We start from the raw sequence: 288,358 nt of genomic DNA, 5'->3' as shown, positions 1-288,358 counted from the left end.
AAGGAGGACGCAGCGCTTGGAACTCTGTCCGGCGTGAACAGCTGGGCTGTTTTCTGCGGGGTTATGCAACTGTTTTGTTCCCAAATAATATAACCAGTGTTATGTTTAAATTCATCCCGAGTCTTGTTTATCTTGCTTCGGTTTCACAGAGGAATCATGTGTGAAGTTTTGCCGGGATTTGAGGATCGCTGGCCGTGGCTGCAGCGCTCGCCGCCTCCCGCGCGTCCATCCGGGCGGGTCGGGGGCTCCTCCAGTCCCATGAAGGGTTTGCTCCTATTTGGGGACACGGGCTCTTGGCTGATCACAGCTTGTGCTGCCTCAATAAAGGCTGCAATCCCAGAGCAGCTTCCCCGTGATGAAATCCTGTTGCCTGACCTGCGCCAATGTGGAGCAAGGAGATGAGATCAGGTCTGGGGGGAAGGACATATCCACCAAGACCTTGCAGGAAGACCCGGTGCCCAAGGTACAGAATATCCCTCAAGCCAGAGGAGATCTTTAGTCTCCTGGTAAGCCCAAAGCAACACTCACACCTACCACTGGATGATCTGACAAAACAGCCACGTTTCTTTTGATAAACTTACGGGAAACATGGTAAAATGCCAAGGTCCGGCTTTGGGTGAAGACAAGGGGGTTCATATAAACTCTCTGGGCTCCTGCTGCAGCCAAACCCACGGTCCTGTTAAATGCAAGTACAAACCCAGTGTCTGTGGCATCGCTGGAGGGTGTGAGCAGCATCCCTGCATGTGCCGGCTGGGAACTGCATGGGAAATCACATGTTTTTGCAACTGCGTTTTGGGAGTCTGAGCCCAACCGTTCAGCTACATATTTGGGACAAAGTTGCAATAACCAGAGAGGCTTTTGAACTTGGGAACAATAGGAGCTATTTTCAATGGGTGAATAATGTTGAAAATCTGTCCCTTAATGTCAGCTCGCAGAATCATCATTTTTCCCAGTAAATAATATAAAGGTTTTAATTTTTTCTCAATGGATTTCAATGCAACATTTACTTTGAGACTGTTTATTCCTCGTCCAAGAATAGCAGGGAGACACACTGAAAAAGAACAAGATGATCTTTATCGTTTCAAATAGAGTAATTACAATATTTCTTTTAACTGTCTGCGTGTTCAAATGCACCCTATTAAAATAATTCTGGTAAATAACTTATTTTCATTATTTATGTCACATGCCTTTGATGAAGAAAAATAAAGCTGAAGCTCATAGGTATTGCTACAGTTGGTGTAAAAAAAAAATTTAAAAATAGTTTTCTATGCAAAAATGAAGCACATCTGAAGTAATACACTTCAGGAGCCTGTTTGGGAGGTTTAAGGAAAACAAAAATTATTCACTTGTATTATTTTTCTTAGTAATAATTTATAAATGTTCATTGAAGGCTTAAATATTGTAGGAGATACATATTTTGACTAGCATAATATTTTGACACTACCAAAAAAACTTTCAGAATAAATGTGTTTTAGAAATCTAATTTGGAATTAAAATTAATTTTGAAATATTGGAATCTTTCCTATTTCAAAGTAGGTCTCCTCATTACTTAGTGGAAGTATCTCTTCTTAATTAAAAGAATACTTAAAAGCATTTTTCATAGCCTGGCAGCAGTGTGCTGGGCCAGTAATTAATCTTGCATTGTCTTTCTGGCAGCATAGCCCTTTCCTGCAACACTACTTGGGCAGAAGTTTATCCCTGTATGAACTAGGAACTCTGCTAAAATAAAGTTCTGATGCAGACACATTAGGAGAACTGAGATTTTACAGCCACAAAAGCATCTTTGCACAACAATTAAAAAATAGCAGTTTATCTAATCCTGTGTTTCATGAACATGGGTCTCATTATGTCAATTCAGAGATAGGCTCCTGCTCATATCAGACCCTCTGCTAGCAGTATTTGTTTTTTTGCTTCTTGTTGTACACATTTAACCATCTGTTTTCCATCATTGATCCTCTGAAACACAACTTGCCACTGTAGCACAGGCAAAAGCATTGAGGATGGCCACGAAACCTCAGCTTTTGTTTAGAGCAGAGTTGCCAGATAAGATTATTTAAACCGATAAAAACCAAAACAATCTCAGGGTCACAATGTTGCTGTTCTGGCCCGCTTCTCTTTAGTAGATCGTTTTGGACGAGGGGCTTCAGCTGATCTTGTCACTGTTGCTTGTAACCTCCTGCCCAGTGATGATTTCATCTGCTCCTCAGCACTATACTTGTGTGATTAGAAACGATCCTCTGACAACACGTCTGAAACAGAAAGGGGTGGGCAGGGCTTATGTCTTGCTCAGAGAGGTGGGCAGGGTTTACTGATGCAATTAGGTGAGTGATCAGCACACAACACAACGTGCTGTGACATCTGTGCTGCACCCTCTGACACCAGCTTGGGAGGTACAACGGGAGCATCTTCATGCCTGGTGTGCCACCTTCACCTTACTGGTGACAAGAGGTTGTTGCTGATGTAAGAGGAGGTGGCAGCAAGGAAACCAGCAGTGTCCTTCAGTGACGTGCTGCACACCGAAGAGGATGGAAATCCTGTTAAGTCAAAGCCAAAGGCGAGGCTGGTGCTGTCGACTCCGCTGCAATGCTCATCCCTTTGGGTGATAGCAAAGCAGGGCTGGAGCAAACTGCATTTTCCCCATAGTGACAATAGCAGCTGCTTCCCAAAGCTCAGCTTCTGGATGGCTGCTGTCCTTGGAAACCACCTGCTGTCCTGGCACATCTGACAGCCACGCACGGAGCAATTTCCTGCCAGATTTCCACTGCCATAAGAGAAGGTTAGCAATGATGCCCAGAGAGCTGCTCCTCTGCACTAATTGATGCTGTAACTCTACACAGTCCTATTTTGGGCCATCGGTTTCTCATGCTTTATAGCCCAAAATCTCCCCCTGGCTGTTCCAGCACTCACTTCCCCTCTGATGGGGCAGGGGCAGAGTCCGCTGAGCAGTTTCCACCTCCCCTTTCAAGGCACTGATACACTGGCAAGCAGAAATAAAGTCCCTTGAGTTTAAACTTGAAGAGAACTGACCCAATGTGCCTGACTTTTACCATGAGTTCAAGAACATGGAAATTTTTAATGCATGTTTTGATATGTCCTGGGATAATCTATGACCTTTTTGAGTCCTTTTTTATCCAAAGCAAACTTCAGAACATAATCCTGGCAGATTTCTTGGAATCGTGACGCTGAGTGATTCTACAGATATCCCAAGTGATGCTCTGAGAGGAATGAAAATATTTTCAGATTACCCCCCATTTGCCAAGGGATGAAAGTGAACAGTAAATGCTGAGTGCTTATTGTATGGGAATCTGTCAGAGAAATCCATTTGTATGTCTGTATTGTGTGTCCTACTCCCAAACAAATTCCTTGCGTATTTCTGTCAAATTTAAATAGTGTCCACTCCTCGGAAAACAAAATATTTCACAGCCTTTCATGGGCTTTTCACAGTGTTCGTGGGTAAGAAGTTCAGGTCTTTCTCAGAGTTGCCCAGTTTTTCTGAATTTGCCCATTTTACCAGCACCCAAAGTGTCCCCAGGCACAGCTGACCGGGAACATCACAAACAGCTGCCCCTGCACCACTGTGTTCCCGTGGCCAGAGCACCGTCCACGCCGTGTCCTTCACTAGAGCAAAGCAAACTGCCTCAAAAATGAGGTGGGACTTGAGCTGGAGACAGCCATGGCTGAGAAGGGTTTGCTCAAAGACACCAGGACAACAAGTTACACTTTCAGAGCTGAGTTTCTCACTGTGCGTGCAAAGCACGATGAACTTCTCATTACTGTCTTATTGTAAAAGTCAGAAATTATTTTCCCCCCTAAGCTGTGACCTGTCTAAACTCCCTGAGGAATTCTTCCTGCAACATTACCATGGAGCAGAGCAGACTTGATAAAGAGCCTTCAATAAGACATTTTTAACATGGGATATCATGGCTCCCCTGCACCATTAATGGAATTTCTTTCACCCCTAAATGGGTAAGCTCTGTTGTGGCTGCATCTAACCCTACTGATAGCTAAGAGAAGATCATCCAGGGTTCCTCTAATGCCAAGTACACATTTAACATGCTCCATTTTAAATACCACCTCTTCAGAAGCTCTGCAGACACCAGACAAATGGGTCACAGCTGAAAACTCCCTATCTCACGAAGTTTAAACATAAATGCTCCCCTATGTGTAGGCACAGCTCAGTACCTTTCTCCTTGATTGTGGTTCCTGGAGTGTTTAGAGGATTACCCTAGACACCTGCTAGCTAACAGTTTGGGTTGGATGAACCCTTGTTTAGCTGCTCCCTTCATCATCACTAAGGGAAGTTCCTGGATATTTGCCACAGAGAGGAAGAAGAGAGGACAGTGATCTAAAACAAGACATAATTATGACACATAAACACAGTGACATCTGTCAGAAGATGTTGTTTTAGGAAACACAATGTTTGTGTATTTGTTTACTTCAAAATCACTTTGTTTAGCTGCCAAGAGGACATTGCATGAGGAACTTTCTTTCCAAACATCGTGTGTATGCCATCAGCCCCCACTCTTTCCTGCTCCAGATGAGTTTATTGCATGTGATTTCCAAGCAGAACAAGTGGTTGAACCTCTCTATCTGACTTGTTCTCTTTCCCATAGTAAAAAACACATGCTCTTGGTTCTGGAGAGGACAGCAGCATGTGTGAAAGTCCATCTTTGTTCATCAAAGCACTTAAGCTCTTGCTTAAAGCTAAGAAAACACTTAAGTGCTTTGATAAAAAGGGAAAATCTGCTGAACTAGGACCAAAGAGATGCTACAGTTAATTGATTTCCTTTGGGAACAGCCTGTATTTTCCCCAAAGGGCTAATACTGTAGTTCTTCTATTCAAGTCTAAAGCTGCTCCAAAGCTGCAGCAAGTTTGATAGGGTTGGCATTTCTTAGAAGCTATTTATTCACCCATGACCAAAGTATTAAGACTCGCTCTCTGCAGTAACTATGCACAAGTGGACACACACTGGGAAATTCTTTGTCTTGTCCCCTGTTCTGCTGCTGAAGGAAGACACATGGTTTCAATGATGTCTTTGTTATCTGATCAAGCATTCAGTCCAATTTGCAATTTTAATGAAAATCAGACACCTGCACTGCAACTGATCTCCACTCCCAGGATTAACAACAGCGAGGACAAGAAGCATTCCCCCTTATCGGAAGAACTGAAGCCACCAGTATCCTGTTACCAAAGCCCAGGCTGTGATTTCAGATGTTACCCAGAAGAAAGGAACCCTTTATCCTTCTTTGGACAGTGATCTCCTCAGATGGAGAACCAAACCGAAATACCAGCTACGGGTAACATTATCTGAAGGCAGAAGCACAAGCTGGGGAGCTCTGGCCACACCAAACCTCTGCAAGCTGCAGAGACAGGCCACGTTGGCTGGCTCAGAGGCAGCATGAGTATTGCACTGACTTCAGAGACAGCTCTCTTATAAACATCACTCTCCAAAAATTATTACCAGGACATGCATCTTCTGGTGTTGATTCAACTTTTTTCCCTCTTTTTAAATCTGTACAGGCTCATTTTTAATCTGGCCTGTCTTGGACGTGAAGATATCAAACCCTGTAGCACTGAGCAAACCCCCAAGATGAAACTGGAAAAAGATTTGGAAATGGAGAGGTGCCCTGGCTATAGTGTCACCTAGGAAAGGTCCCTCAGCACATCCCTGTGTCACAGCTGGGGCTGAATGATGCCCAGGAGGGAGCGTGGCCTCATGGGGCATTCAAACATCAGGGGCAAACGACCAGCTCGGTGCATGCCTGGTACCTGTTTGCAAATCCATAGCTCCAGTGGAAATGGGAGAAAGATATGGTGTGTGCAAGAAATGGGGAATCGTGTAATAGACTGTGTCAGTGTATCCTTCACTGCAAGATGTGAAGAAACCCACTTCCTCAGAGTTTCAGCCAATGTTTACTAAAGTGCTTTTAGTGTTTCCTGATTTCTCCTCTTGCCTGAAGCCCAATTCTTTCCATCATCTGGGTTGTTTGCGTTTGTTGGTGTTTTTCACGTAGGGGGAGAAGGATAAGAGAAGGAAAGGAGGAAGTAAAAATACTAGTGAGCATCTTCAATAAGTTGATAAGCTTCAAAGACTACCCCAAATCAAGAACTTCTCATACAGCTAGCATTTTTTTACACAGTCTTTTGTGTTAAAAGTGATTTGTTTCAATTGAACACCCTACTCTGCTGTGGAGATGCTCAGGTAGTTCTGATGAGACCAGGGAAATGTCACATACCAGAGCTCTTGGGATCTTCCTTATCCTGAGAAGAAAGTTTTATCTGCAATAGGACAAAAGGAAATGGCCACAAGTTGCACCAGGGGAGGTTTAGATGGGATTTTAGGAAAATCTTCACTGAAAGGATTGTAAGCTCTGGCACAGGCTGCCCAAGGCAGTGGTGGAGTCACTATCCTCAGGTGGATTTAAAAGGTGTGTAGATGTGGCACTCAGGGACATGGTTTAGTGGGGATTGTGACAGTGCTGGGTTAACAGTTGGACTCTATAAACTCAGAGGCCTTTTCCAACCTGAATAATTCTGTGATTCTGTGATCTGTTGCACAGTTCGTCGTCTTCTTTAGCGTGAGCTCCCTCTTTTGCCCTTTGGAAGGTAAGTCAGGCAGTTCCAAAGAAAGGGCTTGTCAAATTGTTTCAAGCCATGACTCTCTTCCTGTCCTACAGCAAGGCAAACAATTTGGAGACCCCAGGTCAGCGAAGCCTCGCGTGTATTGCTGAATTGAGCCCTTTATGTTCCTGGGCTTATGTTTCAGAGAGGCAATGATGCTTTTTATAGCTAGACTATTTTCTATTCAACTCTGAGTTGGGCTCTGCTTTCCTAATAAGGATTCTTCACCCCATTTTGCAAAGGAAATTGCATTATTTTGAAACTACATTTAGCCACCCCAGCCTCACAAAATGTTCCTGAAAACACTGTGCGCTTGAACCTACCACCCATGAAATAACAGAGGGAGCTTTCTCCCCAGGCTGTTTCTCTTTCTCTGTGGTTTAGGGACAGCCTCTTCACCATACAGCGGATCATGTCATGTGGTAACACATCCAAGCCCAGCTAGCTGGTGCTGCTGCTGAGGACATGAACACTCATTTCTAACAGGATTCCAGGCTCATGAAAGTGGATGGAAAAATTCTCTTGTTGATTCCAGGAGAGCTGGACACCCCTATAACATCCCTGCACAGCATTTGGACATACCTGTGCAAGTGCTGCAGCAGTTGTAGTGCAAAGCAGCTCCTTAAGGACCTGTTTGATGTCCTCCTGTTCATCCAAATTACACCCACAGCACTTATCTCTCCCATCAGTTATCTTCCAGACTCCTGTAAACACCAAGTCTGAAAAACTTGTTAAACAACGACAAGAAATATTTAAACACCACATTCAGGTCCATTTTGAGTCTTAGATCTCTTCTCCAAGTCCCACTGTCCCTGTGCATGTTGGTTAAGGAGCATTTGGGGAAGGAATGTCAGGAATATGGACATTACCAGGCAACTAAGAGATGGTGTTTGCAAACACTGTCCACAGGTGGGGTAGGTGACTTAGTGCTGAAAACTGGATGCTTGAGCTGTGTCCTAAAGCTCAAGGCTGTGATTACCCCATGGGCTTGTCTGCACTGCACAACAGTCGTAACAGGGGTCCTGGAAGCAGTGCAGCTGTGTTGGTTATTTATCCAGTGAGGAGCTGTTCTGGTACAGTTACACTTCCTAACCCCAAAGCCTGATTTATGAGAGCTTTCAGGAGGATTTGTGCCCGGGATGTGGTGCAGAAGTTCCTATTTCAGTTGCCTAACTGATTTCAATGCCCAAAGTTCACCCAGGAATAAGGGAGTTTTAGGAAAATTATATGCAAAAAATCTATGAAATAGCGTGGAGGGGATGTTGCAGGGTTGAACACAGCTCCTGGGAATTTTCCTCCAGGAAGTGCCAAAGCCAAGGGCAGCCTCTCTAAGAGCTGCGCACAAGTCCTGGGCACCCTCCCTGCCCACTTGTCACTGGATGTGCTTGGCATGTCCCTGCAGGCACAGCAGGACCATCCAGCCATTCTCTCCACCAGAGCCTCTTGGGACCATCACAGCCCAAAAACAAATCAGCAACTACAGCTCTGCCTCCATCCAAGCTTTTTAGCGTTTCAGTCTAACAGTTGGGAGGGAAAATTTAAAACTTTGTTTTTATCTTCCTCTCTCTGTGCTTCTTTTTTTTTTCTTTCCTTTTGTTTTTTAAGCAGGCAAACATCTGCAGAGCACTTTGAGATAACCATAGCAATGACATGAGGACAATTGGCAGGCACTCTCTGTGCTCCTCAGCTGTGTGCTGTGATTCACCGGCCCAAGCAGGAGGGACCTCTCTGCACTGAGACCTTGCCCTGGGGTCAGAGATAGAACTTTTACTGGAGCAGAACAGGGGGAATGCAGATATCAGGGGATTTTCAATGGAAATCACAGGTGTTTCTTCCCTGCCTCCTCCCTGTGAGAGGCCCCTCTATGTTCTGTTACGATTTGTTTTTCTGGCAGCCAGCGTGCTCTATTTTTCTTGCCTGTGTTTTTATGACTTATGTTTGGTTTCTGCTAAAACAACAGAAAACAGCACAGGGCTGGGTTGATTTTTTTTTTTTTTTTTTTTTTTTTTTTTTGGGGGGGTTGGGTGTTTTTTTTTTTTTTTTTTTTTTTTTTTTTGAGTGGGTTGTTGGGGTTTTTTTTCTTTTTCCTTTTAGGAACTATGCAAAGGGTCATTTGGAAGCCCTGATTCCAGTAAAACTTTGCAGAAGGATTGATGGAGGTTTCGGATCAGCTGAAGGTCACAGGTCAAATGGTTTACCCCCCAGGCGGGCGAGAAGATGAGATTAGCAGCCACAGAGCCACGGCTGAGCTGTGAAAGAGGACACAGGGGTCCACAGGACACACTCAGCAGCAGGAGGAACACGAGCCTTTAGCAGTGGACTTGCAAGCAACTGTTTAAAAATGCCTCACTGAAGAGCCTCTCTTCCACCCCATCTCAGCAGAGAAAGTGAACTGCAGCTGGCCAGAAGGGAGGACTTGGAATGAAGCAGACACATATTCACACAAGAGCAGGAGAATAAGTATCTCATTTTTTAAAAGGAAGAGATTTTTTCATTTTGGTGGAGGATTAAGGGGTTTTTTTAAATATTTGATACTGTGTTTAAAAGCAGAATCAATTGCTAGTCAGTGCAGGCCTGAGCCAAAAATCAAGCAGGGAGTAAGAGCAAGTTATAATAAATCTTCAGAGGAGTTGCTTTCAAAGGTATCTGTGCTTTGCTCTAGACATGAAGCATTGGTTTTGGTAAAATGCATTATCCACACACTTCCATCTAACCAGTGAAGGATTTTGGCTGTTTCAGAGAAAAAAAATTGGTGGCATATGGTCTGCATAAAGCATAAACATGTCTTGTCCTTTTGGCTGATTTTGGCACAGGGAAGGTCACAAAATCATCTTTCAGAAACCCCAGCTGGACCCAGACAGAGCCTTCTCCCCTTTTCCTACTTCTCCCTACCAAGAACCTCATTCAGAACCACTACTGTCATCATCATGCCACGCATCCTCCCAGGACCAAAAATCTGCTGTTCTGAATACAGAAGCCTCTTGCTTTATGCCATTGAAGACAGGGATGGAGACTAAAACAAATCAGCCCAACAGGTATTATTCCCCGAGAAATGCCTGTAATTCCTCTTTGTCTTTCATTATCATGATCAGTAAGGTTGGAAAAGACCCTTAGGATCATGGAGTCCAACTGTTACCCCAGCACTGCCAAGCCCGTGGCTGAATTGTGTCCCTAAGCACCACATCTACATGTCTTTTAAATACCTCCAGGGACATCTAGCATGTCAGACTGTTCCCCCCACCTATTGCTGTCAGAAGGAGAGGTCTCCAGGCCCTCCAGCAGGGCTCAGGACCCAGCTCATGTTGCACATTCAATATTCACAGGAGCAGTTGCTGCCAGCCGTGTGTCACCAGTGTCACCAGCCCGTGAGCCGCACGAGGACGGGCAGTAACGAGCACCCCTCACTTTCTGCAGTAACTCTACCTGTGAGGCATCTTTCAGGGGGAGGAGGACAGTGGAAAGTCTGGAAACAGAATATGGAAAGGAAAAATTCAAGGCCTCCATGTTACATGAGCTCACGAAGGCGAGCTGCAAACCTCTGCAAGCAAACCCAGCAGTGCTTGTCTGCACAAATGAGCATCCTCGCTCTGCCTGCACAGGGATTAATAGTTTGGCTACTTGAAATCATGCAGAATGAACAAACCCTATTTCTGCAGCCCCTGAGACAGAAGAAAACACGTTAGCCACCTGCCCGGCTGAGCAATGATGGCCACAGCATTTACTTAGCTGGGAGGTATTGCAGAAGGTTGGTTCCTCAAAGATGAAAAAGACTGCCTTTTTTCTCTGCACAAAAAGTGATTTATGTGAAGCCAAAAAGTGTGAAGGATTATCTTTTGAACCTGCCAAACTGGCTGCAAACATCCTGAAGAGCAGATTTTATTGTTATTATTTTGCATTATTCTATTTTTAAAAGAACGAAAGAAGTACTAGAAGCAGAAAGATGAAAACTGGCTCTCCCTTGACATATTTACTCCCCAGATTAAGTGTGTGTAACTGTATGCTATATACACAACCCTGCAGATAACAGAGGTGTTGGCTGCAGGACATTGCAACATCCGGGATGTAATTTATGTCTCTCTCCACGTCTCCACTCTCAAACACATGTGGTTCATCCTGTTCTTTGCCACTGCTGGACCTTGGCAGGCCCCAGCATTTCAGTGGTCATGGGGTTGTTGAGGGGCTGCTTTGTCAATAGACACTTTTGCTGTGTTTGCCCAGGTATTGTTCAGCTTTGTACCACTGAGACAAGCTGGTTCACGCTGGTTCTGTTCCATCTATTATTTATTCTCTGGTGTTTTGACCTTAGAGTTTATCTGTGAAATGTGTCCAGCCAGCACTTACAGAAGCTGCTGTAAGAGGCTCAAGAGATGAGAACAGGGATAGGCTAGGCTAGGCTAGGCTAGCCTAGGCTAGGCTAGGCTAGGCTAGGATAGGATAGGATAGGATAGGATAGAATAGGTTAAGAGCTAGTGTTGGAGGACAGTGGTTAGACCAAGCTGAATTTGACATTTCTTTTTAAACTTGATGTTTGCAAATATAATCCACAGCAGAGGCATCACTTCTCTGTCTCTAAACCTCATAGCATGCAGACCACAAATCACAGCTTTGGTATACTTGTTGCCAATCCACTGAATACAAGGCTGGGATACCGCAGGAAGGTACTTCTTTTTTCCCTTGTTTTACATTTAACAATCACAAATATTATCCCAAGGGGAAAGTCTGCCTCTTTCTCATGCCAGCCAAGTACAAGCCCAAGGAAAACTAACAGCTGGGAGTCCAACCCCTCTGCTTTCATGGAGCATGACTTAGGAAGAGCGTCTTAGGATGCCAGTGGTGCTTCACCAAACCCAACCTGAAGCTGTGAGAACATCTGCTCCACAAAGACCTCCAAAGACTGAGTCCAGTCACTTGCCAACAGACATTTGACAAGCCCAATTTCAGAGGACAGATATTCAAAGCTTTCTGAAAACCAAGACCTTTAGAAGTTTCTTTAGCTGGACACTCAATAGCTAAGGCATCCCAAATGCCTGGCTATTTCTGAACATCTTGGCACACAGTGCTGAGCATAGGAAATGCGTGAGATTAACAACTTCAGCTCACACATCAAGCAGGATATGAAGTGCTACATGTGCTATGTGCATAATATGTCCCTTTTGCCAGTGTCAATCAAATTTTACAGCACAAAAAAGACATTGTACCCACTTGGAGACCAAACGTTTCACTTCCCTGGGTCAAAACTTAAGGGAAATGTCTTCTTTCTTCCTGTCCTCCTGCCACTGTGTGAGCTGGAGAATACAGCCATCTAACATTAAAAATAAAATTAATTAGACCAAGACAGTTTACAAACTAAAAATCCAGAAGGAATTTCTCCCTCTCCATGAACTTCTCACGTTTTTGTTGCCTGAGAGAAGCCTGAGGTTTTCCAAAGGTGTATTCAAGGATCTCGCACAAACACGCTCTGCTGCACTAGACATTTCTTATCAGCCCTGGACTGCAAAAGCTGTGATAGGAAATGTGCCATTCATTCACAGGGCTGTTGGTGGGGATCTGAGGCATATCTTGAGCGTGTTATCACATGCTTTGTATTGTCTACTCCATCCTGAGAAAGAAACACTCTAATCAGCCCAGCATTTTCTCCTTCTGGAAACCACCAGCTCGTTTCTGTGCCTTTTGCCTTGCGTTGATTAAACACCTTCCTGTTGAAACAGTAACTAGACAACCACAATAGCAGCAAAAAAAGACTTTGAAACTCAGTATCAGCTTCCCGGATTCCTGTTCTCTTTCACGTGAGAACAGAGTTATTTTGACTGCATGGACAGGGAATATGTGGGGGAAGAACTGGAAGAAGTTTTGCCACTTGGTTTAATAATGTTCACCGCCTAGTGCTATCCTGGACCTGTGTACAAGTGGATTTGATTCCCCTTGGTTTGGATACTGCTCCCATGTATGATTCCCAGGAAAGGATGCCCTCTGCAGGAGATCTCCTGCTGCTACACTCAGGAAGGTTTCTTCTCTGAGCAAAGTCATACATACTTGAAATATTGAGGCCAAAAACCTGAAATCTGATACAACCCAGAAATTCTGGGAAGTTTACAGATGGACACGTGTATGAATTTTCTTCCAGCAGAACCTTTTTCCATTTTTCTATGGAAAAGGGTTTCCCCTTGCACCAGCCACACAATCCATTTAGATCTGCTTATTCTGATCAATTCCAACTTTCTGAATACTTTTAACTGTATTTCCCAGCACAGGATACTTTGTCTGTGTCCTTTTACATTAGCTAAAGTGTAAAAGGATATTTTCTAGTAGGAAGGAGAACTCAGTCATTAAAAATGTACACACACAAGCCACTGAGGCGGTCTACATGTAAGAGTAACATTTATCTAATCACACCCATATCAGCTCAGTGTGACATTGCCTCCCAGAAAGGGAAAAAATTACACTAATGTTAACATTGCAGTAAGATAAAGGGGGTTTTAAATGTAATTGTGCCTGTTCAATTAGCTTCTAGCACTTATTAGCTTCTAGGCTGCCATCTTCTATAATTGTTCTTTCCTCAAAGGCAGTTTTTAACTTTTCATCTCACTGCAATTTAGTGGAAGAAAACCAAAACTGCTCTTCTTTTCGTCTAAACAAGTAAGCATCTAAGATCTCAGGCTGCTTCTGAGAATATCCAAGAAAAAATGCTGTTCTTAACATCCTGTCTGTATGGAAAATTAAACATTCTGTGGATAACAAAATATTCTCTGTATTTCAGTTCTTATTAGCAGAAAGAAAAGAAATAATACATTCCAGAAGTTATTTAAATTTCAGAAAACCCATAGAAAAATTCTAACTGCTTGGGGAGAATCCTTAAACCTCTCTTGCTTATGTCAGCATTAATAACCCAGTTGAGCACTTCCTCTCCTTCCCAGGCAAATATGCTCAGGATGCTGCACTAATTTTCTGTCAGCCTCAGCTCCCTGACAAGGGACCCTTAGTTTAGTGGGGTGCAAGGACCTTGTGAGCTTGCAAGGCAGTGACATGCAGAGAACAGGTAGGGTATAGAAATTATCCCATGAAAATGAAAAAGCAGTCCCAGCAGTCTTCCCCAGACATTGTTCAACTCCATGAGGACATTCAATTGTCCTGGTAAGGAGAGATCCCAAAATCATGTCCTCCCAGACTTCACCTCAGCTGTGGTTTGGATCTCTTCTTTGTTCAGCACTCATGTTTCTTAAGCCCTTATTCTTGACAGTTGAAAGTTTTCACCATGGCTACAATGGCACTCACCCCCGTGTTCTTTAAATTCTAAAATTCAGAATGACTATTGCCATATATTAAATATATTCAAAGGAAAAGTCAAAATGGCCCATTGCTCCACTCAATGTTTCACCCACTGTTGAAAAATAGCAAATAACAAAGCACTTATGGATTAAAAACTTACCAGCAGGCACTTTAAATCCTTACAAAATTTACCTTATATCAGACTTCAGCTGAAACTACTCATCAAATTGCACTCAAATTTGAGGAGGATAGTTCCCTAAGCTTTGCCTAGAAGAACACGACTGGATGCTGAGCAGCAGGATGGAGCTGACTGCTACACACACACGTATGTGCAGACATCCAGAGAAGATTTAAGAGCCACCTTCTGCTGCAGCTGTTTTCATGACTTAGACCCAACGTTCTCACTCGCTGCACGTAGTCATATCAGGCAGACTTACAGGCTTGAGGAGGATCTAAAGATGAGTTCAAACCTAAGCCCTCCTCATCCATCTTAGTCATTTTACAGGATTACAGCGGAGTTTGTCCTTAGAAGTGCACAAACAAGCCTTTCCTCGGTCAAACCAGAGCTTTAATTTGTTGTAATTCAGCCACTTTGGACAAGATGACAGTGTGATGACAGCAAGCCTGTACCATCAGTCTTTCTGGAAGCACCATGACCATAACTTCTTTGATGTCTCATTAGATTCAAAGATTCTCAAGAGCCCATTGGAGTAGCATTTAAAAAGGAGATGAAAGTTTAGTCCAGTAAGAATGATCCAACCGCTCTGAATTCATGGAGCCTTGTTATCTGCATAATTCCTACTGTAATTTGCCTGTCCTGTGACCATTCCTAAGAAGATTTTGCATCAGTTCTTGCATCCTTAACCAAAATAGACACGCATTTTTTAGTGAAAACTTATCAAATTATCTAGTGTTTCTGAATTTTTCACCCTCCATGGGTGGTGAATTCCCTCTCAGAGCAGAGGCCTGAGAGGTGGGAGATAACTGCTGTGCAGAAGTCTAAGCTCACTTACAAGAAATCTCAGAGTAAAATGATCCCTTTGATCCAATGCTTAAGATCAGTCCCTAATATTACTGATAAGCTTAGACATCATTTTGAGAGAGACAAAATAAATAATACCACAAGAAGAGATGGAGAACCACATAGAAGAAGAGAGCCTTAGGCATAAGACTGCTGCTATCTTTGGTCTGATTCCCAAATCTTCATTCGGGAAGCCTAGCCATGATCTTTGGTCTGATCCATTTCCATTTAAAATTGCTGGGTTTTTCTGGGAAATCCTGACCCTTGAGACATCAATGTAAGAATGAATTCCTTATTTCATTTCTATACACTGCTCTCTCCTCTTGATCTTTTTTCATAAACCATGACGTCTTATTCTTTTACAATAGCTTCCAAATGCAATCTTTAGTGGTTTGGGGTTTTTTTGTGTTTGGGTTTCTTTCTATTTGTCTGCGTTAGAAACAGTTTTAATATGTCCACAGACCTTTGCAAATACATTGAATATAATTCAGGTTTAATCACCAGTGATTAGGGATGACTCATTGCTAGAGAGTTTGCTTTGGTGCAGCTTCCCAGTTTTCTGTCAAAGAATATACGTGGTGGCTGTAGCTGAGCACGTACACTGTAAGTCTTGCCCTGGATCAGGCAGGAGAAGCTGATGTATGAGCCTGGGTCCCATTTCTTATTTAGATCACATATAACAAGGTTGCATTATTGCTGCATATCCAAATTACTTCTGCAGTTGTCCCAGGTACTCTTGGCCATAGCTCAGTATGTTGGAGATACGCACAGGATGTATCGATTCCCTGCAGCATCTCCTCTTCCTCCTGTAAAAGGAGCCATTGTTCTAATGCCAAAGTTATGTGGATGGATTTCCAAAGGCACTTTTTCAATAACTTTGTCGTACTGATAGCCCAAGAAACTGTTGAAACACCAACCTCCAGGTCCAGCAAACTGAATGGGAGCTGCTTTCTCAGGAAAGATCTTTCTTTTAATGTGGGAAAATTCACAGGTCCTGTGAAATGCAGGACCAATGTTTGGACTCTGAAGGCAGCTCCTTTATCCCCATCAGAAACCCAGCTCTGCTCCCTTTTTCAGTGCAAAGGGAGTGGAGAGGACTCAATCCCTAATTTAACACACCAGCACTAGCTGATGTCTTCAGAGGGAATGGGGCATGTCATGGTCTTGCAAGCTGTGTATGCCATGCTGCCAAGAAAAATCCTCATCAAGGACAGTATCACATCCTTCTGTTTTCACAGCTGTCAATTTTTTTCTTCCTAAAATGGAAGCAAACCCTTGCAGACAAACTCATCCCTGGTGTAAGTACACTGAAGACAAGTCCAGTATCAATAAATCAGTGCCCTCATCAGGAAAGCAAAAGCATGGTTGTTTTTATCTGCTATTATCTGTAAGTTTAATTGGAGTACGAAAAGTAAGTAAATTTTTAATGACAGCTGCATTCCCCGTCCTAGCCTGTTGTATGACCTTCAGATATTGAAAACAAATGAATAATTGAAAACAAAGCTTCGATCATGCAACTTTTAGGTGTTTTTGAAGCTTGCCTAAGAAACCTCAAAAGACTTCTTGCTCCTACCAGAAAGCAAATACTTCAATCAATTCTGATCTTCTGCGTTTCTCTTTAAAAATAATTAAAATCTATTTCTGTGTTCTCTAATATGGAAAGAAAACTATAAAGAAGCTAAATTCTGCTGTTTTTCCTGTGGCTTAAGTCAAAGAAATTGCTGCAGTTTTACACCAAGAATTCACTGTCTTTATGCTGGGGGATTTCAGCTTCGGTACTTATAAAATCCATCCACATTTTGTACAGAAACACTGGATTTTCTTACAGAAAGAGGATAAAGTTATTTTTCCAGAAATAATTCAGACAGGTCAGAGGTTCTAAACTAGCCCTGGACCGTTTTAACTAATACTCTCTGTGTCTCTCCCAGGGTGGCTCAGGCTGCTCCAGGAATGAAGCCACAGCAGGAGCGTCAGGGCCACCCAGGGAGAAACCCGGGGATGTGGTGACAGTCAGGAGACACCACACACACCCATTCCTGAGCACTGTACGTGGAAATCAAACTAACACCCAGCTCAGAGCAGTGTGTCAGTGGAAAAGGCAGGCAAAAAATACCAGGCTTGTCTCCAGTGACCACGGGGATGGGGCAGAGCATCAGCCCAGCAGCCTCTGCCAACACCTTCCTCTGCCTCATTCCAAGCCATCACACCTGGCAAAGTGATGCCTTGTCTCATTGCAACACCAGCTATGTGGCCACATTTCTGCCCCAACTCTTTTTGTTCAGGGGTACAGGGTGTAGAAGCAACAACTCTGCCCATGAGCATCCTTGCAGGAAAAGGGACAACCAGGAAGTTTACCATCTATATGCATTAAAAAAAAAACAAAAAAACAAAAACACACCTCTGTAGAAACCCTCCTTTGGTTTCTCCTCTGGCTCTGAGTCTCACCCAACGTGGAGGGGATCCAGTGCTGGCCCATCCCAGCCTGCAGCTGCTCCCCAGCTGTTGCCCAAGAGGCTGGGGCACATTTTCCAGTGACAGGGCTGAGCTGATACAAAATGCTGCACATTGCAGCCAGGCCCAGGCACTCACCAGTGTTTTAGAAGAAGCCCCTGAGATTTCCTTAGTTGGAAGAAAAAACATTCTCTGAATTCCCTGCTTGGGCTTTTGCTTTGTCTTAAAGGAAAATAGCAGGGGGTAGGGAGGGAGAGTCTCCTGTCCAAGATGCTGTGAGGGAGAGAAGTCACTCCTGGCACTGCAAATAATTACCTGTGCATGAAGCACAGAGTGACAGGGAAATGCTGCCTTCAGCAAAACCTGGACCTGGTGACAGACAACCAGCCAGGAGAAGGGCTGCTGACAGGAGCACATACACGTGCTTTAATACAAGTGCAGTGGCTTGTTGCAGATAAACCCTCGTTAGCTGACACCCATACGCTCGATTCAGTGCTCACAGGTGTCATCGCCCTGGCTGGGCATCCTGCTCATTCCACTCAGAAGGCCTTGCTATTTCTGGAGTTTTCCTGATTTTAAAAGCCTCTTAGAAAGTCTATAACTGATTGCTCCTGCAGGTCAAACCTTTCCCAGTGCTGCACAACTGGAAGTTGCCCTGGGCAAAGGGCAACTGCAAAGGCTTTTCTGGACAACCTGGCGTTTTGTTTTCACATTCTGTCTTTTAACTCTGAGGCTTTAGAGGGAAACAGTGCACACAATAACGTGAAATATTTAATTTATATATATGCCATTTTGTGTTTGCTACTGGGTAGAAATTCAGTGTCATTGAGAAAATCATTCCTCAGGCCAAAACAGTCGTTAGCTATTAATTCCTCGGTGTGTCAGGAGACATTTCTAATATTTGTAGCAGATTGGAGCCCTTTTGCTAGTGACAGTCTCACGTAATTGTTTGCTCCCACTTTAAGCCAGCAAGTGACAATTCACTATTGAATTAATCATTACCCTTGGCAAGAAGGTATGGGGTTTTTACTGGGAAAAGTATTAAGCTGATGGGGAGTTCCTTTAAAGTTTAGGAGATTTTAAACTGAATATTCAATGAAGTAAACAACTTGTGCTTTGGTTATTAGAATGAAATACATTCTCCTTTTTACCTACCTGGAGCTCTTTCTGAAAGAAAATTATCTTTGTTTAATTAGCTAAATCAAGCAGTATTTCTTAAAAAAGGAAAATGCCACATGCTTTTGAAATAAACAGGAACTGAGCCCTATATCCCTAAAATATCTTAGCAAACCTCAGACTGAAACCATATTCATATGCCTTGACCCCAGTCTGAGCAAGGCATCCAGCCCAAATTTCTCTCCTTATCCTGATTTTCATTTTGAATGTGCATTTTACCTTCAAGAAATTAATCTTTTAAAAATGAATTGCTTTTCCAAGATGCCTGGCTATGATAAAAGGCTCCAGACACTGCCAAGAATGAGATTATAATGAATATTGGTATTTGTCATTATTTGCTGCCTCTTTGGCATTTTATTTTCTGTTTTCAACAGGAATAATCTGGGCCATGTATATTAAACACTTGTGGCTTCTGCCACAGAGGGGGAAAAGGACAAGCTTTATTTCAGAGGTGCCAGGTTGCACCCCCAGCCCATAGTTATGGGAATAGCCATTTCCATCTGTTCAGCAGGAGATGACTCCCTGCTTTGTCAGATTTTGAGGAAACTTGAATTCCTGATTTTGAGAGCAGTTGGCCAAAATGCATCCTCCCCATGTCGAGATTTCAGCCTGGTTTGGGTAAAGCATTGCAAAGCCAGGCATTGCAATTCCATCTGAGATGATGGGTAGCTGGCAGCACTGCTCTGCTCTGAGCAGGAATTGCAGCTCTGGGGGTAACCCTGCACTTGGGGGGTGTTACACACACCCCTGCTCACAGACGGAGCCCAAGGGGCACCTGGTACCTCTGTCTGACACAATGCCACAGCCTCTGGGTCAGGAAGGCTCTGAGCTTCAGCTGGCTGAAGGTTGGTGAGGTAGAAATTGGGGATTTCTCCTCACCTACCCCATCCCCACACTCCTCCTGTGACCCCAAGGTGGACCCCAGCTCACAGGGCACCAACTCGCCCAACCCATCGCTCTCACCAGCTGATCCCACGACTTTCAGAATAACCCAGGGAAGGGCAAGCCAAAGCAAACTGTCTTTTGCCTTCAGTAAGAGTTTCTCAGGCCTTGTTGACAAAGATAACATTTATTTTTTTGGAAAGTAGACATGTAAAGCCCTACCAAGTGCCCCTCCTCCCTGCCTGCCTGCTGGCCCTCACGTGAGTTTGGGCAGTCGTGTTTGTACACATTTGGTCTGCTACGCATTCGCTGTGATTTCTCTTGATTGAATAAAGCATTAATAAGATAATCAAAACAAATGCCACTCTTTGTCCCTTAAGCGTGTCTGGAGCTACATAAATCATTTGACATGACTGCTGGAAAATGGGAATGGTGTAAAACTGTGCACATGGTGCCATATGGCTCACACGCAGCTTCACGATCAATCAGCATCAAATTAAAAGCAGGAATTATTATTGAAGTTGAAATGAAGTACAGATAGCAAATGCAAGTACTTACAACTTCTGGGTCACGCTTGAGAAAGGAAACGATGCTAAGAGCTATAATTGGTTCTTTTTCAAAGGAGCATTTAATAAGGGCTCAAAAAACTTTTAGGAGGGAAGGAGTCCTATGGCTGATCCCCGAAGAGCAGCAGAAGTCAGAGAGCTGTGGGGGTGCAAGCTGGGGGCTGGCTTTCTCCTCCTGAGCCATTTTTTATGATGCTGCCTCAGTTTCTTAAATCTGTAAAACGGGCTGATATTCCCAGGAGCTTTGAGGCTGGAACAAAGCAAGGCACTGGAAGGCACAGACAGACCCTGCACACCACTGCAGAGAGTAAAGCATGATCTGCCCTTGAGGACTGAGAGGAGCCTGTAGCAGGTTGGACCTGAAGGCCACGTACCCTCTTCCCAGCAGACACTCCGTGCAGGAGTGAGGCCGAAGGGAGAGGACACAGCACTGCTACATTGCATTTCTCCTCCTGACCATTCCAGGGAAGGGCGTTGTTCCTATTCCAGTCCCTGCCTTTCATTGTATTGGCCCGTTGATTGCATTAGAGATTTTCCAGGAAATCTCCTTTCCAGTAGATTAGCAGGTCCCTCTCCCCACCCCTGTGGTGCAAGATCCTTTATATCCCACAAGTCCCAGTGCAGTCAGGAGGTTTTGGGGTGGGAGGGCTTCGGGGTTAAGTCTGGTAGTGTTGCTAATTTAGTCCTCTTATCCCATTGCACCAGAGCCCATGATACACCAAGGATTGCAGCATCCCCAGGTGTTCACTGTCACTTACTTTATTTAAATTTGAGGAAATTTTCCTATCAAATCAAAATATCTATCAGTGTCTTAGAAAAACAGATCTCCTTTGAAAAGCAAGAGAAGCAGACAAAGCCAACAGCTAGAGATGCGGGGCTTAGTGGATGTGGGGATGTTCTGTAAGTTTTGAGGGTTTGGGATTTCTTCAAGTACTTCAGATTGAACTAAATGAATCAGGACAAAATGAGGACCAAAATTTTGTCAAGAAAATTACCTTTTCATGCAACTCTTTTAAAGGGATAGTTCTGCCCACAGGCTCTTGTCTTAGACCTCATTGGTGCAAAGATCGGGAGAAAAATATATTGACATTTTGAGATAATATGGAATTTTGAATTACATCCTCTCACATTTAAAAATGTTAGCTTTGAGGTGGCTTGGTTGGCTTTGCTGGTTTTCTTTAATCTCATTATTCTCAGTGGCAAAAATTACAACCTCATGAAACCAAGCCCCACACCAGTAAGGAGCCCAGACCTAATTCCAGCCCTAAGGTAGAGGATCATTCCCACTGAACCAGCAAAATCTTCCTCCAGGCAGTGAAGCTGCTTCAAGACCTTGGTTTGGCTGAAATGGTGCCTGGATAAGTGGAGTTGCAGGGGAAAGGAGGGCCCCAATTTCCCTGGGCCACAGTGTCTGCTCAGGTTCTTCTACCATTGTGAACTGAGGGAGCAACAAAGCAAATGAGATGGCAGCACTAATTATGGTTGGGAAAAACCTGGGACTCACTGCTGCTCTCACCAGACTATTTGTTTAATTATGGAAATACTCTCATTAATAAATGAGATACAACATGCAAGAGTTCCTGCTCCCTTGAGCACCTTAAATATCCTTTTATCACCTGTCTGTATTCCACAAAGGCACTTTCCAAAAGCATCACAAGCTTGAAATCCTCCACTTCTTTGGTCTTCTCACCTGCAGCAACCCCATCAGACTTGATCCTTTAAGGATTACAAACCTTCTCATTTTCTGCTTGTTTATACCCATTTGCTCTGCTGTCAAAACTCGTGTTGGTTTGTTCTTTTTTTTTTACATTTCTATTATCTAGAGAAACAGGAATTTATCTTGGAGTGCCATGTCCCTTCACTTGAGCCATGTTTTGACAGGAACACCGTGGACCCCTTGAATGTCAAGAAAAAGCTTGTCTGACTTTTAAAGTCATATTTCAACAAGTCCTTCAATTGTTCCATCAAACTTCGGGGGAGGAAAAAAAGGTAAAACAAACAAGGCACACTTTTGCCCTGTCTTTAAAAGAGAAATACACCTCCCCCCCACCTTCACTGCTCCTTCGGGCAAAATGCCAACCTGGGAGCTCAGTGAATTATCACCTTTTTAGCAGAGCTGAAAAAAAATGTTTCTCTTTCGTATGAGTGGTCCTGCAAGGGCCAGACCCAGACAAATGGCTCCAGGGTGAAGGACCCCCAGGGGAGGGAGTGTTCCCAAGTGGGGATGAAGCCACCAAGGGACCATGGCTTCTGCTACCTCCCCATTTTCATCCAAATGTGGCTTGAGACTGGGGGGAGAGAGGGAAGAGAGGGTGTTTTTTAAGTAATAAATGTATAAATAAGGAATAAAACAAATATTGCCAAGGGCCACAAGTCCAAAAAAACCCAAAGTGAGCCAGAATGTTATGAAATCCAGGCAGCATCTGGGATCTCTTCCTTCACTGTTTGCATTACAACCAGCACTCAAAAAAGTTCACACCTGTGCTGGGAACCTTGCCTAAAAAAAGCCCAGCCAAATATTTGAAACAAACACATTTTCAGACTTTTCTAACCCCAAGGCATTTTCACAGGCATTGCCAAGGCTCCAAGTCAAAGCGCAGAGAGGAGAACAAACAAAACATCCCTCAGCCAAGCCCAGCTCTCCTGCCTCATGCAAAGCCCCCCCAGTGGGATGACCACAGCCAGGCTGGGGAGCTGGATTGGGCTGGGGATGGGTTTCCTAAAGAAAAGGCTCCTCCAGCTCCCAGTCCCACATTCTGCCGTGGGAGGAACATTATCCACTCAGCACCTCCAGGTGGAAAAGGAAGAGCACCCTGATTCCAGCACCCTGATTCCAGCACCCTCTCCAGCACCCTGATTCCAGCAGCCTCTGACCAGCTAATGCCCTTGTACAATGCTGCCATAAAATGTAAAAAGGGGCTAGAAATGCTGAGCAGCAAGTTAAGCAAGCGTGCTGCTCCCAGGGAGGTGTTCTGCTCACTTTTCCAGCGAGGTCTGACAGTAGCTTAGTAACTCCATGTCACCAAAATATTGCTGGGGTTTCCAACCTGGCAGAGCCCTCGGACTGCATGGAGACCAACTGTGTCAACAAACAAAGCAACCCCTCGGTGCTGCTCTCTGTTTAGTTAAGCACATCTTCCTGAGAGAAATGGAAAGGTAATTCCTGAGCTATTTATAGAGGAATTTACAGCACGAGTCGCCGTGCGCAGCCCGCTTGCCCTTGCCGGGTCCTGCAGATGCCTGGGCTGTGTGTTTGAGCCCACCTTGCTCAGTGTGCAGGGGTGGCTCCTGCCAAGCAGTAGCCAGACACCCGGGCAGACACAGACAATTAGCAGCGTCCCTCGTGGGGTGGCTGGACTTTCTGTGTGGTCCTGCCCTTCAAAGCACAGAGGCTCCAGCCCAGACCCGTGTAGGAAACACTCGTAGGTGGTTTGTGGGGAGGACAAACTCCCCCCGGCCATCCCACGGGGAGCTGGACTGTGCTGAAAGCCTCTCTGTGCATTCTCTGCCTCACTCGGGAAGGGCACATGGAAGGGGAGCTGGGCCCTCCCTGCCATCACTCATCCTGCCAGATGTGGGGTTGGACATCCAAGTCGACTCAGCCCCCTAACAAATGCTCCCTGTGGAGGAGCAGAGAGGTCCTCCCTGTGCCAGGCAACCCAACAGCTGCAGTGGATAAAGGCAAGGTTCAACAACGTCACCCCTGTGAGGCATCCATGGATGGCAGAGCCACCAGGGCTGGGTGTTGGCTCCTGCACACCTGGCAGGGAGGCTTTAGTTTCAGATCTGTCCTGCTGGGGAGGTCACCAAAAGCCTCACAGCCCTCTGCTGTGGCCTTATCACGTCAGCACCACTGACAGGAGCTCTTGACAGGGATAATCAGACAGTCACATTGGCCCCATTCCCCCAACAGGTGATGCTAAGTAAGAAGACTTGGTCAGTACTAACTTTGGGCTCCTTTTTAACACAGGACACCAGGCTCCCTAGGTAAAACTAATGCTTAAGTTACAATCTTTGGATTTAAGGACAGAAAACAGGAAAAGACTCTGAATCCGGTCTCCTGCCATCACAAAAAAGATCACAAAATCTCTTTCAAAGCCAAAAAGGCTCCTTTTGGAAAATGGAACAGTTTTAGTTGTCATTGTTCATCCCAGGCTTGTAGGAGAAGGTTTCCAAAGCCAGGGCTCAGCCCACGAGCATCTCCCTTCACAGTTAAGGAGAAAAGTAAATATATCAAAAGCTCCAGAAGAAGGTGGGACAGGCAGCTCTTGGGCTGGAATAAGCCAACAAACAGCTCTTGCTCCTGGGGCATCTTGTGTCAGCCAAAGAGCTGTCTCAAGAGCTGCAGGTGAGTAGTGGAGAAGCAAACATCCTCATCTCCTGCTAGGACAGGGAAGAACCATACACCACTACACTTCCAGTTTCCATTTATTCTGGGAGAGGATTCAAAGCCCTTGCTTGAATTAGCCAAATCTGTGAGTATCCAGACCCCGTGTTCTCCTTTGAGCACCTAAAATGTGAATTCCTAAAAGGGGATTAAAGGTGCTTTACAAATGCTCCCTTGCAGGGCAGACTTGCTCCCATGCAGTTTTCCAAGGGCGAAGATGACTGCAGTTTGTCGCTGAGCTTCATCCCACCAGCCTGACCTGTCCTGGCTGGCTTTGAGAGTGGCTGACATGGTGCTCTCCCTTGCTGGTGGCATCTAAAGTGACCTGAGATGTGGGTCAAACAGTGCCAGCATGGGTCTGACCTGCATCTACACCAATGTCCCTGTCCCCAGGGCAGCTCCCTGCACGCAGGATCTGCTCTGTTTCTCTCTCTGCTGAGTGAAATGTAATTGCATGTTTGTGACTGCTGCACCCTTGCCTGAGTCTCAACAGTTCTGCTGGTGTCTGGGCTCCTGAGGGAATAAACAGAGAGGGGAGAAAGAGCCAAAGCACCAGGGGAAACGAGGAAGGAGACGGGGAGCTGCCAACAAAGACTGCCTCCTGCCTGTTCAGACAAAGCTTGTCTTGCTGCCAAAGTGGCAGAAAAATGCTGCCCTATAAAAGCAGGCAGGGAGCAAGTAAAGTGAGAGATGCCCCTTGCTGCCGACTGGACATTGGGGTCTGTGTGCCAGGGGAGTGGGGACAGCCCTACAAACTGGGATCCAGGGAACAGGCACACCGGGCACCGGGTCCTGCTGTGTGTGATCTGCACCCTTTGTGAATGGTGGGAGGGAGGAACAGCAAGAGATACCCAACCATCCTCTTCTTAAAATGCCCCTCCTGACATTAGAGCAGTCCTTTTTATAAACAGTCCTTTTTTAACAACTGTCTCCATCTTTTCTGGATTAAACCCTGCCGTCTGTCTCCAATCTGAATGCTGAGTCAATTCGGCTACAACGCATCTGCAGAAGCCCCGAGTGGAGCCTGGGATACTGTCTGGGCTTGAAAATACTCCGTTTGAAAATCCCATGAGGTTCGAAGCTCTCAAAGCAGAGCCCACCAGAGTTGCTGATAGACACCCCTCTCCTTCCTGAGGGCTTTTGGCTCGCTGAGCTGAGCTGGGACACGGCGGCACATTTGACGACAGTCCAGCGTTTTGGAGAAGGCAGGGTGGCCAGGCAGAGGAGGAGCGCAGCTGCAAGTCAGGAGACACGGGATGAGCTACCAGCTCCATGGTTCTGGATGTGCTGTGTCCTTCCCCCATTTATTGCTGACAGCATGATAAAGACCTTTGCAACATCAGTCATCTTAAAACAATAAAACGCACAAACCAGACCAAACATCTTGCTTCCAAACACATCAGCATTAGTGACTTCAGATCTGTATCTGCTGTAAGTGCGACTTTATTCTGATAAAGTAGGTTCTATCAGCCCAATACTCTCAGCAAAGCTACTTTAATGGGGTAGAGTTTATTTTCCTGGACTGCCACACGCAGTCACCACCGAAGAAAATAGAGAGGAGTTGATGAGACTCCACAGGACACAGATAGTTCTCTGCAACTTTAAAACTGATTTAATGCTTGCACACATGTAATGCTCCTGGATGTGTTTAATTCTGAGAATTTGCACAGAGAGTTGTTCTTTGGGCATCCAGAGGAAAGTTTTATGTGTGCAATTAAAACACAGAGCAACCCACTCTAACCAGCACGGAGATGGTGCTTTACAAAGACTGAACTAAGTATTACTTGGTCTTGGTGGCTATTGCTCTTTTTGTACTTGGTACCCCAGCATCCAAGCCCGTCACAAAGTCAAGTTCAACTCCAAGAACCCAATTTCCCTGCCAGCTGTTATTAAACAATGTCCTGAATATTTCCTGATTATTTTGTTTTCTTTTTTTTTTCTCCCTTTTCTTTTCCCTGCATGGGAATGTAAAGTCCAATTTCTACAAATACTCATGGCAATGACATCCTGGCTTCAATACTTGCATGTGGCTGCCAGTAAAACCTGATGGACTGAGTATCAGTGAAAAGTGGATACAAAGGGTGTGATCACAACTCAGACAAATTCATGTAAAAATCTCTATGAGTATTCATGACATTTTTGTGGCATTCAGCCATCACCAGCACTTTGGACTTCTCCCAGCAGCATTGCAGCCAGTTGTGGGGAAGGGGAAAAGCTTGCTCTTCACATAGGAGTTATCAACCCTTCTCTGCTAAATTAGGACCAACACAATTTTGCTTTCCAGCACTCAACACAGCCTGTAAACATCCTAAACACAACTCTCAATCCAAAATGTGCCCTCCAGTCATCCTTGATGTGCTTTACCCCTGCAGCCTCAAAATACAGGGCAAACACCAACCTCTCCAAATAATTTCAAATCCACTGACTCCTCTGCTAAAAACCAAACAGCAAGTGGGGCACTGCCTTTCTCATATTGATTTGGAGGGCACCTGGCACAGGGCAGAGAACCTGAGCTTAGCCAAATCCCCTGGGTGCTGCTAGAAGGCATGCTACTAGTAATATTTTCACTGATGAGCAAAAATTTTAACAAAATCTTTGTATATTTCTACCTTGTTCATGGGAGTCTTGTTGACTCTGAAAGGGAAACCTTGTGGGTGAAGTACAGACACACTTCCCTCTGGCAGTTTCAGTCACCTGAAATACCATCTCCAAAGAAACACCTTCATCAAGACAGTGTTTGCTTGCTGCAGTGAACATGTCAGTAAAATATGTCTAAGCACACTATAAAAATTAAATAGTACATCCATTACATCATGACTACCATGCTGCCAGGGCATTTGGGTTGTTGGATCCACAAAGCTTTAGCAGGAAAGGCTCTATAAATTCAGTCAGCTTGTGATACTGCAAGATGACAGGTCATGTCCTCAAAATGTGTCAATTCCTTGTGAAAATTTGGCTTTCCAGAGGTTAATAAACCAGCCAGTGCTGTAAGGAGGTGGTGCTGCCTCTGCACACCACCACCTCAATCTTCTCTGACATGGATGTGAGGACACAGTTTGGGGTTGGTCCCAAGGATGCTGCTGGGTTATAATTGCCACAGCTCTGGCTTGGAGCTTTCTGGGGCTCACACACAGTACCTTTATCCTACTATTTCACAGAAATAAAATAGCTGGCAGCAACCCACCAGGCAGACTCCCCTCTGCTCAAGGATGAAGCAAAGAGAGGAGAGGCCCAGGCAGACTCCAGAACCCTCACCAGTCATCAGCTGGCTCAACACTGGACACACCAAAAGAGTCAGTGACCCTTCCCAGGTACAAGGGGTCAGCAGTGCTCGTCTGCACCAGATATCTGCATAGTCCTGACCAGGCATGAGGGCAGCAGTGCCCAGTGAAGGATGTTGGTGGGAGCAGGACCCAAAGCAGGACCTGAAAGCCGGAAAGCACTGATGCTTTTATTTGGGTCATAATTTGAGATTTTTTCCCTGTCATCCACTGCTGACACTTCATTAATCTCTCCTGCTTCACCACATGCTCTAGCTGACCTTAAATCCAGTCCAAAACCCACTGGAGTTTTTTCCAGTCTCCTTTGAGGGACATGATAAACTTGTGCTACTAAAACTGAAGGCAAATGGCTTCAGTCTGACCTGATGTAGCTCTGCTGGGATCAGTCTGACTTGGCCAAAGAAAAGACAAATATTCACTCTGCACACAAAACAAGGCAAAACTGCAAAAAGTTGTTCGACAGCTTTTTGTCATACAGAGGCACTTTAAGAGTTGTCAGGACATGAAAGAAAGCGCTACTAAATAATATTTGACTTGAGTATTATGTCACATGAAGTAAACATCATCTGTTGCCCTGATGGCTTGCTTTGGGTTGGAAAACAACCACCACTGCCAAGGCACCCAGGCAAATTCCTAAGACAGGCTCTTGCCCAAGTGCTCAGAGCAGAGTTTTTCTGGCTCTGCGCTGCATTTGAGCCCCTGGCAGAGCCCACCTCCCAGCTGTGGATGGACAGACGGATGCAGAGGACATCGGAGCAGTTTCAAATCCCATCAGGCTCAGACAGATGAGTAGAGTTGCCTCCCACTCGTACCCTGATTCCCAGACATTCATGGACAGCCTTTGAGGCTGGGGCCAGGTTTCCAGATATGGGACAATCCCAGCCAGTCACTCACAGGGAGACCTGCAACCGTGGGAAATGTGGTGCCAAGTGTGCAGAACCACGGGGAAACTTAGAAGAGGGGCACAGAGATTTTGGCTGTGCCAAAGGTCAGGTTTACTCAATGTTATTAGTAGAGAAATGAAAACAGCAGACGAGCCACTCCAAAAAAAATCACCCTGGAAATGAAACTGCTTTAAGGGAGAAAGAAGATACAGGGGGAAGAGTCAAAACCAGAAGGCAGCATTAGGTTAGTGGTTGGACTCAAAGATCTTAGAGGTCTTTTCAAACCTAAATGATTCTATGATTTTGCTTGGAAGAGGAATACAAACTGATAGATCAAGGAAGAAAATTCTTAGGGTGAAGAGGTGCTGTAAAGAGAAACCTGGGGTGTGCATGCACCAGAAATGGGTTTTGTTTCCCTCTAAGAATATCTCCATGCAGGAGACAGCAGGAGGTGCAGAGGGCCAGACACCATCCCCCTCTCTACAGCACGAAGAGAAGTTGTGAGCATCAGGATGCAGTGATGGTCTGTTTGGTGACACAGAGAAGCCCTTGAGCAAATCAGTCCCTGGACAGCATGATGAGCAGCATGGTCACCCAAGGAACACCCAAAACTTTGCAAATAATGGTAGCACTTTCAATTCAGGGCATATGAAGAGCATCTGGAAAAATCAGTTTTCTTGGAAAAACTCCAGCCAAGTGCTGTTGAAGTCACTCCACCCTGGGGATTTTTTGCACACGTAGACTCACTCCTGCATGGAGAAGTCACAGTCTTGAGACATACATGGTTTCCCCAAAATTCCCTGCACCCCAGGAAGCTCCCATTGCACAGGGAAGCTGTCAGAGAGTCTGAGCAGAGCCCAAGACAATGGGGTTGGCTTGGGAATGGCTGTGATTTTTACAGTGCTAAATTTGATAGATTACCAGGATTTATTCTGTTTGTTTTTTTAAGGAAAACGTTTTATGGAACCCAAAAGTATTTTGCTAACGAAAATAAAAAAGCCACTTACAGAAGGCTTTGTGAGCCACCACACAGACAAATGTTACTAAACACAGTGTTTAACTGGGATTAGAGACACGGACATTAAATACCAACAGGCAACACAACCTCCAGCGTGGGAAGTCCCCAAGCCATCGACAGCCATCAATCAAAACAATGCCAAGGGTGGTATCAGGAAATTCTTGCCTTGTCCTTAGGGTTTTTTCTCTCAGCATCTGCTCCATGTTCCCGAACACGAGGAAGGGCTAAGCTTTGGTCTGATCCAGGAGAACAGTTCTAACCTACATACAGACACCCGCCACATCCAGGATCCCATTTTGTGGTCAGACTGCAAACAGATCCTGGAGATACTGGGGATTTTTCCTTTGGATTAAGTTCAAAGGCCTGGTGGTGGTTTACAAATAAATGCCTCAAAGATAAACGCATGAAGTTTTTTGTAGGAAGAGATGTTCTTGAAGGAAGAGAAGGAAAAGCAAAAGTGAGCTAATCAGGGCAACGAGAGAACAAATGAGTTCATGGCCAAAAACCCCCTAAATTCATTGCCATAAAAGATAAAAACTGAATGAGTAATGAGAGCACAGCTCCATCACAGTGGGGGGAAATCTGGATAAAAACACAGAGGTCTTTTCACCAAACAAATCTTTTCTACAGGAGGAAAAATGAGAAAATATAAGAAACACAATTATACATCAACTGCTTAGCCAGTTTTCCCTTAGTGTCCTGTATAATAAATGCAATTTAACACTTTGGGAATACAAAGGGAAATTGTGTACTGGACTTGACAAACACACGATGGACATTAGTAATGGAAATTCACATCTTCCCAGCCAGGCAGACATGCCCCAGGAAGAGGCCATGCTGTTAGTGATGGGGAAAGGGGAGAGAAGGAAAACAGAAAGATGAGCAAAGGAAGTCGTCAGTGAATTTGGGGGAATGCAAAAAAAAAATCTCTTAAATTAGGTCAGGCCACTCTCCTTTATGCCTTTGTGCTGGTCCAGAGGGGTCAGGGACGTCTGAGCATCTCTCCTAGTTGTGCTTAAAGAGTGCAAGTTGGCATCTAACCTCACTCCAGAGGGGCTCCCCTGGCTGAGGTCAGCCTCTACCAGAGCCCAGCCTGCCCTTGCTGCAGACCCTGCACAGGGACAACTCCACATCTGCTCGCTTGGGTGGTTTTGCGGGAAATGACATCTTTAAGGAAGATGAGGAGGAGCGAGTGGCTGCTCACCACAGCAGAGATGGAGCACACAGGATGCTGGCCAAGCCAAGGCCAGGGCTGTGAGTCACTGTGATCTCTGCTAATGCTTCCCTGAATAACAAGAGCATGGCTTGGTTGCAGCTGGGCCGTCCCAGTGGTCCCCAGCCCCACTGGCCAGGGGGAGATTGTACACAGTCCAAAAGCAAGGAGAAAACCACATGCCTGAAGATATCCTTCCCCATTTATTCATCTGCACACCCTGCCCTGCAAACTAGATGATTTCCCTGCGTTTATTTTATGTAACACTTTTCAATGGTTACGGTTGTCAGATGCTTTCACTGACAAGATACTTTTTTCAGTTGCTGTTGCCAAAATTCAAATATCCAGGCTTAAATTTTCCAAGTGAGCATCTGCTTCAGTCTAGATCTTGGGGGAAAAACACTTGAAATATGTCTCGTGTTTCGTAAAATGAGCTCATGGAAAACAGGGTTGTTTTGTCTACGTTTACAAAAATAAAAAGAATCCTCAGTGTTTCAAAGAGCAACACAAACATTTCCATACAATAGAGTGAAACATTAAAGTTTGCTGGAGGAGAGAGGAGTTTGCAAGTTCAAAGCCATGAGAAGGAAAACATCGATGCTGGGGAGGCTGAGCAGTGGCCAGGACATTTTCCCCATTGCTCCAAATGGAGATCTGCCATCGGACAGACCCGCTCCTGGGACAGACTCAGCACCCCACTGGGAACCCAGGACACGTCCTCCTTGGAGCAGTCACTAGACCCTGGCTGGATGGAGCAATTGCACATGTCCACATGTGCATCTGCAAGGCTCTCTTTGATGCTTGGCCTGAGCACACGGATTTTTGCAGGGCAAATGCAACGTGGTCATGTCTGGAGAGCACTGTGGAGGTATTCTCCAGCTAGTGCAAGATGCAGCTGTGATTACATCATTTATTAATTTGTAGTAGAGACAAGTGTCCCATAACTCAAGGCCAAGAGAGATTTCTAGTGCTTTGACACTGGAGATTAAACAGAAATAAACACAAGTATCAGTAAAAGCAACTGCAAAATAGCAGAAAGGGTAAGTGGTTAAGAACAGATAAAGATCAGTTTTGTTACCCTATAACAAGGATTTAACTGCAGGGAGGAGAAGGGCATATAGAGATCGTGACAAATTGACAAGTTCCTCAGTGTTTATGAATAAAGGATGTATTTAAACGAATAAAGAGCATTTCTAGGAGGGGAGGTGTGCACAGGCTGTATTTGTGTATAGCCCCTTAAGCTGAGAGTGCTGCACTTTAGACTTGCCTGTCTTGAAAAATGGCTCCAAGGTACCTTGTACCAGCATGTTAAACCTATGGGGTTAGTTAATACCTTATTGTCTCACTCTCCAAGAGACAATGATGTTTTCACTGGGCTCAGTAGCTGCCTCTCAGGCACACATGTATCAGTAATAAAATCCTACTGCTTTCTAAATGTTTTGGAAAGAAGCACACAAAAAAAAAGCCCATAAACAAGGACAGTAGCAGTAGATACATTCTTCTGGATCTTTATAGCCTGTTTGGGAATAGTTCCATATGGGCTCTGCCACGCACTCCACAAGGGATCAAATCCTGTGTAAAGCAATACCAAAACTTTCCTAAAACCTTCCTTTGTTTCTCGAGAGCTCAGTGCTCAAGGTGTATTCCAGGGACTGACCAGTCTCCATCCTTTTAGCAGGGTGCCTGGGACCATCACAGCTCTGCCCTGGCAGCTGTGGCCAGCAGGATCTGACCACTCCAAACCCTCACCCTCCTCTGCCTTTCACCCTCTTTTTTTTTCCTCTTTAAAACCCAAATTTTCAGATGTGCTTGACAACAACCCAACCATTGTCTGTCTGTGCCAGTGCTGGGGGGGACACACACACTTGGAGATAACATCTCCATAAGCCAAGTGTCAAACTGAGGATGCCACGACGCTGTTTTAGTAAGGGAGCCAAGAAAATCAAGAGTTTTTAAGTCAATGAGTAACTAAATAAAATAACATAAAAATACCTATTAATCTTAAACCAAAAGGAATGTTTCAGGAAAGCACACACATCTCCTCCTTACCCTTTGAAAAATTTCAAATAAAGTCTTCAACACATTTCTTCATTCAAAATAAAACAGTCTGCATCACTTTTGGGTTACTCAGGCTTATTTTTAAAAAAACTTTTCTCTTTTTGAAATTGCTTTTTAAGTCTGGTCTAGAATACACTCAAATCTGAAGGATGGTAAAATGAAGCGTGAGGGTTTTTAAAAAGTTTTAGTAGAAAAGATTCAACAAGTTCAGCCTCAGTTCACAAGAGCTCCAGACCTCTCAGAACCTAATTTTAAAACTGTGTCCTTCACTTCAAAGATTCACCAGCCCCCTTTCAGCATCTCATACATATCCTTATGGTGACAAGGCTCAGAGAAGATGCTCAGGCACACCAGTGTGGGCACTGTTCGTGTCTGTCTTGCACCTGCAGGACAACATCTCCTTGCTGATGGACTCTGGTGACACAAGAGTGCCCACAGCAGCACCAGGAGTGACTGCCAGCCTTGACATCCTGCAACACTTTGCCCTAACCAAGACAGCACCTACCCATAGGCAAAAGCACATGCTTAAGAAACCTCTAGGATTATGCAAAAACCCATAAATGCTCATAAGCTTGAGGAGTTTCACTGAACAAATTGGGCACATTCACCTGAATGAACTTCTGCAAGTTTTTTCATGAGTGTTAAAGAAATGCCAAGAAGTATCTGTTTGATGGGAAAGAGATTTCCTCCATTTCTTGCAGTACCATGGGCTCCACATCCTGAAAAGCTCAGAAAGGACCAGGCTGCATGGAGGACAGGGACGATTCCCTGCGCTGTTCTCAAAGGGTATTTTAAAAATATGGCCAGCACGTGGAAAATATTTGGAACAGCTTTCATAAGAAAGGTTTTGTTCTATCTGTCCGAGTGAAGATATTTATGGTGTCTGCTGTGTCATTCCAGATTTGTCATGGGCCATTAAATATCCACCTGGATATTGCATCATTTAACTACTGGAATGTGTAAGCATTTCTGCTGCCCATGAAAGAGCAACTCTGAGCTGTACGGAACATAAGTGTATTGCTCTACTCTAATAAATAAACCAGAAAGTGGAGCAGATAATACAACTGTGTTCAGTTGTGGTGGACTGACAGTTGTGTGTATTTAATTTTTTTAACTGGTCATGACAAGAATGTGAGTAGTAAATATCATTTCTGGCCTTTCCCTGAGTTTGTTAATCTTCTCGGGGTGTCAGCAGCATGTTGGTGATCCATCTGAGCAGGTCTCTTCTCAAAACAGACACTGCACAAACATGGTCAGAAGCCTCACACACAGGCAAATGCCTGGTATGGACAAAAAAAGCTCATCTTGATTTGAGGCCATGCTCCAAACTTTGTGCAGCTGAAGGTGGAAAGCCATTGCTCAGTCAAGGAGGCTCCAACCTGTCAAGATCTGGAACGGGATTCTGAAACAGGGTCTCAAATTCTGCTTTTGTGAATGAAATGTCCACACAAAAAATAATGGTTTTTTGCAACCCCAGTGCCTCAGAAATGTGTTTGGCATCAGGTAATGCTTTTCAGACTCACCTCTCATGCTGGCTGAACCAGCTGCTTCAGACTTGTGTTCAGGAACCATTCACCTTTCTTAAGCGTGGCTGGTGATGCCAGGGGGATTCTGGGGGACATCTAACATTGCTACAAACACCAGTGCAGTACTTAAAGTGGAAGATAAGACCCACGGTTACACAGGGCACTGAAATGGATATCTCCTCAAGAAAAAGCATCTAATGGCATATTCACAACTACAGACTTCCTTGGTGGTCCTGGTTTATCCAAGATTTAAAAAAAAATGCCTCATACTGAACAGATGGAAACAAGGTGATACTGTGGCTGTACTGCAGTTGGATGTTGGCACAGGATGTACAAACCCAGCGGGCAGGGACAGCACTGGAAAGAGCTGATTCTGCCAAATCTAGGGGGTTTAAAATACATGGTTTTTTTCCAGTCCTCAGTGGGGATGGTGGGAAGGAACCTAAGCTCTCTACAGAATCGAAATGTAGTTGTAGAAGGTTATTTGAGAAATAAAGTGGTTTCAATGCGAGGGATTTAGCCAGGCTAGAGGGGGGAGCTGGAGTGTGGATTTTGGGGCTGGCTCTCCCAGGGCAGCCTGTGAACCAAGCACCCTGCTCCAGGGCCAGCAGCCCCACGGCCTTCGGCCATGGCACACGTCATCTCACAGAGTCCCCAGGGAATGTGCATATTGGGAGCACGTCAAAGAGGTCAGAAAATCTGGCAGGTCTCTGCTCCGATGACATCAGTTTTGGAAGAACTTCGTAGGAATCAGAGTCCTGCTGGGGAGAAAGCAAATGTCTGCAGATCCTCAACTGCAGGGGAAGAAGCAGATCTTTCTGCTGGAGGGTTTTCTGGTTCTCTGCAAGTCACTCAGCTTGCCCAGGCCCCATCACATATCCATTTATTGCCTCCTGGTTGTCACTGGAGCAGCAGCAGCAGCTGTGGAGGTGCAGGTTGGTCTCAAGTAGGATGTTTCTCCCTCCCAGAGCTGCAGGAGGTTTTCTTTTGTAATTCCGAGGGATTGGACCCTAAATGTGATGTGTTTCCTCTACTTCCTCACGACAGAGGCCCCCACCCTCCTCCTGTGATACTAGCAGCATGGAGCAGCGAGCAGGCACAGGAAGGAAACTAAGATCAAGTTCCCTCAGTTTTATCAGCAATTTCAAAGCCACTCAGCCCTTCCCAAGCCCAGCAGAGGCAGGTGCTCCCAGTTTACTGTAAACCACCAGAGAAGTGTGAAACAACTCTTACTGTACTGGGCCATATGGAAAGAAAATCTGCCTCCAGGACAAAAGTATTTCAAATAAACCCGTTCTCAAGGCACACTCTAGATTTAACCTATAAAGCAAGCTCTGTGGCACTCATGTTGGAGGGGAGGGGGGAACTGTTTTCCTTGGCATTTCCCATCCCTTTTTGCCTCAGCTGCAGACAGAAGGAAAGCAAAACACACATGTGGTCCCCAGGACAGGAGAGGAGAGAGGGATTTTGCAGGGGTTGGCATTAGGATGCCGTGGTGCTCTGGAGAGCCTCTCCAGTGCCACCCAGCACGAAAACAGCAGCTCACTGTGAAAACCAGAGCAAGGAGCCCTGAGCAGATACTGCAAGGAACAGAAAAGGAAAGCCTTGGTAAAATGTGCAAGCAGCCTGTTGATGCAAGGCAGAGAGCAGGCAAACAAATAATGACACCAGATAGGTAAGTGATGAATCCAAAATTTCCATCCTAAAAAAATAGCCTCACTGGTGCTTTGCCCACTTAGATTCTATTACCTGACTTCCTCCTACAACCACTAAAGTCCCCAGGGTGCTTCAAACTGGTTTATCCTGTAGTCTAAATACAGCAAGACCCCACATGGCCAATCATTAAAGAGGAAGCAAGAACCTTGGCAGTGGGACCCATCATAGAGCAAGCTGTCCTCATGGCTAAACATCAGCAAACAGCAGCAGGTAAAAGCCAGGCTGATATTTGCTCTGCTTCTTTCCCAGACTAAGATCTGACTAGCAACAGCTGCCTACTTTATGTCTGTCTCTTTTTATTACTTTATTCCCCTCCATGCCCCCCAAAAAAGGGAAAAAAATAAAAAAAGAATGGCTAAAATTTATGGCTAGAAGAAACCGATTACTGTTGGCAAGTGAACTGAAGGGATCAATTGTTCCATACGGCAAAAGCCAAAGAACTCAGGACTCTATTCACAAGAAAAGACTGATGTGCTAAAGGGCATGGAAATGCCACTTTTATTGTGTGGTGGAGAATTTTCACATTTGAATCCAAATTCCATAGGAAAGCATGGTATGCAAGAGACCCAGCTCCGAGGGCTGGCCAGACGGCGTGTGTGAGCAGAGAGCATGTGCGCGGGAAAAGCATAATACCCTGAGCACAAAGGTCCTGTGTTCATGGCCTCCCAGCACAATGTCGGGCTTTCACACAGGCAGGGAATTGTGTGCAAAATGCTTAGAAGTCAGCACCAAATGTGCTCAGAAACAGGCAAAGCCAGAGACACGTTCTCCCCTTCCCCAGCCAGCGTGGACTGCGAGGTCTGTTGCTGGTGCAAGAAAACTCAGTCAAACTCATGAGAATCCCCGTTATAAGGGTGGGAGAATAAACCCCTCGTGTTTCTGTGTTCAGGGGAAGGAGCAGCAATTCTCAAGCTGAGCAGGCTGGGGCCACGTGCCCAGAGGTGGGAGCAGGGATGTTGGACAGGATGAGCACAGGCATCGGTTAAAGCACGTCGGGAGGAGTCATCGGAGGTAGGACATGCAGAAATATGAGAGTCTTGGCTCCAGGACAGACATGCAAACTGCTCATGCATTTGTACAGTGGGGCATGTTGACAGAGCAGTTAAGCAGGATGGATCCGAAGAAGCCAATTCAAGCTGTATTTTTGGACATGCATCAAAGGCAGCCCCGGGTGGGGAAGAGGAGGGTTTGAGGCACAGTGCTGCCATCTCAGCACCACGTGCTGAGATCACTGTGGTGCTGTTCTCAAAGGTTCTTGGTGCTGGGTGCCACACAGAAAGTGGGAACAGATGACTCTTGCTCAACACTGGGAATAGCTATTAATTACCAGCTGATTTGGTGCTTTCCAGCTGTACAATAGCAAGGAGACAGAGAGGAATTTTGCTTTTCAGATTTTCAAGCAGAAAATGGGAGGTGGGCACAAATTGAATAAATCCTCCAATAACAGGAAGGTACCTCACACCCCAGAAGGCCTTGGAAGTCACAGTCCTTGCTCAATCAAGTGAAAAACAAATAAAGTTCTCCAAACAGCCAAGTACAAATTCTTCTAAAGCAAATGCCATTGTCGAGATTTCCCAGGTTTTGTTTCGGGTTGCTCTGTCTACGGGTATCTGAAACTCAGGACACACGAGTGTTTATGCATTTAGAAGGAGGCTCGTGGCTAAATTTGGGCAAAGGTTTGCGAACTGGAGGAGTGGGGAAAGGGCTCTGGGAACGAGTTCAGCGTGCGCTCGCGCAGCCCCGTGGATCGGCGCTGGAGCACAGCTCCCGTCGGGGCGGGCGGTGTCGATGGCTCTCTGGATGGCTGACAGCACAGATGTACTGCAGCTCAGCCTGTGACTAATTTCAACAAGCTGCTTGCACGGTTACAAAAGGCAGATCTGTTGGCATTTTTACTTTCAACCACCTGGTCTTGACAAACATTTTCTGCAAATAGAACATATGTCATGAGGCCGGACTCGGGAGACGTGCGAGGCAGGGAGGGAGGAGTTTAAATCCCAAGGATGGAGGCAGGGGCTGGAAGTGGTGATGGTCAGGAAGTCTCACCAAACAGTACAGGTCAGCATAACCAACTGTGGTCAACAGGCTGAAGAAAGACAACATTCACAGGAAGAGGTGAAACACTTGTAAGATGAATGATGCTGTTGGATGGGTCTATTGCTCGTGATGGACATAGAGACTTATCCAGGCATTGGCTGGAGGAGGTTTCCTGCTCAATGTCACCCACAGTGCGTTGACATAAGCCCTACATCAGTTCCTGCTCTTGGCTGGGTCCATCCCAATTAAGTGCCAGACAGAGAGACACAACTCAAGAAGGAAAATGCCCAGAAGATGACAAGCTGATGCTGATGCTTGAACCTTGGAAGGAGAACATGTTGAACAGTTATCATAGAGGGTTTCTACTTGGAATAGGTCCCTCTCTGTTAAAGCCAGCAGGGGAGGACACACAGAGATGTGGTCGTGCTTTCAGGGATAACTCCAAGTCTGTTCATACTCTCAAGCCAGATGCCTTTGAGGTGCTGCTGGGCACCCTCAGGCAAGGCAGTTCTTTTTCTACGAGATCCAGAGCACAAACTGCTCTATTGGACCTAAACCTGCAGCAGTGACCTCCAGAGTTCTCCTTTTCTCGTTCCACAGTAACATCCCCTGCTTACATTCACGGAGGAAGGACTGGTGTGAATTTGTTTTAGAAATGAACATCCTCAAATTCAATCATCATGACTAAGCACAAAGATAACAAAGGAGCTGCTAACGCAGTCTCCATCCCTTGACGTCTCCACTGGCAGGCCATTTTGGAAAAAGAGTTATTGGGCCCACTGCCAGGGTGACTGGTAAATCCCATGATTCATGAAATGTAAACTTCCAGTTGTTGATCTTGAGATATTCTCTGCCCTTAAAACTAATCCAGCTGTTCACAGAACTTTCTTCTGGTTTTCTGGAGCCTGGCACAATGAGGGAGATGAAGCGCAGGAGAATACAAGAGTATAATGTCAAACTACTGTGGCCACATCTTGAGCTGACTATTCATAGGTCTCTTTTTGCAGATGGGGATGGGGAGGGACTGCTGACAAGCTGAGCTTTGATCAGACAAGGGAAGGGAGGAGGACACCAAGTGGTGCAGAAACTATCACAATGAAATCGCTTTTTCTTTTACAAGGATGAAGCTGGTTCTTCTCTGTTCGTCTAGAATTAATTTACTTTGGGTTGGGCAAGGAGAAGTGAGAGAGCCCTGGAAGTCTGCAGTCCTTTTCTCCTGTTAGAACGTGTCCTGGCTCACAAAGCTGAACTGTTTTTCCAGCTCATTTTCAGGCTACACTGGAGCCATTTTCAGACTTCAGAATAAATCAAAAAGTAAAGCAAGCAAACAACAATTCAAAAGTTTATGTGTCAGATCAGCTGAAATGCTGGGTCTCTCCTCCCCAGAAAATGTTTCATATTTTTACTGCGGCGTTACCAAAATGGGTCTCTACTAACCTATTATACAGAGCTCATAGTCAAAACCAGACCACTACAACCCTTCTGCACACAGCCTCACCCCCGAAAAGGGCCAGTCAGGAGTCTCCATAGTTGGTAAAACACACTTTAAGCTGCCTACCCAACACACAAACTCTTCACAGCTTGCTTTGAATTAGTCGTGGGACAGAAGAGAGGAATGAGAAGGATTTGAAAAGATGGAGATTTAGGAACAAATGATAATTTATGTCTTTCAGAAAATGCAAGTCAAACCTTGCCTGTTCTGGCCCTTCAGCACTCCTGATGGGAACAGGATATGTGTTTAGCATATCTCCAAGGTATTCTCATATGAACATGACAACCAGGTGCCTACTGCAAGGACAGCTATAACAAATCACCCACATTCTTTTCAAGCCAACGCTGCAATTGTTCTTCTCCTCGGATCATCTGGCTTCAGTGTGGGCTCCCTTCAGTTTCTAACACGGAAAGTATTTCCAATAGTTGACAGATGTCTTTCCTCGCTTTACACTCCTTTCTTACCCTCTTCAGTGTCAGCCTTGCAGGAAATACCGAGTTAATTGGAAAGATTAGGAAAGGTCTCCTACAGCTATTGGAGGAGAAAGTGGGAGCAGACAAAACGCAGTAAAGGGAGAATAATTCATTTAATATTTTATTTTCATATTAAATTTTCAATGTTAATAGCCAGAGAAAGGAAGGGCTCTAAAATTGTGTTGGATGTTTGTTATCACTCAGCACAAAGTAAAATGATCCCCCATAATAATTTTCAGTCAGTAGTCTAATTCCTTGCCCACATATAGCAGAGTTTCCAAGGAACAAGCATTTGTAAACAGTTACTAGAAATGCAATTTGATTGTGCTGTGTGATACTATAGAATATGGTCCAGCTCACTGGTTTATCCCACACACAGACTTTAGGATCTTTGCCTGTTAATTTCTCTCCTGTGGAAGATGAAATACTCATTCTCAGAAAAAAAAAAAAAATAAACACAGAGGGGAATATTTTGAGCCTGTATATAATGAGAATTTCTATAGAAATCATCTCTCATGAGCTCATTGGATTTGAAGAAGTCAGGGGGTTTGATGCCAAGATTTCTAAGCATGAAAAGTCCTTCAGAAGGATCCAGGAGTGGGATTCAGGTTTTTACCTCCACCTCTGCTCCCCCATTTCATAGGCAAAGGGAATATTTTCACACCAGTATCAGTTTGATCTGCTCTGATTTACAGCCTATATTCAAGTGTGAGCAGTTACAGACTTTTCTTTCTAAAAGAACACAAAACACAACCTGTCCTAATTATTTTCCTAAATGTACTGTGGGCCATCTAAGGTGTTTGGACAGCAGGAGCCTACAGTCATAATGCAGATATGTAAGCATCTAGATATATTAGTCCTTTGGTAGTGCTGCTCTTGCAGTAAGAGAAGCACCATCCTCCTCAAAAAGGGGTGGTGTAATGAGAGGGAGAAGGAGGGGAAAAGGACACTTCTATCCTGCAGAGATCAGCTGCAAAATCCCTGCATGAGGAAAGTGAACCAAAGGAAAAGGCTCTGCGTGAGCAACACTGAACATACAGCACTCTTTAGGACCAGTGTGAGAGGACAGAAACTGGACATGGCTGAGCATGGATGTATGGACACATAATAAATTAAAAAATAGTTTTGTGTTTAGACCTCCTGAGGAAGCAGGGACAATTAGCAGAGACATGGTAATTTAAGGTACAAGTCAGTGACAGTCACTGCAGGGCTCTACAGTATCCTGGCAGGAAATCACCCCTCAGAGGGGCAGGTCTCTGAGCTGTTACCACCATTACGACTGGTGGGGATAATTTGGGATAATTTTCAAGATTGGTATTATTTGTGTCATGCCAGCCAGCATTTATCCTGCAGGTCAAAACTCAGCACTCATTTAAAAGACATTTCAAAGCATTACCTGCTCAGGCATCTGGAAGTGCTTAGGCACATGAACCTGTTTGCTATTTATGCTGCTGAACTGTTCCCATGTTAGAGTGCGGTGGAATGTTGGGTGACAGCAAAGAAAACAGCAAAGAGCAAGACCCAGGGCCTTTCCCCAGACAAAAGGATGTTAAAAGTCCACTGGCAGCTTTGTTTGCTCTTTAGTTTCTCCTTATCTCATGCCTTGAGAATCCTGGGGAGCAAGTGACAGAGCAAGGGAAAGAAAATGAAGAGTAGCCATGACTTCAGATGATGAGCTGCTCCAATGACATCAGGATGAAGACTGCCAAAGTCTGATGGAGAACAGGAGCATCCAAAAGGGAACAGCAAGGAACAAGACCTTAAGGAAGGTTGCCTCAGCTGGGGATGCTGAACAGATGGGATCCAATGAGGAAGGATCTACTGCCAGGAGCCATAAAGCCTGAAGAAAGCCCATGAGAACTGCAATGAAGGGCTGCAAGAATGTTTTGTGAGCACTACTGAACTGCCAGAAAGAAGCCATGGGCCTGGGAGCCACAGCAAAACTACCCATGGCACCTCCTGGGTGATGCTGACAAAGCTCAGTGCAGGTTTGTGTTAACAGATCATACCTCCACATGCCACACGTGGTAGCTGGCAGAAGAAAAGAGATAAACTACAGCAGAAGGCAGGCTGGGATGTGTAAAATCTCCCAAACAGCCACACTCCAGAGGCAGGACTATCACCTTAAGCAAACAGAGCAATAGCAATCAAGGTTCAGTGCTGACAGAGGCAGCTGTACACGCTGGAAGGTGCTCACATCCTGGCACAGGGCAGGCAGACAGCGACCAACAGTGTGAAAGCAGAGGGGACAGGAGAGAGCTCAGCTGAATGCTGAACAACACACTGCAGTGAAATTTCATCCTGGAGAGGGACACAAGCAGGGGTGTGGCACTCCACTACAGGACAATTCATCCTGGAGGACACAGGGCAAGGAAGGGTTCAGAGAAGCTGAGCAAACACTGAGGCAAGAAATAAGTTCTCCTCTGAAGAGCCAGAACAAGTTACCTTAAAAAGAAACAAAAAAGGAGGAGACAGAAGAATCCACTTTCTATAATTTGAAGAAAGCTGACAAGGAATTCCTCTATTCCTTCTTCCATGACTCTGGAACTACCAGAGCTAGACCAGCTGAGGACAGCAAAAGGCACAGCTTCATGCAGCCTCATCACTGGGACATTGAGGCCACTACTTTGAGATGTCACTGAAACTGAAGCCCCAATTGGCTTTAGGAGACAACTGCAACTGAGATGGGTATGAACATCCTGAATTATCCCTCAGGCCCCAGACTGGGCACATGTTGCATCTTGGAATTATTATGTAGAGCAGTTTTAGAGACTATGTGCATGGACCTACCTGCTGCAAAGCTTTAATGCCTTCCCCAGCAGCAGGATGAGCCCCATGGCAGGGGCAAGGACAGGCAGCAGACGTGGTAGTGCTGCCACAGTGGCAGTGGCAAGTGGCAGTGCTCAGTGACACAGTTTAATGCTGCTTCAGTGACACACGTGCAGTCGTGCAGCAATGTGAGGACAGACACCTGCCAGCTCCCAAAGCCAACAAATTCCTGAGCCAGCAATAGGAAAACAAACACATACAACAATGACTTGCCCCTACAGCAACTTGGGGCAGGAGTCCCAGCTTGTCTGAAGTATCAATAAATTGTTCTTTCAAAAAGCATGAGGTTTATTTGCTCTGATAACACCCACAAAAATATTCAAGGGCATGTATTTCTCCTGAGCTTGGAGTTATTTTCAACCTTCACCCTGTCACCACCACTAGTGCTCCCCTGCCAGTCTGCATTGCTCTGCATGTCACAATGTCCCCACAGGATCTTTCAGCCAAAGCACCCATCATCCCACATCCACATCATTTTCCAGGCTGTGAATAGATGGAAGGTGAAGCCAGAAAACCTTGCACCAGCCTGATCTCCATATTGTGACACCAGACTAAAAAAAACCCTTTCATTTTCCTTGTCTAAAGCACATTAACATAATTCAAGCTTCTAATATCAAGATTTCTGTTTTCTTTTTTTGCTTCCCTTGATCACTCCACAGGATAGTTAGTCACAATTTTTCTTCATCAAGTCAGTTCTTATCTTCTTGCTCTTCCAAGCCTTTTACTGAGATCCCAACTTTCCTTTGAATCCCACCTTCTAATTACCATTGTTATCTAATTATTTTTCAAGAGAAAATAATGACCCTTGGTCTTTAAATCAGCTCAGATTTGTGACCTGACTTTAAATACATTCAGCTGAAAGCCATTAGCAATTACTCGATTGCCTTTGCTGTAAAATGGCTTAAATTACTCAATATTAGTCCATTATTTGAAGAAAAAATATCAATTAAACCTTCAAATTTAGAGAACTTACATTTATACATTAGAGGAATTTAACAGTATTTTGATTCTAAATTTTTTCCACCAGGTTCATTCAGAGCACAATTTTTGCTTCACATGAATCCTGTCCCCACCTGAGATGATGCTGGATCTGCAACATGCTTGGACCCAGCACCATCTCAGGGCTGGGTCCAAGTGTGCCATGGGCCTGAAATGATGCTGGGTCCAAGGGCATGCTTGGGACCATGGCTGAGCTTCCAGCTGGAGAGAACATACTCCTGGTCCATGCCAGATGACCTGCTACCACTAAATACGTTGCCCCAGTGCTTCAATCCAATGAAAAGGAGAAGGAATAAAATAAGAGAAGAACAAAAGAAGAAGAAAGAAAGAGTGAAACAAATGGTTTGGTGGTGGTGCTGACCAGAGCATTGTTTCTGTGTGCGCCTGTCCTCCCTGCTGCCTCTTGGCAGTGAACGGGGCTCAATTTTCTCCCCTTCTGCTCTGAATTTGACTCTTCTTCAGGGCCTGGGATGTTGAAATGCTCAGGTCTTGGCCATTAAAATCATCAGTTGTACAGAACACACCCATCTGGCACTGGTTGCAAGAAAGAGTGGCTGTAATTTTAGCTGTAATTTTACTGCAATCGATTTGATTTCAGGAATAACGTTTTTCACATCCCTAAGGAACCCCGAACTGCATTTCATCTCTGCAATCCATAGGAAAATATATCAGAAGTTGCCAAAAGAGGGAGTACTCCCTAAAAGCTCAGAGACAGACCACCCCTCATGGTGGAAGGAACACCATTCCCAGCACCTCCATCCAGCCCAAACCCTGTGAGGTTTTACAACCAGGGGAGATGACAAAAACCTACAGCCAGACACTATCATGATTATATATTCCAGCCTGTTGCTACTGCAGGGCACCAGCTCATCTTCCCACTCCTGAGCAAACAAACAAAGCAAGGTCTGCCAACTGAATTAGGTGTGAGGAGACAGAGAGTGACCTGAGGACCATGGCATGCATCTGCCACCCTGATCCAGGCACAAGTCCCCCCCTCAGGGGCATCTGGGGCTGGGTACAACTGCTTGGGGCAACCAGGAGGCAACACAGGTTGAATATGGGGCAGAGGATGACTCCCCACATGAGATTTTGGGTCAATAGAACCTTCTTTCAAAGATTTGCCCTGACACCACACTGCTTAGACAGTAGCTTTCCCCTGGATCCATCTTCAATGCAGTCTGAAGACAGAAAGAGTAAGTACCACATTACAGGGCTGGTGTTAAACCTCTTGAAATGGAAGAAGGGAAGTTCAGGTACGATGGCATTACTGATGTTGTGAGTGATACTGCTGCAGAGAAACACTTGGCTCACTGTGTCTAATCCAAACAGCAGGCCAAATTCAGATGTGGCTTCTAAGTGGCACGGATCGAAAGGCATTAAATGCTCAGAAAGAGGGAACAAAAGTTTGCAAGGCACAAACCACCCTCCACGCCCTTCCGCCAATTCCATCTCAATTATTTTCCTAACAGCATTTTCTGGGGCTGACAGTCCCTGCTGCAGAGGGGGCCAGCATGGATCCCTGCACCACAGTGGTGGTTTGGCAGCTTTATGATGTTTTACATCACTTTTTCAGAGAACACCAGAGCTATAAAATTTGTAGTTTTCCTAAACCCCCAGAATCCATTTAATCAAAACAGTCCGGCGGCCACACCAGGGCATTATGCAAGTGCATGGCTGCTGCTCCTTCGGTTGCTGGAGGAGGAATTTGCTGACAAGTCAAGATTAAACTTTCAGTTCCTCCTGCTCTCCCCACTCATTATGGGCTGTTATGTTAAGAAATTTCAAGTTAATTAATTCAATCTCAGGAGGGGAAAATACTCGTAGGATTTCTTTAACATGGTGCAGCTATGGAAGGGAAAGGCTGAGTGTGTTTACTGCTCAGTGGAAAACAGTCCATTTTCCATGAAATTCCTTTCTCATCTTCCACTGCACTGGTTGTTATCACGGGGTAGCCTCGTTGGAAATCACTTCGCATGAAATTAATTCTGTAGCATCTGAATGGATTTGTGCCACAAACCCCCTTGGTTTCTGAGCCACTTCTTGTTGTGCTTTTTGTTTTCTTCCTAGGAACTGCCTGTATTCATGGCCCATGACTTGGCAAGAGCACCAGGAGCCGCACCTCACCTCCTTCCAAGCCAGAAACTGGTAGGCAGGCAATACAGCCCCATAAAACACAATTAACCTTTTCATTAAACAACAGCTCCCAGAGTGAAAACCAGGCTGTATTGAAAGGAATGAGACTGCTTTATGTTAATGGCGTGTCTCAAACCTTAAAATAAAATATTTGTGCTTACATAAATAGTTGGAAAGGTAAAAGTGTCATAACACTGGGTGTTTGTTATTGGAGCCGGAGCTTGCCTCCTGCCTGCAACAAAATGTCATAACAAAGCCTGGGTCGGGCTTGCTGCGTTTACTCCTCGCTGCTGTGTTTAAAAGTCAGAGACAAACGCGGGGTATAAACACATTGCATGGCAGCTCACGCAAAGGCTCCTGTCAGAGTGGGGCTTATTTTAGTATGACACAGACCCAGCATCATCTCAGGAGGTACAAAGCTTGAGGACCAAACTATACATCCCCTGAGATGATGCTGGGTCCAAGCACGCCATGGACCCCAGATGATGGTGTGTCCAACCATGCCATGGACCTGCTGGATCCGCAGCATGGTTGGACCCAGCATGACCTGGAGCCCATAGCACACTTGGACGCAGTGTCGTCTCACCTGGCACAAATTTTTTTGCCCCCTGACGTGACGCTGGGTCCATGGCAAGCTTGAGCCCATGGCAAGCTTGAGCCCATGGCTAGGCTGCCTGCTGCAGAGCACCCCGTCGTGAGATGAGTGTTTTGAAGTCACTCAAAAAATAGTGTGGTCTGTGGTGGTGGTGGGGAGGTGGGGTGGGGTGGGGTGGGATGGGGTGGGGGGATGCACCACCACACACCTCACTGCCCCCCAAAGCCTGCCCTGAAATCCTCAACAAAAAGTTTGCTTCAGCCCATCACACCCTAAAACCTGCTTTTTGCAGAGAGAGCTTGCATCCCCAGTTCAAGCTAAGCTGGGCTTTCCAATTCACCCCAACCCAGGGGAGGCTGGAGGGAGACTTTTATCACACTTGGCCAACAGCAGCAGCTTCCCAGCTGTTCACAGCACCAGAGGAGCCAGCGCTGGGAGCTGTGAGCACTCGTTGCAGCTCCTCCCCGCCAGCGGGGCCCACCTGCTGCAGCAGGATGGTTTGGCAGCATTTCAGCCTTGGAGTCTTATCGATCCCAAGGCTAGGAGAGGTTTCAGCTGTGCAGGGACTAAAATGACTCTAGTGCACTGCAGAAAGAGGCAAGGGGATCTATGGGGTCTTTCTGGATTGTCCCCGAACCTCTAAGGAAGAGGAACCGGCAGAGATGGAGAGCACAAGGTGTGTAGGGCTGCCATGCCCATTTTTGGAGTAGCTCTGCTGTGATGGTTGCTCCAAGGCAAGGACTACTCCCAGCAGTTCCCTGTCTTCACCAACAGCCTGTAACCCCTGGGCTCAGAGGTGCTTCTGCCTTGTGCTGTGTCTGTCCCCTTGGCTTCCGCACCATGATCCACCCTGGTCACTCAAAGCCCAGATAAGAAGCAAGGGGAGATTTAATGCTGTATAATCAAGGCAGGAATACTCAGTGTGCTTTCTGACATGGTGTGACTGAGCAGAGGGCAGGAAAAGACAGCTATATCTGAGAAGTGGATCAGCATCTTTTTTCTTATAAAATGCCTTAGGTCACCTACAACTTAGGACCTGCTTTGCTAGCACAGATCAGGACTGGTCACTGTCTTGTGTGAGCAACCAGAATTTCCATGAACCCCAAAGCAGGGACAGCCCACAGGGCTGTGCTGTACCAGGCAGCAGAACCTGTCCTGAAGACTATGGCTGGCCAATACACTTCTGCAGCTGTGAGCAGCCAAGAATTAACATGTAGCACAAAGCAGCATGATTCCCCCAGAACAGCTGTAGGAATACTTAGCCTAAATTAAATAAGCATTACCATAGCAGCTAGGTGCTTATTTACAAATGAAGGCCTGGAAGCTGCAGCCAGACCTGCTTCCTGTGGTCCCCACAGACCCCCAGAGCCAGGGCAGGCAGGCAGCTTGCAGGTTTTGCACAGGGAGAGGACTGGATGATGGATTGGAGGATCAGGGCTGTAGGCTGTACTGCCTTCTCTGCAGCTCTCAGAGGTCATTCAGGAGGTGGATGGTGATTACCAGGTCTCCAGAGGTTAGGGGATCTTTTCCCGAAAGGCTGAGCCTATGACAAAGCCACCCTGCTGCCTGGAGGCTGATAATGTGAGCAGGGCTGATGCCTTTACCTGAGCAGCCCCATGGAAAGGTGGGTCTCTCCATCACTCACCAGAGAACTTCTCTGCTGAGCAAGGAGGTCGCTCTTGTACCTGCATCCAGGACTGTCCCCTCATTGGCTCCCTGTGACTCAGGGACCCCACCCTGCCCCAGCAGCCTCAAACCTACTCAACCTCACAGATACTTTCCCACGTCCTTCACCCACTGGTGCCCTTGGCTTATATTTTCAGAAGCAGGTGTCTATCTGGAGGCTCTTAAATCCACACAAAAGCCCCTTAAATTGCCTGGTTTCCAGAACTCCTGCCCACTCAGCAATCTGCTCGAGTCCCCAGAGAGGCATCAATCGTGGGTAGCGAGGATCCGCGGCGGAGAGAGACCCCGCAGCTGCAATCCCTCCCTCAGGAAAGCCCCTGTTTGTTTATTTGCCCGGCGTGGGCTGCAGCTGCCCCACACAGACCCGTTCCATGGCCCCCCTGCTCCTGTGGGGCCAGGGAGCAGCTGCAGGCTCATCCCTGGACAGGGTGAAGGCCTGCAGGAGCGGACGTACGGCAGCGAGCGGAGCGTGGTTGCAAGACCTCAGGGGAACAGGCTGAGGTTTCTGTTGCCCTATCCCACCCTGCAGGAATCTGGGGTCACGTCGTTCCCACCGGGAGAGGACTCCACAGCTGTCCTCCCTCCCATGGAGCTTCCCTGGTCCCAAAAACCTGCCTTCCTGCAGCAGCACTTCAAAGGGCTTCACTCCTCACCAAGAGCAGAGGATCTGGGAGGCAGCAATCCCAGGCTCCAAGTCTTCACTAAACATCCCTGAGGGATGGAGGGAAATCCAGTCTCATGGGAACGCAGATGGGTGAAGGCCTTTCTTGTTTTCTGAGCTCGGCTCCCGCCTCCCCATTGCATCACCTGGTGCCTTGAAGGTTTACTCGGTGCAAGGCTCCTGGCACAGCACCCGGGGGCTCGGGGGGAGCCCCGAGGCAGGCTCAGGTGGGCAGCACAGGGGGGCCAGGGGGTGCCAGCAGCTGCCAGCCCCGGCGGGCAGGGAGCCACCACCGCTATCGCTCTGGGATCAAACCCTCTTCTGAGAAGCACCCGGGCTTCAGCAAAGCTGGCACCCTTCTATGGAAAAATGTGCTTGGAAGCTCTCCAGCCATCCCTGCTCCAGAGGGAAAGTGATAACCCTGCTGTCAGCCAGATACCCCAAGATTGTCCTTCTTCCTCCCCACTGCAGAAGGACGTTTTGGATTCCCTCCTCTCCCGGCCCAGCCTTTCAGTGCCTTCCATTTCTCAAAAGAAATTCCTGCGCAGCCAGAAGATTTTACCACTTTGTTCTCAGAATATCATAATATTTTCTTTTTTAATTAAATTGCATTCCCCATCTGCCTTGCATCCCTGTTTTGGGTAGCCTACTTTTGCCAAACATAAGGTCAACATCCATGCTACTAACTTTCAGTAAAAGCACACTAATGCTGGAACTCTGTTTTATCTAAACCCGATGTCTGTTCACAATTTTGACCGCACCCAGACTTGGGCTATGTGACTTCACTGCCCCAGATTCCCATCAAGAGCCTTTTAACATGAGTACACTCATTTAGCAGCGTACATTGTCTTGCTTTCTTCATTAGCAAACTCAAAACTCACAAGAATGATTTACAGTATTTCTGTAACAATGATGAACTTGTGGAGAAGGGTTGGTGTATGTGATTTGAGCTTCAAGCAAACGAGCAGAGATCTCCCAGTTCTTAGTTTAAAACTCAAAAATGGACTCAACTCAAGAGAATTCAAGAGCAAAAAGTTAAAGCAAGGGTATTAATAAGGGAGCTGAAGGGGAGACAGCCAGGAAAAGCAAATCCCAACCTGCAGCATACCGACTGAAAAAAAGGAAGTCTATATAGTTGGCCTGAAAGACAAACAACATAAATATAAGTATAGCAGGGCTTCTGTGATAGATGAACTAAAATGAATAAAAACCTCACAGAACTTCTACAGGTTTCTTGTCCAAAGTTTCCAACCTTGTCCAACAGAGGTTGTAACCTCAAACTCTCTCATTTTGCAGAACTGAAGCACAAAGATTAATAATTCATAGCAGCTTCCACCTATATCCTGCAGTATGGAAAGACCATAAATGAGCATGCACTGTCCTATGCATTACAGAAGTCCAGGAACTCTATTTTATTCACAGGAGAAGGATTTTGGAGAAGAGCTCCCCCATTTACATGTTGTTGGGAAGCACAGTGCTTTTCCTCTCCATCCTAAAGCTGAAGACTGCACTCAGCTATAAATCTGGACTAAGATCTGCAAGGCCAAATCAAGATAAGCACAAAGCAGAATGCCTGCAAGTATAAACTCATCTTCTTCAAAGCATTTCAGGCCCCAGCTGCAAATTGGTTTATTCCGAGAACAAATTGTTGCTCAACGACTTGGAAGAGTCTTCACAAAACTTCAGGCAAAGTATCTTTGATTGAAAAGCACTTAATATCAGTGATAAATAAGATCACATGAGAACACAGGAGGCCTCAACCTCCCCCAAAAGTGAGATAAGTAACTGCAAGACATGTTCTATCACTTGCTGCTCCATACCAGCCAATAAGTTGCCCAAGAACATTCCCCATGGTATCGCACAGAGTGTCCTTCTTCCTCTGTGCAAACCTTCCTCCACCAAGATAAACTCACAGTAAAGAAGGACAAATAATCCCTCTCTGTTAACAGATGGGGTTGGCTGGCCCAGGAATTTGGGGTGAGCTTCAAGGATGCTCAAAAAAAAAAAAAAATACCCTGCCAATATTAACTCCTGTTGTTGCCAAGCAGATCATAGTCCCATCTCAGTACATAATCCCCTGTGGGAAAAGAGATGTTACACAAGGACAACTCAGGTCTTCTGTGAATTCACCCTCCCACCTGCACAGGCGTGGCTCTGCTGGGACAAGAGGAAAGGTGGAAAGTGGAGACAATATCTCTTCTCCTATTGTCCAACTTGGTATTTTCCACTGGCATTGTTTGAACATGTGTGTTTGGAGAGTCATGAGACTGTGCAGGCATATGACATGATACTCCCCAGATTATGGTCTTATTTTTCCTTTTATTTTTTACTATAGACCTAGAGAATTGCAAAAAGAATATTTTCCCTCCAATATTCTTGGTTTTTTGAGGTGAACAAAAAGGTGTCAAACCTGTTCCTAAAAAGGAGCCATCTCTTTCCTTTTTTTCCACTCCACATGGGGAAGGGTGCATGAGAAAGAGGGACAGAGAATAAGGGAGGACCACGGGGGCAAAGAAGGGCCAGGAGAAACAACATGAGAAGGCAAGAAAATAAATAGAAACACATGAGGTAAACCATCCCTCATTTAATCACCAGACAACTCAGCAGGGTCACAGATGACATGAGGAACAAGCCCAGCAACCTCAACAAAATATTGTCCAGGTTGTGTTAAGACAAGACACTTTCCCTGGAGCCCAGCACAAATTTGGGTTTGCTGCCACATTGGGTTGGTCAGAGGAGGTGCTGCTGCTTGGCAGGTTGTTCAGTCGTACCTGCCACCCACAGAGCAGAGCACAGAGCTGATGCCTGTGCTAGCAGGGAGCCAGGGAGCTCGGGTATCCCTCAGGTACCCTCAGGTCCTGCACCAGGGCTACCAGCACACAGCTCCACCTCTGAGTCAGCACAGCTGGGCCTGGCCCAGTGACCAGGACTATGCTGCAGGGACTCACCTTGCAGCAGCTGTGCAAGGTGAGTGATTTGCAGGCAGTGCTGCAGCTGAATGATCCCCTAAAGATCTAAGGGATCCAGCTATGGGAGTTCTCTGGAGCAGCAGAGCATCATCTACCTGAAAGTATTTTGTTGTTTATCAGGGAAATGAGAGACACAATGGAGCTGCATGGTCCACAGCCCCTCTGCACTTGGTGTCCACATGGGGCCGGGGGCCACATCTGTGGGACAGCATCCACCTGCACTGGATTACTCTTTTGCATGTTGACCTCATTTTGGCTCTCTTGCTCAGCGTTTGAAGTTCCTCTGCAGAATCAAATTTAGCAAGGTCCATACCTGGTCTGAAAAATATATGTCCCAGGGGGCACTTCCTCAGCCATCCTGGCTTTCATTAACCCAGCTTCTCCACTGTCCTTCTTTCACACCCATTAAACAGCACCAAAGGGAGCTGGCAATACATTTTCCTTTGCCCTTCTCCTTTGTGCTCCTCCTTGATGAATGGCTAAAGCAGATGCACAGTTGTCTTTGAAGGCTCTGGCCCATGAGCATGTTGAATCAATGATGGATTGGACCAAATGAATCACAGTGTGGGAGAAAGCACAAGGCAATGATTTCTAAGTGGCCTTCACATCTTTACACTTTAGAACTTGCTTTAAAAGCCTGTTTTCTTCTTTTTATCTGGTTCCAGTTTCTGCAGTGCCTTTGCATATGTTGAGGGAGGTAGGGGGGAAGGAGGGGAACCTTTACATATAAACAGAAGAATCCACTTCTCCATCAGACAATAATGAAGCATTGTCATTTAGGGAGTTCAAATAGCTGGGAAACCACTTCAAGGCCATGCAAAACAACTGGGTAGCATCAGAAAGAACAGCGGTTGGCAAACTGAGTAGCAGAGTTTTAAAACTCCAGTACAGAAAACTAGCAAAAAAACCCACAGCTGGTTCAGTGGCCTACCTCCCCTCACTGGGACACCAGAGCTGCTTCAGAAAGAAGCTTTAATAAAACTATATTTTTAGGATACAGTGAATTGCCAGAGATTACTGGATATGTAATGCTGCTGCTCGATCCCAAGCGGAACCCTGCCTGCTCAGCCAAGTCCCGTGTGTCCCTTCCCACAGCGAGCAGGAGGTCTCCAAAACCCATTCAGAGCATCAGTTGCTTCCAGCTTGGCTGCTCTTGGGCTCTCCCTGTGACTGACAACATGACTGGGCTCATCACATGGATGTTTTTCCCCCCACAGATACACCAGGGTGGTTTTAGGAAACCAAAACCAACAATTTTGTGGTGCTGCTGGAAGAACAGTGCTGCCTGCCTGGGCACAGGACAGAGGCAGGGTTTATAGGAATAGGAAATTGTCTTTTGGGGTTGATGGTAGACTAGAGGGAGAATAATATGCACACAGAGAAATTTTCAGGCTCAGACATCTGAAAAAATCCCAGCAAAAGCCATACCCCAGGCTGGGTACTGGTTTTTATGGTTAAGCAACATGCCACACACGTTCGCCTCCAGCTCTCTCCACTCTGTGCTGCAAAGGCACTTTGTGCCCAGACAACACTGCCAGAAGGAGGACACGGGTGGCTGATCCCTGCCTGGGCAGAGGTCTTCCCACACACAGGCCTCTGTGGGATCTGCTTTATGTTACAGCTCGGGACGATGCCGCATGTGGAAATACAAGTGGAAGCTTGTTCAGACCACAGAATTTGCAAAGCCTGTTTGCTTAACCAGAGCTAAACACGAGCCAAGGACAGCTTGGTTTGACTCCCTTTATTCTGGATACCCCACATGAAGTGCTGTGGCTCCTGCAGTAGCAGTGCCAGTGCTGGGCTCAGCCCATCGCCACGGTTGGCACGGACAGGAGGACAAACTAGAAGCTGCTCTCAAGGTCCTTCTTGGAGATATTGTCTTAGTAGAAAGCAGAGAAAAAACTTCCTGAGGCACTCAAAGTGCTTATTCCTCCAGCACCCTCTTCCCAGCGCCACCATCCCTCACGCAGCTGCACTCACACAGGAGCTGCCCATCCACTCACAGCACCAGCACCACCACGCACCCACTGCTTGCCTCCTCTGCTTTCAGAAAGGGACAAATTCCTCTGCTCCAGAGAAAATGGACTTGGATGCATGAACTCCCCTGGAAGTCTCAAGCCTGCCCTGAGCAAGCCACTACTCTGACCCCTGCTCCCCAGCAAACAGCCCCTGCCAGCACTGTGGGCAAGGATAGATCCAGCTTGGCTTCCCAATAAATATTCAAAATCTCCATGGCCTGGCAAACAGGGCTCTGGAAAGTGCCTACTGCTCTCCACACAGGCAGTGATATTTATGAAGTGCTACAAGGTTTGGAAGTATTATTTTATCCACGAACAATGGAAGTAAGGACGAGCTGAAACACGATTTGCTCAAGACTTTTCCAGCCTAACACCAAGCTTACAATTAAAACAGTGGAAAGGGCTGAATGAGCCTGTCTGTGGCCAGAGGACGGTACTGCAGACCCCACCACGGAGGGAAACGTGTGAAATAGAGGTGCTAGGGACAAAGGGAAGTCTGTTAAAGTAAGAAAAGCCTGAATAAACATTTTTTTCACCCAATACCACTTTCAGCTTCATCCAGCCAGAGCTTAAAGATAAAAGAACAAGGAGCTGCTGATTTTCCAGCAGTGGGAAGTCAGCTGGTGGCTTCAGGGATGTGTTTATTAAGCATTGCACTCGCATGGCTGATCTGAGGGGGAAGCCAATGCAGTCAAGTGCTCAAAGGAGACTCCTTTGAGCCTTATGGACTCCTCACTTTCAAGGATAAATGGAGGCTCTGCAGCTGGACACCCCTGGGAGCACACTTCCCCAAGTCACAGAGAACAGCATTGGGATGAGTCAGGAACGCTGTGAGCTGCACAACCCAGGTGAAGCCCTGTAAAACACAATATCCCTGTCTGAAGGCAGCATTTACAGCCACCCCTGTCACATTTGTCACCAGTTCTCAGTGCTTTCAGATGCATACACTGTACCCCAGTGGGATGCAGCCTCAGCTCAGCAATGCCCTGTGCATCTATCTGCAGGGCTACAGGGCACTGCAGGCTTTGAAGTTTTGCTCCTCTGACGAGAGCACTGGTTGGTATGAGAGCTCACATGCTTATTAGGAGGTGAGGGTGATTAATTGCCTCTCCCCCCTGCCTCTCTCAGGGGGGGCTCCTCAATGTTGTCTCACTGACAGTGATTTTTCAGGACCATATGGCACTTCCACATCCCATTAGTAACGTGCCTGTTGCACCCCCTTCATCCTGCACTAAGTTTCAGCTTTCACTGGGTTGGGGAACATGAAATACCAAAGCTCTGGATGAAATCTTCAAGGTCAGAATGTTTAGGGAAATATATTCTGTGAAAAACTAAACTTCTTTTCTGCTATCAACAGGGCTGGTGTCATGTGGCACCAGCATCACTGTGGAGGGACACCAGCTGCACCCAGAGAAGGGTTCCATCTCCAAAAAGACCTTACATGAGTGCAATGCTGAGTTGCCCTAACAAAGGGGATGGGTTTTCTCTGTCATTGCAACATGCTTTCATAATATACTTTCACAAAAGCAACTGAACCCCCATTTGTGCCTCTTCTCTTTCTGCCCCCACATTATGGGCTTCCTCTGCGGCACATGGGGATATGTTTCCTCTTTCTGGAACTGGCAGCAATTCCAGGGAATGTGCCCCAATCCCCACAGTCTCAGGGAGAGAGAACCTGCAAACTTTGTGACCAGACATGGTATGGTGAGGCAGTGCTGCAAAGCTACAGCTGTATAACAGGTAAATCTAGATTAAAAGGGCCTCAAGTTGTTCAGGTCGTTGCTTTTTGGTTGGTTGCTTTTTCACTCCATTGTTTTATGCCTCTCAGTCCCTCTAAGTGCAGCACTGTGCTCACAACTGCTTGGAGCAGGCACATCCCTCCGAGATGTGGAGAGCAAACTCACAGCAAAAGTAATTCCCGCTCCCTGCTGCTCCTCACCAGCACCCAAGCACACCATGGGGACCTCTCCCAGCTCATTTGTGGCACAGCAAGGAGCCCTTTGAAGGAGCCCTTTGCAGCCAGGCACCTACAGAGCAATAACATGGGTACTCTGGTCCCAGCAGCTGGTGCCTGACAAAAGCCAAATTCCCCACAAGAGCAGGCTGTGCTCACATTCAGTTGCTAATCCAGACTGCACAGCCCCCCTTGGCAGGCAGCGTGGAAAATGCCAGTGCTTGCAGATATGGTCTCCAAGGAGGACAGTTTCCATAACCTACAGCAAAGCAGGAGAGGCTGACCCAGAGCCCAGGGTGGCCAGGGGCCAGCACCCACCTCCTGAGATGGCAGAGAGCTGTGACACCTGGCAGGCACTTGCCTTGCAAGGATTTTGGTCATTTATCCCATCTCTGATTGCTGTTTTTACTGGAGAAAGAGTCCAGCCAACTAAAAAATAAATAAATACAAAAGCCAAGAAGAAAGCAGCTTCCAAATAACATTATTTCACTTGGCCATTCAGTTCCCATCACAGAAGGTAGCTGGGTTTTTTTTTCCAGGGAAAAAAGTGATTCTTCACCTCAGTCCCATCCTCAGTCTCCCCTGACCAGGACTTGAGCACCATCATGGCCAGAAGGAGACACAGACTGAGGCTGCCACCACCTCTGGGACTCAAAGCAGCTCAAACCATCTCTGCAGCCCCAGAAAGCCCTGCACGGGCTGGTGGCTGCTGTACCAACACTGCCCCAAGGACCCGAGCTGGGATCTGCAGTGGGATTTCTGCCCCATAGTCACTGGGAAAGCCACTGGCTTCCTGCTTCCATGGACAGGGACCTGGGGTCCTTCTCCTGCCGGGCACTTGGAAATGGGCAGAGGCCCCTCTGCTGTGATGCTCCAGGTCTCTCCATGGAGAGGCTGGGAAAACCCTCCCTCAAAGACCTTCAGAGCCATGTAAGGGGAAAAGGAGAGAAGGAGGGCAAGGGGAAACCAGATCCCTGCTGAACTGCAGAAGATCCCCACCAATGAGCCCCAGTGCCCACAGGACACGTACCTTCCCCAGTCCCACGAGCATGCCAGCAAACCTTGCTGATGTCTAATATATTCCATATGGAGCATTCACCTCCGAAACATTACTTAAAATGGGAATAAATCCTTCATGAGACCTCCACATGACAGATACCACTTGATTGAACTGCCAAGCAAGGAATTTTTATTTTAAGGAAAAGTCTGCAATTAACCTATTGTCACTCCGCAGCAGGGGGAAGCAATAAACTGTGTATGTCTGCTTTCCAGCCAAGTCCAAAAGGTTTATCCACAAGCCTTCTTAGCAAATCTCCTCCACAAGATCTTTTGATACCTTGTGGATTTGTTAAACATTTATAACATGAAAGTGAGAATATTATACACAGTGCCCTGGCATAAATCACAGGTTTGATCCTCTGTATACACTGGCAATAGAAAGGGGACCTAGAAGGAGTAACAGGGTTCTAGGCTGCAAGGTGAATAATTGGAAAGGTTTACCTCATCCCTCCACCAACACTAAACACACACCAAGGTATTAAGAGAAGCTGTTTCTTCCCCAGCCCCTCCAGTTTTTCAAGTTTTACACCTGGGGAAAGAAGAATGAACAATCCCTGTTAGACATCGGCGAGGTGAGTGTACAGGACATTTAAGAAGTGGAAAAACATCTGTTTAGTCCAGATAGAAACCAGATGGAGGTTGGGGGAGGTGGAGGATGGCAAAACAGTCAGGAGGAAAAACAGAAACACGGTCAGGAAGAAGGCTGCAGGAGGAGAGATGCTTCCAGCAGGCACAAGTATCACCCACCGAGACCCTGCGCGTCCTTCCCCGGGTGGTGGGGAAACAGCAGGGCACAGCTCTTGGTCACAGGAGGAGAGGCTGGGGGTCACTCAAAGCAACTGATTTTGGAAACTCATATGCTGCCTGGCCACCTGGGACACCACATGACCAGGGAATGGCTATGGAAAAGTCTTGATGGTGGGAAGAATGGTGGATGTGGGCTTGTCTCCAGCCATCAAAGAGACACAGACCTCCCTGGAGGTCTCCACCTCCCCAGCTCTGCCCTCCAAAATGCCCCAGTGGTGCCTGGACCAGAAGCACTTCCTACAAGGGACATACAAAATGCTACATTTGCAGTAGAAAGTATTTTTTAAAGGGTCATTTGGCACTATTCCCCAATCCTCTTCGTCCTCAAGCTCACAACAGCAATCAAGCACTTCTGCCATAGCACAGCTCATTTTAGGGCTTTCAGAGGCACCAGAGTGGAGCTTTAATGGGTATAGCAGGGGCAGCAAATGAAAGTGAGGCCTGGCAGACAGGGTGCAGCAAGCAAAATCTGAAAGGCAATGACACAAGCCGAGGGCAGACGTTTTAGGAACTGGTTGTAGCTCCTTCAGGCAGAGAACAGCAAGTAACTTCCTCAAGAGGGCTGGAATTCCCCCGGAGCTGAACCAGGATGCTGGGGAGAAACACCATTGCAACACCAGGGACAGGTTTTCTATGCTTGTGTTTACAATGCTGCCAATCAGGTTGGAAAGATCACTAAAACAGGACTGTGAGATGCACTGCAAAACTCACCCCCAACCTAATAAACTGTTTCCTCCCGCTTTTGCATCTGACTTTACTCTCAGATTCCACTTTAGCTGGCAGAGTGAACGAACAAAAAACAAAACAAAAAAAAAAAAAAGAGGTATTTTTTTAAACTGTAAAAGACTTCTCCAATAGTATCAAATGCTAGAACTAATGAGCAGTTCCCTCACAGTGTTTTCCCACAAAAAAAAAATATTGTCACAGTGACCTTTTTTTTTTTGCAGGAAACAGTTAATTTTGAGGTGATTTTGATCCATTTTCTAAATCCAGGTGAAGTGTCCCATTTCAAGTGAGTGTCAGAACTGAAGGTCCTTTTTTGTGTGACTGTTCAAAATGCATCTGTGTTCCCTACATCGCAAGTAGGAAAAGGATCAAACCAACCCCCACCTTGACCCCAAACAAAACCCAAGTGTTTGAACTTGGTCACTGTGCAATCTGAAAGACATTGTTCAAAGGTCTCTCAAATATTCCCAATTTGGGAAAACTCTTTCCCACTCCGTGGGATATCTTCAACTAGTTCAGAGCCCCATCCAACCCGACCTTGAATGTTTCCAGGGTTGGGGCATCCACCACCTCTCTGGGCAACCTGTGCCAGTGTTTTACCACCCTCATTGTAGAAAAACAATGAGCAGACCACTTCCAGCCCACTGCAGCCAAGCACTGGTGCCCCTGCAGGCAGGACACCCAGAGAGGTGGCACTGAGACTGTGCTTTTGGACCATGATCTGGACAAATGAAATCTGAGTTCTTTTTATCTCTAATGGGAGCTCACCCTGCTTAACCAAAGCAGGTCCCTGCTCTTGTGGAGTCCTTCACGGCAGTCACAGTGCAGCTGAGTATTTATACCTTCCTCACCAAAGGCAGATCACTGATGTCTCATGTCCACCCTGATGACTATTTCCACAAAACCTATGGAAACCCAGCTGTCCTGGAACCCAGCACACGTACAGAGCTGTTCCCCTGCCAGCTTCCTCTCCGGCCGGCTCCCAATTTGTCTGCAAACCACACGTTTAATTGGAGTTGGCAAGTGTTTTGACTTCAAAAACGTCTGTAACACCTGGAAGACAACGCTCAGGTCTAAGGGGGGGGAAGAAATGGGATGATATCCAAATGCTATTGTCACCCTCTCAGCTGCCTGCACAAGAAGGAATGAGTAGCTGCAGGGTCTGGTGCATGCAGATGATACCAGGGCACGCACACAGCTCTGCCTTCCTCCAGCTTCACACTGCAGCAGGCTTTTGAGGTCACGTTAAAACTAGTTACAAACACCTCTTGCAAAAAAAAAAAAAAAAAAAAAAAAAATAGACACACCCTATAATGTTAGCAAAAAATTAATTCCAAGAACTAGGAAGAGATGGTGATGTGCCATTCCCAGCCAAAAGCACAGCTCACGAAGCAGACAAATGATCCGACAGCAAAGGGCAGTGGATGGGAAAGACTGTTCTGCTGAAGGACACTGTGGAGAGGACTGCCCCCATGGGCTCCTTCAGCATCCATGCAAGCTGACAGTCAGCTTGGATCAAATCCACCACGGTGCAAATCTGCACACTCCATTATCCCACAAGTCCTGAGTTCCAGCTGTCTGGACACTGGTTTTATGGTTCTCCCCATTACAGTTTGCAATGCTTTAGGAGAGACATTCAAGAGAGTCATGGCTGGACCTATGCCTTGGTCTACCCTTCTGGTTTTTGGACACTCCCTGAAAAGCCGCCTAGTGCCCACTGCTTGTTTAACCTGTTGCAGGAAGAGAAGTATCAGAGCCAACTCCCATCAGAGCTGCCCTGGGGGGGCTGGTGGACTCGTGAGTGTCAAGTTGGACAACCAGAACTACCTTTTATGCAAAAAACATTTACGGCCAAATCTTGTTGAGTCTTTCAAAGACCAGGTTAGGAGGAAAGATTTATTACCAGTCACTTTACCTTAGCAGAGGGTGGAGCAGATTTTTTCTCACTGAGGTTCTTGTAATTCCAACCAGTGATACCCTGCTAATTACTGTGGTCTTTCTCAAAAGTAAGATACAGCTGGAAACCCATTCCTCTCCCACAGCTTTGAGGGTGACAAACATTAATCCTTAGAGGAGATTTAAAACAGGATAAAACCGCTATGACACAGAAAAATCCTTCAGTGACACCGTGGTTTAAAACATAACGCCCATTTGTCAGCCTCCCCCACCAAGTTTCACCTTTTATTTTCAGATTCTACATTGTTGAAAGTCCCGCTTGTTTTTTTCAAAAGGTCAGTTTATCTTATTTAATTGATAGAGAGTACACAAAGTTTCAAAGTCTGATACCAAAGAGGTGAATTGGCCGTTTCTGCAAGTCTTTCATTCAAACCATTTATCAAGCCTTTAATAACAGTATATGAGAAATGCTAACAGAGAATGAATGTTAAAAAAAAGAGTAAATGGTTTGCAAGGTGCTACAGCCCCAGAGATCAGTGTGATTAGTGTAACAGATTTCCTCCCCTCTTAGGGAACCAGTCATGTTTGCATCTTTGCTGCAAAAGGACACAGGGGGCTTCTGACATGTTCCTGGTGCAAAAGCAACACACACAACTGAAAATCAAGTACAGGTTTTATTTTCATACCATGCCTGCACACGTTGCATCCTGTCTTTATTTTCTTGTAATACACATATACTTTTCTAATTTTTCAGTACCGTATTCAGTGACTTTCTTAAACTTGGGTAAATTCTTCTGAGCCAGATTTTGGAAGAAATCCCATCTGGGAAATTTGAGTGATAATTAAGATTGTGACACTGGCACGATTGCCATGTGAAGGGATAGACAGTTTTGTTCATAGAAAAAAAATCTCAAGAACTTATGCAAGCAAGAGCAAGTATAACAAAAGCATGCACCAAGTTGCCTCCCATTAACAGCACAGATCAAATGAGCCAATGCAACTGCTTCTGCTTTGCCTAAATAAATGCCTGGATCAGTCATCAAAGTAGAATTGTTTTCCACAATACACTTCCTTGAGCAACCCAGATAGCCTTTGTGCTGGCCCCAGTAATGATGTAATGGGAAAAACTTACAGGCATTCTGTCAAAGCCATGCAGATTGCTCAAATACTATTTCCCAAGGCTCCAGCCTCGCAGGTGCAGACTCAGCAGCCATCGAGACTTGCTATGATTAATGACTTTTTCCAATGTGTTGCCTTACATTAATACAGCCAGCTAACTTTTATTAAATTATGGATGATCTATTAGAGGATTGTAGTCACCTGCAGGCTGCCATAGGTAAGGAAGCTGCCCAAACCTATGCAATTTGGGTATCTCAGAGACAAGGCAGTTTAAACTTTGCATTACCTTTATGCACTGAGGTTCATAGAGACCTCCTGTCTACATTGCATTCTGCTATTTGCCTTCTGCCCAGCTGCCAAAGGAGGACTACTGCCCAAGCCTCAAAGCCATCCAAGAGCCAAGGGAAACCATCAGTCCTTATGGAAACCATCTGAAAATGCTTTGGGCACTAGAACCAGCAACCCACCCTGACCATATCCAAGACTGGGCTCTCTACAGAGGCATAAAAGGTATCTGAATTCCCAAGGAAACACCTCACACAGAGGCAGCAGTTCAAACAATGCAGGAGCTCAGTCACAACAGGGAGGTAAACAGAACAAAACAAGATAGCACTTGATAAACAGCATTTAAAAAGAGAAGCAAACCTCATTCACTTACCCCTCACGCTTAGCTTATTCACCACAGATATTCCAAGTGTTGTAAGGCCCCACTATGCACTCAGATTTATCCAGGACACCCCAGAGAGGTTTCCTTCTGCCCAAAACAAGGACAAGTAACAAGGAATCATCTGACTTATAGCTCTGGTATTTCTAGCAAAATAGCCAGCAAGGTCATTGCATGAAAAAAGCAACACACTACCTACCACCTCAGCTATCCCTTAAAGGATAAAAGCTTGGGGCAGCTTGGTGGTGCCTGGGAGGTGAGGCTGGCTGTTGATAGCTCACAGCTGGTTTTTCTCCCCACAGGCATAGCCCATCCAGGGACCCAGAGCACAAAAAGCCCTGCACCCCCATAAATGCTGGGGAGGGTCATTTTTTTTTTGCTGTAGACAGCCCACCAGGTTCAAAAGGGAAGGGCTGAATAGACAAAGGCTTGTGTATCATCAGATGATGGTGATGGAGCAGAGAGGGAAGGAGTTCAGCTCCTCTTCTTAGCAAGCCTGTGCTTGCCCATGGCAGAGAGTCTGAGCACGAGGCACGTGGCTGTTTACTGCATTGTTGCCAACTGAGTTCAGGGACTGCAAAAACCTCCCTAAGGTGGGGGTAAGCAGGAGGTAAGAGTGGTATTTTTTCCTTTCTCCTTCCCCCTTCTCCTTTGGGGGTTCTATTGGACATTGCCCTCAGGAAGAACTCATTGGGAGTAGGTGATGCTGCTGTAGCTCTGTGAGGAACAGAGGTGGTTGGTTGGTCTGGCCTTACCTTTAAGGTGTCTGGTTATGGATCCTCCAAAACAGAATAGGGGATGCTATTGTCCAGGGTAACCAGAACAAAGAGGCTCTGGCCAAGGCAGATGGGAGGGAGTAATGTAGCCTTCTTGGAGAAAAATGTGAAAGTTAAAGAGCAGGAAGAATTCCTAGCTGAATTTAGCTCCTTTCTGGAGCAACACAGTTCTGAGGCTCAATGGTCTATGTTGTTTCCTCTAATCTAAGAGACAAATTACATCATACTGGAGTGGGGTTTTTTTCTTTTTTTAAATTTGGGTGGTAGGGGGCATAATGCATCTTGTGCCTTCTCAAACAGTGCTGCCTCCAAAACACAAGCTGGTAACAGATTCAACCTCATTATTCCTGTATGAGCTCTTCCATTACAGCGTGCCTTTCTGCCAAGCTGATGGAAACTGTCCCCAAAAGGCAATAGGAATGTAATCCTTCTGGAATATGAAACAATCATTATGTATCCCTGCAACTTCCCGTGGTTGCTCACATCTTGTGGGAGATGGAGAAGGCATGTGGTGAGAAATGAGTGTTACTGAAGACACGCAGAGCTTATATGCAAATTCCAAAACATCCATCACTGGATCTGCGGACAAAGTTGTCCAGCTACTGCAATGATGGTGTGATGATGCCAGAGATTCATTCATGTGCCATGGCAAACTCTCAGAGAAGTTTGAGACATTTCCATCTACTTGCTTCCCCCTGTTTCTAATTAGTTATGGCACTGGCATAAAGCAGGATCTGTGTCAATTAAGTCTTCATCTGCTCTTCCTTATTCCCCCATGAAGTCACAATCCTTCATGGCATCCCAACTGCATACTATGGGAGTGATTTAGGGTGTCTCAAACCAGAGGATAATACTTCAGGTAGTGAATAAACAGAATAACTGTGGAGGAAAACAGGCCTTGTGTCACATACTGTTTCTAAGAACACATGTGTTAGCAGAGGGAGACGAGTAGAGAAGTGGAGGAGAGGCTGATGTATCCATAGAAGAATTTGAAGAACAATCATGAGATTTTACACATGGCAGATGTCTAAGATATTTTGAGAGATTCTTCTCAGAGCCTCTAAGCCACAGCAGGGCCCTGCCACATATTTTGTTCTTCATATAATGATGCTGTGCCATTTGTATTGCGCTATTGATGCACTCCTGGGTGGTACCAGCGGGACAAGAAGTGTGGTTAATAGTTGGCTTCAAGGGCCAAACAGAAATATCAGCCTGCAGTTCAATCCCTAGCCAAGAACGAGGCACTCAAGCAAGGAAACAGACTTCTTCCCTAAACAAGGGATCAAAGTATGATGAAGCAGAGCAGCCAGATGAAGCAACCAGAGACAGTTTGGTAGTAACAGCCCATGGTAATCACAGAGGCAGCAACTGAGTCCCAATAAAAGTTGTCACAAGGTATCTTGCCACATTTCCAGTATGGATAAAGATCAAGCACAACAGTTGGAAAAAACTAGCTCTGACCTGTAAGGCAGTCCTTGCTTGCCAGATGCTTCCAAAGTTTGACTGCTCTGGTCATTCTGCAATCATCTTCCTTTAATTGTTATATGGGATCTGGACCTTTGAGAACAGCCCTAACTTGTGCAACCCTCAGCTAAACTTGCCTTGAAAACCCTGCCAGGCAGAGACCACCCTTGCTGATGGCACCCTTCATCTGTGCTATAAAGTCCGGACAGTGAGCTATTAAATAAATACTCAGCAGCTTTTTGAGGGGGCAACCTCCATGTGGGTTTTTCCTTATCTGAGCCCACAGAAAAGTAAGGGTTGTTTTTGGGTGGGGTGGGTTACCTTTGTTTGCCATGAAAGTCACTCAAAGTCATCAGCCATCAGCAAGGAAATACAAACTTTATTCTGGAAACACTTTGGAGTCCATTAGTCTTATTAAGCAAGCTGGTGGCTCATTTTCCCACTTACACTGAGGCAAGGAGTTGCAGTGAAATAAAGCATCTACTATTTTCCAGCTGCACCTGAAGTCTCTTTCTAGAGGAGACTTGTCTAGAGTGAAGAAATAGTTTTGATTTAAAACATCCCTATCTGAAATAGAAGTTAAACTCCTCCTCCTCCAATATTTCTAATTTTTTTTTCTATTATTGTCTGAGCAGGGGCAGGTGGCTCTGATTTTAGCTGCAGCTGGATTCCAGCTTCTTTGCTCCACTTGCATCATTTCATCTAACACGTTCCTCTGGGGCTGCAAGAACTTCACGCTTCCATCTCAGCCTAGAGGTGAAAGCAAGGAGGAGAGGTTACACCATGTAATTACAGTTATTATAGCAGTTAATAGAGCTCCTCACAGCATAAACACTGTTAGCACGAGTCACTGTCGGGAATAGCTGTGTCTCCAGCTCTGCTCTTGCTGTCGGAGGCTCGGCACAGATCTGAGTCCAAGCCCAGATCTGAAGAGAAACCCTAGTACCTGCCAGCTCACTCATGGGGCCAAATCTCTCCCTGGGCTTGGGCAAACTTCTGGATTTTAGAGCTTGAGCGTGATTAGGGAAGAATAATGTCGTGCTGAAATGTGTGATCCAAGCAGACGGTGCTCAGGCTTCAGGTCTACCAGCTTTCTTTTTGCATTTGGAATCACTCCATTGCCTTGTCTACAAAAAAAAAAAAAAAAGCTTTTAAACAATTGAGTGTAATCTCCAGGCTTGAGTACCACAGATTTACATTCAAACCCTCGCTCATACCATGTATTTTTCTGATCTAAATGGCAGGGAATATTCCAGTACTAACAGTCCCTTTTCTCTCTCTGTCTTGTCTTGACAATAAACTGCTGTGATGCTATTTTGATAGTCTACTTTTAAAAAGATAAATACACATGTATACAAAAGTTTTAAAACAATTCCTTTGGGGGAGAGGGGAGGAAGATCAGAGGTGACAAAGTTGTGACAGAACTTGGATTTAGTTAATTGGATCTAGCTATTTGCACCATCTTTTGCTAACTGCCTGTGCCAGTCTCAGGCTGGGAAAGCAACTTAACTCATTGCCTGTGAAAAATGAAATGACAGCAGCTACTCGAGTGAACTTTCACATTAAGGAAGCATGATCTGGTCTTGATCAAAGACTTTATGTTACTGGAGGACCAGAGTTCAAGCACTGGCCTCTAATTTTGAAGGAAGAAAAGGTTTATGTGTCATTGCAAGGCAAACTCTTCAGAGTTTAAGCCCAAGGTAAACTTTCATGTCAGCACTGTTAGTGACCCTATAGCGAAGCTTGACTTGATCATCTCTTCCTTTAATTCTCACTGTCATATGCTGCCTCCTGCTCAGTTGCATTGGCTTCACCCATTAAAGCAGTGAGAAGTGATGTTATCATTAGTTGCTGCTGCTGGGAACTTTTGGATCACGTCACGCATCTTGCAGGTTGTTCCAACAAAACGAGCTCTGAGGAGCAGGGCTGGGATCCAAGAGAGACAGAGACCAGCTTTGGGTGGCAACAAGCCATAAAATTGTCCTTGCAGATCTGGTGTAACCAGATCAACTAACAAACCTTTGGAATGCTGATGCCATGGTTGATCTGGTCATACCTGGGAAACCATCTCTCGCAAGCCGGATGCCAGGAACCAAATAATGCAACATGCCATGAGCAGCTAATACCAGAGACCACTGTTGCTATGTATGAATGGAACTATTGCTGTGCTGAATAATCTCTGTGATCTCACACGCTGTCCCCAAAACACACCTGCTGTAAACTTTTTTGACCTTTGGCACCATGATAATATTGATTGACACATCAATGCAAGAGGGTGACAATATAAGGGGTTGTAGCCATGGGCATCAGTCATTTTGCAAATCTCAGCATCCCTGGTGTTGGGTAGAAAGCCACCATGAACATTATTAGGAGACAAATGTTGTTACAGAGGCATCTGTGGCCCTGCAGATAGAAACACCAGGCAGGAGTGAAAGAAAATTTTCAAATGCAAAGATGGTCAACATGAGCAAAGGTCCATCCTTTTCTATTTCACTGCCTCCATCTCTTGCACCAGGAGATGTCAAACACATCCCTCCCAAAGCCTGACACCATTGCTACTGTCCTCCATGAAGAATTTCACCGCTGCTGGGTTGCTCTGCAGCCTTACCACAGCTCTTCTTCAAGACTGGCCAAGGCATCCCTGAAAGGTGATCCTGTAGATCCCGGATGGTTATTAAAAGTTATTTAGAAGGTCTAGCTTGCAAATCAAATTACAGAGAGATACTTTTGCAGGGTTTAGAAACTCAGTTGATGTTGAAGAGGAAGGGTGCCCTGCACTCAGGGCTCCTGTGAGTTCCTGGCTGCACCCCAGGTGTGTGGGGTTGCCTAAGGTGAGTCATCTGGGGCTCCGTTTCCCCAGCTGTAGAGCAGGGATAATATTTCTGCTCTCACCTCAGTTTGTCTTCTCTGTTTAGATTTCAAGCTCCTCAGGGCTGTGTCTTGATACATGTATGTACAGTTCCTAGCTTAATAGAGTCATGATCCAAACTGAAGCCTCCAGGCACTCCTGGATATTATATCATTGCTAATTTCACAAGAGGTTGCAATCAAATTCCTGTATTGGGCAAAAAAAAAAAAATCCCAGAAAGGAATAAAGCAAGCTATTAAAAACTGAGGAGCATTTTTGCTGAAGTGGAAATAATGGTACTTTGTCCCAAAATGTATAAAATATGTATTGCAATTAAATTCTCTATTGGCAAATTGCTCTACAATTAAAAAACACAGAAGCTTGAGTGAGGCAATTAGAATAATAGTAGAGTGTTAATTATAGCTTGATGGATTCTGCATGCTGTCAGCAATTACCTTCCAAGTGTGCACTTCTGAACTCACTCCAAATCCACAAAAAGACACCAACAGAATTAGAAATATCTTCCTTGTTGGCATGCCTTTGCCATTTTAAAATTTGTTTTCATAATACTTTTGTAAGCTATTTAATTAGATTTAATGAGGTTCAAGGAAGAAACATCCTCCATGCTGTACACAGACTTCTCTCCAGCACAGGCATTAGTTTGGGGAGGAGGGAGAGCACAACTGAGAGTAGTTTCTCCTTCTACCAACTGCCCTTATTCTCAGTGCACAGAGATCTTGTGCAAATGCAAGGTGATTTGGCCCAGTTTCCAGAAGATTTCCTTCTGCATTTCTGTTTTACAAAGGTTATCTAAAGCTCTTGGATCTCTTTCTCCATGGGAAACTCCATGGCCATCCTCTTGCTTCTTGCCCTTGTATTAAAAAACATTAATGGTTAAAATTAATTTAAAAGCTTCATTGTCAAATCTGAAAACACTCTAAAAGAACCAAAAGTTTATTATTTTTATGGTGCCTTCCCTACTGGGCAAGAGAAATCCTCTCCATAAAAGTGCCTTAGACTTTGGGTTTCCCACATTTAGGAAATAAAGAAGTATTTTTTAATTGGTGATTTATTTGTATAAGACCGCAATATTTTCTATAATACATCTACTCTTCCTGCATCAGGACCCCTTCTCAAGGACAGGAACTCTTGCTCTTAGTTTGCAAAAAGCTTTCAAATAAATCAGGAGACTAAACATCAGCTTTTCTCCTTTTCAGTTATTGAAGGCTGAAGTAAGACCCTAAACCATAATAACATGAATATATTTTTAATCTCTCCCCTCTTTATAATCAAAATCTTAAACCCCAAGTTTTACCTAGCCTTTGCAATGATCGAGTTTTCTGTTTGTCATCAGTCTCTGCAATCTGATATATTCAAAGCTGTCCCAAAAGCCAAATAGTTCTCATGCAGGTGGCTGTCAGGAGTAAATAGAGAGGAACAGGAAACTGCTATGTCAGTAACAGCAGTAATGTATGGCTGAGATTCAGGTGAGGATGCTGAAATCACAGACTGTTCCTTCCTGGAGCAAGATCTTGCCCCATCAATAAACCCAGCTTCTGCACTTCATATCATGTCATCTTCCCAAGCTAAATCTTCCTCCCTCAGGATCTCCAGACTTCTTTCCCTCTTTCTGATTTTTCTTGGGTGTGATTTGTGTATGTGCATCTTTTCAGCAGTGCCTGTTGCATGTGGTGATCCCAGAAGTGGAAGTATCCAGGAGGCACCGGGGCCTCCCCACGTTGCTTTTGGGTGCAGCAGAAGACTTGACTGTTGTCTGTAGCAGGCAGCACTGTGTCAGGTGAAGTTAACTGTTCCATTCATTAATTTGTAAGAAATCTAGAAGAAAAGAAGGAGAATAGGCAGAGGGAGAGAATGTCCTCATCCAGAGTGGTAGCTTCCAAAAATGTGTTTCCTCTCACACCTTCCATCCCATCATCAAGGTAGGATTTCATCACTGTGATCACCAATGCTGTGGTAGAGAAGGGCTTTGCAAGATTTTTGCCCAGATTTGGGACTAAAGGCTGAAGCTCAGACTTTTTTAGCTGAATTCTTCATCCCTCTAAAGACTGGCCTGTCCAATCCTCTTCTCCGAGTTGATCATAATGTTTCAATGTGGTGCTTCTTCCTGCAGCAGGCTCCCACACATGGGTATGGAGAACAGATACATCTTTATTCCCCTCATGAGACTTGCGAGGCTGCCAAAACTCCATGTCCTGCACAGGGAAGAGACACTTCAGGACTTTTGCAGCCCATGAGCCAAATGTAATTCATTTGGTTGTGCTTTCCAGCAAATCCAATATCACACCTGGGTTTTGGTTCAGCTGACCCCATCTGTTCTCTGGGTGACACCAGTCCAGGTTATCTGCCTTTCAGGATCCGGTTTTGCTGCCTTTCAGGAGGCACTTTCAGGAGCTTGGGTGCCACCTTGAACAACCTGGAATGCCATTCCCCTTGTGCAGGTTGTTTTGTGTGCAGAGACATGGGACTCTTGGCAGAGGAGCAGCACGATTAAAGTATCCTCCTGTGCAATGCCCTGACCTATTACAGAAAGGAAATACAGCTCTGTCCTCACAACGAGCAGAAATCTGCAGCAGAAGGTTGGAAATCTAAGCAAAGCTAGTGGAAGCAGGATTGGGCCGTGATATGTGTTTCTCTCCATAAAATATCCCCTTTCTCCCCATTCAGCTCCTGGTGTAAGGGGTTAAACTGCACTCCCACCCGCCCTCCAAGAGTATCCTCCCCTAAATGCTGTCTCAGGCCACATCCAAACTTGACCAAAGTCAGTTGGACTCTCTCCACTGAGCTCAGGAGCAGCCTCTAAAGTCAGTCCTTGGAGTGTATCGATGCTCTGACATGAGCTGTGCCTGTAATGCTCTCGGTGCGGCTCTGGTGAGTCACACTTCGACCGGGGTGTGCTCCTTTTACATCTGCCGTGTGCTGGGCTTCCAAAGGCAGAGGCACATTTGGGAAGTGCAGCCTCTTCTTAGGTTTGGTCTGCAACACGCGTGGATCATTGATCCACTCGGGGATCGCGTGGACGGGAGGTCGTGGCAGGACACCCTACGGAGAGTGTGGCCCCACAGCCACTTCGCGGTGGCCAGAGAAGGGCTCACGGGGGTGCAGGGAAGCCCCCACTCCCTGGTGCTCCAGCAGATTGCCCAAAGCTCCGGGAGGGAGGTTTGTGTCCCGCGGGGAGGGCGCGGCGGGCGCGGCCCCTTTAAGAGGCACCGCGCGGGGGCGGCGCGTTCACACCTGGAGTGGCAAAGGGAGGCGGGCCCGGCGCCGCTGATTGACGGGGGAGGAGCACCAATGGGACGCCGCGGCGGCGAGCCCGGGGGGCTCCCGACCAATGGCGACGCGCCGGGGGCCGCCCGGCAGCCAATGGGCGGGCGCGCCGGGGGCGGCGCGGATACATGTTGCGGTGTCGCCAACGTGGGTCCGCGGTGAGCGGCGCTCGGGGCGGGCGGGAGCGGCGGTACCGGGACGCGGCGCGGCGGGCACGGCCAGCGCAGCGGGCACGGCCAGCGCCCGCCGACTGAAAGGAGGAGGAGGAGGAGGCGCTCCCCGCGGCGGGGGACGCGGACTGTGCCCGCCCGGCGGTGGATGCCGGTGAGCCGTGAGCGCCCCGCGGGGCCGGCGGGCGAGGCGATGGTGCGGGCGGCGGAGCGGCGCTGAGCGCTCCCGCCGCCGCCTCCTCGTCCTCCTCCTCCCGCCGCGGACGTTGCCCCGGTGCCGGATACAAAATGGCGCTGCCGTCACGGGCGGCGGCGGCGCTGCTGCTGCTGCTGCTGGGGCCGCTGGGCTCGGCCGCCGCCGGGGGCTGCCCCGCCGGCTGCTCCTGCGGCGGGGACACGCTGGGATGCGGCGGGCTGGCACTGCCCGCCCTGCCCCGGGACCTGCCCCGCTGGCCGCGGCACGTGTGAGTACCTGGGGGGCTCCGGGGAGAGGGGGCGAGCGGCGGGGGGGACCCGCGGGGACGAGATGTGTGGGCGGCCGAACCTGCGCTTGTTGGCGCGTTGTCAGCGACAGGAAAACTTCCCGCAGAAATCGCCGCAAAACTCCGGGTTGTTGGTTCGAGCGGAGCGGGGACCGCCTTTTGCGGGCGTGGAGCTGCGCGGTGCGGGGCTCGGCCCGCGGTGCGCTGTCCCGTCGGGATCCCGGCCGGGGTGATGGATGCGCCGGGAGCGATGCCGCGTAAAAGGTGGGAGCTCGGGGCTCCCCCCGCCGCCCGCTCCCGTGCGGGGCTGGCGCTCCCTCTGCTCCGTGCGCGCGTCCCGGAGGAAGGAAAACTGGGAGCGGGTTTGGTCTCTAACGATGGGATCTGCTGGAGATAACGGCCAGCGTGGGCTCCCGAATCCTTATTAGGACATCATCCATCCATCCATCCATCCCCGCTGTCCCGGGGCTGGGAGCGGGGCGCGCCCGGCATCGCGCAGGGGTGGCCGAATGCGGACCCCCGGGACCGGGGCCGCGCTCGCCCTTTTGGCCTTTTCGTGCTGCCAACTTTTTAGGGCGTGAATTTCGGGGGAGGTCGAAACGGCGTTGTGGGCTGTTGGGGTGTTCCGATAAAATCCAGGTGTTTTTCAGTAAAAGCGGCCCTCCCCCAATACTTGTCCGCGTAGCGAGGTCATTACCCTGGAGTGTTTCGTGTGTCCTGGATGGCAGCAGAGCTCAGAGCCCCGCACCTGGGGCAGCACTGTGGGGTGGTTTTTATCCCCAGAAGGGTGTTTTAAGGGGCTCAGGTACGTACCCAAGCACAGGACGGGGTCACTGCCACTTCCCGCTCCGATTGTGTGACCGCTGCTCTGGGCTGGTAAAAGCTGAAATAAAACATCAGACACCTTGAGGCTCAAGAGATTCGGGGGGGGGAAGCGTGCTCGGCTTTGACAGCTCAAGCCGTTTGACGGTCCAGGAGGACTGAGAGTTAAGTGCATATGCCCTCACAAACTTGTAAAAATAAGTGCCCTCGACTATGAGCAAAACTTGGGGAAATAAGGATCCAGGAAGGAAGAGGGAAAACAGTGCTTCTGTCGTGCGGCCTTTCTGCTGTTTGAACAGATTTATAGATTATTGAATCTATAAAACCCCTGGTTGTAATAGATACTCCTCAGCTCTGCCAGGAGAAAGAACGGTCACTGAAGTGTTGCTGGAGATCGTCCAGCTCCTTATTAAGAAGAATTATTAGAGGTTTGTCAGGTCCTCCTGGTGGTATTCACTTCTGACTGCAGAAATGCCTTGTTTTACTTGAAATTATCGGGTGTCATACCGAGAGGAACATGTGGCCTCTGCATTAAAACCCTGACTCATCCCATTCACCTGTTGCCGAGTGCTCTGAAGGATCCTTCCCTCAGCCTTGGGCACCTTTCAGAGCGAGCTTTTAGTCTTGTCAGCGTAATTCCAGCATTCCCATGCACCTCTTAAAACAGGACAGCGTATCTTTGTTCGGGCAGGGAAATGCGTTAATAGCCCAGACAGAACAAATTTATTGTTGTGTGGTTGGTTTTTTTTTTCCCGGCGTGCTAATACCCAGGAGTGTCTTTTTCATATGGAACAGATTTTTGAGTGTCTTGTGTTCATTTTGAATTTTATTGGTGAAGTAATAGCACGTATAAATCTTCTGCTGCGGACCTGTGGGCTGTTGGTCGTTTAGCCACTTAAAATATGGTTTGTAACTCTGTTCTTAACTAGCCAAAGAATTGGTTAAAGTGATGGTTTTCCTATCTGAAAATGCAAAATTAAGGCTTTTTTTCCTACTTTGTAGCTAGTATAAAAAGCAGACGTTGAAGCTATTGTAAATACTCTTGTTCTTAAAGTAATACTGTTTCTAATTTACTAAAATTACTTAAAATTGCTTATTTCAATTTAGGAACCAAGATGAAGCACGTTTTTCATGCTTGGTGGGACCATAAATGCTGATTTTTGCGGAGTTGCTAACTCACTTTTTTAGTAGTTTAATGTCCTCTATAAAAGCACCACGTGCTGGAGAAAAGTTACCTCTGCAACTATCTGTTGCTTTTTTTTTTTTTTTTGTTTGGTTGGGTGTTTTTAACATGTCTTTTTAAAGAAACAGAAGGCAAACGTGAGGGTTTGCAGTGGTCCATGGCTGAGGCACGAGTGTAGTGCAGGGAATGCGGGTTCCCCAGCCACAAGCTGGGGTGCGATGGGCGATGTTGGAGCTGTGCATCCCTCATCTCCATCACTTCTGGGCAGGCTGTGTCCCGCCGGAGGTGTCTGCTCCCCCGGGGGGATAAGCTCGGGCACGTTCGATCGCTAATGGGTGACGAGATAAATCCAGTTTCCAGTGACTGTGATGGCTGTGCTTTAACTTCATTAAAGCTCTATTGAACAATCCCTCCTTAGCAGTTTATCTTTATTCCTAACGAGTGCCACAATGCTGGGGCAGTGCTTGGAGTCGGTTTTCAGTGTGTTGGAGATAAAGCTTTTGTTTGTAGCGGTGGAAATGCTGCTCGGCACGCCGGGGAGGGTTCTGGAACAGACTTAATCACGCCGCGTATTTTGTCAACAGGACTATCAGTACCGAGGAAAAGCATTGGAACTTTTGGAAACTATTGTTATTTCTCTCTTGGCAGTAGAGCTCGTAGTTGTAATTTTTCTCCCAAGCTTTCAAAAGTAATAACTGATATGCAGAAGGGCTGCAGTCGCTTGCAGTTAATGTAGTGTGGCATAGATGTGTGGGGTTTTTTGTTTTGTTGTTTTAGGTTTTTTGCTGGGGTTTTTTTGTTTGTTTGGTTTGGTTTTGGTGTTTGTTTGGTTTTTTTTCCTTAAAAGCAACGGACGCCTCAACACCGTGTGCCAGTTATATAAGTGTGCTTGATTTGCTGAGGGCAAGTTGCAACACTCTGCCATGACCCATCCTGTCCTTGCACCAGCACCCTCTGCAGTTGGGAAGGGTCCATGGGGAAGGTCGGGAGAGTCAAACTGTGCTGGGCAGTTGCTGTGCCCAGGGCTCCTTTGCGGTGCCTCACTTGGAAGATGCTGAAGGTGCTTCAGGTCTTTCATTGTTTAAGTCTGAAATTTGTTTCTGCGTTAGAGTGTAAAGGGTGGCATAAAGTGTAGGGCCAAGCTTAGGTACAAAATGCTTCATGCTCCAAAAAGCCAGGGCTCCAGCAGCACTGGGGACATGGCACATCCCCTGCATCCTCTGCTTCTGTCTCTCCATGCATCTTAGTTTTTTGAGAAGTGACAGAAGATATTTCCTCTAGGCATCATGTATGAGGGTTTTTCCTTCCTATTTAGTGACAAAGCCAATAGTACTTTAGGTGCAGATTTTTGGTGAGAAGATTTTGGGGCAGTGAGACTGCAGTTGGATAGCTAATTCATTGCTGGTATGGTCTGCAGGAAAGGAAGTTCTTATTTTAAACAGATGTATCGTGTATTTTTGACCCAAATGACTAGGGTATGTTTTTTGGGATACTGAGCATCTGTGCATGGACCCTTCTGCCTCTGTGTCAGTGTGCATGTGCCTGGCATGTCTGGGAAAATGCAGAGTCCTCAAGTGCCCAGGAGAGCTGGGCTAAGAGCTGCTCTCTGTTTCCCAGGGTTTGACTATATAGATAAGTTGCCTCGAGGCACCAGCTGCGTGGATGTGGACTCTTTGCACGGTGCTGCTGCTCTCTGGAGAGATCCAGGCAAAGTGTCTGGATGCTTTTTAAAGTCCTGTGGGTGCCTGTCAGTAGTTTTAGGGCCTGGAAATGCATTTCAGCTAGAAGTCATTAGAAGACTCTTGCTGCGTTCAAGTGTATACATACAAAGAGATGTTGTTAAAGGCAACAAAACTGAATGTTTATGCTCAAAATTACCTATAAACTGATATTTCTTGCTAAACTGGGGTTTTAATGTGTCAGGTCTTGTTGCTTTGCTCTCACGTGTTAGAGGGTAGAAGCTTACATGGTAAGGGGCTTGCTGCAGGTTGCATGGGACTTTTGGAGAAGGACATTAGTTGCTCTTGAGCTCTGGAATAACTCATTCTCCTGCAGATGCTGGAAGAGGTGGTTGAGAAGACTCTCCTGCTGACAGTTGCCGGGAGAGGGGAGCGCTGCTGGCAGCACTTCTCCTGCATGTCCTACTTCCAGGCCCGCTGAAATAATGGAACAAAGATTAAGTAATCGTCACCCTGGGCTCCTGGTGCCTGGCCCTGTGCAGCTGCAGAGACCCCACTGAGTGTTTGAAGGATGGCTTGGGAGAGGGATGTGGATTGGTGCAGATAGCTGGTCTTCCTCCTGGGGTAACAGTAGAAACAAAAGAAACGCTGCAAAGGCAGTGGCTCCCTCCTGTGTGATGGCCCAGGGAGAGTTTCCTGCTCAGATGGGACAGTGCTGGGAGCTTGTGGTGCTTGTAAAAGAAATCCTGCTTGGCTTGCTGTTCCACACTTGGATTTGGTGCTTCCTGGAGCATTGTCCTTGTCAGTGGCCCTGCTTGGGGGTAACCTCCAGTCCCAGGGCTGCAGGATGGCTCTGCACTCTAAGGGATTGCAGTTCCTGCACTGGGGCTTGGCCCTGCTGGGTAACGGCAGAGCCTCTCCTTGAAAAGCAGTGCCTCTGCGGGCCTGCTGCCTAAGCACAAATAAATACATGTGCTTGCAAGTAAATCCACCCCTCCTGTGAGAACATGTGTTGGTGGATTCGCTGACCACCCTCAGCATGCCGCAGTGTTTATCAGCTCTTCCAGGAGAGCCACAGTTAACAGCAAACCCTCTGCATCTGCTGTTCATCCCGGACTGAGCCCCAGCCGGGGCAGAAATTGGCTCAGAAATTGGCTCATCGGACTAGGATTAGAAATACACGTGAGATTCTTAATGAGGGATAAAATACCCCCACCAAGAAGCCTTTTTGGCTCTCGCTGAAGCCCCTGGCTTCAAGTGAAAGGCTCTAGGACCCCCTCAGCCTCCTCTGCATATTCCTCTCTCCTTTTGAGAAACTTCATGGCATTTAATCACTTCGGGACTCTTCCTCTCTACGGTGACTGCAATTTGAAACGCAGGGTCCCATACAAAAGGAGCAAGTGCTCAATGGGCTGTGTTAATATTCAGTGCAGTTTACAATGGGTCCAGTTTGAAAAGGGGAGAATGGATGGATGGTCTGGGAGCTGGGGGAGGAGGAGCTGCAGAGGGAAAATTCCCAGGGCAGGGGAACCAGCATCTCAGTAGGCAGCCAAAACACACCATCAATTGTTCTCTAGAAAAATCAACTATTTTATGTGTTAGGTACAGTTTAATATTTTTTTTCTTTGCATTTGCAAAGTGCTCTACAGTTGTGTGGATGTAAGGTTTGGGGATAGCTGAGCCTTGCAGGAGAAAATTTTTTGCTTGGAGTTTAAGGAGCAAATGTGAGGTTCTTGTCCCTTCACTTGATGGCATCAAGAAGCTAGAGAGGTGGTAAACTGATAGGTTTGGGAGCCCAGACACTTCAACAAAGCACTTCAGGTACTTAAATGCTTCCTTGAGCGTGGGTGAGATTTCTCTACTTAAGTTAAGGTGGTGTTGGAGTCTTGTCTCTGGGGATTTAGGCAGCTGCAGAAGCACTTTGCTGAAATAGGGCTTTAGTTGGTGTGAGCCTCACCTGGTGCAGGGAAGTCTGAGAGCACTGGAAGGATGTTTGTTTCAGAAGAGCCTGCTGGAAGGAAAGGTTAAAGGTGGCTTCATGTTGAGGCAATCCCCCAAGAATTCTCCGTGCTGGAGAAGTGCCTTCCTTACTCTGTGCTTGCACCTGGGCTCATGAATATATGTGCATCTGCCACTGGCTCTTCGGGCAGCTGGGAATTGCTGGGTGCCACCCTGGGCATGCCCCAGCAGTGCCTGTCTTTGGGTTCCGCCGATTGCTTTGATCTCTTGAAGGGGAGTTAAAAGTTGTGTCTTGAAGTTTGAGTGGCTGCAAATTGGGATGATGGCTTTCATTCCTCGGTAGCCAGATCTGCTCAGAATTTGTGTATTTGCCCCTGATTTGTGTATTGTCCCTGACTGGTGTGGCAGTGCATCCAGAAACTCTCAATTAGGGCTGTAGGGCTTTTAATTGATCTTGTTGCCTGCCCTGCCAGACACCTTGGATTGAGTTAGCTCAGCTCATCAGCTTTTAACATAATCATTTTGTGCTGCTAACCTAATCACCCGGTGTGACTCCCTTGTTTTGCAGTGTGGAGCTGGATGGGGTCATGTGCATGAGTGGAGTAGAGATAATTTAGACTAATGTTGCTGCGAAGAGCCATCTGTGAAAAATCCAGGCTTCAGGTTCATCAACTCTGCAGGACCTGGGCTCGGCAGGAATTAGCACCTCATTCTGGGTGAGGGGATCTATTTAACATAGAATTGGCATCGGTGAATAACAGTAAATAAATAAAGCACCTTGGTCTGGGTTGTGGTTTCATGCAAACCTGGGCATCCCCTGTAGCTCTTTTCAGAAGTCACTTGCTGGGTTTTAGTGAAGAAACAGCAGAGTGAGGCTCCAGAGTGTGCAGGAAGAAACTAAAGTGTGAATCAAACCTGTTTCCTGATATGTCAGCTATTAAATGATGTGCCATGAGATATTTTTTTCCACTATGCTTAGGGGCCTAAGTCAAGGACCGGGATGCCGTTGTGCTAATGCATCACATGAAATACCTATTATTGTTGTAGCTGAGTCATGCATTAATAGTTAACCAAGTCCTGTGCTGCAGCCCAAGTCCTTCAACCCCAGCCTCCTCCAGCTTCAGAGCAGGACCACAACATATGTAATATGTTATGCTCCCTCATTATGCTTTCAGCACATTGTCTCTCAAGCCACAACCATATAATTTTGGAGATGTCTAGAAGCAGGCCCTGCTATTTTAGGGACACCTCTCAGGACCTGATGACGTGTCACATCCAATTCCAGGAGCATGGTTCACTTCCACGTGGTTGCATTTTCAGTTTGAGTAGGAACTGAAGGACAGGTCTCCAACTGTAGCCATCTGCTCGGCTTTTATTAATATTAACTGTGCTGGACATGCAAGCAGGACGGTTGGTTCTTTGCATCTGTCATGGCAGTTTTGTAGTTTCCCACAGTGGCTTTGCATGGATTTCAGGAGGAACAGTATAGGAGACAATTAACAATTGAATAATTTTATGTGGAGCTACAGATTCTTTAAATGTACACTTCAGTGTCATGCACAAGTTTGCATTTAAAAGTGCATTAGCTGCCTAAAACTTTGTGTTGGAGCTGAAGTTCCATGTGCAAGAGAATGTCTTGGGTTTTTTGGGGGAGGGGAGGGTAGTCTTGATATTGCTGCCCATAATGAGGCAGTAACTTCTGTGAATTTTCCTTTGGTGTCTTTTTTAGACCCACTGGGGCAGCCTCATTAATTTTTGAAGTTGGCAGAGGTGCAGTCTTAAATGTAATTCTTGTAAATCCTACTCAGCCGTACTTGGTTGTGTTGCAAATGTTTCTGCTTTGTTTTCAGATGAATCCTTTCAGATTAGAGAACACCCCGCTTGAGTTCAGTGGAAATTTGGCTGGGAAATCTTGAATTAAGATGGTTTTCCTAGATCACCTCCTTCAACTTGCAGTTTTTTGCTCCCTGCAGGAAGGCACACAAACCCTCAGGTACAAGAAGGAAATGAGAAATTCAGAATGCCAAGTCAGGGCTGTGCTGCTTCCCACTTGCCCTCACACAGGGACATGGATCCACACCCACCACTGACATCTCTCTCTGGTTGTCCAAAGCCTGTGATTCTGGGATGGACGTTTGCCAGAATGGGACACTGTTGCCTTTCAATGCTGTGTATATTCCTCTGCTCTGGAGAGTTTACCATCAACACCAACTACTCACAAGCCTCTCCAAATACTGCCCTGCGAGTTCCAAACATTTTGCCTAGCTGGTGTGCTGGGCTGTTTTATAACTGCACTTTAAGTCTGTTTTAGCCTGCTGCATGCCAGTATAAACACAAGTTTTCTTTGTTATTTGTCATCTAAAAAATACTTCAAAAAAATGATGGCTGACCAGGTGTGGCAGTGCTTGACTGATCCCCAGCACAGATGGGTACTGGGGTTGAGTTGGTAGAAGATATAGGCATGGAGATGATGGGATTACTGGGCATTGTCTTGTAGTTGCAGTTAAGGATGTGATGCTGGAGGTACCCTGGGTGAGTAGGTCCCCCATGGGGCTCGATGTGGGTGATGTCCTTGTAGGAGTGGGGTGGTGGGAGACTTTGTGTATGGGCAAGCTGCTGATCTGTGGGTTTTATCACGGGTAATAAAACGATGGTCATAGGAAACGGCCTGGCTGGAGGCCCTGTGAAAGATTGCCCCCTAAATGTGTTCCAGTTGTCCAAACACCGGTGCCTCTCCTTCCTCCGCTGTGTGCGGGGGGAGGCTGGGGCTTGCTCTCCTCCACTGGCTGGGGAGCAGCCCTGGGCAGCCTGTGCTTGCATTTTGCTGTGTCTCGGTCAGCTGTGACCCACCCGAGTTCCATAGCTGTGAAAAAGCTCCAGAAGCCTTTCTTTAGCACAGACCTAAAAAATATCCTTTAGCTGTCTGGACAGGATGAGCTCTCACGGCAGCAGCCCAGTCTGTGAGCAGGCAACCTGAATTTGGTTCTTCCCCAGCACAAGGTGGTTGCTTTGAGTTGGAGCTGGAAAGTGCCCCGAGCCATGGGGTTTTCTCCTTTCTCACCAGGCTCTGCAGCCCCAGGGAGGTGTGAGGATGGGGAGTACGGCAGGATTGGGTTTGTGGCCTGTGTTAACAACGAGCTCTGTCATTTGCAGAGGATGAGGAGGTATCTCTTGATGATCCTGGGTGTTCCTCATCCTATTCCCCTTCTCTCATGCCCAGTTACTTCATCACTCCTGAACCTGTCTGGTGATGGCACAGGCATGGGCAGGGCAGAAATGCCGACTGCTGCTGACACAGGGCAGTTGGCTGGTGCTCAGCTTTTTGCTGCTTGTGGTCTGGCCTTGCTGGGGAGCCAGGAGAGCATCCTGTGCTCTGTTTGTCTGTGTAACTCTCCATAAACCTTTGTCCCCTTCTGAACCAGGGGCAGAGTCACATCCACACTTGTATTTCATTTGTTTTGGCAAAATGGGGAGACTTCTCTTGTTTTAGGAGATTTAAACAGACCATATGATGTTTTATTTTGAAAGGTGTAATAATATTTTGCACTTTCCCTTTGCTAAACATGTTTTTGTGCTCTTCCTGTCTGTTAGTCTATAAACAACTCTGTTCCTCCTTTTTTCCTGCTTAAACAAGTCTTGTAAGTTGGAATTCTTGGCTTTCAAACACCTTTGGATTCTTTTGGAGTAGGGCATGCATTCTGCATTAAATCAGTAAATAAAATAGTGTGTATTTCTAGACTTCCATGATTTGGAAGCACTTGTGAGAGTTGTGCCATCTTTATTGTTTCACGTGGTTGTAAACCTCTTGTATATCTTCCCTCCCTCTTTCCAGCCTTTGTTAGTGAGGTGGTGACCACCCAAAAGCTGTTGAGCTTGATTAAATTAAGGGGGTTGAATGACTCTCTTCATAAGAGTAGATGAATAAACCTTTACTGTTATAGTAGGTTAGAAAACAAGAATAAAATAGGCAGACTCCACCTCTGCTGTGTGAGTGGTCAAGGAGAAGTGTTCTGCTTTGGGAGGAGGTCTGCAGCGCTGAGACTTTGCCCCTGGTTTCGGAGCAGTTCCATCTTGAGTGGTGTTACTTGGTTTGCTTGTTGGACAAGGAGCTTGCAGCCTGTCCCTACAGCCCACAGGGATGTGTGTGGAACTCCATCAGCTCCTGCAGTTTCAGTAAATGAATCTATGTGTGGGGCTGTCCAGTTCCCCAGTGAAGTTGCTTGACTTTGGACTCCTTGGTGAGCTGAACCTCTTCCAGGAGCTCCAGTTTGATCCTTGCTGACCTTACCAGCAGAGACATGTACTGGTCTTTGAGTTAATCTGTTTGGACAGAAACTTGTACAGATCTAACAGGATGTTTCACTTATACTGTCTACTTAGAACAATTTTAGAGAACAATTAGAGGATTTGCTCCTCCCTGGTTTAATAACCTCTGAGGCAGGTTTAGCTGTTTAGCCAGGTTTCCTGAGAAAGGAGGCTGTGCCATGGTGCATATGTCTGTTCTCTTCCCCCAGAGCTTTTGATGCCATTGGCCAGCTTCACTTTAAGGAGTGAACTCAAATTTGGAATGCCTGCCTTTCCATAGGCAGCAGGCTGAGGAGAGTGGCTGTATCCCCACTGAGGGAAGGGAAGCAGTGTGAGATTATCCTATATGAGACATCAAAGAATCTCTGTAGGGAGGAGTGGTGCCATTAAACCATCCCTGCAGGAAAAGTGGATAATGGAAACCCAGCTGTGAGACAGGGCTCTGCTGAGGGCTGTCCTTACCTTTGTTAGGAGGTATTTAGAGTCTTGCTGGGGTGGTGCTGGCATTAGCTAACTTCCATAGCTAGGAGCTGAGGGTTTGGTGCTGAGTTACTCTGTGCATTGTTCCCCTGAGCAGGGCATGCTGTGGAAGCAGCATCCAAATCCTGGCCTCTTTGGGGACCAACATGGTTGTTTTTCTGTATATAGAGTTGTGCCACCTGTGCAGTGGAGGGGTGTCTCAGCCAGAGAGCAGCAAGACCTTGTGACTGCCACAGCCATAGCTAGGAATTGGTTTTGGTGACTTGCTGCTCCTCTGGAAGCAGTGTTTCCATGAAGAAGGTGCCTACATGGCCTGATGAACAATGGGCTGTGGGTGGGGAGCAGCGGCCCTGGGTGTCCGCATGCCCCTGGCAGCACTGTGGCAGGGCAGGGATGACGGCCTAGGGTTCCTTCCCACTCCAGCTACCTGAGAGATCTGGGGTTTATGGCAGCTGTGAGGAGAAGGCAGAGCTGGGCAGCATCCTTGGGAGATGCCAAATCACAGCCCAAGATGTTTACTAAAGCTTTTCTCTCTCATGGCTCCTCGTACTTGTCTCAAGTGCTACCACTTTGTGGTCTGCTTCACAAGAGCCTGAGCTGTCCTTTCAGCTGGCAGGGACACTGCATCCCTCTGTGTGTCTCCTGGGCTCACTGCAGCTCCCAGGCTTTCCTTTAATTTGAACTGCACAAGCTTTTTCCCCACACCTTCCCTGCATGCTCCCACCCCATCCCCATCCCGCTCAGCAGCCCCGGTGTGCACAGGCTGCTGGCCGGGCTCCGGGTCCTGCTGTTTACTTTGTTTGCTTCACTCTCCAGCTGCAGATACTCGAGCCAGCTCAAAGGCGAGGGCTTGAAGCACCCCCGTGTGCAACTTGTAATGCCAGCGTGGGGTGTGCTGGGGAACGGGCTGTGCGTGATTGAGCCGTTTAGGCTTGTCATAGATTTTTTTTTTTTTTCAAGTCAAAACAACTACCTTTTTTTTGGGGGGGGGGGCAGCTGAACGCTTTTGGGGCTGTGTGCTAATTATGTTGCTCTGTTTATGAGAGACATGGTTAAAAGAAGGAGAATTCAGTGCACAGTTATGGGCCTGCGCATTTGGAGATGGAATGGGGAAGTTTCCCCGTCCAACAATTTCCAATTGCTTCCTCTATGGTTTCCTGAGTAATTCTGACCGCTGGTTATAAAACCATGAGTCTGCCTCACTGTTGCAGGGTGCATCACCCTCCAAATCTCATTCTGGCTCATTGTCTCCCCAGGCTCCTCCATCCCCTCCCTGTGGGCTCCGTGAGCTGGTGGCAGGAAAATTTCCAACTCCCCTTGGAAATTGGTTTCCTGACACATCTGATACACAATCACAGCAACAGCCATCATGTGACTGGGGTGGGATTGGGAGTGAGTTGAAAGTGTGCATTGAAATGTTTTGGGGAGGTTATTGTCTCTCACAACTGAAATGCTTTTTGATGGTTTTCCTGCTTTTTAGGTTTGAAATGCAGAATTCCTCTTAAGTTTGTTTGGGTGGTTTTGGAGCCATCTGACTGTCAGCTGTGGAGGAGCAGAACTGGTCCTTCTGGCACTCCCTGGTGTTAGGAGTGGGTTGCAGGATGCCTGTTTAGGTCTGGGTCCTGGCAAGTCAAAGGCAGAGGACAAGCCAGGAAGGAGCCCTCCAGCACTGCTCCCTCTGCCAGGCTTTCAGGTGCTGGCTCCTGCACCATCCTCTGTGGCCACTTCCACTGAGGGCTTTTGAGACAAAGCGAGCCAATGCTGTGTGTCTAATACTTGATGGTGTTTTGGGCAGTATGTGGTTGTTTGACCCATGCCCAGCCTGCCACAGTGGTTGTTTTCCACCTTTGGTCTGCGTTTAGTCCAGTGCCATGACATTGGTGTTCTGCAGCCAAAAGCGTCCCTTCAGCCCACATCTCATGGTGTCTGTGGGGACTCATTGGGGAGCGGGGTGGGAATAAATGATGAACTGATGTGGCAGGAGCTGGGCTGTGCTTTAGTAACCGGCGGGAGACTTGGCTTGGGCAAGACCCCTCAGCCTGAAAATGGTCCTGTAACTAAAGCAGTGACGATCTGTCTCACCTAATGTAAGCCTGTAAACATGAGGCTTTATGGATAAGCTAGAGGTCTAGTATTCTCAGTTTCATGGAATGCAATGGATGTTTCCAGAGAACAACTCAAGTGTTGTCCCTGGAGCCGTGCAAGCAGAAGACCAAGTGCATGCTTGGCCTTTGGTGCTTGTGGATAGGGAGGCACTGGGACATGGGTGGATCCTGTCTGTGGAGAAGAGACTCTGTCCAGAGGTTTTTCACAGCATGATCATCTCTGTAAAGGCCAAGAAAACTTGATCTGAAAGTCTGTTTTATTTATTCATTCCTGACTCCAGCCCTGCTTTGAGGGGAGCACATGGAGGCCATCAGCCTTGCTAAGCACGCAGGCTGTCCTGGCACAGCCACCTTCCCCTCTTGGAAGAGAGTGTTCAGGGCAATATTTGAAATGCAGCAGAAAACCCACACTTCCTTCAGAGTTTTGACTCTTGCATTTTTCATCTTGGGCATGGTTTAAAGTTTTCTGCAGCATTCAAGGGAACGTTTTGGTTTTCCTTTGCCCACATGTCAGCATTCCTGAACAAAGCAGCCTCAAGATTTGTGGAGCAGATTCTTGAAATTCTGCAAGTGTTTTGAGCCAGAAGATGTTTCCAGAAAATGCTTGACCTAAGAAAGAGTTGGTAGGACTTGGGCATGGCTTGGGAAAAATGAATAAGGCATTTTTATCCCTCTTTAAATGAATGTCATTCCGGTCAAAACCACCATCCCCAGTCTTGGAAGCTACTGCACTCTGCCACCTTGTTGCTCTTAAACCACAGCTGTGCTTATTTGAATAAGCCAGATAAAAATGATAAACATTTTAAAACTGAGGTTTGCCCTTCTCTTGCACTAATTTCCCCAGTGGTCTTAATGTCATTTGAGGCTAGATCTGAAAAGGAGTTTAAGTACCTAAAGGTGGACTTAAAGAAAGGGAAATAAGGATGTATGACAGCTCATCTACCTGCAGGCACTAGAAACCTGCTTAAGGCTCCTGGGACTGTTCTCCTGAGCATGTCCAGAGGTGATCCAGTCTTGTGACCACCAGCACCCCATAGTTTGCACCCTGCAGCAACCCATGTGTTGCTGTCCTGGTCTGTCATGGATGCTCCAAACATTGACAATGAGTTTCTGTGGAAGAGCTCAGGGGGAGCTGATGCTGCTTTTGCCCAGAATTATGGAAGTAGAAGCACTGCCTTTTCCTTGGGGCTGGGTGACCAGTGATGGCATTTTGAATGGGCAATGTGACAGCAGGCTTTGTCTGCTGTCTCCTTGTTCTGACTTGACTGTGGTGTTGCTGGGATTGGGGCTTATGCATTGGATGTCTCTTCTCATGAGCATTTAATTACAGGCCATGAGCATGAGTGACTGGGAAGGGGATATGGAGTGTCATAGTACCCAAGGGGAGGAGGCAGGAAGGCTCCTGTGTCTGGGACCATTGGCTCACATGCCTTATAACCTCGTTTCGGAAGGTGAAATTCCAGAGCAGACCCATTGGTATTTTGACCCAATTATGGATTTTGTTTTGATTTTTTTTTTGTTTGGTTGGTTTTGTTTTGTTTTCCTTCTAGCACACTTATGGTGCTGGGGGATTGTAGTGTTAACATTTTCTCTTCAGAGAAGAGGCTTGACTTGAAGTGAAATCACTGATTGATTCCCTTTTTTTTTTTTGTGCCCTCCCCCTTTTCCCCTTGAAGTCAAGAACCACTTCAAAGGCTCAGATGTGTTGGTGCCAGATGCCACGCAGTTATTGTGAGAAGAATTTGAAATATAATTGAAAACAAACCTTTGTTCAGCCAGGCAAATCTGGCTGTGGGCTTTCACTCATGACAGTGATGGGTGCTCAGCCTCTTCTGCTGGATTTAATGTCTACACACTTGTCATGGCAGATGAACTGCCCGTGAATTTACATCTGGTAAACGTTTGCGAAATCTGGAAAGTGCGTATTTTAGGGAGGTTTTTTCCTACCTAGGAACCCGCACTGACGTTCCAAAGTTGCCAGCATATTTGTGGAATTCCTTGCAGTAATAAAACACATCAAATTGGTCTCGGCAGCCTGATTTTCAATAGAGATGCTCCAAGTCCAGGTTTCTCAGCTTGGCAAGAAGAGCTGTCCCGCTTCCTTTTAAGACTTGTCTCTTCTGCGGGATATAAAGATACTGTTTAATGCAATATCGAAAACATTTGTAAAAGCACGGATGATATAGATGTCAGCGCTCATTTTACTTGTACTCGCTGAGAAAGCAGAGGTTGGGGTAGGTTTGTAGTCCAGCTCAGTTCTCCTGGTGAAGTCCACGAGCCTGGAGGCTTCTGAAGGAGCCCAGCCAACCTTTGCACGTAGCAGCCCTCACTTGCCTGGTGCTGAGTGTGGGCTGTTGTTTTCACACCCCAGGGATTCCATTTCCGAACGTGGTATGTGGTTGCAAGGTGCACAGTGTATTTGTGGTTCCCGTTTCTTGTAGTTCTTTCCTGCATAAATTTAGAAGAGTGTACTAGATCTGTCTTGGGTCATAGAATCTGAGCTATTCCTGTGCACCTTAACCCAGAGTATTGCCCTGGGACTCGTGTACCACCCCACGTTCTGTGTTGTGCACATGCCTGGCGTGACCACCTGGACAGCACTTTGTCCCTCCTTGCTCCAGATACCTGGATTGGGCCCTCTTTTGTGCTGGGATAATGGTCTGAGACCTCCTAAACCATTAGTACAGTGTGGTGGAGGTAACTGACTCCCTTGTGGAGGTTACTCCTGCAGCCTAATGTGGACAAAGGGGTCCCTCTGACATTTAATAGGTTCTTTAGCTGCTATTAGGTTGCTGGATTTGGTGTTTCTTGTCTTTTTAATTTGCCTCCCCTACCAAAAACACTAACCTCATTGCCTATGGTTGCCTGTCTGTTGTTTATTATCTCTGCTACACTGTGGTTAGTGCTCACACATGATATTTCTTTGGTTTCAGTACAGACTGAGCGGGTTGTCTGCCACTGGATCCAAAAAATGTAAACTATTTATAAATGAAAAATACTCTCCAGTTTGAAACACAGTTTGAAAGTGCTGTGTTGTCCCCTCTCCCTCCAGCATGTGCACATTTGTCTGCTCTCCTGTAATCCCACTGATGTAAGTCCAGATTTGTAACAATTTATGGGACTGGGGGCCATCTGGAGAAATTTTCATGGGACCTTGTGCTCATGGGAGGAGAACACAAAGCAATAGTGATAAAAAAGTAATGGAAAAATGTTACTTGGCTGTGCTGCATTCGGCACAGATATGGGCCCAAACTGAGATAAACCTTCCTTCAGAGTTCAGGGATTCTTGATTTTGATTTTCCAGTTGGGCTCATCTCCATCATAAGCAACTTTTGGAAAAATTGGGACGAAAACTTATTACTGTGGCTTAAAATGACCTGGAACTACCAGAGTGCTTTTTTTAGTACTCCTTACAATTAAACTCTGTTTGTTCTGTTTTGAGCATGTACTTAGTTTTATATTGAACTAAGTGCCTATGTTTAGTCTCCTAGGGAAGAAAAATAAGACAGGATTTAATAATACATTATGGGAGGCTGAGGTAATTTTTCTGTGCCTGTTTGGAAAGCAGGGCAGGGGGTGATGCTGGGTGGGCCAGGAGGGGATAGGCTGGACCAGAGGCTGAAATGGTCAAGCCCAGGGGCAGGAGAAGAGGAGGCTGTGAAGGAAATACAGGGTGTTTAATTGAGGAGCTTGTTAGCCAGCAGCTGATGGGCTGTTTTTTGTAGGGAACTACAGGGAACTTGAGCTGACTTGGTTTCCTGGTCGAAATGAGTGTTGCTCAGTGATGGAGCTGGTAGGAGTGAGGGATGTGGGGAGTGGAGCCATTCAGAAAGTGCTCCCAAAAGACCAGAAATTATTTTGATCTATGGTAACATGGTTTTCCATGCAACCACAATGATGGTAAATGAGGCAGGACTGTCCTGCTTCCTGCTCAAATCTGGAAGATTAGAGGATAGCTGAAAAAACAGGTGGGATTTTTTGGAAGACTGTTCACAGCATCCCGTTGAACTATCATTCAAATGCAGATAGTGGAAACTTTCTCATCAGGGTCGAGGCAGCCTTTGCTATGTAGCTACGATTAGTCAGTCTGTAAATGGTGCAAAAATTCAGTAGTGTAACTGCTGCATCAAGAAGTAAAGCATGAGTGGAAATTCAGTATAGTTTCCAGGTTTTCTGTGGACACTAGTGGCATTGATGGTGATAATTCCTTGTTCTGTAAAACCCAATTGGTGGGAATATTGTTTTTTAATTTTGACTGTTTAGGAGCACCTAAACACATTTGCACTTCTGTCCTGCACAAGACAGCACTTGCTGGAAAAGGCTGTTGCAGCCTGGCTGGGCCTGTGGAATGAAGCCTTTAATGTACTGATTGCATATTAATGAACAGCCAGGCAGGCGGGACGGTGCCAAAAAGCAGTGAGTGAGAAAGCCAACAATATCAGCGCGAACTTTGCTCTCTAGAAAGTGTGAAGTGATGTTGGTGAAAGGAGTTTATTGCACAAGTGGAACACTGTGGTCCTCTTTGATGCCCAAATTTCTGTGCTAGTAAACCGAGGAAGAATAATTGGCTGGTGGAGCTCGGTGGGTTCCTGTTAACCCCTTCTGCACCCCTCGAAATGTTCCCCACTCTCCAGTGTGTTTTGGCGGTGTTGGGTGCTTGTTCTGAAGTGTTTGACATGCTGTGTCTGACGTATGGAGCTGTAACACCTCTCAGAACACATGGGGTTACCATCCACATCTGGTTTGTATCACCTTCAGTGGGTTTTATTGCAGGCTCCAGTGCTCCATCTGCACCCTTTCCCTTGCCCGGTTCTGTCCTGCAGTCTCAGCCTGGAAAAAGCTACAAAATGGGCTGGTGTGTGAAATAATTAATATAATAGCTACTGATAGCAGTGTGCTTTGCCTGGTATTTGGCAGAAATTGGATATCTTGGCCCTTGCCTCTTCATTAGCCAGGTTTCCTAATCCCAAACTCATTACCAAATCCCTGGGATGTGGGGTTTTTTTCAGGGGAGGAACCGGCAGCCGCTCTGTGGTGGTTTGTCAATCACCTTGATTATGTCTTTGTTCCATGCTCCCTCCAGGAATGTGCAGTATTCAGCGTGGGGGCTTGGGTCCACTGTGCAGCCCATGACTTTTCCATCAGGAACATTGGGAGTATTTCAGATGATCTCACAAATATTTTTGAAATTTTTGTATTGGCCCTGAGCCAATTTTTGCTTGTCTCTGATGCATAAAGTGGGTTTGAAAAAATGTTGTTTCTCCCTCTCCCCCCATTTAAACACTTCAGGAATGTCAAGTCTTGTCAGCCTTAGCTTCGCTGGGGAAAAAAAAATCCCTTGAGGAGCTTGGGGGTGTGTGTTTTATATGTGATCCCAAAACCCTGAGGGGAAAGTACATGAGGGAGGGAAAGAGCAGGTCATTAACAAAAGCTTCCTTTATCCCAGACTTTAATGAGGCATTGCCATTAAATAGTAGCAACCACACAAATTCAGCCAACCTGACTTGGTTCCCTAATGTTCAGCCCCTTGGTTTATCTTGTGCTCTCAGTTTGCTGGTTCCCTGCTATGACCCTTGCAGGGATTTCAAAGGCAGGTAAACCCCAAATCTGTAACATAAACTTGTTTGGTAACACGGACAAGATTCCTCATGGAATTTTTCTCCTGCAGTTACTCATACTCTCCAGTAATCTGCATGAAAATGGGCCCAAGAAGTCTGGTTTCCTGACAATTTTTGTCCTTAGGGCTGACTAAGATTTTGATTTCTGCAGAGTGTTCCCATTATCTGTGTCGTGTTTTAGCATCGCCCTCCTTCCCCACGCTCACTGTCCATGGTGTATTTTGGGGGTGTGTGGGGCTGCCTCTTTGCCACAGCACTGGGACCGGGTGATCCCAAGCCAAGGGTGAGGGATGTGCATCTCTCTCCACTTCTTGCCCCTTCTGCATTCTGGTAGGAGCTCACTGACCCTTCCCAGCCCTCTAGTCTCATCCTGGTTTTAGACTGTTTGTGATGAAGACATGTCCACAGCCTTGTCTTCTTTTGGGAGTGGAGCTGCAAGTCTCACCCATTCCTCAGTTTTTCATGATAAATGGAGTGATTTGTTGCCTGTTGTGTATTTATCCTCATTTGGTGAAGTAAGGGAGATGGATGCTTGGGGTTTCACAGAGCCCATGTCCTGTTTCCTAGGCTGTTTTTCATGGAAGACTGCAGTGAATACCTGCCCCGCAGCTTTCCTCCTGGTTTGCCCAATGCAGGGGGGTCTGTGTGCTTTATCACCATCACCACCCCCCCATGGATGCTTTTGGGGGGCTGTTGGAGGTGGTGGGGATCATGCTGAGCTCTGAGCTGACAGTTCCACCTCAGCCCTGTGCCTGCTGCTCAGCTGGACTTTGGAGCTGAGCTCTGGATGGGGCAAGGGGAAATCCCAAAGAAGGAGGAAATGTTTGTTTAATTCCTGACGTAGCACAAGGTTCAGAGTGAGCAGATTGTGAAACAGTGTGGATGGAGCAGGGAATTGCTTTGCCTGTGGTTTGCAGATAACACATGTGGAGCAGGCAGCTGTCGTGGGGCTGGGTAGAAAGACAGTGAGGTTTATTTGTTTGTGTGGTTTGTTTTTAATTTAAGTAACCTTCATAATTCCCCCCCCTCTCTCTGAATAGTAAGTGATTCCTTACTTATAAAGGCCTCCCCTTATTGTTTGGCCTGAAATACAGGCTGTGCTCCAGCTTTTACGATCGGGATTAATTTTTTAAGATGGGTACAGGCAGGGGGGCAGGCAGAGTGAGCCCCCCGTGTTTGTGTTTCCTCTGCTGTTGTAGGGCTTCAGCTTCTCTACATGCTTAGCTGGGGCCTGCTGCCCTCGCAGCTCTGGTGCTATAAATGCGGCAGCAATGTGTTCCCAGCTGGAAAAGGGCCGGATAATTGCTCTGGGCAGGTTTATGGTGGGGAGGTGTGAAGTGCTTGCTGTCTGTCTGCCCCCCCTGGGAGCGTGTCTGCAGATGGGCTGGGAAGTCAGTGACTGGGAAGGTGGTGTGGGAGAAGGGATGTTTCCTCACTGTGGGGTCAGGGGAACTGGTTAGAGAAAAAGCAGTGGTGTTAACTATTTCTGGAATCATGGAATCATAGAAATCCTAAAGGCTTGGGTCAGAAGGGATCTTAAGTCATCTAGTTCCAACCCCCCTGGCACGGGCAGGAAAACTCAAGGTTCCATCCATAGAATCATCCCTCCTCCAGAAGGGTGCATGTCATGAGGTGTGGGGCTCTGGTGCCACTGCCCAGTGAGAGCACTCACTTGGAGAATCAAGCCACACTGGGATTTCAGAGTGCATCTCTGAATTTCACACTGCATTTGACTTATTAAGGAGGGGGGGGGAAAAAAGTGTCCAAGGAACCATTTGCAGACTTTTCATAAATATCCCACAGATTTCACAGCAAAGTGCAGAGACTGTGGAAGTTGGTTGGGCATACCAGAAACTTTATGAAATAGTTGGATTTGATCAACACTTAATCACATTCAGGCTGCTTGGCTCAGTCTCACCCGCCCTCTCCCCATCCCAGAGGAGGCAGGGGGGTGCAGGAGTTGGCTTTGTGCCCCTGCTGTCAACTGCATGTGTCTGTGAGGTGGGTGATGGCACATGAGGACATCTGTCAGTGCCCAAGGTAAACTTTCACAAGGTGTTTGGTGCCATAATAAGAGAGCAGTGGAGCTGCATCAGGTTTCTGATGTCCCTTCAGGTCTGGGGCTGTAAATGGAATGCTCTCTGCCCTCCTCCATGGTGGTGTGTGAAGCATTGCAGAGGGCTTTTGCAGGCAGCCTTGCTGAGCTTCTCTGAAGTGTCTGGTTCAGGTGCTGTTGTGGTAAGGCTGTATTTGATGCTGTCCCATCTGTTGCTGATGCACAGGAGCTGCAGACAAGCCACCTCATTGCCTGCTGCTTCATTGGCCAAATTGGCCTGTTGGCGAGTGTAGGACAGTGGCAGCTGAAGGTGGAGGAATGGTCTCACTGAATAGAATGCCCTTAGTTTTATTTGTCAATAAATATTTTGGGTGTATGCTGTCCTAAAACCCCTTGTTAATGCTTCCTGTTTGTCCTCATGTGAACACCTTCCCTCCTTGCTCCTGGCTGTCCAGGCTTACAGTGTTTCCTTTGGTTGAGAGGACTTCTGGCTCTGCACACACACACACATTTACACACAGACATTTCTCTTCACCTAAGTCCTTTGCAACCTGGAGTTGCACTGCTCATGGGTTGCCTTGTGGGCCAGCATCCAGTTTCAAGCACAAGGAGAGATACTAGTTTTGGTTCTTTGTGCTAAAAACCAGCTTGCTTTTCCGGTAGAAGAAGAACTAAGCAGAAAACTTCAGATGTGGGTAGGTGTTTCCAGTCAATTTCATGAAGTTATTAGTAAATAGAAATGGAACACTTTCAGCAGCAGCAGCAACATTTCTAAAAAGTTTACCTACAAGTGGTTTATTGATTTAGCAAATAGGTGGATAACACAGGCCTGGAGGTGTATGATGGTTAATGTGTAACCATTAAATAGACTTATTTGGGCACTTTTTATGTGTTCTCATAGCAATTAAAGCTTATAAACCTGTGGAGAGTGTTTTTATGTGGAGTAAAATGAGAACCTTTATCCCAGAGAAGGTGTTCATGGAAAAGGTACGGTTTTATGTAATTATGTTCATGTGACTTGACGTAAGCGTTGGGCTGCAAGAAAAGGAACGACCTACTAGAGCTAATTCCCAAGGCTGATTGCAGTATTCCTGTGTATTGGCTTTCCTCCCAGTGGCTGATTCAGTATATCGAATTGAGTGTCATTCCATGGGGGGGGGGGAGCATTTTATTGTGAACCTCCCTTACTCTAGACAGATTTTTTTGGCTCTCTCCCCTATGGGTGTGTGTTTTGTGTGTCTTGGAGCAACTTTGGTGGTGGTGTCAAATTTACTGAAAAAAAGAGCCTGAAATGGTTTCCTGCTGGCTAATGTGTTGGAGCAGTAAATGTGTTCTGTAGCTCTTGAGAAGCTCTGTCCTGGTTAAAGCAATTAATTAGACAGGACCCAAGCTTTGTGGGGATGTGGAAAAGCCTTGGTTTCTTCTCCGTAACGTTTTTCTTCCCCATACGGTGTATTTAATGGAAAGTGAAGAGTGAGTGAGATGTTGGGGATTCAATAGATGTGTGTGTATATGTATATTAAATATATAAAAAGCTGTAGCTCCTCCTTTCTGACAGAAGGAAATGAAGTCTGAAACCCAGACTTGTTTCCGGTATTTGCTGCAGCACCTTCTCCACGCTGGAGCATGTGGATGTTGGGGGCGAAAGGATGGGAGGGCAGCCTGGCTCAGTTTGTGGAATTGTGATTGTAGAGTTCCAGGCAAATATTGACACCAGATTTCTTGGCAGACCTGCCGTTCCTGAGGTGCCTTGGGAGTATAAGATCCTTCACTGGCTCTTGCTGCTGCACAAAGCAACCCCTCCTGGGGTGGTGGAGGTGGTGAGTAAAGGGAGAAAAGCTCAGTGAGTGTTAGTGGTGGAGCTGAGAAATATGATGCTAAAGGGGGGTTCACCCACAAATACTATGGGATCACATTATGGGATTTCTAGCAAATGGATGGATGGTCTGACAGATGTGGAGAGGAATGGGACACCTTTGGTATGTCTGCACTGCCACTCTGGTACAGGTCCAAGTGCAGGACATGCAGGCATCTGCTCTGCTCTTCTCTTTGCACCACATCTCATAAAAAAAAAATAAAACCCAACTGCTAGGTACAGAAAGGGAAAATTGGAAAATGCTGTTTTCCATCAGCAGTTGGCTGCCTGGGCTTTATGCTGTGGCAAGGGTGAGCATATGTGAGATAACCTGCTCTCTCTGCTGCAGTTCTAGAGGATACACCAGAGAATTGTTAACATCAGCCAGATACCCCTGCAGTACAGCTTTGTAGCATGGTCTGGACAAAAGGTTAAATCAGGCAGTCATTTGTGCCATTATTTCCTATACAACACTCTGGAGAAAGTTCAGTATCACTTAGTTAACTTTTGCAGAGCCATTTCCTGTAGGTTTTGTTAGAGAAAAGCAAGATTATGTGTTTCCAGTTGCAGTAGAGTTATTTTCCCCTATAAAATGCACTGCAATTTATTTTTATGCAATTTTCATTGGTTCGCAGAAGACTTTGGAGGGGGGAGCTTGTGTGTTTGGAAGATCTGGAAAGATTTTTATTTCATACCTCACTTGCTGTGACAAATTGAGGAAAATGTGTTTTTGAATGTGGTGTTGCTGCAGTCTGGCCAGGCTGGGAACAGGGAGCGTTCCCACAGTGCCGTAGTTGGTGGCCTGTCTGACCCAGGGTCCTGCCTCTGGCAGTGCCTGGTTTTAGGAAGGACTGAGAAGACTGTGCAGCTCACAACCAAGGTGTGACCTGCCTGAAGGAGAGAAAACTATCTGTTCTCTGTGGCTGCACAGTTGTGGTGACTTGCATGGGTGTTCCTTTGTCTCATCAGTCATGTGATGTGCTGTTACCCTCTAGTCTCCTCGGGCTTGTCCCCTTTCATCTCCCCCATGACTCCTCTTCTGGGGTACCTTGGGTTCTCCATCGTGGTTCACCTCAGGATTTCTTCATCTTTTGCACGTGAAGTGCTACTTTTGTTTTCCCCCGTTGCTGTCTGTGCTTAGAGCAGCAATGCTTTCCACGAACCCTAAGAATTCATTCTCTGACTCCCTTGAAATGGTGACACTGCTTATTATTATTCTCTTCATAGAGATTAATTTATCTACTCTCAAAAGGACGTGGTTTGAGTTCTCTAAAGCAGTGAGTACACCTGTGGCCCTCCATGTGCAATAACAAACCCTGGGAGCACCTTCTGCATTCATGTTTTCCAAATAATTGCGTTTTGGAGCACGAGACCTTGGTGTGAAGCCAAGGAGCCCTTGGCCCCGTGAGAGGTGCAGTGTGAGTAGTGAATGGTGAGCCCCTGGCACAGTGCCTGGGCTTGCAAGGACCACTCGGAAGAGTGAGAGGGTATTTCTGTTCCTGGCCAAACTGTAGTGTTAGCTTTTCTATTTTCAGTGCAGCCAGGTGGCCACCCATGTGGAGTTTCATTATGGGACTTTTTTTTTAAAATATTTTTAGAGGCCATTAGACAGTTTTAAGATGGGATCTACTTTGGCTTATGCCCAAGTGAAGTGGGCTCAAAGCAAGAGGGAAGGATCTGTCTGCCTTTTAGTATCTCCCTGCAGAATCTGTTGTTTGATGCAGCATCTGTTCAGATTAAGGGGTTCCCTGTCCTTTGAGCTGGGACTGGAGTTCCCCTGGCACATACAGATCTCCTGGTGGGCAGAAACTAGGATAGTTATAACAAAAAAAAATCTGATCCCAAGTGCCAAGTGGAGCAATATAATTCCAGTAATAACAGTTGAATGAAGAAGAAATTAGCTTATCCAAATACCTTCTGAATCCAGCAATTTTGTAAGAGTTCTTAATTGTTTCCCACAGCAAAAGAATAGGGCAATGTTCTCCTTTCTATCCCTTTAGAACATGGAAAGGATGAAAATCTATAGAGGAGAGAGTTTGTTCTTTGATTTAACCTTCAACATCTACCTTCCCTTTGAATTAGCTGTGATGCTTTTAGCCGAGAAAATGTGCAAATCCGAGGGAGTTCACTGAATAATAAATCAAGGTGTCCATCTAGCAAAGTACATCACAGCCCTTTGAAGTAGATGAAAAAATACCTTCCTGATCTGAAGGATAATCGTGTGCTCAGCTTTGGCGCCTGACTGATGCTAATGCAGGGTTTGAGCTCAGCTCAAGTGACCCCCAAGACGGAGCGTGCAGAGCAGGAGCAAGTGTGGGCTCATGAGCAGCTGCTTCACCTGGAGCCCTTTTTGCCCAAGACTCCTGAAAGGTTAAGAGACCTGAAGAGCAAAAAACTGCAGCCACTGCAAATAGTCCTTGTCTTTAAATCCTGCAAAGTCCCGAGATATCAGACCTGGGAAGATTAAGCTCATTTGAAGTGCTTTCTAAAATTTTATTGGCTGGAACTCCTTTTGAGACTTTCTGCGGTCTGAGTTGCACTAATACAGAAGTCTGGCTTTGTAAGTGCAAGGAGCTGAAAAATAGCACCAATAAAAACTGTAAAGCTCTCAAAGATTTTTAAAATAGTGCTTCTGTAAAAGACGTGACATTATATGTTGGAGCAGAGTGTAATAAAAATTTTTTACTAGCGCTCTTCACTACTCAGTCATAAGCTGTACAGCTGTCCCAAACTCTCCTGATAAAGCTTTTCTAGCTGTATACATCACTGTAATTGTATTGCTTCATACATATGTGGATGTGTACATGTTTGTGTTTATAACTGCCAATGTGTCTGTAAATTCACGTAGTGAAAGTCACTTACACGTTTAAGTTATTTAAGTGTGAATATATGCTTTGTGACATTCTGCTGTATATAAGGAACATGAAAGCTGGCATGTTATGGAAAGCAGCAATAGATTAAATTGTTGCCTCAGTAACTTTGTGGCGTTTTTTTGGGCAGAGACTTGAACTTCAGCTCCATCTCCTTTGACATCCTTGCTGGTGTCCTGCTGCTGTCCCAGTGGCAAAAACTAACGCAGGAGTTATGCCAAAAAAGTGTGAATGCTTGTTCTGATAGATGACCCTGAGCTTAACACCGAGGCAGGAATATAGCATTCTAGAGCACATGGATTGTAAGGAAAGAATCTACCATGTCATACAGTATCTGACCTGCTGGCCTCCTCCTTTGGAAACTCCTGTGTCACACCAGTGCCTCTGATCTGCTGCCTCAGCCTCTTGCTACCCAGAGATGATAATACAGCTGTCTGCCATCGAGGGATAGACTGGGATAAAGTGAGGGTAGAGGAAACCATCTCTGCTGTTCTCGGGGCATGTGCAGAGAAACAAGTTTATCGAGGAAAATAGCTTTGCTTAGGACCTAAAATAGGGAGTAAATTAACTTGAAAGTCTTTTCTGGCTTTTCATTGTCAAGTGAAAGGTAGTTTCATGCTAGATTGATTTGCTTTGTTTTGCGGCAAATGCATTATATATAACTTGGCTTTTATTTCTCTTGATCTAGGTGGAAATGGTTTCTTTTAAATGCAGCCTTTCCATCTTGAAGGTCAATTAAACCAGGTTGGAGGTCAGATAAAATAAAAGGGACAGAACATTGCTGCTTCTTGTATCCATTTCTGTAACATTACCAGTGCATGTGGTTTTATTTCTAGCATTTTGTTCCTGGGGCTTCCTCTGAGACTGAACAAACTTAATCAGTTGGATGCAGTACAGCTTCCAATTTGGGGTTAGAAATGCATTAAATTACTTGGTGCTTTGTTGGCAATACAGAAGTGCTTGGAATGGAAGTGCATTATGAGTGGACATTGATTACTCAAAAGGAAAGAGGGTGGATGCTTGTGTAAACCACACACCTCCAGCCAGGATGGCCACCTTAGGGTTTTTTTTAGCTTAAAATCTACGGGATTTGCCCTTAAAATGGTGTTCTTATTACAAAGAAGAACTATTTTTAAACTGGAAAGGGAGAGCTGCCTGCCATGTGTTTCTCACACCTCTGGGGGATTAGAGCTGGCCTGCAACAGGCAACACTGCCAACCATGGACTGCCCTCTGGGTAATGAGTCCTTTAGATTATGCTTTGAGGTTATATACATCATTCCTTTCCACACACAAGGGCTTTGGATTTGGCCAAACTCTCACTTTCAGCCCACGGCATTGGAAAGTGCTGGGAATGTCCTTGGTCTGATAGATTTTAAACTTGAGTAAGTTCATGGTGGATGCATAGTAAGGAGACCAGTGTTGTAATTCCACTTGGACTGTTCCTGGGATCAGAGAGGGATTTATTTCCACTGTTGTCTGGGTGTTCTGTGAGACCAGAGTTGTTGCTGCCAGGTGGGAATGGTGGAGCAGAGCCAGGAAGGTGACCACTGCCTCTGTCCTGGCAGGTATAGCTGAATTGACTGCTTGGGCTCTGGTCCATTGATTTGGTAATGTTTGCAGCACATCTAATGAGGTAGATCTTAAAGTCAGTGTACCTGCTGAGATTTTTCTTGGATGATGATACAGCAGATGCACTGGGTGGCTTACGAGGAGCAGCCACCAGTGAAACAGCAGTGTAATGTGGCCAGCCAGATGGAGAACAGGACAACAGTGGTTCTTTCTGGGAAATGTCTTTAGGAATGCTTATGTACCATCATGAGAGCAGGGAGGTGCTGCAGCCCCTCTCTGCAGGTGTAAAAAGTGTGGTCAAGTGCAGGAGAAGCAGGAGCAAGTGGCTGAGCCCCCATGCCTGAGCAGGACAAATCTGAGTGCTGTTTTTCCAAGACTACCCCCCAACTTTTTGCCTGACCAGCTTTTGTGCCACTTCCAGGCAAGCATGTTTTTTGGGGGGAGATCAGTCCTTCCCCATTAACTGTTAATGAGAAGAAGCAGAAGAAACTCTGAGCAAACACAGTGGGAGTGGGTTCCTGCCCTCTCCCCGCCAGGCTGTGCCCAGCTGTGCCACTGGACCAGGCAGGGCCAAGCTTCACTCACTGTGGGCTCTGCAAAGGGGTGATTCCAGGTGTGGGCTGAAACTTTTGTCATCAAGGCCTGGTGGTCTCCCATCCCAGTGTGCAGGGTGTGCACACATGGTGCTGCTGGTTAATTGCACCAAAGTCTTGTGCCTGGTTGTGTATTTACTAAATTAATATTTCTGATAAACAGTGGTGTTGGAGTAGTGGAAAAAATGTTGTTTTGGCTAGTAAAGCACTCTGAGCCTACCAGAAATGCTTGCAGACATGATTGAAACCACTTGGATCCCCAAGGAGAGCAGAACGCACTGCAGTTCTGTGTTCTAGGAGAAAACTTATCTTAAAATATGGATTATTGAATAATTGACCTTGGAAGCTTTCTAAAATCGTGGATACTTCTGAACAGTGTTCAAGGAATTTCTGAATTCTCCTTTTCTCTGTGCTCGACTTGTAACCCACAGCTGGATTGTGCAAAGTCATGTAGTGGGAGGGTTCAGTTGCCAGCACTCAGGCGTTGCTGTGGGCCTTCCCAAACATTTGAAAAAGCCAAAGGTTTAACATGGTTTGTCTGCTGTGAGTACTTGTGAAAAATTGCACAACATTCAGATGAAAATATTTGCTTTGCAGAAGGAGCCATTTTTGAAACTGTAAATAGCACTTATTGCTTATTTATCAATGTAGCTCTTGTTATTAGTTAAAGGAGGCTTAGCAGTTCTAAGGTAGACATGTATAGTAAATTATATAGTTGTTAATCTTCAATAAATTGGTTTAATATGTTGAATACACAGTGGGAAACCTTAATTGAAAATGTTAGTAAAGAAGTCATGGCCTTTATTGATTTTCTGAAGAAACACAGTGGTGATGGAAGCAGGAGCAATTTGTTTTGTATTTTGTTTATGAGCTGGGCTATCCAGCCATTGCTTCAGTGGTTTAAGACACAAAGTGCTTTTCCTTGTGGATGCGAAATCACGAAAAAAAATTTTCTATCAAATTAGAGAAAGATGAGTTTGCTTGTATACAGTGGAGCAAACAACTTGCAGGGGTTTGGTTTTAGGGTATGTCTTTCTCATGACAGTAGTCAGCACTTTAATTAAAGCAATAAACCCTTCGGGTGTCTGGGCAGATGAAGGGTGGAGTTTTATTTGCGGGTTAAAAAAACCTTCCACATCCTGCTTTTCCTTCCAACTTCTTACCTGTCACAGGTGGTAAAGCAGGATTGCTTTATATGAAATTAAATACAGTTATTTTTATTTAGATGTCCATGCCCCCTTTGAAATGTGTTTTTGCTTTGATGCAATCCTTGGAGCTGATGGCTCAGTGTGTTTTGGAGAGGATCAGTCTCCTTCAGGCAGTGCAGCTTAATAGGAGAGGCAAATAAAGTGAAAAATTGCTGCAATTAAATACTGCCTGCTCTAACCCTTGCAGGATCCCCTATTCCCTACACACAATACTGCCTTTGACTGGGCTGCCTTGTTGGGAGCAGAGGAACGTGCAATCCTGACGGGAGGGTTTGTAGCCTCAGTGACTGTGGGCTGTGGCTGCTCATGGTGTTCTTTTCAGAGGCAGAGAAAGCGTTGTTGGACACCTGGTCATTCCTGCTTCCTCTACCCTGTCATCTTCTGTTGGTTTGAGTCCCAAACTCACTGCTGGGAAGGGCTGTCAATGTCCCCAGGAAAGAGAAGGGCTGTAAATGCCGTGAGCACTGCTGGGTTGGGGAGGTACGTTGCAGGTACAAGGGCTCACAGTCCTCCCTCTGCCACTGAGACCATTGGGTGACTTTGAAATCACTTCACTTCTTGAAATCTCACTTTACTCTTTTCGGAACATGGAGCAGTTGAAATTCTGGGAAAACTCTTGTTGAGTGGGCCGGAATCAAACCCCCTCATGTGTCTTCTGATGCTGCAAAGGGATAGCAAAAGGTCCATAAACACCTGAGTTACCCAAGTGCTTTGTACATATGTTGTGGAGTATTTGCATATATGTATGATTATGTAGATTAAGATGAATATAATTTTTCTGTCTTAAAAATAGGAGTGTTCAGAGGAGATGATATTCCAAGAAAAAGAGAAGAAAAAAGCAGACGAGAACTCCCATTTTGCTAAGGTTATTAAAATAGGAGGAAATGAGATCCTAGGTTTTGTCAAAACACATTTGTGTAAATCAAACAGGGTCTAACATAAGGTGGCACTGCCCTGTTGAAAGAGACAAACAAGGCTGTGAAAGTTCCTTGGTGCAGGTGTGGAAGCCCCAGCAGCAGTGTAGTGTTACCCAGTGCTCTTGCGAAGGACTCCTGCCTCTCCTCAGACACCAGGAGTGTGGTTGCTCTCCTGTGCTGCCTGTTGGAGCCTGGGAGTCGACAGTAATGGAAATATTTACATTTACAGCCTTGTGTGAACAGACCAGCTGTGGTGGGTGCTCACCAGGCTTATATGTGCAGGCATCTTTACATGCCAGGAGTGTGGTCTGTGCTTGGTGAAAGAGCTGTGAGCACAGTGTGATAGGGCAAGGAGAAGGGACAGGGCTGAAAATGTGCCCCTGAAAGTTACTTAAAGGTAAGATAATTCCTGAATTCCTTGAGCCATATCAACCACATGCTAAATTAAATCGTAGTGTGGCATAATGCTTCTCAGTGGTGTGGTTTTAATTAGTATTCTTTGCATTAATGACCACATGCATCTGCTGGAGTCGGCGTGGTACCGATTCTTTGGGGATCATGCTGCAGGAATTTCCTTCAGACGGTATCGTTGGTCATGACTGAGAGTGATTCATGGTGCAGTTTTCTTGGTGTCTGGATGACCTCTCAAAGTTTGTCTTCACTGTCAAATTAGCTCATATTATGGCTTGAGGGTTGCCCTTAAGTTGACTCCCTTCTGCACATAAAGCCCCTTATATGAGCAGGCTATTAACCCAAGCTAATATGATGCTGCTACTGTTGCTAATTTGAACAAGGACATAAGTAAAGCCTGAGTGAGCACATTTGCTGAGCTGCTAACAGAACCTCTCAGTGGTGGGGCACAGCTTCACCCTCGTGGGTGCCGTGTGTGTCCTCCCTTTGTCTGTAGAGCCTCCTTCTCTCCAAAGCACTTAGAGCAGCGATCTGGGACATTCCCCTCTGTGGTGCCCGGTGTTTTGTTGTTCTTCCCTCCTTTTGGGAGGGATGCTTGGTGTGGGATATTTCTGTGCCCCATTTCAGAGTCTCTTGTAAGCTGGATACTTTGCCCAGGCAGGCAGTGCACTGTAGTCAGGGTACACTGTAAAAGAAATCACAAGGGGCTCAGTTTGGGGTGGAGTGGCTGGAAAGATGCCTGGTTGAAAAGGACCTGGAAGTGCTGGTCAGCAACCGCTGAACGTGAACCAGTGTGTGCCCAGTTACCAAGAAGGCCAGTGGCATCCTGTGGCCAGCAGGACCAGGGCAGCAGTGATTGCCCCCCTGGTGAGGCTGCACCTCAAATCCGGGGTTTGGTTTTGGGCTTCTCACTACAAGGCACACACTGAGGTGCTGGAATATGTCCAGGGAAATACAGTGGAGTTGGAGAAGGGTCTGGAGCACAGGTATGATGAGGAGCAGCTGAGGAAGCTGGCGTTCCTTAGCCCAGAGAAAAGGAGGTTCAGGGGAGACCTTATCCTCTCTGCAGCTACCTGGTGGGAGGGTGTAGCCAGGTGGGGGTCGGTCTCTTCTCCCAGATAAGAAGCAATAGGGCAAGAGGAAATGACCAGGAGGTTTAGGTTGGATATAAAATTGTTTTCACTTGGAAGGGTGTCAGGCATTGCAACAGGCTGCCTAGGGAAGTGGTGGAATCACCATCCCTAGAAATGTTCAAAAAACACGTGGATGTGGCAACCGGAGACATGGTTTACTGGTGGATGTGGTAGTGCTGGGTAAATGGATTCGATGATCTTGGAGGTCTTTTCCAACTTCAGCAGTTCTGTGATTCCAGGTATTGCTCAGCAGTGAGTGGGAGATCATGCTTGAGGCTGAACTGCAAGACACAGTGTGGGTGCAGAGCCCTTCAGTGCAAAACATGTATTATTTCTGCTCTGTATCCTTCCTGGGGAAGGAACTGTGGGCCTGTTATGCTGCATTTGGGAGCAGTAAAATGGGAGGTGAGGGTGTTGAAGGAAGAAAGGGGTGTAAGGATCTGGAGGTTTATATCAGTTTAGCAGGTGGATTCAAAGGAAACCCAGGAATGGTTGTGGTGGGCTGGGTGAGAGATTTCTCCAAGTCGAGGCTTTGACTTCTGGTAGTGCGTCAGCCACTTCAAAGGAACCTGCAAGAAATCCTCCAGAAGGTAATTAAGGGCTACATGTCTGGTATGTGAAAGCTCTTCCTGACTCTCATCACTGTGATGGCAACTCCATTTAGTGGTGATTTGTTTTAGGGAGAACTGAAAAATTCCCATTTCAGGGAATTGCCATGCAGTGCAGATGTGGGCAGCTGGCACTAGAGGCAGGAGCTGTTTGGCTGCTCTTGTCTCATGAGAATAGAATTTGGACTTGTCCTGTGCACAAGAGTAAAAACTGGACTAAAGCTGCTTCTTTCTGCCTGACAGTCCATACAACTGCCTGCATCCATGAATCTCTTTGATCACTTAATGCTTCAGCTTGTGAGGATTCTGCCATCTCTGGCACCTTCCAAGCTTGTTTAAGAGAAATTTGAGTGTGCTTTCTTCCCTGCACAGCTGTACACTTCTAGCATGGGCAACGTGCTCCCACTCTTTTTCCACCCCCTGGCCCCCATCCCCAGGCTAATTCAGCTGCAGCCATGCTTTTCATACCCAATCAAGTGTGCATTGGGGCCTCTGTTCCAGCACTGTAAAGCCATCTACAGACATGTGGGAAGAGGATGGTGCCTATTCAGTAAGCTGCAGACTAGGCAGCTATCTTTCGACGGATGAGCCAGAGGAATTTCTGTCGCAGGGCTCAATTGTTCTGGGCCCTCGGCTCCCTTTTGTGCAGGAGCAATGAAAAGTTGTGTTATGACAATGGTTGACAAAGTGTTTTAATGAAAACCACAGTTGGCAGTGGCAGAATTTCAAACCATCCTCCTTTTCTCCAATGCCTGTCATCAAAAGGTGCAGAAGCACTTTTGACATAATCTTCTGCACTGACAGATAAATGGTTTTGACGTAAGGGTCGGAAACCTTCACCTCTCTGAACAGAATTCAACCATCGTCGTCGTGAGCAGAGACCAGGAGCCGCATATGTCTCTATTCCTTTGTCTGGCAAACCAGCCATCTCTGTTTTCTAAAGAGAGGTGGCTTTTCTCTGCACTGGTCAAGTTCCCAAAGCAGAGCCAAAACCTGTACATGAACTCCCAGTCTGCCCTGCACTTTGGCCAAGGAGTTAGGATTGGCATCTCATGATTCAGAGAACTGTCTGATGCTTCCTCACTGGCAAGCAGGACTCTCTCTGTGACAGCATTATTACTTTTAGGAGGTGGTTTGAAGGCAGGCTACATATCTGGTTATTTAACAAGGCTTTCTTTTCAGTCTCTGCAGTGCTCAGTGATCCACAGTGCCAGTTTCTCAGTACCAGCTGAAGGCAAACACTGCTTTCTTATTTAGAGACTGGAATGGCTGAATAGACAGAACAGGGGCCTTCCCATATTGATTTAGCAGGCTCTCAGTTCCTGTTCATGGGCATCTTACTGACAAAAGGGGAAAACCCTGCATTGTTGGATTAGCCAATACAAGGAAGAATTGAAGTATGTAATGGATAAATAATATGCAGAGCACTTCTCATGCCATTAAGTCAGAATAAAGTTAAAAAACCCCCACAAACTCTCCCAGTTCAGTAGAAGCTGATCTGAAAAAAATCCAACTGAATGTTAAGGACCACTCAAGTTGGTGCTCTTGCTTTATCTTCTCTGCCAGCTGCAGAAGCTTCTGACCTTTGTAGGATGCTTCCCTGAACTCGCAGCGCAGGCTCTTGTCCCAGATTTATATTGGTTGAATTCTGTTTTCTTTCCACAGTTGCCTTGGAGGGATCAAAATATCCTCCCATGAGTAATTCAGCAGAAACACATACCCATGCAGAGGAGCAGGCAGAGCTCTGGACAGTCTGTGTGGGTATGCCCACGTTTGGGCTCAGCTTAACCCTGTGCGTAGGTGCCAGGAAATGGGCAGGACACACACCAAAGATATGGACTCTTGGGACTAGCATAAAACACTGTAGATGATGCTTTATTAAACTGCCACTTTGAAGACATGCCCAGAACGTGAGATAGCTCAGATGGTTAAGAGGAGTGCTGATTTGGGAAAGGCTTTGGGTGTTGATGGCTCTTTCTTTGAAGAAGACATTTTGGAATACTGATGGCAGAAACATTTGTTCAGTGATACATTGGGTACTGCATGGCATCATCCCAAGGGGCTCCTCAAGAAGGAATGCATTCTGTGCTACGGGAGAGCAGTAAATGTGACAGCTTTCAGCAGTGGGACAGCTGTGCCCCCAAGCTTGGCATCTCCACTCAGCTTGGAGAGACCAAACTGGTGGGAATGTTACGGCCCCTGCAGTGCTTCGTGCCCTGCTGTACATTTGGGACCCACGCTTAGGGGTGGGGGAGCATCATGTGCACCCATGACCTCAAGTTTTGAGTTCCCTTCTTTATTTGCATTACTGGAGCCCAACCAAGACTGAGGCCTCATTTCATCAGCATCGGGCAAACCAAGACAATACCTACCTCAATTTTATTTACAGTCTAAATAGACAAGACAGACAAAGGGTGGCTGTGGAAACAAAAGCTCCAGAGAGGTGATGTGACATGACCCGGTCACACAGCAGGAGATTAAGAGAGCCAGGAATAGACGGAGGTTTCTTGACTCCCAATGATCTATCTATTGGAGCACGTTAATTCTTTCTCTCACTTAAATGCTGTGACTTGCATGCCAAATAGTGCCTAGTGAGGGAATCCAAGTTCTGGGAAACACATCCTTTGATTGCTAATGCTTAAGGCTAGAAAGTCTTGGGTATTTAAGTTTTAAAGTACAGCTGGTGTGAGAAATTCAGTAAACTTTATTTTGGCATATCTGTGTAATTTCAGGTCTCCTACTTGTTTTGTACTGAGTATATTTTTAGCTTGCATTTCCTCACTGATTTTGGAGCAGTGTCTTGTATGTTTGGTGAGGATAGGTGGTGGTCAGGGTGGGTAGAGCGGGGAGAACTGAAGACTTGGACGTACAAGAAGTTGGCGTTCACCTGCATTTCTGCAGCAACCATTGAAAATTTTGTTGCTGAAGCAATGAAATACGGCTGTGCTGTCTGAAGAGCCAGCTAGTTGTGCAGTGACTTAGGTGTTCAAACATCTTGAATGGCAGCAACAACAATCAGAAAGTCATTTTGGATGATGTTAAACTGTGGCTGTGAAATCCCTCAATTTACGAAGACCTTTGTTTTTTTCACTTGTGAACTTCTGAAGTTCATATCAGTGTCACTCAGTTCTTGAGCTCTGGCTGAGCCAGGGATCTGGTCCTTTTGACAAGTGTAGGGATGATCAGTTTGGTGCTTTTGATTCTTGGGGGGTTTTTTTCTTCATAAAATAGCCCCTTAGCCTATTGCAGAGGAGTGTGTTGAGGAGAAAGGCATAACCTTAAGAAATGCAATGGTTGGCTGCAATAAAGGCATAGAAATACATGAAAACAGATGGATTCATGCACGGTCATGTCCACAGTTGTATTTCCCTCTTACAGTTTGTCACTAGTATTCGATGTCAGGTTGGGCTTTATTGTGTTGAGCCTGTAGGACATTACCTGTTGCATTTTCTCTTTTGCCTGGGGATCAGGCAAGGACAAGCTCCAACCTGATCTTGGTGTGTGGTTTTAAAAAAAAAAAAGTAGTAATGTAATCTGTGGGCAAATTGCACTTTAATTCGTAATTGTGCTATGAATATGGACTTGGCTTTCAAACGCACTCCGAGTTTAAACTGCAGTTTGACTTTTATTTAGATAAATGCCTTTGAGTTCATAGTGAAATGGATATCTGCTGTAGGCTGGTATTGATTTAAAGGTCTCTTGAGTGTTTTAAAAGACAGTAGGGGCTTACAGGACAGCATATTTTAAACCGAGATGCTTGGTTAGGTTTTACACTCCCATATAGCTTCAGTTCTAGATTCTGTTAAGAGCCAGCCTGTGTTGTTGATTTGTAGAGCCTTCTTCCACAGCAGCTGTTGGCAAAAATTTGAACATTTCGGGCAAGATGCAAGGAGCTGGCTGCTCTGAAGTGGGGAACAGCATGATCATGAGAGCTATCAAGTGATTCCTTTGTGCAGGGGAACGCTTTGAGGATTTCCCATAAATGCATTAGAAGAAGGCAGTTGATCAATATCTGCTTTTTAGCTTGAAGGGGGGTGTTGATCGCTTTGTGCTAATCATGCAAAATTGTTAAGCTTTGTAGTCTTTCAAGTCTTGGTATTTGTAAGGTTACTGTGGGCCCAAGTTTCTCTTTGCATTCCCACAGAGTGCAGTGGGTTGGCATGAGTGGTTCAAGCAGGTGGTTTCCATCAATGCTGTTCTTCCCTTTTTTTGTGTGTTTCTCAGCTCTTGTGTCATGTAGCTTGGGTTCAGTAGATGCCTCAGTGACTTAGGTCCTGTTTACCTGTTTGGGTTCCAGACCTGCTTGCATTCTGTAGGCACAGTTTTAAAGCAAGGAAAAACACAAACCAGGGAAGATTGGCTGGTTTTCTAGTCAGACTGGCTTAGTTGTTTGAATAAGCAACTCAGTGTTTGAAGGCTTATCTAAAATCAGGCCATGGATCTTTTGGGTTGTGTTCAGAGGTGCAGTAAGAGGGTGTAACCTCCCTGCAGAGGAGACAGGAGGGATGAATTTTACCCACGGTAATATCCTAGAGCAGGGTGTGGAGCAGAGTAAAATTAAAGAAGGTCCCCCTCACAATTTCCTTACAATTCACTGTGGTTGCTTTTCTGCTACCACCCATCAATTTGCCTCCTCCCTTGTTAGATTACACTCTCACAGAAACATGCCAGCACTGCACAGATCACTTAATTAAACCACTTGTTACTTTCTGCATCATTAGTCACTAGGTCTTAATTGATCTGTGTTCTCCTGGTTAGTCCCTGGCTGCAGGTTTGACCTGTCCTGTGTGGTGTGCTTGTCTTGGAGGGAAGACTCTGCTGTTCAGCGTGTGGTACTAAAGCAGAGCGTGGCAAAGCTCTTGCTTGTGGTTTTTGGAGTTGGTACTTTATTTGCATTAGTTTGGCTGTTTGCTGGCCCTAGCAATCCTTGCAGTGTGTTCCTTTCCAAAGCATGGTGAGCTCTGGATGTGTTTCCAATCAGGGATGTCCTGTGAGATGGGTCTGCTCTGCCATCAGTCTTTTTTTCAGATAATTGAGCACAACTCATTTGCCGTCCATCAGTGAAGTGCTAGAATGTGATTGAGATTTGGGCTGTAGGGTAGCTGGAAGGTGTTGGTTGAGGTTTTTGAGGACCAAAGCATGTACTGCTGCAGGGCTGAAAGCTGTATTTGCTGGTTAGAAAAACATTTACTGATATACTAATAATATAACGTTGTTAGAAAATGTAGAATATATTTTATGTTTACGCATAGTAAGTGTGTAAGTATCTATATGTGCACATTTTGTGTGTAACACACAGTGGTATGAAAAAATACTCCATGTGAATATAGCTATAAAATATTTAGTGGACGGTTTGTTGATTGTTTCAGTTCAGACTTTAATTTGTCAGGAAATATCCTATTCATCTGTGATTAGTTTTGTGGTTGTGAATAACCAATAGTAAAATAATAAATGTAATTGTGTAATACGAAGACAAATTAAAACCACACTAATCTAATGCAAAGGAGGGAAAAGCTTGGGGAGAGCTAGATAATATTTCTGTCATGGAACTAAACTCACTCTTGTATTCAGCAGGAAAATGCTGCTCTACCATTTAAGTTCTCTGTTTTAAAAAAACCCAAACCCTCCCAGTGTAGTCCAGAATAATTAAGATGACTGTGTTTTTGCTGAGCAGGGGAACTGCAGTTTGCTGATCCCACTGTCTTTTATTTTAACAGAAACCTGAGCTACAACAAGTTGACGGAGATTGATCCTTCTGCCTTTGCAGAGCTGTCGAACCTGCAGGAAGTGTAAGTATTCCTTCAAAGGTTTTAATTGTATTTTGCCAGGGCAGCTTGTGGGCCAGAAGGAAATTTTATCTTGTTTCCTAAGACAGCACCTTCCTTTAGCTAACTTGAATGAAGTCTGACTTGGTATGGAGGGTTTTTTTTCTCCATATTGTACCTGTGCTGGTTTTTTTTTTTTTAACTAATCAATTAGCAGAACACAACATTCCAATTAAAACAGCAGAGCTGTTATTGGAAATCATTGGAGTTTGCTTCCCTCAGTCTTGTGCAATGCTCCCAGGGAGCAGTTCAGCCAACACACCTGAACATACACATAAAGCTCCTTGCTGAAAGGATAACCCTGAAGCAAGGCAGAACAGCCTGGATTGTGATACCTGATGCCAACCTAGCCCAAATCTCCCAGGAAACAAAGGTGTAGTGTAGTGGATAACAAAGCACTTAACTGTGTCTCCTCCTTTCTCAGACATTTGTGCTCCTTTTGGAACCAGAACAAATTCTGTTTGAAGTCTGCCAGGAGAGGCTAGAACAGCAGAGCTGTCTTCTGCTCCGGTGGGGAAGAGAAGGAGCTGGTGAAGGACTCAGTGGCTCTGCCAGACAGCCCTTGCTGGCAAAATAAACTTTTTTTTTGGGGGGGGGGGGGGGAACTGCAGGATTTTCAAGCTCCTGATCTGTGTGGAAGCTCAGCAGTTAACACTCACAGAGTCAGCCATTCACAGGGATTCCTGGAGCTCCGATTTTGGGTTTGGAAAAACGAAAGTGACTGAAATTGCAGGCAGTGGGTTGAGGTAATGAGCTCCTGTTTGACTGGTGAATCGCTGGCATACTTGAGGTTTGGGCTCTGTTTGAAGAGCTACTGATGCCTCATGGGAAACTGAAAAAACATTTCCTTTCAGAAACAATACTGTGCTCTGTGTGTATCCTGCATTTTCTCTTGTCATCTGTCAGTTTTCATTAAGTTTTGGCTCTGGGGCTCAAGGAGGGGCCAGATCCTGTGATTCTGAAATAGGCAGAAGGTGGAACTGCCTGACTGATGCCACATTGGAGTATGGGGATTATTGTAGCATCTCTCCCCTGACCTGATTGCCCCTGGCTCCCCTGCTTACACTAATAGTAGGGACTTGCTAGGAATCATGACTAAGTTAGGAATATGCATCAGGAGTGACTGCAGTGCTCTGAAATCAGTTACTCATGATCATCCTCAGAGAGAAAGTGATGCAGGTCAGCAAAATGCTGCCTAAAGGATCTGTTTTCTCAGCTTCTCTTTAGACTGTGGAAAGCTTTAAATTACTCTGGGCTTAAAGAAGAGAATTGCAGCCCTTATCCCATGAGACTTCTGAATTATCCTAACATGACTGTGGCTTAGCAATAGCTTTTATTTGTGGAAGTGCCTGAAGGCATGTGACTTCAGGGGAATGGGGTGAGAAATGTGTATGGCTGCTGATTCCTTGGGGAGGGAACTCCCTTGTGAAGTGTGTGGAGGGCAGGACAAGCCCTGCACTGAACAGTTAGACACTATAAAAAGGTGTCAGGGTTTTGGGGGAGGTAATGCAGCCCACAAAGTAATGGTGAAGGTGGGAGCTACTTGCTGTGTCAGAAAGGCAGGGTTAGGGAGCAGGGAGAGAGCATAGGACTGAGTAGGAGGGAAAGGGAGCAGTCAGAAATGGGAGACTGGAAGGGAGGCAGAGGTCTGGAGCAGAGCCTGGAAGGCAGGCTCTGGAAAGTGTGAGGGAGAAGCTCTATTAAAAGCCCTATCTACCAATCTTGGTTGCTTTTCAATAACAGCTAAACCACAGACCACTGAAATAAACTTCATTTCACAAGGAGAACCACATCTGTATTGCCAGAGCATCTCCTTTCTGAGGGTTTTTTTAAGCACTTTACAAACATTCATGAAATAAGCATCATGCTGTGGCATGTCTTGAGAACAAGTCAGTGTTTTGCTGTGCATGCTGCGCTGGGCAAACCAAGGCACCCTCAGGGAAAGAGATTGCCCCAAATAATAGATGCATTGATAAGACCTGAAACCTCCCATGATGCTTCAAACATGGTGTCTGTGGTTCCTGAGCGTTACAGGAGGCTTAAAGCTCTGTGTGTGTCTCTCTGTGTGAATAATTAGTGTGATGTATTTTGAAAACATCTTGCTTTCCCCTGATTTTTAAGAAAATGTCTGCAGACCAAAAGATTTAAACTTCATAGCTTATCTTGGATGCTCTGTTGTGCTTTACTGAGATTGTGATAAAGTAATAGCAGAACTTACCCTACACTTTTCCCTTTCCTTGGGTTTAGGCAGTTGTTTGTGTGGTTTGTTTTGGTGGCCTTTTTGTGGTTTGAGCAGCTTTTCTTTCCTTTAAAGCTTTAAGTCTCTGTGGGATGAAATTTAGTGTCTCAAAGTGGCACGAAATACTGTAATCCCACGTGCTCTGAAATAAGTGGTGGAAGCTCAGGGGGTGTGCTGGGCTGGGATGTTACTTTCCTTCAGGACGTCTGTGCTTTCTCTCATCTCTTTTGGTGGCTTCCTCTAATGACAATCCCTGGGGTCCAGCCATTCTTGTACCTTGTTTGGAAGGGTGGGGTGGAGGGTGCTCCTTTGGGGGTAGGCCCTATGGTCCTTTCTGGGGTTTCCTCAGGTCATATGGATCAGGGGATCCACAAAAGTTATGGCTCTGAGATTTGCCAGCCTTATTTGTAACAAAGAAGGTAGTAGCTGTGCTAAAATTCCTCTCCAAACAACTCACCTTTTATTTTCTAAAGTGCCTTTTACTGAAAGCTCTGGAGAGCTGTGCTATTTTTGAGCAGGCTCCATTTCAGCTTGACACCAGCCTGGCAACTGGACTGTAAATATTTTATACGGGTAGCCCCCCCTCCTCCTCTGCCTCAGCATCCAGAGGCAGCGGGTTTGTGTCATCAAAGGCAAGGGCTGGGGAAGAGAAAGGAGACTGAAAGTTTAAATTTGTTGAGCCTGGCTGTTCTGGTTTGAGGTTTTTTTCCTTTTCTTTCTTTTTTTTTTATTTTTCTTTTTTTTTCATTCCTTTACATGGGAGAAGGGGAGGATGAGTGGGAAATCCCAGGCAAATACAGAACTTGGCTGTCTCCTCTGTGTCAGCAACTGGTGCCTGTGAGCCAAGAGAGAAAATGAGGTGGGAGAACCACTTCTGACTGACTCCTGACATGACAGGAGGCTGATATATGAATATCACACTTATGTCAGAGGAGCATTTGACCAGTTGTTAGACGCTTGTTGGTGTTGGAGCTGCTTAACCAGACTTGACCCAGGCTAGCAGGGGGTGGGCCTAGTTATCCTCCTTCTCCCATGGCTTTTCAAAAGATGCTCAGTTAGATGTTAATGAAGACATGGCACAAATAAGCATTTTAATGCTCTGTCCAACTTACTTTGTAGCTTTGGAAGCCCTAGACCTTGCTGTAATATGAGCAAGAGTGATCTTTTAGTTGCAGAGTGGAGCTCCTTGCTGAACTGCAATGCATCTGGCTGGCTTTTTTTTCCCTTACATTTTAAGGCATGGGCATAATGTCAGAGGCAGAGCTGAGGCTGAGGAAAGCTTTTATCCCAGCAGTGCCTGGAACTCCTCGTGAAATCAAATATCTTTCCTCCTCTTGGAGGAGCCAGAAGGGAAGCTCTGGGATGCATGTACCGCTGCCCTCTCCCACCTGCCAAAAATAGTTTGAAAGGAAAGAAGAAGAAAAAAAAAAAAACCAGCAACATAATTTAGGATTGCCCCAACTCGTGCCCGTGGCTTAGCACACCTAGGCTGTGCAGCTACAGGATGCTCTGCACTCAGACTGTGATCTTTCCAAGATTCCCTGAGGAAGGGGAGCAGTTTGAAGGCCACCAGTGGCTGATGGATGGGATCAGAGGTGGGTGGGGGTCCCAGGGAGCCCCTGTGTGCCTCCCACCTCGGCCTGGCTGGGACTTGGTTTTAATGGCTTCAGCATGTGGTGGTGAGGGGGGAGCGGGCAACGTGGCTGAGAAATTAGGTAATTTTCAAGCAGCCAGACAAGCGACTGTTACAGTAATTAATTGACTAATTCACCATACAAACAAGGGCTCTTTAAACCAAGGAAGAGCCGGTCACATGGCAAGGATCTGTTTTCAGTCAGAAAAACACTTCAAACATTAGGCCATTGAAGGGGACCTTTTTTGTGCTGGTGTTTGCAGGAGTGGGAGGTCTGTGATTCCGTGACCCTGGGGGGCTGCACTGTGCTCCCCAGCCGGATGCAGCAGGTCCCCTGTTTTTGGTGGCATTACTGTGGCCAGCACCACTGTTTTGTATGTGTGCTGCTGGCTTTGTGGGGAAATCCCTGTGGGCTTTCCAGAGGTTTTCCTGGTGTGGAGAGGATGCCTGAGGCTGGCACTCTCTTGTGCCCCCAGGCCCTGACCTGGCATGGAGGGACAAGTGAGGTTTGCTGCTTGGGGAGGGGGTTAAATCCATGTCCTGAGGCAGTGGGACCCATGGCTGTAGGTGCCAACAGTCTCCTGTCTCAGGCTTGCCTCTGTCGTGACTGGAAACTTGGGCAGATGGAGGGCTGTGGCACAATGCCTTCCTCAGTGGAACTTGAAGGGAGTGGGTGGAAGGGGGGAAAAAAGCCTTGATCTTATAAAGACACTACTGTGGGACCAGTGGTGGTAGCTCTCATGCATTAAAGAATAAGGTGGGGCCATCAGAGCCCCAGACAAATGTCATTTCTGCCCAAGTGTCAGTGTTCCTGGGGTCGTGGGGGGGCTGGATGAGGGAGTACCATGGCCATCCCCTGCTCCCATAGGCTTGGTCACGGGCTGCTTGCTTTAGCCATTCATTTCTGTTTGTTGCAGGCGCCTGGACAACAACGAGCTGACCACCATTCCCTCCCTGGGATCTGCTGCTTCCAGCGTCCGCTCCCTCCACCTGTAAGTCACTGCAGCCTCCTCCAGCTTTGGGCTCTCTGTGGGTGGGTTCAGCTGCCTCTGAGGGTTTCCTGTGTGTCACCCTCATTGCTGCTGAGTCTAGATTTCATTAATGGGCTGTTGGCACCTTAATTAAGAAACCTCACCTGGAGTAGCACAATTAGCATGAGGTTGGGCCTAGCTAATGTTGTTCATATAGTCAGTGGTAACTTATGTCAGTAAACTCCACATGTTGGTTGCATGTTGAATAAAACTTTTATTTTCTTCATCTGCCTTTGGGTTTCAACCATTATGTCATACTTGTGCTATTAAAGGAGTATATAATTTTATCTTTTCTTTATTGTTCTTTTTTTCTCCCTGGTCCTGTTCTGATCACTTCTTTTCTCTTAAAGCCAGAGACTGTTCATATCCTCATCTTTCAGAGAACTCATTCCAGACCTGTTTTTGTGGTTTATTTTCAACTTTTTTTTTTTTAAATTTTATTTTGAGAAAGCAGTGGTTGTAAAGCTAGGTTCCAGCAGAAGGTTTGAAGTTCCTCAGTTTGGTGTAAATGACCACAGAAGCATTAGACACCTGAGAGCCCTTGTGTATCTTCCACAAGGATCTTGGGTTGATGGTGCTGCTGAAGGGAATAAAAACATTATAATATCAAACTATTTAATACCTTAAGAGTGTGGATTTCTAAAATTATTTTTGCATGTGTCTGCTTGTAATGCACACTGAGAAGGAATTTTGCTGAGGTATGCATGATACCTCCCAAGTTCCTGGGAAGGGGAAGTGTTTATAGCTAATGGGGACTTCAGCAAAGTGCTGGAACTGTTTGAGTGATGGCTTCCAGCCTGCAGTGTACACCTGCAGGCAGGTATCCATATTTATCATGGATTTGCTACTTTTTGTAGTGGAAAATACCTGTCACCATATGACCAGGTGATTGGCTTCTCATGCTCAAAGGGCTCTGACTTACTCTGAGACAGCCTTGATCTGTTGACTAAAAGTACATTCCTGTCACTTAAATCAAGGACAGAATTGAGTGAACTGGCACTCTTCCTGCTCTTCCATTAGGCAGTGTTAAAATATGCAAAGCAGAACTACTCCCTCACTGCCTTAATTCAATTAAAGGATCTTTGCTGCAAACTGGTGTCCATATCTCACTCCTGGCATGAAGTGAGTTTAGCTTTTGTTTGAGATACGATACCTTTGATGTAGTTCTTGGGAATACCGTGTTCCTGCAGGGCTTACCAAGAGCCAAAGTGCTCCATCAGTGCTGGATCCAGCAAGCATCTCTGTTGGATGCATAAATAACCACTTCACCTCCTGGGCGCAGGGGTGGGTTGTGTCTCCGCAGTTATCGGGCCAGTCAAATGTCACATGGAGTTGGTGTGAAACCATCTTGTTTGATTTCTGCCCCTTGCCACCGCCTCTCCCTGCTTCTGTGACCACATGTGCAGTCTGGGTGCATGGTTTGGGGGCTGCAGGGCAGGGTGGTGCCTCCCCTGACACGAGAAGGCATCTGCCTGCCACTTGATCTGAGCTCACCAGGCTGCTGCATAACCCTATGTGTTGTGCATCAGGATTCAAAAAAGAGCTCCAGAAATCTGATTTGTGGGTGGAAAGCTTGCATAGAATTTGCCATCCAGGATATAGTTTTAGGCCCCCCAAGATTGGCTTTTCTTTCTCATGAAGTCTATAAATGATCTGAGTTTCACAAGCCCGTGTTGTTATTTTTGCTATTAATTTAGCCCTTGGCAAAGGACCAAATTGCTGGAGCTTTGGGTTTTTTATTCCTGAAATGAAATGAGCAGTTTGGAAGGGAGGAATAATCGCTGGTAGAAGGTAGTAGATTTACAGCTCCTCTGAAATTTCAGAGTGGTGCAGAGGGAAGGGGAAGGTACAAAGCCAAGTGATAAAAGGACGGTATTCTAAACAGACCTGCTTAGTATCACTTTCCAGAAATCTGCATTGCTCTTCTCAGCTGCTACACATAAATAACTCTGATAGTGGGATTTGTAATGCTGCTGTCATACCTCTGCAAGAAGGATCTCTTTGTTTAGCTTGTTTCAGAGAATACCACTTTTTTTTCCCCCTTGCTTGCATTTCCTTTTAATTTTTATCAGAGATAAAAATAACTTGAAAGATGTTTTAAAGTACCTGCTTCAATCGATGTTGCTGACTAACTCACATTGGAATGATTTGCTGAGGAAGTGAAGCTTTCTCCATCCTTGGGAGTCTTTAAATCAATTAGATAGCTTCCTAAAAGATGGTCCTTCAATTCAACTCCAGGTTAATGGGCTTGATTTGCAAATTGGTGGGTAAAGTTATTTAGCCTTGTGTGATGTAAGAAATCAGATTATATGATCATACTGGTTTCTCCTGGCCTTCAAATCTGTGAAGTAATAATTGGGGAGGCTGCCAAACCAAACCCAGAGTGAAGACTCATAATGAAGACTTGTGTACGGAGAAACTGGTTTATGTTTGAGTGTATAGTGTTACAGTGTATTCTTACTGCTGAAGAAAAATAAATACATTTCCTTTTTTTTTTCAGTGTTTAGAAATGTGTGAAGTGTGTTTACCTCACAAACCTCTGAAGTAGTTTTTGTATATTGCATGTGGTTAAGTATTTCCAAAGGGCTGTTAATGTATTATAAAAGCAAGGGTTGTATATTTGTCACTCAGAACAGTCCTTTTGAATGAGTTACTTCATCTCTTACTCTTCTTAAACAGGGGAAGAGACTTTTTCTCCTTTAGGATATGTGGGAAAGAAATCTGTCATACTGCCAAACTCACGTTTTCTTTAATGAGCTTTACTTTGCATTCCCTGTTTTTGGGTTTTCCATACCTGTGTCTATCACCCAAAACTTGCTTGACCCCACGTGTGTGAGGACCATGGGCCAGTTGAGTATTTATGTGAGAATCTGTTGCAGAGAGAATTCTCAAAGCTTTCTGCAAGTGTTTGGATGTTCTAGGCTGCAGATGGACACAGACATAACATATGTATCAAAAATGCTTTGCCCTAATACACTGCCATGAAGTTTAGTTCAGTTTAATTATTCCTCGAAGAGTCAGTTTGTTTGCCTTGCACGTTGAAAATGCTGCCAAAGTCGTTCATCTCAACAAGAGCAAACATAAGGGACTTGATAAAGCTTTTAATAGAACAGAAGGGAAAAATAATCTATGTACGAGTTACCAAATAAAGACAGACATTAAATGCAAACATCTGTTAGTGCAAACAAAAGCCAGGAAATTCAGCTGGGAGGGGGAGAGACTGAGTCTGGATTGATTCCGAAATTACATCGGAATAGCTGAGAGGAGAACCTTGCCTGAAATTCCCACAGCATTTGTAATTTAGCTGCAGTTCCTAGACTTGGACATTTGGGAGTTGATGGCAGGATGTTTTCACTGACATGCTCTTGGCTGAGGGTTTCCTATCTGAATGCAGCAAGAGTGTGTTAACTCTGTAGGCTCTCGAGGAGACTCTGTTACCTGATCTGGTGGGGAAGGGGAGGATGGAAGAAACTACCTATTTGCAGCAGAATTTAGTCTGTTTATCTCTAACTTCCTTGCTAACTTGGCCTGGAAGGACTCTTAGTCTTGCCAGCATGCCAGGTAAGAGGAGGACCTGAGCTGCAATCAACCCTGTTACTATGAATTTCCTACAAACCCCTGAGCTCAGCCCTTACTCTGGGCCTGTCTCTGTTGCTTTGTCTACCTGCATGTGGGTAAATGCATCCTGGAAGGTTTTGGGGATGTTTGCACAGGATGATGGAGGTGGATCCTTGTCCTCTGCCCTGGTTCCAAGGTGTCCAGCCTGGTTCAGGCAGCATCTTCTGATTCAGGCTCACCAGCACAGGCTGTTGGGCAGCTGTAGAGCTCAGCCTGCTAACCAGACCTCTGGAGCAAGCATGGTAAACAGAGCACACTGTGCCACATCCTTAGCTGGCTAGGAATTAAGGAAGTTAACAGATTAAACACTTAAAAATAACTTTCTTTTGCTGGAAGTCTTTTAAGCCCCCAACTATTTAGGAACAAAGGGGATGGTGACCCACAACAGTCAGCTGTGTGTTAGCAACACCCAAAGCTGTCTGAGATGCTTTGGCCCATCATCTTGTTCTGAATAAGCACAGATAACAAGGAAGTCAGAGAAGGGATTTTTGGAGCAAAAGAGTGTGAAATAGGATTAGCTGATTCACAAGAAGTGAATCAGTGACACTGAAGTGTATTTACTGGGGAAAGCGAAATCAATAGGACTACTCTGCTGCCAAACTGAGCAGAAAAGTCTCTTGAAGAAAATCAATCTTCTTTACAGACTCATTAATGTAAAGATCAATTCACATTAAACTGTGATTAAACAGAGGGCTAATAGGGGGAAGGTAAGTGATCTACTGTGCCACAGGCAAAATATGTCCTGTAAAATTTGAAAACAAAATACAGGGAGAACTGGAAGATGGGAGTGGCAGGGAACATATGAGGGCTTCTTGTAAGGACTAGTGAGCTCAGATGCTGATTGGGACAGCATGGTCGTTGTGGAAAGAAGAGTACTCCGTGGTATTCCATCTGGATGTCAGGAGTAAGATAGGTCAGAGACTGCAGCCAGTAATTTCTGCATTGAAGTCATTGCCATTTGACTTGCATGGTTTCTTGAGCTTTTCCTCCAAGTGTTGGGAACTTTTTTATAGTTCTGGTTAAATTAGTCACATAGTTAGTAACATGACCCTTGTTTCTTGTCTGACTTTGATTTTCTTTGTATCTCATTAGACCTTTGTACTAGATGAGAGTTGACTGGTTCTTGCCCTAATATGGCAGAATCAGGATCATGCTATTGATCTTACTCCTGGAGTTGTTGCCTCATCTTTTCAAAGTAGAAGGCTTGGAAAAGCAGCTGTTACTTCAGTGCTGCTTGCAGTATTTCACTCATGTTTGCAGAGACTCTCTCTGAAGACCCATATGGTCCATTAGATTCTTTGAGCTGCTGTTTTCCTTCCACCCAAGACAGACGTGTATTTCGACGTGAGCTGAAACAATGCAAGCAGTCATTGTGCTCTGCTGATACAGGTGGATCTTGCAAATAAGACTTTCCTTCTGCAGGCTTTCTCAGGATCTGGTGATGTTGAGATGTGTGACTTTAGTTCATCTTTGCTTTTCAAGTTAAGATGATGAAGACTTGCTTGAGCATCAGAACAGCAGCTCCAGTTCTGCCCATGGCAGCCTTTTCCTGGTGATCTCTGTTAGAGGAAAGAGCTCAAAACTGCTGCATCTGTGCTGTTTATAGATCACAGCTGAAGCCTGAGCTGGTCTCCACACGATTTGTGAGCTCACTTTGTGTTCCTGGCTAGGCCAGAGTAAAAACTTCTGTGTAGGTGCCGTTGATAGTTGGGAAGTTTGGCTTAAATGAGGAAGGGAGGTTTGAGCTGACACCATAGTATAGACATAGCCTTGGAGGCCATTTGTGGCCTGGGATCCTGCTGTGCTAATTGCTGTACAAACACAACAACTGCCTTGACCCCCAAGAGATTTAATCTGCAAGTCATCTTTGCTGGAGTTAAAAAGGGATGATCTAACAATTAGAAATAAGGAGACTGCTCTGTTAATTCCATCTGGGTCGCAGCAAGAGGTTTTGTGCTCATAAGCACAAAATCCAGATGACTCAGACGCAGCCGTGCGCGGGGTCTGGTTGAAGTCAGCAGGCTCTGATTGTGTGCAGGACGTGCCTTGGGCAGCTCAGAAAACCACGCTGCCTGATTACTGGCACAAAGAAAACTCTCTGGGAACTAAGGAAAGTGATACATGCAGGTTGTAGATACATAAGTGGGAGCAGATTCACCCCCACCCCCTGTTTGCATTGCTTATGGGGTGTAATGTCTGCAGGGGCCAGTTCTCCAGTGTTTACTCAGGCAATTCCCCTTGGAGCTGGGAGAGAGGGTTGTTTTCTGAGGGTTTGGTCCACAGTACAGGCTACACTACTGAGCTTCTATTTTTGAATGTGAATGTACTGACATAGAAAGGGGAAATAGAGCAAATGCTGGCAGTCAGGCTGTTCAGCGTGCAGCAAAGATACTCTGAAACCCACCTCTCCTGGTTGTTTTGCTCAGAGTTTGTAATAAGGCTGTGGTGTGTAAAAGTCTGCAAATATTTGAGGCCAAAGATTGCAGGAACCTTTCCCAGTGGAGGAAATTCTCATTAATCATGTGCTCCCAATCACCAGAAGAGATGCTGTTTTGACTTCTCTTTTGGGCTGTTGGAACTGTTCTAATCATTTGCATGTCCTCTTTGAGCCTTTAGATATAACATGAGCACATGGAAATGGCAAAGGATCTGAGGTTATTCCAGGGAAATGAGTAATCATTTCTTCTAGAAAAGCAACAGCAGTACAGCACTTAGTTATCAGACTCAACAAAAGAGCATCAGAAAGTAATCTGGGCACATATAGAGGAGTGCAAAAATTGTCCAGAAGAAAAAGATAGTGAAAGTTGGTGGCAGCTCATGGAATAGCAGTTACCCCTTGAGGATAAGCATTTTCTGCAGCTGTGGCAGCTTCTTCTCTGAGTAGAGAATTGCTTTGAGCTGGGTCAGGTCTGCTCTGGTGTCTGTGTGCTGCTTAGCACATGGCTGGACTCGTATTTGTCTGGAGGAAGGAGAGGACACAAGTGGTCTTGTGGGACAGAGCACAAGGTTAGGAGTTGGCATACTGGAACAGGATCTTTTTGTGTGTGACCCACATATTCATTACATCCCAAGAACAAGTAAATTCCTTTTGGGTGGGTCTGCTTCCTCTGAGCCGAAGAGGATCTACCTCAGGGCAGATGTAACTCATGAATGTAAAGCATCTCCTGGTGCATTTTCCAGGGGCAGGTGCATATTATGTGCAATGCACAAGATGGTTACCAAGTTCTGTCCCTCTACAGATCAAGCCCAGATTAGTTGTTAGGGTCATTTGCAGCCATGATCTTTTGTTAAGGTCAGTATGAAAAATAGCCTCATATTTGAGCCTTAGAATAGGCCAAACTCTACTATTAATATCTGTGGTAGAGTGACTGTCTCATTTAATGGCATATGGCAAATAAAGCACATGTCTACAAAAGCAATTCCTTTGTTAGACTTCACAGACTGAGCAGATTTCAAATATAAATAACTTGCTGAGTTGAAAGTTTCTTTAGCATGTTGGAGTTTCCTGCCTAAAAAGTGCTAGTAATGGATATTTAGTTTGCTCAGAGGTGAGTAAAAGCAAAGCTGAAGCTGCAAGAAAAGCAAGTTAACTTAGAAGTTTTCTCTCTGAAAGCTTGGGAGATTCAGTTTTATAATTGAATTTAACTAAAGTAACTAAAATTGCACAAAATCAGGAAGCTATCAGTATGTTCTTGTGCTTCCTTCCCCATTGAGATTGCCCAGGTGGAATGACAGCTGGCAGTGAGGACTGTCTTGGTTGTTAGACCAGTGGTACTTGCTCAGAGAGCATCAAATAGATGCACAGTGAGAGGAAAGAATAGGGTGGGGGTAAAATTGTGATTTTTATTTTTAAGTAGTGTGGCATAAAGCACTTTCAAAATACATCCATTTTGTTACCGTTCGAGCACCCTGGAAGGCTTGAGAATGGGCAGTGTGGTTTAGTTCCTTTGCATATAAGAAGGCTCAAACGTGTTAAAGAATGAATTCTACCCTCATTTTACAAACTGGGCTTTGAACCACATCAGTTTTGCAATTTACTTTATCCTCTCTACTACTCTTAACACTTCCATCATGGCTTCCATGGCACCATTAGAAATAGTGTAGGGTAAAAAGCATTAGTGTAAACAGTATTCACTAAAATGTGATCCTGCTGTGTGCAGGTTGGAAAAAATTAGCAGAAGAAGTCTATAGAAAGCTCATTTTTACATGAATAAAAGCTGGCTTTGTGCTGGATTTCCTGTTATTTGTAACCCATGTCAAATCCCCCAATTAATTGCAGAGGTGAACAATAGAGATCGTGTCAAAAGTTATTATCTTACTGTTGCAAAACCAGCCCTGCTGGGGGTGTGCAGCGTGGAGAATGTGATTGCTGGTTAAGGTAGACAAGAGAGTGATCTGTCATACCTTTAATGAAGTGATCACTGAAGAGGCCACCCTCCCTTCACAGTGTGTGCATAACTCTTGCTTGTTAACAGGAATTCCACGTGAATATTGATTGGGAATAAGTGGTTGGGTGAGTACATGTTCTGCCTGTCAAACCATTTAATGTTCAATTGCACGAGGGGGAAAACAGCAAAGGCAGCTGGAAAGTGAAACAGGAGCACAGGGTAAAAAGACAACTGTTAGTGGTGGGATATGAGCAGAGAAAAATGAACAGGGGAGAGGGGTAGAAAAAGAATCTATAAATGGCTCATTTTTAGACTTAAAATACCGTCTCCAGTCCATTATAGTGCAGGTCACACTCTACATGGAAGCAGTTGCTGAACTGCAGTCAGGTCAAGGCATTGGGCTTTCTGTAATCCTTGGTGCCTTGGAAAAGGAACACTTTTGGTGGTCTTACTGAAGACTTTTTTGCCCTCCAGATTGTTTTATTAAGAGAGCTGTCATCTTTTTCAAAATAAGAGGAACTGAAGAAGTAAGTGGTCTTATTAAAGAAACTTGAAGAGCTTATTGGCTCAGTGGTGGTGAATGCTTACCATTGACTTTACAAGATCTCCTCTAGGAAAGCTTGAACAGACAGTGTTTTACACCAGCCTGGCTTAGCACAGTAGCAGTTCTAGTCCAGAGCTCAAATTTTCAGTTCCCTGGATCTTTTGGCACCTTGTTCTGGAGTTTCCAAAGCACCCTTCCTACTTGACAGGCTTTATTAATAACAGGGTGTCTAGACTTGTTAAGAGCAGCTATTTTCTTCGCTAGCTTGACCATTGCTTTTCCACACAGGAGCTGCTCCTTCTTGCAGGCTGAGCAGTGTGAGCAGAGCTCGGTGGAGTCTGCCCAGAGGCAATCCCAGTTCCGGTGACCTTGCTGACAGGACAGATAAGCCCTTTCAACAGAGCCCAAGTGTGTGTCATGTTGGAACAGACTAACCCGCCAGCCTATCTGCATCTCTCAAGTGTTAACAGGAGTTTGACTGGCCAGTCAAAAATGTGTTTCTTCAATTGCTGCCTTCTTCCAGGAGCAAGTCTTTTAGCAGCTTCTGCTGCAAGTTCAATGAGACTGATGGTCTGGAGAGTAGATATATTCAAGTGTGTTGTCCTTTATTTACCTCCCTTAGCATCAGCGCTCCTGTGTAGTTAAATCCATGTGGTTTTGTTGTGTTCCTGTTAAAGGTAGGAAAAGCCCCTGTGTCACATCACAGCTCAGAGGCACAGACACTGCCTATCAAGAAGTCTGCTTGCAGTTGCAATTTGGATTAATATTGCAGCATTGTGGGCAGAGCCATCACATTTAGGTTGCACTTAAATTTCTTCTCTGCCTGTGTATTTTCCCCTCCTCCCTCATGTGGAGAGACAAAAGCAAAACAAAACCACCCACAAAACGCATGCACTCGCTAGGCTGTGGTGGATCATCTTTGATCGTTTATTACACAAAGAGAAACCAAAACCAGTATCAGGATTTAAGGATAAAAGTGCCTCCATGCCTTGTGCTTTTGGACCTTCTTGGTTGTCAAATGAAAATGCCGTCCTCGTTGATTAAAAGCACAAAACTTGCTTGCAATGAAAATGAAAGAAGGCTGCTGTTTCTGCCTGGGAGTGGGACAGGATTACTGCTCCACATCTGGGCTGGATCTGATTTTTAGTGTCTGTTCTTCCTTATCACAAACCCACCTCACCTTTGAGGCCGTTGGTAAGGGTGGGAGGGCTTGGGCTGCAGCCCTGACATGAGTGCTGTGCAAGTGTGGGGCTGTGGAGAGCAGGAACTCCTCAGAGCAGCAAACTGGTGGGGGTGCAGCTGGCCTCTTTCTTGGCTTCAAGGAGTGGCTTATGCATTTAATTTGTGATAGAAAATTGAGTTTGGCTGGCATGTATCAGCAGCAGAAGAAAGCCCTTAAGTTAAAAGTGCAAGAGGGAAAGCCAGTGGCAGAGTAAGAGAGTAGCAGACTGAAGATATAAACTGTAGAACATGGAAACATTGACCTGACTGTCATCTGCCAGCAACTGAATGACCCCTTTCAAATATTGATGCAGCCCTTCCTTCAAAGAGACTCTGCTGAGCCCACGACCCCATTCAGGCAGCTGGTGCAGAGCCATGTGGTTTCCTGCATTCTTGTATGAAAACTGCTGTTTACCTTATATGACTCCCCTTCTTTTTATTCCCATAGGACAGTTCTCGTCCTTAGCAGAGTTCAGCACTCAGAAGAGCCTCTCCTCTCCTTTGCAGCCCTTCTCAGTGCTTGCTCCCAACTGAGGTCAGGGAATGTGAGAAGTGACAGGAGCTGTGGTGTGGACTGAGAGCTGGAGAAGGGGGTGAGGGACTAGCACATCCATGAGTGCTTGCAGACTGGCTGTTTCAAAACCAGCATTGATTGTGCTCATGGTTTAGAGCTCCTCTCCCTCCCTTGTACCAGAGAAGTGGCCAAACTGCATTTCAGGTTGGGCTGAAGATACCTGGCCCCAACCCTCACAGGTGCATCATCCACTGAGGGATGCACTCAGTGGCTCTGAAGATAATCACTGATGAGATGGTTTGAGGTAGAGCTGCACACAGGGCTATGAGGTTGTGCTCTAGTATTGAGTTCATAAAAGTTCAGGGAAGCTCCTTACAGGGAAGCTGTGCCAGACAATGAAAGATGCTTTGCACAGCCTGTCTAATGGATCTGTGCCCTTTGTGAATACATCATTTAAAAAGCTGCTGCAGAGCACAGTCTTGATGAAACATCCAGTGTAGCCAGAAGAGAGCTGGTCCTCTTAGAACCACCCAGCTGCTGATGGGGATACTGTGCCTGTAACAGAGACTGTCTTGTCTTCAGGAATCTTAATTTGCTTTGATGTCATAGCAGGTTGTGTAATCTGCTGAAGAGATAAGACAGCTTCTGTTTTAAAGATGACTAACTTCTAATCCTGCCTGTCCCACACATTCTGCTCTCCTAATGGAATGAAATTCTGAAGGCTTTGGAACTTGTGTATTGCAAAAAATATCCAACATCATTTGGTGGCAAGTCAAGATCCGGTGAGAGTAAATGGAGATCAAAGTGAGGGAGAGATGTTTTAAAAAATACGTGGCTTACTTCAGTGGATCTAACACACAGCATAAGGTCATCTAAGAGTCAGATAGTTTTACATAAACAGTGCTAGTGCAGAATTATTCAAAGAGAATACGTATCTCACTGGATGTGGTGGGTTTGGTTACATTAGGAGAAAAGCTTTCCTTCGTGCTGTTCATACTGAACCCAACAAAACCCCTTAATGATCATCAGATCCAAGCCCTTGCTTATATCCAGTTGGTATGAAAGTCTCTAAAGAGTACACTTGATCTCCACCTCTTATCCATGTGGCTGCCTTATGAAAGAGCTGTGAGAGTGTGCCTGGCAGGAGGATAACATCTGCCCATGGTTGGGTACCCAGGGCTCAGGGATGCTCCGAGGCCACACTCGAACTGCTCCGGGGTCAGCGGTTGCAGTCTGTCAATGTGAGAGGCAGATGAGCTTGGTCCTGTGAGTGACCACAGAGAAGCCTTTAATAGACAGTGAAAACAGAGCCCTTGGGTCACACTGGTCTCACATGAATAGTCCTGTTGACTGCAGTGGAACTATTTGCGTGAGTAATAGTTTGCTTGTGGGAATAGAGAGTTCACAGCACAGCCCTTTGCAGGTGGTCACTGCTCCCGGGCCCAAAGGGGTGAATTAGCAAATCTCATCTCCCAGGCTGCTTTCTGCCTCCAAACATCCATGACCTGGAACAGAGATGCAGTCACTTCACTGTGAAAGGTTGCATTTTTTCCACCCCCTCCTCCTTCAAAAAAACTCAACAAAACTCACATTGTTTTTTGAACCCCCTGTCTTGTCCCAGCTGCATGGGGGTAGTTTGCTTTATGCTTCTCCATCCTCTAAACCACAAAACAGGGTGAGAACGTGACCTGATAAATAAAGCCCCTGACATATACTTGTTTTGAAGCTGATGTACAGCAGATGAAGAGATCTCTGCCCTAGTTTGATACAGTTGGAGTAGCTCCCTCAGCTTGTTCTTGCGTTACTGTTATATATGATGTGAATTGGAAAACTGTAAAACAGTTATGGATTTTGTTCGCTGTGTCTTAGAAGGACCTTTTTTTGAAGGAATACTAGGGAGAGGGAAGATCCCGGCATATGGTCTTGGGCAGAGCATGTAAACCTTTAAGGGAGAGTTTGGATATCTGTAAAAAATTGTGCAAGTAGGGATTTTTTTGTGGTTTGGGTTGTGATTTTTTTTATTTTTTTTTTTGTGGCTGACCCTAAAATGCAGTGGCTGCCTGGCCTGCCACTACTCTGCTCTCGTTGTGCGTGCAGCCAGCACCTGAACAAACAGAGCTGTATCTGCCACAGCCTGGGAATCCACCAGGATTCCTCAGGGAAGGAGTGATTCAGAGCATCTGAGAAAAGTGGGGGCTGCTGCCATGCATCCTTGCTTCCTGCCCAGACAATAACCCATGCAGCCTTCCCCTGAAAGGACAGTGGTGCTGTTCCCATAAGCAAATACAGCACATGTGTTGGATAGAAATACACATTCTTGTAATGGTCCAGAATCTTGTGCCTCATGGGTTATCGTGGAGAGGCTGATGTGACAGTCCAGAGTGTTAGACAGTGTCATTGGGGCTTTCTGGAGCAGTTGGGAAGTGTAAGGGCTCAGGCACTTTGGAAAGTTCAGATTTTCTGGGATGGTCTCTTGTGAAGAAATAGAGGATGGTGTGCCACAGACTTCCAGCATGTCACCTGCATGTGTTTACTTCACGTTTGCTGGAAACAGAGCTTCATCACTGCAAGGTAGATATTTCACAAGTTACAGTACAGAAGAAAAATCTTTCTGAAATAGAAGTCTTTGGAAGTAAAAAAAAATATCTATGAGTAGATGTTAAAATCACATAAGAAGCTCTGCATTGATAAAATGTTTGAACTTTGAGCCAAAGCTGATGTGCAGGTCCTGATGACGTTCTTCTCTTTCCTTCTTTCCATACATTAATAAAAAACACTTAGGAGATCTTCAGTTATTGATTGTAATAAGGTGACCAAGAAAAGCGGAAACATTTATGTTGTTGCTGTTGTAAACACAAATTCATCTTCCAGATTATCAATTACCCTTCTTGCTTGACAGGAAAATTGCTCAGGCGTTGCGCTCTACTCTGAAACCATGATTTTATTTGTTATTTTGTGTAGCAAGCGATGGGCTAAAATCAGATGGCAGATCATCTCAGGTGAAAGTTTAGGAACCCATGTCTTCGATCTTCTTCAGTGTTTCTAGGAGGATCAGTACTGGAGCTCCATCTTCTCAGAGTTGAGGAGAAGGAAGGCAGGTAGTTCCAGGCATCGTTTAGTCACAGTGTATGTGATCCCTCTCCTGTTACAATGCCTTTGATCTCCCACTCTTTTCATGGCCAGTCTCTGAAGCCAAACCTTGCCTGTCCTTTGGTAGCAAACCCTGTTACTCTTTCTGGCTCCAGCATTTAGTTTCTTTGATACTTTCCCAGTATGGAAATACTAACCAAACCCTGAACTTTTAAAATTTCTCTCTTTCTAGCCTTGTGATCTCCCTCTTTTGCTAATTTTGAAAATGTGCTGCCATATTAATAGAACCCTCCCCGAGGTGCGGAGCCTCTCGTTTGAAGCTCGGTTTTATTTTTGATGCCTGTAACAGGTGCTGGTTTAATAGGTTTGCTGTATTACAGCTTTCCCTTTTTTCTGGTGAGCCCAGCCAGATCTGTAAGCTGACACTACATGAAGGCCAAGCATGTGACTTCTCCCTGCCTTTAGCCTCGCTTCACACCGAACATTTGCGCTGCAGACTCCCAGCAGCTCAGGCAGCCTTAATTCAAGCTTTGTCTAAACCAGGAGGTTGTGTATTTAAATCAGTCCAAGCAAAGCCCCTCGTACATTCCCATCTGAGGGTCTGCTTGCTTTGATTTTCTGCTGTCAGCTTTCGAATGGGCAGCTGCTGGGGGGAGTGAACGTGGCTCAAACAACAAAGGAGTGTGTTTGCACTGCTCTCTGCATCGATTTCACACAAGGAGTTTGAAGCCACGGTCTAAATTAAACTGATTAGTGTTCTCCAAAGGACGGGCTTGCTGCAAAGACGAAGGTGAATTCTTCTCCTATTAGATCTAGTGGAAAATGTTTCACAGCCTGTTTATCAAATAAATATTCACAAAGACGCTTCAAATGAGGAAACCCACTGGGATTAAAGTGTAACTTTACCTCTAAAATACAAGCTGAGATTCCTGGAAGTGCTGCAAGCCTTTGACTTTGCGCCACCTGTTATTTTCCTGCCACCCCCTTCGGCTCCCTCCCGACTCAGAGCAAACCCAAACACGCTTTGGCTTCGCTGGAACGTTCTGCTTGTTTTTCTCAGCCCGGAGGAGCAGAGAGCGCGCGTTCGCTTCCTGATGTCCTCGTGGGCTTGGTTCAGCAGAGAGCTGGCTGAGGTTAATCCAGAACTCCTGTAATCCTGAGGAGACTCTTCAAGAGCAGTGCAAAGTGCAGGGGCTAAGAGGCTGCACTCCCTCGGGGTGTTGAGCCTGGGTGCAGGCGGGTTAAGCTGAGGGGCTGGAGGGTGACTCCCCCCAGCTCCCCTCTCTCCCTCTGCAGCTGGGGCTGACCTGAAGGTGAAGCAGTTCCTGAACAAGTGCCATATGTGCAGATCTCAGAGTTTGAAAGTAATCCATTGCTGACTCTGAGTTACCTTAGCTTGGCACAGAGATGTTACAGTTCAAGGCCTGTGTTAGCTGCAGATGAGGTGTCTGTGGGAATGATGTTGGGTATGAACTGGAAAGTTCAACTGTTTTCACCAGATCCTCCCATATTCATAAACAAACCCAAATGGGCTCCTTAGTTCTTACGATTTCTTTTTCACTTGAGCTGCTTTGACTCCAGATTTTTAGTCCTCAGCAAAGGCAGTTCTGCACTATCCTAGCAGGGTAGTCCTTTTCTATACACATGGGTAAACCAGAGGTAGAGAAGGGTTAAGGAACTTACCCAAGGCAGATGAGTTGGTGCCAGAGCTGGGAATAGAATCTAAGAGACTTGGCTGCTGCTCCAGGCTCTAATTGCACAATCTCGCATTGAAGCCCTGTCATCCTATACTCTTGAGGTAACACTGCTGAAGTGAGGCAGGGAAAGCTGTTTCCAGACTGTGATACCTAAGGAGTGAGGAGAGGAAAAGACACCTGGAGGCAAATTGGTTGTGCAAGCACCAATTATTTGTGCTTTACCGCCTGGTTTCGGCAGTTGGTACTAAAATCTGATCTGTCACCTTTGAAGCCAACCAAGTGTAAACTAAGGAGCTAGCTGGGAAAAATCCAGCCCTTTTCCAGTCAGTGATAAAGAGAAGAGGCAAAGTCTTAACATCACTGGTCTTTTTTTTTCTGTAAAACACCCTTGTGATGAGCTGGGGAACAAAGGCGGGAGAGCTGAAGGGATCCAAGTAATTACAGGAAGGGTTAAATCACATTTGGGCTCTTACCAAAAGAATGAAAAATAAATTGTAATCAAGCTAGTAAAAGGTTTGGGCAATGTTGCCTTCATATCACATGCTGTGTATAGGAAAAGTCAGCCGGGCTGGCTTTGTTTGAAGTGCAGTGCTTTGAGAGGGTGCAGTGCTTTGCAGCGAACTGTCTGACATTCCCCAGCTGGGACTGGGACTGGCCCGGAATGGTGTTTGGAGCTGAGAGTTACATTTGGAGTCAGCCCATGTTTGAAGGAGACAGGGAGAGGGAGAGAAAGGAGCCTGTTTTTTTCCTGTGTAAAATAACGCATCCATCTCATCTGCCAGCTACAGCACATGAAAGCAAGAGACAAACAGACAGAAGTCACCTGGAAACTGCTAACATGGCTCAAACAAAATTTCTTTCCTGTCCTTTTCTTCGTTTCTTGAAGTCTGTCTTCTGGGATGGGCTGGGAGATCTGGCAGGCGGGCAGATTGGATATATGTTGAGCAACCGAAGCACAGAAATATTAATACTCCAAAAAAATAACATTGGCTTCTGAAGAGCACTTCATGTCCAAATTCACTCTGTGCTCTCAGTCCCTTGCAGACTTAACTGCCCTGTGCAGAGATTGTCAGGTGATTTATAGATTCTCCAAGTTCGTTTGTACAAGCCTTCATTTCCTGTTAATTTACGGCCAGATTCATCTCAGCCATCACAGCCTAGATGAGATCAGAGCTGAACTCACAGCCCCTGCTTCAGGAGAGCTCAGGGTTTGCTTTCAGTTATGTCTGCATTGAGGTGCTTTCCTGAATCAGGCTCACACACACATTTAATGGACTCTTTTCTTTTGAGGAAGAAAAGAAGAGAGTTGAAATTTTTGAACTTGCTGATTCTACTAATTGAGTTAATTGAAAAAAAAAACCAGCTAGTCCTTGGGGGAAAAAAATTCCCTTTACCTCCAGGTGTTTAGTTAATGGAGACGACAAAATTCTGGCTATAGTTATTTTTCTTGTATTTTAGTCTCAGTATAGTATAAATTCACCAGACCTTACTTCTCCTAGGTGCATGAATGTGAAAATTCACTCTTTATTTCTAGCTGTACGTGAATATTGGTCATTTGGATAGCAGCCATGTCATTGTCTTTTATACAGTTTGTGGTTGTAGAGACCTGTGTGCCTGTAACCTGTGGAATAACCAGGTTTGGAGACATAAATTATGGCTTTCCTTTGATTTTTCTTGACGCTTTGTGTCATTGTATTAGCAGCATACTGCTATAGTGATGTAAGATTTGTCCTTAATGTGTTGTGAGCCTGCACTGAATTAAGTATCATTAAAACTCTTCAATCAAAGCAGCATTTCTGTGCCTGTTTCCCCAGTGCGGAGGGAGGGTCATGTGCTGGCTGTTTAAAGGGTGAGTCTCCAAAAAGCAAATTGTTCTGGGGTTGCAGATTTTATCCTCTTCCTGTTGCAGACACCAGCAAACGTGGTGGTGAAACAATCTGGTTTTAATAACAGCGAGGGTAAAGGAGCAGATCGTGGTGTGGGGAGCAGGTCCTTTGCCATGTGCTATTGGCATTTTCTGTTGAAGGGGGGAGGTTTGCTTTGAAAGGGGCTTGTCTGAACCCCTGGGAGAGCCTGAAGTTGGGGTGAGGCTGGAGAAGACAGGCTCCTAGACAGCTGTCAGCTCCAGTGCCTGGAAGGCTGTAGTCGGTCATCCTTCAGTTTTCCATTTCAAAGAGCTGGAGAGAGTGTCAGGAGAACTGGGACTTGCATTCAGGAGTTCTTTCACTGGCTGCTGTCTCCTCCTCTGGTTACCCAGTAGGTAGCTGGATGGATTAAGGCTCGGGACTTGTCTGAACTCTCTCTGCTATCTCTTATTATTCAGCAAGTTCCCAAGTGTCAGGTGAGCGTCTCTGTTTGGAGTGTCTCACTCACAGCCTTGCCAGTAATAGCAGTGACTGGTCTAAATTCACATCAGGCGTGTGCTCTACTTCTTGTGACTAATGCACAATGTATTTTTTTTTAATTGATTACTGTTCCCTCTGCTGATTCAGGCCAGGAAGGAGTCAGAGAGGAAAGGGGATTTTTTGTTGGACCTTGTTGAGTACAGATGAGGTTTAAAGGTATTTAACTGTTCGGTGGCTGCGGAGACACAACTTGTTGTACCTTCTCCAAAGACAAATCTTAGATTGAATCTTTTAGGCTGTACTGCTGCAATCACAGGTGATCAGTGCAGGGTTTGATCCTGTGATCAGTGCTTGGGCAGGCCTGACACTGCAGAGTTGTTGTCCTGATGGTACAGTGGGACAAAAGTAGCAAAAGATGAGGAAACGCTTTCAAGAATGTTTGCAAATCCTGTTACAGTATTTCTATGTGTTACAAATCATTGTAACATAGTGCAAAACTGGGAATTTTCAGAAGAATCCTTAGGAATTAAGGATGTTTTACATTACAACGTCTTGCAACTTTTTTTGAGATTGTATTTACTTCTCTGCTTCCTTCTCTGTAAGTCCCATCCTCTGTGAATAACATTGGCAGCATTCCTCGCCTGTGGGATTAAAATCCAGCCATGTAGTCCTTACGTGTAACAAATCCATTTTGGAAGTGCAGGCCTGTAGAAGAACGAGCCCAGATGACTGGAAGAAGAACTGATGAGTGGAGTCAATAGTTCTGCAAAGGGGAAAAGCGTTATGCCATAGCAGAAAAAGTGTTCTAAAGCCTGCAGATGCCTGTGAGCTGGTCTCTGGCCAGAGGAGCAGTGTGGGGATTAGGGTATGTCTCTCTGGGATGGGTTTCTCCTCCAACAACTGTTGAAGAAGCACCGTAACTGAGTGTACGAACTCAGGGCCAGCCTGGGGACCTGCAGCAGCCTCGAGTGTTCTTTCTGTTTTTCTAAGAGAACTAAATAGTTTCTGTTTCTCCTCCTGACTTTTTCAGGCATCACAACAGGATCCGCAGCATTGAACCAAGTCAACTGCAGCCCTACGTTACCCTGGAAACGTTGGACCTGAGTTTCAATGACATCACGGAAATCCGAAACGGCTGCTTTCCACAGGGACTTCACATAAAGGAGCTGTGAGTTTTTCTTGTTGGGAACAGCTTTTGTTGAGTTACCCCAGCAGAGGAAAGGGCCTCAAACCTTTAAAAAAAAAAGAGAAGTAATGAATATAAGAAGTATAGGATTATTTGTCAGGATTTTAAGTGCAAAGGAGAAGTAAAAGGCAGCACACTGTCCCTACTGCCATGTTATTTTTTGAATGCTGTCTTTTTGGTTTCTGATGTATCTCTAAAGAATGCAGATTATTACAGTGTTGCAGAGGAAAGGTATCCTGCATCCTTCAAATGTGAGTGGATGTCTTTACATCTGCAAACCACCTACAAGCCAGCAGAACTGTTCATGTCTCTTCCCCTGTGGGAAGTCTGTATGCTCTTTCCCAGATCAGCCCATGTGCATCTGGAAGAGTGGAGGGAGAACAACTATTTTGTCATTAAAGTGGCTACTGAAAGAACAGAAATGTCTCGTTAGTTATTAGAAGAAAGCTGGGGATTAAGTGGAGTAACACTCTCCCTATAGAGATGTCTGACTATTCAGAGAAACATAAAATAATCTGTATTTTAGGTACCTTTGAAGCAGTGCAGGCAAATAACCTGCCTGCATTAAAGTTTACACTTAAGTTTCTGGTGCTGGTTGTAAGAGGGTACTGGAGAGTGGTGGTGTGACTTATGTTTGCCTGTTGTCCTGTAAAAACAACCTCTCTGGCTAAGACTGGGACCCAAGTAAGAAAGAGCCGTGGGACACATACTGAGGGGAAAACAGGGAATGAATAGAATCATCCTACACTGGAATATTCTCCAGTTTTTGGCTTCCACTCCTGATTGCCTTGCTCTAAAGTAGGAGGGTATCAAGGAGCTCTTGGGAAGTGCCCAGGGATTCTCCACATTCATCACAGGCTCTGTGCTCTTTGTGCAGTCAGAAGTCCAACTGGTTTGAAGCCATTGCTGTAATTTCACCAGCCCATCTCGAGACCAACTAAATGCTGATAAAAGGAGATTTCTGACAGAACTGTTCATTTTTGTGCTGTGATTTATTGCAGCTACCTGGGGAGCAACAGAATCAGCACCCTGGAGCCTGGTGCTTTTGATAGTCTGTCACGGTCCCTGCTAACACTTCGTCTGAGTAAAAACAGGATCACTCAGCTTCCTGTCAAGGCGTTCAGGCTACCCAGGCTAATACAACTGTGAGTAGAAATGTCCACTTTAATTAAGCTCAGCCTCACTTTATGGAGACAAAATGTCCCTGAGGATATACACACCAAATGTCACCCTTCCTCACCTACTATCTATAAAATGTAGAATACACTATGCAGCAGTCTCCTGCCAGCACCTACTAAAATATGTTGGGAGAAGGTCCTTTTTGTCTTGTAGCTGTTGGCTTTTCAGGCCACTTTTTGGATCAGCTGGGAAGGGAGGGATGCTGCAGCAGACATCAGCATCTTGTGCACTTGGCAGAGTGAGACAAATCCATTCCCTTGCAAGCTGCTGATGTCTGTGGTGCAAGAGAGGTTTGGAAGAAGTTTCTATTGCGAGTGACAGAGCTCAGATACCATGTTAGTTTTTCAAGACCACACAGGTATCTTTATGTGGCAATAAAAATGCAATCAGGGAAGGTTGTTAAACTGTGCAGTGATATTTGGGCAGAGAAAATAGCACTCAAGGTGAGTTAACACACACGTCGTTGTCCTGCTTGCGTGGGGACACAAAGACATCTGCAGCTATAAACGTGCTCTGTGTGTAAAAAAAGTAGCACTAATTGTTTAGCTTTTCCCTTCTGCTGCTGTTGGAGAAATGTGCCCAGCCTGAGGCTTGTTGCAATCTTTCCATCAAATTTGATAGGCAAAAGGTCAACCTCTGTCTGTTAACATAAAATCCACACAAGCTGTTGGAACTCACACCTCTAAATGGCAGGGAAAGATCCTTAGGCAGTGGTGTGGCCAAGGAATGTGTGTGCATTTGTGCTTGCATGCATGCAGGATTTATAGCAAGTTTGGGGTTGAACAGGGTGACAACAGCAGATGCGTCTTAAAAGTCTGTTGCCTCTCCTTTGGAAGTTACTGTCCATTGAGTGAGAGCTTGTAATCCCCTGTGTTTGACTGCATTATGTGCAAAACTGTAATAGAAACAATTCACTCTGTTTAGGAACACAGTTTGCACTGAAAGTTGGAGTAATTGGTACTCTTAATGACAGCCTCACAGCTGGTTGTTTAACCCTGTGGATAAACATGAATGAATTGCAAGTTATACAGATTGATGTGTTGTAGAATTTGTGTACTTTTTTCTAGCAAAACCTATTTCACTAATAGCCCAGGAAGTGCAGTACGACAAGGGACTTTAGGCCTGCAAAATCTTAATTGCTTAGTTGACTTTAATTACACTCAACTTGAGTGCAAGTTCAACATTGTTTTTTTTAGACAGTTGAAAAGTAAGCTTAAAGTTTCTATGGCTTCCTCATCTTTTCCAAAACAAGTTCTGATGTTGTAACTTCCACCATTTTCCTCAACACAAACACTGACTGGGGAACTACCCTTAGGTTAGTCTTGTATGTGTGGGAAAGTATCCATTTTAAAAGCTCTCACTTCAGCTTTAGTGCATTGGGTTGAGGTTTTCCACTGACTTTATGTAATTGGCTTTTCACCTGCTGTGTCTGGGTCAAGCAATCCGTAAGACTATTTGATATAGACTGGTAAAATCTGCTGTGATTGTGTTCATATTGCTATTCAGAAAAAAAGATAGTCCCAAAATTTATGAATTCTTCCCCACTCAGGGAAAAGAAAAAGAAATTTAACGAACCGAGTTGCAGAACTTTGTATACACAAAATACTAGCACTGCCTTGTTATTGGAAACAACTTGTTTCTCTCTTTATTAGTTTCTTATAGTAGAAAAAAAAAAAGTGAAATTTGTCTGGGGAACTGAAAGCTTTCCTTTCAAACTTGGCCATAAAGTTTCCTCTTGAGCCCACAGCTCTTGGGGCACCTCACCTGCATTTTTCAGAGCACATTTTTACTGGGCAATTACAAGTCCTGTAAAAACAATGGGTTGTAAGGGGAATAATGCTGATGTTTGGCTGTACTGGTTCAAATGGTGTCTGCACTTGAGACAAGACGAAGTGTGAAAATTGATGAAAAGGATCAATGGCTTAAAAGAAATGCAGAGAAAGGAGGGATGAAGAGGAATTGCTGCAGTCTGTTATTCCTCTATAGTGGAAGTCTATCCCAGGGTGAGTTTATTTAAGCAATCACACCCAGCTGACTTCCCTGGATAGATCTGGAATTGAAAGTTTCCGGTGCATTTCTGCTGTCTCCCGGGAACGGTTGACAGAGGAGTTGTTGGCATTGCTGTCCCCATTGTGTGCTGCACAGATGACTTCGTGAGAAAGGACTGGGGTTTAATAAACTTGTATGGCCTTGGTGATTGTAGGGAGCTGAACCGGAATCGCATCCGCCTGATTGAAGGCCTGACGTTCCAGGGACTGGACAGCTTGGAAGTCCTGAAACTCCAACGCAACAACATCAGCAAATTGACTGATGGAGCTTTCTGGGGTCTAGCCAAGATGCAAGTTCTGTAAGTTTGCGAGAGGAGTTCTTTTCCCTTAAACAGACAGGACTTTACCTGCTTTCATGTCCTTCTCTGCATTTTAGCGAGGACTCCCCAGAGACCCATGAGCACCTCTGCCAGTCCTCATGCTTCCCATTATGTCCTGCATGCCCAGAGCTTTGCCATGCTGCAGCAGTTTCTGTTTAGTTGACCCACAGTTTAATAAAGCTCATTGCTTTACCAGGTGTTCAGTCAAAAAAATCCTGTTGCTTGTGAGTTTTCCTTTGAAAGTTTGACGATTCGAACATTCTGTATGATATGATCTCAGTTGATCTTTGAATAAAAGCTTGTCTGGTTTCTGCAAATTTGTTTTTGCTGACACGTGGGAACTCTTGTGTTGCAGACATGATTATTCCACCTCATGGCATACCTAGAAACCAAACTGCCCTATCTTGGTGATGCTTTCTTTCCATACCAGGGAACAAATTGATTAGTCATTGCAGAGAAATGCCTGAAGCTTCCAACATGCTTGGCGTTCAGGTGTGTTTGCAGGGTCACAAGGCAGCATGTTTCTGGATGCTGCTGTCACACAACTGACACTCTGCAAATACAAACTTGATTGGGATGCTTTGAACCCAGTTTACTTGCAGTGGAGCTTATGTCTGCAGTCACAGCTCCTTCTGGGCATTTCCTTTGTGTTGTCCTTGAATTTCCTTCTATCTTTCATGTGACAAGAAATGCCCACACATGCATGTATCCACATGGGTGTGTAGAAAGCAGTGTAGGAATGGCTAAAATTCCAATTCTTGCTGGAAATTCTCCAGCATTTGACCAGTGCTGCTTATCTGTCAATTCCTTCTGATTTTTCTCCACAGCCACCTGGAGTATAACAGCCTGACAGAAGTAAACAGTGGTTCTCTCTATGGCCTCTCCTCTCTGCACCAGCTTCACCTCAGTAACAACTCCATATCCCGCATCAACCCCGATGGCTGGAGCTTCTGCCAGAAGCTGCATGAGCTGTAAGTTGGTTTCTGTTGTGTTGTGTAATGTTGGCATGAAAGAGGAGTAAGGAATTTTCCCAATCACAAGGCTTACAGCTCCCACTGTATCAACCTGTAGAAATGCAGGAGCTGCAGCCTCCTAAGTGATGCCCTTGTTATTTATGATGTTATGACCTTCAGAACACCTGATTAAAATATGTTTACACAAGAAACAAAGACTAGAACCCACTAAAAGTACACAGTGCCAAAAGACCTGGAGAGTTTGTGAGCTGTGGCTTGCCAATGCTTTTAGCTAGAGAGTTACAAGACATGTAACTTGCCATATAATGACTGTACAGCCTGGAGGAAGCTTTGCTCTATCCTGTATATTTACAAAGAACAATCGTGTTTTTAACCAGCAGAGATTTGGCCCTTTAAAGGCAGTTCTCCTGTTTACACTTTACCCCTTCCTGTAGGGTTCAGTTGTTGAAAAGTAAATACATTGGCTTTGCTCTCCTGAGGTTTCCAGCTGTGAATACAGCATGTTTGATAAATGAAAGAAAGCCTTGCTGCTGAGGACAGCCCCACAAGGGTGTCTTTTGGGCTTGTGGCACTGCTTAATGCCTTTTTGAAGAGGCACACATGGACTTGCAGTATTTACAGAAGTAGCTGTCATCCCCTCGGTGGGACTGTGGAAAGATTCACTTTTTTCTCTGGAGAGCTTGACACATGTGGTTAGTGGGGCTGTAATTCATTCTGCTCGGTGCTCAGAAATGTTAAACATTGTTAGGGATTCTCCTGTCCACCGCAGAGCACGGTAAAGCAGCTTCCTGCTGCCAGAGATCTCACTCTGGACTGATATTAGAGGTTGGTGTCTGCCCACCCAGCTGTGAGCCCCTAGACTTCTGGGCTGTGGACTCAGAGATAGGTGGACACGACACATGTAATTCCTTTAAGTTTAGAATTAACATATTAGCCCTGTGATCAGCTATTTAATCCAAATTATTCATTCAGATGTGGGTTATTTTGGAGGGTGCAAGGAAATACTTTATTTTCGGTTTTAGTTAAATACATTTGTGACTGTTTAATTACCTGATTTTTCAAGTTGCTGTGAAACTGCCCGTGCCTAAAGGGCTAATGTCAGAACTCTTTTAGGGAAAGCTATGCTTGTCTTTTCTGCCTGACACTGTCCTGCAAGCCCCCAAGGTTTAGACTGGAGGTTGCATGCCATGCTGAGTCCTTTTTTTGTCAGTTATGGATCGGGATCTCATCCAATCAGCAGTGCTAATGGTGAGCTCCCCTGGCTTAGGGGCGATCCTCTGCAGTAACTGCAGAAACCCAGTGCAGGACTCCCCTGTGCTGGTGCAGGATAGGTTAGATTTGGAAATGTGAGGTGGTGGGAGCCATTGGGGTGTGCTCGGCCTGACAAACAGGATTATGCTGGAGTGTGAGGCCAGAGATGACAGTGACTGAGATGTGAAAGGCGATTATGTGGGTGTTAGCACACATCCCTGCAAAATATTACAAGCTCTTGCAGGTGTTGCCTTAAGGGCAAGGCTGCTGCAGGGAGCCATCAGATCTCCTCACTGAAACTCCCACAGCCGGAGTATTTGTAGAGTATTTGCAGGAGAGGTCTGCCCTGGAATTGAAGGGTGAGGAAAGGAAGCCGTAGATACATCCAGACTGACTCGTACGCTTCATTAAATGTGAACGTTTCGTTCCTGATTGAAAGATCCTTGCTTGTCTCCACTATTGCTAAATCTACTGGGTTTCAGTTACCAGAAAACACTGTGTGTGGTTGTACAGGGAATGAATTTCAATTCTAAGGAAGGAGTTGGTCGTCTGAAGAAGAAGTTGTCTCTCATTCAGTTGCTAGGACAAAATGTGACCCCAAGACTCTGGTCTGATGTAAAAGCTAACAAGGAAAGAAAGCTCTTGCCTTGTTATGAGCATGAGAAAGGGCTGATTGTACTCACCAGTCAGGTGCTAGAACACCAGCATCATGGAAAAACCCACAGTGGGAGCATAGGATTTCACCAGAGGTAAATGATGACTTGGCTGCTGGGTCTTTCCTTTCACTTTTTACCGGTAGTTTGGTCAGTGGGAATGAAGTGTGTCAGATGTACCTAGTCCAGAACGGGCTGGCAGCAGGACACTGCTGCACAGCAGGACACTGCTGAGGAGGGAAAGCTGCTGTTTTGCAAATTGGCCTGTCCCATGGCAGGAAGTAGAGCCCTGGAATGCTGGAGAAGCCACTGCCAGGTGCGATAGCTCCTGAAACCTTCCACGTGGTTGCACCATTGGGGGAATCTCTAAGTACTGCTCTGTCTGTCCATCTTGAGGTGACAGCACAATTGCCAGAGAGAACGTGCCTTCACCAGTTGTGGCAGGAACTCTTCTGTGTAGAATCAAAAGGAACTATTTATTTTCTCAGCCAGGTTTAGGATTGCTTTTGAACACTATTTTTTTTTTTTACAGCCAAATTCTTTAATCGCAGGTGAGGACATAATTTTGACCAGATGCCAGTTCTTCATAACTAACACTACAACTTCTTTAGGAATGAAAGTATGTTGTCCCATACCTTCAAACTCATTAATCTTTGCTGAACTTTTTCAGAGCTTGCCCTCTACCCACTCACACAGCAGCTAAAGGATAGACAGCACTTTTGCCAAGTAAATGACACTCTCAGGGCTTTAGAGTATGTGTCTGTTTTGACTTAGGTTTTGGCTTTGCAGTGAGTTTCATGCAAGCCCTAGACACATTTTTAAGCAAACTCATTAACAGGCAGTACTAGAAGAGGAATTTGGAGGTTTGGAACTCAGTGAGGTTTTTTTTTTTGTTGTCTGTGCAGTGAAGGATTTCAGTGCTTTTTCAAAGCTGCATAACTCCACTCTTTGAAAAGCTGAGCAGCCCAAACCGTCATATTCTTTGAAGTGACATGTGGTCCCAGGTCTCTAAAGTATTTCCAAAAATCCAGTGCCTGCTGCCATCCTGAGAGGTCCCTCACTTGCAATCCAAGCTAGCCTTCCACAGCAGCTACACTGTGGCTTTGCTGCATAGAAGGTGGTTGCACAGTGTGAGAGGTGACTGCAGTGGCTTGTAGCTTCCCATGGCCTGCCCTTGATGTCAGATCTCCAAAGCCTCATCTGCACCTTGCTGGGAGAGAAAAGCAGCTTTCTTCCTACCAGCTTCCAAACTGCGACAGGCGTAGCGCTTAAAAAAAATCTCCCAAACCAGAGATAATACAGGCAAAGGGGAAGAGATAGCTGGAAAACTAGGAAAAAACCACCAACCCTCCAACACGAGCATCTTGTAAGTGGAGAGGATTTCAAGCAGACTGTGTACTCCTTGACAAAGGGGAGCTGGAGGGAAGGCGGCTGGTTTACAGCAGATCCCTCCTTCCTGTGCATGAAAGGAAGCTTTCAATTGCCTGGTGGTGAAATGCTCTTGGATCTGGGCTGGGGTGGAGGCACCCACACCCAGATGCCTGAGGCTCGCTGGGCACCAGTGCAGAATGATAAGACACATCCTGAGTACAGAAGTCTGGACCCTGCCAAGAGCGCATGTGAACTTCAAAATGCGTGTGTTTGACGTCTCTCTCCACCTCTGAGGGCGCAGGGAAGGAGGGACTGCTTTTTCCTGTAGGCCTCGGAGAGAATCCAAATGGGAGTGAGAATTAAACACAACCATCTGAGTGTTTCCTGTACCTGTGGGGACTGAGGGGACGGTGCTCCCAGACCCTCACCCAGCCATACAGGAGCAGGAGTAGCTCATCCATGCTGTAGCTGACTCTGTGTATGTGTGTGTTGGCTTGTTGCTCTCAGTCGCATCCGGGGGAGCCTCTCTCTGTAGCCCACACAGAAGACTTTCCCATAGCTTGGTACCGTCTCTTGCTCCTCCAAGTCATCTAGGCTTCCCCACAGGTATCTTGTAGGATATTTACAGGCTGCAGTCTTATTTCCTAATCCAGCTGTTATGTATCCACCCAGTACATCACCTCCTACAAGCTGGTTGTGGGAGGCAGGGACTGGTTGGCACAGAGGAGTTTGGAAAATACCAGATGGATTGACTAGGGCTGTTGTGGTTTTTTTTTTCCTCAGAATACTCTCCTACAACAACCTGACCAGGCTGGATGAGGGAAGCTTGGCAGACCTTGGGGGACTGCACGTGCTGCGGCTGAGCCACAATTCCATCAACCACATTGCAGAAGGTGCTTTCAAGGGACTCAAAAACCTCCGTGTCCTGTAAGTTGCTCCCAACTTTTACCAGCTAACATCCATCTTCCCTCCACAGTTGTGTTCTGCTTTGCAGGTGCTTTGGGTGCCCGTGTCCTCAGTGTCAAACTCCCCTACACACTGCTCTGTTGTCTTCTGTGTTTGCTGCGTTATTCAACTTCAGTGAACTTGTATTTTTTGTTTAAGAGTGGTTAGGAGAATTGTAGTCAGACAGCTCAGTGTTGTAGGGTGTTTTCAGAGTAGAGAGCTCTGGAGTAAAATTATGGGAACATAGGGACAGGATCCTGAATCTAGCCCAGATGACCAAAAATCCCTGAGGTCTCATTCATGCAGCTAATAGCAGAATTTCTCTTGCTATCATGTTGACTTTAACTGAAATTCTTAGAAAATGTTAGTTTCTGTTGGGTCATCGTGCACTCAGTACAGCACTGAAAACTTGAATATCCACTTAGATGTGCTATCGAGCACATTTGTTGCTTTTTTTTTAATTAATTATTAAATATAAAATTAAGGGCTAAGATGGTGTTAAGTAAAAAACAGTGGCAAAACAAAGACATTAAGGGGTTGGGCTTGGGATTTTATTATACCAGAAGTGTAACAACAAATGAAGCTTCACCCAGTCTTTGATCCAATCATAGGAATAAGAAGCTGCTTCAGGTACCATGGGAGTAACCAGGAGTCTTTCTCTTTAATGCTGAATTTGGTTCATTTGTGTCATGAATTGCTCTGTGCTCTGATTTTCATGGTAAACTCTGAAAAACGAACAAGTTGCCATCCTATCAAAGGAAAAGTTTTACATGCCCTCATACTGAATTGCAGAGTGATCCATCCAGCAATGGCTGTGGCCATTTAACACAAACTTTTATTTTAAAGTAACTGACACAACATAATACCTGGAAATGTGACACTGGAAATGAGCTTGCTAATCCAAATAGCGTTTTCTAAGATTGTAGGACTAGCAGAGCACATTAGACAGATCAGTGTGAACCTCCTCTGGGATCCCAGCTCTAGCATTGTCCCACTGTGCACTGTTAACCCAAGAGCTGTGTTAGATTGAACTACATCTGGGCTTGTCTTATGAACGTCAGAAGATGGGGAATCCTGCTCTAATTGTCCATTCCTGAAGCTGTGTTGTCTCTGTCTCCTTGTTGGTACCTGCAGGGCTGCTGGCTGCTCTCCTCTCTCTGGGAGCTGCAGGCTCAGCACCTTCGTCTGGCACATCACAAAGTTCTCACAGTCCACATTACAGCACCAGCCACACTCTCAGGCTGGTTGGGTTCACAACACTGATTTAATTCTTCCTTCAAAAGAAAAAAACACACTTTGATACTTTTATTCCTCTTCAGAAGCCCATTGTGGCCCAAGTCTTTAAAAGGAAATGGGAACAGAGAGATCTTCCGTCTTTACAGTACTTTTTTGCATCTTACTCTTTCCTTTATTGAAAGTTCATAGTGAAGGGAGTGACTGGAAAGTGAGTTTGGGTTTTATTTGCTTTTTTTAAACTTAAGCCAAAGCCTTTCAGCCACTGGGCATTCAGAGAGGGACCTCTCTGAGGCAGCTGTCAAGACCGGAACTAAAGGTTTCCAAAGAAAAATGGAGGGGAAGGGGAGCTGGTAGTTCTCTTTGCTCTGCAGTGAATGTGGAGCCTCTTTTATGTCCCGGGCAGAGGGGGGAGGCGGAGAGGGAGAGGGAGAGGGAGTGTGTGAGCGAGCTCTAATTTAATAAAGAGAAAGGCCTATTGGGTCCTGCACCTGGTGAAAAAGAGCCGAGCATGCTTTAATTATGGGCTATTGTTGGGGAGCCTTTGGTGGGTGTGAAACTGCTGAAATGTGGAGCTATTCAAATAGAGGTCAGGCCCGGAGACCTCAGAGCACAATGATTAACAAGGCTGCGAGCATTCAAGCTCAGCCAGCCAGAAAGAATAGGAAATTGGCAACAGGGGCTGGGAGAGGAGTTGGAATACAAAGAGAGCTGGGCCAAAATACCCCACTCTTTTTTTTCTCCCTCTCTCTATTTTCACTCATTTGTTAAAAAGGTTTTTATTCCTTCTTTCTAACACTAAACCTTTGAGTTGCCTTTGGATGAACAAGCAATACCATTTTCTTTCCCTTTTTCAAGAAAACACAATGCATGGCAGTCAATTAATAAAAGTGTGTGTCAGGGCTCCTACAGGCTGTTCCCACTTGTCTGTCTCTGCCATGGGAAAGGGTTTGCAGCTCCAAAGACCAGTAGCCCGTGGTGAAACTGAAGAGGAGAAATGTCTGAGAAGGGATTTTCCCTTACAAAACAAACAGAACAGTGGACACTGGCTTGGCAACCATAGGGAAGACATAGAAACTCAGCTCCAGGAGGATGTATTTGCTCCTGTCCCACTCGAATAGAGCTGGAAATGCCATCACATCAAAGCATTTCTCCTGGACTTGTCCCTTGTGCCACCACAGCATTATGTGCTCTCGCACCCCACAGGGATGTTGAGATTTTATCCACCCACAGATCACCCTGACATCCACAGTGCTGCTGGCTAAGGCCAGGTTTCCCTAGGGACAGGAGATTCAGGTCTCAGGCTAAAGCCAGCTGAGAAGCAGGAACTGTGGCTTTTGGCCATCTCCCTTCACGTCTTTAGTTTTTACACCACAGCTGAGAAAGGAGCAAAGACTGCAGCCAGCTGAGGTACTGGGAGCAAAAACCTCGGCTCCATCTCAGCTGAGGAGAAACATGCCCTTACTAAAACTGTTCATTTTTAAATTTCTTTTCCCTTCTTGTGAGTTACTGTGTATTGGTGCTGCAGAGCCCAGAAGCTGCACTCTGTGAAGTGTTGCAAAATGGAGGGGGGATTGTTTTTTCTTTTTTGGTCTTAATATTTTTTTATCTGGAAATGTTCTGATAATAATCTTCAAAAGGTGCAAAAGGAGTACCTGAGGGTTCGGGGGTTATCTGGGTAGTGAAGTTTGCTTTGGTGTTGGGTTTTGCCAGGTTTTAAATCAGAGTGATGTAACAAAACCAACAAAGCCTATTTGGTTTTTCTTTCTTTTTACTTAAGGTTAGAAATGATGAATTTCTGTCTGTGTTGCTGGGTATTCATTGCTAGCTGGAATTAAAGCTAGGAGGGAAGGATTTTTAAACAGACTGTTTAAACAGCTTTTGTGGATCTCTGTGTTTGTTCTCTGTGCTTGTTTTTCTCCAGAGCTCTTTGACTCTTGTAATTGATGGTCAATTTGAAAGCCAAAAGAAGCTAACTCTGAAAAAGGAATTCTTACTTGTTTTGTTGTTTTGGGTTTTTTTAAAATGTGGTTATGCAGAGAGTTAGGCTGGTATAGAGATGCTGGTGCTTTCCTTTGTTGAGTTTTCAAGTTCATTGCCAGAAAAAATGCAGCTTTGTAGCAAATATACCAAATCATCTTGCTAAGATGCAGCTATAGATAAATACATGTATGCACCGGGATAGCCAAAGTGTACCATTTAAGGACAGCTGTTTATTTCAGTTTAGTTTTGACACTTTATTTTCATTTTCCTCCTTCTGTTTGGATGCATTTAACTAGGAAAGGACTGAAGCTGCTTGTAAAGAGTATCTGTCTGCTCCTGTTGCTGTCCCAGAGGGTTTCAGCTAGGAATAAGCCAGGAGTATTTTTGGAATGAACCATCCCAGAATGGGTCAGTGCAGGAGAAGAGATTAGTAATGCTTTGCTGCAGGACTCTGCATTTTCTGATAACCACCAGGAGAAAATGGGAAGCTCTCATGTGGAATTCTCCAACTTTCTTCCATTTGTTAGTGACAATGAGACTGGGACTAAGATGCTAATTCCAGGCTTTCTCTTGTCCTCTCCCCAGGGAACTGGACCACAACGACATCTCAGGCACAATAGAAGATACCAATGGAGCCTTCACAGGCCTGGAAAACCTGAACAAGCTGTGAGTATCCCTGGGTTTGAATTCTGCAAATTCAAAAGGAGTGAGTCTGTCCTGTCCGATGCAGCCTTTCCTCCCTTTGGAACAAGATAATCAACAGAAAATCTGAGATGTGATAGTTTTGCAGGCTCACTGCAAGAGTGCAAATGACATTTCTAAGGAGGTACGAGGCAATTATTTCCTTTTAAAGTGGGGAACAGACGGTGCCACATACTGTAGTTCAGAGACACAGAAGAGAGAAGTTTAAGTTGTTTCATTTGTAAAATTCAGCACAACTGTTCCTCACTTCTAAAAGCAAACAAACAACAAAAAGGACCCCTTGCAATCTTCAGCCAAGCACTGATTGATGCAGCAAATAACAATAAACAGAAGAGAAAAATCACCCCACTTCCTGTTACAACAGAGGATTGAAACAGGATTCGTTTCTGTGGGATACTCTGTCTGAGAGTGATCTTTTGGGCTTGCTTCCATGTGCAGCGACAATAAAAGGCACCATGGGGCACAGGCTCTTGAAGAGATAAAAAGAAACCCAAGGCAAGCATGCGCCTTGCAAATGTTTATGGCTCGCTCGGCCTTCGCAGGGATTTTCACATTGCTCAGTGCAAGTTCCTATTCCATTTGAAATGGGCCATATAAATCAGCCCTGTCAGAGCAGCCTCTGATGGCTTGTGACAAATCAAGAGTCTCTAATCATTACCTCTTGCCTTTGTTGAAGTTCTCAGCACCCCCCCATCCCGCTGTCTCTGATGCTGGGATGGCACAGCCAGAGGTGCAGTAAAAGTACCTCGATGGATAGCAGATGGCTGGAATGAATCCTGGCAGGCGGGATATTGTCATGCTCTCATTAGAGGCTCCTCAGGGAGTGGGACGAGCCATGGCAGGATTTGTGGGGATGTAATGCTTAGAGAAGAAGAATTTGATATCACAGACAGAGGTGGCATTTGATCGTTGCTGAGGGGAGTCACTGGGTCCAGGGAGAGGGAAACCAAGTTGTAGCTGCAAGTAAAGTGAGGCAGAAGAGGACTGAAGGATGGGGGGAGCCAGGCAGGGAAGTAGAAGTAGTGTGTGGGATAGAGAGGCCAGTAGGAATTGCTGTGCACATGGAGTCGGGAAATCTTCCCACAAGTTGCTACAAAAAAGCAGATGTGGTGGGTGGAAGAGTCCTTGGCTGCTTGAGTGAAGTTTTCGGTTTGACTGAGGAAACCAGTGAAACCATGTGAGCAGTTAGAAGGGTAATGGGGGCAGAGACTTTGTCTACTGGAATTTGCAGGCTGCAGGGATTGTGAGTCTGTAGTGCTGCTTTGACAAGGTGGAGGAAAGGAGCGGAGAGAGAGAGAGAGCTGTCCTGGTGGGACATCCACTGTAGGGCATCTCTCCAACATGGCTACTGGCATGGGAGCAAAAGTAGTGGTCCCATGTGATTGGGATATGTTAGAATTGCTGGATGCAGCAGATAACAGGAGAGAGGTGAAAAAGCCAGAGGAGACAGCATTGACGGAAAGAGTTCAGCAAAAGGATTCACTCAGCAACCAGGAACAGTGAGCCCTGATGAGCTGTGGGGGTCAGGCAGAGGCCAGGAGGTACAGCAGGGAGCGGGAGGAGGAAGGAAGGGAGCAGGGGCAGCCTGTGGGGTTGTGTGTTGGGAGCTCTGGGCAGAGGAGCTATCACTCCCCTGTGAAGTAGCTGTGGCCTGATCAGATGTTTATCATCTGGCACAAGGAGCCCCTTCAAAAGATGGCTGGTTTGGGCTGCCGGTAGCAAAGGATGCAGTGGGGGCTTGTGCAAAAGGAAGTTGGGTTTGCATCTTTCTTTGCATTGCTGACCTGTGTCTTTCCTTGTACATGGACCTGGGCTGGCTCTGAGTGTGGCTGAACACAGGGAAGGACGTGCAGGGAAGTTTGGGGGTGATTGCAGTACATTTGATAGCTTGCAAGAGCTCTTGCTTGTGTTGAGTTGGTTTTGGGCAGGCAGGAATGGTTTGAGTACCTAATAGAACAAACCTACTGTGGGACAGACAGCTTGCTGGGATCACTCATTGTCATCCAGAGTGTAAGGCTGGAAAACCCCTCAGAATATGAGATTATTTTATTTCTTGAGGCATTTTGAGGATACTTGGGAGTGACCACTTTTAAAAGGATCTCCTCAGAACTGTTTTAGCTCATCAGCACATAAATCTCAAACTGGTGATTTCTAAGGCTGAAGTGAGTATCAGGATTTTTTCCTAAGTAAAAGATCAGCCTTTACAGCAAACATTTCACTGTGTGATTTAGGGCCTGTGTTTAAACTGTCAGCCGGCTTTAAATGCATTAGCATACAAAAAATAAATGGGCACTTCAGAGGAGACCTTCCAATGAATTAATAATCACCTCAGCTCTGTGGAGATTGCCTTAAAAGCCGTTCCCCTTTGATGTGGCACAGATTAGCCTCTGAAAGGATTTAGCACAGAGAGGGTTGTTCGCTGACATGAAGGTGTTAAACAGAGATGGGGAGGCCAGTCACTTTAGCCTTCTCTGAATTATATATGAAGCTCTCCAGGATGGAGAGCACAGGCCTAAATTAAAATGTTGTTTCAAGAACGGGAGTTGAGAAGCACCGAAGCATAAAAAGCGTGGATGGAATCACTGGGGAACAAACGAGGTTCCTAATTACTCAAGCTGCTAAATGTAACCGGTTTTTTGATGGCTCACTCAGCGACTGAGATCTTCCTGCAGGTGTACAACTGGCAGGAGGAGAAAATACTGCTTTCTAATGAATTGCGTGCCTGGCATGTAATTACACTTGAGCAATCACGGGGAGAGCTGTGCCCGGCTCTGCCGGTGGAGGAGCACTCAGGGATGGTTGTGGGCTGGCTAATTGTGAGCTGCATCCTGCTGCCTTCACATTCCAGCCTGCCACAGCCCTTTGAAGGGAGCTGCTGGGTTCAAACCATTTCAGATTTGGACAAGTGCACAGCTGAAATTTGAAAGGTATAACTGAGTTTCAGGAGTTACCCGAGACCTGGCTTTGTTACGTGTGTTATGTATTTCTCATGTGCAACCATAAATTTGTATGCACCTACACAAGTACACAATACATTGTGTATTCCTATCCCCAGATCTCTGCCCAGATAGGTAAACAGATATCAATATCTCCAATTTTCAAAATCCAAGATCTACTATAAACAATCAATAGAAATCTCCAATTATCAAACCCAAGCTCAACTTAATTTTTTCAACTACAGATGCCCATCTAATTTTCATAGAATCATTAAGACTGGAAAGGTGATCAAGTCCATATGTCAGCCCAGCACCACCACCATGGTCACCATTAAACCACATCCTCAAGTGCAATATCCACATGTTTGTAGAACACTTTAGGGATGATGACTCTGCCACTTCCCTACAGTCTGTTCCAATGCTTTACAACCCTTTCTGTGAATAATTTTTTCCTAATATCTAATCTAAACATTCCCTGGCACAACTTGAGGCCAATTCCTCTTATCCTTATTACCCTTATCATGTCCTAATAACACCCTTATTTAGGAAAAGGGCTCCAAAAATCAGTGGATGGAAAAATAGATGCAGCCATATGACCAGCATTTGCATATAGTAAATTATTTACCATATTAATCCTTCTAATGGATTTTTCAAAGTCTTCATTAATGCAACATCCCTTTTACCAAGGATGGTGCACGTGATTGCACACATCTTTTGGTGCTGGGGGTATTTCATCCAGAGCAAACAGCCACGTGCACTTGGATGCAATGGAGAGGACCTCTGATAACTTCGGGTTTGGTGCTCCAACAAGGAGCTCAGTAAAGCTCACCGTAGATGTTTAGAATGATTCCATCAATAAAGTAGGTTGCAGATAGGTCACACCTTATATTGAAGGAAAACTCTTGAAGGAAAAGTCCAAATCTAAGGCAGCACTAGATGTGCCAGTTTTTTACCTGAGGTGAGGACTTGTATTGGACACCATATGATGCAGATGGTGATAAAAGATGCACCTGGAGGATAAACCTTAGAGTGAACTTGGGGAAGGAAAGCAGTTCCTAATTAATGACAGTGATTGATGTTTTATTAAAACAGGTGAGGAGACTGTCCATTTGGTACAAACCCTGCCCCTGACCGATCGCCACTGGTCAATATTTATAGAGAACTGTTACTTTGGAGGTGGCAGCTGGGCTGGGATCTCTCCAGCTGGCTGTTGCCACTGATAGTCCCTCTCGTGCTGCTGCTGATTCAGAGGAATGCTCTCTGGTCACAGATGCAAGCAAGCACGTTCCTCAGCTCTGGACATTACCTTTTCTACTTTTTGCCCCTTGAAATTACCACTTGGCTATGATTTGTTGCATTGTATTATTTTGCAGTTGCATTTGTAATGAGCCAAGGAAGGAAGCAGCGGTCCCTGCAGTCAGCTGCTGTGTAAATGTGCAGTCAAGGGCCAGCTCTCAGTCCTGTGTGCAAAAGGTCCTTCAGGCCAAGCAGTGAATAAATCACCACTCTTTTCCTGTCTGGGAAGAAGTTCGAAATGAAAAGTGTTTCAGGGAGAGACCAATATCGTGTTAAACTGTCATTGCACTTAATCCTGTCCTCAGTCAGCCTGCAAAGAATAGAGGGGACCTTCTGTTACTCAGCAAGCTGGTTTCCAAGCGCGGGAGCAAACCTGCCTTTTTACGTGATATGGCACATTCCCTTCTGCGCTGTCATCACTATTAAATTCAAATACAGATAAAAGGATTTAATTTCAGGGGCAGGAAAGCGAATGTGCTCCAGCCCTCTTAATCTCTGTGCAGTTCAGATTTCGCGGGACTTGCACTGAGCGCCTATATCAGATAAAGCCACACTAATTGTGTTCCTTCTTTTTGTGCCTCCCTTCTCCCCGTTTTCTTTCTGTTTATCTGGCACTGGATGTTTGGAAACTACAGAACTCTGTTTGGAAACAAGATCAAGTCGGTGGCCAAGAAAGCGTTCTCAGGATTGGAGGCCCTGGAGCACCTGTGAGTAACCCACCATGCCTCAGAGCTTGGGAAGGGGGGTCTGCCAAAAGTAGCTGCTTGAGAGATCTGCTAGCAATTTAATAGTGTCTTTGTAAACTGAGAAGCCAGTCCATTTGTGGGGGCCACCTGCTTCCTTCTCATTATAAGTCCGCCTCAACTTTGGCCTTTTTTTGTGCCAGGAACAAAGTTATAGAACATATGGCAAATCTGCATGCTCTTTAATTTTTTGATTTGTTCTTGGATAAGTATCGCCTTGACTTGCACATTGCTGCTTTGCAGGCTGTTACCAATGAAAATAGACTGTTTCAGATGTAGTACTCTCTCCTCCTGCCTTGCCCCAACTTCCTTCTAAATTCAGGCTCTGGCAGTGATGCATGTTGCAGATGACTGCTGACAATCCAGGCACTGAACACCTCCATTCAGCACAACCGCCTTAGAGCCACTTGCAACAAGCACATTTTGGCTGCCTCTGTGATTTTTTTCTGTATCCCAAGGCTGATGACTCCAGCAGAGATTCATGAATAACCTCCTTTCTGGATTAAGACAGTTAAAGTATATATGGCTGTGCTCTACATGTTTTATTGGCTGTTGAGTGTATGAAATGCTATGGCCATCGAGAGCACACTGAATGGTTGGAGCTGCCTGACTGGGGCTACATTCCCAAATAAAGGTGCCCTTAATGATCTACTGAGATTTTCCTCTTCAAGCAGTGATAGTCTGCCCTGCACGTCACTTAGTAAACTTCAGCCCTAAATCTGACACTGTGCTTTTTCAAAGAGCAAATGAATCTTTTATTTAGCAATAGTTATGAGTGAAGCTTTTAAGAATCCCTTCTTTTGGAAACATTGTGATTTTTTTTTTCAAAGTCAACAGTATTCTCTCCAAGTCCTTTTCAAATAACTCCTCAGATGTTGCTCAGTGCAAGTATTTGCTTTCCTTATGTTTGCTGAAGGTCCAACTTGGGTATGACATTCCTGACTATCTTTGGTTATCGAGGGGGCTGAGGAATTTCTGAGCTTTGGATGATGGAGGTAGCTGAGACTGAGAAAGCATAGTGAGAAGATGGGGTAGGGAATGGCTCAGTGATTTATTCCTGTAATCTTTATTGACTGACTGTTGTTCAGGAATACTTAATCAAAATCAAGGTGTTTTGAGGAACATTTCCATGAGCTGCAAGTGCATGTGGCCTTAAGAAGCAGCTACCAAATCAACTGCTACTGTCCCAGTCATAGCATCCCTTTTGTTCACGTTGCCTGCAGGAACCTCGGGGACAATGCCATCCGCTCCATCCAAGCCGACGCCTTTGCCAAGATGAAGAGCCTGCGTCAGCTGTAAGTGATTGCCCTGCACACCCCACTCAGAGGGCAGGGACCCTCCTTGCCCTGGATGTGAGCAGTAGCACAGGTGTTGTCTGCATTTCCGCTCATTTATTTCCCTCTCCCCTCTATCCTCCTCTGAGGGGTATTTTTACACGTGAGTAGCTGTCACGGGAACATCTTGCATTTAATAGTGAGTGAAATTAGATCATTGGGACAGGTTCTTCCAACAGCTTTGCATCTGTGCAATTATTCCTGTCTGCTCAGGAAGTCCAGCCCTGGTCCTGTTAGCCAGCTATCCTCCTCATGCTGCCACGGATTTAATTCCCAGTGGCTAATCTACTCCCTTGCCGTGCCTGTGTTTAGGGTTCACACACAGGACTGATATTTCAGTGATAAGCACCATTTGAACTGCATCCACTTGTCATCCAGCCTTCTGGTGTAAAAATACGGATGTGTTATAAGAGCTGCCGCTTGTGCTCCAGGCCAGGGCTCTGCACTGTTATCAGATACTGTTTCCAGTCTTGCCTGGTTTCCTTTTCTCCTCTTCTGCATAAATATTTAATCCACTGTCAGTGCATTGCTACACTCTGGAGTCGTGCAGTGTCTGTGGAACACAAAATCATTTATTTGGTGTTTGGTCAGGTACAGGTTCTTCTTCCTGACATTGGAAATGAGAATCAGATGGTCACTGTTAACAGTGACATTTAATACCAATGACTGTGAATGAGTAAGATAAACGTTGCATGTCTGTTGTGTATTTAACCACCTTATCTTTTGCACTGGCTCTTGGAACAAAATTGAGGTGAAAGATTGATCTTATTAGGGAAGAATTAGTGAGATCCCAGATACTGTGAAGGAATGTTTATACCGTGGAGAAGTTCAGATAGAGGACATATACATGCAGAATGCATTATGCTGAAGGGTCTCTGTGACCTGTCCCAACTAACCAGTAGGATTTATCCCATAATGCCACAATTTGGCCCAGAATATTAAAAAAAACACGTTAATCCTGAGGCTCCCATTTTCTTTGCTCCTTTTTTCACAGCTCTTTTCCTAACAGAAGGTGCTAAGTTACTGTTAGGATCTCTCCATTGTAGATGATCTGCCTCAGCTTGTATCCCTTAAGCCAGGGATGGCATTGCTTATCTGTTGCTGGGGATAACTCTGGAAGGTGGTTAATAAATACAAGGTGCTAGAGAGTGTCACTGTAGTACAGGAGTGGGTTGCTCTATGTGGAGATGAAATACTGTTTAAATGTGTCATATATTTAACATCTTTAGTGCCTCGAGGACATTCCTGCAGGCCTTTTTTCCCTTCCACCCATGCTGGGGGGGGCGGGAGGAATGTGTCTGACATTAAAAGGGCTGTGAGCCTTCCAGCCTTCTCTCCATGTAGGACTCACAGCAGGCTGGTGTTGGTTTTGTTTCCCTGCAGCCACATTAACAGCGACAGCTTCCTCTGCGACTGCCAGCTGAAGTGGCTGCCCCAGTGGTTAGTGGAGAAGGAGCTGCAGTCCTTTGTGGTGGCCACCTGTGCCCATCCTGAGTCACTGAAAAGCAAGAGCATTTTTGCCATCCTGCCAGAAAGTTTTGTGTGTGGTAAGTCTCGCCTGCGTGTTTTGAGGTTGTATGAAGGGTAGGACTCACTTGGGAAACATTTTCTTTTGACTACCAGCATGTTATTACGAGAGGGTTTCTGTTTTGTTTTGTTATTCAGTGGGATCAAAGGAAGCCCAAGCCTGCATTTTAAAAATTTGTCATTGGCTACAATTTATTTCCCACCAAAACCACACAGTGCATTGCTTGAATCGAGTGTATTCCTTGCAGGGCTCCCTGAGTGTTAAATCAAAAGGGACTAATGCCTGTTCCACTTCCAGATGGGGCTGCACAGAGACTTGCTTAGTCCTCTCAGTTTGATACTATCAAGACTGCAGCTGTAATTTTTTCCTCTCTGCAGTGTTCTGACCTGTTTCTGTGGCTTTGTGTTCTTCACATGTCTTTTGTCCCTCTTGGAAATAGCAAAGAGTTAAAAAGCAGAGGAGAATCTCCACCACAGCTGATTTTTTGGACCAGTAAGGCCCACCCAAATACTGCAGTTGACTCTGCACCTGAGCTGTGGTTGCAAAGCAGCTTTACTTAATATCCAGCACACAAACATCTGCTACCTCTCTTATAAAGAAATTTAAATGATCAGAGGAGGCCAAATTGATGCTGCTCATGCACCCAGCTTTTGGGGAAAAGAAAGGCCTGGTTTGGGAGCCAAACTTTGTGCACTGGAGCCAACCAGTGTGGATCCTGGGTGGAGCTACAAATGGGTGTTTGAAGGAAAAATGAGCTTTTGCAAACACTGTTTAACTAAGCTGAATGTATGACTTGCATTGAACACTGAGGGGACACTTTGTTCCAGCTGTGGTCCCAAGTCCCTCCTGATCCCCCAGTGGCAGGACTCTGCCTAGGTGGCCTCTGTCTGAGCAGGCTGGGAGGCTTGCTGTGCTCATCTGGAAAAAGAGATCTTGAAGGCTCCATCCCCACAGCAACATCACAAAGCAAAGACAGCTTTGCTTCCCAGTGCCTGCCAAGTCCTCCAGGCACTAGTATACTCCTGGTTCCAGAGGCCTGGCTGTTTAATTAAACCTTAGTCAAATATTAAATTACACCATTTGTAGAAATCTAATAAATGAATCTGCTTGGACCCTTGCTAAAACAAACAGTCTTCAGGGCACAGAGAGAGTGTGTGAAGCTTTCCACCCCAGGCAGGTGACAGAGGCAAATACAGCTGCTTCTGCTTTGACAGCACTGGCTGTGTAGAGTCATAGAATCCTTCAGGGTGGAAAAGACCTGCAAGATCATTGAGTCCAGCCGTCAACCTACTAGTGCCAAGCCCACCTCTAAACCACATCCCTGAGTGCCACATCTACATGTCTTTTAAATACCTCCAGGGATGGTGACTCTACCATTTCCCTGGGCAGCCTGTTCTGGTGCTTGACAACCCTTTCGGTGAAGAAATTTTTCCTATTAGCTGATATAAGCCTCCCCTGGCACAACTTGAGGCAATTTCCTCTTGTCCTGTTCCTTTTTACCTGGGGGAAGAGACCAATTCCCACCTCACTACAGCCTCTTGTGGGCATTTTTCCCTAGAGGTGACATTTGCAGCCCTCTAAGTGCCCTCCTGCTCTCCCGTCCTGCTTCACGCTAATGCAAACCTGGAGGTGAAGTTGTAAGTTCAGTTGTGCTCTTCATACATGGGTTGTACAAGGAAGGATATTTTCTTTAGACCATAGTGTCTTTCTCAGGTTCAGCTACATTGGTGAAGGAGCTGGGCATTTTGTAGGTGTCTGACAGCCCACTGGTGACAGAAGGACCCAGAGGAACAACAGTCCCACCTAAACCAGCCCCTCAGTGGAGTTGTGCACTACAGAGCCAGCCTTGATGCTGCAGTGCATGTACAACAGTGGGTATAAAAGCAGATGTGCAATAATAACTTCCACTTATGCACTGTTCAGTTTCTCATTGCATCTCTTGGCTTGCTGAAGTTTTCCCTCATAGTCCAGCACTAACCACTCCTGCTGTTTTCCCTCAGATGATTTCCCCAAGCCACAGATCATCATCCAGCCCGAGACCACAGTGGCAGTCCTTGGGAAGGACATCAGGTTCACCTGCCTGGCCGCCAGCAGCAGCAGCTCCCCCATGATGTTTGCCTGGAAGAAAGACAACGAGATGCTGCACAACGCCGAGATCGAGAACTTTGCCCACGTGCGGGCAAAGGACGGGGAGGTGATGGAGTGCACCACCATCCTGCACCTCCGGCACGTCACCTTCGCGCACGAGGGGCGGTACCAGTGCATCATCACCAACCACTTCGGCTCCACCTACTCCAACAAGGCCCGGCTCACTGTTAATGGTGAGTGGGAAGCTGCTTTCTCGTTCCTTTTCTCGACCTGAGCTGGTACACGGTACAGTTCCTTGGGACTCATTTCTGGCGGGTGGTTATTCCCGAGGGTCCATTCCTGATGGTGAGGAGCTCTTAACCTCTTCACGGCAGCTGCCTGTAGCTCAGTGGATGGTGAGAAGTGGCCTGTGAGGAGCACACAGCAGGTTTGAGATGGCTGCCACCCAGTCAAGCACTTCAGCACATTCTTAACAGCTTTAGCTACATCTCTTTGGCTGTTCAGGTAGAGTCTTTGCCCAGTAATAAAATGGGCCAATGAAAATGAAAATAGCCGATGAAAATGAAAATACAAAAGGATACAAGGAAGAGGGATGTCATGATTGGAAGTTCTCTGTAGGAAAGATAATAGCTTTTTCTTTTCAGGATAATCACCAAAGAAAATTAGTTTTGATCCCAGCTCTGTTGATCTGAGTGGGGTTGGTCATGGACTCTGCAGACAGATGTGTTTTCTAGGAACACAGGGTTTAGAGATATCCTGCAGAAGCACAATGCCCTCAATTCTCACGTTAGTCCTTGCTGGAAAGGGAAACAGAACCACGCAGAAGATGGTGTTTTCCCCGTGGGACTGCTCATCCCTTTTCTTTTGTTTTCCTTTATGTCAGTGTTGCCCTCGTTTATCAAAACTCCCCATGACATCACGAGCCGGACGGGGACGACGGCGCGTCTGGAGTGCGCGGCAGAGGGACACCCCACGCCGCAGATCGCCTGGCAGAAGGACGGCGGCACCGACTTCCCCGCGGCCCGGGAGCGCCGCATGCACGTCATGCCCGACGACGACGTCTTCTTCATCACGGACGTGAAGATCGAGGACATGGGTGTCTACAGCTGCACGGCACAGAACTCTGCGGGCTCCGTGCTCGCCAACGCCACCCTGACCGTCCTGGGTAAGTCAGAGCCCCCGGAGACCAAGTGGCCTGGAAGTGGGAGCTGGGAGGGATGGCTGTTGAAGTGCTCTGCCAGTTGCAGATACAGAAAAGAGACAGAGTCCATGCTCTGTCTTGTTTCATTCTTTTGCACTCTAGTTAACTAATGAAATGAATTAAGAGAAGGAGCAATAAAGTCACATGTCCTCTTGTGCCAAGGGAGCCTCTCCAACCAACCTGTTTGCTGTTTGCAAAATCCTTCAAAAGGAAATCACCCTCCATCTCTCTTGTCCTACGAAATAATTTATGTCAACTGTTGACCCTTGTCCTCAGGTGTTTTTTTTGGGAAGACTAACACCAACTGGTTATGGGAAATGAGGCCTCAGTTGTGGTTGTTGGATCTGTCGTGGTTTGCAGCTGCCATGCTCCTGGGCACGTGCCTGCCTCATGCATTGCTGTGTCTGCAGGAACATCAGGAATGTTCAGTGCTGTCTAATCTGCTGTTACACTGTCCCCAAGAACTAATTTCTGTGTTTGTTTTCCTGCAGAGACACCATCCTTGGTTCATCCCTTGGAAGATCATGTGGTGTCCGTGGGTGAGACCGTGGCTCTCCAGTGCAAAGCCACGGGGAGCCCCCCGCCCCGCATCACCTGGCTGAAAGGTGACCAGCCCCTGGTCGTGACAGAAAGGCACCACTTCACCTCTGGCAACCAGTTGCTGATTGTAAGGAATGTCGTCTTGGAGGATGCTGGGAAGTACACCTGTGAGATGTCCAACACCCTGGGGACGGAGCGCGCGCACAGCCACGTGAGCATCCTGCAGTCCCTGGGCTGCAGGAAGGACCGGACCACGGTGGGGATCATCACCATCGCTGTGGTGTGCAGCATCGTGCTCACCTCCCTGGTCTGGGTCTGCATCATCTACCAAACCAGGAAGAAGAGTGAAGAATACAGCGTCACCAACACAGGTAGCTCCAGTCTCCTGCTGAGGCTTCCTCTGACCTTTCATGCTGTCAAATGTCCTGCTGAGGGTGAATCACCTGTCAGGGAGCCACACAACCACACTGGAGCAGCAGTTGTCTTATGTCCGTGGTTCTCTTGGCACACAGAGCTGGAACCAGCTTTCACTTGCTGCTGAAGCATGTTCAGAGCTGCATTTCTCCCCTTGGCTTCCCCTTCAGGAAGGTCTTTTCCACTTGGCAGTACTTCCAGCCATTGCTTTGCTACTTTGATTTTCCATGACCATAAATGATAACTCTTGAGACAATCTGGATTATGTCCATGATGCTGAGAACCTGTCTTACTTCTTGGGAATTTGTATTTTCAAAGACTTCAATTTCAAAACTTGAAAAATTAGATTTTGAAGCTGGAATCCCTTTTTCCATGTTGGCTGTAAGAGCTGTTGTAGCCCTGCTGATGTGGGATATCTATTACTTTTTAAGAGAAGTCGTAGTATTTATTTCTTCCTCCTGATATGCAGAAGGAATAATTTAGTGCTGAAATTACGTGTTGCAGTGGCAATAAAGTCTCCTGCTATCAATATTATGCAGCCTCTGAACAGAAGTATTGAAGAACCAGCCTAAGACTTTCCCACCCTGCTGGGATTTGCAGCCTTCCTATATTATGCTTAGCTTTATATAGAGTATAACAGGATTTTAAAGACATAGTCTAGATAGGAAGTCTTGGATACGCTAACAGCAGTGTGATGTATCAATGGGATTCTTTTTTAACTACTTTTTTCAGTCCTGAAAATTTATGGCTTTATGCCTGGCGTAATAGAGTTTCACTTGGTTTTGTGTGACAAGGGAAACTGAAATTGCCTCGTAGAAAATGGAGAAAGCCAAAGACAGCCAAGGGGCTTAAGACTTACTTGCCTGCTTAAGTGAATCTATGACCCTGTTCTCCAGAATCCTTTTACTCCTAAATTCAGGAGACAGAGGACTTGAGTCAAAGGAGGGACTCTGATTTTCAGGGGAAAGGAAAGGATTTACTTGTCCTGAAGAAATAGTTCTACTTCACCTACCTTGTATTGACCATGCCAAATGCAAAGACTCCCAAGTGCCTTTATCAGCACTATCTCTCACAGCTTTTAAGCTTTTAAAAACCAGGAGTGGGGCTTCTGAAGGGAGAAGAGTACTTAGACAGCTCTGTTTCCGTGGCACCTACAGAAAACACCAGTTCTAGATCTGGTCCCAAATTTCTCTTGAAAACGTGATTTTATATGCCTCTGAAAAATCTTACTGGGAACTGACATTTCTCTGCCCCTATTGCTCTAGATGAGACTATTGTGCCCCCAGACGTGCCGAGCTACTTGTCCTCCCAGGGGACTCTGTCGGACCGGCAGGACGTGGCCATCAGAGTGGACACCCAGCAGCCCAACGGGCACATCGACAGCAACGGTGAGAAAGGGTTTAACTGTTTCTTCTGCTGTGCTGTATCTGGACTTGAAATGGGGAGGTAAAAATGGCAGCCCAAAATACTTGTGAGTTATCTGAGAGATCTTCATAATGCAATTCTCTGGCTCCTGCACTTATGCAGAGCAGGGATGTCTTTGACTTCACAGAGCTCTCCTCTCCCAGGAATAAGTGTTCCTACAAGCAGGCTGCCTCAGAAACTGCTCAGTCAGGCCCTAAGGACTATTTTTTTGCTAATTTTGGATTAGTTTTTTGGCGTCAGGTTTACCCATAGTTAGGCTCTACTAGAAAATACATTAACATTGCCTGTCCCTGCCTTCAGGCTTAGAAATTAAATGTTGGGGTTTTACAGTATTTAAACACGTTAGGGAGGAGAAGTTTAAGCGTTCTGAACTGAGATTCCCCTGAGATAGTACAGCATTTATTCTGTTAAACGTTATCTGAAAATTATCTATTATCTCCACTGCTATTTTTTCTCCCTTCTACAGTAGAAATAAGACTAACAAGTCATTTAACTGGGAGCAGATGGCTGTACTCTTTAACCAGCTGGTTCGTTTGTTACAGGTATGTGTCAGACTGATGCTGGAAGGTGTCCAGATGTTGAAGCTCCCGCTGTAGGTTGCAGACAGCCCAAGCTGTGTATCAGCTATAATAAAGACACTTGGAAAACTGAAGACATGGCTGATGGAATGCTTGTTCCAGATAAGACAGGTACAAAACCCATTAATCTGGGAAGGCATTTCGTGTTTGTATAGATCAGAAAGCCCTCCAAGTCAGACAGGATGAACATGAGAAATTTTTAACTTCAGAGAAAAAAAAGCCCAGAATGATTCTCAGGTGCAAGCACAGTAAATTTACTTTTTTCTGCTTGCTTTGATCCTCTCTCAAGCTTGGATATTTGGAATTTGAGGAACCATCAGAAAGAGACTCACGATCACCATTCCTCGCAGCTGGCTGATGGGAATTTTGATTTGAAATATTCCTAAAATGTGAGAGCGCTTTCAAACTGAAGGTGTTAAATTTTTCCACACTCTTTGAAAGAGGCTGTCAACTTCAAAGCTCAGCCTCATTTTAATTTATTTATTTTCAAAATCTAAAGATTGTTTTGGGCACTACACCTGCCTCTGCTCTTTGCCAGTTTCTTGGGTGTTACGCTCATACTTTTCTATTTTTAGGATGTGTTTTCTGTTCTCTTGCTGTATTGTAACAGCTACACAAAAAGAGCCAGTGAAACAAATTTTCTCTCCAGGAGAAACTGTAAAGTTTAATAATGGAAAGTTGTTGAGTGCACTAAGGAAATTAACTTTCAACATATAGCAACTCCTTCCTGCTTGCAACTGCTTTGATTTCAGCTCATCTGTTGTTCCCACTAACAGTAATAGCATATCTGAGATATCAGTGTGAGATGATGGTGATCCCTGTAAAGGACCCCAGTAAAAGAATGAGAAAGGTAAACTTGGTATTTTAAAGCAGGTAGAGGAAAGTTCCACTTTGCATTTCTACCCTGACTAGAAAGCTCGGGAAAGGAAATAAATGCACAAGGTTTGTTTTTTTTTTTAAAAAGTCACAAATTCTTTGAAGTAAAAAACCTCAACCAGCTAAGCCTATTAGTTGAAACTACCTTTAGTGATGGTGGCCACAGAGTTCTGAAAAGCAGGTGTGTGGCAGCCCCGTGTAAAATCAGGAAGTGTCCATGTTACCTAGTGAGAAATTCCCACACCAAACTAAACAGAGCTGCCCTTTCCATCCACAAGTTGTGTGCTACAGCGCTGACCACTTCCAGCTGCTCATCTTGGTTTGTTGCCGTTTTCCCTTCCTCCCCCAAAGGCTATGGGCTGCCCGTGGTGTGCACGGACTGCAGCAGCAGCACAGACAGCATGAACGTCCACATTTACCCCAGGGACTCCGAGTACTACCCTGAGAGCCTTAAGACTGTGGATAACCCCCATCCCAACACACTGAGCAGCAAGGAACGGAATAGGAAGAGGGGTGCAGGCACCAGCCTTCTTCATCCTCAGCCCTGCAACGGGATTGCCAGCGGCAAGAGGGTGGAAACAGACGGGACCCTCTACCCCAGCAACCACGACAGAATAAGGCCTGTGAGCTCGGCCAGCCCGCTGCTTGCAGACACACACGGTACGTGCTGCCCTGGGCTCGATTCTGCTCCTTGGATGCACTGTTGGGGTTGGAACAGGGCCCTGCGTGCTCCCTTTTTTAACTGAGTCAGGGGTGTGAATGATAGCAGTGGGGTTGGTTTTATCATAGAATAGAATTATAGAGTCATTAAGGCTGGAAAAGACCTCCAAGGTCATGGAGGATGAGTGCTGGCAGGCTGAGCATCAGCTAACCCCACTGTCCTTTGGGTTTTTGCAGGCTCTTCACAGGCAGCAGCAAAGCCTTCAGAGCTTAACAACCTTAATTTGGTGAGAGCTTCACCAGCAGGAGGGTCATTAAAGCAACTGAATGTGCTTCCCGAGATGCCCCCAGCACTACTGGATCTGCAGAGTGCAGCAGAGGTGGAGCAGGTCCTGCTGCCCAGCGGAGCCCAGCCCTGTGACTCCGCTCACGAGCCGAAGCCAACGACCAGGTCACCGGACTGAGAGCACAGACTGGCAGTGCAAATTAACAAACACACTATTATTTTTTTTTAAATTTTTTTTTTTTTTGCACAGATTATATAGGCTACTTACTTCTACCTCGAATCTCGAACTGATGACCTGTCAAAGGCAACTGACTGAGGTATGAGAAACAAGCTTGTATGGGGAACAAACTCCTGTTCGAGCGTCATCTGATTGTACATAGTTTAAAACTTCCCTGAGAAGTATGAAGTGTTCAAAAGTCAACTTGCATATGAAGCACATAAATGCAAGGGATTATTGTGTAAAGAGAAAAGTATTTGATACAAATGTACATAAGAGTTTTCATATATAAATATATATATATATATCTTTTACAGAGGCTATTTTAATCTTTAGTGCATGGAAAACTGAGTGAAATTTTACAATTTTGGCAATATTGTTTTCAGTATCGGATTGCTGTTAAACTTTGTGAGAGAAATAATTCTGGTGCCTTAAATGCATAAACAGAACTTTAAAAAGCCAGACTATTCCAAAGGGACTGTCCTCTTTTCAATGGAAGATCCTTTACATCGAGTACACCTGGGTTGGGGCAGTCTCAGGTACAGGTTGGGCAGAGAAGTGACCAAGAGCAGCCCTGTGGAGAGAGACTTGGTGGATGAGAGGCTGGACACAAGCCAGCCACATGCATGTGCATGATTCTAAATATCAATTGGGTTACTTAGCACAAATTTCCTTCCCCTTTGAAATTTATTGCACTTAACACATTTAAACAGAGATCTTCAACTGTTTCAAATGAAGTTTATAAGGAAAAAAAGCAATGGGAAATTACATAGCAACCTGATATTTTCCTGTTGGTGGAAGAACTTAAATTCCTTTATTTTTCAAAACTGCATAAAAATTAGTATTTGAACTGTGACTCTGCGAGATGTTAGAGTGGACCACACAAGAGGCACTAAAAAACTCAGCAACAGTGTGGAGCCCCAAAACAACCAGAGGAAAAGGCTGTCATGGCTAGGAAGCAGTCGTTACCAAAATAAATAACTTGTGCAGTAAACCAGGGGTGGTCTCACACAGTGCACCTTTCAAAAACATCATCACAGAAGGTGTTACCTGCCACATGAGCTGTCACAGCACTGATCACCACAACACTCACTCCCAGAGGATCCAGCTTTACCTGCGTGAGGTGCCTGTAACAATCCAGCCTTGCCCTGCTTAGAGGGAGTAACCCGTGCCAGTATAATGCATATTCACACCCAAAAAATACATCTGTTCTGGAGGGGGTTGGAAACCATAGAGCTGTTTTGTCAACAAAACTAAATCGCACTCCTAAGGGGACAGCTGTACCATTAATTCATCCGATGCTTTTTTTCCCTGCAACACAATATTACACTTTGTAGTTGAACACCATTGGCCCCATCTGCAGCCAGACTCTGTATTATGAAAATATCACCTTCAAGTGAGTTATGCTGCCTCGTGTAGCAATTCTGGGCTAGTCAGAAATACACTCATTTAGAAGGAGAACCATGCATTTATGGTTGAATAGACTGTTAAATGGCAATGTCCCAAATATTTTTATGTGGTCTTTTAAGTTCATCCATTAATGGGGGGGGATAAAGAAATACCCACCTCAGTCAAACAGATCTTTGTCACTTCTGACTTCACTGTGACACTTTTTATTTATTGAGGGGTTGCCTTCTGTTGGCGTCATTACCTGTGGATGGAGGACTCCCAGTTCTTTGTGATTTGAGTTCTGCTAATATGAGGTTGCTAAAACTCTGGTGATGACTACTTTGGGGGAAGGTTTATTAGGGGGGTTTGTTACTTTTTTTCCTTAGGAGCAACTCAAATGCCAGTTCCACTGAGGGTGAGTCTGGTGGGAATCCACCTTTGCTAGGGCTGGGGCACAAAACAAGCATCAGAGGCAAGGGCAGAAACACTTAATATTCAATTCAGATTTATCACTTAGGGTCCTGCTTGAGTGCTGCCACACCTGTGGGCTTCCAGGGATGCAAGGTGCCCCTTGGTGTTATTAGAAGCTGGTCCTGCCCAGCCTTACCTTGAGGGAAGGACCTCACCTCTGTGCCCAGCAGCTGCTGAGAGTGTCAGTGCAGAGCAGCAGCTGCCCTGGATGAATTGAGGCGTAATTCAGCCAGTACCTGTCTGTACCAGTTCCTGACTATTGACACGTTTGCACTTTGAGACAGGTGGTGAATTATGTTGAGTGCCAAGTTTATTCAAAGCAAAGGAAATGGATGTTAGAAAATTATAAACCGAGCATAGTTTTCCCTTTACTGAAGGGAAAAGTGCTCCAGAACTGACTCATGGAGCCAGGGACACTGGGAAGATGGGAATGATACAATGAATTCATTTTGCTGGCGGAAAAGTCATCACCATTGCAGATACAAAAGCATATTTGCCACGTTAACATTTGAAAATAATGTTTCTGAATAAAGTTAACTGCCTAATGTTATGACTTCCACTAAATATGTGAATTTGCTGCTTCTAAGAGGCAATGTGAAAGAGGAAGTATTACTTTTGTGTACAAAGTTATTTATTTATTAGAAAATTTGGTACAATGTTGTACATTGAAAAACATGTAAGATATTGAAGTGTCTAACAAATGGCATTGAAGTGTCTTTAATAAAGGTTCATTTATAATATTACAGCTGTTTTGTTGAGAGTGAGCTTTTGGGAGTTTCAGTTGAAAATTAAATAAAATTCTAATCCATTGCTATACTCTTTACTGTCTTTCTCTGGTGAAAATGCAAAGTAACTGCCAACGTACCCACTTCTGAAATTGGATCATGAGATACTGTGGAACAGCGTGAGGCTCTGACAGTCTGGTGTGTGGATGGGGTGGAATTTGGGGGCTGGATTGAAAGACAGAATAAAGAACTCATAAGAAATAGATTTCCAGTGTATCAGCTTTAGTATCTGGCAAATCCCCTTTATCTTGGCACTGAGAACAGAACAGATGGGGGGGGGTGAGTGTGTGTGTAAGTAAAAACAGGGCCAGGACAGCACCAGGCCCAGCTGCAGCTGTGAACACCTCTGGTGTTCCCAAACCCCAACCCCACCCTGGATGGAAATTCCAGCGGCAACTTTGGAGATAAGCCTGAATTCCTGCTGTAACTAAAAATCTCAATTCAGTTTCCGTATATTCAAAAAAAAAATAATAAAAGTATTTCCTTCTCCAAATTATAACTTTGGGTATAAGGCAGGTTGTCTGAGACTACTTGAAGTCCCTTAACACATGTAAGAGTTAAATTTTTTTTTAAATGGAAAAGAAAGAGCCTTTAGGGCTCTCACTTGCCTGGTGCTGTTCCTGGGTACCTTTGGCCTTCCCACAGTGATCTGGGTTGTGGAGCTGGTCCATCAGCAGAGCAGAACAGGAAGCACTGGGGGTGCATCTCCTCCCACCATTAGGCTGGCTAAAACAATTTGGCTAGTTGTTTGGCTTATGTTGGGGTTTTTTATAAATTAAAAAAAAAATAAATAAATCCAGAATGGTGGTGACAAAAACTGATTACTCAATCTTAAATAAAAACAACCAAAAAAATGCATCACGTGGACCCAACGACTTACTAAAGAGATTATTTAAAGCGCAACTAATTAAATGCATCGACTGCACTGCTAACCCCTTCACCATGTTTAAAGAGCAAATATAAGTCAGAATTTGAGACAGAGTAATAAATCTTCTCCAAGCCCCTAAATTTGCTCTGTTATATATATAGAATGTCATAAAAGAGAGACAACCTCCAAGTGGCAGTAACAGCTACACCAAGCCTTGGTAACGGGTAGCATTTAAACAACCAGCCAATATGGGACTTGGCTGAAATTCCCCATTTTAATTGAAGATTATTTTTAAGAATTAAGTTCTTTGTTGTGTATGTTTTACTTGTCTGCCAATTATTCTCTAAGTTTTTGGCCTCTAGAAAGTCTTATTACTATGTCATGGGATGACAGCCTTAGTCATGCTGGGTCAGGTCGCATGTGCTCCCTGGCCATGCACTAACCTGGTTTGGCATTTGTTCCTCCACCTACCTGTATATCATCCTCATGAGGCAAACAGTCTCAAATTCCAGCACTCCAGGGGCACACATCATCCCTGGTACCTCCGTGCTGGGATGACCAGGAGAGAGTGTGCACAGAGCAGGCGTGCAGTGGCACCAGGACAAGCCCAATGCCTGCCCTGCTCACCCAACACGGCTCAGCCCACGCGTTCCAGCTCCCACTTGCTGGATCCCCTGTATGAGGAGGTTCCCAGCACCATGGCCAAGCCCAGAGCAAGGTGTGAGACACCACTGCCTGTCCCAGCCCCGTCACCCACCGTGCTGGCACAGCCCAGGGAGGGGCCTTTTGGTGCTGCCGCAGCCCCTTGACTTTGCCCACCCAGAGAAACCCACGCCAACACACTCTACAGCACCACTCAGCCAAGCTGCTGTAAATTTGGAGTTCCCAGCCCTGATGCTGGTAATGATTTTGAGTAATTCCAGTAAGGTCTTTTCACCGTGCTAGTCCCTGCACCATTTTGGCTGCTACACCTTCTGTTTCCTACATGAGAACCGCAGCAGAGTTTTGCTCTGCCTGCCAGCAGCCCCCTGAGAGCCCTCAGGATCCATCCATACATAGCAGGAGAACCCCCATGTTCTCCCTGCCTTGCCTTCCCAGGCTTCCTCCTGGGCTTCAGCACTCGAACCTCCTGCTCCTTCAGCTGCTGAGGGATGAAGACCAAAAGAAGGCAGAACTCCATGTCTTTGCTCAAGCACAGCTGTAAAATAATACAAGCCTGTGCTTTTACTGGAGAAATGTGAGTCTGATTAATAAAGCTGCACTGGCTTCCACACAGGAATGCTTGCTGAGCACCTGTAGGTATAAACAGGAATATAAACTTCCACAAATACAGCTCAAATCAGAAACAAATGGATGATTGTCTTTTACAAAGAGCTCTCCCAACCCGGAATACTTTTGGTGCTGTTGGAGGGCAGCAAGGCTGTAACTCTATCAGCCCCTTCCCCTCCCCACGTTATGAGGCAGGTGCCACTGAATGATGAAAACTTGCTTTATTTCAGCCTCCCAGCTCAGCCCCCGAGCTGGAGGTTTCCAAAACACTTTCCCTGCAGGAGTTCTAATAACGCCTTTCACGGCCACCATAATTAGCTGTTTACCCCCCAAACATTACTTTTTTGGCACAACTCTCACAATGACCTCACTCACTTTCCATGCAGGAAAATTTCATGTTTGGGAAATTGGATTATTGGAGGATTTACTTTTCTCTAACAGTGAGAGTGGCTCTCAGCCTGCGGGACAGCTGCTGTGGCGGGAGGAAGGCGGCTGTGCTCGCGGCCCGACTCCTCCTCCGGCTTCTCCAGCTCCTCGGTGGCCACCGGCAGGACCGGCCGGGCTGGCTCAGAGCAGCAGCTGGCGAGTCTTCTCGTATGTCCCCAGGAAAATGAAGCCTCCCAGGCTGATGGCTGCCATCCGTGGGACAACACCTGCGAACAAGCTAAAGGCAAAGGAAAGGTGGCTTCAGAGGATGAGCCGGGAGCGGGTGTAGCTTTGGAAAACAAAGCCAAGAAAAACTCTGTCTTGCTGATTTCTTAAATCCCACCCCACTGCTCCCTGAAGGAAGTCTGTCTGGACTTCCTTAACACAGGACTCCCAAGGCTTGTGATTTTTAACCCCTCTCCACACTCCTCAGGTGCAGAAGGAAAAGGCAGGAGGTCTTTATAGTGGGAGCTCAGACACATCCACATGAAGGGCTGCAGACAGATGGGAAGCATCCCATCCTCTGCTGCCCCCATCCAGCCTGGGCAGAGGGATCTCCTCTCTCTACCAGGGGCTCCCCTACTGCAGAGACAGCCCTGCTCACTGCAGCAGCCCGCTCCCAGTAACATACAGGGGCCAGCCAGGATGGAGCAGGAATATTCCACCTGTGCTGCTTTCAGCTGCCACAGATTTTAGGTGCCTGATCCTAATAGTTCTTGGAAATTAACAGGAAACTCATGGAAAGCCAATTGCTTGAGACATCTAAGCTCCTAGTTGGTTCAACAATTTCAGGATAGGCCAGTGTATTCCCCCAGAGGATTACAGGCTTCCTCTGTGGCAAGCAAGGATTAAACATTAGGCTTGAATCCGTTTGGCATCCCCCCCACCTGGATGTATTGCCCTCAGTCTGGCTGAGCTCTGCAGGGACGCTGCCCTTGGCTTTTCCAAACACTGCATGATCCCTGCCAGGAGCATGTCCACAGCAGGACAAGGTGTAATTCCTGGTGAGGCCTGACTGCTCAGGAGCTCCCTGCTCCCAGCCTGTGCCTGGCTACTCATGCTGCACAGGGAAACCTCTGGCTGCAGGAACTCTGGCTGTAATGAGCTTTGCTAAGGAGCCTGGAGCACACAGGCAGATGGAAACATTTTATGGCTTTACTAGACAGCAATTGGGTCTATTACCATAATGACAGCTTTAAAACAGAGTAATTTGTACAAGGCATGTATGGACAAAGCACTGATAGGGCAAATCCTATGGAGCAGCATCGCTCCCAAAGCACACACTATCCCTCTCCTGCCGAATTAGGCGGCCTCATTACGGGAGCAGTGGCAGACATTCATTTCCAGAACAGCCCACCCGAGACACCTCTATTACACAAACAGGAGCTGATAACTGAGTTATCCAGAAGCTGCATCCCTGGCAACCCCCTGTTACTAACCATCACTTCCAAGAATCCTGGCCCTGCTCCCTCCAGTTTCCCATTCCCACCTGTACCCATGGCCTCTCCAATCCACACTTCCCCCCTGGGCTCCCTCCTGGGGGAGGGCAGAGCTGGACAGCTGCAGGGAGGTCCCAGATCTGGAAAGCTGAGCTCTGCCACACATCTGATCCAAACTGGTCCCCACTGGGCCATGCCTGCCCCCATCAGCAGATGAGATAAATTGGATTTATCTCTGCTGGCCCCATCAGAAACCGCTCTGCTGGGCACAGGTCTGCTGCTAGTTGTATTTGCTCTCTGTCTGCACAGATTTAACCTGGCACTCTGCCACTCCTCAACCCCTAACAGGAGAATAACAGAACCCCTGCAGTTACCCTCTGGATCGTAGAATTATTTAGGTTGGAAAAGACCTCTAAGATCATCGAGTCCGACCATTAACCCACTGCCAAGCCCACCACTAAACCATGTCCTCAAGCACTACACCTACACATTGTTTGAACACTTCCAGGGATGGTGAGTCCACCACTTCCCTGCAAAAGTGGATAAGGCACTGCAGGGCCTGGACACAGCACAATGGGGCCAACACTGAAAAAGGCACTGTGTGCTCAGCCACAAAACTCATGTATTACCCTCTGGACCAACGAGGTGCCCATGCTGAGAAAAACCACTGCTCTTCTCTGGCTACAGCTTTGCACCAAGCTCACTCTGTGGGCAGCTTGTGTTTTGCACAGCAGCCAGCAGGATCTGGCTGTGGAGAGCAGTGTGGCTCACACCTGCCATGCCAAGTCCACTCCAATGAGGAACCTCACCAGAGGGACAGGACACCCAGTACAAGCCGCCAGCTCCATCCCCAGGTACACACAGGCTGGGACAATCCATCTCACCAGATTTATCACTCCAATAACCCTCATCTTTCTCACAAGTGAGTTCCAAGCTTCATCCACGGCTTTCAAACACCTTCACCTCCTTGCGTGAAAAGCAGTCAGACAAGATGTAAAAACCCTCTTTCACGTGAACGGTTCAGCTACTCCGCTGGCAAGAGTGAAGAGACACACAGATCCTCTCACCCCACCCCTATCCCACCTCCTCCTGCAAGCCTGGCTTTCCCTGGACAGAAAGGGATGTGAAATTTCTTGGCGTGAAGCAGAGGGATTTACTAGGTGCAGACCAGGAAGCTGAGCCCTGTGCTCTGGTTTTAATAAGGTGGCAATAAGCAATGCGTCTTTCTGCCCTCAGAATTCCTCCTCTTCAAGCACGAGATTTATTAGAGCAGCCATAAATCATGTCATGTTGCAACTGGCCAAAAAAGCCCGACATTTTTATTGTTTTTGATTAATAGATTTATAATTGGCAGCAGGCATGGCAGCCTCTACGTTTATTTTTCCCAAGACTTTCTTCCTTTTCCTCACAGCTGACGCAGCTTGGCCTCCTTTACATGTTACTTTTTCTCCAGATCACTTATTGTTTTGATTTCAACTGAATTGTGTTCCCTTTGGTCCTAGTCCACGGGTACTATCTTTAGGCAGAGTTTAATTTGGGGTTGTTTAGAAAAGGGCACTGCTGAAACACCCTGAAAAAAACACAAACATACATTTTTACTTTCTGCTGTTGGCTGGGGAATGGGGGAGGTTTCCCCAGCCAAATCCAAGCCTCTTCACACCCCTCAGAGCTCAACTGCCATCAGCAAGCCTCACTTCTCCCATTCCCTTTCAAAACATGCCTTAAGAGTCCACCAAGCCATGCAGGACTCAAAACTCATCTACTGCCACATCACCTCATCACCTCAGAGAGGCAAACCTGAGACAACCCATCTCAGTGTTGCCGGGGGGCACAGCTGGACGCCTTCCTGGAATCGGTGTTCAGGAACTTCCTGCAATTTGTTTTGAATTATCTCCCACATGTGTAGAAAGAGGACTGAACTTTTATTAGCTGGGCAAGCAGAGATCAGATGTTCAGAGAAAGCTGTCCCCCACAGAGCAGTGATGGGCAAGATGGTCTGGGAACGGTTTACAAAGGTTAAAACAGCGCCCTGAGAGCATCGGCCACAGCGAGGGGGTTAAAAACCCATGAGAAATTACAGGGAAAAGCCCCAAGTAAAGCTTCCAAAAATCTCTCAATTTTTCTTCCAGGCCATGGGCAGGTCAGAGACAAGCCCTGCTGAAGGAAGCACAGGCTAAACTCCATGGGCTGGAGAAGTTGTTTAAGACATATATTCACTATGAGTGGCAAACAACTGGTATGAGTCACGCCCCCAAAGAGGGTAAGGTGGCGTAAATGAAGCAGGTAAAAATCAATAATAATTTATAAGCCTGTGACACCTCAAAATGTTCTACAAAGGCTAGCAGAGGAATCTGTGTTCCCACACCGCTCCAAGGTCAGGAGAGCAATTCTCTTGTCTCAGACCTGAGCAAAGCGAGGCAGTTAAGAGACTGGACTGACATCAATCCAGACTTCTGCAGCATAAGAAATAGCCAGTAGGTGGAAAAGACTGTCCATAAGGGACACATGACTCCTATGCTGTCCTTCTCTGACATCTCAGGAGGGGGGATTCACACACCTCAAGAGGAAACTGTGGTCCTCACTGCCACAAGATGTGCAAGCCTGAATTTAAATGGATACAAAACACAAACACTCACAAAGTCCATCATGGGTTGTTAACACAAAACCACCCTCATCTCTGACACCTGGAGCTCGGCTTAGAGATTGTACCATGGATATACTCCCAATAATCCCTGTTTCTGTGCTCTTCCCTGGACATTGTCCCCAGCCAGTGCTACGGCCTGAGGGACTTGTTCTTAGCTAGTTGCTCCCTGTCCAGGTGTACAGCAATCAAAATCTTTTCTCTTTGACAAAATTTAAATATAAGCAACCATCCCATCCTCTCCCATCCCCCGACACACAGAGATACAACACCTGAGGTGCAGCATGTCCTTACCCTGACAGGCCTTGTGTCCTCCAGATGCCACCAAGGGCAGTCAAAACATTCCCAGTGGCAGTTCTGGAACCAGCCTGCACCACAGAGAGAGAGAGAGAGAGTGGACACTGTTGGTAGAGATTCAGACCTTAACAAAAACACACTCTTAAAGCACCAACAAGTGACTCACTGCAGGATAGCATCCTTGAGATTTTTTAAAAAAGTCCCAAAACCTGAGCAGTGTATTTCATGTGAAAATTGCCTTAAGTGCAAACCAGAGGACTTAAGTGCAAAACAGCAGAACTACAGATTCTGTAGTTATTAGACGTGTGATCTAGTTTGTGCAGATAACTAATACAAAGAAGCTGTATGAATGGTCTCAGAACACCTCAAAGCACCTTCATTCCCCTACCAATGTTACCTGGCTGCCCAGGACAGGGGCACAGATAATTCAAACCTGGTTCGTACAGTTTTATCACCCACACTATTGAAAGACAGAGAATCTGCAGCAGATGCAGCCCAGCAATGACAGATACACCCAGCAATGTGGTGAGCACAGATGTGTGTGACTTGGCTGGGGAGGTGCATGTTATCAACAAGTTACACCCCCATACTGAGAGACATGAGCAACACAGTGAAAACCACCCATACAGCCTCCAGGATGCCTGTCCTTTGCCAACACAACAGCTCTTTTCAGGGTAGAGAAAGGCTTTAGGAATATCCACCTGCTCAGGGCTTTTAGCTATGTAGCTCTGCTCTGGGTCAGTGAGATGATGATGGGAACATCAGACCCACTATCAATTTATAAACTTATTAAACTTACTGATCTTATAAGCAATCTTCCTTTTGTTCTGGTTGGCAGATGCAGGCCATCACAATCTCTACGGCTTAAAATTTTAGGACACAAAATCCAGTGCCAAGCCCTTCTCAGAAAAGACACACACACACACACTCTGAAGCCCAACAGTTATCAAAATAACGGAGGAATAAATGCCAGATGGGCAGTTTAACTTTGGGTGTCTGACTCTGCAAGGATTTTCTCCTAAAGACACTGCATGAGACTCTGGTCAAGCCCAAGCCTTGTTTCAGATAAGCCCATTGGGAAAGGACCAGAGGAGCAATTCAAGGAAAGGAACACAACGATTTCATTAGTTCTGCATGCAGTGCCTGTTCACATCTAATCCTGCCTTCGAGGACAAGAGCAGAAACAATTATTAATAGGTGCTGGATTTCATTCTGTAACGACCCTACAGAAAGCCTGGAACTACCAGGCCAGTCACCTGTGTGTCTGCTGGACTCCTTCACTCTTACCTTTGCCAACATAATTCTCGTCTTCGCTACGTCGAGAGGTGTGGTGACTACAGCTGCGAATCCACCTGAGAAAATTAAAACACCAAACACAAGTGAGACATTGTTGGGTGGATATGAATGCCACACTGCCTATAATTCCCAGGGCTGTGGTCAACACTGCTCTGTTATTAATGCCTACAGCATTTTCCCCCCGTCAGAGCCCAGGTACGTTTGTCGAGGGTCTGCACACAGAGTGTTTTGTTATTGTGTGTTGACTTAAGAAAACAGCTCTATACTAGTTAACTGTAAATCCAAACATCCCCCAGTGAGACTACTGTCCTTTTGTTTTGGACTCTACATGTATGAACACATGAAGGTTGTAATGATAACGGATTCCACTTCCAACATCTACAGCAAGTCTGAAAGGAAGAACCTGCTTACTCATTTGCAGAGATGGGAAAATAAACCAGTCCCACTGTGTTCATCCTCGAGAATTAAAGTCTGACCAATCAAATGCTACAAAGATAAAAAGATGTTCTGCATCTGAAACACACAAGCTTCAGAGGCAAAGCTAACCACTAGATACAGACAGACTGGATCTGGACTGTTAGACCTGGGACTGTTTGAAGGAAAAAAGACAAGCCAGTGTTTGGGATGGAGCTCATCTCCAACAAATGAAATCAGCTCCACTTCGGATAACGACAATATGAAGCTGCCCAAAGGTCTTAGAAAACTGTTAGAAGTCTGCTGCCACAAGTGCCATCTTCCCCTCAGGGCCATTTTTATTCTCTCTAATCACTCCCAAACTTCACCCTTGGAGCTCATTACTTACACTTTCCGCAGCCAGCTCAGCTGTGACTTTCCTCCTGAAAGCCAGAAATCCAGCTTATCCATCCACATGTCTTACCCACAAACGTGTGTGTGTCTGGCTCTACATTCTAATCCTGTGGCTTACAGCCTGGCCTCTTCTGCTATCTAGGGAGCAACTTTGCTGTTTTTTCTCCCAGGATTTCATTCCCTTTGCCTTATTTCCCCATCCTAAAATTAACTATAATCTCTCCTCCTCTGTTCACAATATTTCAAGTAAGTAATTCATGCTAAGGAAGAGCCAAAGTGAAGGAAACTTCTGAAATGCAGGAGCAGCAGTAAGTGAAGAATGAAAGGGGAAGAAAGGGTGGGGAGAGAAAAGAGAGACTTGTTCTGAAATTCTTCTTCTTCCTGCTGTTCTTTTTTCTCTAGAGCTTGTATAAATCCTGTATCTGCTACAGCAGGGAACAAAATGACTCCAAAGACTGAAGCCTACACAGTACCCAGGGAATAAGCTAAAAATAATCTATTTTCTGTTCCAAGTTTTAAGGAATGTTCAAAAAATTGATTTCTTTTTTCTTGGGATGGGAGAGGGGAAAAAGCATTTCTTCCAAAACGTGTAAAGTAATGAAAAAATCCATTTTCCCTGCTGGCTCGTGTTCTTACCTGCATCTCTCTCTCTCCATCACCTTAGCTTGAACATATTAAACCCCTGTTTTATGACAGAGGAGGCTGGGCCAGCTGGCACCCTCCTTGACTTCTTACAGTTAATTAAGGAATGTCCCATGACAGTTCAGGAGATGCAGTAAGGCACATGTGCAGTGCCCTGGATCTCAAACAAGAATAGCAGGGAAGCTGAGTTAGTGAAGAGCCCAAAATGCCTGGTTTGGGAGCAGCTTCCGCTCCCGTAAGGTCGGCCCATGTGGTTCGCTCTGCCGGAACCTTTCCAGCAGTGGTACCTCAATGAAAAGCAGAAAAATGGGTTGCATTCAAGAAGTCAAAGCAGAAACTGTGAGCAAGTTAAACTAAATTCCAGTCCAGAAATCTTTTTACTGCGAGCCAGTTTTTGCGTAAGTGACCCAAAGGCTTTGAGGGAATGGTCTGGATAGAAACTTTGGTGCTCATGTCAGCGGTGTATTTTTAGAACGGTAAAAATAATCTTCATGGAAAATAGTGGCTTTACAAGTCTGGATGTAGAAGCCCTTCCTTTGCCCACAGAACAAGATAAAATTAAACAGTGAACACATGGCTGTCAGACCTGCAACAAGCAAAAAATCTCAAAGCACCATCCAGCTACAGCATTGATGGTAACACGTTAGTCAGACCAACTTATGTTCTTTATTAGATCCCTGCAAATTTTTTTATGCATTTGTTCCTAATAGTTTCTTATTGGCAGCAGCTTCAGTCTTGGCTGATAGAGTGATTAGAACAAACACAATTTATCCTGACACGATGTTCCAAAATTCTTATCTGAAAAGTTTAATCAAGGCTGATTGGTTTTCATTTTTCCCCAGCTAACATCTGGATCTTTCCTACTCTTGTGTTATTAAAATTTCAATGTTTCTTTTTCCATCACTGGGAAGTATTTGGTACAGATTTACCAATCAATTCAGAATGACAACAGCAACAATAAAATGCTTCATAAGCACAACAAGCAGCAGGATAGCGGCTAAATTAAAAGCAAGTTTGTATATGCTTGACAAAAACACAAGATTAAAGCTAGCATTTGTTGGGAACTGCTTTTTTTGAAGGCAGTGAGTCTGACAAAATGAATTTGCTCCAGCCTTAACCCTAAATGTCCAAGGTAATTTTAGAATGACTTCTTCAACGTTAGTGCACAGCTATCCAGGAACAGGCCACAGCATCAGTGAGGTCCTGCTCAGTCACACCTACTCCAGCCAGGTGAAGGAAATTAAAACATGACTGTTTCCAATCATCAGATTAATACAACAGATACAAACCTCATTCAAAATAGGAGGGCTGTGCACTGCACTAATACACATTAGGGCCCAACAGATCTTTAAATCACTTCTATTTATTTAGTCATTCTACTCCTGCTGTCACTGAATTCTCCAAGAGCTGCCATAAAAGGCTAGAGTCTGCTCAACGAGCCAGCAACCAGGAAAACCATCATAGTATTGAATGGGTAAGAAAGGCCCAGACACATTCAGCCTCACACTTCTAGTCATTCCAAACTCTCTGCAGAGCTGACGGAGAAAAGGGCACCTTTGCAGGCAGTCTGTGTTCAGACTCACTCACCAACTCACTCCTGGACAAGGCTCCTTTCTCCCTTGCCCTAGAAAGATCTGGTGATGACTTGGGCTCAGCAAGTAGACATAAACATGGATTTTCACATGGGATAAGGCTCTTGGCTCATTCATACTTCTAGCAGAGCGACAAATTCCTCTATTGGGAAAATAAACCTTCACTCAGTAGTGGGAAATTCATCACCTGTCTCCTAAGAAGTTACAATGGTCACTGTATATTCACACATCAGCTGAGCTCAGGGTGTTAAACAGAAAATCCCTCTGCTACTCACACTTTCCCAGGGACCAGTTCTTGATGGAAGTGCTAGTGACAGACACCTGCAGAGAATGGTCTACCTTTATTTGACAACAAGAATAAAAAGTCTTGAAGATTAAAGATAGGCTCCTGCTGGTATTTTCTACCCTTTTTAGCTGTCATACACAAATAAAAACATCAGAAGAGAGTGAAATACTTCACCTGAGAACAATACACAGCCCTGGGTCCTTGCAGTAAGGTGGCTGCCTGTAGAATTTGCTGCTATAGGAAAATGTTTCACAGGTACTTTGACACAATTCTCAAATAAGATCCTATGAAGGGATGAAGACAAGTTCTCCTTCAGTTACCTGTTCTAAAGGGTCCAGGGAACCCTTCTGGCCTTCACAGAGGTTACTCCTGATTCTGTGTTCCTATCATCTGACCAGACCCCTGCTCTCTCTTCTGCAATACCAGCCCAGTTCAGTAGGTCAAGCTTGTTTCAAGAGACAAGAACTCATGCCTGACTAATGTCCTTGTTGGAAGAGAAAAAAAATCCACGTCGAGCTGTACTATAGGCTTTCTTCATTCTTATTTTCTGTACTGTCATCTGAAGGTTACCCAGGACTGATCCAGGATCGAATCCCAAATCTGGATTGAAAAACTCAGTGGCTCAGGTCCAACCTAAACCTCACAGCATCCTCTTACACTGACTGACTTCCAAGTTCACAAAGGGTCTTTTTCAGAACTCTTCAATCAATAAGTTCTTATTTGAACTTTGATTTTATTGATATTATGTCAATTTTTTTTAAGAGGAAGTTTATTCTGGTCCTTTATCAGTGTGGGAACAACACCTGCCAATGGTAGAGCAAAGTGACCCAAGAACCTCTTTGGATTTCAGCAGAAATACCAAGAAAAAGCACTCCTTCCTCAGAGATTTAACCAATTCAGGGTTAGGAGCTTGGTCCAAGCAGACTCTGCAGGGAAATCTTGAGAACTACTCAAAAATTTATTCAGAGCTATGGAGTTAAATAGGCTTTTAGACACAGTGTGTAATCTTGTCAGAGCCGATTAGATCAAAACAAAAGTGACGGGAAATCCTCCCCGTTAATGTGCAAAAAGCTCTTGTTATTGTGTTGTGTCTCACTAGACTTGCACCTCCATCCTCCATGACTTTGTCACCACAGAGCATTAATTATTAATGTGAAGCCACACTTTTTTTAGATAGGGAGAAAGAAGGTATCTTAACAGAGGTAATTTTCAATTGCATCAAATGGACATTCAGGTTCTTTGACAAGCTGGAGACCTCCAGGGCAGTACTTTGCTTTCCTGACAGCTAATACCCGATGGCAGGATTTCCTTGATAATGTCCCACTTCCCTAGAGGACACACAGGACTCACCCAGGAGCTCCTCTGGGACAGCCTGCCCTGGTACACTGCAGGGCCAGGGTGCAGTGGTCTGGCCAGGCAGCTCAAGCCCAGAGAAGACTCGAGCATGGAGCACAACCACAATCATACCCCTGGCATGCCCACAGCACAGGGACATGCTTCCCTCCTCTGCCTCCACCCCATGCCCAGACAGCTCAGATACAAGGCAAGGTTTGGTTCAAACACAACCCGAGGCTTAAAATATGCAGATCTATCCTTGGGTTCTTCCCCACTGGCTGCTCAGATATCACCTTCTCCCACTCCCTCACTGCTCCAAACATCTCTAGTTAAGACACCAGAGATGATGACAAAGCCAGACAAGGTCTCAAGGGATTAAATTATTAATAGATGAGCCAGAGCAGATTCCAAATCTCTGGTATCTATGTTCATGCCTGTTACATTTCTATAAAACCCCCACGGATCACATACATACATACATACACGTGTGCTCAACACAGGAGCACCAGGCCTCTCACCAGTAGCACTTTGCCTGAAACTGCTGCCATTTCACAGGCACTGGGGATGGAATTCAACAGATTGTTGCTCTTGGTTCTGTCTTCACCAAACAGTTATAATTCAGCTAGGAACTAACCAATGCACATAGACACATGTGTGTGCCATAAAGGGAAGCTAAATAGGACTTTTCTTTCAGTTTGTTTCAGCTTATTACCCTGCCCCCCAGGACCTCTAACATATTTTTAGAAAGTATTGAATTCAAGCAAAGAACAGAGAAGAAAAGTGTGTCTGTGTGATTTCACCATCCCACTACTACCATGGTGGCATTTTACAGCATCTCTTTGTGTAAAGGTTGTTTTTTGGATAGCATTTCTCTTTTAAGGTTTATAACATGAAGATTTTAAATCACTTGGATGCACGTATCCATCTTGTTTTATTCACAGGGTACTGGTGAGGTTTTGATTTCTTTTGTTTTGGGATGGAAAGAAAGGGATAAAGAATTTGTTGTTTGGTTTTTTTTTTTCTTAGCTTGTTTGAAGCTATATGTAGGTGGTTAATTTTTAACTGTGGAATCCATTCTTCAGAAAGCAGGAAATTATTTTTTCAGTGCCTCTCCTCAGCAAGAAGGCTAAATATTTTCGGTGAAATAGAATGGATGCAGTACCAGAACAGATCAATAAGGAGAGCCTGCACGTTACATGTCTGCAGAGGGAGGCAGTGGAGACACAGGGGAAGGTTCTGATCCAAAAAGAGCTAAACCCTGTGAGTTTTGAAGCAGGTCCTCAAAGGAAGAGGAAGGAAGTTTACAATACTGCTGGTGAAAAGGAAAGAACAGGGAAACAAAGCACAGAGAAGGAAAACCAGGATGGAGGAAGTGAAGCTGGAAGGATGACCCAGAGAATATTTACAATCACTGATCACAACATGACCTACAAAACAGGATTCCAGCTTTGCAAAGATTTGTGCTGGGGGAATAGAGCCTATGAAGGCAGGTAGGTTGAACTGTCCCATTTACCACCACCACAGACCTGGAAGTCTCTGTGCTGCTCCAGGACCTGGTGTCTCCTCCAACACCAAGTCTTAGGTCTCCCCAGTGTGTCTCTGAAAGCTCCTTCTGCAATATTTCTCCTAGAAAAGCAGCAGACACTGCTGAACATCCACTAAATAGTAGCAAGTCCAAGCACAGCTGGTCAGAATCAAGACACTCAGAGAAGAAATTGGAGGCACTGGGCTAGATTTCCAACTGAGGTACCAAATTGGACTTCAGGAAATTACTCTGCAAGGCCTTGGGTAAATCAGATAATCTTTCCAGCTCTCTGAACATGCCTGAACACAGTTTTTGTATCAATCTGACTGTAAAGAAATCAACAGAGGTAAATTAATGATCCCCATCACACCTGCAGACCTACAGATTGCATTTTAAACATTTTTAGTCTGATAGCTTGATTTGTTTCAAAACAAAAATGAACGACCTGCTTTAATCGCTCTGATTTTGTTTGCACTGATTGATGAAGTCAGTTTGTAGAATCCAGCAGCGGGATTTTAAGCAGAATAAAATTCCCTTCCCATCACATAAACAGAGAAATTACAGCTGGACAAGACCACGAGAGGTCATCTAAAATATTCCCTCTGCCCCAAAATGGAATCAGTTCTACCTAAACCATTCCCTCACTGCTCACACACCCAACCTACTAAACTGTGCAGCTACAGACACAGTCCCTTCCCTCAGCTGTGCAGCTTCAGTGCCCTTCAAAACAAAGCCTCAGTCTCTGCAGGAATTCTGCTGCTATTAATACTTCATTTCCCATAACATAACTTATTTTTAAAAAGTTACATACGATGTAATGGCTCTGGATTTAAGTTATCAAAGAACAAGCATTGCTTTTGATAATCTCTATTTCTAGAAATGCTATAATTTCTCTTTAAACAGGATTTATTTTTTCCACATATTCTGTTACTGGTTTGGAATCTCAAAATGTGTTTTAGCTCCATGGGGAAAAGCTCTGGCTATCCATCTCTTAACTACTAATCTGTTTTTTCTATTAAGATAGTTGAGCCTCTCCTCCCTCAAACTTGTCAGCTATACTGATGAGTCACTAATTGATTTTTTTCCTCTCTTTTTTTTTTTTTTTTTTTTTTTTGGAAACAAGTACAGTAGGCTAAAATCAAGCAAGAAGACTACTGAAGAATTCAATTAACTTCTGGCTCATTTGGTAATAAATAGTGCAGTATTGTACTCTGCCACTCTTTATTCTTGTTCTAGTGTCTGGAGATTGCCCAGATGTTGTGTCCTCTGGGCTTTTTTGCTGTGGAAGGCTTTTGCCTCCGGGCTGAGCAGTGCTCTCCTCTGCTCTCCTGCCTCCAGTTAATCTACATGGCTGTCAGAGCTGTCACATGAATGGTGAATCATGGCCTCTCACTGCAATCACTTCAGCCCCTGGGGAAGTGCTGGGAGCGGACAGCTGCACAAACCCCCCCACCCAAGCAAAGTTTCTCCTGGATGAGGATTTTCCAGATCAACTTTGAAATAATCACAAAGCCTGACTGACAGGCCCCTGGTTTTTAAATAACTGAAATTTGTCAAAAACAAATTGGTTGTCTTTCAAACAGACACCCTGGTTGAGTCTTTTTTTTTTTTAATTCTTCTCTTTCCTTTGCTGACTTTCCTATTTCCAAACAACAACTGGTCCGTTTTCTTCTAAACAAACTTGAATTACAAAGGAATGTTGTTCTGCTATACTTAATAGATTTGCACATTTTTCCCTTTCTTCTTTAGTCTTTCCCAGTATAACATATAATCCTTTGCACCTGCAAAAGCTCCACAGACTGCTGACTGCCAAGAATCCACCACGTGACCCTGCTTCCATGACCAGAGATCCTGTGTTTAAAGAGAAAGGAAAATAAAAAGTTATTAAATGTTTGAATCTATCTGATCCCCATGTGAGTTAACTCCAAGGATGGGAACTTAAGTGAAAAGCTATTTTTGTGGCATTTTTCAGTGATGTAATAAGTGATTTTTCCCAAGGAACTTGTGTACTTGAACGAGCAGATGGAGTGAGAGAGATGTCTGGAACTGAGGGCTTGAAGCAAATTGCTTTCAGGGAATTCATATGTATGTATTTAAGCCTGTGGCCATGCAACTTTGCAAATATTTTGTGAATTTATTTTCTTTTTGGCAGATAAAACAACGCAAAGCAAAACACTGAGCGGGGCAGGGGGAAGACACATGCAAGAATCAGCATCAGCTCAGCTCAGATGTACCAAGGCTCCTACTTAAAATGAATAGTCCCCAGAACCACAAGATCTAAGTCCTGTTTGCTCCCCTCCATTTCCTAAACCAACCCTTCCCATCCCTTTCCCCCCAAAACCCCATCGTTCAGGAATTACTCTTATCACTCCCCTTATATCTCAAAGCAGGTGTGTCTCTGTTTCTCACTTGGCATCCTTAGGGACCACATACCCTCCTCTCCTCGACTCCCACCCACCCTGCTGCCACCCCTCGGCTCACAGCAGCATTTCAACATGCACCTTTGAAAGCACCAACAGGAACAGTGCCTCCTAAAAACCTCTCAGGATTCACCTCAGCCCGTCTGATGAGCCCAAGTGGTGCCAGCAGCAAAGGCCAGCTGGGATGGTTGTGCTATGGCAGCCATGGTCACTGTGTTCTCTCCTCCATCCCCCCATCCCCATCTCCTAAAACACTTAACGTTGGAAGCTCTCTGGAGGAGAGGTTTCTGGTTTATGATGTGAGGATCAGCGCTGAGCAAAATGGGATGGGATCCATGGCCCTTCTGAGGCCTACCACAGAGAAATCAGGAATTTTATTTTATAGCTGAGGCCTTCCCCTTCTTTTTAAAGTCATATTACTTCTATGCTATAAAATTTTCTTAAAAGCAATTGGTAGCTGTGCTAGGCTGAGATATTGCTCTGGGGCTCCTGGTCTTCAGTACAGCAACTTTCCACTGGAGCAGGAGAACTCTTCCCTTGTTTGCTGACTCTTCATTTAATACACTGTCCTCGTGACTCGCTTACTCCAACTTGGCTGGTGGTTATATTTCAGTTGAATGTTTTAAAAATCAAACTGTTCAAGCAACAATGGCCAGCCACAATGTTGTTTGGTACCCTGCCATAGCTAAATAGCTGCAGCTCTGCTGTACGAAAGCACTAAAGGGATTCCAGCCTCTTTAATGCTAGCCATTCTTTTCCTGGTGTTTTTAGTATAGGATGCTATTCTGCCGTCACCCACAGCAGAAACTCATTTTCATCTCATAAATAAATAAATAGGGATTCATAATTCTTCAAAACCATAATATGCTTTTCTGGAATAACTTACAGTCTTTTGGACACACAGTTCTCTCACAGCTCAGTCCTGCTGGATGAAGGACACAGTGCTCCCTAAGACAAACAGCACTACCTTCCAAAGTGTCTGGGTGTTGTAATAGCATAAATCCCACCTTCAACACCCCTTTCCAAAACACTTCAGGTGCTTAAAAAAACCTCAAATTGAAAATCAGGGTTTAGAAACTTAAATGCTGGAGCCACTTGATAAAAAACAGAATTACTGTATTTTTTCATTAAACGTTCTCCAAAGGTCTGTACCTCTACAGCTAAATCCAAGAACTTACAGCAGCTACTTCTGCCATGAAAAAAAAGCACTGTGGAAGAGCTGCTGGAGGACTAAGAGAAAAATCAGCCCATTAATACAGACATTCATGGGTCTGCCAGAAGCCCAGCCTATTCTCAATGATGATGGGGTTTTATGTTAATGTCATTGTCCAAAGAAGAAGGAAAAGGTCATTCTTATTTCTTGGCATGTAGCTCTGAAATCTAGTTTCTGATAAAGCCTGGCTTCCCAGTGCAGCTCTGCACAAAGAGCCTTTGCCAAGCAAGGCACACGGTGATGAATTCCCATCCATTATGCCTGCAAATTGACAACAGGTATTTCCAACAATCACGCAATATGGAAAATGGTTTAAAAGGGTGGAGCCAGGAACAGTTCAATTAAATTAGGGAAAAGGAGAATTGAGGCTGGAGAACAGGAAGAAAATTCCCCAAGAGTGAGGTCTACCGAACCGCAGAGCCAGCCTCCCCAGGGAGGAGAGGAAAGCCCTCTCCTTTGAGTCATTTAAAAATAGATTGGAGAAGGCACTCAAGATTGTACTGTGGGGAATAATCCTGCGTTGGCAAGGGCAGGATGAGATGACTTCATGCATTTCTTTCCATCTCCAGTTTCAGTGATTCACCCAGAGCTCCAAACCTGAACACGCAGAAGAGCAAGAGAGAAGCAGGGCACGAGGACATCGCCCCGGAGGAAGCCAAGAGGAACAAGTGTCACAGGGCCAAGAGGACCAGCAGGACTCTAGTCCAAATTCCTTCTAACCACACAATGCTACGGGCCAAGATGACGTGCTGAAGGTAACACATGCTTCCTCTCATAGCCCATGGGCCAACTAATTGACAGGGCTTTGTGGTAAGTCGGGATTGTAAGTTCTTTGAAAACACTTGCCTTTGTGCTGCACTGAGCAGGTTTTACCACCATTAAGACAGGGCAAAAACCAGAAACTATTACAGACTTGTGGATTACTGTAAAATCAGGGCCTTGTTGCTGGAAAGAAATTCAGGATCCATATACAGATATCCCAAAAACACAGACTTTTAACAGAATTGGCAGGTTATTTGCAGTGATATATGGTCTAGATCACGCTCTGCCATCCTAGATGCTGCACAGATTCAGAAGAGCCTTCCACTCGGGGGGATAAGAGCGAGAGCTCAGGTCAGGCAGAGGATGGCTCAGAGGCAGGCTCAGAGCCCATGGGCCACGGCTCAGCAGCTCCAAAAACGGCAGAAGTGGCCACATAATGCCTGCAGAGGCCCTGCAATGACACCACTCTCCTTACACGTGCTCTTGCAATATGAAACACAGCCCGGGAATTACAAGCCACACAACTGCAACAGTTGGCTCAGCCTGGGTTCCCCACCACCATCACCAAAAGGCTCCTACCTGCTCACACTGTGCTCCTCCTGCAGAAGGCTGCAGGGGATAACCTGACTTTTCCAGGGCAATACCCATTCCCACTAGTATTCACAGCCTAGGAAAGCAGAACGACAAGGAGCACATTACATGAAAGCAGCCGCCATGCCAAGCCTGTGTCATGTGTATTCTATTAAGCTGAAGGCTGAATAGAAGACTTTGTTTTCCACTTCAAAGGACCCCATCCCAATCTCTCGCTCTTCCCTTATGAATAACAAATTGGAAATAAATCTTCTGGCTGAAGCACATGGAAACTCGTACAGTTGGGGCCCTCTGCAGCTTCCCAGCTCAATCACATGCTAATTTTTTTTGTAAACACTTTTATGTGATATATATGTAAATCTCACTGTGCTTTGCTGCACCATGTAAAGCAATACAGCGGGTGTGGCCTCAGGGGATGGGACACAGCAGGAAGCCTGAATGCAGATTTCCAATTATTCACAGGGATAATGTTCACAGAGAAGGGTCATGTTTTATATGTGGGCAGAGCCTTACTTTTCTTTCTAGTGATCCCATTTCACACTGTTCTATAGGCCAGTGTCCTCTAATTCTCACCACAAATGTTATTTAGCTCTTTTGATACTGAGAACACGAGGACACCCCATTTTGTTGGGCAGAAGGAGCACTGGAAATGTCACTCTTAGGATATACCCAAGGCCTTCCAATCTGAAAACAAGCAAAAAAGGAAAATATTACTGCTGTCTTTAAATACAGGAGGGGAAGTATATGGTGCCCACAAATGTGAACTCCTCATGTGCTGTGGACACGTGGCCTCCAGATGGCCAATAACCTTTGACTAGTGCACACAACTCCTTCCTTGTGTGTGCCTGCCACCTTTGCCATACATTTATGGTAGAAGTTAGGAGCAGAAATCAGCTGTCAGCTTTGTGCTCCCAGTGCAGCCAGGTCTTGGTCTATATTCAGGACATCTAAGCAATGGTAAGCCAGAGGAAAATGCAATACTCACACCTCTCAAACCTGATGACCAGCCCAACGCCCCAAGTGCTGCAGGAAGCACCACAGAGAATGAGACATCTCTGCCTTGGCCTTGATATTCTTCAGGCACTAAGAGGCAAGCAGACCTCATGGCACGCACTAAACTTGAGGCCTGCAGCTGAGTAAATATTACAATTCACTCCAGTGATAAGCATCTCTAGTATTTCTACATATCCCTCTGTTCAAGACAGTGTTCAACTTCACGAGAACAGGGGGGAGAAAAATCTATACAAACTAATCACATGGATCTGTGTGCACGTGCAGTCCTGCAAGCTGAGGGAAAAAAAGCAGTTTTCAAGTTTGCCTTTGTTACCAGAGATTTTACTTGCAACGTGGCATTCTGCATGGCTGACCCTCACAGATGCATGGCACGTTAGCTACAGGAGAAGCAAAAAACTCATAAGCTGACTGCAGTTTCTATACATAAAGTCAAACATGGAACACAGAGCCAAACGTCCTCCCCAGTGAATTTTTATGTGCATATGTGCAGCATATGTGCAAGTACATGTGTATATTATCTTGCAGGAAACATGCAAGCCCAAACATGGGAAAAATTCAATGATCTAAGTTCACTGTTGACATAAATGTTGAGACTCCATTTGCAGTAATGGAGTTGTGCTCACTTATGCCAGCACTGATTTTGGTCCTAGAATTAAACCCACCCAAATCCTAGATAAATTGAAAGAGAACAAAAGTTGGCCTACATGCAAGAGCATATTTTTCATGTTAAAAGCATTTCATTCCCCTCTTCTGCCCATATAATGCTGCATTGATGTCTGTGACCCATTTGGATGTAAATCAAAATGGATGTGCTAAAAGCCTGGTTAAAGAAAATGTCTTCCAAACAGTGTTCCCATGGCAAGGCAGAACAGCCACACTCCGTTTCCATGGCACGAAGGGCCATGTGTGTGTCTGGGGAGGAAAACACACTTCTGAAAAATCACTTCAAAGTTCGGGCAGTTTTCCTTGAGCATCTGCACTGCTACTACCTGCTAATAAATCTGTGCTTCATAGGCTTGTGTGAATAATTTACATGGAAGAACTACATGAGCCTTTTAAGGTTCTTCATCAAGAAGCAAGCACCCAAATCAAATGGTGAGCACTTCGCACTGATTACTTCGATATTTTACCAAACATCTCCAGATGTCATTGGCAAGCTCAGCAACTTCTAGAGAACCACTTGTGGCCTAGGCACGACCAAGAGTGTCACAATCTGGCTCTGTATCTATTGACTGTTTTCCTCTGGCCGTTTTAAATGCTGCACTGATGACCCAAGACCATCTGACTCTCCCAAACGTGCCTGCAGTGCCGTGAGTGAGGGTTGCATTTGTTTCCTTCCTTTTGGTGCAGATGGTGTGCAGCATTCCTTCGACTGCGCCTCAAGACTGCGTGAATGACACTTATTGTGCCACTAATAAAGAGAGGGCTGTTTGCTGAACAGCTGTTGGGTACATTGTTCCTTTGTGAGAAAAATGCAGCCGTTATGCTAATGGCATGCACACGCTGCACGTTACATCACGCCTCCAAACGCCCTGTGGAAATATGTTTTCCTGATACAGCACCTAAGCAAATGGCAGACACATTAGGGTTATTTAACCATTAGGACTTAATCCCTAAATCAGCCCAACCCTTACTCAAAGAGGGAGCAAGGTATGGTAGAACACTTACCACACTGCCTGCAAGGAAATGGGTTTAAAGCTGGGCCTGGGTTTCATTTACTCCTGACTTATATGCAGCTGAGCACAGAGAAAAGAAATACTAGACTGCTTCTCCAGGAAAAAAGGAAAAGGGTCACCTACCCATACAGCAGGGAAAGAGCCATTTAAGGCCCAGTTTGGCTACATTCTTTTATTTTCTACTTGCCCTCTTAAACAGCAACAGATCTGACTGTAAATTTTAGGAGGGAAATAGCATGTGGTTTATTGTTTCAATGGTGGAGTTATAAACACGTATATTACTGCTGAGAACCCCAGCTGCCTGGGCAGAAGTATTCTGTAAGCTTTTCATTCTTATTAACTTTAAAAATCAGGTGCAATGAGCTCCAAGAAAGATTAGAGTCTTCACTCTCCACAGAAAGCTATCTAGCAGTCTTTGCACAGCAAGATTCAAGATATGTCTCAAAATATATCTGCACTGACCACTAAGAGCGAGGCTGAGCCCACCCTCAAACTGGTTTGTCCACACTCTGTACTGCCTACCCCAGGCCCCAGAAGTTGAGCTCTCTGAAGGTGGGAACCAAGAAAACCAAGCAAAGAAATTCATTTATCAATGCCCTCAGGCAGACCTATGGTTCAGTTCACCAGCAGATTTCCCCTCAATACAAGTGCCTTGTGCCTGGGGTGACAAATGAACCTGAACAGAAAACAGGGGACCTAAATCCAACCCCAAACCTGCTCTCCATCGTGTGGGCAGAAACCAGTTTAGAATCAAACCAAGGAACTTCTGTTCTGACCCAACCAATTTTCAGATCCTGCTCAGCCTCCCAGGGGAACAGCTGGACTCTCCCCATTTTCTTTACTACAATGGCCCACTTATTTCACAGGGTAGAAAAGTGTCCATGTGCACTCACCCTCTTCTCCAGAAGCCACCAAAGCATTCCTTCCTCTCTGTTTGTTCAGCATCTTACAGTGCAGCAACCCACAAGGGAGACCTGCCCACGTATCTCAGCTCCCTGTCTCCAGCTATTGCCTCTGAAGTCCAACCAAATATCTCTTTTTGTAAAACACCTGTTAATTTGTGAGACCTACAGATTTGAGAAAATTCTGTTATTGCTAAAGCCAGTGAAAAAAACTTGTGGGATCACTAGAGGTGCAGAAAGTCTAAGAGCTTTACATTTTGCTCAGCAATGAGACAAAGAGAGAAATCCTGGCCCCACTGAGTGCCAGAAGAGCCAGACCTCACCTTGAGCATGGTCAGTTCAAGATTTTTATCTTTCTTAGCAGCTCCTGGGCCAGTGGAGCAGCACAGCCTGTGCCAGCCCTCCCAGAGAGGATGGGTGTGCAGGTGCAGGACTGGCTGACCCTGATGTTACACAGTCTTAGGAACATCCAAGTGTCTTGTCTTAGAATCAGGCATGTCTAACAAAAAAGACAAATGGTTCCCAGGATAGCAGGTTTGTTTTCCTTAAAAAAACCCCACCAACTAAACAAACAAAAAACCCCTTGTTTTTCAAGCCTACTCATTTGAGACCTATGTCCTCCAGTCCTGCCTGTTCCTTCCCTCCTCACTGGCTACCAAAGCCTTTTCTCCAGACATACAATACATTAGGTCTATAAAGAGACCATTCTCCACATACAGCTGCATTTGAGTAATTCTCAGAGGCTGGCTCTGAAGCACAGCCAACATGCAGAAATACAAAACCCAAGAGGACTGAGTCTCGTTTCACCTGAGACAGGTTTATCTTACACACAGCACCGTTCTTTGAAGGAGCTGACTACTTCCAGTGAGCCATAAGAAACAGGCATTTTTGACAAGATGTTTCTGAACTAACCAGAGGCTCTTGATTTTCTGCAGGGTTTTAAAACTCTATTTTATTGAAAAATAAAACCCTGATGCCCTGTATTTCTGTAATACCTCCACAGCAGAAATTAAAGTGGTGTTTTTTTTTTCTCAGTTAGGTCTAAAAGAGAAGAATTATAGATTAAAACATGAAGAAAATGATAAATCACCTATGTGCTGCTGGTAGGAACTCAGATATGATGATTACAAGTGCTGAATAAAATGCCTGAGCAGAACAAAACAGAAAGAAGGGATGGGCTCCACAGTGCTGTAGTCATCTGAGCAGAGATTACACAGCCCTGGCAGCAGAGTGAAAGCAAGAGCTGCACTAGACTCCGTGTAACCCACAATAATTTCATGCCAAATACACAGCCCACAATGTGAAATTCCCACAATGAAGAACATACATATAGTATTTCCAAAGCAAGTTACAGAGGCACCCTGGAAATTCCAGGGCAGTGTACAAGGGGACTGTATCTTAAAACATTATTCCAAAACCTGAACTAATATGGGAGGCACTGTGCTTGGCTGGCATTTGGGAAGCACACTACATCTATGCTCTGTTGCCTTTCTTCATGGCCAGCTGGTTTTGAGATGGGATCAAAAGCATTAGCCCCACATAAAAGAACATAAACCTGATCAAACTGTCACAGTGGTATTCAACCATGGTGCTCCTCTGAGGGCTGGTGTAGCAGAAAGTGAATGAGATTTAAAACACCCCTTCTTTCCCTGAACTCTGAGAAAAATTCAGAATTGTTTTAGCTGTAAGGCTTGGGCTAAAAGGACAGAGAAGCACTCCACCAGCTCACCCCAGCAGAAAATTACAATGTCTGTCCTGAAATCTCATACACCACAGCAGTTTCACCATAGCAGTTTCCTTCTCCCTTTTGGTTTGGTTAAATTACATCAATAATTTATACCTCAAATAAAATATAGAAAAATGGAGAACTGGGAAGAGAAAGGACATTAAACACACATTATAGCAGTGGATCTACCTACATCCAAAAATAAAAGGGGAGTTATTTTGGTTTTTTTTAATTAAAAGTACCATAATTTATTTACTGTTGTTTCTTGAGTCATTGTGAACTAAAAATGGAGTCTATTAACTGTTCCTAAATTCTATGTTCACCCAAGTCACTGGCAGTAAGGACTTGTATTTGAAGCAGTATCTGTTTCTTGCTAATTACTGCAATACCCCCTTTGCCAGCACCCACAGCAAACGTAACCTTATAGCTCAGTGATCTATACAATGCTCTCTCTTCTAACTCAGTTTAGTGCATGATATGCAAGTTTACTCTCACACAGGACAGCTGGCCCACATTCACAGACAGGAGAAAACTGTGCATGTAAATTACATGGCTAAAGCATGCTGAAAGTATAAGAAATGACTAGAGCAGCTTGGAGCAACGTAGATAGAGAAAATGGGATATAGAAACACCCAGTTTGCTACCTATGACAAGCCTTTATTAGGCTTCTTTCAACTTAACACCCTGTTGCTGGTTGCAGCCAGCACATATCTGAAGAAAAAGGAAACTGTTCTCTTCCATGTGCCTCACTAACTGTCCTTTCATAGTGGAAAGATATTTTTCCTCATTTTTATGGTGATTAGCTTGTTCAGGGAATTGTGAGACTGAATCTATCTTCCATCAGCTTATGCACCTTTGTACTAGTGGTTTTAAAAATGACACAGTCACAGCACTTGTTCTGTTCTGATCTGTGAGACGGCCCACACGCGTCATTCACAACTGCTCCTGCAGTTACTTTCTCAAGTAATCCCATTAATACAGTGCAGAATGGTCCCTCAGGCATCATCTCAATGACTCTTTTCTGTTCAGGCTTCGTGCCATTTTTCTCTCATCCTTTGCATTCCTAGTCCTTCATAATTACTGTCTCTTCACGCTCCCTTCGTGCACCCATGAGAAGCCTTTCCCTGAGCCACGCTCTCATTGATGCTACTGGCCACATCCACATCCAGCCTGTTGATGGGACCATAATGGTTTTTGTCGTTTGTTGTACTGACAACTTTTTAAGAGCTTCATTCAGATAAACAAAACGTATTCTGCTTTCACTGCCTGGCTTTGACCATGACAAACCCTGAGCTCTCTCCCTCTGCTGAGCCAAAGTGTCTGGAGCATGCCAGACTGATTTTTGCAGTTTTCTGCTCTTGGTTCCCCAGTAGAATATATTGCAACAGGTTTGTGGAACAAACTGACACGGTTTTGTTTCTCTTCAGATCTGCACTGACCTCTTTAGATTAAACATGATGCCTCATCATAAGTGACTCACTTCTGTAGCTGGCTAAATTCAAACTGTCTTCTTTAAAGCCTGTAATGTAAACAATACATTTTATTGTCACGGCTACGTGGATATTAATTAAAACAACTTTACTTTCTGAAACCAGCTACACAACGGTGCTGGTTTATGTGGTTTTGGCAAGAACACTGCACTTTTTCTCTTCAAGCTCTGCCACCTCTTGCTCCCAAACACGGCTGCTGCACTAACTATGAGCAGGTCGAGCCAGTGTAGCTGCTGAAGAGTTTACAGAAAGCCATTCCTAGACACTGGCAGGGAAACAGATTCCTAATAAGGCAGCTCAAGCTTCCCTGTGCAGTGGGATGATACCCAGACACCACAGCAAGCTGAGTGCACAAAGTACCTACAGAATCCTCTGCGACACACAGCTCAGTTCTGTGAAGGCTCTTGATGTATTCCACACTCCTCCTGCCTGTGGACTCATCTTTATACTGGACTCCCTGAACCCTCTACATGCAAAAATTCACACTGTGGGCTTGTTCCCCGTACCCCAAGCTAGAGACACACAGGGAGAGGAAAAACTATTGTCCCAACACAACATACCAGCACCCAAGTTTGGGTCTCAGTGCCGAGCTTGCTCCCTTAACAAGAAGAAAGTTTCTCTCCCCAGCTCCCCTCTTATAATATTATATTTTGCTGCAATGCTTTTAATGACCTGCAATAATTCTCTGTGTTTCCAACCCAGGATCTCAAAGCACCTGAAAAAACCTTTCCTTCATCTTCTGTGGTGAGTTCAAGGAAAAACAGATGGAGGGAGAAATTCCATGTCTTCAAATCCCACCTCTGCTCAAAAATCTAGACCCTGACTCTGACCATGATAAACAAAGCAACCAGCTGGTGGGAGAACAGCACATCATTCCAAACAACTGCACTATTAAAACATCATCCAATGACATCTTCTTTAAATGACCTTTAAGTAACTATAGGCAGTCAACCAAAATAGCTTTTCAGCAATACACTGAGAGTCTCTCCACGTCTACAAAACCCTGTCTCAAACAGCTTTCTCTGTATCATTCCCAATTTCCTCTTACTTTAATGAGCAAAACACTAAAAAAATGAAAGTAAAAAAAAATAAATAAATCACACAACACAAGACAGTGGCCACTCTTTTTAAGCAGTAAAAAAAGTTAGAGCCGAAGATAAAATTTCTGGCACGTTGGGAGTAAAATTTAGCCTGCATGCCACAGATTAATGGTTAGATATTCCCTGCTCTCTTTCAGATATTCAGGCAAATGATCTTCACATGCACAGGTAGGTTGGCACATACTTACTGATTCTTGGACATGCCCATAATGGCAATAATCAAATTAGAGAAGTTACCATGGAAAGCCTTTGCAAACTGTGTAACTTATATTTCCATCACTAAAGAGGACTTACCTTTAATGACTCCCAGAGGGGAAACTGTACCAGAGAGAAAGGAATCTGGAGAGGTGGGAAAAGAAAAAAAAAAAAAGCAACAACATAATGTTACACAAGCAAATTGGGTTGGCATGTTCCTCAACTGGCTAAATTAGGAACAGTTATTGTTCCCCCAGTGAACTGCAGCTTATTACACTTACAAATCTTTACGGACACTTTATGTACGCTGCCATTAAATGACTGGTTTCACTAAAGCAGTTTTACTTTGTTTATCACATTCCCTGCTGAGAGGTTAATGTATTGTTACCAGGGTGGCCTAGAAGAGCAATAAGCAGTGTGATCTAGTGCAGGGACATTCTTGGTTTGACACTCAGCCAAGAAAGCCATAAGGATGGTTCAAGAAACACGTTCCCAAGGCCAGCAACACAGCTTGGCAAAAAAACATCGTCAGCAATGCACACACTCACAGATGCTGAGCTGAAAACAGTTGTGCTCCAACCACGGTTTTGCAGTTGGGGATCAGCTGCAGAAACTCCCCTGAATGTCTCCTGGTGATTTCCATTGAGCAAGCTCCCTTGAGAATTAAAAGCAGGTTGTGAAGAACTACCACAACCCAACTTAAAACCAAGGGAGAAACTTGGTGGTTCTCTTCTCATTGCCTGTAACATGAGGTTCTTCCATACACCAACAGCCTGTATCTCTGCCTAGGCTCATTCCTGCTGTCATGTGTCCCCATCAGTGCCTGTGCATTTCCAGGTCCTTTACAGATCTTGCCCTGATAAACACCTCATGATCCTCTTAACACATGGGGAAAAGAAGCAAACGTCTGTCAGCTTGGGGGGCTGTGTAGGGCTAACATGTAACTGAGTCAGTTTTCATCATGAACACAGTGATTCTTTGCAACAGGAGACATCACTTTACAAGGTTATGCCTTCTCTTATAGTTCCTTCCTCCTCAAAATTCTCCAGCAAATTCTTTCTTGTCCTTCACCGCTCTGAGATGTCCTGTCCCACACGTACCTCTGGTACCAACCCTCACTTTGCTACCTCCAGGCTGAGCAGCTACCTCCAGACATCTCAGAGAAAGGGGTCCCTAGGAAAACACTACCTTGTCCTAGAATTGCCCTTCAGCTGTATCTGCAGGTTTGCTTTGCCCCTTCCTAAAGCTTCTGCAGTCATCTCCTCCTCTTTGACAGCTGGTCAACCCCAGGTTCAAATCTTCTTCCAAGTATCCGTTTTCTTCTATTTTATCTTTCTCCCCCAAACATGATGCATGTTGGGTTAGTTTTCCCCCTCATTTAGGCTGATTTTGCAGTTCATGTATCAAATTATTAGTCTCAGAAAGTACTAATTCACCTTTTGCCATGAAAAGGAGTAGATACTCAAAATAGATCATGCTTAACTAATGCCAATATCTTTGCTCTGAGTAATGTCACGTTAAAAACATTCACTAAAGAGATGAATGGCTTATTTAACCCAAATTCAAGGTACACAAAGGAATCTGAAATGGTACATCTATTCAACATCCCAAGAGTTAAAGAGTATTGTCTGCTTCACTGTGTTGCAACTAATGATTAATAAATGAGTCTATTAAGTTAATCTGCCAGGCAAAACTAAACTTGACAGACACCTGCCACAGAAAATTTGTTATCTATTCAGGCAGGAAATGGCAGTGAGAAGAAATCAATGTCACTGCTGTACATTGAGCTGACAAACCGAAATCTCAGAGGAAGTTTGTCATCTTGGACAATGAGCAATATCCCTGGTGGCATCTCAGAACCCCACAATAAAGGTCAGGCATGGCTCTTATTTATCAGGATCTTGAAACTCTAGTGTAGCAATTACATTTCATTTTTAATACTGGGTGAAAAAGTCCAGCTATTTGACAGTAATGTGTGGTAATATATTTATGAGAAGATATATATACACCATGCTACTGCATCATTATTGAACTGGAGATATATGGCATCGTTTCTTTGCAGTGTAAAACGAAAAGCAATATAATTTTATATTATCTAGGTCAAAAAATAGGGAAAAAAAGAAACAATAGCCAATACATTTGCTTCGGATCTGTTAAAAGAGAGAAAAGGAAATGCTCTGTATCCAGCTGTACACCAAACAAAACAAGCTTTCAAATACAGTCTCCAAGTTTTGCTTTTTAATGCTTGTAAATGAGCGGCAAAATTACGCAGCTGTTAATAAGACAACAAGGAAAGCTTTTGACATAACCCCCTTTTTATCTCCTAGCTAGAAGCATTTCAGTCAAAGAGGAAATTTGTTCACGGCTGCTGTTTGATTTTCGGCATTAGTGGTGTTTGCTTTCCATGTCCTGCTCAGCAGGGTCGGAGCTGGATGGGGATTATCAGTTTCACTTTTCCCCACACGCCCCATGAGATGTGCAGCGTCCAAAACACCTGGGAAGATTCTGGATGTATGTCAGTGGGACCTGCACAGCCACTGTGATCCCTCCTCTCCAGGATGGCTGCAGGATAAGGGTCTAAACATTCTTAAGTCACACTTTAATAGAGTTTGAAAATTTGCAAAACCCAAGCACCGCGAACAACAAGCAGAGCAGCATCACCTTTGCTGCACTAAGATGGTCCTAATGAGATGCCCTACATTTTTTGGAGTCTGTTTGACAACAACCTGACTTAAGAACAAAACCCACATAAGCAATTTCATGGGTATTGGAATGAAAGGGAGTCTGGCTTCCCACAGATTTTGGTTTTGCCATCAGATTCTCTGAAGCCAAATCATTTCCGAGTCACATTTAGCAATATTCCCATAGCAGAGACTTCCATCACATTTCTTCTTGAGATGTATTCCACAGCCATTGTTGAGAGTTCCTATTACAACCCTTCCCTCAAACCTCTTAATCACCTTTGTTCTCCCCTCACAGACGTATTTTCAAGAAACTTATAGGAACTTATATTTATCTTTGCAGCCTCTGCCCTTCCGCCACATTTCCGTGGTCAAGATGTGGAAGGGCTGCTGTGTGTTCATGTGTGCATCCACCCTGCTTGCATAAGCCTTGTTTCCCTAAGAGACCAGACTAACAGCCCACACCCAAAAGTAGGATTAATACATGCAAAAAGAAACAGTTCTACAAGGGTAGCCCTTAGATGGCTTATTGCCCTTTCTTCCTCCACCACAACAGACGTGACAAAATCTCACAGTCTTAATTAGAACAATTACAGCATTTCAATCCTTTTCATATTTTGCTTCTTAAAAGAAAAGCTCTTCAGCAATGAACAGGATCACACCCTGCTAGGCAGCAATATTTATGCCTGAAATAGGCTAAGGCAACAATAAAAATGTGGTCCACACATGTGGGTAACTTGCTGCCAGCAAATATGAAACCCTGGCAAGTTCCACCAACCCCTCATTCGACATTAACATAAAATAGACAGAGAGTACCAGTTCTCATGTCTGGCCTAATGTTATATAACTGTGCTGTTTGTTCAACAGAGTCAACCCTTACACACACAAAAAAAATGGACAAGTTTAAAGCCCCCAGACAGCTGCAAATCATTATTCTAAAATGTTTTATAGGTTAGTGAAATTATCATTTACTCTGGTTCCTGTAGTCCTTAGCACCTGATGCCTAACTTAGGGTAATGAACTTTGCAGATCCTTATTTCTACAGATCTACCTAATTCCCCACATACAAGACGATTTCAAAAGGTTATTTTTAATAAGTTACTTTTAGAAATAGTTGCATTTCAAGGCCAGAACAACAGATACACACATCTGGCTTCTAAAGAAAAATACCAACCTGCAAGTACTGCAGATTTATGACAGAGCAAAAGTCATCCTATCAAATACTGTTTGATCAAATAAAAGAAATTTAAGGAGGAACTTAATAATATTCTTTGTAGCTACAACACAACATTTTAAAGTAAAGCAAAATTCACCCATTTGATATCTGATGCTAAATTGCAAGCTGACATTGTCCCAGGAAAACAGCAGCCAGGAAGCAAGGGCAGAATGCTGAAGGAATGGTAAAGAAGTGGGGGGAAGAACCAAAAGAAAAAAAACCCAAAACCTCATCAGCCCCTTCACAACTGGGATTCCCTTCCAAATATGAGAATTCTTTCGCACAAAGAGGAAACAGATGTCCGTGGCTGGAATTTACATGTGGCTTTATTCTCTTCTAGGATACAATAAAACTACTCTTCTTCTCATCCTCCAAGCTAGAAATTAAACAGTGGCATGTCATGCAGAGTCCAGCTGTGCTTTCTACCTCCAACCTTTATTAGCAATATATTTAAAAAGAAGAAGAAAAGAAAGAGACAGAAACAAAGGGAGAAACTAAAAAAGCCTAAGAAATGAAAAACTGTGGTATGTGTTCTCAAAACAATATAAAACGTACAGATGTTCTTACTAATCTGTGGCACATGTTTGTTTATTCAGGTTTTCCCTGTCTCCAGTTCAGCAGGCTCTGCTCTCCAGAAGACTTATCTGTTTTTACAAACGTTAGAGTAAATACTGAAGGAGAGATTGGCACAAACAGCCAGAGGAGGAACAGCCTCACCTTGTAAGAGCTTTCTCAATGTCCCTGAAACTGCACCCCCATCCCAGAAACTGCTCTCACCCATCCCTCCACTGTTCCCTGTATCAACAGTGATGGGAGAAGAGCAAACAGCCATGAAGAGGATTTTGAGAGTATGAATATCACAAAGGCCAACAGCAAGGATATCTGTTCACCTCAGGGAGGACATACTGCTCATGAGGTAACTCTCAAACTCGCACCTGACCTGCCACCTGCACTTGCTGTGACAAGGACAGAGGTGCCATCACTGTCCAAGTCTTTTTGAGGAGTTTGAGGAGTACTGCACACAGTGTCTAGCTGGGGTGCTAAACTGTGCCTTCTCCATTGTAACTACAGAGAAAAGTCTAATAATCCACTTTTGAATATCATAAAAAACATACTGTTTTTCAAGGATACATAAACAGCTAATTTCAGGAGAACAATCTTCCCTTTACCTAAGTCCCTTTTACATTCCCCTTTTTTTAAAACCATCTTCTTTATAAAAGATAGGGGTTTTTTTAACAGGTTCGAGTTACAGCAGAATAAAACAATCCTGTCACCCCACTGGAGTTAAATATTTCCATTAATAATTACAGTAAATTTGTTTCAGTGTCTTGTCCTCCTAAAATTCTTCACACATTTGCCCAATACATCTGGATTATGATAAACTGGTGTTCCAGCTATAAATATACTTTCTGCAGGATGGGATTTGAAAAGACAGCATGAAATGAGGTAAGCCTGTCCCCTGGACACCTCAGAGGCCACAGCAATAGCCACCATCATGAAGACCTGGAGCTTTCCACAGCACTGACAGAAGATAAAGGTGTAGAGGACCCATCATCGATGGGATACCCCAAAGCTGACACGGTAGACTTTATTTTCTTGCAAAGCTTCAAATAATACTGTCTCCCAGATCCTCCTTGATAAATTGCAGACTCCACAAGGAACCCAGAGTGGAGGTAATTTGTAATCTTAACATGAATGAAAGAATGTCAAAGCCATCAGTGATGTTCCTGCAGCTCTGAGAGATGGAAGGTGGGAGCGTGGGGAAAGAACAGACAAAGTCATATGTTAAAGGAATGATGGAGAGCTTTGTTAATAAACACTGATGCCACTAGAAACAAAACTTTCCAGGCAAGTACGATGACACTTGCATAGAAATGACCAGGGGAGACCTCTTGGCTTCGTTCCTTAAGGAAAACTGTGAAAGACCAACTTCACACACAGCAGCTTGCTATAAGACTGCACAAAGCCAAACAGAGGTGAAACCCCTGCCTGGGCCATCTTTCCCAACCAGGAAAAATATCAAGTTGCATTTGCAACAAGCAACTTTCCAGAGCTCTTTGGTGTCGAACACGTGGCTCTGCAGCACTGCCAGAGGCAAAGGGTGGTAGAAACACTGATCTCCACAGTGCCAAGAGTATAATTAAAACAAAGGTTTCAGATCATGCATCAGCAGCCACGTGAGGTAATCGGCAATTCCCACATATTCAAGCAAATAATATTAACCCTGTGTGAGCTGGGAGACCACAGCAAGATATAAATGGGAAGAAATACAAAATTCCTGAATTATGCTCATTATTCTGGTTCAGGCATCCACTAAGCCTCAAATAAATATTTGCACCTTGCTTCCTCTCATTCCCCAGCTCTAACCCCAAAGATTTTCCACTTGTCACGTGGCATATGTGAATGTTTGGAACCAAATTCCTGCCTGAGACAAAACATTATGTGCCCCACAGGGTTGCTTAATTTGGTTACAAGCCATTCTCACAGATGTGCTTTGGGTCAGTGTGGCAGAACTTCACATCCAACAGGATTTTTAAGCAGCACCACACACTCATTATAAAAGCAACATATAAGGGACATTATGTAGAAAAGATAAATACAAGGAAAATTCTATCTGGTTTTCCCTCTACTATAAAATAGTTTTGTGTTTAAAAAAGAAAAGAGAAAAAAAGAAAAAAAAAAGTTTTTCTGGAGGGGCAATGTTGAGCAGCAAAGGGGAAAGGCACAGTCAGAGATCCGGCATGACTGTGTGTTCCCAAAACATGGGAAAAAGAGAGGCACTGAGGCAGATGCACAAACTCAATGCAGGCTGGATTGATTTAAGAGAGCCTGATGATCACAGAGTCCTAACTTTGCACACGCGTGAGACAGACCATCGTTGAGCTATTGAAGACTCTTTCCTCAAAGAAACAACATTAACAGCCTCAAATTCCAACCCCACCCCTTTTCTGAACCAGCCCCTCACTTTGCTGGGAGAAGAGAATAACTATTAGAGATCATATAATGCCAACCACAAAAGTCAATTTTATTGGATTTCAAACATAAATTGGACTGACCAGCCCCTAATTAAACAAATAATATCCATGTTCTCCCATTTTCCAACAAATAAGCACTAAAGGAGATGCCTGATTTGCTATTCATTCTCAACAACATATGAAAAAAAAATCCTCAGCAAGTAAACGAATATGCTGACACTGATTTGTACATGCTGTTTTCAAGGCGCAGATAAAAATCTTGTAGGATAAAAGATGAGTTTAGCAGCTCTAGAAGAATGAAGGTATTGTTTAACAGGAAGCAGATGTATGTCAGATGGCAAACTCATTAAAGTGTCCCATCGTTAAAGGAAACGGGATAACAACGAGCCATCTGAAAAAACCTGAACTGATCAGGAAATACACAAGCCGCAGCTAATCTCCTATTTATTGGTAGGTAATGCCTTTAAGTCATGCACATGCATTGAGTTTAGGACCATGAAGGACTGATCTTTGTTCTCATGAAAAAAACATAAGTGCAGAACCCAAGAGCGCGGAGAGCAGCATTTCTGGAAAGAGTCTTCTGAGGAAAAGCTCTTAACATTTGGAGAAGTTATTACATCAGCCCGTGGGTGCACACACACACACGCGGTTCTGTGCTGCTGTCCGGGCAGCACGTCACTTCTCTGACTTTGAGAGCATTTTAAGGGACATTTTACATATATGTAACACTTTAAATGTGAGTATAATTGCAAAAATGCCTTATGAAAGGCACCTATCAAGCCTCTAAATACAAACTTGTAAACTCCAGTCAAGGAAAAAAATATTCACAAGCGGACACTGGACTGACGGATTCGCAGCATCACAGAGTTGAACAGTTCCTCAAATGAGAATTTTACAGGAGATAAAAGGACCCAAGCACAAGGAATTAAACAAGCAGCATTGAATCACAAAATCATAGAATCATTTAGGTTGGAAAAGACCTCTAAGATTATCAGGTTCAGCCATTAACCCAGCACTGCCAAGCCCACCACTAAACCCTGTCCCTGAGTGCCACATGCACACAGCATTTTAATAACTCCAGGGATGGTGACTCCACCACTGCCCTGAGCAGCCTGTTCAATGCTTGACAACTCTTTGGTGAAGAAATTTTTCCTAGTATACAATCTAAACCTTCCCTAGTGCAACTTGAGGCCATTTCTTCTTGTCCTGTCACTTGTTACATGGGAGAAGGGACGGACCTCAACCTTGCTACACCCTCCTCTCAGGAGTTGTAGAGAGCCACAAGATCCCCTCCGAGCTTCCTTTTCTCCAGGCTGAGCCCCCTCAGCTGCTCTACATCAGACTTCTGCTCAAGACCCTTCTCCAGCTCCATTCCCTTCTCTGGACACGCTCCAGTCTCCAATCTCTTTCTTGTAGTGAGGGACTGAGAACTGAACACAGGATTTGGACCAAGGACAGCATGTTTGATTCACAGGGCAGGTGGATCTATGGAGAGGAGTGAGAGTATTGCTTCATCTGGCAAATATTCAATCTAAGAAACTTGACAACAGTGCAGCTGTAATTGCACTGACATCAGCAAAGGAACTTTTGTCCTCAGTGTAACAGCCACAAAAAAAATAATTAACAGACTGGGAAGGAACATGAGTTTCTCCCTTTCTGGATGTATCAGCCTATAGTAGTTTTGTTACAAATGTCTTATTACTACATTATGATTACAAGTACAACACAGCGACTCTCACCATCAAAATTAAATACATCTCCTGCCAGGAGTTTTCTGAATATCACTAAAAAAATTTCCAGGAGAAAATCCATCTCTGTGTTTGCATATGGGCCTGATCCAAAGGTCATAAATTGCTGGAAATTTTGCACATATGATTTCAACAGCTTCTGGATGAGGACTGATGTTCAGGATGAACAAAAGAGGAGAGAGCAGATGCAAGAGTTCTAGTGTACAACACACGAATCAGCTAATCTGGATTCTCCCATGTCTTCCCCAGGAGGCACAGACACAGGGTCATGGTGAGAGCAGGATCTAGGATGTGCTCTTTTTAACTTGGTAAGTGTGAACTTCTGCAAATTCCCAGCTTTTACAGAAGTCTAAAGAACAGCCCAACTCTTGGCCGTATCTGAGCCCAAACTGTGAGCATTTAAGTACATCCTAAAGTCCCAATACAGTTAATGCAAGCTAAGCAAGTTCTTTTGAATGTTTTACCAAATACAGACTTTGGTGTTTTGCTGTGTCACTACCCCTGGTTATTTGGTAAAGGTATTCCTGCTTATTTGCCTTTGTGGAGGGGAAAAAAAACCCAACAAACCAAACCCAAACCAAAAAGAACATGTAAGCAAACATTGCTTTAAACAAAACACCCCACAGACACTATTGAGAAAATTCCTCCATCAATGCTAGCACAAAACCAACATTAATGGAACAATTACTATAAACCAAGTTGGAACTTCTTTCCCTGAAGTGCAAGCCCTGTGCAGCACTGTTTATGTATCTTACATCATTATCTCCATCATGTGGCAGAGAGAAAGAATGCAGACTAATGTCAAATTTAGGAAACGCTGTTCATGTAAAGCTATTCTACTTATCTTACATGTGTATGCACATTCAGAATTCTGTATCTCACAAAACGGGGCTTTGTTAAGCTTCTTTCTGTGGCTGCTATTTTCAGGTGTTGACAAAGAACCACACCTGCACTGCATGCCACAGGTAAAAGACAAAATAGGCTTGTCCTGCAAGGTGCTCCTCCCAGTGGGAGCCAATGGAACAATGCTCAGGGTGGGCACTATGTCACACTGCAGCCTAAATGGCAAATCAGTAAAGGACTGATCTTCACAGACTCCTCAGAAGACTTTGCCATGTGTGATCTCCATTGGCATAAGCCGAATAGAAGATGGATCTGCAAAGCACTAAAATACACGTCTAATTTCCCACTTCTTTATAGGGAAGCAGTTAAATGTATTCTTAAGTCCTGTAGTGAACAGTCTGACTATCCTGTGTGTCTGAAATAAGATCAGATTATTTCTCCTCCCTCATCTACCTTTTTTATTTTTTTAATAAACACTTGCATTGCTTTTGCCCAAACACAAGACATGGCCTTGCAGAAGTGAAATGACCTACTAGCTTACAACAACAATGACATCTCCTAGCTTTTACATATTAAAGCTTTCCTGAACTGCAGCTACAGTTCCACAAACTTTAATCTGATTCTACATTACAAAGGACCTAATCTAAAACTCATTAGAGTGAATTGAAAAATCTCAGCAAACATTTGGTCGAACCCAAATGAGCAGTAAGACAATAGGATAGCAGATACAGGAAGGATGATTCTCTTTTTTTTTTTTTTTTAATTTTTTTTTACCCTCTATAATTCTTTTCTGACAGTTTAACCAATTCTGCAGACTCTGTAACTATTTAAACAGGAAGCTCCCTGGACCCAGCAGACCTCCCTGCCTATGCAGCTGGAGAGTTACTCTGCTCCTAATGGAGCATTTCTTCCACCCCCACCCAAAGGTAGCAGCTGTGCGATGTCGGGTCGGACACTGCAGGGCCACCTGGGACTTGCTGCCCTCCCAGGTGTGGACTCACAGGCTTGTCCACGGCAATCAAGCCCCTGGGAAAGCTGTCCCGCTGCCTGCATCCCCCAACTTCCTGCCTGTCAGCAAGCTGGGAAAAAACTTTAGTGAGGCTGGCTGCATGTGCAAATACAGCGTGCACAGAGCAGGGTTCTTGCTTTTAAGAACCTCTTGCAGCTTCCTCGAAGGAGCCTAACCCTGCTTGCACAACAGCAGCACCGTTATGAGAACTGTGGAAATAAAAGCCATGACTCTCAGTGATTTATTTTAATTCATTTATGGAGAAGATGCTTTCTTCATAAGCCTTTGAATTCCTTTGCATGACTTTATATGGCCACCTCCTTTCTGTCTGCCTTGAGGATCTCTCATAGCCACAATGTTAAACCATAAAGCTAAACCAAAATGATTTCTCACACTCAGTTACCCAGCTTGGACGTGAGGAAAGTGTGCCAGACTACAAGAACATGGGAATATGATCAAGAGGAACAAGGGTGCTTTGGTGGGCAAGACAGCTGAACAACTGGAACACCCCAGACACACACACACAGACACAAGCCCTTATTTTCTTCATTTGCTTGTCCCGCCTGACTGTTCACACAGCCCAGCTATAGCTTCAGGATATCTGCAGGGCCTGAGGGAACTGAACTGCAAAGCATGACAGCAGCTCATGCTTGTTCTGTGAAATTCTGCTTATAGCTGTGATCAGCAAAATAGACACTACTGAGTTTCCACTTTACCAGTATAAATCATCCCCTCCATGCTTGGCAAAGCACTTAAGCACATGCTTAGCTCTGCGAGAGCTAATATTCTTCACAGCAGCTAGTGCAGGGCTGTGTTTTGGATTTGTGCTGGAAACCGTGTTGAAAACTCAGGGATGTTTTAGTTATTGCTGGGCAGTGCTCACACAGAGCCAAGGCCTTTCCTGCTCCTCACCCCACCCAACCAGCAAGTGGGCTGGGGGTGCACAAGGAGTTGGGGGACACATAGCACGGACAGCTGACCCCAACTGACCCAAGGGACATTCCAGACCATATGGCATCATGCTCGGTACATAAAGCTGGGGAAGAAGAAGGAAGGGGAACATTTCCAGGTATTTGTCTTCCCGGGTCACTGTTCCACTTGATGAAGCCTGGGGATGGCTGAACAACTGCCTGCCCATGGGAAAGGGTGAAGGAATTCCTTGTTTCGCTTGTGTGCTCAGCTTTTGCTTTAGCTGTTAAACTGTCTGTATCTCAGCTTACAAGTTTTGTCACTTTTACTCCTCCAATTCTCTCCCCATCCCACCAGGGCAGGGAGTGAGTGAGCACCTCTGTGGGGCTGAGTTGCCAGCTGGGGTTAAACCATGACAACAGTTTTCACTATTGCTGAATACGAGCAAGGTTATGCTTTAAAAACATTACAGACCAAACAGAAACAAGTTCTTAAACTCCATACTCTTCTTTACACTCCCAACTTCCCATTAATCTAAAAGCTCTTCCAGAGCTGGAGCTGGGCCAAAGTGATTTGTTGAACTGAGGCCTAAACAAAGTGTTCTGCTAAATTTGGGCTGCAAACAACATGGTGGATGATGAGAAAAGCCAACTAATAGAGTCTAATCTTTTCTGTGGGTTATTTTAGATATACAATGCAGAACTCAGAGTGATCTCAAACATCCAACAGAGGACAAGCCAAGGTAAGAACACAACTGCAGCTCCACCAAGAGGCTTTAGAATCACAACCAGCAACAGAAAAATCCAAGCAATGAGTGTAACTGCCAGGGCCCCACGATGGGATCAGATCCCACTGTTTCCAGCACACTCCTCTCTCACGCAGCAGATCTGAGCACAGCATCTGTTGCACTGATGGTCCCTTTAAGAAACCTACTTCTGTGGAAAACATTGACACCAAAAGGAGAAAGCCAAATTCCACGCCCACTGCAGCATGGGCTCCAGAGGGAACGGGATGGGAAATGCTGCTCTCGCAGCTTTAATTCATTTAAAGGCCATTTTGGATCCAGAAGGTTCCACTGAGATGATTTCTTTTCCTCACTGGTTTTGCAGCCATGTCAAATGCCCATCACAGCCAAGTAGCAGAATTGCCAATTCCCTGCTGTCACAGGTACCTTCATAAAACTCACAGTGCAATGGCTCAAGCTGCGTTGCCAGGTACAGGATTTTGTCTATGATACAAAGCAGTCAGTGGGATTTACATATATATGATCTGAACCATAGTCTTCCCAGTTGTTTTCCAGCTGGGAAATGGTCAGCAATGAAATAATTTTCACACTAACAGGCATTACTTGAGAGGAAAGGAAATCAAACACAAAAATGTTAGTTGGAGAAATGGCCAGGCATTCCCTAACTGTGAGGAATCTCCTGAAATTTTCCCTTCTTGCTGGACAGTACCTTAGTAACTGCTTGAGAAACCTGCCCTTGGGTAGGTCTCCAGAACTCTTCCTGTTCCTTCAGCATTTGGATGCCTTATTCTGGGAGATACTCACAGCCCCCATAAAGCACAGACAACGCTCCTTTCACCCTGACTGGGATGTCTCTGTCCAAATTAGTTCAACAAGGTTATGAAGCAGCATTTGCAGAAACAAAACTGATCTTGACCAAAGACAAGGTGCCCCAGAGGTTGCACTGCAACTTGTACTCAAGGAACAGGACAACAGACAGTGCAGTAAAGAAAAATCAAGCAAGTTAAGGACCAAAGAGAAAAGGAAGGAAAGCAGTGCTACTGCCTGATACAAAGAATGAGCTGATCTCAAACCAACTGCCTTTTACAGTATCATGTTCATAACCTTTTGGGCTGAAAAGGAACAGACTGGTGTTAGCAGCATATAATACAACCAGGTGACTTAAACCAGTTTTTTTTCTAATGAGATTAGCAAGCTATACATTACAATTCCCATAATGTTTCAACCTCAAGGCATTTTAATTACATTTTTTCATTTATCTTCCCTGGGATTTTCTGATTTGTGCCAGAATGCTTTTTTCACTTAAAATGCAATTTTTATCTCAGTGCAAGTGCTAATAGACCACTTCAGACAAAACAATCAAAATCTGCACAATTCATACAAGAGCAAAAATCAACTGTGGCTTTCAATCAAAGGATATAATTCCATTAACACCTTTCTTTAAATAGTATCACCAAATGTTGGTAGAGGGATTTGGGATCATGAAAAGAGTTAAGAAACCTGCAGAACAATGTGCTGTTTCTGTGTTCTCACATACAATTTTAAAAGCTAAGCTGACCTGATGCCAATAAATGACCTGAGTTTGTTTGGAAGTCACAGAATCATAGAATGGTTCAGGTTGAAAGTGACCCTAAAGATCACCTCATTCCAAACCCCTGCCATGGGCAGGAACTTCGACTATCAGTGTCATAGGCCTGGGAGTAATTTGGGGTAGAAAGGAGGTTCCCAAATTCTTTCTGAAATGCTGATAGACATGGTGAAAACAGCCTGTTATACTGGAAATTTCCAGTAGGCTTAGAGAATCTGAGACAGAATGAGCTCTGTGTCTAGTGTCTGGTTGCACTTCCCTTCCAGCTGCAGCCTTGGGGATAGAGCAGTTGTTACCACGTCCATCCTGCTCCCAAGTGCTTATCACAACCCCATCACACATTACTGTCCCTGTCCCTCCCAAAGCACTGGTCTGGCTCCTCACAGAACTGCTCTTGCCTAAGGAACAGACAAGATTGGCTGATTTCACTCAGGCTTAAACCAAGGATGAGCTACTTCCACCACCACCACAGTGTGCCCAGCAGTGGTCATCCCAGAAAAGACCCTGACATGATGGCCTGTATCCACAGACCAACTGGAAAGTACCTGTTTGGAAAGCACAGCTGAACACTGGGAAGATCCCACCCTGGGCAAGAGCCTTTACAAGACATGGTGATTGAAAAAAAAAACCCAACAAAAAAGTAAGGAACTCGTGCCTTTGCTCTGCAGCAACTCAGTAAGATAAATGCCAAAAGCCTTTACTGTGGTGGAATAGTTAAATACAATCACAATAAAATTCCACCTGTCAGCTCCAAAAGCACCCCACATGTAGAATTTACACAAGCTGAACCAGAGCTGGTTCAGGGCATGTCATAACAGCCATTTCTGCACCGTGCACTGTTAAAATTGGCCTCAAGATGAATTGAGTGCCTGGAAAGGGCAACCATATTTCAAGCAAACCAGGACATGCTCAGGGTAGTTGGACTGCCCCTTCAGCTGCATTCCTGAGCATTTAATTTTTGCCACTTGGTTTGCATGAAAAATATTTCCAGTACACTTCCAAAAAGTTCTGCAATACATTAAAAATACTTTCTGGTAAAACTTTAGAGAAGAAAAGTGTTAGTTTATATTGAAAAAATTTTGCATAGCATTATTCCAACCTGTGCTCCTAAGTGAAGAGTCAGCATCACAAGTATTTTTTTTTTTCACATGAGTTGTTTGCAATCTGTCAGTTCTCACAACTAAAATATGGCATTACCAATCTAACCACATCACATGGAGGTTTTTTTTGAATGGTACCCTATTTTGGTTTGTGTTTGTGATGCTATGCAGCAGAAGTCACTTTTGGTGGAAGAGATGGCATTACTAAAATGCAAATAAAAAGGCCACTGTAAATGATTTCACTCTTACTGTTTTTTTCTCAAGGGGCTTTAACTTGAGAAATCTCACTGTGTGCAGAACTTCTGAATCAAGCTAGTGGTGCTGAGCACCCTCATCCCTTTTTTAAGTCAACTTCAGGCAGACAAGTGTGGGGGAAGTAATCAGGCAAGGCCCTTCCCAGGAGCTGTGCATTAGGGAAGTCAGTCTGACACAAATGAATAGAAATCGCTTGGGCTTTCTCAGGAATAAATGCACCAATAATGTAAGATTAAAACGTAATAATGAGAGAATTTTCTTTCATGTCCACAGACTACACATACTATATCAGCAATTCACATGCAGTTTGAAACCAACAAACTACTGTCAGCAACAAATATATTTGAGCTGTAGCAACTAGAACAGTTTTTAGCAGCAATTCTGTAGGGAAGGCTGCAATGAACCCAATGTCCCCTTTACCCATGCAGCTAAAATAAGTCTTCGTGCTCAGGTAACACGTTATTGAAAGGGTATTTTCGAAGGTAAATATTTTTGTCAATTATTTGCTTTTAAATGTTACTATTCTCACATTTCTCTGGATTTAAAAAAAAAAATTGCCCTCTCACAACCTACAAAAATAGATCTCTTGGGCATCTTTAAACCTGTATCATTAAAAAGGAGAGAAAGAGGGAGAATCAAATGTCTTGGATTTCCTCTTATTCCAGGTAACTTATTCCATATGCAGTCCAGCCAACTAGTTAAAACTTCCTCCCCTTTCTATTTCCTGATGCTACCAATATCCAGTTCAAAAAATCCACCATTTGGAGAGGTAATGAGAAATCCAAATGGCCAGCTGGGCTGCAGAAGGTCTGGGTGTCCTCTGGAGAGGCCAGAGGCTCTTGAGAGAATAAGGCATCAAGCAGGGAATGATGGGGCAGCAAGAAGTGATGACACATTAAAGAAAGAACACTGGAAAAGCAGCTATAATATTGTTGCAAGTCACTTTTGTACCAAACACTTCACAAACAACTGAAGATTTGCCCCAGGACCTGCAAATATGGGAATGAAGGCAAAAGTCATTGCTTAATTCTCCTTAAAGAAATGCTGCAAGCCAAGTGCCACTTTGGTGACAGTTTATTCCTGATAAATAAATCATTTACACACCTGACACAGCTCATGTCTTTTTTTCGTGATAATTATAGTTTTAGAAGCCTCATTTAAGGGGTGCAAATTAATTTCCAAATTCCACCTCCTGTCAAAGAGTGTATTTTATTAGGTGATTAATTACCTTCAGGGAGCACTTCAGGAGACACCTTGGAGGCAAACAAGGATTGCTGTGACAGCTCCTTTAAGATATGGCTCTGCTCCTAAGGCCCGATGAGCCCAGAGATAAAATAACTGCATACAGGTGTTATCATCTACAGCACCTTGGGATGTTTGTGCCTCAGAGAAGTGTATTTCCCCTCTAGAACATGCAAATATTTGCCTCGATGCTACAGCCCTTGCTTTGTGAGGAGTCCCATAAACTGCCTTGGGGTTGGTTCCACTTGTGGCAGTGAGGCAGAAAGCAAGAACAGCCATGGGGAACTGCCCTTCCCTCAGCTTCAATGTCCTCCTGAAACATTCTGTACCCTAAAACACACACCACTTGGCCCTCTCCAGCTCATATGCCTGGATGAGAAACAGCTGGTTTCAAAATTCTGGGCCAAAAATACTTTTTGTAAGTTTTCTGTCAGTCAGTTACATAAAGGTGGCAGGATTTATAGCAAATTTTACTGCTGTTTCCTTGCTGTCATTTCAGATTTCTACACTGAGCAGAGCTGCCAGCAGATCTATGCTCACATAACTCCTCTTTGCAAGCAAGTTTGGTGCCCAAAGGTGACAGTGAGAAGAAGCCAGTGCAGCCCAAAACAGCTTATACACACACCTATGCACCAAGTTCAAGCACCTCTATACTCCCAGTGACCTTGACATATCATTTAGACACTGAAAAAATTTCCACAGAAAAACAACTCTTCCAATAACACAAGTGGAGAAATATGAAGTTTGACAAATTTTATAGTCTTTATCCACCTGTTTTACTTGAATCTCTTATTCCACACAACACCCAAAGCACTGCTGTCACAGGAATTGCTCTGCTCCCCTGCATTTCTTGTTTGCCTTCTCTTACAACTACACCTGCCTTTCAAGGGAATTACAGTTTTAGGGATAAAATGAGATCCAAAGGCCATTGACCAAGGGCAGGGCCTGTTCCCAACATGTCTGTCTAACTTATTTTAGCAGCCTCTCCTGATGGATGGACTGCACAGATGATCAGCTCAGGTGCTGCTTTGTTGGATAGTTCCCCAGAGCAATTTAAGTCATTACTTCTTCATCTCCTCATCACAGGCAAAGGAACAGATTTTTCTTTTCTCCTTTGCAGAAAATTTTCAAGTACTTGTCTTTATTTATCATTTTACCTTCCTGTGGCTTTTCCAGCGCTCTTCCTCCCTTTCCTGCACAAGGACATCAAAGACTGCCAAAGGCAATTCTCACTGTGTATTTCATCAGCAAGCTTAAGCCAGATTGTTAGAAAAAGTTGGTTAAGTCTAAATCAACATTAACCCTTCAAGTTTGGGAGCAAAAGAAAACACGAAGTCAGAATAGTCTGAGAGATTCTCTCATCTGACAGCAACAAACTTCTGCTGATCTCAGGGTAGTGGGATATCCCAATCTCCCTTCAGTAAGCATGGAAAACAGGGAACATCAGAGATGAACAGGGAGAAGGGAACACAAAACCAGTTTCCAAAATCTCTAACAAAATAATAATGAAAGACACAAAATTGTTCTGGAAGCATTTTGAAAAGCTGAAGATATGTGGCAAAGGGCAGGATTGCTCTGGACTCTGAAAAGACCACCTGTAGCCACAACAAATCAACAGCAGTTCTAGTTATCAAGATATGGATGTATAAGCCCTTGACATAACTCTCAGAACACCATCAGAACATCATAACATCATCAGAAAGTTACTTGCTGCACTTTCTTTCTCTCTGTCTCTCTCAAAAAAGCCAACCCCCTCCACAACCATCAACAACAGCAGCAAAACAAAAAAGCCAAAAAATCAACAACATCACACAAACTTCCCAGAAAAACAATCAGATCCCAGTGAAGATCAAGCTGGAGCTTATTGCTCCAAATCTGCCCTTGATTAAGTATAGTCTTCCACTACTCAACAGTTGTTACAAGGTTAGAGAGAAAAGTATCATCTAAAATGTCATACAACCCAAAATTAATTAACCAACTCGGACAATCACTGCACTACAAACCTACTTAGATTTTAACCCATAGCATGTGCTGGAAACTTCCAGTTGAACATTCTGTATTTTCTCATTTGCCCACATACGCTTGTTATTAAAACCACATGCGGGCACTGAATCATTTCATGGTTCGTTTAGACACAAACACGCAGAAAATTGTGGGAAACAAGTATAGCCCTAAGAGTCTGTGCAAGCCTGTGTAGTCTGAGGCCTGCTGTGCTGCAGGAGCTTGAGCTACACGACTATGTTATTTTCGGGCTCAAAAGTGAACAGTAGAGAAGGCCCCATACACATACACTGAGTTTTGGAGTAGATCATTAGCAGAGTCAGACAGTGTGACAGTTTCACCCCTCAGTGCTCTGCAAATACATGTGTGTTTAACTGCTAGTTCACAACAAAAACCCCTAAGTGAGGCAGTAGGATAGTCTTTCATTTCTGAAACTGTTGTGGCAATGAGGAGAATGCCCCAACTGCATAGGAAATTCAGAGCATAACCTCAGGCAAAGCACTCAATCTTTCTGGAACTGACATCTGGAAAAAATGGTAGCCCTTCATCTTGTCCATTGGACTAGAAGGTCACCAGCTCAAAGATGACCTTTTGCTGAGAGGACAGTCAGCAAAACAGTAAGGTTTTGCTTTTGATCGTGTTTCTCTGGATTATTCATATTACAGCAGTGGCTGAAGGACTCAAACATAATGTGCCAGCTCAGATGTGCAAAGATAACACACATGAAGTCCACCTGAGAACACAACCTCTTCCTGTTAACAATTATTATTGCATTCAGAAGCATAAATTCCCTGAAGAGAAAACAACTGTGTAAGCATTTTCTCTAAGAATACATCTCACCCGTGGATCTTATTCCCCAGCAACACAGGGAACATTCATATCATGTCTGCAGATCTCCAATTTGGCTTTGAAGCCTAAGCATGTACAGGATCCAGGTTTCTTGTTGAGTCCTCTATCAGGATGGTAAAAAGTCAGATCTTCACATTGTAACAGAAATATCTTCAGTAGCTGCAAGACCTCAGCTTCGCTCTTAGAGGGATGTACATACACCCATGCCAGAGATTTTCCCATGGAACACAAATGCTTCAAGATAAAATTAAACCATTAAATTATGAGGTCCTCCAGGAAGTTCTGGAGGAAACCTTCTAAAGTCAACTCTGATAGAACAGCTGTCTACTAGAGAGCTCCACAAAGAGGTCATTTGTGATGAAAGACAAGAAAGATGATAGCTGATAAATCTACAGCTCTATAAACCTTCCGGCCAGATAAGGGGCACACAGTTCTCCCAAGAACACTGGCTTGCCTGCACCTTTACAAGAACAGTAATGACACTCAAAAGCAATAAGGAAAGCCTCAGATCTCAGCCTTTTACTAGTGTTTCCACCTTGCTCCTGTTGGAATTCTATAAAGCAGGACTTCTAGCTGGTATTACTGAGGCAGTAAACATCCCCTTTCAGAAAAGGGTGCTGTAATTTCAGACAGCTGCATATGTAAAACTCTACCTCAGACTAAATAGCTGATTCCTGGAGAGGGAAAACAAAGAAATCCCAGCCAGGTTCCTATAACATAACTGGGACTTCTGACAGATGGTTGGAAAGGTGGAGGAGAGGGGGGAGGGAAGGTCATAAGATTAACAAGCGTGTAACAAACACAGAACAATATCCAGCAAGAAGATGATTAAGGCAATCATTTCAGAACTAGGGAAAGAGATGGTTTTAGTACCAAAAATTTTAAGTATATAGTAAATTTGGGGTTTTTGACCAAGCTTTTGGGGTAATAGGAACCCATATTTGCTGCTCTGTACAACTCTAGGAATAACTATTCGTTCCCACCCCACTTGCAACACTGGTGAACTGTGGACATAAGAACCCTTTTCTCCTTGTGTTTCTGAACAGAAACAAAGCTTTTTCCATGAGGAAAATCCATATCTTTGAAAGAAAGAACTTTACAGTGCAATCTAAATATTCATCAAAGCTCTTCTTGTAACAGCAGGAACTTAGCACATGGAGGCAGGTGGGGTGAATAAGAATTTATGGGATGTCTGTAGACATATTAAATATCTGAAGTTCATTCTTCAAAGCACAGGTAACACTGAAATGGAGTTTACAGACACAGTTGATTTAAAATATGCACGCTCTCAATCTATGCTCAATACCTTCTCATATAAAAACAGATGCAGAAGATACCATCTGCTCTTTATAGGCACTGGTAATCAAAGGTTTTCTGGTAGTCCAAGCACAGGCATTAAAGGACATATTGGGGTAAAGCTCATGCTAAAAAGGGAGCAATGCTCAACGCTGTGTTCTTTCATCCAAAGGTACACCTGCGTCCTTGATCAGAACATTTATTCAAGCTGGGGCATCTGGGCATCTGCACTGTGTCCATATTCGGGATACTTCAGTTTCTAAAACCTGAAAAATACTTTTGGTCAACAGGATTGTCTAAAGTTGCAATTTCTTCACTGTCAAAGAAGAATATTCATCAGTTCTTTGTTAAGCAATAAACTTCTTCTATCTTCTGATTATTTTCATGGAGAAATACAAGAAGGAGAGTGGCAAGGTACTAATAACTTCCTGATAATTAACATGCTGCATCAAGTAAGAAACCAGGATATCTTCCACCTAGATGCCTGGAAGCAGCCTGACTCTACAAACATCTCATTCAAGCAGTTCACACTCAAGTTAACAGGAGTTTGGAGAGTAGAACAGCTCTTAATACACAGAAATGCCAACATTTCTGTTTCATTGTGATTTTTCTTAATGTATTAGAATATTTCAAAACATGCCTGTGCAAAAATCTTTTCCATCCCAGTAAAATGGAATATTAAGGTGTTATTGAGCAGAAAAAAGCTTTAGGGTCACAAAATACTATCCAATTTTACTGTCTCTGATCCAAACTGTAGCCTGGGTATCCATTTTCAAATAGAACTAAGCCACACTGGGAGCTTTATGCTCTCTGAACTGTTATTAAGCTGCACTATAAATTTAATTACGGAAACACTTTTGACAGAATTAAATAGTAGTGCTTGAAGTCAGAAATAAGGTCACCAATGGTGGAAATAACATTGACAGATTTACATAAAACCTGACTGTCTGTGATAAAGCTTAAAAGCAGTAAAGTACTAGATACCTTTAAGAAAAAGATTTCTAAGCCCATTCAGGTACCTGTCACAGTTATCTGGCATGGATACAATTAACTGTAAATAAACCAACAATGGAACAACTCCACCTCTGCAAGCACACAGCATTTGCAAGTCTGATTCCCAGTGGGTAAAGGCCATTACAAGCCAGTGCCCACAGAACACCACATAATTCTAATATCTTGGATTTAAACTCCTGATCCTTCTTTATAGGTTCATTTTTTTTTTCGCTATTTCAGGCATTTCACTATAATAAACTATGGAATTCTGCTCATACAAAGAAAATTCCATAACTAAATCTTCAATTAAAGAGTCTCATATCTACCAGCAAGAGGAAAGTGGTGCCTCAAACCTGCATCATGGTTTGGTTACTTGCAGACTACCCACAACAAATCCTGAAAGGACATCTGTGCTCATGAAGCCTGAGGACATTTTGTACCAACGAGTATTTCTCATTTTTAATACTTGACTCTTCAGGAGTGCCCCGAACTAAACTTCAACTTGTTAATCTCCACAGGTATTTGGACTGTATGCCATGTATCCTCAATGGGTACCTGACACACGATAAATGACAATATTTGGTTAGTACAGTAAAACCCAGTGCCTTTGTCAATTATTAACACTATAACATGGTCTTGATCCAAATTTCACTGGCATTGTCGGGTTTGCCTTCCATCACAATGTCTGGATGGTAAAATTTTAGTTAACCATGTGGATAATAATACTTAATCAGTACTAAGGTTTCTATCACCACCATATGCTTATAATCTGGCTCCAGAAATTACTTATTTCACTGCTGTACCAGCAAGTAATGGAACACAAGCCATTCAATAGGATATTTACTGACATCTTGTCTCTGACTGTACAGAGCTACATTTCTAGACTGCTTTGCTATTGAAGTGGTAAATGAAATCACCCACTTTTCCCCCTCCTTAGCCTTTGAACTCATCATCTGATTTTAGACAAATAAGACAGAGGTAGGGACAGAGCCCCGAAAACTTCTGTGAACATCACATAAACACCTCAAACGCATCTGTAAGCATCTTAGCTGAGCTGAGAGACTCAATTTGGAAACTCCAGTTTGCAGGGAAGGCTGCAGAAGGAGCTCAAAAGCTGTTGGTGTGGTTGCTGGCCAGAAAAGATACTATGGCCTTGAGAGCGTGATGCTGGTCATGTACTGCACCATGACAAGGTGAATGTAGAGGAAGGCAGCGTGCAGGCAGCTCAACAGCCTTTCAGAATTTCCTTCAGAACACAGAACCATCCAAAACACTGCAGGGGTGAAACCACAGATGAAACAACAAAGAAAACAAAAAGCCGCTGCAGACCTGTGTAAATAAATGGTGAAGCTGCTTAAACCCCAAGGATTTCTGGTTTGTGGTGATGGATTAAAGAGCAAAGTAAGAGCCTAAGAGATTCTGTCTGTGTTCTGCTCTCAAAAGAAACATAATGCACACAAGAAAGATTGGCAGAGAATGAAGATCCAGTGTTTGGGGATCAGTGTACAACTACTAAAGCTGAAGTGCTCTTTAACAGGGTTCTCTAACACACAACCTCCGTGGGGAAGCTCAGGAGACCATTTACAGAGCACTTTCCCGAGCTCAGGGCACCACTTAGTCTTTCTTGGCCACAAAATGTTATCTCTGGCTGCTTAGGATGTTCAGTCCTCAGTCCTCCCAAGGAGACGGGGAAATCTGTGAGGCCAATAGGCCAGTAAACATCTGAGAAACAGCTGCTGAGAACTTTAGAAGTTCCAGAAACCTTAGAGTTGATTAAAAATAGAAATAATTTAATCAAGGTCACATTTCTCCTCAAAAAGAAGGAATTCTCTTTAAATACACAGTATTTTTTACAGGAAAAGTACTCCTCGTGTTGGCAATTCACAGGCCTTGGGAAAATAAATACTTTAAGTCATTCTAGGCCATCTTACTTGAAGATCATAATTTCCCAGGAGACTGAGAGATCAAACCTCAGCAAGCAGACCCATGTTTCAGTGTCCATATCCCTATAACCCATGCAGGTTCTTCCAGATGCAGGATAAAATTCATACTGGATCCTTGAGTTGGCTTCTTCCTAACATCATTACTCAGGTCTGCTCCCTTTTTAAATTAAAAACAAGGGGAAATCCAGAGAAAGGAAAGTCAGCAATAGGAATTCCCTTACACACACAAGATCCATTTCCAACTCATATATTAATGCCTTATTTGTTTCTGGAAGTACCAAGCTCCTTCCCCACTGTTAGTGGGATCTCTGCATGGCTGGTGTTTTTGGGAGAGCTCTAAGGTAAAATAAAATCACAGGTGAGAGGACACATTCTTTTCAGGTCCCTTAGTAATGCATGGGATTCCTGTGGCCTGGATTAGTTAATTCCTAAAGTGCTGGGTCTGTCAAGAAAACCATGTTTTTGCATTCCCTTCTTTATGTTCCCTTCTGCTGACCTATATTAACAAAAGAGGTTCGTTTGTCAAACCACAGATATTCATATGCTTAAGCTCAGATTCATCGCACTTGGTGGTCTGAAAATTTTTTAAAGGACACAGAACTAAACATGAGCTGGACAAAACAAGGAAAGGCACCTTGATTCACCCTGAGCACAAATGGACAGATTGAATTTTCCTAGCGTTAGCCGTAATAAATACATTCCAGGGCATGAGGGGTGACGGAGCAGTGGAACAAGGAGGTATTCTTGACTGAGTTTGAAGGTTTTGTTTGTGCCCAATGGCTTAAGAAATTTGTTCATCCTTCCTTGAAGATGACATTTGTAATGCTGTACCATGGTCAGGGTGAGTCAGAGGTTAAGTTACTGGTCGGATAAATTCCAACAGCACAGTTTATGTTCACCTGACCTGTGGATCTGTGCAACATATTGACTCAGGTATTAGAGTGAAACAAAGAACTAAAGATCTTTTGCATCTTGCCTTTCGCCCCTCTGAACATGGCACAGCCCAGGAGGATCTTGGGCAGAACTCTCCCCACAGTGTGCCAACCCACAGGATTTATTTTTAACTGTGTCTTCCTCGCTCACATTGCTGTTGTTTTCCCTCGTTTGTTTTCTCTCAAGGCATCTGGACTATCTAGGCAAGGTGAGTTTGCCTTCAGTCACCATGCACAGAGGCCATGGCAGTTCACCAGCCCCTTAAATCACAAAACCACACTGCCTTCTTCAAACATTCTCCTAAAATTCTGAATCAAGCACCAACAATCATGAAATAGGAATGAAAACAAACACATCAAGGCTCTTTCGCTGGGTGGTGTTTGAAACTTCACCATAGCATCCAGTTCACCTCTCAGACATTCTTTCCATGGTTGTTACATGTACACACACTTCTGTTTTTTCAAAGCAGTTCATATTTTACGTATTCACATCAGTCTGAGAGATGTGGATCATAAAAGGCATGGTGAGAAGAAACAGTAACATCCAAGTTTAGCCAGAGAACATTTATCCACCAGGCACATTCATATTGTCTCTCAACAGAGCATATGACCTGTATCATAACATCAGGGAAGGGAATGCTTCAGTGATTTGCAGAGGCACCATGAGCTTTATTCTTCTTCCAGTCAATGACAGTTGAGGCCAGAAGTGCCTGACCTGCCTCAGAAATTCCTGGGCTTAGTTTCTAATTGCATTCTTTCAGAAACTCCATGTTCTGAAAATAACAGCTAGTACCACTAAATATTCAGAATAAGCATCTCTCAGTGATCTAAAACTCAAAATTAACAAATTAAACACATATCTAGACTTGCAACCAAAGTGACAAAACAGTAAGAGAGCACTGGTGACAGCTAGGAATCCAAAATGAAATTCCTACTCGTTACTTTTAGGATGGAGTGTAAGCACTCAGAAAATGCGCATATATATCAGAGGACTAAAAAGGTAAATACATTGTAAAAATAGAATAACCAAAAAACGTATAAATTGTAATCTTGTGGGATGCAGTTTGGATACAAATACTAGAAGCAACCAAAAGAGGAGAAACCTTCTTTAGAATCTAATTCTACCAAATCCAAACACTTCAGATATTAATTTACAAAACAAATCCTGCTGAGATTCAATGCCAAAGCCCTCAGAGAGGCACCCCTTTTACCTTCTCAGGGTAGCCCTCACTGTCCTTTTGCTCCTCATCATACCATTCTAGCCAGTCCCTAGTCCAATAAGCCCACCTTTTCCCACCTGGTCAAACCAGCCGAGCAAAATAAAAATTAAGTAGCTCAATGATACAAACTACTCAAGCTAAAGCTAAGCAGTAAAATTTCACTGAATCATTTATCTTAGAAAATGCAGAGCCTATCAAAGCTTCTGAAAGAATTAAAACCACAAAGACAGGTGGTCCCTGCAGTGGCATTCTTTGTTTTTCAAAGTCGGTACAGACACCAAAAGCCTTTAAAACTGTCCAGAAAAAAACACCACACTGAAAGCATCCACCAACATTTCTCACACTGAAAATGACCTGTGCTACCTGTTTCCTTTCCCTTTTCAAAAGACAAAGACTTACAGCCAGAGCACAAGACAAGGACCCCCAGGTGTCCATGAGCGAATGCATTGCCCCGAAGGGATATCAGTGGAGATAAAGCACAAAATCAGCTGAAAACTCTTCCTCCCATGGCCAGGTTGTGACCACATCTGGAATCAGACACAAGATCTTACACTACACTAACAGCACCAACTCCTTTCACCGCACCTCAGTGCTCTCACTGTGCCACTCCTTAGGTTTTCCTTGTCCTCCTCTGCTGTTTTCTTTTCCATGTCAGTTCCAGCTGAATTTTGATGTCAACTATTTCTCTCATATCACATTATATCTACATAAACTCAGGGTTCTTTGGATGTGTTCAGCCCTGACATAGAAGTGAAATCCTCTGCCAAGAATGACAGGTGGGGGAATGATGTTGTTCCAAAGCTGCCAAGAATTTTCACGGTGAGAATTTCTTTCTGAAACATCTTCTCTACCCATAGCTTTGTTAGATGTTCCTCTGGTTATTACTTTCTGGACAATGAACTGCAATGTTCAAAAGATTTTGCAACAAAGGTAAGAGACCATCATGCAGCCACCCTGGAGAAGCCTCTGCCACACAAGTCCAGGAGATATGTGGTCTTTGTTTGTGACCCAACTTGTTGGCCTACAATCTGCTGAGAGGGAAGTCAGCAAGAGAACATTGATGGGAGCATGATTTGGCCCACGAAGATTAAAAGTTTATCTGTGTAAAATGATGTTTTGCAAAGCAGGACACAGAAATAAATAAGGGTGTTTTGGAACAGAGTCTTGAAAGGAAAGATAGATGGAGAATAAGTAGGAAGGATGATTTGTTTTCCCATACAATAAATATAAGCTGCCTCCCCCTCAAAATATCAACCATCAGTGTAAGAAAACTGAGCCAGCTGCATCCATTTAAAAGGGTTAATGTGAAAGTTCAGGATTTGTAGTACCTATTGCTACAGTCATTTTTGTCAGGTTGCTGGTAAAAACAAGGACTCACAGAAGGGAGGTTGAATGCGTGTCTTGTAACAGCTGCCAGCTGTGAGCCTGAAAGACAGCAGGGCATCTTTCCTACATCCTGACTTCCCTGAGGATTCCACATCTGGTCCCAAGGAGAGACAAGATACTGGACAGAACATGGATCTGATCCTGTCATGCTCAGGTCTTATCATCTGCCACCCACAGAAATAAAAGATCCAATCATGAGATATCAAGGGATTATAACCAGAAAAGGGACAGGGATGTTGTATATTAAGGGTTGCAGAGAACAAGGAGTTTCTATCTCAGTAAACCCCAAAGCCCTATGAAAACTACTGTAAGAGTTTTTATAGAACTTGGGTATTTACACTAACCATGGAGTAGAAAAACCCCATTGCACCACTGCTGGATGCTGAACTTTTCTATGCCAAAAACTTAATTTAGAGTTAAATTAGAAGCAATGGAGTTACCCAGCTGGAAAGCTGATGGTAAAACACCAAGAAGACATAATTCCCCACATTCCTTTGCTACCAAGAAATCATACAGCTCTTTTATAATCAACTGATGAGCCCAGAGGTAGTGCAGTTAACTAACTATTGAAAGGCAATGACTTACTGAACTGGGTCAGCACCTGTATATCTTTAAGAAGTAACAAATACAGTGTGTCTGGTCATCTCCAGCTACTGTCTGCTGACTGGCACAGCAGAGTTCAAACTGACAAAAAGTTCAGAACCAGGAAAAAGGCTGGTCTTCCAGCTACAGCAGGGAAAGGAGATTGCCACAGAGTTCAGTGAAAATAAACCCTTGGTTCACTTGTTTTATACTGCTGAAAGAAGAAAGGAAGACACCCATTGCTAACAGGTTGCAGAGGATCTGCACTACAGTAGATGGTCACTTTTGACTTGGTAAAGCATCTGCTGGTGTGGTCTGGGATGCACATCACACCAGAGAAGTGTTTGCTGCTTCTCTTAAAACAAGAAGAATGAAAAGAGCTTTCTTTGGTAGCTTTCTCTAAATACCAAAACATGACTAGCTTTATTACTCTGATTCAAAACTGTAACTAGAAGTCAAGTCTACATGTAAAAGCAAAAGTCATGAATGCGTTTGATGTATTTTAAGTAAGGCACTGAACTGCAGTTGTTATTTACAGATCAAAGAAGCCCCAGCAGTGTCCTGAAACAATCTAAGTGAGAAATGCCAAAATCTGATTTCATCCACATCCATGTGTTGCTTTGAACTTGTAATTCACAGAATTGGTCACTATATTGAACTAATTATCAAGCTTAACACTTGCCAATTTTGATGGCTGTGCTCCCTTATAAAAAAGTCAGTTTTGAAGGGAAGCAGAATGATATATTGGAAGATGTGCAGCCTTTATTGAAATCTGGGGAGGAAAAGTAATGAATATACAAAAAAATACCCCCTCTTGCCAAAAGCTAAACACAATTTAGTTCTCTAATTGGTTGCTGTGACACAGATTAGCAAAATAAATAGTTTGCAATAACAAATACATATAAAAATAAAGTGGTTAATTCCTTCTCCCTCATAGGAAAAGTTTCTTGTAACAATTGAGTGGAAAATATCTATGCTATCTAAAAATCTAATGAAGCCATATATTGTTCATGGAAGTAAAACTAAAACAACAATTTCACAGCACATCCTAATACATTTAAATTAAAATACTAGTAACAATGGAAAGAAACACTGATAAATTATTTCTGCAGGCAGGAATATAGAAGCAATGTGTGTTCAGATACCAGAAAAGACTTAAAAACTACCTTTTTTGCCAATTGCTTACTGTGGTTGGAAATGATCACAAACACTGGTTTGCCAAAGAAGTGATTTCAGGAATCACACAGCTTAGGCTATAATTAAAAAGCAATCTTTGGGAAATGGGTTATTACCAGTATTTAGGAGCTAATTTGTTAGCTAATGCCTTAACAAAGCTCTCCTCTGATTGCAGTGGAGGGGGAGCAACTTCAAGAGGATTATTTGCTATTAAGACTTGCACTCAATTATTGAGAATGCTGCTGTGCAATTACAATGGCAGAGCAGTCACCAGGAAAGCTGGATGGATTCAGCCTGTGCTGCAGCCAGCAATTCCCACATGCAGGGCACAAGTCTAGCCTCTGAATTTTAAGAACAGTTCTCAGGATACCCTCACAAATTTGAGTGTTTGGTAACTAATAGAGGGGTGCAAGTTCAATGGTTCTTGATACCAATCACACATTTTATTATCACTTACATCAATGTGGGGATTTTTCCCCTATATTCTTTAATTCCATTTTGAAGGAGCAGTTGTGCAACTACTGGAGTCTCTAGATAACATTTTTCATTGAGATAATATAATACTAATTTGTTTTGCCTTTTGACAAAAAAAGACAACAGGACAACAGGAAAGTATTTTCTGTCAAAGTCTACTGGAGATTTACATTACTGGAGATCAACATAACAGTAACTTACAAATATATCACACATACAGACAAGTTAGAACTGACTCAAAGCTCCCATCACTTGCTCCTACCTGTTATAATAGTTCCTGTCCTGCTGACCAGGGCAAGGAATTGAACACTTCACTAACTCCAGATTTAACTTCAGTCTCAGGAAACATAACCAACAAACTTCTAGGTATCAGGACAGAGGGAAGACATCCAAACTCACCCATATTTATGAACCACTTTTCCTTCCAAAACTACCACATCAGACTCTTATTACCATATTTCAATTGCAAAGACTTTCCTATAGCAAAATCTGGGAATAAAAATGTCTTTAACAACATAATTGAACATGAGACATACTTTCTTTGTAAAGGTTGGTTTGGGGAGCTGTATCCCAGCTGACACAGAATCTCAGGAAGCCTTCAGCTGCAGAGTAAAGCAGAGAGGCCCATTAATCATATTTATCAAGATTGTCTACCCTGGCTTTCATGCAGTCAGGGGAAATGTGCTATTCTACTCCAGCAACAAGGAGCAAGGCTAAAACAAACTGACCTAACTGCATGGGTCATTTCCAGAAATAGAAAGGATACCAGCAGCACAGCTGTACAGGCCAGAAGGCAAAATGGTGGGAAGTCTGGAAGGAAAGGGGTAAAAAACATCCACTCAAAACTTGTGAGGTATGTAGCCAGTGGCAAGATTAATACTGGGCCAAATTTTGCTTCAATTGGCATTCAGCATATTAAAGTCAGCAAGACAAGATTCAGTTCAGTTAAGTGCCTTATGGTCTTGTGTTTCACGAGACTCCTAAAATGTTTTATTGCACTTTAGGATTTCATATCAGCAGAAGAAAGGAGGGAGCAGATAACCTCCCACTGAGGTACGAACATATTATTTGTTCTGATACTTGTGGATCCTTCTTTATTTGCCCTTCACTTTTACATTAAGAGAGACTACAATGCCAAATGCAAGCACAGAATATAATGTACTACCTGTTCTCCCATGGGAAAGCAGGAGTAGTATCCTGGCTTATGTTTCTGCCTCTGTTCTGAGGGTTTGCTGTATCTGAAAGAGCACTGAGATGCCTCAGTCTACGCAGGACAGAAATTCATCCATGTCACATACTGTGCATCACCAGCAGCCTTTAACTGGGAAAGAATCAATCCTGGGATAGCCAGATCTGGCAGAGGGGCCCAAGCGTGGGCCAAAGTGTGATGCCAAAATGTTCAGGCCAAACTCTGGACCTGCTGGCTTTGAAAAGCAAGAAAACGATTTTCATATATTCAACCAACATAAAAAGAAAATTTGCAGAGCTTAAGCTTTACTGGCTTCTATAAAATTAACAGAAAAATAAAAGTGAGATAAGAGCCTGGTTTAATAACACTATTTCCATCTGCAGTATACACACCAGGCCTGCTTTGCCTACATTTCTATAAAAATAATGAAAATCATGTTACCACCGGTCTCTCCTGCTCCACCCCCTACATGCATTTCCAACTACATTGTCACTAAAAAGTGACATGGGATTTTCAAATTAAGGTGCACGCCACACTGGGATTATCTCAAAGACTATAAAGCTCATTGGATTTTTCTTAAAAACAGATAAGCTAGAGAAATGCAGAATATTGGCAAAAACTGATGCTAAAGTAAAATTTAAAACAGTTTATTACACAGCCCAGGCACTGCAATGTGTCAGGATCACACATCCTCCTTCCTCTTCTTTGTGTCACCCAGGCTTTATTCCACTGGGCAAGAAAACATGGGGAATGCTACACACCTGATGTAGTCCATTGGTATCACATGAAAACCTGGTTAAAGTTAAAAAACAGCAACGCATAAAATCATCCCTAAACTAAATCTCTCTCCGTTTCCTCACGCGTTTGAATTTCCCAGGAAATTCAACAGGACTAGCGGCCAGAATCAAATCAAAGTAACGACCTCTCAAATCTTATGTTTCCTTTGCATCTGCTCGGAGGGGCGGGATTAGAGCAAAGCCAGCTCCAGGATCCACAGGTCATCCCAAAATTCGATCCCCCGCCACCCTGGGCTGGCGCTGCCGCAGGTGCGGGCGCTGCCGCCCCCCGGTGTCGGAGCGCGGGCAGTGCCGGAGCCGATGCGGCACGGCAAGACACCGCTCCCGTTTCCTTCTATTTTTTCGATTAGAAGAAAGACTTCCCGTGCCCCAAAATTAACTTCCCCTCCTTTACCTGGCCAAGTGAATTGACTGATTGCTAGCGCACTGCCGAGATTCCCCTTTAAGCAAGCTAAGAAAGCTGTTTCATTAGCCAAGTCTGGCCCTTAAAATATCCTGGAGCTAGGTAGGGCTTTCAGTATTTTCTTTCACGAGGGTCACTTCTCCTGTGCTCAAAACACTGGGATCAATTCCTATTTCCTACAAGAGAATAAGGAGATAGTCTTTCAAAAAAACTGAAGTATGATGTATATTAAGCACTTGGAAGAACCGTTCTTATGGCCGACTCTCATAAGTGCCTCTCTAGCCATGCTTCCAAACATTATCATAACTGATGAATTACATAAACTCTCTGCCACAGATCTGGTTTCTTTTTCACACCCTTTGGGCTACAGATTCAACTCTTGGATTGCTGATTCTTTTCCTCTGGTTTTTAGCAGGTGTAGAGAAAATAGGTAATAGCAACCTAAGCATAAAAACCAGGTAATTGCTATTAATACTGAGAGCAGCGTGATCCTGCTGGTGGAAGCCTTCCACTGTAAAATCATGTTTTGGTTTACTTCAGGAAAGAATTTCATCCTTGAAAAACAGTCCTGTGCTTTCAGACAATTGTTAAATTGCTTGCTGTTCCACACCAATCACATATATTTATAGGACTAGTTGCTTCAGAGAGTCCAAGACCCTTGACAAGGAATTATTAAAAACAATATCCTATTTTACATGTAGATACATCTGTATGATCTTTGTACAGATTTTATATAAACAGATACACAACACACATGTATTTTTGTAGGGTTAGAGAATCACCCACTTCAGCACAGACACACAGAAATTGCTTCACCCACAAATCCTGTCTGGCCTTCACAACAAAAAGCCCAGCAACCCTTCAGCCATGACAGGATTACTGTACAAAACAGGAACTGAGACCTACAGAAAGAACTTAGACAAAATACAGTTGCCCATACTGGAATGTAGCTGAGGAATTAAAACTAAAAGCCACCACTCAGCCAAAAACTCCACAAATTTCTCTTTGATTCTTCCTTGCTTGCTTTTAAACAGTCACAAATGTTAAGGCCAGTCAAATTTCACAGAAGTAGGTACAACCGTGTAATCCCATTAGACTTGCAGGGTCTTCCCCTGACCTCAGTGTCATGCTGTTGGGCTACAGTGATAGAAGATCCTGGTCTCCATGTGGAGGTGTTGGAGGAAGTGTTGGCTTAATGATTGGACTCAATGATCTCAGAGGTCTTGTCCAACCTAAACAATTCTATGATTCCAAGATTCAAAGTTATTCCATTAACTCTAATATCCTTAGTTTCCCTGGAAAAGTTCTGAAAATTTTAATATCAGATAGTTTTTTTTAATATCCCTTATAATCACTTATTTGTTACTTACCAGCGTTCCTATTTTAAGCCTTTTCTCCTCCCTTTAAAATGAGGACACTACCTCTTGGTGCCTGTCCTCCCTCTTGTCACAGTCTCACCTTCTCATGAGGGAAAAGGATGCCTTTTGTGTGTTCTCTTTCATGAGGGATTTGCAACCTCCTCCTGATCATTTGTAACAGATAATTTTATTTAGCTGGGGGAACACAGTGGGGAAATTCATGTTCTCCACTGGAGACAGCACATGGACTGTGCTCTTCAAACCACTGCAAAATGTAAAAATCAGAGCAATCAGTGTAAGAAATACAGTTCTTAGGTGATTTAAAAAGTAAAAACAACAATAACAAAAAAAAAAATCAACAAAAGAAACAAAAATGTCACAGCATGAAGAAATCCAGAACTTTTTCTTCATGGCATTTTCTTCTTCCCAACCTGTTCTTGCCCACAGTGCTGCTACTCACCTACAAAACACATCCCTACACCCTGAATGCTGCAGAAAACATCATTTGCAGGAACACTTTAGTGAACTGCTTTGAGATGTATGGAAATGGTATCACTGTTTGAAGCCTGGAGTAGAGCACACTTCCTGCAAGACTCTGCTTGCACACACATTCACTTGGAAAGAATCTGCATTATCAAATCACATATGGTGCTTTCAGTTCACAAGGCTTTCAAAGTGTTTTTCTGTTCAAAGACCCCAGATGCTAGGCTGTAGTTTTCAAAGTACAGAAATACTCTGCATATATGAAATTCTTTTCATCTGAAGACACCCACTGATGTCAGGGAGATGCAATAACTGTGTGCTCCATTGGTAAACTGCACATGGATGGCAGCAAGGATGGTTGAATTCTGCTTCTGGGCAGCCTGTATGGATACTGCACCTGGCCTGAGAGAGAGGGTTCAACCAGAAAATCTGAGATCACTGAACATGCTTGTCAAAAAAAAAAAAAAAAAAAAAAAAAAGGACACTGCTTCCCCCCAGACTTCAAGGAACTTGCTTTAGGTCTCTGTCCACCCTGGCCAGTTTATCTGCCCTTCAGGTATGTCACAAAACCTATTTCCCACGACTTGTAAATTAGAAATAACAAGGTTATTTTCTGGTCTGTAAAACACATTTATAACTGCTTTGTGAGATTGCCATTTTCACCTCCAAGTACTATTCCAGCTTGTGCAGGGAGAAGACAATGAGCACAACCTCCAGCAGCAAAGGACAGTTATTCCTTTTATCTGTTTACTGGTGTTCTAGAGTCACGAGTTATGATGTGCCTGAGCCCTTCCCCCTGAGGATGGACTTGTCCCCTGCTCTTATCCCTCAAGAATAACCTTTAACCCTCATACACCCCTCAAAATTAAAATCTCTTCAATATTGGTATCTAGAAGGATACAAGTGTAAAAGCAATAGAAGAGCTGATATGAGATAGGCTTTCCAAGAAAAAGTGACGTTAAGGAGAAGGGGGAGTAGAGACTTATTTTTCAACTTTTCCTCCCATTAATCATGTCACATAACTTCTGTACAATTTTCCACATAGCTCTTTAAGCCATTTTACAGTTCCCACCTCTTTCATGAGACTGTTGATGTTCTACATGGAAACCCCCAAGCCAAAGACATGCTGGTTGCTCAGTAAAAGTCAAAACCCCAGTGCTAGGGCTCCTGCGTGGCAAATTCCTGGTTAAATCTAATCTATCTAGAATCACAAAATAACATAAAGCCAGTTCAGTTTTCCAGAAGGTAACAAAAGACAGATACTGCACATATTTCATTAAGGAGGATGTTTATTTTTCCAAATATTGTATTAAGATAGTGTCCTGTTTGCCTATTTCTATCGACATCTGCTCTATAATACACAGAGAATGACAGAAGATCAAAGTTTTAATTGTGCAAGTCAAAGAATGTATTAATAACATTCTTTCTGTCCTACAGCAACAGAGATAAACTTTTAAAAAAAACCCTCTAACAGCTAGGAGAACAGGATATTTATATAAAGATGTCCTAACAAAAGAAAAGCATGCAAAACTACCTTGAGTGAATAAACAAACTGGGCTCCCTGTTTGCAGAGTGTTCTCTATAGAGCTTAGCCCTCACAGATCCCCTCCTGCCCTCAGTCAACAGGGTCGACTTACCTCAGCTGGGTTTTACATTTTTATACAAACCTCTCTCAGCATCCTTTTTTCACTGACCCTTCAAATTTAGGAAGACACAGCAGGTGTGCCTGTAAGGCCCATTTGGCTGCCAGTTGCTTTAGTTTCCCTGTCCCAGGCAGTAAGTCGTTTGAGAAGAGGGGTTTTTGTTGGTCTTTATCCTTCTAGCTCCCTCTTCATCTGCAGAGATGCATATTCTCCATAGCCCTTTTGAGACACACCCTACAATAGGACAGCAGTTCTGTGGAACACACATAACAAACAGCACCTTCTCCCCCTCAGGAGACATTATTACTTCTTGGCTTTTGCAATTGGGAAGAGCCTGAAAGTGTTGCTGTTTGTCACACTGCTGCCACTCATTAATGGAACAGCATATTTGGAACTAGCTGGCCTTCTCTTCCCAAGAGTTATTATACCATGGAGTGCTCTCTCCCTCCCAAGACAGCACAGCTGCCTTTATTCATCTAGGCTCTGACTTGAAGGGAAAAAAAACACAAAAAAACCCAAACCAACCCACAAGTGTACTAAGTTAACGAACTGGGACTTCCAAAAGGGACGACTTGGCCATCTCACTGAAAGCAAGGCCAGTACTGTGCTGTACCAGGGTGGGGCCAGGTGGTTTCCTTTCAAATTCAGAGCTCTGAGATGAATTCTGAAACAACACTGACAAGTAAAGTGTCGTTGCTACCTCCACATGAATGGAGGCCACTATGGCCAGAGTGTGAATTGTCTCAGAGAAGTCTATGAAGCAACACAGAGGATAAGAAGAGTTTAATATTAATTTTAGCTCCATTTGGATCTATTTCTAAGCTAGAGCCCAGTCTGTCTGCAATATTTTTTAAAGTGACAGACTGAATTAAAAGCACACAGAACAGCCACTCAGCACTCACTCAGTTCTTCCAAGTCATGGTAACTCATGACATGACATTTGCCGTGGCACTACTGGTCCAAAGATGCAACCTGCACACAGACATGCCAAGGGTGAAGTAACTCATTGTACACAGGGAAACTGGACAAAGCTCTTCCTTTCCTTTTGTGTTGCCCCTTCATTCATAATAATGTCCTTTAAGACATCTGCTAGAGTCCTGTAACATGAACGGAAATGGAAGAGCTCCAACGGGAACTCAGGGGTTTCTTTCTTTTTCCCATGAACTGAACATTATGGAATTTTAACAGATGTTCTACTTGGTCATAGTTAATAAAATGAATTATGCAGGAATTAAAAATCTGGCTCCATTTGCTTATATAAGATCTCAGCAGCAGAACTACATTCCCATTAAGAATTTCTAGTGGATTTACAGTGGATTAATAGTCTGGTCCTGCCTTGTTATAAAATGGCTGGATTTTTTTAATTTTACAAATTAACTTGTCTCTGCTGTGGAAAACATGAATAAATTTACCTGCTCATTGACTGCTCTTAGCAGCGTAATCCACTTTCCACACCGATGCACACTACAACCATAGGAAAGAACAATTCCCACTTGGATTTGCTTTGGAAATGACATCATGGGAATTCCACATCATTTCACAGCCTCCAGTTTCTGCCATTTATTCAAAGTCTCATTCAGCAACCTAATAACCATACTGTCACTTTGTGCTTTACTATAAAAGCTTTTCTCTTGGAGCACAGATGTCTCTTTCGGGTCTCTACTGCCAACAGAATGATGCACTGTACCTCACTTCCCCTTCCATTTTAGGATTAGTTCAGTGTAACTACATCAAAGGAAGATGTAAAGGCCAAAAAGTAATGGAGATGAGAGAAAAGTCACCAAAAAGGAGGTAGGTGAAAAGAGTCACAGCCAAAACTTTCAAGCGTTGAGGTTCACACAGTTATTTCCGAAAGCATTATATATTTAGACATCTTCTTTCTCTACCAATGTTCATCTGCTCAGAAAGTATTCTGAGGAGAAGATAAAGGGATAAGTGAAAGACTGAGAATCAAAAAGGAAGGATGAAACAACTACCTTTCACCGGAACAGCAGCAGCACAGCAGCTAAAGCAAATTACATGAAGCTGTCCTGAAAAGATCTGCTTTGCTATAGTAAAAATACGAGGTTTCAACATCACACTCCATTTATAAACAGACTCATTCCCACTGAAGTCCAATCAACTGGCAAGCAGATCTCTGCCCAGGCACTGAAATCTGCTAGATGTAATACACAAAATTTCATCCCAGTGCAACAGCTAAAATTAACCTTTCTTAAATTCTGGCTCAAGAACTTTGGCAGTGTGAGAATATCATCATCTGAAAAGCATCAATATTCCCACCCTCTTCCAATTACTTCTTTTAAATGAAAAATCATGCATTGAAGCCCCTCTATCCAAAAAATCCCACTCCACTGTAACTAAACAAAGGGGTTTTTGTAGGTAAAGAACCAAAACATGTAAACAAACTCTGTAAGTAAAAAAGCCAGCTGGAATTAAATGCCAGCCTATACAAGCTATGCAGCTACCTGGTTATGTCCAATAGTGAATTAATATAGATTTTTATGTGAAAATAAAGACTTTCTCTAAAGGAAAAATGTACTTAAGGAGAAGGAAAAATCTCAAAATTAAATGTCATCCTTACAACAGCTCCAGCTGAAGGTGCAATATTCTGCTCTTACTCAACTGGGCATTGCTTTAAAAAAATTTAATGTCAGAAAAATGCATCAGTCTTAACAGCGTTAAATTCAAAGATTTTTTTTTTCTCTTTGAACATCACCTATGATTTGTTTCATTTTGAAGAGAAAGCACATTTCATTTGGTAATCATTTATTTCTCATTCTATTGGACAGATTCTCCCAAAAAGCAATACCTCAACTGAAATCAGTTCTGAAGGATCTTTTATGAATACACATAATGGAGAGGACCCCCATTAAATTTCCAACAAAGTGCTGCCATTTTGAGTAAACAAAGTTATCTCAGCAGGGTCACACACTGTGCCATGAATATGGTCTGCAAATTAATTACCACCCTGACATATGTCAAAACAAATTTTAAGGAGAATAGCACCCAGTAGCAACTGTGTGTTTTATCTACCTGTTAGTATGCAAAATCTGTATTCAATGGGATCTAAATTTATTCATTTATTCAGAATCCCTCAGAGAAATCAAAATGATCCGTATTTGTTGGCCTTTTTTGCCCGTCTGCAAATGAAATCTGAGTGAATAACGTGTTTAGTGAGCCAGAAAATAAGTACAGGACAAAGCTGTGGTGGAGGTTACGTTTCAGAAAAGCAGGTGTCATCTTTGCACAAATAACTAATTTTTTAAACACTCAAAACTGCTAAAATAGACTGCAGTGCATTAGCATTTGTCAGCACTTTAAGGAACACTAAGTTTTGTATTTCTTATTTTAGGTAATACCCATCTTTATTCCGTACTCGTAACAAGAGCTGGCTGACATAACTGTACCTAAAACCAGTTTTCAGCATGAAGAAAGGCTTTTAAAAGAGCTCTTGAATCAAAGCTTAAAAGGCCTCTGCAACTGGCTTTATTATCAATGGCAACACAGCCAACAGATCTGAGCCCGTGGTTAAAACAGAAGAGGAAAGATCCAAAGCTATTTTACTCAGTTGAGTTACATAAGTAGAGGACAAACACCCCCCATACACACATAAAGCACCTTCCTGAACAACACAGGTTCTGTCTGATCACAAGTCAGGAAGAAATCCTTCCCCGTGAGGGTGGTGAGGCCCTGCCACAGGTTGCCCAGAGAAGCTGTGGCTGCCCCATCCCTGAAAGTGTCCAAGGCCAGGCTGGACAGGGCTTGGAGCAACCTGGGCTAGTGGAAGGTGTCCCTGCCCATGGTAGGGGGTTGGAATAATATGAGTTTTAAGGTCCCCTTCCAACCCAAACCTTTCTGTGATTTTATGTTTTCACAGAAACCAAGCCTCATCTCTGTTTCAGCTACACATACATGTTGCAACTTCTGCTTTGTCAAAAGATGACCTCCTGGGATCTGATTCTGAAACTATTTTAGACTGGGAATTTCTCAGTAGGTTTTTCTACTTCTTTTATAATCTGCCTTCAGTCCACATTGCATATCAAACACTTCCATGACACTAATCCTGGAATTCACATTACATTTATGAAAAGATTTTAGTTTAGGAACTCTTTTCTGCTAAGCAGGCAAAAATATTTTTAGCCCCACTTTTTTTTTCCCAACATTGAAGTACTTCTGATTTAGAGTTAAGTAATGCCATATCAAATCTACAGACTGGGTGACTAAATACATTTCTTTCACACATTAAAAGAGAAAAAAAGAGAGAGAGCACAATCCTCCCTATATACAGATGACAGATAATCTCTTGGCATCTGCTGACGAATATATTTAAAGAAAGCCTAAATCTGTCTGTGCTAAACTTGGCTTGATGCCACCAGTTCACCACTGCTGGCATATACAGTTCACATGATGCAATCATAAGACTTGAGAAAGTTTCCAGTACTTTAGTTTGTGGTTTTCTCACGTTAACATATACCTTTCCCTCCATTTTCGATTTAGCAGCAACAGAACCGAGAGACAGAACACAGGTATCACAGGTTTTCTTAGTGCACATTATCAGTATTCTATTTAAATTACAGACCAGTAACTTATCTAGAATGAAATACACTGGGACTTAGAGTTTATGGTTCGAGCAATTGATGAGAACAACTATCTCTTGTTAGAAAACTAAGTGAGGCAAAGGAATCGATTTAAAAAAAAAGAGAAAAAGACAAGTGTTTTACCTCTCTTAATACTGTGCTTTTATAACCCCGATAAAGTCCTTGAACACCCTGTAAAACAACAAAAGAAAGCATTATCCACAGGGAATTAGTTTACCAAAGAGCACAATTAGTCAGTGATTACACTGCAGGCATTACAGCCTTACCCAGTGTCACACCTGAACCTCAAATTGACTATATTTATTGTAACATTGTATATTGTGTTCCATTACTTACAATGCCAGAGGGTTTTATTTTCACCTTCTCAGTCTTGATTCAGAGCTTTTATCAACACAAATATTTTACATTTTTAACCAGCTGATTAACATTCAAAAGAATTAAAATTTATTTTATAAGCATATATAAAATTATGTTGTTTACTATTATAGGGCAGTTCATTCAAGTGTTTGGAAAGGCTTATTGTTGCTGTTCCCTGGACAGCAACACAGAAGGGGAGAAACATATGGTTTTGAGAACACCAGCTTTTAGAGCAGAATGATCAAGTCACAGAAAGAAGTTCCAGTGAACCTCTTGTGCAAGGTTATCACAATAGTTTTCATTTGAAAGCAAATAACAATCAAGTGAATCATTTAAAGATCATATTTATGTCTCCCTTCTGGCTGTTATTTTACACTCAGAACTGTGTATAGTATTTCTCCCCACAGTGTTTTCAGGAGCCACTTTCTCTTATGGAATACAACCTGAAAAACACGCCTTGTGAGACTGCAAAACCAGAGGTGAACAGGTTTCTACAGGAGGGAACAGCATAACTCCTGGGAAGATTACAAAAGCCCTTATTTTTCAAAAGTCACCAATACTGGATGAGCACTCATTTCCAGAGTTCCTCCTGGCTCCCATAGAGCCTCTCTGAAACAGTGCCTTTAGGACACCCCCTCCAAAGCCTGTTTCAAAAACTGGGGACCATTCAGCAAATTCTACACACAGAGACTCGATGTTCTGCTGTCCCAGACAAGGACTGTTTGCACACATACAAGCAGAGCTTTGGAACCTGGAATGCTAAATCCCCTTTTTTAAAAATGTTTTCTCCCATTTAAATGGAGGTACCCCACAAAAAAGAGTTGTTTGGAGCATGCATGTAAGTGCACACACAAGGGGGTGGCGGGGGTTTGGTTCCCTCAATCCTGACATGCCAATCGCCTCTAACAAGAATAGATGGGAAAGTGCTGGGAGAGCATGGAACTGGAATAAAGTTGTAGGAATGCTTCTGGACACACATGGTACCGAGTGGGAAGAATGAAACAACTTAGAAATGTTGCTCTGAACTCACCTCATGGTACAAGGTTTGGGAGAGAATCCGGAGGGTGCTCGAGGAAGGAGAAACCTGGGCCCTTTGCTTGACCACCTCAGATGGAACCCGTATGAGACATGCCACCTGCAGAAGAACCAGAGGGTCAGAGAGCAATTCCCTTTGCTGTCTCTCCCTTCATACAGTGGACACTTGTTTCATACAGAAACCTGACAAACAAGGAAATCAGTTTTGTAATTATAGGAGTTGAACTTAAAAGCTATTTATAAGCAGCTTATGTATTTGTTCTGAGCACCATCTACTTTCTGAACACAATATTATAGTAACAGGAACATGAAAGGACCATTGGAATATTTAACTTTCAAACTAGAGCTAGATTTGGTGGGGAAAATCACCAATGAAACCAAATTTGAAGCCATCCTGCCTTTTAGCAGCTACAGGAATTTCCTACCCCCACTTTCACATATTTAAACTGGAGGTTTAGGATCAGAAGAACAAACTTCTTTCCTTGGTAGTTCCTTTGTGCCCTCTAGTGACTGATAGCAAGAGACATTATAGTAATCTTTAGATGCACACAATATATTCAAGGTTTACCTTAAAACGCACATTAGATTTCATTCAAGGTGAAGCACTGGATTGATCCTTTCCTAGACAATGAATTTTCAAGGCAGCCCTCTGCAGCTGGATGTAATAACATGGCTGCTGCCATAAAGGTCCAGCTTTTCTGAATAAGCTTTAAAACTTGGCTTTAAAACATTCACCTGCCACTTTGGCTTCAGGTAAGGATTAAGCTTATGTGCATATAATTTCAAGGAATGAGGATCCTGAAGTGTGGGAGTTACAAGCCTCTTATCTCTCTGGAAAATGCCTGTTTATCAACACTTAAACTTTTAAGCAGAGTTTTACTTTGGTTGGCTCCAGGGATACTTAAAGCAGTGATGGGACTGGTGGCAAAACACTGGAGACACCACAAGCCAGATTTTTAGCCTTCATTGATCCCATTCTGTGCTGGACTCAGAAGCACACTATGATTCCTAGACATAAAGGTGATCACAGAGTACTTCAAATTCAGAGCAGCCCATCTGAAGTGGCAAACCAAGCAGCTAAGTGGGAAATCCATGTGTGCCAAAGAAGGTACAGGAATTCACTGGAGATTGCAAAGAGACAGCAACTTGAGTGGTCATTTGTGGGCAACACAATACAAGTTTTAAGTTTCATTTTCACAAAGACAACAAGAAAAAGTCTGTTATCCTGTTACATTCCTACAAGTTTACCACACAACAATATCCAAAAGTCATTACAAACAGATCTAACTCCATGTGCTCCTCAATTCTCAGGGTCAAAAATAACAAGTGACCCCAATCTGTCAAGAAAATAAGAACTGTCAAGTTGTTTGATAGTTCAGCATAAATATTTATAGAACTTCATGCTTCATAACACTCCATATCCTTATATTAGCTTTTTATTCCTTAAAAATATGGAGGAAGGAGGAAATCTTTAAAAAGGCTCGGATGAAAACAATCTAGTCAATCAAGACCAGACAAAGAGCACAGCGTGGCTTCCTGACATCTGGGGTGCTGCAGTTTTGGCAGCAGAAGGGTGGCTACAAAGTAATGTCTCCATTTCCCCCAGACTACTTGGGGTGCATTTCATTTCAAATTAACTTTGATGTTTCTCCCATTTGAATTTGCGCTTACAAGGGAGTCTGTGGCTGCACAAGAACAAAAACAGTGATTACACTGCGCTGCTCTGAAAGGAAATAAAGGCCTGTGTCACCCGGGCAGTGCTGTCAGATTGGCTCCATAGGGCACTTCTGGTACTCAAAAAGCCACGAGCTGCGACTGCCAAGATCAGACTGAGCGGTGACATTTTCGCTGTGCACCTGAACTTCCAACGCGCTGCCTTGTTTGTTCCTACATATGTACCTTCCTTTGTATCAATAACAATCCCAGCAGCCTTTTGATGTGGAGAACAGGTCTCTAAAGGGAAGTATGCAAGATTAAGTTCACAGGTATCTTATTTAAAAAGTAACAGCCTGGACAGATGGGTGCAGAAAAATCTCAACTCTATCACGCTCAGATCTCAATCACTCTGGTGCCTTCCTGGTAACGCTGCCAAAGGTAAAAGCACACAACGTGTGTCTCCACAGTTTGCTTTCTTAGATAAATATGTTCAAACAGCACGACTGTGATAACTCTGCACCGAGAGAATTCACACTTCAGTCTTCAGACATCTGAAAGCTATAAGCAAATTGCATAGCCAAGGGTGAAAGACGTAACTGTGCATTCTCTCCACAGAGACTGCCCATGTCAAGGCTTTTACCTGCACCCACTACGGGATTAATAGACATGGAACACAGACAATAATGTGACCTCGCACGGTGGGAGCCCATTCAGCTCCCTAATCACCAAGATTTCAGGAAGAAATTGCTTTTTAATCTCTTGGCTGTTCACACAAATGTAGCCTGTTGCTTGCCACAGAAGAGCACAATACAGCCCAGCAAACTCAGGCCATTCCTGGTGCATCCTACTGGATTTGGGAATGACCCTGTGACAAATTAGCTCTCTGCAGAATATCTGCAGAGCCAGCCATGACAGAGTCCAGCAGTGGGCCCTCGGCTGACTTACAGCATCAGACAACAGCACCCTGTTGATAGGGGCCACACTCATTTTCACAAGCAAGGTCTGGAGCCAGGAATTATTCCCATCTTTTGATGGGAGTAAAAAGACAGAATCAAGATCCTACAGACCAAGTTCAGGGGGAAAACGGGTGCTGCCCTATAAGCTCCTTCCTTATTTACCAGGTCAGGTAACATAATTTTCCAGCTTTCAGACTCTCTTCTCCCCTGTCAGTGCACATGTATACATATCATAGGGGCAGGAAAATTATAACACTGAAAAACTAAAGGCTTGGGAATTTTTAATTTTAAGTTTTAAGAAAACCTAATTTTATAGCTACGAGCAAAGCTATTATTAGTTTACAGAGCAGGTATGCAGAAATGACAATATTAACATGTATTATCTTTCTAGTCTTTTAAGACTATAACCACTTCTGAGCAAGAGGGTACTGAATTTCAAAATCCTTGTATCAAGTCATTACCAGGTCAGAGGGTGACTCCAGTATTTAGACAAAAACCTAAGTGCATTTTTAATTTACTAACTTGCATTAGCTAATTAGGGATACAAACTAAAAACAGGAGTATTTCATTAACATTTATCTATGTATTGCTAAGACAGTATATGTCTTAATTAAATTAAGGTAATTTTTTACCTCTGTTAGTTCAGGGAAAGGCGTTTTAACTTTTGGATACTCTCTGCATGCTTCAATGCTGCCATCTCCTGGTCAGATCCATGTTGGAACAAGACTTTCCTGGCTGTTCTCACCAGTGTCTCAACTCATGGTGAAGAATGACAAGGACAAATAAAGTCTCAGAAGTGCCGTGAAGCTTTATATATATCAATTCAAACAGTTTGTTTGAATACGTATATTATACATATATATTCCTTTATACCTGAAACTTGTCCCCATGTGGCCATAGCTAGCAGAAAATAAGATCTGCAGCAAATAGCACCAGGAACCTGCCCAAAGCCTTTTCCACGGGCTTCAGTGCAAATAGGTGATCCAGGCCCTCGTGATTCAATAGCCAGGAACTGCAAAAGCTGCAAGATATTCACAGCTCGCTGCTCATTCAGGGAAACCAGCAGCAAACACAGCCTTCCATGAAAATGGCTGAAGATAACTCTCAACCAGAAAGACATTTTTTATTTTACTTTTTGTTAATGATTTTGTGGTTAACATGACAAAAAATCTGAAGTAGCTGATTGGACCAGAAAGAGCCCACAGCATTGCCACTGCAAATTCAGGAGTAAGCACTTAACTGCAAACCACCCTGACACCACTTCCAGCTCACTAGCAGGTCCCTGCTCCACTATCCAACACGTTCTGTTCTTTAGTAAAGCCAAACATAGACAATGCCAACATTTTTAGAAAAGAACACAACCCCTCCTGGTCCTCAGTGCTGCATTATCATCCAAATATTAACATTTCTCATTTAGATTAACAGCTCTTTGCTTTCACCCTTTGTGCTCCAGGCAAATCATTTTCTCCATGACTGGATTTGTAGGGTTTGGTAGGGAATCAAAGTTAACATGTGTGTTTGTTTTTAGGCACCTAAACTACAGCTTGACCACTAACCTTGCAGGAACAATCTGTGCATGAGGTGTATCCAGAAACATTTGGAAGAGGAGAGAGCAGGTGTTATAGTTGCCATTAAGGGCTTATGCTGGGTATTTAAATTGGGTTGATGCACGGCAGGTTTTCTCAGAACCAGGGACACAGCTGGTACAAAACCATCAGTAGCTTTGTAGCTCTAAGGAGAGCAGCTTGAGAAAGCATTTATTTCCTGCTGCAGCCTGGCTGCACCTTGCACAGCTGATGATCTGACTCACACTCTTAAAAGCTCCCACAACCATAAGGTCTGAGCACTTCTTATCTTTAGTAAGAGACAGATATTGCCCATGCTCTCAGGAAAAGCTGCTGAAGCCCATTTTGTTAATGTGCTCCTTTCTGACTAACAAGCTGAGCTATTCTCTGTACTAACCTGGGCTTGGGTGAGGATCAAGAACAAATTTTTTTCATTTAGTAATTAGCCAGCTATTCTGCCACATGGCAGGAGAAGAGTAGTCTGGGGACAAAGAACTGCTCTGGAATTTGTTAGTGGCTGGTGATTTAGGAACCTGCACTCAGTGACTTTGAGCAAATCTCTGGCTTGCACAGCTAGGCCTACTTGAAAATCTGGTACAGAAACATGCAGTAAGCTCCAGAAAACTTTTCTTTGTTGCACCTTTAAACCCTTTAGAACCCTTTCTAAAGGATTTTAATATTTAAATTTCTCAAGCAGGAGGTTAATTTTAATTACTTTATCTGTCTGAGTAGGCTGAGAAGCTTTAATTGATGTTCACCATATAAATATAATTTAATACTTAACACAGAACTAAAAGAACATACCTGGGGACAGTTACTCTTAAATGTCATTTACATAAATTTATTTTTAATCAAATAAGAATCTAATTTATGACGCTAAAAATCTTCGTATCCAGAGAGCAGAGACTTTAAGCTAAACCTCACAATACCTGTGGCAAGATAATCACTAACCCATTAGGGAGAAAAAGCTGCTGCACAAAAATCACAACAAAGAGGCTATGACTTATCAAAGGACATATGTTTAGGCTGCAGTCAATCTGCTAACAAATCCTAATCTCTCACCCCATTCTTGAAGGTCAGAAGAAGTGCTTGCTGCAACATGATGTAAAATATGCACAAAAGATGGAGCAACTCTAAAACCCCATTCAAAGAGAAGCAGGAGTAAAGTTGGTTTTGTGGGGTTTTTTAAGTGTACTCTGCATTAGCCCTCACCATACTCCTGCAGACAGAAGCTACCTTGGGGCTCAAGTGTGTTTTGTTGTGGGTTTTCTGTTTGGCTGTTCCTCGATTTCTATGTCAGATGCTCCCTTCTAAGTAGGAAGTTACTATTTTTTAATCTGAAACATGAAAAGTGTCCTTTTCCCTTTCTCAGGTAACTGAATTATTAAAATAATAGGTGAGTTTAAAATTAAGACATCTGAAGTTGCACTGATTTCCTCTGGATCCTGAGAAAGTACGGGATATTTGAACCTCTTGGTCAAGTTAGAGGCTCTCAACAAACCTTGAATTCAGCACTGACACTTCTCATGCCTCCTTGGTTCTTCAGATCTCTCTGGGATTTCCCCCTCCGACAGAAGAGAGAAGTGAATGCAATATTATGGGATTAGCAAAGTACCCTCCAAATAACTGCTTCTAAACTGTGGTCACAGCTCTTGTATTGGAAATGTTTGCTAGCAGGGAACATGAGATGTATCTGTAGATGGAAGATGAACTTCCCCCCCCTTTCCACCACCAGGAAAATTAACAGAAAAGCAGAGGAACAGGAAATACCCATTTATCATTTGTTTTCATATTTTCTTTGAACAGAGCACCTGAACTGCTGCAATCACAGACCCATGACAGCTCAAACCTTCATCTAAATAATTGCTGCCCCTTTGACCAAGGCTGAACGAAAATACAAGTAATTTGCTGTGGGTCACAACTCAAGTTGTGAACTAGTCCCTCCACAGGTGCTTGTCAGCAGGCTGTGCTACCTGCTGGAGAAGGATTGAAGTGGAGAATTGAAGCGTTAACACCTATTTTAATGAGGAAATTGCCTTCAGGGATGACGGAAACTGCCCAGTACATCCACTGTCCACTATCAGTTGCTGCTTTAAATGCCAACCCCAGGGAAAAAGTGTTCATCTTTAGCATTAAAACTCAGAATATGCTGATTTTATATTCCCCTCCCACTCTCACGCACAGCACAGAAGTGCCTTTCCAGCACAGTTAAATTCAGTCCTGTGTAAAGCTGCTGGGGTTGTGAACAGGTGACTCCACTCCTAATTTAAACCCCATGGAGAGAACAAGCTTTGACTAATGGGCTCTGGATGGGAAAGCTTGGACAATGCCAAGCTCTTTGTCCTATCTTTGCCTCTGACTGACACAATAAGGCTTTCATTAATTTAACTGCAGCTCCCCTGTATGCTGGCAGGAAACATTTCTTCAAAGAGCAACCTTACCCAGCAAGATCCCTCAGATCTCAGCACCTCCCAGAGCTTAAAAACATGCTATTTCAGAGAGGAGACCATTCACAGGGACTACATGTCACAAGCATTTAGAAAACTGGAGTTTCTGCACATATGTTTTCAACTTCCTCCAAGTTCCCACCTTAGACAATTTTACCTGGAATCTGCAGAGCTGCTTTTGCAGAGCATTATTTCATCCTGTCATTGTCAAACCTAAGTCAGCTCCATTTTATTACTTTCCGGAGCTCCCTTCAGAGCATCACCTGCACCACCACACACTTCTTCCTTCAGAATGGCCTTCTTGGATGAGCCTTTTCACTGAGCTGCCTGAAGTCCTCAGCTGGCTCCTCGTCCATCACTTCAGGAGCCCTCTCAGGGCTACTGGGCTTCTGCCCCTCTCTTAGGTTTCCCTCCCCACAAATGGCTCTTCAATTGCCCAGCTACATTCCCTACAAATCTTGCTGTGGGAGTTCCCTGCCTACCTCTCCTTTAGCCACATCAGATACACCTTTGTACTCAAACAGTGGAAATTTGTGCTGAGTTCTCTTCACCCCAAGGAGAAACTCTTATTCCAGCACATCAGTTAACGGGCAAAGAACAGGGAAAGTTTGTGAAGCTCACAAGGCTGACATTAAACACTTTGCAGAAGTACTTGTCACTGCAGATATTTTGAAAGTTTGTGTGCTTTGCATAACTCAGTTGCTTCTTTCAAAGCTTAATCAGTGTAGTTTTGTTTCCTTTTTAAAACTAAACATAAAACTTACCAAAAGTGGCCTGCTGTTATGCACATCTCTTGTACTCCAGCACAAACTAAGTGTCCCATGGATTTTGAAGTTCCTTAGCAGTCACATGTAGTTGGTTTAAACCCAAGTGGTAAAAATCAGATGAATAACTTTAAAAAAATCTTCCTTAACCTGGTTGATGCTTGAATCATAAATTACTACCACATTTAAAGACAGAAAGCCTTAAAACCAAGGAAAAGTAGACCCTTAATTCAATATACAGAACCATCTGCATGATCCAATCTATTCCAGCAACTCTTTCACCATGAGAGTCTGTTAAACTTATTTTAAAAGGCTTAAGAAACTAATCAAATCCACCAGCCAAACTGTTCTTTCAGCAAAAGTAACATGGTGCATCCCATCCAGCATAAAACTGTTTCCAAGGAGCCAAGTGGGGTCAGGTTGTGTTACAGGAGGACAGACGTTAATGAGATTCCAGGCAAGAGAACACAGGCAATATTTTCTGAAAACACATTAAGTCTCTTGTTGAAAGATGACTGGTGTTTTACAATTTACTCAGTCTCTTGGGGCTACACTGGCCCAGAACACGGAAATTTCAACTACATTGTATTTTATCAAGTATTTTCCTCTAATTGATCCCTTACTCTTTCCTTCAGCCTTTTCACTTAAAGAATTATGGGCTTGTCCACATATGGAGCTATTCATAGTTATTCCTGACAAACCCTGATAGAACATTAGTTTAAGGTAAGTTTATTCCAAAGTATCTCAGACTTTTCCAAAGCTGACTCTGGTAGAATAAGTCAGGAAATCCATCAGGAAATACTTTCAAATTATTTATTTCTCACTTATACTCCTTAATCCAAATTAGCTTTCCTCTACAGACACTTTGAGCTACGAACATTTCTAAATCAACTGAGTATCAGCCCTAGGATTAAAAGACATGACAACCATCAAGCTACTGCAAAGTAACATGACCTCTGAGCCCTGGACTGAGCAGATGACACAAAGCAGTGTTGGAAGAGCAGCTGATGAAGAAGAGGCAATATATGCAGTTAGCATGGAGCATACAAGAGAAGATCAGCGTGGGTGGCTGGTTAGGTGTTTGACAGTTCTTAATTTGCTGTTTCAGCCTTTAATTGTATGATGAATTTGTTGGCAGCAGTTGGGGATTCACTCCTGCATTCATCTTTATTTACAACCAATTCCCAGATGCAGCTCTAATTTGAGTTTCCATCCACTCCAGCTCTGCTCCTTCCCCAGTAGCTCTTAATGGCAGCAGTCTCACCTTCCCAACCATCTCCCAACCACTGCTTCTGAAAAAGGATTTGGCAAAAATCCTACATCATCTGTATTGCAGACCTGACCTCACATAGATTATTTTATGAGTATTTCAAACCCCACCACGATTAATTCAAAAGACCACCAACATTGCTCACTCCCCTCCACTGCACATCTTGCCAGGGTCAGCATATTCCCCTTCCCAAAGCCTGGATGCAGCCAGATATCCACAGCACAAAAGGCACAGTCACAGCTAAAATTACAGGTACTGATCAATGAAAATAGAAAAAAAAGTTCAAGTACTGATGGGAAGAAGTCCCATCAAACTTTGGCTGCTGTCAGACTTTGGATACTACTTTGAATACCATGATCTGCCAGTCCATACTACATGGGATGAGAGAAGATGCAAAGCAGAAAATGCAGCTTTTTGGTTTAAAACAGTTCAGTCCATTTATTAGTTCAGTTCCTAGAAAAGACATGTTTAAAAATTCAAAGCCATTAGCCCAAATTCTAGACACTGTAAGTACTAAATCACTTTGTTGAACTAAAAGCAGCTCTACCTAGAGTTTCCAGCTTGCCTGTTGAACTGAAAAGCCGCATCTTCCAACATGCAAGTTTTGGAGTTTCAAATACCTAAAATCTTAACTTCATGTCTGTTGTGAGAGGCTGTTTTATCTGTTTTAGATTGGGCTCCTGCAAGCTGATCTTCTAGAGCTTACTGTGCTGTAAAGCCCTGACCAATTATCCTGCTGGAGATCCTCTCATTCCATTACTCTCTGGATTTGTCTGACTCATGCTTCTGCCTTTTCCTCAGAACAGGCATTAATAGCAACTTTCTTCTTTGACCCGGACAGTTATACTCATGGAATTCATACCAATAAACTTTAAGAGATTCCTGTTCTTCTATTAAACTGAAACCAGTTAACTGTTTCAAACAATACTGCCAGGGCAGAGGGAAGAAGGGGCTGATTCACAGACACAGACAACACTGTGTTGTCTACCATGTTTAAAATGCCTCTTTTTATCCAGGAAAGAAAGCCAAAAAACACAAGCATAAAATAAAGTAAAACATAGACTTTCCTCCTTTATTTGAATTTAAAGCACACTCAAAATGTCTTTCTACAGAATCATGATTTGTAAACTGTAAACTTGATTGCATTTGAGCTTGCTTCTTTTAAGAAACAAGTTAAGACTAGTAGAGAAAGCTAACTGAATTCCCCAGAAAGATAACTCCTGCATTAAGAAGTTTTCCTATTTGACACATCCCAACAACAGATAAAAAAATTCTCAAGTTATTAATACAGAGGGGTCAGATGCTAACCACAGATGAACAACACACTTTGCTCTTATCACAGAAGTACCTCAAGTGGCAACACACTGGAATACACAAGTGAGGTTGGAATTTCATCTTAAAACACCTGTCCTCACCTTGCCCTGTGGAGACACATGATCCCCTCTCCCCATTGAAGTGACGAACTTTCAGACACTTCAAATCTCCAGCATTCAACTCTCCCTAAAGTACTCTGGAAACTTATACAAGGACAAAAGCAGCTCAGTAACTTCAGCTGGTAATCTACTTCCAGAGCATGGTCATTACAACTACCTGCCAAAAGAACAGGACACCTCCCTCCCATCCTGGTCCTCAGTCCTCCCACACACCTCCTCTCTGAAAGTCAAGGTAACTTGCTGTCTTACAGAGTAGGGGAAAAAAAAAAGAAAGACAGTGTCATCAAAAATAGCCAATTAAGAACAAAAGGTCAGAAAGATAAGAGTGAACCCAATATTTACAAGCAACAGCCCAAAACTTTCACTGAATATCTTGCAAAGCTCAGATGGTAACCATAACAATATCTAAATATTAGATGGAAAAGGCTGTTGTCAGCTCCCTTCTCCACAACGTGAGCCAAACGACTTTATTCTCACCTCCATGGAAAAGCCAGCAGAATGCAAAATTATCTGTGCTGAATTCAAATTAGCTGTGCTGAATCCAACCACTTTGGCATTCCTGAAGGAAACCTCATCGGTCAAACTGGGACAACCTTAAACCCCACAAAACCATGTTTGCAGGAGGTTGGTGTGAGAGGCTCAGAGCAGGACATCAATTTATCAAAGTTTCTTGTAATTAATACATAGACTGTCATATTAAACTGACATAAAAAATTCTGTACAAATCAATCTGGAGCTGTACAATTAACTGTGGTTCTGCAAGACCCACGTGGTTACTACTTAAAATGGGCACTAGGAGGTTAAAAATACTGTTTCTTCTCAGAGTTACTTATACTGCCTCAGAATATTAAAAGTAAAATTTTAGAACATCTGGTTTTCCTTTCCACTCCCTATGATATCATGTTTTCCAAGCACATTTGGCAGCTCAGTGTAAAGATACAGGCAGACTAAACATACAGGGCAAAGTCGAGTCAAGATGAAAAATTCCAATGTCCTGGATGCAGTAAGTGTGTTTCCTATCTCCAGATTTCAGTTACACAAGTGGTATAATAAGGGGTTTTCCCCCCTTGGTAACTCAAGTATTCTTCAACCTACTTCTTCCTTGATGAGATGGTATACCACATATGTGCCCTCTAGAGTTTTGGCTGTGTCTTTGTAAGTAATTTTTCGTGTATTATGGGATATTCAGAGTCCCTGTACGGCGAGATTCAGTTATAGGAAAAACTATGTTTATGTTTATGTTTAACAGGGTCAGATTTTGTATGTACTTTTCTTTATCTCACTCTGGGAGATCAGATTAGCTTTCTGTATTTCTCCTGCCTAAAAGGAAAAAAAAAAAAACAAAACACTGCTACAACCTCTGCCTTCTCACTGCTTGGTTTTGTGCCTCCCAGCCTGGAACTGGAAAAATGAACCAAAGCTGTCCCAGGAGACTTTCTTTCCCATGAATTTCCACAGACTGCAAAAAAGACAGAAGAGGGCTGTTATAACAACTAAGATTTCCCATTTGACTGATTTCTCACATGTATTTTATCATATCTCGATGCAAACTTTGTCTCTCTTCCTCTTTACCTATTTTATTATTTTTAGTAAGTCACATTCAAAACACAGATTGGTCAGGACAAACACACATTTAAGCTTTGCACATATATTTTATTTGTGCACAAGAAGCTATCTGACTCATATATGCTCACCAGCAAACCTAGAAATCCAACATCACTTTTTTTGCTCTAAACCTTAATTTCTCTGTTTCATCAAAAAAACAGTGTGGAAATGCAGACATGCCTTAGGAATCTAACATGACAGTGTGTGCTTTATTATTTCGTATTTAAAAGCAATTTATATTATAATAACTATATATCAATGCAAGAAAAGTACATATTATCAAAAAGAACTACTGACAAAATAATAGTCCCAGTGGTTATGCCCTGAATAAAACTTAATGACTAATCAATAAAACTATAACTTTCACCCTGGTGCAATTTGGACTAGTTTATATATTTCTATTGATCAACTAAGATTAAATGTGAGGTCTTGCTTTGTGCTATTTTTTTACAGGTGTGTTGTAGCAAACCTCCAAATCCCTCTCTCAGGTATTTTACAGCTTAGTTCTCCTCTCACACCCATCAGTCCAAGAGGAGAAGAAAAACTAGCAAAAGCAGAAAAATTAGCTGAAAAATGGCTGTTACAATATTGCAGTTTCCACACCATTAAGTGACATTGCCATTTCAATGACTACCAATATACATTTCTCTGGCCTTCGAGTAGCAAGAGCCAAGCACGAGACAGCCCTGAGCAACTCATTTAACTGTGCTGCACCATCTCTGTCAGCCCCAAAATGAAAGCAGTAAGTGCCTGAGTTGTAAGGGTCACAGACTACAGACCACCTTGGAAAAAACAGGGCAATAGGTTCTGCTGGAAGGAGTCATTTGTAGCCAACTGTTTTTTGGCTACTGCTAATTAAAGTACCCAGTTACAGTTTTCTCACAGAAGCCTCACAGGCAGAGGGAATATACTATAAATAACCCACTTGACAAAGAAGAGTGTTCTGGATTGGTTTTCTTCCCAGTGTATTTTATTCCAAAGCACTGGCATCTCTTCACGAGCCCAACTGTCATTTCTCTTGATTCTGCAACAGCACTCGAGAAGCTTAAAACACCTCATGGATCTGCTGTTCTATGAGGTATCAGGAAACAAGGAATTTTAGGGCTATGCACTGCCATGGTGGTGAAGAACTTCTTGCTGATTTCTAACAGCCTTTAGAGAATTTTCATGGAAATAAGTTCTGTGCCTTGCTTTAAGTTAGAAGTCATAACCTGACAGCACAGGCTCTAATTAAGATCAGAAAGAATCCACCTGAGGGAGCAACACAGACATATCCCACCCTAAATCTATCACCTCCTATCTACCATTACCAGAGTGGTTATAGATGCTGCACTCACATATCTTCATGTCCTTGGTATGTTAAATTAAGTTTCCTGGCTAAATCCCATTCAATCTAATCAGTAACATTTCCACAGAAGAATGAAAATTAGTTGGGGATCAAAACTGAACCCACGGAGAGCAGGGAGAGCTGAACTGCTTCCCGTGGGAAACAGCCAGGCTGTGCTGCTGTAACAGTGCTGGTGTTAACCTGAAATGGCACAGGCACCTCCACACTCCTGGTAGCCTCAGATCAACCTACACCTCAGCTAAATCACCATGGGAAAGAAAAGAAAAAAAAGCAGTTAATAAAAGCAAATATGGAACCACAGACACAATAAATTTTTCTGCCCCACACCACAGGCCAAGTTTAAGTTGCAAAAAAGCCAGAAAAGCCATTTTCATACAGCCCACTCCCCTACCCCAAACTTGTGGAGACACATCAATTCACACTCCATTTTATCAGTGCAGTGCCAGGAAACGCCCTGTGTGACAAAAACTAGAGAGAAGAGGTGGCCAGCACTGGCAGGAACAGGATGGACTGTTTACAGTTCAACACCCATCCCCAAACACTGCCAAGGCACTGTGCCAACAGATAAAAGTGAGAGTAGTATCTGGGAAAAGGAGGATTTCGCTGAACCTGGAATATATTTGATTCAGCTAAGCCAAAGCAACCTTGCTCTTTTTGTTTGCAAATAAGCTCAGATAGTTTTTAAAAACAAAATATTCAAGCTTCTGGGAAAAAGTGTGTGGATAAAGTGCCTTTGGTATTTACCTCCAGAGGAGGAATGGTCATAGTTTGATCACACTGAAAAGTGTTCTCTTTCAACACCTGCCACAGTCTATTTGCACAGGAAGTTGCTCTTACAAAGGGTCACCTACCAGCTCCTGCCAGAGCCCCACTTTCAATTCTGTGGATTTACAGGTTGTCCAGTCATCCTGGCATTGTATGTTGGTGATGAAATTAATTTTAAAATCTCAAACGTTCAAATACAGCCTTGGTATTTCCTTAGTACTGAAAACCTTTCCTTCTTTCAAAATAAATAAAATAAAACCTAAAAAATCTAAGGAGTTGTCAATGTAAGCTGGGAAACAGCCTACACAGGGCAGATTGGAAAGTCAGGAGGGCAAGAAGTATTTTGTTACTTAAATACAATAGGTTAATGTTATTTCATTTCTAAGTTACAAAACAAACAAAAAATCACCCCCCCCATTAATTTCTGCCAAGTCCATGCTGTTAACAAGGCAAGGGCAACCTAGAGAGGCTTCTCTTGTGACCTTCCTTAATGATATCTAAAGTGTTTACTGAATTTGGTCCTGGTTATTTTGGGTATTGTATAAACCTGGGCAAAGCAAGCCATTATTAGCAGCTTCAGAACCTGCTATAAACAAAGTAATGGATTTAATGGATAAGAAACACAGCAACTTTTCAAAACAGTGGGAGGAAAGAGTTTTCTAAAAGCCTGTATATAGAAATTATTTCCATTATTCACATGCATCTTTAACCTGCAATAACCCAACCAACACATTATAGTAAAGGCTGCAGCTATCAGAGAGACCATGTGAAAAGCTGTCACTAAAATATACAGATGATCATCCCAAGGGAAGAAGCTTCATTAGATTATCCACTATATTTTCCACTGACACAGGCTTCATTGGGAAAGCTTACATGCTGTTTGGTACATGAAATCACACAGCTCTATCCTGTAAAGGTTTATTTATGTTTTTGAACAATCCACACTTTCACCCTCTACTGACTTAGCAAGATCAGCCAACAGACCCGCAAAGAATTGTTAAGTCGTTTACTCACTTTGAAACAATCCTTACAAGTGCCAATTTGTAAGAACTCTTACAAGTATGGTCAACACTCAAAAAGATACAATGCCAAAGCTGAGTTTTCATAATTGAATGGTTTCCTCTCCTCTCATGGACACACAGTATATGAACTTCTTTCTTACCACTTCCCCCAGGGAGGCAGCCACCATGTGTGTTGCTGGAGACAGGTAAGATGAAGAGCCATGGGGCAGCACAGATTTCACATTCTCATACGTGATAAAAAATGCAGCAGCTGAAAATTCAAGAATACAAGAATTCAAGGATGTTTTTACACCAAAACAGTACAACAGTATCGACAAAATCTGGGGGATAATTCCTGCACAGGTTTATGCTCCTGGGTATCCCAGCAATTATCTCATTAATATCAAAGGTGACAGAGACAAGATGTGTTAATTAGTCATGAACGTCCAGTACATTTTGAAAAAACGGTATCTTCCATATTCACAGATAGAGAGAAGATCTTTGGGTGCAATTGAATGGATGATCTTTTTTTGGGTGTGAACAAAAAACAACTGATTAATTGAAAAGAAAAACAAACCAACCCAAAATTCATCAAGGTGCTTGATACAATTCTACTCTCCTTCATGTGCAAAACTATTTCAGTAGTAGTTCATTAATAACTTCTTCCCTGCTATCGTCAGTTTAATATTTTGCAATTTAGTGCTATTTTTTTCCCCAAGCTTGTCAAAGACTTGTAAAAGTTTTGTGCAGTGAACAAAAACCACACAAAACTAAGCTGAGCACAGCAACATGAGCTGTGTTTATTCACTGCAACAGTCAACTACAAAGGCACTTACACCTTAAGGGTTATTCCTTCTCCTAAAGATAATTTCAGTTCTCACTTATACGTTGGAAAGATAAAACCACAGTTCAGATTTTGGAGATGTAAAGCCTGGAAAAAATGACATGTCTTGCGGGGGAACAGATTTTAATTGTACAGAAGGGCCATGTGAATTGCCTTCTGCTAATCAAAAGATGCTTATCACCTCAAAAAGAGATAACAGAGCAGCCAAGATAAAGAACTGATTTTTTTTATATCACCTTATGAAGGACATCAAACATCTGAAGGTGTCAGTGGATTTGTCAGCAAAGTTCTCCTGACATTTATGTCTGACAGCATAGCTTGCTGTTTTTTCATCCCTCCCTACAAAGACAAAATGGACAAAGGCAGCAGGAATTTCAGATGCCTTTTCTCTGCAGGAACTACAAGTGTTTACTTTTTAAAAAAGATCAGTTTCAAAAGTATTTCGAAAGTATATTGTTGCTCAAGCACTTTGGACTTTGATTCATTTCCAGTGCTGTGGCAGAGTGGATCATGACTAAAGTGTCCAGGGCAAGGTAGACTCAAGCACTCTTTGGCACCTAGAAATGTTTTAGGGTGCCCCTATAAGTAAGGCTTATATATCCAGGTACCCTTCCAAGGAATTAGGGTTGCTTTTCAGAGTGAACATGCAGCAGCCTTCACTCCAGGCTTGCTCAGAGTTTGCTCAATACTGTACAATTCTAGAATCTGCTCTTCACAGCTGGACATGGACTCACAGAATCCAAACAGGCACCTGCAGGAGAGGAAGCCACGGACACGAATGCCCTATACAACATAAATTCCCACTGAAATAAGACAAAGCATAACCCAAAGACAATTTACCATTTGGAAAGGATCCTATCGCAGTAGAAGGAACACCAGCATAGATGCCACGAAAACCACCAGCCTTCCTAAATCCTTGAGGACTCTGCAGTCTTGTTTTTACAGTGTCCAGGGGGAAAAGGATCAAGTCAACACAGACACCAGCAACTCCACCAGCCTTCAAGACAAAACCATGGAATAAAGCACATTAATACCTTCAGGGATGAAGCTGTGATGCTTGTGTGAGAAACCGAGACAGGACTAACCCAAAGCACTACTGACTGTGGCCTTCCTGAGGTCAGTTTATAAACTGATGGTCTTACACAGACCTCAGTAGCTTCTATAGCTATAACAGGGAAGCTTGAACAGAAGAAAGTAATAGATATTACAACTTTTAAACCATTTTTAAAGTATTTTCAAAACAATCTCAATGTTTTGCATAGTGCAAGCAAAGCAATGCAACACTTCCCCACTATACAAAAGAGCAAGACAGTGGATGTCACTTATCCACACAGCACTGAGGGACCAACACCTCCAGGAGTTGTGTCATAAGATCAGAGAAAGATTGAAGCAATTCTGCTCCCCCTGTAAGCATCTCTAGAAAGCACATTCACATTTTTCCAGCAAACTTCTTCATTTAAAGTGTTCCTCCCACCCCATTTCCTTTGCTGAACAAAGCCTAAAGTAAAGCTGCCTTTTTTTTTTTTTTTTGCTGATAAAAGCCTAATAAAAAAAATCATAGAATCACAGAATGGTGTGGGTTGGGAAGAACCTTAAAGATCCAAACCCCTTGTCCCACTAGACCAGGTTTCTCCAAGCCCCATCCAACCTGTCCTGGAACACTTCCAGGGATTGAGACATCCACAGCTTCTCTGGGTAACCTGTGCAGGACCTCACCACCCTCACAGGAAAGAATTTTTCCTTAATATCTAATCCAAACCTACTCTCTGTCAGTTTGAAGCCATTTCCCCTTGTCCTGTCACTACATGCCCTTGTAAAAAGTCACTCTCCATGTTTCTTGTAGGCTCCCTTCAGGTACTGGAAATCATATTCAATAAAGATGTTTTCAAAGTCATAAGGAAAAGGGGAAGGTTTTTAACCAAAGCAATTCATAAAACAAACCCCTAAAAAAATTGGTTCAACTAGAGCTCAGTCTTCTTCCATTGTCTGTGTTTCTAGATGACTGTGTTTTTTTTAAGTTACCCCATGGCATGGCTGATTGTAGAAAATAATTACTTGGCAAAAACAGGGAGACGAGACTGAAATAAACAGAAAATCTAATTAAAAAAATAAATCAATAGTTAGCATTAATCCATTATGATACATTATTTGGATGCAGTGCTAGAACACAAAAGACAGTTTGAAGTCTACTTCATATAGAATAGCACACGAGAAACAGCTGCACAGATTTTTAACTCTGCCTGAAAACAAATCACATGTGTGTTACTCTGATAATTTTTTTCAGGGCAACAGAGGATTCAGAGAGGTGCTCACTATCTACTACTAAAGGTTTAATCAATAAGTTAATTACTCTTTTAATCTAGTTGGCTATTTTGCATGCATTGATTTTTCTTCACTCCTTCTCATCAAAATCCTTATCTGCTCAAAATAACATTGATCAGATTTAATCAGATTTAATCTAGCCATCTGTTACAGCATGAATCAAAAGTTACTAATTGCTTCTTTAAGTTCTCAAAGTTCTGTATCTTAAATGTCATTTAAATTCATGAAGCAGCCAACAGAGCACCTGCCAGCAGGCGACATTATCTGTGCTTACTCATCTGCAGAGAACAGGGATGATTTTGGGATAATAAAACATCTAAAACACACCTTCTCCCTCATCTGTCAGTAACAGTAGTGTTATCAGAAGTCAAAGAGGTGAAGAGCCTTTACCAGGAGTTGGACATACAGGTTAAACTTATTTAAGAGGAGACCGAGGGCTCATTGTGATCTGCAGCTTCCTCACGAGGGGAAGAGAAGGGGCAGGCACTGACCTCTGCTCTGTGAACAGGACCCAAGGAATGGTCTGAAGCTGTGTTAGGGGAGGTTTAGTTTAGATATTAGGAAAAGGTTCTTCCCTCAGAGGGTGGTTGTGCACTGGAACAGGCTCCCCAGGGCAGTGGTCACAGCACAAACCCTGACAGAGCTCCAGGAGTGTTTGGACAACACTCTCAGGCACATTGTGGGATTCTTGGGGCTGTTCTGTACAGGGCCAGAAGCTGGACTTCAGTGATACTCGTGAGTCCCTTCCAACTCAGGATATTCTATGACTTTATAAACTCCATCACAACAGTTAAACAAAACCAGGACCCAATTCCAGGGCACTGAACTGTGACCAAACAACCTTCCCCTGGAGTGTTTGGGGCAGGGAGCTGAACTCTCCCCCATCTGTCCCCACACCAGCCCAGGGCACCACATCCCTGACTCCCACACAGAGCCCAGAGCTAGCCCTGGAAGTTTCCAAGGATGTCCCCAGCCATGGCAACTGGGGGTCTCACCCCCTTGCTTAAAAGCAGCTTTTAGGGTGGGAAATGCATCACTAAGTCAGGGTCTCCCTGTGTCCCCAGGGTGGCTGCTGAAGCCGTGGGGGGATGAACCACAGCCATCCCTCAGCTCAGCTCATCACCCTGGCAACAAGCAGGGATGCTATAAACTGTGGAACATTTTGTAAAAATTTCCTTAAGAAAGGATCCTTTGATGTTTGATCTTTGTCTGCTTTCAAACCTAATGAAGAAGAAATGAGATTCAATCAGTGTAACAGAGAGCAGCCACCAAGCTCTAAATGATGTTCAGGTGTTGGAAGGACACATTACTTGTTGGTGGAATTGCCTGGTTAAGGTTTAGGGCTCAACACCTTTCAATGATCTCAGACAAAGAGGGAAGTTACCAAAGCTTGGGAAGAAGGTTGTTCCACTGATAGTGGACACAGAATTTACAGGCCACAGGGACAGTTGGCAGAGCCCATGGATAAGAAGGAAAGAAAGAAGAGAAGGAGAAAAGAAGGAAAGGAGGAAAGGAAAAAAAAAGGAGGAAAGAAAAGAGGGAAAAAAGGAGGAAAAAAAGAGGAAAGAAAGGAAAAAAAAAGAGGAAAGAAGGGAGGAAAAAAAAAGAGAAAAGAAAGGAGGAAAAAAGGAGGACTCAGCAACCATGCTGAATAAGCTCCAACTGGGTAAAAGGTAATTTACAACAATCGACCCAAGAAACTCGCCGACCCAAAAGAAGAGAAAGACTGAGCATATCGACTAATTACCATAAAAACCAGGGAATAATTAACCAATAGAAGACAGAATACTAATAACAAAACTACCCAACTTGTAGCCAATGAACACCAATGGGTTTGTTTGCTAAAACGCATAAATAGTGAAAAGCTTTGGTAGTCGCGGTGCTGGCTTTGTGGATTTCCCGTCGCAGAACTGTAAATAAACCAAATAACTCCACTCTGTGTGTGGATCGATCTCTTACACACCCAGCGAAAGAACCTATTTTGGGCGCGCTCACTCACCGCCAAGGCCACCCAGGACTCCCGTGGCTCCATGTAGGGGTGATAGTCGGCGGTGGCGGCCCAGTTCAGCTCCCTTGGCCCCGACACGGGATCAGCGGGAGCAGCCCCGGCGCTGCCGCTGCACCCCGTGCGCGCCCATGGGCGCAGCCATGTTACCGCTCCCGGCCCGCGGTCACGTGAGCGCCGCTCTCACCGCGCCTGCGCGCGGGCTCTGCGCATGCGCACCGCGGACAGCGACGCCGCTACCCTTGGCCGTGCCCTTGGCCGTGCCCTCAATTAGCGCCGGGCGTTAATTAGTTATCGCTTAGTGGCGGTGTGCTCTGTGCCAGCAGCCCAGCCGCTCCAGAAACGGGGGGAAGTGGTTCTTCCCGCTGCCTCTGAGGCGCCGATGGGTGCGCCAGAGGTGCCCGCGGCCCCTGCGTGGGGTCTGTTTGGAAAGCAAACCTGTTGTACCCCACTGGGGAGAAAAAAGATACTTTAAGGTAAAAACATTCCCGGAATTGCTTGGAATTTTTCCTCGGTTGATGTCTTCACGCCGAATTTTCTCGCCTTTTGTACGTAGCTGGTGATGTCAGATAACTTTAATAAAAGTCGCTTAATAAAGAAAAGAACTTTTGTGTTTCAAGCATTGCACAAGATTACATCAACTAAATAACGATCACATCAACCAAAAAAATATGCGTTAGATGGGTGGAGAATGTATTAGATAGAAGGGTTCACGTAAATTCTACTGTATAAAAGATAATAATTTTTTTATTTGATTTGTGGAAACCTCCACCTTGCACCACGTGCTGAGTAAACAACATCTCCTTTCTAAACCAGAGTCTCTGTTCAGGGAGCTCCTAAAATCGGCCACAATGTCTGCAGCACAGAGCACCCATGCAATGGTGCTGCTGGCACCATCCAGCACACACTTTCCATGGGATGCACCCCCTGAACAGGATCAGAGCCATGCACAGGGAAATGGATAAACGCTCCCGTCCAGGGTCATATCTCCTGCCTCTTCTCAGGAGGTGTGCTGGCTCTCCTGGAGGGGAAAATGCCATTTTTCACTCTCGTTCCAAGCACTTTTATGTTCTGTATTTGTGCCTTGCTGAGGCCTCTCCCCCTCTCCACGAAGGGCGTTCGAATAATCAGCGGTTCCAAAAGTTGAAAGGAGGATTTTGGCACGGAGCCCTCACGTAATCCGCACCCAGCAGGAAACCACACTTGAAATTACGGGAAATGTGACTGCAGAGGAGGGAGAAAGGGCGAATGTTGGAGAGCACTGTGGCGCAGGCAGAACCAGAAGGGCTTCAATTCCAAGATTTCCTTGGCTGCAAGCACATCACTTGGGATGACTTTTGGACGCAGCAGTCAGGAATGTGATGATGCCTCACACTCCTGGCTTCAGGCAGCTCAGCTCATCCTCATCAGGCTGCTCAGGGTGTTTGCAGGTGGGAAGCGCTGCGCTGGCCTGGGCTGTAACATCTGCCCACAGCAACACTGTGATTGGCATGAAAGTACAATTGCCAACTCCAGAAAATTTATTACAGCTCCTCTACAACCCTGTGATTTTTTTTTCTGAGCTGCCTCAGTCCCCAGAGACAGGTGGTGTCAGAGCAGCCTTCATTTCATGTAGTCTTCATTTTCATTTTGAGTGAAAAGCTCAAAGCTCTACAGGCAAAAATAGAAAGAACCTGAATGTCATATTTCTCAACTTCCTTTGATTTTTGAGGCAGCTCCTTGGTTTTCTGGTCCTAACTTGTAATTTTTATGATAATTTGGTGAATTATCAATATTTTGTTTTAGTTTAGGCTTTGTAGTGTTTATTGAGAAACACTTCTTGTTTTTATATCAGGGATGATCCAATAAATGGTCTCCTTTGACATTACTACCACACCTATCCCCAGTGTGACTGTCTGACCACCTTTCCTCCAAAGCCTGAGAAGTGAAGCCTAAGGTAGGCAAGTTTGCTGTCCTAGGATTTAGTTTGTAAAAATTCCCATGGCAGGGGGGTTGGAATAGATGATCTTTAAGGTCCCTTCCAACCCAAACCATTCAATGATACTGTGAAAACTTTGATTCTGGTTCCTGGAAGAAGCAGGAGCCACAGTTATGTGTTCCAGCTGTAATATATACAGCTGGACTGTGAGCAGTAACATCCACCAGAACACCTGGCTGTCTGAAAGAATCCTGCTATTTCCATAGAAATAAAAAGGATCTGAAATCTACCATTTGCAGCTGGTGTTCTGGTAAGGGGTTAAATGAATGCAAAAGCTGAAAGTTCCTCAGTTTCCAGGTCCATGTCTGTCATTAAATTAGGTGCTCTGGAGCGATATTGAGGGGAAAATCAGACATCTGCCGTAAATGAAGCGTGGTTTTAGAGTTACTGCTATTCCCATACAACCTACTGATGGCAGCACTTAAAATGAGACCTTATTACCCACATGTGCCCAGGAGGTCTCTTGATGTAAAGGTTCTTGGGGTCATAGCAAGCATTTGTCACATTGTACAGTGCAAAGCTTTCAGATACACTCTGTGGCACTGACTTTTATTTATCACCTTCTGTCAGGAGAACTGCTGCTGCATCAGGGAGGTCACAACCCCCTATTCTTCCAAGCCACTGTCCTGTCTTAAATGAACAAGTTCTGCTTAATACCACAGGCCAAACATTAATCTTTGTGCCAAGTCCTTGAATGGACTCTCCCCAGGCTTGCAGAGTAAGTTGAGTGAAGAAAGAGATCCTATTTCTTGTGTTCTTTCTCCCTTTTGAGAAAATGCTCTCCAGCATCTCCACTGCAAAGAAGAAGATGGGCTGAGCAGAAGAACCAGGCACAGGTACAGGTGGTGTCGAACTTCACCTGAATGACAGATGTTTGTGGTCCCATGTCTTTATTAGATCCTGTTCTCCTCTCGTTCATGGTCCTGTGCCTTCTCCCGAGTCTGCTTCCAGCTGTGGCTGAAGCTCAGGGGCTGGAGGGTGAGCTGAGGCGGTTGAGGAACAGCCATGTGGTGCTTGTCACAGGCACTGTGAGTGCAATACTCTGAAGTGGAGAAGAGAATAAACACTTGTGTTCATTCTGCTGCAAGTGCTGACTCTGCAACACCAGGGCAGCTTGCTGGCCAACATGTTTTTGCTCAGCCCCTCCTTTCATCTTCTTTTTTGCTCCCTGCTCCTTTTTCTCTGCCCTCCCCTGCCTGTGGCTGCAGGTTGTTCAGAATGCTTTTAAAAATGACCATTATGCCTACACCACCTCACCTGCCTCCCTCAGCCTTTGCAGCACATAAAGGCCAAGAGATGAAAAACCTTTTCATTACAGTGGGATAAAGAACGTATTGCATCTGTGGATGCACTGAGTGGGATATGAGCTTCCGACAACATAGCAATCCTCTAGCTTATACTCTGCAAAAAAAGAGACATTGTAGGGAGGGAATATCAGCCACTGATGGCTCTTCTCTGTCAGGGCTACTTAAGCACCATTTTTGATTGATTTCACATTATAAATCCTTCTAATGATACAACGCTGCACAAAAATGCCTGTATGTGTGTACCTGTGTATATGTAGTCATGTCCATATGCTTGTTTGCCTGCATTTCCTCCCCCAGTTTCTAGCTGCTGTAGGATGTCTGACACCAGCAGCAGAAGATATATTGATCTGGTCATAACATATTAAGGCTGCTGAAGAGCAGATGTTAAAAACAGACTTCTTGGCATATATCGGCCCCCGGCGGCATCGGTCGCACACATGTTCCAGTTTATTTATTGAAGCAATTGCTCTCCTCGTTCTGCTCATTATCTTCCTCCTGGGCAATTCAGCCACATTGGAGCCAACCCCTTCCAGTCAGTCAGCCCTTCTTGGGTTGTCATTTTTGCTGTAGCTCGGACAACGCCCAGCAGCTTTTCCTTCCGGAGAAACTGGACCCGTCCCACTGTTCGTAAAAGCAGCTGGAAATCTATCAGCTGCAAAAAAATTTATCCTGGCATAAATACAGTGAAAATAAAGACTCAGGGATCCCTTTGATTTGATAATAAGCAGGTGCACCATGGGGCCAGGGAAATCAGCTGAAAGGGGAACTTGAATAGTACAACCACATACGGCACCCAAGAGGCTGCAATGCACCACAGGAGCACATCATGGCTAAGAACAAAACACAATCCTTTGACCATCAAAATGCTGTTTGTCCCATTTTATTACAAACAAACACAGAACTGTGAAATTAGTGCAGAGCAAAGGGCTTTTCCTCTGCAGGACGGCAATGTGGCTCCACACACCAGAGAGGTGTGACACTGGTCCTTCTCCAGGAGGCAGCATTGTCACCAGCCTCCTTAAACATCTGACATGCCCACACTAAGGTGAGGGCTCCTGCCAGATTCTTTTGAAAGTACAGACTTATATTCTGCAGCTTATTTCTGCCAGGGATAGGGCAGCAATGCTCCTGGTCACAGTTTCAGTGTAGTAGAATCTGAGAGGCCCCTGATTCCAGGGACCTTTTGCACAGGGAAGCAGAGCCCTGTTCCCAGGACTTACCCTCAGGACTGATATTTGCCTCCAGCTGCCACCCCACTGCCTGGTGCCCCTCTGTGTGCCCAGCAGCCATTCTGCAAACCTCTGTCTATGTGCTTTGGAGCTGCCTCCTTCAGAAAAATGAAAATGAGCTAAATATTTTCCTAATATCTAGCCAGCAGTGGACAGCTGGACTTGGATGGGCAGGAGTTTTTCCAACCTCTCCCCCATTTTCTCAGACTCCCTTTTCCTGCCTTAACCCTCCTGCAAACTACAGGCAAAGCTGGTTTAATGTGGATTTTAGATTATTTTTTGCCACTTATACACCATTAGTTCCCCCTCATGCTTACAGTAGTGTTCCCTGTTCTTAAGAAGTCTGGCAGGGTTTAGAAATTTTGCTCAAATACTAATTGCAGTAAATTTTTATGGAAACAGATGGGGAAACCAGACAGCCATAAATTTAATAACTCCTTTGAGTACTTAGCAGCAGAAACACTAGTCCCCAAATTCATTAAGAAAAAAGGTGATTAATGATGATATAGATTGTGCATAATGATAGAAAGCTTTAAACTGTACAACTTTTGGATGCTCCTCATTTATTCTGCTTTATTGGCTGCCTGGACAATTGAAGATGAACAGTCTGGGAAAGACAGAAAACATACATTTTAACTACTGAGTAAAGTAAGTGAAATAACCATCCAGTGGCGACGTAGTGACCTTTCCATGTGAACACGTCTTCCAGAGGCTCTCTGCAGTAAGTCTTACAGCACAGCTGAGTTAATCTAATATTTCCATTTTAGCACATAAGAGAAATGAAGGAAAATCTCAATTATGGCTGTAGTTGTGGTTATAGTCCCTGACACAGGAATCACTCATGTCTGTTCTCAGCTCATTTTGTGGCTGATGCAATGACCTAGTTGACTCAGGAAGCAGAGTTAAGAAAAAGTTTGCAACAGAATGGCTCTAAGCTGCCCAGGCAATTATGCATTTCCAAATGTCCCAGAGGAGCATCCCTGACATTCCCACAGAGTGGCTGGAACCACAAAACCTGGTTCCTTCAGCCACTAATTTTCTTGAGTCATTCTGGTGATTTAGGTCCTTCTTCTTTTTAAAAAAGAGGATTAACAGACCCAGTCTCTTCCAAAGGCTGCAGCCAGTGTTAGCAAAACATGAGATGGGTTGTCTCTCCTAGGAGAAGGAGTGGATGCAACATTAGTACTGGACCCACTTTCCCTGCACATCCCTTTTTGCCATGACTCCACACTGCCACCTATATCCTGTAAGACCACATGAAGTCCTACTTCATATTCCATTCTACAGGGCCAGGGACATCCCTGGAGTGGATGGAGGTGGCCACTCCATGGAGAGTCCCGTCCCTAAATCTAAAACAGACAGGGGGTGTGTGCTGCCCTGTCCCTCAGGAGGAGGTCAGCAGTGGGGGGGAAGGCTGCCTAACCTCAGTCTTCCTCTTCTGTTTTCTACTAACTGCAAGTCAAACCCATAGCTAAGCACCTGGAGGAAAATGAAACAGCAGCTCCAGAAAAGCATGGAATGAGACAACTCCATTCATCACATTGTCCATGCACCACAGGGCTCTGCTCAGCAAACCCAAACTACACAGATTTATTGGTACAAGAGAGTGGCTTTGACAGCTTGGTAGCTCTGCTAACTCTTTCTAGAAGACTCACCGTGTCTCCACAAGTCTCTCAGGGGACATAAGCAGCTCTTCCACCAGCTGAGAACTCCTGGGCCCCCTTCCATGTTTTCTTTGACACCATGGAGCACAACCCTTCGGTGAGAGGCAGCCGAGAGGTCCTTCCCAGGACCAGCGGAAGGAGGCCGGTGACAAGAAGTTCTCATTCACCTTCCTTTGACTTTCCAGGGGCCTTTTCCTTTTCCTTCTGTTTTGCAATGAGAAACTTGCCAGCTCTTCTCCTCTCACTGGGAGTGTCAGAGCTGGCTACTGATGTGAAGTTTCCCAGGGGTGGAGGTTTGTGATCATCCCTTCGTATCGTTCCATTGTGAGCCCCGTTGCCCTTCCCAGCCGATAACCCACCGGTCACGTTCTGCTCCAGAAAGGCCATTATCTAAGGGAAACAAAAAAGCATGGGAACAGGGGCTGTTTGTACGTGGGGAAGGAGCAGCACATGACATGTGAATTTGCCAGATGTTACCACTCTGAATCTTATTAAAATATGCTCTGTATTGAGCATGGCTGCTTTATCTGTACGTGGAAGGAGTTGGAAGATAAGGGGCATTTTTACTGACAGCACTATAATGGCCTGACCAGGCAGCCTGGGAGCAATTCCCTGACACAGTGTCACAATTCCTTGAAAATGTGCAGGCTGTTGACCTGGGTTTTGTGTAGTCCTGACTGCTGCTTCATTTGACAGTATCCTTCCTTCTATTCAGACTGAGACTGTTTTCCAGAAAATTGCACCAGCTCCCAATATGTAAGTTTGGTTTATAAAGGGACCTGACTTTTGTGCAGCTCAGATGATGCCTCGAGGCCTGTTTTTATGCTCTTCTGACAGTGTCTTGTGTTTGTCTGGTTGGAAATATTCCAGCTGATTAAAAATTACACACCAACTTCTGCTTAAAAATCTATTGTATATGTATTTATTTCACATATATTGGGTTTAAAGGAGGCTGTTTCAATTCTCCTTCCCCCTTTCCTCAGTCCCACCCATCTCACACCCAGAAGTGCTTTGGGGCAAACTGTGGGGATGGAGAGGGGGAGAAGGGCTTGAGCTCAGCCTGCCCACACTTTGAGCTGCCTTGGCTCATGCTGGGTCACATGCAGAGGACCCAAGAGCCACATCAGCTCCTCCCTGGCCACTCTTAGGACTGTACATTCTTTGTGCCCAGTACCCTAAAAGATAGGAAGGATAAATGTTTGTCCACTCTCCACCATTTGTCATCCCAGGGCTGCTAGTGATGCTCTCTAAAAATGGATCATGCCTATCACCAGACCAGGCTCTGGGTCAGGTCTACAGATCTCTTTTAATGCAGCCACAAGTTGAGCGCCCACTTCTCAACAAGGCAACTGCTCTGCAGAGCATCCACCCTTCTGGTGCAGGCAGGGCCCTTGCAGGTGAATGTGGGCAAGATGTGCTCCTGCTTGGAGATGCCAGACTTCCAGCATCCAAATCTCTTTTCTTTTTGGAGGGAAAACCTCCATCTGCTATGCCAAGACTTGAGCCCAAGCTCTTCTGAAGTCTGAGAGCGCCCTTAAGTGATGCCTGTTTATTCCTTACTGCCTTTTATTCTTTACAAGAAACAATATGGAGAGGCTGTGACACAAATAGAGATACTGTAATTATTATTTTTGTTATTACAGAGTATGCACAGGAGCTTATTATTTTTAAGTCAGGCCAACCCTGTATCCTGCAGTGCCTTAATTTGGAAGCTCACACTTGAAAGGAGAGAGAATTGCATCCATACTCATCATCTGCCCTTGTCACAGCCATGGGGCTGCACTGATGAGCTCTAATCACACGCGTGAGTCCAAACAGGGAGAGGTGGCATTTCTCTGTGCATGGACTAATCAACCCTGAGTTAAATGCAGTGCTTTAAAGTGATTTGTATCCATTCTCACCCCCACCTTCTCAGTCTAATTAACTCCTCTAATAGAATTAATCAGCACTCTAAATACAAGACTCGCTAACGACTAAAAAAAACATACCACTATCTATTCCAAAATACAATTACACTGACAAACTCAATTACATGCCTCAGTCGCTTCTGAAATTACTCGCTGATATTGGACTGTGCACAGTTTAAGTTTCATTGTTGAAAGAAATCATAAACACTTTCTAAATCGTACAATGTTTACAGAAATACACAGAAGCACAGCTTTTATTACCCATGTGGCAAAATTAATTTGACACATTGAAAGCAAATGAATAGAGCTGGAGGACTCTATTCAGACAGTATTCTTCCCACTGATAGAATTTACACTGGGGGAACATCTAACACATTAACCTTATTAAACTCTGATGTAGGTAAATAGCATTTCAAAGGAAGGGAGAAGGGATCCAAATCAAAATCCTTACTACATTTGAATGAGCACCATCAAATTCTGCATTTCTAACTGTTCGTTTAGTTCACAACCCCCTTTCACCACAGTTTTTTTGCTCTGAAATCAGGAAAACTTTTGCAGCAGGGGCAGTCCACAATATGCAATTATCATCTTGGGTTTAGTCTTTCAAGTCTGTGGTGAACTCTTCAGCTGAAAATAAACTCCCATCATATTTGATTATGTGAGTTTAGCTTAATTTGCAAGTCAAAAGAGGAAGAAAAATGTTGCTTGTGTTTTTAATAACCCAAGTTTATCAAAGTTCATCTTGATCTGAAGATACAGAGAGGCTTCCCAAACTTTTTCTTTGGTCATATGCAGAACCCCCTTCTCAGTTTCTTTTCAAACTGTGATACAAGTCACACAGTAGGGTTTCTAATAGAAGGGATGGAGCTGCTCTTGCTTGCAGTTGGACACAAATGGATAAAGATTCAAGAGCTGAACTTTGAAATACCTGTATCTGACTGCAAGCAACAACCTCCCATTCTTAGCAAGATCTTATATCTATGCAGAACCAGTACAACAAACTGGTTTATACCTGTTGAGCCTGAAAATTACATTGGCACTTACCTAGTAGGGATTTCTCAGCTCAGTAGAGTAGGTTACTGAAGGAACTAGGGATTGCTCAAAATTCCCTTGAAAAAAGGAGTCCAGCACTTTGAGAAGTGCTCCAAGGAGGCTGTTTTCCAGAACAGTGAACATCCTGCTGGGTCTCACTTTCTGCTGAACATGAGGGAGACATGGGACCTGTCAAGGAAGGAAGGCTCAGAACACTCAGTTTTCATCAAAACATTAGAGGTGTTGAGCAGATGCATTCAGAGATCTCACATCTGCTCCACAGGCTCTTTTCCTCTGGCACTGGGATATTGTGTTTTTAGCTGCATGATTGAATGGACTGATCACACACACTGTGCTCTGTGATGTCCATCCCTATGGGCTCTCCCATACACCCACTGCATCCCCTACTCTAAAACAGAGGAGAAAACAAAGCACAGAAAAGAATGATTCTTAAGTGCAAAATGCTGATTGGATTGTGTTAGTGAGAAAGCCTTTCTCCTTCTCCTTTCCTTAGAAGTTATGGATGCTTGTCATATGGGACAGTAACTTTCTACAGGTAGGACAACAGAACAGAAAGGATCTCCAGAGAAACCAATCCCACATCTTCTGGGCAATATCTGTTATATTTTGGCTCTTTGACGTGCCCATTTATTTCACAGCACACCAGTCACCCAGATCCATACTCCCCTTCCTGCTGGACTTCCTCTATGTGCAGCCTGCCAATTCACACCCATCTGCTGTCTGCTGCTCCCTTTGTCTGCTTCAGGAGTTTAAAGTTAGAAAAGTATTAACGCAGGTTTTATTCTAATCTACATGTTTACAACCCCACAGTCACTCCTGTTGGAAGTGCTATAACACAACCACACACTTTCAAGGCTGAAGATGCATGTTGGGATAAAGACAAATCGATGGTATGAAACTGGGGCCTCAGGCAAAGGGCTTCTTTGCTGGAACTCAAGAATAAGACTCACTTTGTGAATTAATAGAGTTTATACTTTCACCAGAGGAATATCATACATCAAATTGAAACCTTTCAGGAAGGCTGGAGGTGGGTAGCTATTCCACATCCAGGCACCTTCTTTATTAACTCTGCACATTTCTGTAGCCACCAGTGATGCATTGCATGACACTTGCAAAGCATTACAGACCTGATACGGTATTAGATTAAAATTACAAGTGAGAAGCTATTTTACTGCTATTTATTTTCATCAGCCAAGCATTCCTCTCCTAAATGCCATTCTAGTTTGGTCGATATTGACTTTTCAGGCTGCTGAGAAGTTTTGCAATTCTTTTTTGTTCATAGCTTATGTATAGAAATCAATACTAGTTTGCAATTTGTTGAAACTGAAATGACCACATTAGGAGGAACATATGCCTGATTTCTCCTTGCACTCTATTCCCAGTCAGAATTGGTTTTATTTCTCAGGCAGTCTATGATATCTAATAATTAAAAATGGTGATTTCCATATCTCACATACACATTTTATTAACCTCACACTGAAAGCAAGCAGGAACATGGCTTGTGAGTCTTCCTTAACATCATTGGTGTCAGTGATTGAGATACGAAGGGACTGGGTCTCTCTTTTGAGCAGAATCTCTGCTCACACCATCAGAAATAGATATTTCACTGTTTTTTGGGCAGATCAGGAATGGCTAACTGCAAAATTATCAGACTCAAGATCTCCTTTTCTGTAAAACAGCTGGAAATTGGTTACAGCTTTCAAACCTAACATCAAACAATTTGTTTTTGAGTAACGTTACCCCATCACAACAGATTCTCATCAAATCTTGTGGTGCAAGGAGCAAAACCCACTGAAACAGCCACAGTTTACTGTCACTGCAATGTCAGACATTATTGAAATTTTTCTGGACTGAGACTACCATCTAGTGTCCTGAACACAGACTGCGGCTTCTTTGGGGAGAAAAATGTACAATGCACTTGTTTGTTGGCTTCTATAATTACATTATCATAAATAATTCATCTCCCGAGATGTACATGTACAAATAGAAGAGAGACTGAAGGCCACGCAATGCCATCTTGCTTTCCCACTTGAATTAGAATGGAAAAGTCAGCTAGGCTTATGATTTCAGGAAAAAAAGCCCTGGTTCAGTAATAGCTCTCACAGGAAGCCTAAGTGAAACGTTTGCTTTCCATGTTTTCCTCCCAGAGGTCCAGTAAAACTGCAAACACATTAATGCTCTTATTAGCACACCTGGGATATTCAACAAAACTGGCACAGATGAAGCGTGGCATCTGAGTGCCTCACAGGGCACCTCTTGCTGCCTTAGGAGCATCTTTAGCTCTCCCCTTGGAGAGGCTCATGACACAGCTCTGCAGGACCAGCCACACTTCAAGAGACTTCACGTTTCCTGGTAGGGGGTGGTAAGCATTTTTAGAACCTCTCTGGGATGCCAGAAGAGTTAGTTTTCCTCTAAAAAAATCTCCCAAATCAGGAGCCTTCTTGGAGCTCCAGCCACACTGATGGTCTGCTCTGGCTGCTTCAGCAAGGGGCAGGTGACTTCACCAATATCAGCCTAATTACTTGACAGTCCTTGTCCCACCCAGAAAAAACAAGTCCAAAGAGACATCAAGTGATCTGCAAACCCTAAAAAACTGAGGGGGAATAGAGCTCTGTGTTCTGGCCAGGTTACTGCAGGGGAGACTGGAAAACACAAACACTGAATGGTTAAAAAAAAAAAAAAAAAAAAGCCTTTCTCAGCTTTTGACTTTTCACTTTCAAAAACATTAAAAAAAAAAGTCACTCCTGTGCCTAAATTTGCCTTAGAATCTTCTTATTCCCCCACTTACAGTTTCAACGTGCTGTAGCGGCATTTTTGACTAGAAAAATACTGCACTGGGGACTGCTGAGGCAGCTCTGCTCTACTGCAGACACTGAATGAGCTGTGACAGACTGCACCATGCCAGGTCATTATGCACATCTTCCACTGAAACACTGTAGTTGAGGGAAAGCCTTTAACCTGCTGATAGCAAAGAAGAGCCATTACATTGCTTTTGATGCTGCAGCCATAATGGTATCTTATTTCTTCAAATTATTGACACAATTTCACAATGTTGCCCTGACATTCTCAAACTGAAGGTATCAATGCTCTTGAACCCCTTTTAGAGCGCTTGCCTTTCATTTTCAGCATGCTTAAAGCTTAAAACCTGCTCTCCAGTGGACTGTGAAGAAATCTCAAGTTTCTCCTTCAGCTCAGACATCCCAGCTGTAATCCTCAGCACACCTAATCACCCTTCTGAGACTGATAAAGCCATTTGAAAATTAAAACTGCTCAGTAATATGGGCCAAAGTGAATTTTGTTACCCCAGGATGAGAGCTGAACCATTCCTGCTGTGGAGATGCAGCCAAGACCACAGTGCCAGAGAGCAGCAAACCCTTCCAGTCAACTAATGTTGAAGAGACTTTCCCAAGCAAAGAGGGGCAGAATCAATGGCCCATCTCACTTCTGGTCTGGCCAGAGATGTGATGACAGGGAAAAATGTCTCAGAACTGACATGGAGGCAAGTTCTTCTCTCTAATATTAAACTGACACTGGTGACATCTAAACCTGATGGCTCTTTTCTCTCTCAGTGCAAGCTGTGTGGCAGCAGGCAAGAAATCCCTTTTAAAGGAGAGTAGTTTATTGATTAAAGAGAAAACCTTATTTGATAGATTTGCCACCAACATTTTCCATTGCCACAGATGTCCAGCAAACAGAGGAACCTGAGAGGCCAATCACAGACTGTTTCTACCACAGGGTGGTATCCATATCACAACGATAATATCAGCAAAATTTTTCATGTCCTTTCTCTCTCCTTCCACCTGTTAGTACCTTCGTTACACAGACCCAAAAAAACCCCCCTCTCCTGCGGTTCCCAAGGTTCTCAGAAGCTACATGTCTGCTGGGGTTAGGCATGCCAGGAGAACATTTCAGAGCTTAAAACCAACAGGAGATCTCAGGCTGATAATTTAAGAAAATTGATACAAAGGGGAAAGACAGAGCACTAATCCACCTGTGGCAGCAGAACCCCTCTATGAAACAAAGAGGACAAGTGTATATTCAATATACCAAGTGCAAACTACTTCCCTGGACGTAGGAATATGTACTACAGGATTTTTTCAGTCTTGAACACCTTGCAGGAAGTCTGGGATGCCCAGTGTTCACATATCATAACTTCCAAGTCACTAAGACAACTATTTCTGCTCATCTTTGTGTTTAGGTGTCCATGAAAATTAGGAAACAAAGCTGCCTTATATGAGCAGCAAAGCACAAGACAGAACTTAAATTGCAGGCTTGGTTGGTACCAGCCTGTTAGAGCATGGCCAGCCTCTCAGCTGAGGAAAACACTTAGAAAGGCTTAAGACCAACTTACTGTTCAAGAAGAAAAATCAATGCACCAGCTCCTTAATTCTGAAGGTTAAGCACTACAAGGAACAGAGTTTTACTACCTTGATCTTCAAGAGCAAAACTAAGGTGAAAGTTCACCTATTTATTTCCAGCCTGTTCCATTGCTGTACTCCAAGAGCAACATACTGTGGCACTCACTCCTCAACTCAGAAAGCTTTTGGTCTGGAGCAGAAATTGCTGTAGCTCAGCTCTTCACTTCCTGTGTTCAGCTTTGTCTGTGATGGATCACTGATCCCTCCCTTCCTCAGCTGATCCCAGTCATCCAGGAACCAAAGTCAATCACTGACTTGTCTGGGAGTGACAATCCCTTGAAAAGGAAGATAGGAGAGGTTTGCAGGGGAAGGGTTGTATCTTTCTCCTTTCTTGGAGGAGAATAGGATAGGAGATAAGAAAGAGTTTTAGAAGTCAGCTGGTTATCAGGAAATGGGCTAAAGGTAGAAGAGCAAACCAATCCAGCTGAAAGGGGAGGGAAAGCTAGACAGGATTCTAAGAGAAAATAGGCTGAATGGACAGAGCAGGATGGTGGAAATTTTTTTGCTTTATCATCAAATTTGTCTTATTTGAGAAATGCTACAGGACACTACCTGACTGGAATCACCATAAATGAGGTTGGGCTGGCTGCAGGGGCTCGTGTCACATGTAATCACTGCCAGGTTAGCAGCCTGCTCAGGTAGGTGGTGTAACATGATAGGTAGTGTAACCACAGATGTGGTTCTCACACTCTGCCATGTGCTGTGGCTCATCCCTCCAGACTATGCCCCCCAAAACTGACCCTGCTGTCAGTCAAGGAGAACTTACTGAAAGTTTTGCAGCAGGTAGTGCCCACGTCTTGGTCTTTCAACTCTCTGAGTACTCTGATAAAGACCTTCATTGGTATTATTCAGAGTTTTAATTGCTTTGCTATGCTGTAAATGCTTAAATAGGCACTGGACCAAGTCCTCGACGTGTTTAAAATTGTATCTGAGCTGGAGGGATTGCTTTAACTAGGAAAGACTTGGGATAGATAAGAAGAGCAATTATATGTTCTAGGAGTCAGAACCAGGTGTTTTGACATTATGTTTCTCCTGTCATTTTATTTAATAATCCATTGCCCCTCAGTTAATAGCTTTCTGCTTGATTAACCTGTATAAATCAAAACTTCACAGCTTTATCCCTGACATGCTCTGTACTCTGAGCTGAGGGTAATGAATCGTGCCGTGGGTTGATGTACTCTGCCTTCCGCTTAGGAAAAGTCCTGTGTCAAGGAAACACCTTGGCTTTCAAATTGAGTTATCAGTACTGTCAAAATTTACAGGAGGAAATGCTGAGGATCCTGACGATGTGCAGCCAGGGATTACATAGCTCTGAGCAGAATATGAAGCTGCAGGTGCTGGCTTAGCCTATGCTGGCAGCTTTCTGGGTGTCTTGACTAATCCATGCAACTTCCCGCTCTGCATTTGCTGCCTTTCAGCCCTGAATCCTCACCCCACGCTGCCCTCTTTGAAATCACCATCCTGATTTCATTAGGATGATTTCAAAGAGGTGGTCACAGCAGCCTCCAGGCTCCAGGGCTGCTGCAAACCTGGGTCAGGAGGCAACTGTGGCACCTTCTGAACGAGTGCTGTTGGAAATACTGAGACTGGTGATTCAATAGGAGCCCTTGTTTTTCCTCAGGGAGGACGATTGTAGTTTGGGTCCAACCTTGAACAACAAGGAGAGAAGCATTAAATCCACTCCTGGATTTGACTGTTACTTTTCCTACAAAGCTGAACTGCTCCTCCAAAGCCAAGCAGTACTTTCCTTGGCCACTAGATGCAGCTCACGCTGCATTGCAATTTGCTTTGACATAATTCTGGGGTTTTTTGCTGGGCCTTGATGTTAAAAATTATTTCCCTTGTGTTTCTGGGGCTGTGTGTGTTTTTAGGGGCGGGCTGAATCTTTATCTTAAAATCTTCCTGCTTTACTTCCAAGCCTCTCTCCCCCAGACTGCTGCATAATCCATTTTGAATGCCAAATCATCACTCCTCAAGTCTCTGTACAGAAATCTGTTCAGCTGTGATGCTTTGATGGCCCTCTCAGGCTAATGGGGAGAGAAGAAATCAGGTGAGTGAATAGGGAACACACTGATTTTCAGCCTCAAGCTGAGCACAAAATTTTACACTGAGCTTTCCACCTCCTGCCATTTCATTTTCCCAAATAGTTTTCATGCTGCAGGTGTTGCACGTCAGTGCTGCCTTTCAGTTGACAGACATCCAGGGTAAGGAGTCTCCAGCTCCCACCTCCAGCAGGAGGGAAACATCAGCATAAGGCCTGGGAGCACACCACGGGGACAGGGAAGGACTAAGAGCTCTGTTCTGCTTTTAATGCCCACCCTACCTAACACAGCAGGATGAGAGTGAGTGCCCTCAGAGAAACAGGGAGTCTTCAGCCAGCAGCTGCAGCAGTTGGAGACATGATTAAAAGCTATTGGGAGTTGTCTGAGAAGAGCTGGAGGAGACCAGAAATCAGGCTGCAAAAATCAGAATCACTGGAAGCTGGGGCTGGCTGTTTGGAAAGGCAAAAGGGCTGAGGAAGTGAAGGAGCAAAGCTGCAAAAGTCCCTGCCCTTCCAACAGCTTCTCAACTCGGGAGTTAGGTGTGATGCAGGGGTAGGAGTGCTGGTGAAGGGCTGGCTGAGGCTGTGAAACACCAGCTTTGCCCTGGCTGATTGTGGGAACACTGGGCTGTGGTGACAGATCCCCTCACCTGCACTAGGATTGCCTCTGAGCAGGTTTTCCAGAATTACATAAAATGTTCCCTCTTATCCTCTGCTTAAATGTGCTTCCTCTTGAAGATGTTGTTTTGGTCTGCATGCTCATTCCTTCCACTTCACCTGCTGCTTAGTCCAGGGGTTCAAGTAGAGAAGAAACACCACCTGAGGAACCCTGTGCTCTCTCCCCTTGCACATTTGATCCCAGCTTGCTTTGCTGGCTGGGTTTTTAGCTGAATGGTACCTGCACAGAAGGAACCCATGACCCCTAGATGACAGATGTGTGCCAGCCCTGACTGCCATTGAGGCTGGATCAGCTCTGGCTTTCCTGGGACACAGAATGTGCTACCCTGGCTGTCACCAAGGAATCAACTCCAGCTTAGTAAATACTGTTTTCTTACACTATGAGGTAGATCATGGTGATGATATTCTTGTAGCTGTGACATATAAGCAGCCAGGGTGCTAGAAATTACTGGCAGCAGCTGTGGGTACTTGCAGGTAACAGTTGGAGAGAAGACCTACAGGGCCTGGTTATTCTATTTTTCTTTGACACTGTGAGATGTTCCTATTAGGCAATTACCTCCTGGGAGAAGCAGCAAGGTAGCTGTGCTATTATTTCTGGATTGGTTTTTTTAGAAAATCTAAAATAATTTCTTCATAATGCAGCAGATGAGATGGCTCAGACCTGCTGTGAAGGAAGCAGAAAGTAATGCTCACAGTTTGTAATATTTCCTTGAGCTTCTGCTTTTGCACTGAAAAATGAGCTTCCTCCCATTAAAATGCTTTTAAATGACAAATCCACAGCTGTTCTCTCCAGCTTGCTTGAACACAGTAAACTCAAAGTGATCTATGTGATGGCTGTATGCATGTTCTTCCCTGGCTTGGTGATGGTGTGGGCAGCACCTTGGGGCCTCTCTGAGTCCAGTGTTGCCATGCATTGAGCTCTCTTTTCTGTCGTAGGTGGGGCTGAACCAAGGGAAAAGCTTCCTGAGGCTGAGTTTTGGGAAGGGAAATGTGTCCTTCAGCATCAGCTACCCAGAGATATTTCCCCATCCAGACCTGCAGGAAGGGACAGAGAGCAGCAAATGCTGCTGGCTTTGGGGGAGCTGGGCTTGAGGGCTGGGGACAGCAAATAGCTGGAGAAGAGACTGCAGCCACATTGGTCATCCTGAGCACATGGGATCAAATCCCATCCCTCACAACTGGGGAAGCAGAACCTGGCTTTTGGAAACCCAGTGGTGCTGGTTTGTGCAGGTGCCACCAACCCCTCCTGGCAGAGCTGGGTCCCAGTCCGGGACCCTGGTTGTCAGCACAGGGCTATCCTGCCTCTCCTCCTTAACAAGAGTTTGATTGGTTTCATTTCCCATCAAGGGAAAATACAGTGGAAAAATGGAAGCAGATGTTTTTAGACAATGTCTACAGCTCCTGGAGCTTCAAAGAGCTTTTTGATTGCATAGGCTTTAAAAAACATATAAAAGAGAGCCTTTCGCTGTATTTTCACTAGGGTAAAACCCTCTTTGAAATTTGTATGAGGAGAGATTGTCAGACTCAGCCAACATGGGAAAGCCTTATTGCTCACAAACCACATTTAAAATCCTTTTCACTGTTGTTTTTTCATGTGCTGCCTTGGAGGCATGTTCAGCTCCTGCCTGCACTAGTCATTATGGGCAAAGCAAGATGATTTCAGCTGGCAGAGGGCTTGTTCCTCTCCAAGGGCCACTGCTTGGTGCCTACCAGGAGCTGCATCACTCCCTGTTGGCCAAATCTGGCAGAGAAATTGCAGCTCTGCCAGGTACAGCATCTCAATGCTTCTACCTGCTCTTCTTTGACCATCTCCTTCAGACCATAGGAAACAACAATGACCAGGGGAAGGCCACATTCCTCCACATTCCTCTAGATGGTAATGCAGCTCTCATCCTAAATGTGATGGCTGGAGCACTGTTCAGGCAGGCTGGATTTTATACCGGGGTGAGGTCTTGGGATTGCCTCATCCCGTGGGAGCCTGTCCCATGGGTCCAGGGGAGCTTCACACACGTTGGCTTCAGTGAGCTATTCCTGTGTCTCCCTAAGCTCATAGCCAAGAATATGGATAAACACCTGCCCTGCAGCAAGTCTAGGGCTCCAAAAAGCCCCTGTGTTTATAAAAATCACAGGTTTCTGCAGCCAGCTATTGGCAGATAATGTATAAATGCTCCCATATGTCTCACAGGGCTTTCCCTACCCCTTTGCAAAGCCACCTGACACAGCTCTCCCACAGCACCGGGGGTCCAGTGAGACCACAAGCCTTCAACAGCAGATTGCAGCAAAAATGCTAGTTTGGAGGTTTTTCACTCTCAGCGCAATTTCTCACAAGCACAGTTTTTAATTTGATTTCTCCTTGACTTGTTTCCTCCTGTGGTGTACACACATCTTGCAAGCAATGAGGAATTTGGATGTCATTTCTCATTTCCCCTCAGCCTTATGGATCCAAGTCCTGGTTATCCTTTTTCCCCTGAATGTGGAGAAACAGAACAGCATGTTGGGAACCAGCGGTGAAGCTCTCAGCCAAAAGCTGAGTAGGAAAGATCTGGGGATGAGCACTGGGTACTACATGTCATCTCTTACCCCATTGCCAGTATATGCACCAGAAGATGACTTTGGGTACCCAGGGAAAAGAAGCTTGCTCTGTTAGCTGCCCTTTCTGGTTTTTTGCACTCCTGAGAAGAGTCACCAGTCAGCAAACTTGTCCCTTCCTTTCCACAAGGGAGAGCAGCATGCATGACTTCCCAAAGAGGAAGGCTTGCTGGTTCCCATGTTGAGGATATGTCCCTGTCTTCACTCCCTAACTGCATTCTCCTTCGTCCGTCATTTCACATCATCTCCTTTCCCTCCTGGCAGCTGCCATTTTGCATCTGGAAGAAGCTGGTAGGAAGCCACTGATACCTGTGCAAAACCAGCCCTGGCTGCAGGGAATGTTTGCCCAGGGCAGAGGAGCACCTGATGCAAAGCGTTGCTAAAGACTAAAGATGATCTCTGTGCTGCCAGGCTAAATTGAACAAGCTTACACTGCTGAGCATGGGGATTATTCCTGTTCCTGCATTAAACATGGCAAAGAAAGCTCAGTCTGTGTCAGATGTGAAGCCGAAACTCCCAGAAACGTATTTGCACCTCCTAGGGATGAACACTCTCTCCTGGTATCCCCCTTGCAGATCTTCCCTGCTGGGATCTGCTCCTTGGTCCTGGGCTCTGCTTGTGCAGCAGCTTCTTCTGGGACACCTGAGTAAGGTGGGTTGGTATTTCTCAGTCACATGATTTTATATTTTAGCAAGTTTACAAAGTTAGGGGTTTAGCAAGTTACAAAGCTTTGGCTCCCAGGAATGTCGGGCACTGGAACAGCCAAGAGAAGCTGTGGATGCCCCACCCCTGGAAGTGTCCAAGGCCAGGTTGGATGAGACTTTGAGCAACAGGGTCTAGTGGAAGATGTCCCTGCCCATGGAAGGGTGATGGTTGGAACTAGATGATCTTTGAGATTCTTTCCAACCCAAACCATTCCATGGTTCTGATTGTCCTTCCAGTCCCGTGTTGGTCCTTTCTGTGTTTTGGCAGGTCCAGGGATAGTCCACAGGCAGGAGAAGCACTGAGCAGCTGAGCTGAGCACCACTGCCACATGCACATGCCTGGCTTTCCCTGCTGCCAAGAGCAAGTAGTGCCCAGAAAAACATTCACCATGAGAACTCTCCACCACAGATTTAAAAAGAGGAGGGATCTACAAGGAGCTATATTTACAGTAACTAAGTGCTGGTACAGGGAATGAACAAGGTGATTAAAAGAATTCTCCTCTCTACCTCGCTTAACAATCTGGAAAAAACCTGGCATGCTCTCAGGGACTGCAGAGTTTAATATCTGGCTGATGACGCTAATTTAATTACATGCCAGCAGGTGGTGCCCAAGTAGAAAAAGGAGACAATTTAATATAGTATTCTCACTATTTATTACTGTATTCTCACCCCATGTGTGGTTGCGAGTGGCGTTTCACTCCCGGCTCGAGCTGTGCTCCAGCCTATCAGACAACATTTAACAACTCAATATTGGTGGTTTTTTCCTTTTCTGCCTCATCCCATCTTCCAAGACAGCTCCCAAACTCTCATGGCTTGTGAGAGAGCTGGGACATAGCAGTTGATACCAAGGAAAACAGTTCTACGTGCACACCCATTCCAAAGGGACTGCTTGGTCCCACCTCAGCTGAAGCTGCAGGAGGGGACATGTCAGTCCAAATGAATGTCTCATGGCTGGTAGGCTGCAGTTTTTCACAGATGCACTCATTGCTTCTACAGATTTATACAAAAAAATGTGGCAAATAATGAGCTTGGACCCTGTTGAATGTTTTATGCAGGAGAGAGAAGTGGCTTCTCTTGGCCTCCTTTAGAAAATACAAGGAGAGGGATTTGATGTCATCTGCTTTCTCCTGCAAAAACGACATGAACCTACTCAGCTGGTTCCCACTAACAGCCTATACTAAACAGATGCAAAAATACCAGGTTTATGTATTCTGTAGCTCTGGCAAGTTGCTGATCTGAGTGGTTTTTGCAGGTGCTAAAACACAGAATACAGGCACTGCCTCTGCAGGGCTTGCAAGCTCTTTAAAGGAATGTACAAACCCCTGCAATTTCATAACTTCGGTGAACAATGAGAGCGATTTCTCTCTGGATTAGGACAGGAAACCTGTAAAGAGCACTTTCATGATCCTGTTTCCCTGCACTGAGAATAGAGAGTGAAGCTCTGCCGCTTTCCTGGCTTGTGTGGTATGATGATGGTTTCACTCAGCCCAGCCCAGGTGACAGGAGAAGCAGGATAATATCCAGGCAGCACCGGGCATCTCCCAGCTGAAAATCTGCCCTGTTCAAATATAAGCCGGACACTCAGCAGGAGGCAGTTGATGTTGCTTCTGAAAATGAAGGCCAAGGTAACTGAGAAATGCCTGGGAGCAACTTTTTTCCCTGATCAATGAGGGAAAAGGGCCTGAGCCCACTGGGAGCAATCTCTGCTGCAGGAGGTTTTCTGCTGGTTGGAAGGCAGAAACTCCTCTGCTTCCTCTTGTTGAAATTCCCAACACGAGCAGACAAACCTGATTAGAGTCAGTATATACTGGTCCTTTAGGAGCAGAACAGGCAGGGAAGACTGTCAGGGAAGAGATTGCTTCCACTGGTAATTTATGCAGTTATTCTCCTTTTTTTCCCCCTATGGAGAGCATAAAACACTTCTCCTAGAGAGGAGATGAGCCACTTCAGCCATCTGCAGAGATCACCAAACACGGATCGCTGGGAGCCTTAGACTGGGTTGGGCCCTTTGCTGGCTGGTGCTGTGTATTAGCCACATTTACCTCACTGGAGTGGGGATCTCAGTCATTTCATCCTCTGGAAAGCTGAATTAAATAAAAGTTAGAACTTTACAGGGTCCAGATTCATATCCTGGGGAGGAGGCGGAAAGACAAAGGTATTAAACGATGACCTTTTTTGTTTTCCTCCTTGGTAAACTGGTTTTCTGATCCTTGCTGAAAACATACAGTGCTCTCATGGATCAAGCCTGGCTCCTGCCAGTGCTGCAGATGGTTGTGCAGCTTCTCCTGCTGTATTAATGCTGGCAGCCATGCATCAGTGAGAGATGCAGAAAAGTTCCCACACATTTTGTGTTTGCACTGGGGAACCAGTGCAGGAACACGTTTGTGCAGAGAAAGCACATGGATGGGTCATAGGATATGGTTTGTGCTGCTTTACTGGTATACAAATACCAAGAACATAGTTTCAAAGCTCGTGGTGAGCCTCAGCTTCCCTCATGATGTGTTCTCCATCCCTAAAACCCCAGATGCTCCCACACCTTGGGTACTGGATAAGCTCAAATGTTGGCCTGATCATCCTCTCAAATGCAGTGTGGGCAGTGGTGAAGTGTTGCAGAAAGGCAAAGTGGTTGGATGGCCCAGAGAGCACCAAATTCCCTCAAGCCACAAGAATATAAAGAAAACCTCTGGCATGTGGGGGTCCTTTGTTTCCTGCCAGTCTCTCACAGCTCATTGCAGCATGACCCTCCCCAGCTGGTCTTCGCCTTTCTTTGCCAGCAGGCTGCCAGTCCAGGACATTCCTGCATCAGATGGCACTGGCAGGGACTGGGACACCTCTCAGGCACTCGTCTTCAAATCCCCTCTCAGACACCATTGCTTGTGGTGGTGCTGCACAGGCAATACCTCCAAGGAGGTGATTTAATCGTGTCTCAGGAGGTACCCCCTCCACTCCATTATTTCCAATAGAAGCAGAGGCCAAGTGTTACTGCACAAGTCAAGATAGCAACACAGTGTTGGGCTTATCTGGGAGATAACATTTTATCAACCTGCCAAGAGCTGCAACTAATGAGGCACAGAACAGAGGAAGCTGAGAGCAGTAACTGGTGCGTACCCTCTTTCCAAACACTGATAGCAGTACCTTGCAGGGAAGAGCATACAAACAACTAATGAGTAAACACCAAGGATCCAGGCAGAGCCAGCGGCATCCCCAGACATTTGGTCTATTCTTAACAAACCCTACAAATTGCTGCTGTGCAGCCCGTAAGAGCTTACATGGCATCTCAGTCACTTGTTTTAGTTTGTATATAAAATTTACAGTTTTCTGAACAGAGACTGGACCTCGAGTGTCCCCAATGCCAAACAGAGCTGCTGGTGGGGCCATGAGCAGGTTTCTACTGTCAGCCTGGATCCTTTTCTTGTCAACCTTTCCTTGGGCCTGCCACGGGGTACCTGCAGGTCCCTTTGTTTGTGGAAATATTTAGGACAGTGCCAATGGCCAAAGAATTCGCAAGGAGCCAAGTCAGTCTGTGATACAGGGTGATTAACACATCCCAGGACATCCTTCTTACAGACATACAGCAAAAGCCTTGGCATATTCTGGAGATCTAATTGCTTCAGCCTCTTCTCCCTGGGCTCCTCAGGGAGTTCAGGGCTTTCCTGGAGGGAAGAAGGGAGCTCCAGAGAGGAGCACACCTTACCTGTGGTGCTTGGAAGTACCAGGAAGTGGAAAGCCTCAGCCCAAGAGCGATGTGTCCTTGATAGGCAAGAGAGAAACATCTGTTTCTGTAGGAGACTCTGCTCTTGCCAAGAGCAGGAGGCTCAAGCAAGAGGGAAGAAAGTGTTATGTGGGCAGAGAGCTAAAATCTCTTTTGTAATGCATGCCTGAGAGAGAATAGGCTTGAGGTCTAAACATAAAATGGCAGAGTCAAGTCAAGAAAAACCTGCTCTGTTATGCCAATAAACTCCTGGGTGGACATTGAATCCTTAGAGCTCCTGGGTATTTCTGTTGGTGATGTTATCTAAGAGAAAAGAAGAGAAGCCTGATAGCCCAGTTTTACCTCCTTTTTTTTTCTTTCTGTTTTTCTGATTAAGAAAGAAACTATTTATCACCATTGACTAAATGCTCCACTTCATTACTGGCTGCTGTTTCTCACAAAGAAATAAAGCTGAACATTAGCCATAATTTAGAAAACTGCTGCAGATTGCAGTGCTGAGGGCAATTAAACCATGCAAAGCAGTCAATCCCTTCACCACCCCCTCCTGCAGCAGGGCTGGGCCTGGTGTTAGATGCTGAATCTCTTCCCAATCTCATAGGGCCAGGAATCAATGCAATCCACACTCCCCATACCTGCTCTGCAGAGAGGTTTAGCTCCAACTTTAAAGCAATCGCGGCTGTGAGAGGAGAGCTGTCTGTCTTTTCCAGCACATTTTACCTTGTCAGTGACTGTAGCATTAACACTGGCAGCTTCCCAAGCCCTCTCGCCTTTCCAATTTAAATAAAACCAGAACAACAGCAACGCTGGAACAAAAGGCTGCTGCTGTCAGTCTCTCTGGATCTCACTCCTCTGCCAAGGGTCAGGTAACCATGCCGGTCAAATCACAACCCTCCTCCAGCCGTGGGGCTCAGGTCACATTTTTGGAAAAATCCAAGCAAATCTTTGCACAATCCATCACACCTGGACTCAAATTTTTTTTGTGAGGAATATACTTTGTATTAATATAACACATTTTCAGGGATTTCTTACCCCCAGGAATTCTTGTTGAGGCCAAGAATTTATTAAGGAGTTTAAAAAAAGAGAGGTTTATACCCATAGGAAGGATATCCAGGAGAATAGTCAGCATACACAAGGCTGCAGACTTTCAGAAAGGATATAAACTGAGTCAAACATTAATAAACAATAAGCTGTTTCCAGTCTCTGCTGTTTCTTTCCCACCATACCACTGATAAGAGGTAAAAGCTTTCCTTCGGGGAGCCGGGACAGATGGTTATTGCTCCTAAAAAGAAAGTTTCTGGTAAAAATTCAGATAATGTCAGAAACATTTGGAGACAAAATTTAGTCTGCTGAAAATAATAGAAGTAATTTGCCTTAGCAAAAATCACAGAATCAGAGAGTGGCTGAGGCTGGGGGGTAGCTCTGGAGATCACCTGGTGTCTATTCAAACAGGGTCACCAGCTTGCCCAGGACTGTGTCCTGTTGGGCTTTGAACATCTGCAAGGATGGAGACACCACAACCTCTCTGGGCAACACAGGTTTTAGTGTTCAACCACCCCCACAGTTAGAAAATTGTTTGTTATGTTTACGTAGAATTTCCTGTATTTCTGTTTGTGCCCCTTGCCCATTGTTCTTTCACTGGGCACCACTGAGAAGAGTTTGGTTGTGTCTTCTTTACTTCCTCCATCAGTACACACTGATGGGATCCCCCAGGCTTTCTATTCTCCAGGCTAAGTAGTCTGAGCTCTCTGAGCCTCTCATAAATATCAGATGCTCCAGTCCCTTCACTTGTCTTTGTGGCCCTTCATTGGACTCACTCCAGTATGTCCACGTCTCCTTGTGCTGGGGAGCCCAGCACTGGACCCACCTTTCACATGTGCCTCACCAGTGTGAACTGGGAGGCAGGAGCACTTCCCTTGACCTGCTGGCAATGCTCTGCCTAAAACAGTCCAGGAGACCCACGGCCTTCTTTGTCCCAAGGGGGCAAATTTGTCCTGGACAGCTCAGTGTCCACCAGAACCCCCAGGATCTCCACAGAGCTGTTTTCCAGCCTGTCAGCACCCAGCCTGTCCTGGTTCATGGGGTTATTCTTCCCCATGCACAGGACTTTGCATTTGTTAGTACACTTCTCCAGCCTGCCAAGGTCTCTCTGAAGAGCAGCAGGACTGTCTGACATACTACCACTCCTCCCAGTTTGGTATGGCCTGTGAAACGTAAGTCCCTTCTTGTCCCTTAAGCTGCCAGCTTTCTGATCACCCTCATTTTTCATCAAGAGGGGACATTTTAATGTGGCTGTGGTTGAAAGAGGCTTTCAACAAACCATTTCTCAGGTGCTTCAGCCCTTGATCCTCCCACGGACTCATCAGTGTTCCCATGTTTCATCACCCCAGGTCCTCTGAGCTCTGACGTTCCGGTCTGACAGAAAGAGAGAACAGGGGAAAGAGAAAGGGTAAGGGCAGCGTAAGCAGAGAGGGAATTTGGAGAGTACCTCTAATTAAGTTATTAGTGAACAAAGCCAAACACCTTTACAAAATGAAAAGATCATCTGTGAAGTTGGCACTGAATCCAGCTTCTAAAATTAGTCCAGAAGAAAGACTGATGGATAAAACACCAGCCAAGGAAAAGCTATTAATTGCCAGGACAGGCAGCTGCTCCCTCTGCACTGCAGGCATTAACTGCGGTTAGAGGCAGGAAGAGCTGGATTAAGGGTACCAGAGATGATATGAACCACCATCCTTGAACTGAGATCCCAGGAGAACCAAAAGACTTGGAGGTGAATTAATAGTAACAAAAGGTCTTTCAGCCTGCTGGGCCACCCACTGCTTTGATGAGGCTTAGGAAAACCTAGGACATGATTAAGAGAATAGACACAGCCATGGAAGATGAGCTCTCTTACCCAGCATTTGGCCAAGTACCTTCTTGGACCATGATTCCCAGACCTGAGCCATGAAATAAGTTCACACTTCCTTTCTAGGATTTGGCAATGCAGCTGCTTCCTGTACAAGCAAGATGGGTAAGGAGCACTGGATAGATGACTTGTGTGTCAAACCTAACATTCAGGGAAATGGATGGACTGCTGGCATCTTCTACTAATTTATTATTATCTTGCCAACCTTGAAAACAGGGAGAATTTCTGATTATTTGCTACCCTGACCCTTCATGGACTGATCTGCCACCAGGGTCAGCATTCATTCCAGTTTTTGGAGGCAGCAGTAGACTTGAATCTCAACATTAATTAGGGGTAGGATGTATTGGTCCTGTGTTTTCCACAGCTACCACTGAAGTTTTGGGCCATATGAGACAGTTTGTTGCTGTCCTGCTCTCCAGAAGTGAACCATGCTGAAGGGACCCACGTCAGCAGTACCAGGTGGGTGGAGTGGAATCATGGATTCTCCTTGTAGCTCCTGGCCAGAGCAACCAAGAATGAGTTGCTCCTTCCCTCAGGCAGGGCATGTGAGCACTGGGTGAATGCTGGCCCACACCTTAGTTCTGCTGCAGGAGGGCTCAGCAATACCTGTTCTTCAGGATGAAGAGTGAGATTGCAAACCAGCCCAGTAAATTCTTCCATTTACACTAACCAAAGGATGAAACCTATTTAATAACCTTCCTACAGGTCATTAACTGAAGATAAATGCCATGCAATTATGAATATATCTGATATTTATTATAATGGCACTGATCATAATGAATTAAGTCAGTATTTAGGTGAGTTATTTCCATAGGTAATTTAAAGTAAGTTAAATTTTCCTTTACCAGATCAGTTTTAGAGCTTATAACTTTATCTTTAATGAATGATCTATCACTTAATGACAGCTTTTGGCTGTGCATTAGTGAACTCCAGTTGATGCAATATTTCTTCCAGATAATTTTTCTAGTAAAGGAAATATAGCACTTTATGCGATTTCATGCCAGGTCTTGAAAGAGGGGCTGAGAGTGAAAGTATATGTATATATTTATCTCCAAAGGAAGAGAAGGTGACTATTTGCAGAGTCTTTAGAGGAATTCCCCTGCCTCTGCTTGCACATGGTCAAGGATCAGTGGATTGAAGACCATGGCTGTAAAATTGGATAGAAGAGAATTCTCCATCAATGTCAGTGGTAGTGATGCTCATGGGCTCTTTTCTGAAATGTAACCACCATAGGGTGAAGCCATGAGGTTGATCTTATGTCTAGCAGTTTAGGAGAGGCTGAGAGAAGAACAGGGTTGTGTGACCTTCAGAAAACAGAATTAATTCAAGATTAGTAACCTTATTCACAGCTCTCTTCAATGTAATTAAATTGTGATCGAAAGGGACACCAAGAAGTGATACAATACCTAAAGTCTATCGTTGAAAAAATTACCTCTCCTAGTGACTACTGAACTTTGGTGAAACAGGCCACGAACACCAGCTAGGAGCTAGCTATGGTATGGAACTGAAAATTAAACCATAAACTGAGAGCCTTCAAATAATAATGAAGAGGGCATTTAGGATGCATAAGCATACCTAAGGTGCAGAGCAAGGGCTTCAAAAGTCCTTGGAGGACCTTTCTTGGACTGCATGGAGAAGAAAAGGCACTTTTTCTGTATTCTGCACACTGATATTTAAGAACACTGATTTTGTTGAACATTTTCCAATGCACTTCAATTTCTTTCCTATCGAGAAAGAAATGTGGTTTAAAAGGACTCCTCAGCTGCAAATGTCTTCTTACAAAGAGATTTAAATTTAATCTTTTTGGAGGAAAAAAATTATGCTTTTTGGCCTCTGAAGTTTCTTTCTAAATCAGAGTGCTGGACCTCCAAATGAAGCTCATGGAGCTAAGATTTGTACTTGCTGCTGAGCAGCAAATGCCAGCAAGGTAATGCATTTTGTTAGGTCCTGATGGCAAGAACAATCTATTAGGAAAGCTGGGAAGGTCAAATGTGACATAATGAAATATTTTTTGCAGCCATAAAGCTTCTCTGTACCCCTGTGCTGGGGGTCAGACACGCTGTGGTGTGCTCGCCAGGGACGGAGTTCAGGGAATGTATTTGGAGACGGTGTCGGCCAGTCTTGGCTCTGCAGGGAGCTGCAAGTCGCCTTCCTTTGTGTCTAATGAATAATAGATATGATGAAATACGTGTTTCGAAAACTGATCATGCTCTGCACCTTGGGGTGGCCAGCCCAGAGGTCGGGTTCAGCTGTTTCACCTGTTTGTTTGACTGCCAGCAGGGCATGGCCTGACCCTCCCTGCCTCAGGCATGTGGGATGCTGCTGCTGCTGCTGCCACTGCGTTTTGTGCCTCTGAGCTGCTTCTCTTTCCCTGTGCTTGGGCTTTTCAAAATGTCTCGAACCTTTTACAAAAGGGAAACACAGCTTCTTGCCACTAGCTTGTGTAAGTTCATACAAAGCTCCTGGTACTGTATAAGCTTTATGGAATCATAGAATCACAGAATGTTTGGGTTGGAATGGATGTTAAAGACCATCTAGTTCCAACCCCCCTGCAGGGGCACCTTCCGCTAGTCCAAGTTGCTCAGAGGCCATCCAACCTGGCCTTGAACACTTCCAAGGATGGGGCAGCCACAGCTTCTCTGGGCAACCTGTGCCAGGGCCTCACCACCCTCACAGGGAAGAATCATACTAATCTTACAGAGAAAGCTTATTTCACTAAAAATCTACATAAGCAAGGCCACAAAGATCTTGCACATGGCTTGCATTCCTGCTTCGATTCTTCTGCAGAACCACAGTCTCAGTACAGCCCTGACCATGGCTGAGTTGCAGGCTCAGCAACAAGGGACCATGTTATGATATAGCTACATTTTCAGTACGAAGTCAGACCCAGCTTATTACTGCACTGATGAACTGCATTAGCTGAGCTGTTTCTTGGAGATCTGTACTCAAAACAGATTATATTTCAACACAAAGACCACCAGTCACTGTGGCAGCGGTCTGTGCTGCTGCTCTGCTAAATGGTTCACGAGTGACTTTGTTACAAGAATCTACCTGCCTTCTTGCCTGCAATCTTGTCTCTGAAATGACCAAGGAGGTTTCCACGCTGTGGCTCATCATCCTGGTCAGGTTCTTGCTAGGAGTCCCAGTTGGCTTTGGGTGTAAAAACTAGGATGTCTGGACGGTAAAACAAATTAACAGCTTTTAACAGTGTAAAATATTTTGAGTTTGTTTCAACCAGAACTCAGCATGTTTAATTAAGGTGTGTGAGCTTGAAGGAGGCTAATCTTTGCTGCTGAGGCTAATTTTTGCTGGTTTATTAGATAATACAGTAAAAGACAGATTGAGACTCCTTCCCTCCCCCCACCCCATTTTCTTTTCCTTGTCACCAGCAGTACGTGGGGAGGTGGGGGGGGAGATAAAATCCCTTCACATGAAATCATCCTAATGAAGCACCAGAACCAGTACAATTAACCAGAGGCACAGCTGTACACCTCGCTGCGCACGCCCAGGTCCCATTCTCCATTTCCTCCGTGAGGATATTTCCACAATGACTGTTTGGGCTAAAGTTCATAATTAAAGCTGTAAATCTTGGCTCACTGCTAAATTTGCCTGCGCACAGAGAGAGAGTGGGAAGGAGAAGGAGGAGAGTCTATCTCCCCCCTGGGAAGCCTTGTTTACTAGTATTTTGTAGGTTTTCTTATGCTGGTGGTGCTTATCAGGCTTGCAAAGAGGCAGGTACTGAGAGCACCCCGATACAGAGAATTTTTGGGGGCCTGACAACCGTCAGTAGTGCTGGGTGGTTCCCCTTTTGCAGCAGAGCCCCGCAACACAGGCACATCGTGGAGCCAGATCTTCACACAGGGTTCCCACGCTGGCAGTGAGATTTGAGGGTTGATCAGGGACGTGCTGATGCCACAAAGCACAGATGAAAGCCTCAAAGTGAAACACTGAGCAGTGAATCATCCCCACTGCCGCCTGTACAGCAGCGCCCTGGGAAGAGCAGGGCAGCAGTGGGTCCCCAAGAAAGACCTTAGGAGGTCATTGGATATCCATGGATGATTGTAGCTTAATTCCAGTGAGCAATCTGCTGCCTGTAATTAATAGCTGCAGTTGCATGTGTTTGCAGCAGAAAACTGGGGAGCAAATCTCTGCTTTCTTAGTTCTGCAGCATGTGCTGGGATGAGACGGAGCACAGCTCCTGCCAGGCACAGCCCCGCTTTCCCAGCTGTAACCTGCCACATTCCCAGGCAGAGCTCTCTCAGCCTTGCAAATCCTCATCTGGAAGCATCTTGACATGCCCCAGTTATGGACAAAACGGAGTACCACAGCAAAAACTAGTGGAGGGTTTACATTTGAGGCTATAACACATTTTCTGATAGACCACCTAAATTTTAGACTTTTTTTTTTCCCGAAGAGGAAATGGCATATCTAATTTACCAGAAACTATGATCCTTTCTCACACACTTCTGATAGGGCTGCTTTTATGCAAATCCCTCCTTATCGCTTGTCCATAATCTGTCTAAATGTGGCAGAATAAGGTTTTATTAATAATATTTGCATGCCCATGGCACAAGGCTGAGTCATCGCTTGCAGTACACAAAGCAAGAGAAAGCAGTAGAGCATGTCTATTAATAAACATGATAAATCCATACCTTTGTGAGTAAAAGTTGCACATCTTTGCTGAAGAGACAGCCCTTTGTTGAAATAGTGATTTATTGCTATTAAATTTGTGTGATTAGCCAAGCTTGGAAAGCAGACCCAGAAAATCTCACGGCTGCCTACTCGCATGATGAGTTTCACCAAGCATGGAAATGCAGGAACATTTTATCAAGTCAGAACTTCAGAGGAAAACATTTAATTCCAAGGTCAGTTCCTGATGATATGGTTATGGATTTTCAGTTGCAAAATTACTACATGATTTATAATGAAGTTTATATTTGAAATGCTAAAACATTCACACACATACCCCCAAAAAAGGAAAGTCAGGAGAAAGGCTGTGATAAAGCCAAATTATATGGCATCAATCAGCCATCTGTTGTGCACTGTGGTTTCTAATGATCAAGGTGAAAACTTCAGTAGGCTGTAAAAATAGAGACTTACAAGATCCACTCCCCCTGCAGTTGATGCTTTCAGCAGGGACAACAGGATATAATGTACACTGGAATTATCACCAAGTTCAGTTGCATCATCAACAAACCTGAGCACCTGATGGCCAGGGTGGGACATTCAACCAGGACACATCATTATCTGTGGATGCACCAAGTAAGGCTTTGTCATGAAGATCTGATGAATTTTGGAAAGGAAGGGAGAATTCCCTACAATAGTGTGAAAATCCACCTCCTCTGAATGAACCCACAGAGCCCTGGAGCGTTCCATGTGCTGTCTGCTAATCTTTATGTAATTAGTAAATGAACTTTCATTTGGAGATGGTCCTTTATATGACCACCCACCCTTTGCTAGCTCATTTTATTTATCTCAAATATCTCAATAACAGAATGAGTCCATCAAACTTATCATCTAATTAAAATTCATTGAAATCTTTTTGGGTGGTTACCTTTGTGCTGTGCACCCATTTTATAAGGCTTTAAAGGTGATGTTTTCTTTACTTTTCCTCCTGTAGGATATTTTCCTTGTCACTTGTGCCAAATCAGAAGAAAATGTGATTTGATTTTGCGGAAGTGGTTGCTCTCGCTGTGTCTTCTCACTGGGGCTGAGCTCATCATTATGATCCCTTCTTTTGAACTGATCACCAAGGTGATTTGGCCATGGAGGAGTGAGGCCCCCCAAGCTTCAGAGAAGGGAGCCAGGGCATGTTGGTTCATAGTGAGCAACTCAGACTTTTGTCATCTCCTTTACACCGATGTGGGAGCAGGGAGATACAAACTCTGCAGTAATTACCCACATACATGGCCAGACAAGGAGCAGAGGAGAGCTTTTTTGTGAAGATGCAGCTGTTTTTCATTTGTCTCTTCCATGGATGATCTTTTCATTTTATGCAGGACACTGTTTCTCTATGAATATCTGAGAAATGCAAATGGGAATCTCTATGCTGATTACACGAAGATTATCAAGATGCTCTGGATGGATGATATATGAGCTCCTAGAAAAAGATAGTGCTAGGTCTGTGAGCCTGCTTTCATTTGACTTGTTGCAAGTCTTGGGGCCAAGGTCAGCAGGTGCAGGTGGGGTCAGATTTCAGGAACATAACTGACTAAATCCTGGCAGGCAGCTGCCAGCCAGAACCCTGCAAGAGGATGCTCCTTGTGCCAACTTCTCTGCTTGAAAGCAGATTGCAGAGCATAAATCTGAACCCACAGCTCTGTGACAGAGTCAGCCCATTTCATAGGGTTTGGCTGCAGCTAGGAGAGGTTGCAGTCATGGGGTGCTGGGCTTGGGGTGCTGGGCTGCACCATTGCCTGAAAAATAACAGACTGCTACTGGTGGAGCCCACGATATTGCAAAGCCTCTACAGCATCCATAATCTTATTGTGAGAGCCTCATCTATAGCTGGTGAAGGCAGAAATCCAGATTGAGGGGTCTGTACTGTCTGTCCCTCCCCAGTACCTGCTGGACCCACTGGCCAGCATCAGCCACGCTGAAGAGCAGTGAGGAGACCTCAGCAGTGCCAAAGAGTGTAGGACCTGGGCAGAGCAGAGTGACCCAGACTACTGCAACAGGAGCCACCACAGCAGGAGGTCAGCAATTTTCTGCTTCATTTGGCTTGGGCACAAGCAAAGGAGTGTGGGCTGCTGGCCAGGAAGGGAGCACATCACAGCTGGCACAGCCTCCCAGCCTGACCTCGTGGAGGGTAGGGGATGAGGGAGCTGAGGGTTACCAGGGTGCTGGGCAGAGGCTGTACTGGTCCCACTGCTCGTGGGCTGCTGTACCCTGGGGGTGGGGTGAAATCCAACATGCACAGCGTGCAACAGGGTAATCCCAAAACTCAGCTTGGAGGAACAGCTGAGGAAGGATGCCAAGCTGGAAGAAAAAGAGAGGCAGTTGCTGTTTGATCAGTGCAGTGCCCCAGGCTCTCGTCCCTGCAGCGTGCTTTGATTTCATCCTTGTTTCTCCCAATACCCTCCTACACAGGAGAAATTGGATAGAGGCCAAGGAGCAGGGCAGCATAACTGTCTGGCTCTCTGCTCTGATCACTGCTGTTGTGCTCCTCAGCCTGCCCTGTCCTTTTCCCTTCACAGCATTCCAGACAAATGGCACCAAGAAGTCAAGCCCTACCTTGAGCTGTGGTGAGATGGACAGGGAACTCTTCGTTTCTGTTGGTGTGGAAGAGCATCCTCCAGGTGCAGCATCCCAGAACCTCAGCACTACAGAGCCAGTGGCTGTTTAGAAAGCCTGCAAGATGTTGGATTAAAGGCAGATGCCCCAGGAACAAAGAGAGAGGTGAATGATTATATTACTACTTCAAAGGGATCTGATTCTGCAACTAATTAGCTGTTTTTCAGGTGACAGATGATTTTTTACTTTTTTTAATGTATTCATGAAAGTGTTGCATTGCAAAGGCCCTGAAAATATATGCAGGGTTTGTGAGCTGGCAGAGAGAGGCTGCTCAAGGTGGGGTTTGCTGGTGAATGGTGCATCACAACCACTGCACAGCAGTATAGCAGGACACTGCACTGCTGCCATAAGTGCTGTCCTGAGCTGGATCAGAGGAAGGGCTTTGAGCTTGGAGTACTGCTCAGACCCCCCTGTGTACCCTGAGCTTTCTCCCAGTCTGTGATGGGGCTGTGCTTAGTAGCAGCCCACCAGCTCCATGGCCAGCAAGCAGCTTATGACCAGAGGGCATGGTGGGTGCCTGTAGGAAAGCTGAGCTGATTTAGCTGTTTTCTAATGACTAGCATTGATCTGGAGAAAGAAAATCTCCCCTGAAATCCAAACATTATCCGGTGTGTGGGCCACAGAGCCAGTTTGCTGTGCAGTAGTGAAGGCCAGAGCGGTTCTGTGCAGCCTTGCAGAGTGGTCCTCCCTGCTAAATAGCAACACAGCCTGCTAAATAGCAACCAAAAGCCTTAATGATGGAGCTGTTTTTTTAATGGTCCCCTGCGCAGCCATTAGTTCTTAAAGAGGATTTATATTACAGCCAGCTCCTATGAAGATATTTTATTGGTATAGTAAATACAGAGAGAGGAATGGTGGCTTTTAGTCTTTGATAGCTTGTGCTTTCCTACCCCATAATTCACAACCCATTGTGTCAGAGGCTAAAATCTATCCTATATGGATATTCTCTGAGGTGTCCCCTCACTTGGCCGCTCCAAAACCGCCCTTAGATGTTTCCCACCCCCTGCTTCCTGGGTCTCCTGCTTCAGGTTGGGTGATGGAGGAACATCTGGCTGCATGGGGATGTACTCAGGCACAACATCCCACAGCAAGTGTGCCAGGAGCGCTGCCAACTCATATTAAATGGCCATGAGGTCACTATGAGCAGTGCAGCAGCATATGGGCTTTTCTCTCTGCCCAGCCTCTGTGGCCATCGTTTGGCACCTCAGGCAGAAAACTTGGCTGAGGGAGGGTCCAAAGTTGTTCTTGTTCCCCCAGGCTGCATCCACAGAGACTCTGGGCTGATCACTGCAGAGTCAGTGCCAAGCCTGCAGCTCAGAGCAGCATCAGAAGACTTCATGAATGACCCACAGACACTGCACAGATGAGGGAAAGGCTGAAAGCAGAAGAAGAGCAGCAGAAAAATGTCTGCTGTGTCTGCTCACTGAGGTGTGAGCCATTAGAATTACACAGGATGCTATTTTCCTTCTTGCAAGTCATGCCTGAAATCTGTTCTCATAAATGAGCTTGTTTTTATTAGAGGGAACTTGCCTGTACTGGGTTATAAATCTGAACATGAATGTTAATTTTATAACCCTGCATCTAGAGAATAGCAGAAACACAAAACACCACAATCCAGATAGCATGGCCAAAAGCACAGACACCGTGTCCCAGTGTGTTCCTGAGGAATTTCAATCAGGCAAAAGTGCTGCCTCCTCCTTCCCCAGTGGGCTGCTCTAGATCCAATGGAGGTGAGCAGGATGCGCCTGGCAGAGCTCACAGCTTACGTGAGTTAAACAGTGATGCAGAATCAGTAGGACTAGGTGTTGTTATCCCATAGTTCAGGCATTTTTTGAAAATTCCCGTGGCACTTGCTGAGGGCCCAGGTCATGGCAATAGGGGAGGTTGTGTCTCATATTCCTCTCTGCTCTGTGTAGTGGTTTGACACTCTGGTAGAATCAGCTGTAGCTACTGATCTGCTGGGTTTGGGCATTGAGTGCTGTGCATGGCCCTGCACCGAGCACCATCCCACTCCAGGAACATGCCTGGTGAGGCTCTTGAAGAGGCTGATGCCATCAGCTGCCTCACAGGTCTCTGACAAGTTGTTTCCTCATGAACAAATTAAATGGCTCATCTCCTAAATTATTTGCTTGGAACCTTTTCTTTGGTGCAGAGAGGCTCTGGCTGTATAAACCAAGAAAAAAATTACATGATGTCAGGGTACTGCAAACAGCACAGTCTTGCCCAGAATAAAAGCTCTTGGAGGTGCCTTGCCTGCCTTGCTGAGAAAAGTGATTTCAAATGTAGTAGACTACTCTGCGCCCAGTGCTCAAATTACAGCTGAGTCTACACTAGAAACTCCTCCTGGGAAAGCATTAAGTGTTAAGAATTTAAGTTTTTATGCCAACACTTCTTTGCTGGCAGAAGAAATTTTATGCTGGCATAGCTGCCTTCACGTGACTTGTGCTGGCTTAGAAATGTCATGAAAAAATGGCATCCCTAAGGAGCATGGCTGTGCCGGTGGAACTTTTGTCTGTAACTCAGTCCTGGAGATAATCTGTGACTGTAACTAGAGTCAGTGTGTTTTTGCTGGTGTAGCTTATGTCATTTCTTTGCATAAACTAAGTCATAATTTCAGAGTTACTTTGGCGAAGCTTTTCAGTGCAGACGAGACCTATGTGTTGATTAAGAACAGACACGGGCACACAACACTAGTGTTAGAAAGGTATTTTTGTGATGAATGTTAAGGATGCTGATTAACTCTCCTCTGACAAGTGTTAAAGCTGTGAAGTGTGCTGACCCTGTGGCAGTCAGGTACCTCAGCAGACGCTGCAGATCAAAGGGAGGAGCAGAGCTGTTCAGTGGTTTCATTACTGACCGTGGCAGGCAGCAAAATGCTGCCTTGTCCCATATGGAAAGTGGCTCAGCCATTAAAAAGAGTACAGATTTGTAGTTGCTCTGTCTGTTGGTAATTATTTCCAAGGTTGGTTTAAAGAAACAGCTGACTGAAGTGGCGTTGGTTCTTTTAAGATTAACTTAGGGA

General features: G+C 44.6%; 2 protein-coding genes across 3 annotated transcripts; one reads left to right on the top strand and one right to left on the bottom strand.

Moving 5' to 3' along the window:
* Positions 1–70,764: 70,764 nt before the first annotated feature.
* Positions 70,765–163,544, top strand: LRIG1 (leucine rich repeats and immunoglobulin like domains 1). The gene is made up of 19 exons (XM_027640185.1): positions 70,765–71,191; positions 108,300–108,371; positions 113,197–113,271; positions 131,758–131,895; positions 132,915–133,058; positions 135,296–135,439; positions 136,288–136,431; positions 140,493–140,636; positions 144,456–144,536; positions 149,440–149,511; positions 150,771–150,842; positions 152,265–152,428; positions 154,410–154,730; positions 155,381–155,662; positions 156,190–156,609; positions 157,918–158,040; positions 158,620–158,766; positions 159,883–160,191; positions 160,429–163,544. Exons 1-19 carry the CDS (start codon positions 71,016–71,018, stop codon positions 160,653–160,655), a joined length of 3,255 nt encoding a protein of 1,084 aa, XP_027495986.1. The 5' UTR covers positions 70,765–71,015; the 3' UTR covers positions 160,656–163,544.
* A 2,138-nt stretch (positions 163,545–165,682) lies between these two features.
* On the bottom strand, positions 165,683–252,009 carry SLC25A26 (solute carrier family 25 member 26). 2 transcript variants are annotated; one of them, XM_027640186.1, is made up of 10 exons: positions 251,853–252,009; positions 248,372–248,528; positions 246,849–246,958; positions 231,873–231,977; positions 230,609–230,656; positions 190,951–190,995; positions 179,544–179,613; positions 171,567–171,631; positions 170,277–170,350; positions 165,683–166,140 (listed from the first exon to the last, which is right to left on the bottom strand). In XM_027640186.1, exons 1-10 carry the CDS (start codon positions 251,883–251,885, stop codon positions 166,044–166,046), a joined length of 804 nt encoding a protein of 267 aa, XP_027495987.1. In that variant the 5' UTR covers positions 251,886–252,009; the 3' UTR covers positions 165,683–166,043. The 2 variants fall into 2 exon arrangements, with proteins under 2 accessions (XP_027495987.1, XP_027495988.1); XM_027640187.1 differs by lacking the exon at positions 190,951–190,995.
* Positions 252,010–288,358: the final 36,349 nt, after the last annotated feature.

Source organism: Corapipo altera, unplaced genomic scaffold (genome assembly GCF_003945725.1).
Source record: "Corapipo altera isolate COAL_440 unplaced genomic scaffold, ASM394572v1 55, whole genome shotgun sequence".
Lineage (NCBI taxonomy): Eukaryota > Metazoa > Chordata > Aves > Passeriformes > Pipridae > Corapipo > Corapipo altera.
This window is presented reverse-complemented; position numbering and strand designations above follow the sequence as displayed.

Bases quoted from the DNA above. Each gene is read 5' to 3' on its own strand.
- LRIG1 (XM_027640185.1), top strand. From the start codon at position 71,016: ATGGCGCTGCCGTCACGGGCGGCGGCGGCGCTGCTGCTGCTGCTGCTG. The intron at 154,731-155,380 runs GTGAGTGGGAAG...CCTTTATGTCAG, and splicing joins GGCCCGGCTCACTGTTAATG to TGTTGCCCTCGTTTATCAAA. The intron at 160,192-160,428 runs GTACGTGCTGCC...GGGTTTTTGCAG, and splicing joins GCTGCTTGCAGACACACACG to GCTCTTCACAGGCAGCAGCA.
- SLC25A26 (XM_027640186.1), bottom strand. From the start codon at position 251,885: ATGGAGCCACGGGAGTCCTGGGTGGCCTTGGCG. The intron at 171,632-179,543 runs GTGCAAAGGATT...TAATTTTCTCAG, and splicing joins AGTCTGTGGAGCTTTTGCAG to GTGGATTCGCAGCTGTAGTC. The intron at 170,351-171,566 runs GTAAGAGTGAAG...TCTGTGGTGCAG, and splicing joins CGAGAATTATGTTGGCAAAG to GCTGGTTCCAGAACTGCCAC.